The following is a 288,358-nucleotide window of genomic DNA, read 5'->3' on the forward strand; positions in this document are numbered from 1 at the left end:
ACTAAAGGCAACTGAGCAGTTGATGATCAGAGCCATGATGAGGAAGGTAGGGAAACTAGGCAGTCCTTTCTGCCCTGGCTGTCTGTAAAGAACATATCTAAGTGTAAGACCTGAGTCTGCAAACAAAATTCCCTATTCAACAACAATCCCAAATCTCACCACAAGACAACAATATAAAGTCCCACAAAATAAACATTTCAAACTAAATATAGAAATTAAATCATACCATCCTGCATATAAATATAAACCAATCACCCTGTGCTTTACCTTAATACCTGTTTTCTTTGTTCCTCTGCCAATCGAAGGATCCAAGGTGATGGTGCTCCAGTGGCTGCAACATGGATAATGAAACATGGCTTTTGCCAAGAAAAGGCTAGCCTGCAGGATGACCTCAAGCAGCTGTGGTCCTCGAAGGCCCAGTGTGCACTGCATCATCACAGCATAAGCAGCAATTGTCTGAGAAACATGGACCATGCAGAAGTGATGGGTGTGGGAGGACAAATGCTGTCTTCTGAAGAGACGACAACTGATTCTCCCTCAATTTGACCTTTCCACTCTCCTAGGGTATATTTTCAGCATTCCTTTGTTTTATTAATTCATTTGTGGAATGTGGTCATTGCTGGCTGGCCAGCATTTGTTGCCCTTCCCTAATTGCCCTTGAGAAGGTGTTGGTGAGCTGCCATCTTGAACTGCTGCAGTCCACATGCTGTGGGTCGACCCACAATGCCATTAGGGAGGGGATTCCAGGATTTTGACCCAGTGACAGTGAAGGAATGGCAATATATTTCCAAGTCAGGATGGCTTGGATGGGAACTTGAAAGTGGTGGTGCTCCCATTTATCTACTGCCTTAGACTTTCTGGGTGCAAGTGGTTGTGGGTTTGGAAGGTGCTATCTGAGGATCTTTGGTGAATTTCTGCAGAACATCTTGTAGATAATACACACTGCTGCTGGGTGTTGGTGGTGGATAGAGTGGATGCTTGTAAAAGGAAGTAAAATACTAGTAAAAGGAAAAGCAACTGGACAGTCTCCAAACCACTTCATACAGTGAAATCCACACACATGATGACAGCTGCCTGAGCTTTCACTGGAACATCCAGATGTTTTACAGCCTGTGCATTTGTTTCAGTGAAAACTGAGACATAAGTTATTTGACACTGCATTATGGCTGGGCTCACAACTGTGAGTGGAATTGGTCATCATTTCCACACTAGAAGGGATAGGCTCCAAGTCTATGAAGAGCCTTGTGCCAAATTGTTACCGGACTTCTCAAAGCTCCGGACAGTTGCCGGTCCAACCAATAGCCTTTAAGTTATCTGAGCAATTGGCTGTAAGTGTAAAATCAGTGCTTTTTATCATTATAGTTTTCTTGCTGTTCCTCTGTTGCCTGGCTAAGTTTTATTTCCTAGATATCTGAAAAAAGAAAGAGTAAGACAAAGACATCAGGAGGGAAGACAATGCGAAGGTAAAACATGCAATCCTACAACTTCAGGCTTGTAAATCTTGAAGGTGTCATATGAGGAACAAGATTCATTATAAGAATATTGTTACCTTTGGTGATTTCAGCCCATGAGCCATGGGCTCAGCAGAAGATATCCCAATAATGGTCTGCATTATCGCTTCCTATATGGGGTCAGGACATGCAAGGATGTCAGTCACTTTCTGGATAGTTCCTCCAGTCTTTAAATATATGTTAATCTGTCCTGCAAGACAGGGAATTGTGTCAAGTGATGTGTAAATTATTTGATTGATATGCCTGTCATTGTGAAAAAACTGAAAAAAATGGAGGAGCCACCATTAATAATACTACTAATGTTAGCACACTCTTTGTTCTTTTGCTCTGGGGTGTATTTTTCATCTGTTCCACATAGACCTCTTCCCCCTTATTGTATAACATAAAACCCGTCACTTCATATTGGCCATGAAACATCAACTTGATTTTTCTGTCCACAGATGCAATCAGATCTGGTGAGTTTCTCCAGCATTTTCTCTGTTAATTTCAAATCTTTCTCAGCCACAGTACTTTGCTTAAACTGGGCTTTCATAACCATTTATAAATTTTTAATGTCATTAATGATTACTTTGAACCATTGGTTTGGAATCAGCAGTAAATGAGCCATGTGCTGGAAGTGGTATCTGTGTAGATTTGGCATAGTCTGGTGGTACACACTCAATGGACCGAAGGGCCTCTTCTGCCCGATATAATTCTTTGACTGAGTGTTCAATGTCAATAATTTGTTCCAATTAATTCTCTTATATTTTCTTCAGTAAAGTGCAAAATTTCAGCTAATGAAATACCATTTGAGGTCTCCAAAACAATAACGTAATGTGTTTAAGATTACTCCAGATTAAGAAATACAAAAACCATAAAATTGCAATTTTAAAAGAACAATATTTTAGAACATTAGAAGCAGTATATGTCTTGTAGACATTAGTTCACTTTAGCTGGGTTTCAATGTCTCCTCTATCATGACAGACATGCAGCACACTGAATTCACAAATTCTATCCTCAAGTACTTCTCATTTAAGAAAATCTGAAAAAAAATATAAAAGATAAGTTACTTGCTGTAAGGTGCAGAAGGTATAGCAATAAGATAAAGCCATCTAGAAAAAAATGGATGACTCATTAATTTGCTAGGTAAAAACATTAACTGCAGATGCTGGAAACCAAATACTGGATTAGTGGTGCTGGAAGAGAACAGCGGTTCAGGCAGCATCCAACGAGCAGCGAAATCGACGTTTCGGGCAAAAGCCCTTCATTGGGCTTTTGCCCGAAACGTCGATTTCGCTGCTCGTTGGATGCTGCCTGAACTGCTGTGCTCTTCCAGCACCACTAATCCAGTCATTAATTTGTTACTGACTCACAGTTTAAAATTATAATTTCACTTTCAAATTGTCAGATTTATTACAATTTTTTCAATGTGGTAACTCAGATCTTCAAAATTAAACACAATCATCTTACATCACTTTCACTTCAATCACTCACTCTCACATATGCCTTGCTCACACTGAGGTATAGTATGCCACCTAGTGGAATTACTGAGAATCAAAATACCACATGACAAGGTGGACTTCCAACTTCCACCGGAAATCATTCTGAAACTACAGACTGGCAACAGATTCTGTTATGCTCAAGTATACATTGGTATTGTTAGTAACTAGACCAATACCTATTCTATCCTCTCCAAAGCACATCAATAGCATCAGAATTAATGAAGCAATTCTTCTGGTTGACGTAAAGTCACCATAGGTAAAAACAATGACTGCAGATGCTGAAAATCAAATACTGGATTAGTGGTGCTGGAAGAGCACAGCAGTTCAGGCAGCATCCAACGAGCAGCGAAATCAACGTTTCGGGCAAAAGCCCTTCATCAGGACCTGCCACACCATAGAACTATCCTCTCATTAAAGATAGATGACTGGTGGTAGTTTAATTTGAGGATCACCATGCCTCAGGTGGGAGGACAGGTCGAGAAGGAGGGCCCTTCATGGTAACTTCAGCCGATGCAGGAATTAAACCCACAGTTTTGTTATTAGTCTGTATTACACCAGCTATTCAGCCAACTGACCCAGGTGATAGCAAGACTGGAAACATTCAGACTTGGGCTGATAGCTGCCAGATAATAGTCATTCCACAAAAGTAATCACGTTCAACAAGAGAGTACATCTTAATCTCTTGACATTTAATGGCATTTATCATCACTGATACCCCTCTCATCAACAACATCCTGGGGTTACCATTGATGAACCACATTAAAAAGACAGCTGGGAAGTGCAAGTTGGATGCCAAGAATTCTGTGGGGAGTACCACCTCTTGACGCACTTATGCTTACCAACTTTTCTCTGGAAACTCAGCCTTCAGGAAAGCTCTTCTTCCTGACTACAGGATTTTGAAGTCCTCAGATAAAATGAAGCAATTTGGAGGCCTTATCCAAGTCCCTGACTGATCACTCATTATCCAAGGAATTTCCAGATTTCTCACAAATACCAACCAATGAATCATAGCCCCAATCATTTGCAGCGAGTTCTTCCATGCAAGGACAGTTATTAATTTTCAACTTCCTTGAACTGCCAGGACTTTTGAAACATCTCATCTATTACTGTGTGATTTCTCTCAAGTCTTCCATTACTTTCTGGAGGTAACAGGAACTGATAAGAGGCTTAACTAAGCGCTGCTATGTGAATGGAATTACGCTGAATCAGTCAGATCTGCTAAGAGTTAAAACTGCAGGGAACTACTGGCTCTATCAGATAAGGTATACATTTGGACAAAATATTTGGGCTTGCTCACATGCACAAAGGCATACATTTGGACAAAATGTTCAGGATTGGTCATGCACACTCATAATTCCAAATAAGGCACGTACTTGGCACAGAGACTTGTATATAAAAAGCCTTAAGAAATCCCTTTGTTCAACAACACTTCAAAGACTAACATTGTAAGAAGGTAGCCTGCATCAGGAGATGTCAAGCAGTTTCAGCCTGGCCAGCTGCAAACTCTCCTGGTTAATAATGATTGGGTTTAGTTACATAAAGCAGGGTAATGAAAGAGTGGTTGAGACATCTCTAGCATTTAAAAGTGTGTATTATTAACTACTTAATAAATGAATTGTGGTTTTATAGAGCTCCAAGTATATCCAATGTATCTTCATATATGTATTAAGTGCTGTCTCTCAGAAACAGGCAACACTGGGTCCATGTTCATTGCTCATATTTTCACATACATCCCTAAATTCATCTCTGGCAGTTCCCACTCATTGCCAGTTAGGAATTTAGCTAGTACCCTCAGTCTTGTCCCTAATAATTTCTCTAGTACATTGTCCACTTTTCTTTCTCTTTACTTTGTTTTATTGTGAACTAATTAAATCTAGTTACCATGTCTGGGGACTGACATATGATTTTTTTTTCCCAGTCCCATATCTTTCAATCCATTGTTACTACTTTGTTGAGGTATCTTGCTAATTAATGGTTGACTCACTATGGGTGCAATGGTGCTATTCTCTTATGTGTAAGAGCAAGAGTATTTCACATGAAACTTTATCTATGTTGATAAAGTGGTTTACCCCAGTAACCACAGTTCATTCTGGTATATTTCAATATGTCATCAACAAAACTGAAGCAGGGAGACCTTTCAAATTCTTTAACCTTACTTATTATTAAGAATCTAGCTAACATTTTAACCAATCCACTCTTCTCGCTGTGGATGTGGACCCACTATTTCACACAGTGCAATTGAATGAATCATAACTAAAATATTCATTACTGGTCCAAAGCTTCTTGTGACAAGTATAATTCCCTCTGGTTGATCAACATCGTTTTCTTGCAAACCTTACAAGTCATGCATGATCTCAAAAACTTTGTTATTAGGACAATTCATTGTATAATGGCATTTCATGTCACACCAGAACACCTGTTAATCATACTCCGAGAATTCCTGGGGTTCATTCTTCTGTTATAGTTCCCCAATTCCTGTCATCCATTATAATGGCCAATTACCTCTTTTCTTACTCTAATACTTCTCCTTTTCTACTGATGCTTATGGCCTTGCATCAACACTACCATTGAATCCGTTATTCTTTGTGCAAGGCAGTTGGAAATGAATGTTTTCTCAGGACGTCTAAGCTTTCCAACCGAAATTAGAAGTGCTTTTTTTTCCTGAAAATCTAACTCCAATTAATACTAGGAATCTATCTATATTCAACAACTTTGAATGGCCCACCATTTTAAGGGCACATGCTGAATTGGAATCTCCCAAGTAGGATTATTACAAACCTGTATATAGTCTGTTAAACCCCACAACATGTACTTTGAAATATCCATCCTGTTTTCTAAATTTATCAAAGTTTTACCATGCATGCAATAGGATATCTTTCTTAAAATGTTTAGCCCGTAAATATTAGCAGTTTCTAAACCTTTCCCAGTTTTCAATTGTTGAGCCTCTACCTCAGAGAACACTTCACACTTAATCTTATTTCTTAGTCATAGAGTCATAAAGCACGGAAACAGAAACTTTCGTCCAACCAGTGCATGCCGAACATAATCCCAAACTAATCTAGTCCCACCTGCCTCTTCCTGGCATATAACCCTGCAAACATTTCCCATTCATATCTCCAAATGTCTTCTAAACTTTAATTGTACCCACATCCACCACTTCCTCAGGAAGTTCATTCCACATGTAAACCACCCTTGGTGTAAAAAAAAATGCCCCTTTTGTCTATTTAAAATCTCTCTCCTCTCAACTTAAAAATGTGCCCCCGACTCAATATTTCCCATCCTAGAGAAAAGACAACTACCATTAACTCTATCTATATCTCTCATTATTTTGTAAACTTCTGTAAGCTCACCTTTCAACCTCCTACTCTCTGGTGAAAAGAAGTTCCAGCCTTTCCTTATAACTCAAACCTTCCATACCCGGCAACATCCTGCTAAATCTTTCTAAACCCTCTCCAGTTTAATAATATCCTTCCTATCACTGGGCAACCAGAACTGGACACAGTATTCATGAAGAGACTTCACCAACACCCTGTACAACCTCAACGTGAATTCCCAACTCCTATACTCAAAGGACTGAGCAACAAAGGTAAGTGTGCCAAATGCCTTTTTAACCACCCTATCTATGTGTGATGCAAATGTCAAAGAATTATGTACCTGCATCCCCATGTCCCTCTGTTCTACAACACTACCCAAGGCCCTACCATTAATTGTATAAGCCCTATCCTTGTTTGCTGTACTAAAATGCAATAACTTGCATTTATCCAGATTGAACTCCATCTGCCATTCTTCAGCCTACTGACCCATTTGATCAAGATCCCTTTGTAATCTTAGAAAACCTTCTTCACTCTCTACTATGCCTCCAATTTTGTTGTCATCTGCAAATTTACTAACCATGCCTTCTACATTCTCATCCAAATCATTTATATAAATGACAAATAAAAGAGGTCCCAGAACCAATCCCTGTGGAACATCACTGGTGATAGGCCTCCAGTCTGAAAATCAACCCTCCACCACCACTCTGTCTCCTGCCATTAAGCCAATTGGCAAGCTCACCCTGAATCCTATGTGACCTAACTTTACTAATTAGTCTACCATGCAGAACCTTGTTGAAGACTTTACTAAAATTCCAGTAAACAACATCTACTTCTCTGCCCTCATCAAACTTTTTGATAATTTCCTCAAAAAGCTTAAGATTGCAAGACAGGATTTTCCTTGCACAAAACCATGCTGACTTTCCCTAATCAACATTTGGCTCTAAATGTCCATAAATCGTAACTTTTATAATCAATTCCAACAACTTACCCTCAATCAAAGTCGGGCTCACAGGGCTATAATTCCCCAATTTCTCCTTACAACTTTTCTTAAAAAAAGGTACAACATGAGCTACATTCTCGTCATCAGGAATCTCACCTGTAGTTATAGATGATGAAAATATTTCTGCAACGGGTCTCACAATTTCCTCCCTTACTTCCCACTACGTTTTGGGATAGATCATGTCCCAGAGATTTATCTACCTTTGCATTCTCTAAGACCTCCTGAACTTCCTCTTCTGTACAGTTTTTAAAACATCAAAATTTGCTTCTCTGCATTCTCTCGACTCCATTTCTTTCTCCACAGTAAAAACTGATGCAAAATTATTCATTTACTAACTCTCCCATCTCCTGGGGTTCAACACAAAGATGACTTCCTTCTCTCTAGTTACCCTCTTACTCTTAAAGGTATTTGTAGAATCTCTTTGGAATTTCATTAATCTTATTTGCCAATGCTATCTCATACCCCGTCTTTGCCTTCCTGATTTCTTTCTTAAGAATGTCCCACACTCTTTATATTGATTAAGAGTTTCAATTGAATCATGTTGTCTCTATATAAAATAAAATTCTCTTTTATTCTTGACTAGATCCTCAAAATCTTTATCCATCCATTGTTCCTTAATCTTACCAGCCTTACCCTTCACTCTAACAGGAACACAATGCCTCTGAACTCTCGTCATCACACTCTTGAAAGCTTCCCACTTGTCAGATGTCCTTTTACCCATGAGCAGTCTATTTCAAACAACTTTTGAAAGTTCTTGCCTTATACTATTAAAATTTGCCTTAATCCAATTAAAACTTAAACTTTTATGGAAGGCTTACCCTTTTCCATAATCATTTTGAAACTAATAGAATTATGATTGCTAGACCCAAAGTGTTCCCCCACTTTTACTTCAGCCACCTGCCCTGCTTATTACCCAAAAAATGGTCTAGGTTTGCTCCTTCTCTATTAGGAGCATCCACATATTGATAAAGGAAATGTTATTGAACACATTTGGTAAATTCTTCACCATCCAAATCTTTAACACTATGGTAGCCCCAGTCAATGTTTGGAAATTTAAAATCCACCAATATGTCAACATTATTATGCTTACATATATCTGAGATCTCCCTGCATATTTGTTTCTCAATTTCTCTCTTAATACTGTAGTACAATCCCATTAATGTGATATTTCCTTTCTTCACTGGACTTTTTTTTTAGAAATATCTTCTCTAGTTTCAGCAGTAATGTTTTCCTTAATCAAAAACTCCCCCTTCATTCTTGCCTCCCTATCATTCCTATAGTATCTAAAACCTGGAATATTGAGCTGCCAGTCTTATCCATCTCTCAGCCAAGTTTTTGAATTTGCTATGACTCCCAATGCCATGTTCTTAAACCTGCCCTGAGTTGATCAGTCTTACCTGTAAGAGTCTTTGCAATGAAGTAAATGCAATTTAGTTCTTCAGAGTTACTACATACTCTGACTTGCTCTTGTCTTTCTTTTCTAATTGATGTGCACAACTCATATTCAGAATCTTCCCCAATCTTTGTATTCATACTGCTACTTTGAATTCCTCCATTTCCCCCTCTCTAACAGTATAAACTCTCCCTTAATTGAATAAAAAAATCTCCCTCCTAAGATATTGGTCTGTTTCCAGTTTAGGTAAGACCCATCCTTTTTGAATAGGTCTTTTCTAACCTAGAGGACGTTCCAACTATCTAAAAACCCGAATACCTGAACAATACACCAGCTCTTTTCAGCCATTGATTTATCTCCTTTATCCTTTCGTTCCTTCCCTCATTTGACTTTGGCATTGGGAGTAAACCAGAGATTACTACTTTTAAGGTTTTTTTAAATCTTCCATTAATCTCTTAAATTCACTCCAGACTACTTTAATCTTTTCCCTAAAAATGTCACTCTTACCAATGTATGCAATAATTTCCAGCTTCTCAATCTCACGTTCAACAATATGCTTGAAATGTTTAGCAACATCATTAATACTATCGCCAGGAAAGCAACAAACCATCCTAAGTTTATGCCCACTGCCTCAGAATCTCCTATCCCCCTGACAGGAGAGACCCCTATAGAAATAATTATATTAAATTTTGTCAAATACTGCCTAAGAATCATTTGCAAGTGTCCAATAACTGATTGTCCCTTCCATTTTCCTCAGAGAGACAATACCGTTCAACAGTTCCAAAAACGGAATATCTATTTGATAGAAGAATAGCCACTGGAGACTTTTGAACTATCTTCTTACCTTTCCCAACAGTCTCCTTCCTATCTAATTGATCCTGCTGTGTAATAACTTTTCTAAGTCTACTAGCCATCTCATTCTGTTCCAAATATACGCCTTTAATAAAATTAAGCCTAAAAAAAGGACCTTTCAATAACACCTATATATAAAATAAACTATAATTATCTACAGAAAATAATGTTTAAATGATAACATATAAATCTTAAATAGAATCAACGACTTAGCTGAATAAAAATCAACTGAATAAAAAAAGACTCCTCTTCAATAAATTCCTTTAAGGAAAAACATCTTCTCCAGAGCTGACCACGTGTAGGACTCCCTGAAACAAAAACACAACTTCTTATTTTAAAACCAACTGATCAGCTTCTCAAAAAAATAAACTTCTGCAATGTGAAAAGAATCCCTTAAAAAACACAATTTTAAAAAAAATTAGCCATTCGCTGAAGGCCTCTGAAAGGCTCTTGTTAAAAACAAAGTCATTTTCAAAAACATTGAAAAAAATTACAATCAACTCCTACAATGTGAAAAAAATCCCCTTAATGTGTATAGTTTTTTCTAAGCTTCTAAATTTAGAATTCTAAAAACTTCAGCCATTCGCTACAGACTCTGAAAACCCCATTTTAAAAAAAAAGTCTGTTTGATAAAAACAATTTTTTGAAGGGGGGGGGGGTTGTATGCAAATTAAACATGAATAAAAATCTTATATTAGTTAAATATAACTGTAATAAAATTACAATGAATTTTTAACTAAGCTTGCAATGCCAAGAGCCAACAGCAAGATCCATGCTACTCAGACATACTTATTAAATCAACAGTGCTAGGGACATGCTTTTTTTCTTGATAAAGACATAACCTCCATCCATGTATCCTCTTTAATTTGTCATTCATTGTAGGTTCAGCTTCACAAAACACACATGAATCCATGTCCCAATACTTTGCTTTTGGTCTCAGCCATTCTTTTCATGTACTCCAGTAACTCAAACACAATCTTCTGTCTGAAAAAAACATTTTAACATGCAATCTTCACCTTTATGAGACCATCCTCCTCTACCAATATCAACCTGGGTTCAAGCCAGTCAGCAAGACAGAAACCAAGATGCCTCTGGTTGTGGAAAGAGTTTATTAACGACTCAGTCTTAAAGCTCCTCCTCCAGTTGTCCCCAGCAACACAAATACCAGTCTTCAGCCAATTTGATTCACTTCACATGATATCAAGAAACAGTTGGAGGAACTAAATACTGCAACATTCCAGCAATTGTACTGAAGACTTGTGCTCCAGAAATTGCCACTCCCCTCACCAACCTTTTCCAGTACATTTACAACATGGGCATTGACTCGACAATGCGGAAGATTGCCCAGATATGTCCTGTACATAAAAAGTAAGAGAAATCTAACTCAGCCAATTAACACTCCATCGGTCTACTCTCGATCGTCAGTAAAGTGATGGACAATGTCATCAGCAGTGCTATCAAGCAGCACCTGGTCAGCAATAACCTACTCGGTGACGCTCACTTTGGGTTCCCTCCAGATGCAAGTCCCATCTGCTCCTCCCCTTTGGTGGAGAGACGAGAGGAAAATTACTACAATTAACTGTCCCTAAGGTACTCAGAGACCATCTGCATCATTCCCTACGTCAATTCAGGATTTGATTTCCTTAAGGTTGGCAGCTTTCGTGGTCACATCAACCTGTGCCAACCACATTAAAATCAGCTAATAGCTGGGTTAGGGAACAGGATTTGACATTTTTATGACACGGGTGAGTTTCAGAGCCACAGAAAGCTTTAGGAATAGTGGAATTTACCTAAATTGTACCAGGACCAATGGCCCTGCCAGTAATGTGAGTAGAACTATGGCAGAACATTTATAATAATAGCAGAAGGAAGGCAAAAAAATCTTGCAGCATTTGGAATGAGCTAAGAATAAAAGCAAGCTAAGTGGGGAAAAAGAGCTAAGGAGAACCATACCATTGCAACGATAGGAGGATAAGCAAAATAAATAGAGAAAGGGTACTGATATGAGATTAGAGTGGTGCTGGAAAAGCACAGCAGGTCAGGCAGCATCCGAGGAGCAGGAAAATCGATGTTTTGAGGAAAAAGCCCTTTATCAAGTGTCTGATGAAGGGCTTTTGCCCGAAACATCGATTTTCCTGCTCCTCGGATGCTGCCTGACCTGCTGTGCTTTTCCAGCACCACTCTGATCTTGACTATAATCTCCAGTATCCACCTCCACCTGATGTGTCATTCATCATTAATGGCGGTCCCTCACAGACAAGGACGACTCTCATCCACTTTCAAGGTGAGTCTATGTGTGGCTGTACAGATCAATGCAAATACCACAGGCTCTGTTACACTTGGGGCAGAAGGTGGTCGCAGGAAGGGGTAGGTTGGGCATTGGTGTAGCAGCACACTCCTTTCATTATTTGCACCTGGCTTCTGCTTTTTTCCACCAGCAAGACTCGAGATGCTCGATGTCATCCCATATATTGCTCTTCTACTGTGGACGGTCTTGGGGTAGTGATTCCCAGGTGTCTGTGGGAATGCTGCATTTCACCAGTGAGCGCTTCCACTTGGTGCTCACATCCTGTTTTGAAACTGAGAGTAGAGCACCTGCTTGGGGACTCTCATGTTGATCATGCAGACAACATAGCCAGCTCATCGTAGCCAATCAAGGGTGCTTAGTGACTCCATGCTAGCAAGTTGGCCTGATCGAAGACATACGAACACCAGTGTCCTTCTCCCAACAGATTTGCAGGATCTTGCACAGGCAGCGTTGATAGTACCGCTCCAGCACCTTGAGCCATATAGGGGGGTGGGAATCACCACAGCTCTGTGAACCATGATTTTGGTGTTGAATCTGATATTATCGACATCGAACACCCTTTTCCTCAGGCGGCTGAAGGCTGTGTTAGCACAATGGAGGCAATGGTGGATCTGTTCATCAATAGCTCCTTTGGGATACAGGACACTCCCCGGGTCCTGGAAGTGGTTAACGCTCTCCAAGGCCTCCTCGTGGTCCTTGATGATCGTGGATTCGCTCCCCTACAATGCTGGGCCAGTTTGGTGGAGGACCTGCCTCTTGCAGATGTTCATGGCGAGATCCATGTTCTCATATGCTTCTGTAAAGATCTGGAATACATCCGCTGAGATTGCATAAGTGGTTTGGGACTGCAATGATTACAAGTCAGACAACTAATTAGATTAGGGAGGTACGATACTATAAGCATGCCAAAAAATTGGCTTCAGCCAGGGATCAAGCCATTATCAATCATAATATCTTAGGAGACATGGAATATGACCAAAACAAAGACTTTCTAACAAGGCAATTTCAACCATGACAAAGGAAGTTGAAATGTGGTGATACAGAAGCAAAGCTACTTTGGATGTAATTTTAAAATGCGAGAATGGATTGCCATACTTGAGTATACTGCCAGCATTCACCATCCGAGACAAAAATGAAGAATGGTCACTTGAGTAAGAAATCAGAGAATGTTTTACATGAAACTATATTCTAGTATGACTTAGCAACATCAGAAAAGCGAAGAAGATTACCTCAGAGTATGACAGGATCTTGATGGGCTAGTGGGCTGAGAAGTGGCAGATGGAGTTTAATTTAGATAAGCGTGAGGTGCTGCATTTAAAGGCAAATCAGACCAGGACTTATATACTTAACAATAAGGTCATGGGGAGTGTTACTGAACAAAGAGATCTTGGCATACAGGTTCACAGCTCCTTGATAGTAGAGTCACAGGTAGATAGGATAGTGATGAAGGCGTTTGGTATGCTTTTCTTAATGGAATGAGCATCGAGGAGAGGAGTTGGGAGGTCATGTTGCAGCTATCAGGGACATTGGTTAGGCCACTTTTGGAATATTGTGTGCAATTTTGGTCTCCCTCCTATCAAAAGGATGTTGTGAAACTTGAAAGGTTTCAGAAAAGATTTACAAGAATCTTGTCAGGGTTGGAGGATTTGAGCTACAGGGCGAGGCTGAATAGGCTGAGGCTGTTTTCCCTGAAGCATTGGAGGCTGAGGGGTGACCTTATAAGGTTTAAAAGATTATGAGGAGCATGGATAGGGTAAATAGACAAGGTTTTTTCCCCTGGTTTGGGGGAGCCCATAACTAGAGGACAAAGGTTTAGGGCAAGAGGGGAAAGATATAAAAGAGACCTAAGGGGCAACTTTTTCATGCAGAGGGTGGTGCATGCAGCTGCCAGAGGAAGTGCTGGAGGTTGGTACAATTACAACATTTAAAAGGCATCTTGATGGGTGTATGAATAGGAAGGGTTTAGAGGGATATGGACCAAGTACTGGCAAATGGGACTATATTAGGTTAGGATATCTGGTCGGCATGGATGAGTTGGACCAAAGAGTCTGTTTCCATGCTGTACATCTCTATGACTCTACGACTTCAAAAAAAAGGCACTAAAATGCTGCTGTGATCCACATGGTGCAGAGATAACTTCAAAATTTTCCAAAGGTTTAAGTGAAAGATATAAATATAATACACAAGACAAACTGATTTTCCCATCTTGTGCATGTGATTTATTTGAAGAAAGCACGATAACAATCTAAACCTTAAGACCTTTCAAACATTGAATAAATGTAACATCAAAAAGATATACATGAATAATGTTAAAGGAACATAATAATGAAAAACAAAGTACATAGTTTCAATTACAAGCTCTTCAATTGTTCTTCGATTGGGAAACATGGAGTTATGAAACTTGTACCATTTCCTCTTGTTACAAAGTTATGGAATTATTTACAATTCCACTGAACCACAACTTTTATTTGAACCAGAAAGGTCTGACCTGCAAACCACAATTTAAGGATGTAATTGAACACAGTACAATATGAGTTAATAATCAAAGTCATAAAACATTCTAATTTGTGTGCATAACAGATTAACAGGGCATGATTTGGATTACAAAACAAGATTCATTTGGTAAAAAAAAATTCTACTCAACTCGCATCAGCAAGTATAAACTTTGTCATGCACAAAATGTAAAATTTATTTTCTAGGCAATATGAAGGCATCAATTGAACATACTGTATTGTGAAAGGACCGTACAGCTAAATCAAGTCAAAAATCAGTAACATTCAGGAGCTTCATCCCATATAGAACATAGCTCAATGAGCAAGAGTCGAGCATCTTTCATTTTACGATAGCAGTGGTTTAGATTTTTGCCTGTTCAATCCACTTTTTAAAGTATTTAACTTCCAGAGCTCGTGCTTTCTGAACAGACACAGGGTCCTCTTTGTTGCTAGAGCGCAGATCTAAATGATGAGCTCCCTCAGGAATAAGTATGGCAATCAACGTATCAGAGATAGATTTAGTCACACCTCCACTTGCCCAGGGATCCAAACCACCATTGCTGTGAGAAGCAAATAAAACTTATAGTTAATATAAAGTTCAAATATGATTTTACAGAATAAGTTCAGAAAACTCTTGTTTAAAGGCCTTTCAAATAGCATGTTTTAATTTCAGTGTGATTGCAGGTTTAGGAACATTCAGCAGTAGCACTGATTTCAGATTTGTTTTAGCAAGGTTACCAAGTGTTTTCTGAAAAGTAAACAGCTGCTTTCTGCCTCTCTTCACAACTTTCCCAACTTGCTGCCTCTCTCACTCTAATGACCCTCCTATTCACTGCCTCCTTCCCAGGCCTCAGCTTATCACCATGTTTTCTGCTCTGTTAACCATCCCAGTTCATGGCATCGCTCATTCACAACCTTCTGATACATGACAAAAATGTTAATTCTCTTTGTCTCCACATGTATTTATGAATTATTCAACATGTCCACATCTCCATTTTCTTTAAATTAAACTTTAATTTAAATCTCACTATTTGTTTCATCACGTTTTGATATTCTTTGTGTCTGGATTGAACCTGTGCTAGTTTTTGTACTTTGCCTTCTTTATCTTTTAGTTTTATGCTGTATCTTCTCACTTTATTTGTCCAAGGCTGTTCTTTGTCAGGTAAAGCCCATCTGTATTAGGGTATAAGCTTATACTATTTTACATTCAATTCATTTTTGAATACCACCTCAGGAGGCAGGGATAAAAATCCCAATAGCTTCATAGTTTCATAAAAAACAAGCTGTCTACAAGAAAACTAATCTCCAAGATAATCAAATCCACAAACTGGGATTCCATATTTGGAAATCAATTGTTCATTTATAGTTGCCTAACACTGGAACAGTGACAAGAAAGATATGCGTTCTTACAGTTTCCAACACGAATACCACCTAATAACTTGCTTGGCTGGACATCTGCTTTTTATTTCAGTTGTGACTATGACATTAAAAGGATCTAAATGATCACAACATACTGCTGATTGGTAATAGGAAAAAAAACAGACTTATGTATAAAGATTTTTACATTCCCTATTCATTCAACTTTTCTAGTACCTATTTGAATAGGTTATTGCCACAAATCTCCAACATAACCATTGAACATTTCTTTTTACACCAGAAGTTGCCTTCATACATCAGCACCATCACAGCTGTAATAAGATTTCTTTCTTCTAAAATAGCCATTTTATTTTTATATCCAAAATAAACTTTGGTTTTCAAATGATGCTTGAATATTTTGCTAGTTTTAAAAACGCACCTGAAGACAATATTGCTGTGTGAGCTGATATTTTTCCCACCATAGACTGTAGTTATCCATTGAGGTCTAGGACGTAATCCCCAGTCTTTCTTGCAGTTATCAGAGAATGATTGGAGGTCCCACGGCATTGGTTCAAACATGTCATTGATGCCATCTGAACACGAAGGCATCACCATTTCTGTACAAGTCTAATAGCAAAAAAAGGCAAAAATATAAATCAGTAAACATTTTTTTAAAAGATATCTTTGTTTAAATTGCACATTAGAAACTGAGACAAAGATGTTCAAGTTATGTGTACTGTAAAATTGTATAGATCATTCATGGGACACTATTTAAGAAATGTTTAAACAACCACTCACTCAACACGAACCAACACCAGAAAAGCTGGCTGACTTTACCTTTCCCTCACTTATAAAACTAAAACCAATTGTAGCTCTTTAATAAACAATGGCTATTATGAGATAGATAGGAATTTGAATATGGCCCATCCTGACCTGAATGGCTTAGACCCAGAATAAGAAAAATTAGTTGCATATTTAAGTTTAATTCTAAGCATGGACTAATGGAAAAAAAGGGAAAAAGCACAACACCATGTTTAAAGCGGAAATAAATGGAACAGGGATAAATTCCCAAATTGCCACCTAATAACCTCATGCTACTAAGACAAGTAGCATGAAACATTCAGAGGTGATTTGGATGGAGTCGGGTTACAGCAGGTATAGCAAGCAGTCAGGAAAGTAAATGTCATGTTGGTCTTTATTGCAATAGTTAGAGTAGCTGAATAAAGAAATCTTACTCCAAATGTATGTGGTTTTAGTGAGACCACACCTGAAATACTGTGATCAATTTTGATCTCCATACTTGAAGAAGTATATACATCCAATACAGCAGCATACCAAAGGTACACTACATTGATTCTTGGAAGAATTAGGTATATAGTCTTTGGAGGTTAGAAGAATGAAAGGTGATCTCACAGTATTCCAGCTGTGCCTAACTAATGTTTTATATGCTCTATCAGAGCCTCGTTGGTCTTGTATTCAATGTTTTGACTAATAAAGCAAAATATCCCATTTGCCCACCTTATCTATCTCTCATGATGCCTAGCATGATCTATGAATCTGTTCACCAAGGTCTCTCTGATGCTCTGTACTTCATATAGCCCTACCATTCATGAATTCCCTCACCTTGTTAATGCATCACCTCACTCTTCAGGACTAAATTCCATTTGCCACTGTTCAGCTCAACTGACTAGCCCATCTCTATCTTCCTCAATTTTTCGCACACCACTAATTTTTGTATAATCTGTGACCCTACTGATCATACTTCCTACATGAATGTCTAGATCTCAAACAAACAACAAACAGCAAGGGACCCTGACTGAATCATGCAGTACATCAGGGGACAGGAGGCTTTGGTCAAAACTTAATAGTCAGCAGAAGGGTCAGGTCACTGCAAAGATGCACCAAAATAAATATTACATGAAATACCTTACGTTATATGCTCTCATTGCAAACAAAATGTCCTCTATTAGAATGCACTTGGCATGCTCATGCAACACCACCGTCACACATGCTCGATATGTAAGGATAGTCACCTGGTAATCCCAGCCTTGATCATCAAGACTGGAAGTTGCAGTCTGTGATATATTCAGGCATGCTACATTGCCAGTGTAGTTATAATATATATTCACAGCCTTAAAGATGTTTTGCAGCAGGGATTCTGCTGGTAGTGAGGGGTTCTGAAGAAAGGTACAAATAACCTGCAAAGAATTAATTTTTTAAAAACAGATTAACATGACTTGAAGAAAGCTTCGCCAGATTCAACATATACACAATTCATGAAATACTGGCACATGCTCAGATAACTTTTAAAATATACGTCTGTTTTACCCCTGGGCATATCCCTGCTGAAGTGCAAGATGGTATATTATTTTAGTTCTCCAATACATAAAATCTTATGTAGTGCTCTGCAGTTTGCTATTGAAGCTTTAAAAGATGTTCATAAGTAACAGAAACTCCAGCTCATATGACTTCTTGCATTATTTGGGATCACAACAGAGGTCCTTCTTTTAATGAATACATATATAAAATACACCTTTTATTCACTGCTCGTCTATATGTGTATGTACAATTTTAGGCTGATAATAAAAGGTCAATTTTCATATATTTTTTATGCACTAAACCAAACATATTAATTTTTAAATCTGACAATAAATGCAAAATTATCAAATGCACTCCACTGTCTCTACTATTGTTATACAAATGATTAATGTAAAAAACTGATTTGCAGCACATCCTCAACAAGTGCAACTTTAATCTTCAAGATGATATGATATTTTGTAAGTTTATATAAACTCAAAGTCAAAAACATAGAATATTAAGTCAGTTCCTTAAAAATATTAAATAGAGTCATAGAGTCATAGAAATGTACATCACAGAAACAGACTTCTCTGCCCAACCCGTCCATGCCGACCAGATATCCCAACCCAATCTAGTCCCACCTGCCAGCACCTGCCCCATATCCCTCCAAACCCTTCCTATTCTCATACCCATCCAGATGCCTTTTAAATGTTGCAATTGTACTTGCCTCCACCACTTCCACTGGTAACTCATTCCATACAAGTACCACCCTCTGAGTGAAAATGTTGCCCCGTAGGTCTCTTTTATATCTTTCCCCTCTCTTTTATATCTTTCTCTCAAGTTCTGGACTCCCTGACCCCAGGGAAAAGACTTTGTCTATTTATCCTATCCATGCCTCTCATGATTTTATAAACCTCAGTCTCCGATGCTCCTGGGAAAACAGCCCTAGACTATTCAACCTTTCCCTATAGCTCAAATCCTCCAACCCTGGCAACATCCTCATAAATCTTTTCTGAATCCTTTCAAGTTTCACAACATCTTTCCGATAGGAAGGAGACCAGAATTGCACACAACATTCCAAAAGTGGCCTAACCAATGTCCTGTACAGCCGCAACACGACCTCCCAACTCCTGCACTCAATATTCTGACCAAGAAAGGAAAACATACCAAATGCCTTCTTCACTATCCTATCAACCTGTGACTCCACTTTCAAGGAGCTATGAACCTGCACTCCAAGGTCTCTTTGTTCAGCAACACTGCCTTCGACCTTACCATTAAGTGTATAAGTCCTGCTAAGATTTGCTTTCCCAAAATGCAGCAACTCACATTTATCTAGATTAAACTCCATCTGCCTCTTCTCAGTCCATTGGCCCATCTGATCAAGATCCAGTTGTAATCTAAGGTGACCTTCTTCACTGTCCACTACACCTCCAATTTTGGTGTCATCAGCAAACTTACCAACTATACCTCTTATGCTCATATCCAAATCATTTATATAAAAGTAGTGGACCCACCGCCAATCCTTGTGGCACTCCACTGGTCACAGGCCTCCAGTCTGAAAAACAACCCTCCAACCACCACCCTCTGTCTTCTACTTTCAAGCGAGTTCTCCCTGTATTCCGTGAGATCTAACCTTGCTAACCAGTCTCTCATGGGGAACCTTGTCGAACTCCTTACTGAAGTCCAGAGAGATCACATCTACCACTCCGCCCTCGTCAATCTCCTTTGTTACTTCTTCAAAAACCTCAATCAAGTTTGTGAGACATGATTTCCCACGCACAAAGCCATTTTGACTATCCCTAATCAGTCCTTGCCTTTCCAAATACATGTACATCCTGTCCCTCAGGATTCCCTCCAACAACTTGCTCACCACCGATGTCAGGCTCACCGGTCTATAGTTCCCTGGCTTGTCCTTACCACCCTTCTTAAACAGTGGCACCACATTAACCAACCTTCAGTCTTCCAGAACCTCACCTGTGACTATCGATGATACAATTATCTCAGTAAGAGGTCCAGCAATCACTTCCCTAGCTTCCCACAGAGTTCTAGGGTACACCTGATCAGGTCCTGGAGATTTATCCATTTTTATGCGTTTCAAGACATCCAGCACTTCCTCCTCTATAATCTGGACATTTTTAAAATGTCACCATCTACTTCCGTACATTCTACATCTTCCATGTCCTTTTCTCATGCAAAACACTCATTTAGTATCTGCCCCATCTCCTGCGGCTCCACAAAGGTTGCCTCGCTGATCTTTGAGGGGCCCTATTCTCTCACTAGTTACCCTTTTGTCCTTAATGTATTTGTAAAATCACTATGGATTCTCCTTAACTCTATTTGCCAAAACTATCTCATGTCCCCTTTTTGCCCTCCTGATTTCTCTCTTAAGTATACTCCTACTGTCTTTATACTCTTCTAAGGATTCACTCGATCTATGCTAACATAAATCTAACATATGCTTCCTTCTTTTTCTTAACCAAACCCTCAACCAAACCAAACTAATTTCTTTAGTCATCCATCATTCCCTATACCTCCCAGCCTTTCCTTTCACCCTAACAGGAATATACTTTCTCTGGACTCTCGTTATCTCATTTCTGAAGGCTTCCCATTTTCCAGCCATCCCTTTACCTGTGAACATCTGCGCCCAATCAGCTTTTGAAAGTTCTTGCCTAATACCATCAAACTTGGCCTTCCTCCAATTTAGAACTTCTACTTTTAGATCTGGTCTATCCTTTTCCATCACTATTTAAAAACTCAATTAGATTAGATTAGATTACTTACAGTGTGGAAACAGGCCCTTCGGCCCAACAAGTCCACACCGACCTGCCGAAGTGTAACCCACCCAGACCCATTCTCCTACATTTACCCCTTCACCTAACACTACAGGCAATTTAGCATGGTCAATTCACCTAACCTGCACATTTTTGGATTGTGGGAGGAAACCCACACAGACACGGGGAGAATGTGCAAACTCCACACAGAGAGTCACCTGAGGCGGGAATTGAACCCGGGTCTCTGGCACTGTGAGGCAGCAGTGCTAACCACTGTGCCACCGTGCCGCCCACTAAACTAACAGAATTACTGTCGCTGGCCCCAAAGTGCTCCCCAACTGACACCTTAATCACCTGTCCTGCCTTATTTCCCAAAAGTAGGTCAGGTTTTGCACCTTCTCTAATAGGTATATCCACATACTGAATCAGAAAATTGTCTTGTACACACTTAACAAATTCCTCTCCATTTAAACCCTTAACACTATGGCAGTCCCAGTCAACGTTTGCAAAGTTAAAAGCCCTTACCATAACCACCCTATTATTCTTACAGATAGCTGAGATCTCCTTACAAGTTTGTTTCTCAATTTCCCTCTGACTATTAGGGGGTCTGTAATACAATCCTAATTAGGTGATCATCCCTTTCTTATTTCTCAGTTCCACCCAAATAACTTCCCTGGATGTATTTCCGGGAATATCCTCCCTCAGCACAGCTGTAATGCTGTCCCTTATCAAAAACACCATTCCCCCTCCTCTCTTGCCTCTCTTTCTATGCTTCCTGGAGCATTTGTATCCTGGAACATTAAGCTGTCAGTCCTGTCCATCCCTGAGCCATGTTTCTGTAATTGTTATGATATCCAGTCCCATGTTCCTAACCATGCCCTGAGTTCATCTGCCTTCCCTGTTAGGCCTCTTGCACTGAATAAATGCAGTTTAATTTATCAGTCCTACCTTGTTCTCTGCTTTGTCCCTGCCTGCTCTGACTATTTGACTCACCTTAATCTCAACTGTACCAGTCTCAGACTGAAATGTTTCCTCACTATCTCCCTGGGTCACCCCCACACCTTACAAGTTTAAATCCTCCCAAGCAGCTCTAGCAAATAAATTTCAGCTCAGAATATGACCATTGAGTTCACTGCACCATAAATTTGATTTATTGCTAATTCCATTTCTCTGCTCCTTACCAACCCTCTTAACATTTTCCTTCACTATTAAATTCTTGTCAATTCTTTCTCAATGTTTTGATTGTCTCTCTATTTTAATAGCTACTTGTCAAAAATACCCATCATATTTTAATAACTCCTGCATGTAATTTTATGTCTGATACCTAGTATTATTGCAATTAATTTTAATAAAATATAAAGAACAGCATCGCTTGTTAGTTGTGAATAAAATTAATGTGAAAATTAAAGTGCATAAAATTGATTTGCTCCACTCTTTAATGCAATACATGTTAAAGTGCAATACATATTCAAACAACCTTTTATGCAAAATAAATTCCAAAACACACACAGTTACTTTTCATGGTAAATATTATAGAAATTATCCCAGATAGCTAGAGTAGAACACCTTGATAGTTGTAATCTTATCTGTCCTCAGATGGGCATATATTAATGAAATCATTTTGGTCAAAACACTGTGATAGAACTTTACCAGAGCAGAACACAAGTAGAAAGCTTGGATTTCAGAGTTTAAACTTTCTTTCCATGAATAATCTTTCTCCCTTTTCCAATCCCCCTTTCGTATTCATTGACAAATTACACATTAATTACCTTAATAGGCCAAGCAGGAAGAGGCTGTAAAAAATTGGCCTCGTATGGGTAGTCCACCATAGCCAGATTAACCCAAGTATTGCTGAGCCATGATTTGAAGAATGTCACATCCGTAGCTTGTAATGGTGAACAGAGATGGAAGGTGTGGGAAAGAAAATTTAAACCTTCCGCTAAAAATGGAAAACAATAAAAAAAGTCAAAAAATGTTGTGTTAATGCAGGGATATCAATAGCTACAGCTTAGAAATTATAAACTAACCTAAACAGACAAGTTTAAAGCCAACTGGATAAAAGTTTAGTATTTCATGCAATAAGTGAAAGTGGGCAACTGCAGAGCAAGTTTTAACTGGAGTAAAAGCTCAACAATCAGGTAATTATAGAGGAATGAATATTGCAGCACAGAAAGAAACCCTTTCTCCAATTGCAACCACGTTAGTCATCAAGTATCTACCTACCCAAACCTATTGGTCCATTGTCTTGTTTGCTATGGTGTTTCAAGTTTTCATCTAAATTCTTGTTAAATGTTATACTAGTTCTCACCTCTACCATTTACTTTTGTTTCCTTAGGTGTTACAGATAAAGCCAACTTTTGATACAACACAAGTTTCCAAATCAAATAACTGTCCAGCAAATGTACAACTTCATTCAACCATGTCATTTGCCTGTAACAGTTCCTTCACATTTGTATGGAACCTGTACCAGGATGAAGTTAATAGTTAAAAAGGGCCACAGCCAGAGCATGAGACTAATAAAATATGCTGAATACCTTACCTGAAATGTAGGTTACACAATTCATCCACATTTATGAGGGAAGGGAAAATTAATTTTGATGTTTGGGAAAATTAAAAACAAGTGCTAACAATAGTCAGTTAATAGTATTTCAGGAAGTGTGGCCTGAACTATTGTACCTGAGTTATGTCCGGTTCTGAGCCCTAGACATCTGATCTAAGAAACACAGAGACCTCCATTCTTACAGACAACTGTTAAAACTGTGGTATCAAATTCAGTGAGTTTGCAAGTTAGCTTTAAATGGACACACTTATGTGCTTTCAATTATATTTATTACATTTTCAGTCTGTCACTTAACTGGGCAAGTAATGTGCTCAAATGTGCTACCATGATGCCTAGGCCCCTTGCCATCATAGTAGCCCACAAACCTACCACTACACTGAAACATGAATGAATTTAAAAGGGCCTCGTACCAACAGCCAGCAGAACGAGCATCATGTACAAAATACTCTACAAGTACTGCCACAAGCATTACATTGGACTGATGGGCAGAAAACTAGCCACCAAAAGTCATGACTCGTATCCATACACACAGACAAAGAGGGGCACCAGTTCAATTGGGACAATACATCCATCCTGGGACTGGCTAACCAAAGACAAACACAGGAATTCCTAGATGCCTGGCATTCAAACCGGAAATCCATTAACAAACATATCAATTTGGATCCCATTTACCAACCTCTCAGAAACAGAACTGGAAGTGATATCACCCACCACAACAGATGAAGATATATAAATAGCAAGCGGGGCAGAACACCAGAGCTTCACCGGAGGCTAACTGATGATGTTATCTAGCATGGTAACAAAATGTCTGAGAACAAATCTACCAGTTCAGCGAGCAAATTTACAACCTGATCCATAACCTGAGCTACAAATCTTCTCCAAAATCGTGCTGAAAGGTGTTCTGTGACTTACGTGGTTCCTATTGTAATTTTGTTCTTTTTTGGATATGGCACATTACCTATGGGACCTCAGAGGTCAAAATGAAAAGCATTTGGACACATCTGATTGAAGGAATCCTGAAATTACAGCCGCATATAGGGCTAGAAATTGGTCCTTAAGTAATTTCTTTAGTCATCGTGCTCACACTGTCATATCAATGCTGCGAGGTAGGTAGGCATGCAAATTTGGTTTCCACATTCTTATTTACTAGATCTTTTTACTTAAATAGTTAGCAACTAATCGAGCAGTGTGTACTGACAGCATGTGGTGCAGTTAGCCTGATTTTCTTAAAGCTGTATTTCCTTCTTAAAGAGAAGTTGCACTGAACCAGAAACTGCTGTTGAAGTCTATGGCTACAACGCTAAAGAGGGAAATTGGAACATCAAGGTATACCGAGCATCCCCAGGTTCATAGATGGGGCTTGTTGCAGTTCCAGAATTGTAAAAAGGGCCCACCTGAGTCATCCCAGCACCAATTCATCATGTGTGTACAATCCCAGACAGGCATGCAGCAAGCACATTTATTTAAAGGGCTTGAACAGCTTGGCTCCACTGATGCTGAAGCTGATGAGTATTGGTTCCATTGATGAGTACATAATCCTTGGCAGGAAGGCAAGGATATCACCTGCAGCTTTGAGGTGAGGGGTCACTGCAGTATCCCACACTGCCAAATGATGGTAGAGAAGCTGATGCCCTGGTTGGGTCCTCAGACTTGGTGCACGTCTGTAAAAGTGTCCACCCTGACTCCAGCATTCCCTAATCTGAGATTTCAAGGATAAGACTCCAGAATCAACTGTTTTTACATTTCTCGGATATATATATCCTATATTCTAGTTGCCCCATTGTAGCTGATGCCATGGCTGAGCTGGATTGTACTCTAACCACCAATCTATTGTGCTGGAGTACAACCAATTCTGGGACTTGTTCCATTAATTATGAGTCAATTGAAGAAAAGAGCATAATGTTTCCTCTCCTGGAGGCCACTGTGGGATGTTAGCAAGGCTCAGAATACATAAAGTGGTCAAGCAGTTAAAATACGAGGTGCTCAACCTGGAGTCCCCATCTTGGTGGTGAGGAGGCCTGGTCAGCAAACTGGCAAGAGATAGAAACTAAAGTCAAGGGATTTTGACTGCTGGTTTTAAATTGCTGTAGTGGCCACTATGTCATAGTGCCAATTATTTTAACTACGTTTGATTCTTCCTCCTGAACTTGTCACCAAAATACCACTGAAATCTGTTGACTTCTTCTGGGACAGAAGAATACAGTGTGTCCCTATGGTGGTGCAAGGTGATCCCCTTTGGGAGGGTGGTCTTGTAGGTGTACCTTTTCACTCAGCTATATTTCAAAATGTCCTTCTAGATGGTATGCTCTGCCAACTCATTTTTTCCAATAGCTATATGGCGTCCATTATGACATGCAGCTCCTGCTTATAAAAAAATGTTTTATTCTTTCATCAGATGTGACTGTCACTGGCAAGGCTAATTGCTCTGATGAGGTGATGGTGAGTTGTTTCCCTGAACTGTTACAGTCCATCTGTAGGTTTCTCTGCCTCACTGCTGTATCTTTTACCAAGAACCAACTAAGCTCTGTCCTCCAGCAGTAGCACTCTCCAGCCAAGAATGGCAGCTTAACTCTAGACACCACCACTCAGATATTTAGTGTAGGTTCAAGTGGCTGCTCGAGGAGAAGCCAGTCACTGTGGAGGTGCCCAAAGTCAGGGATATACTGGACGGTGGTGGAGCAAGCTGATTGTCACTGGATAAGCTGTCATGACATACCTATTTTGGGTGGCATCCAGCTCATGGCTGGCGTCATTAAGAATCTGACTACAGCCCTCAATGTAAAGTACAAACTTCTCCTGCCTAATCTGCCAATGACTCGAATGGAATTTCTCAACGGTGCCAGATCCCAAAACCTCTTTCAGTAGCCTGAACCCCATAACTTGAAAGTCTCTTAGAAATTCCATCTGTCATTCCACACTGTGTGAAAAGCTTTCCTGCTCTTGCATACCAGCCACTTGTGTTGGCTACCCTTAAAGACCATGGTGATCCATCCTGCCATCAAAGGAGACAGGAGACTCCAGTGGAAAAGGTTTTAACTTGGGAGTGCTATTTATCTATCAGGAACTTGCCGTGAAGAGTGTTAGATGAGGAAGTCCTGTGCAACAAATTAAATAGATTCAAAGTCTGTTCTGCGATTTCTGTGTGCAAAAGAAGTAGAAACCAGAGTGATCATTTGGTACCATAGCCTGTTCCACAACACAGCAGGATTGTGATGGTTTAAGACTGTGGCCTTAACTCTACTTTTCTGTTTACCCCATAATCCTTGACTCCCTTGTCAATCAAATCTATCTAACTGACCCTTGACTATATTTAATAACCAGCCTCTACTGTTCTCTGGGGAAATGAACTCCAAAAGTCCTTTGAGAGAAGGAATTCCTTCTCATCTCCATACAAATACAATACTCCTTCTTTCGAATCTGACCTCTAAATGTGGGTCTCTCCATGAGGGGAAATATCTACCCCATTGAGCCCCTCAGAATCTTATATATTTTAATATGAACATCTCACAATCTTCTAAACACTAATATGTGTTTAGCGCCCAAGCTGCTCAGCTTTCATGTAAAACAAATCTTTTATCCCAGCAATCAGCAGCTGAACTTTATCCAAATTCTTTTCAATACAGTAATTCCTTGTTTAAAGTTGCCTCATTAAACATGGTTTTGTCATTATTTTTAACTGTTCTGGTTAAAGTTCTGTTCCAAGTTTTAACATTCGGTTTAATCTTTCACTACCTGATTACACACAATGAAAGTTATCGCACACAACAGTAATATCAGGCAGGCCTCATGACTGCATTGGCAATACCAAACATCATGATTGATTTGGTGCCAATGTCTCTGCATCCTGTAGTCAAAGAATTTACATTTTCAAACAGGTCTTTGCTATATGTAGAGGTACTGAACTAAACCTTGTGTATTTTTGTAATTGTTTTCTTCTATATTTACAGTTATAGTTCAGGAAAGAAATTCTTGGCTGTATCTACAGTTGAGGAACTATTTTAATTTTTTATCTTTTTTTAAAGAAAAGAGGAGTTTTTGGTCAGCAGCAGAAGAACCAGAATTATGTTTTTAAAAGAGTTTGTTATTGCACCTGCACAGTACCCTAAATTTTGCTTTTTTTAAAAAAATAGCATCCTCTGAAACAAGAAGTGTGATCCTTGTCTCATCTTTCATCAGTGAAGCAGATTTTGATTATGAGCTGTTTCTTCTAAAATATTGCTTTGCTTGTCTCACTGCTGGTTTGAGAGAAAAATACTGTACTGCACAGCATTGTACCTGTCTGCAGATGAGGCACAAACGTCTTCTTAAAGCTATTAAAACTGGCAAGGCAAAAAAGCCATTATAAGGTCAATGAGAAAGCAAGGTAGAGGAATCATTTTATAAGTCCCTTTCTCCAAAATTGTGCTATAATCCCTTTTGAAAATTAGCAAATGCCCAGCAGAGGCAGAAGTGAGCCTGCTTTAGCAAAGAGACCAAGGGAGTGAACTTGGATATTTGAAAACATTTAAAATCAATATTGCTGGAGAAATACTCTACAACAGTGAAAAAAATTTGTTGTATTTGCTGACAAAGTTCATACAAAGTGTGCAAAGCACTGTAACTTAAGTGCTGACAAGGCAAATTGGGCCTGCAGAAGCAGAGAATATGGAACAACATATTGCTTTTTGCTTGATGATCAAAGTCAGTGCAGTTGCCTCTTAAAATTTGATAGCCATCCAAGACAAAGCCAAAAGGCTTTGGAGTCCTTACGTAATGTGCAGGGTGAATTTAGAAAACCTCAATGCTAATTACGGAGAGTTTAACCATTTCAAGAAGTGTGCCTATCTGCACAAGACTAGAATATTTAGTGAGGCAGTTCATGCTGAAACAGAAGTGGCTGATGAATTCAATGTCTATTTGGTTACTTAGCAAAACAGGTTTCAACAGTGATGAAACGGAGCTTTTTGGAAGAAAATATACCCTTGTGAACTTACATTTTGCACAAGAAGGTCACGCTAGAATATAAAGCTGCCAAAGGTCACCTGACTGCTTTGACGGTGCAATAACAGCAGGAGATTTTAAATTTAAGGTCTTAGTGCTGTAGCAGTCTGAGACAACACATATTTGAATTCAACTACGGCAGAATAGATTAGTTACAGTGTGGAAACAGGCCCTTCGGCCCAACAAGTCCACACCGACCCTCCGAAGAGCAACCCACCCAGACCAATTCCCCTAACACTATGGGCAATTTAGCATGGCCAATTCACCTAACCTGCACATTTTTGGACTGTGGGAGGAAACTGGAGCACTTGGAGGAAACCCACGCAGACACGGGGAGAATGTGCAAACTCCACACAGACAGTTGCCTGAGACGGGAATTGAACCCGGGTCTCTGGCGCTGTGAGGCAGCAGTGCTAACCCCTGTGCCACCGTGATGCCCAGATGGTGAAATTTGAATTCAATTAAAGAAAATCTGGAATTTAAAGTCTCACACTGACTATGAATCCATTATTGATTGTTTGACAATCCCATCTGTTTCACTAATGTCCTTTAGAGAAGGAAACTGCAATTGTTACCTGGTCTGGACTACACATGACTCCAGACCCACAGCAATGTAGTTGACTCTTAACTGCCCCCTATAGATGGACAATAAACGCTGACCTAGCCAGTATTGCCCTCATCACCTTAATGAAGAAAAAAAAGGAATACATAAGCATGAAGGTTATGCTTCAATTATAAAGTGCACTTGTTTAAGGAAATAAATAAATATATTGAAAGCAGTACAGCCATTGGTCAGTAATTAGACTGATCCAGATCCTTTGAAAAAACTCAACAAGGTACTAAAATGCCAATGAATAATGCTTTCACATTAAATTTACAACTGTTAATAGAGTATTTTTGCAGGGTAAGCACATGAACAGAAGAGTTTTCTCTAATACCAATGGCATGCATTGTGCAGCACAGGGAATTCTTCTGTCGCACAGTATTTTATAATGTGTGTCATATGGATATGTAGTGACGTTGCGAAGGCCAATGTAATGCAAAAATTATTATGCTCCTCTTTCTTAGAACTAGAAAAAAGAATGTTCAAAATGAAGAAGAACTATTTAAGATTTTAACCAGATGGGAAATCTCTCAACAAACAATGAAAACTACAATAATAATCAAAACCCAGACAGGGCTTTATTACCTGTGGACGACAGTTTATTAATTGCATCCCAAGAATTCTTGATGCTTTCAGAGCAGCCTTTTCCACTCTTCAAGAAGTCATTGGTCACAATATTATAAAAGCCTTCACATGGTGACAAATTCTCAAACAGCCATATTGGAGCAGAAGCAGCAAGAGCTCTACAACACAAATTGAAATGGCTTAGAATTCTGTTCTGTATTTATTTATGGATCATAATACTCAATACGATTAAGGTGCGTATTGCCAACTTGTTTAACAAAAATAGTCAGCTGTCTATTTAATATTGGCATTAAAACGATAGGAAATAAATTCCAAGTGATCATGTTTATTAATAGAGAGAAAAGTTCATACAACAAAATCTTAAGGATAAACTAGTAACACAAATAATCAATTGTTCCTTCCTAGATTTCACAGCAAAAATATTAAACAGAATTACAATACATGTCCTTACACTGCATATGCACCAATACTTAAAATATGATGGAAAACATCCAGAAAGATTAGATTTCAATAGTACTGATAAGATTTCATATTTTTAATTCGGATTACATATGCAAGTACCCAGGTGGATACAACATCACACTTTTACTGTAATTTGGGTTTGATTATTTACATAAGTATTGTGCAGTGTTTAATCATTCTGATACAAAGTTGTATTTATACAAGTAACCAAAAGAAATTATGAACAGACATAAGTTAATTACAATATTTAAAACAAACTAAAGAAATATTTGAAAAAGAAGAGTTTATTTTTAAAAGGAAGATTATGATAAAAGGAAGTGGAACTGCTGTAGGAGCAGAAATAGACCATTCGGCCAATCAAGTCTGCTCCAGCATTCAATGACATCATGGTTGATCTGATAATCCTCAATTCCACTCTTCCTGTTTTTTCCCCACAAGTCTAGTGAACCTTCGCTGGAATGCCTCCAATGTTGGTGTACCTTTACTTAGATAAGGATCCCAAAACTGTTCCAGCTGTGGTCTATCTAGTGCCTTGTATCATTTTAACAAAACCTCTCAACTTTTATACTCCATTCCTTTTGAATTAAAGGCCATCATTCTATTTGCCTTCCCTAATACCCACTGAACTTGGATACAAGCTTTTTGTGATTTGTGGACAGGGACTCACAAATCCCTCTGGTCCATAACATTCTGCTGTCTTTCTTCCTTTGAATAATATTTAGCTCCTCCATTTTCTAGCCATAGTGCATAACCTCACACTTTCCTGCATTATATTCCATTTGCCAATTTTTTGTCCATTCACTTAACTTGCCTATATCGCTCTACAGTCTCTGTATCATCCTCACCACTTGCCTTCCGAACTGTCCTAATATATCTAAACTGCCTCAGAACTCAAAATTAATGTTTTTACCACTTACTCTTATATGATATTATTGTAAATCTCTTCCTGTAAATTTTTTGTTAACTTCTATCACTTTTATTTTGGTCCAGATGGGAGCATTCAGGCAATATTAATTAGAATCTAAACGCAAATTTTATTTAAGTAAATGCTTTTATTTTGACAGAGCTGAGATACTCGTGTCTATATATAGACAATTTATAATATTTTAACTTCTATTATCTGCCATTGAATCATACTATATTACATAGATTCATTACTTCAAAAACAAAACTTCTAAACAATAGAAAACTTAAAGATCAAACTGAATGCAAACTAGAAGTCATGTGTTTTTCTTCAAATATTGCACATTCAAAAACAGTTCAAATTTCTGTGGTATATTAAATTAAACAAAGACAGATTTGCTTCCTGCAGATATTTTCCCTTACCCTCCCAAATTATTACTCACCCAACAACAATATTTGGATACTTCATCCTAAACCAGGCTGCTAACATTCCTCCATAGGAGCCACCTATAGCAATAACAGGACTAGACTGAGCTCCAGGGATGGTCTGTTTCAGATTCCGAATGAGAACTGCAAAATCGGCTAAAGCTTGTTCAGAAGTGAAATAATTCAAGTTCTTGAGATTCTAGAAGAGAAGCATTCATAAAATGTAATTCCAAATAACAACTGAAAAGGAACATGGCAGTTTAGTTCCAAAGAAGAGTCATCGGACTAGAAATGTTAATTCTGTTTTTCTCTCAACACATGATGCCAGACCTGCTGAGTATCACCAGTCCTTTCTGTTTTGAAGACATTGAACAAAGAACAAAGAAAATTTACAGCCAAAAAACAGGCCCTTCGGCCCACCAAGCCTGAGCCGATCCAAATCCACTATCTAAACCTGTCGCCCAATCCCTAAGCATCTGTATCCCTGTGCTCCCCACCGACTCATGCATCTGTCCAGACGCACCTGAAATGAATCTACCGTGCCTGCCTCTACCACTTCTGCTGGTAACGCGTTCCAGGCACCTACTACCCTCTGTGTAAAGTACTTGCCTGCATGTATCCCCCTTAAACTTTTCACCTTTCACCTTGAAAGCGTGACCTCTTGTTATTGAATCCTTCACTCTGGGAAAAAGCTTATCTCTATCTACCCTGTCTATACCCTTCATGATTTTGTAGACCTCAATTAGGTCCCCCTCAATCTCCTTTTTTCTAATGAAAACAATCTTAACCTACTCAACTTCTCTTCATAGCTAGCACCTTCCATACCAGGCAACATCCTCGTAAACCTTCTCTGCACCCTCTCCAAAGCGTCCACATCATTTTGGTAATGTGGCGACCAGAACTGTACACGGTATTCTAAATGCGGCCGCACCAACGCATGTACAATTTTAATATGACCTGCCAGCTCTTATACTCAACAACTGTCCGAAGCAGGCAAGCATACCATATGCTTTCTTGACCACTCTATCCACCTGTGCAGCAACCTTCAGGGTACAATGGATCTGAACCCCCAGATCTCTCTGCTCATCAACTTTTCCCAAGACTCTTTACATATAATTCGCTCTAGAATTAGACTTTGAAAAATACATCACCTCACATTTGCCTGGAATGAAATCCATCTGCCACTACTCCACCCAACTCTCCAGTCTATCTATATTCTCCTGTATTCTTTGACAGTCCCCTATGCTTTCTGCTGCTCCACCAATCTTCGTGTCATCTGCAAACATGCTGATTATATCACCAGTGCCCTTTTCCAGATCATTTATGTATATCACAAACAACAGTGGCCCCAGCATTGATCCCTACACATTCCCTCATAACTTCTAAATATTTCAAAATACACCTACATATAAAGTTAGTTTTTAAATAGTTAAACAGTATGAAGTAAACAATCAGTGAATTAACATAAAATTAGCTCACAATTATGCTTTGACATATGTATTACATAAAACATCAGATATTTTGGGAATAAAGCTCAAATTCAGCATAAAGAGTTCAGTGCCATTTATTGCAAGTGATTTGAAATTCACGGTGACTTTTGTCTTCTTTATGACATACCAATGGCATTGGTCTCAGGGCTACAATAGTACATGCACCACTAGCCAAGATAGAGCATAACAATAATGCATGAATATTATAAACAGTACAGGATAACTGTGTTATGCATAGCTATTTCACAATATAGCTACTAAATACTCAAGAATTGACACAAAAATGCTTTCTCCTTCCAAACTATTTTGCCAAGTTGTGATTTAGGAATTCACTTTACTAGCTGTATACGTCACTCATCTGAGGACGAAGAGCTCCAACCCAAATTAGTATTTACTGCCTATTGTTTCAAACATTGTCCCATTCACACTCCAAAATAAGTTTAAAAAGTACAAGGAATACTCATGGCTCCCCATATCCAGTATTTTCTTGCATAGTGTTCTTCTCTCATTTTGTCTACATTTCCAATCAATATGAAGTTTCAAAATCAAAAAGATCAAATATTTGTTCAATTGCATGCCTGCATAGATTCCCTTTTCCCATACAAACCTACTCTCTTTCACATTCCCTCCCAATTAATTCACTTCTGTGGTATTTAAAATTTATTGCCTTGAGGGTAGAAGTAGAAATCAGAAAATCTTTTTAAGGCTGTGGGAATTTGGCAGTGAAACCTGCTTTGCTCTACATCCCACCTCTGGCGGTTTTACCAAATCAATCCAAACATCATCAATTCAGGTTTATAGCAGTCGTACGAAATGTAGTTTCTGTACATTCAACTCCCATTTGTCACCATAAACAGGCCATTACCCACCATAGAAATGCCTTCTTTGTTCCTTTTCATCCACCTAAATTGGCTTTCAATTATTCCTGACAAACTATTTTGGAATTGCTGCATCCTTCCTTTCAGCACACAAAGACTGATTACAGAGCCAGGTGCAAGAGGCACAGATCATAGCTAAATTTTACAGTGTATTCACATTTAGAAACTGAATAAGCATTTTTCTAACTTCCACATACCTTTTCATTTTAAATGGCCAGGCATCAATTCTAATTACTCAACCATTCCCTGCCTAATTGTAAATATCTTCTTATTCTCTAGTTCATCCATTTTGTTAATTTGAAAAAAAAACAAAAACACAGATGCTGATGTAAGAAGTAACTTGGACTTTATGTACCCTGTAAAGAGCCAACTGAATTATAAATACACAATTATGTCATTAAAATCTAATTTCATGGTTTGTATAGGAGGAGAAAGTGAGGGCTGCAGATGCTAGAGATCAGAGCTGAAAATGTGTTGCTGGAAAAGCGCAGCAGGTCAGGCAGCATCCAAGGAACAGGAGAATCGACGTTTCGGGCATTATCCCTTCTTCAGGAATGAGGAAAGTGTGTCCAGCAAGCTAAGATAAAAGGTAGGGAGGAGGGACTTGGGGGAGGGGCGTTGGAAATGTGATAGGTGGAGGGAGGTCAAGGTGAGGGTGATAGGCCGGAGTGGGGTGGGGGCGGAGAGGTCAGGAAGAAGATTGCAGGTTAGGAAGGCGGTGCTGAGTTCGAGGGATTTGACTGAGACAAGGTGGGGGGAGGGGAAATGAGGCAACTGGAGAAATCTGAGCTCATCCCTTGTGATTGGAGGGTTCCCAGGCGGAAGATGAGGCGCTCTTCCTCCAACCGTCGTGTTGCCATGGTCTGGTGATGGAGGAGTCCAAGGACCTGCATGTCCTTGGTGGAGTGGGAGAGGGAGTTGAAGTTTTGGGCTATGGGTTGGTTGGTCCGAGTGTCCCAGAGGTGTTCTCTGAAACGTTCCGCAAGTAGGCGGCCTGTCTCCCCAATATAGAGGAGGCCACATCGGGTGCAGCGGATGCAATAGATGTGTGTGGAGGTGCAGGTGAATTTGTGGCGGATATGGAAGGATCCCTTGGGGCCTTGGAGGGAAGTAAGGGGGGAGGTGTGGGCGCAGGTTTTGCATTTCTTGCGGTTGCAGGGGAAGGTGCCGGGAGTGGAGGTTGGGTTGGTGGGGGGTGTGGACCTGACGAGGGAGTCATGGAGGGAGTGGTCTTTTCGGAACGCTGATAGTGGAAGGGAGGGAAATATATCCCTGGTGGTGGGGTCCGTTTGGAGGTGACGGAAATGGCGGCGGATAATACGCTGGACATGGAGGTTGGTGGGGTGGTAGGTGAGGACCAGTGGGGTTCTGTCCTGGTGGCAGTTGGAGGGGCGGGGCTCAAGGGCGGAGGAGCGGGAAGTGGAAGAGATGCGGTGGAGGGCATCGTCGACTCCGTCTGGGGGGAAATTGCACATATAAACTATATATCCACATGTTGGATTTAAAAGATTTGGTTTTGGAGTGAAGGGTTAATTACTGCAAACTTCTGATTGGAATATCCCAGGTATGCAACATTTTCAGGTAGCTTTATTGCATGGAACTGCTCTTTGCTGTAGGTTTATTTGTGTTTTGTTCACAGACACAAGCAGTTCATCTTGGAGAAGCCAAAAGACTTTGGACTTGGATCTGAAAGCAACCATGTTTGTGTGTTAGCCCAGAGTTCAAAAGGCAGAGGAAAATTATTTACTAAGAACTGTGAACAGTAGAAGAGTTAAACCAGGATATTTCTAGATTTCTGTTAAAATCACCAAGCAGAAATTGAGAATGAAGTTCAGACTTCAAAGCTGAAAAATCCTGGACTCTTCAAGGGAGCAGAGGTAAAAAAAAACTGGAGTTAGTCTGAAGAAAGTGGATAGCTTTAATGAACATGATAAAAAGCTAAAGACTTTCTGGGGGATGTCACAAGAAAAATGGAAATTTCTGTTGAGAGTTTTAATCTGAAGCATACATGATCATGTTTATTTATGTTTTTTGATGTAAATTGTAAACAGTTACCTTCGAATTTTGCTTGATTAAAATTCATTTCTTTAAACAATAAAACCTTGTGACATCAGTCTAATAAATAACTGGGATTTCAAATTTATCTTTAGATGATAACAGTCTCTTTGTGGATTGCAACAATTGTGATTGCAGACTTCAGAAGCCAGGTCCTTAGAAATGGTCTTCAGAATTTCAATGTCCATAAAGATTTACCATCATTCATTTAATTGCAGAAGAAACTGAAGACAATGATAACACAGTAATACAGACCAAAACATTTTCCTCTGAAATAAATCTGATAAAATGTTAAGTTTGTAATATATATTTTTCCAAACTTACGCTGAACGATTTGTTCCCAAAAGGCAAAGACTCTCCATAATACCGATGTTCGGCAAACACCAACATGGCTTCCAGTTCCTTTGAAACTTCCCACATAAAACCCTAGAAAAAATGCACAAAAGCTATGATTTCAACATTGATTATAAACAAATAAAGCAAAATGTACAAAGGTTGAAACCAAGCCTGATAAAGCTAAGAAGGATAACTTGAAGGAAAAACATCAAATTTAACCATCTACCTTAATAATGGCCCTCAGTATTTCAATTTACATATAGGATTGAGATTTACCATCATTCACTTACTTTTGGGTAAATTTTGAGAGGAGAAGAACATAAATGTCACCATCCAAAACCCTGATGCTTTGAAGAATGCTATGTGCTTGAACCAGAACTTGCCCAGGTAATGTCCTTTTTCTTGGTGAAAACTTTAGCCATGGCGAGCAGCAAAGATAGAACAAACACACTTAACTAACAAGCCAGAAGAACAGAGAAAGAAATTGATGCCAGCACTAAGAAAATGCATTAAAACAAAAGACAGAAGGCAGGAGTGAACAAAAGAAGAAAAAGAAATAAAGAGAAAAGAATAAAAATAAAACATGAACAAAAAAGGGAGTGAAGGAAAGAAAGTTTCCTTAAGCGCTTCAAATACAAATTAAGCTTGAAAACATATCATTGTTTGAAATAGGTAAATGCAGAAATTAATTTACCAAAGCAAGATTCTCCAACGGCAAGGTGATCAATGATTAATTAACCTGTTTGTGATTTGTTTTGTAAACATATTTATTAGCAATTTTTTTTAACTTTACAAACATATAACATTATTGAAAATACAATCAATAACAAATATCAGTATAATAAAAAGAAAAAAAACACAAATTACAATATGATTACTGTCTACTAACTACTAAACTACCCTACAATACAAAACAAACCCTAATACTGTGCAAAGCAACACCAAAAAAAGAAAGAAAAGCAAAAAAAAAGAAAAAACACAAAATACAAAACAGCTATGCTCGGTGTAAAGTTCCCAAACAAAGGAACGGGAGCATTGTATTAACTCAGGAGACCCCCTCCAGGGCCCAGGACTTAACAAATCTAACCATCCTGGTTAAACAAACGCCCTAGTTAAGATAACTGACAAATCTATATCCAAATAACTCAAGTAGGGCTGCCACGTCTTATAAAAATTGTCTGTTCTGTGGTGCACCATGTTTGTAAAAACGTCCAAGGGAATGTGCTCCATAATTAATTTCTGCCATCCCAGCAAGCCCGGTGGGTTCTCAGACACCCAATTCATCAGAATATTCTTCCGTGCACAGTGTGCAAGAATATTAAATAGTTTCTTCCCATGCCCGGCTAAAGATGGTAAATTTGGTAGACCTAAGAGGAGAGATATCGGGTCTACTTTGACTTCAGTCCTCAATACCCTCCCTATCTCTCCCGCCACTGCGCTCCAATAAACACTGAGCCTGTAGCATGTCCAGAAGCAATGGGCAAGAGTACCTTCACTTATTTTACATTTGGGGCACAGTGAAGATGCCCCTTTTTTAAACTTCGCCAGACGGTCTGGTGCCAGATGAGCCCTGTGCAGAACATTTAACAGTGTAGCGCATATCCTATTACAGATTGAGATCTTTCAAGTATTCTCCCATATGTTCTCCCATGTTTCAGAAGCGATCTCCACTCTCAGCTCTCCTAGCTCTACTCCTTGCTCCCAGAGCTCACATACCCGGTTAATATCCTGCCAGGCCCTGCCACCCAGCAGGCGATAGAGGGCACTAACCAAAAGGGTCTTTGTGAAACATAGCAACAACCTCTCTGTATCAGACTTATAGGGCTTAGTGAGAAATGTAGTCTTCTTCTGGATGAAATCCCTAACCTGAAAAAAAAGGGAAAAGGTCTCTGCTGCGTAACCCATATTTGCAGCTCAGTTGCTCAAAAGACATCACACCCTCCCCCTCAAACAAATCTCCCAAACTCCTCTCGCTGCCCATAGTTTGAACCCCGAGTCCATCATGCCTGGTTGGAACCCTGGCATGCCAACTATAGGTGTAAGTGCCGAAGTCTTGGATAAGCAACCCTCACTCTGACGCATCGCTCTCCATGCTTTGACTGTACTAATGACAATGAGGTTCTGGCAATGGTCCATAACTGTCCTCATCTTATCCATGAACGACAGATTAATAAGAGGGCACTTTGCCTGGGAGGCCTCAATATCCAGCTATATTGAATTTGGATCGTTACCTACCCAATCGCAGACAAAGGACAGCAGGGTACTCAATTGATATTTCCTCATGTCTGGGAAATCAACTCCTCCCCCTCCTTGAGGCAACTGTAATTTACTAAGTTTGATGAGAAGCTGCCCACAATGCCAGACGAACCAAAGCATTGACCTGGGAAACATTATAGGGAGCATACGCATGGGGTAAAGCAAGTGAGGAAGAACTTTCAACTTATGAGAGATATTCGGCCCAGTCATGAAATTGGAAGAGCCTCTGGAGATCTCACCTAATATTGTCGAGCAAGTGAGCAAAGTTAGTTCGAAATAACAGATCAAACTTGGGGGTAATAAAAATGCCTAGGTACCGGAACCCTGCCCGTGACCACTTAAAAGGGAACTTAGAGCCACCTTCTACTTCTGGCACATCCTTAAGGTTCCCCAAAGACATAGCCTCCAATTTTGCAAAGTTAATTTTATATCCTGAAATTGCCCTAAATGAATTGATACATTGTATCAAATGGGGTACAGAGGTCATCGGGTTCGATAAAAACAGAAGGACATCATCCACATACAGTGTAATCTTGTGTACCCTCGATCCCACTTCCACAGCGATTATGTGGACGTTCTGACGAATGGCCTCTGCCAGCGGCTCTATCACCAACATAAACAACAACGGTGAGAGGGGGCAGCCTTGCCGACTACCCCTACCAATCCTAAAATTCCCAGACTCACCCCATTGGTGATGACCGCAGTCAGAGGGTGGCGATATAAAACCTCCACCCACCTAGCAAAGACTACACCCAACCCAAACTGTTCTCACACATAAAAAAGATACAGCCATTCCACCCAGTCAAATGCTTTCTCTGCATCTAAGGAAATCACCAACCCCTGAATCGATCGGTGCTGACAAACTTGGAACATATTCAGCAACCTTCTAATATTATTAGAGGACTTACGACCCCTTATAAAGCCTGTCTGGTCCTCTTTAATAAAATGGGGCAATACCCTTTCCAATCTCAGCGCCAGGATCTTGGACAGAATCTTGAAATCTGAATTTAATAAAGAGATGGGCCTGTATGAGGCACTTTCCCCCTCTTAAGAATTAAGGAAATATTAGCTTCTCTCAAACACGGTGATAGGCATTCATGCTTATAGGAGTGATTGTACATCTCCAACATCGGCCCTGACAGAATCCCAATAAACTCCTTATAAAACTCACCCAGGAGACCATCAGGGCCAGGCACTTTACCACAATGAAGTTGCCTAGCTGCCTCCCTGTATTTCCTGAACTGTCAAGAGGGCATTAAGGAGAGAGGCCTGTTCCAAGTTTACCCCTGGGAGATCCAGGTTCTTTAAAAAGGTCTCCATTTTAGCTCTCCTGTCCTCGCAACCTTCAGACCGATACAAATCAGAGTAAAAGCTCCGAAAAGCCTCATTAATCTTTTTAGCATCGGATATAAGGACCCCGGCGCTGTCTCTGATTGCAGTAATGGATTGGGGAGCATGTTATTTCCTAGTCAGGTACGCTAAATACTTCCCTGGCCTACCCCCTATTCGAACAGCCTTTGTCTAGCAAAAACAAGTTCTTTCTTTGCATTTTGTGTCAGTATTGAATTCAAGGCAGCCCTGAGGGCCGTGATCTGCTGCAGCTTAGTCACCAAAGGCCGCTCAAAATGTGCCACCTCAGTGGCTTTCAACCGTGTCTCAAGTAGACACTGCTGTTCCTCCTTCTGTCATTTCAGGCTAGCCAAATAGGAAATAGCTAATCCCCTAGCAAAGGCCTTAGCAGCTTCCCATAGCATAGACGGACTACTAGCCATGTCTGAGTTGATAGTCAAGAATTCCTGAAACTCTCTCAAAAAGTATTCCACAAATTTGGAATCCTTAAAGAGAAAAGGGTCCAAACGCCAGTGTCACAAACCTAGCCCTTCACTCTTGGCCTTAGCCTCCAAATATACTGCCGGGTGATCAGAGATAGATATATTCCCAATTTTACCACCCATAATCAAATCCAGAAGGGCCGAGGGAACCAGAAAGAGGTCAAACCTCGTGTGACATTTATGTGGGTTTGAAAAAAAAGGTGAAGTCACTGCCGGTAGGGTGAAGACATCTCCAAATATCCACCAGCCCCAATTCCTCGCATAAGTCAATCATCTGCTTGGCCTGCAAAGAAATAGTTGGGGGCCCACAAGGCATCCTGTCCACTGTCAGATCCAAAAGACAATTAAAATCCCCCCTATAATAATATGCCGTGTTCCAAAAGCACTCAACTTAGACAAAGCACTAATCAAAAGTTTGAGGGGATGCACCGGAGGACAGTAGACGTTTAAAATGCCATATTCCTCCCCATGTATCAGGGCTTTAAGTGTCACAAACCGTCCCTGCTCATCTTTCACCTGCTTTAATAATGTGAACGGAAGATTTTTCTGGATATGTACCGCCACTCCCCTACTTTTAGTAGTAAAGAATGAAAAGAATACCCGGTCATAACACCCCTGTTGTAATTTCAGGTGTTCCCCATCATCAAGATGGTTTTCCTGCAACAAAGTGATATCAAACCTTTCCCTCTTAAGGCCAGAAAACACTTTTTTTCCTTTAAACAGGCGAATGACTTCCCTTAATGTTCCAGGTGCACCATTTAATAAGACAATTAGCCATATCCCCTTTCAGAGACCTTTGAACCCCTCAGAGGGAGAACCCTGCTTCCAAAGCACCGAGCTTAAGTAAATAAAGACTCATAGAGTCAAAAAGCTATATATACAAAATCTACTCTATCATAACTATAAACAACTATTACTACCAAAAAAACTACAAAGAAAACCAACTTTAAAACCTTGAACAGAAGACTCTTCCCCCTGCCCATAAGGGGCACTCACCCTACCCATCCCTTCCTTCACAGTTCCTTCAAACCCGACTGTGCCCCAGCCTTAGGCCAGAAAAAAAACAAGATGATCCTTAAATCAACAGAAAAAAGACAAAGTCAGGATGAGCACTCCACCCATCCCTGGCTTCATGTCACCCCTACTTGTGACTAAAAGAGAAACAGAACAAAAAAAAGGGGAAGACACAACAAAGAACATCCACAAAATTTCCCATCAGAAAATCCAGTTATTAAAAGAAATAGGAACAACTTATTCCAAGGTAATTTCCCCCCTTTCCAAAAAAGAAATTACTAGGGAGAAAGAAAGGAATAAAAAAAAAGGAAGGGAAAACATGGGTAAAGATAGGAAAGAGAACAAACATTAACCATATTCTTCAGGCCATTCCGTCTATTTTAAAGTGTCCACAAAGTTTTTAGTTTTATCTGCTGAGTCAAATGTATAAACTGAGTCCTCATGGCTGAAACGAAGCACTGCAGGGTATCTCGTGCAGTACTGAATGCCCAGGTTCCTCAGCCCCTTTTTAACTTAATCGAAGGACTTCCTCTTTCGAATTACAGCTGCAGAGAAATCCTGGAAAAACTTGATTTTTGACCCCTTGTACAGCAGTGCCTGCGGATCTTTTCGCAGGGATCTGGAAGCTTCTATGATGTTTTGCTTGTCCTTATATGAGTGGAAGTGCACTCGGACTGAGCTGGGGGGGGGGGGGGGGGGGGCTGCACCAGCCCTGACATGTGCACTGTAACCCGATGCGCCCTTTCAATCTGAAGCCTGCTGGACTCGATGTAAAGGCCTAAAAACTTCGGCAGCCAGCTGTCAAGGAAGCTGACTGGCTGCTCACCTTCCTCACCTTCAGGGAGCCCGACAATTCGGAGATTTATCCTCCAACCTCGATTTTCGGGGTCTTCGACTTGGTCTCGCAAGGCCCGCACCTGGATCCGACTGGATGAGGATTCCATCACAGCTTCCGAGGCCTTAGTTTGACCCTCCACCTCCTCCAGCCCCTCCCCGAGGCCCGGGCTATCCTGTTCATGCTTCTGCAGCATGGGTACGATAGGTTGGACCTGGGCACGAATCTCCCCACAGATTTCCTCAATCGCAGCCCCAACTTTCAAGGTAAGTCTCTCCATCGCTGCAGCCAATTCCTGTGAGTCTGTCAAGTCCCTGGGGGGTTCATGAGAGGCTGCTCCTGCTGCTGCTGCAGTCTCTGGTGTGGTAGGTGCTGTAGGGGAGTGTCCTCCCTGCTGCTGTTTGCTTGCTCCTTTTCCCTTTGACATCCTTCCCACTCTAAAATATTAACAAATATGTATTCTGTAAGGTTTTAAACTAATAATTCCACCACATAAGTTGGCCAGCGATGGCAAAAAATACCAGTATGCTTGGCTGTTAGGCAGAGCTGTCCACAGAAATCTACAGAATCGCCGCCATCTTGCCCAGTCCCTTTTGTGATCCTTTTAAGCATTCCAACATACTTTTGACTCCTTAATACTCATTACCTTAATAGTCTTGGTCTTACCAAATGTTTACATCACTCAATAGCTTTATATTAAATGATTAGCAATCAACCCATGTCAGTTGTTAGTTGTTTCTACTCCTTTCTTTCTTCCCCCCTTTTGGTTTTAATCTTACTAATTATAACAAATATTTTCTGTTCAGTTCTGATACAGGGCTTTATCTCAAAACATTTAACTTTAGTTACTTATTCTTTACAGAGGCTGCATATTTTCAGTATTATGCATCCTTATTTCTATTTTTGTTGATATTCCCACTCATGAGAAGGAAAACATAAAGCAACACGTTCTAGTAACCAATTTCCATGACGTCTACATGGTGATGGGCTTGCCAAGACCTTGTTCCCATAGCTGTCTGATTTGATGAATACCATTAGCTCCGTACAAATAGGATAAAGCTCCAACACATGTACAAAGTGATACTCCATTTAATGGAAGAACAACAAGCATTATAAAGGACGGTTAACACAGAAAAATATCCCACAGCAGTTCACCGAGGTGTAAGGAAAGCAGACATCAGCCAAAGCTGAGGAGGTTAGCCAAATAATGGAGGAGATTTTAAGTAACAGAAAACTGAATGCATGGAAAAGAACTCCAGAGTCAAGGTGAATGAAAGTGGCATCAAAGTGACTGAAAATATAACTATCAATTAGTGGGATGTGGTAATGGGTCGAATGCGTGGAAATGCACAATGCTTGAGCCAGAGAAATGGAGAAATTGATGCAAGGGAATGAGAGTGTGCGGGTTTATTATGGGGCTGAATAAAGCAAGAAAGAGGGACAATGCTATGGGGGGATGGAAACACAAGATAATGGTAACCTTCCCCTGCTACCTCCACACCACTAAAAACATTTGAATGGGTTAATACTGAAAACTGAGAAAAATGCTTATAATTCATAAATGTAACTTTTGAAATCAATCTACCTAGTTACCACATACAACTTTCAAAACAAACATTTTTATATGGTTACTAAGAAATCCATCTTTTAAAACAGCAAGTTTCAACTTAGCAATTAGTAGATTACTGAACCCATGATAGAAGTGTCAGTTATTTCTCTTCCCTCTTGCCACCCTTAGTTTCAATAGTAAGTACAACATACACACTTAAAAAAAAAGTTACTGATCCCGATTAAGATAGTAACAACCTCAACAGTACATGAAGGTTGAATTAATTGAGGCAGATATCAGACTGATAACTCTCAATAGTGAGGTGGGAAAGAAGTACACAGAGTGGTCAGCTAAAGTAAATTAAGAACAGTAAAGATTACATAAGTTTGACTGAACCTCTTATATGAGTGCAAGGAGTAAAATGAGTGAATTAGAAGTGCTGAAAAGTCAGTTGAAAATACGCTTCATAAAAAGTAACCAGCAAATTGGCTAATGAAGTATGAGAATTGGAGAACAAACCTATGAAGCTTGTTTGTGCTTTGTGGAGGAGAAGGAGAAAGGAAGATAATACTTGTCAGGAAGATGTTGCATGTAACTAAAAATTGAATGCTGAAAATTTTACTGAGTCTGAGATTACTGAGAAGTAGCCAACAGAAAAGTGAAATGAACATGATATGATACAAACAGTAAAAGATGACAGCTGTAAGATTGCTTTGGAAATCCAAGAGATCAACAGTGTGTCGTCAATTGTGATCATGAGGAATTCAATTCGTCTAGTATTCATCTGATTCATAGTGAGGATGGCAGTGGTTTTGTCACAGGGTGCTGCTATGCATCATGATCAATTGCTGTGAGCTAGCTTACTGTAAAAAGAGAACCAAGTTTCTCCTGCTAGCACAATGCTGCAGCATCACCAATATCCGTGAATTGCCAGCTCACAGACAGATAGCAACTAGGAATCTAATAGCCCTGGGTTAAACTGCAGGGGAATCTCAGCCCCCAAACACATACCATAGAAAGCCACTGGCACCTGGACATATCCTGGTTCCATCAGTCAGGTCCAAGCTATGGGTAAAATGACTTAGAAAAGTCAAAGCTATTGGATTGGAGTCCAATAGGTAGCTGGTGATCTGTTTAAGCAAGCATCTTTTCAGTAAATGCTGCAACTCTGGATTTTGCACACAGGCACTTCTGTTGTTCCTGTGAATTCAGTTTATATGGTCAAGAGGGAGATGCAGATGCTGAACAAGACTGTGTCTCCAAGTCCTGATCACAGTGTGCAAACAGAAAACATTCAACTCTCTGCATGTACAGCAAAGACAGAAAATCAAGAAAGCTTAAAAGAATGCATGCAATAAAATACTTAAGTCCACCTGATCAAACAAAGAATGACCATCACCCTGCAAGCAACAGTGTATCTTCACTGGGAAAAAATAATTGGGATTGCGAGAAATAACATTCCAATGTGATCTGGACATTCTTTCTCCACCCATAGTATATGTATTAAAATATTTGTCTTTTATTCATCTTAAGTCTGATTGAGTAAATGCATATTTTCAGGTTTTATATTTTCAGTTGCGTAATAGAAGATTAGAAATCCTTTCTTTTCACTGCTCTTGTTAAAATTGGGTTTACAATAAATAATTAATTTTTTGCTACCTAGAGTGAAATGCTTTCAGCAGTCAGTTAAGCAAAGGGCAGTCATATTGGAATTTTATACATTTTATTATAGCTTAAAGGACAGTGGTGTATGATTACCGTGCATTCTTCCGATTAAGTCATGATACCTGTTGAAACAAATGTAATTATTTCCACGACTGGATATCTGCTGCAATCATCAGTAACAACTCACAATTTTTCACTAGTGGTCAAGTCTGCAAAATCAACACTAATATAATCCATTTTCATGTCCATGTGGATTGAGAAGATTTGGCATTGTGGTTGCTTCTTGCCATGGTAAGCACAGACTGATTTTGTATTCAAATATGTAGTCAATTCCTGAGAACCATATCTTTCCTCCAAGTCGTTTAATATTCACAAATTCCTGATCAATAACATATTCCCTAATGACTGTGGAATGACAATGCTATTGACACAGAACGCAAGATCATGGGTTATAATGGTGAGCTCATTCCAACATTGTGGAATTTTGTTTGTAAGTACTCTTCTGACCACAACATTCCACTTTCATGATTCCATAGGTATCACTCCCAATGTTTCATCTTATTTTGTTGCTGGTTTGATGTCAGCTAGTTTGAGCAGCTTTGTCACCACATTTAGATCTAAGTTGTTAAGTTGTCATTTGCCAACATTTTCCTCACAAATAGTATGACTGTTGGCAATGGACTGTTGTGAGAGATAGCATACTGGTTGAGCTTGCTTGGCTGGTACTCAACAAGCACCTTGGACTTTGGTAACTTCAGTATCCCAATGCTGTACTCAAGTGTGCTTTGTGGATTGCTGAACAAACTTACTAGTGGTCTATGATTGGACATCACTTCAAACTCAGCTCTGCACAAATAGAAATGAAAATGAAAGACATCCCATTCAAGACAGCACATCTTTTGCAAATAACATTGCTCCACAGATATTTTTAAAATGGCTTACCATTGCAACAATTGATGGGTTCCCTACTTTGTAATTTTGCTGGAAAACTGTATTTAGCCAAAAGACTTGCATTGAAGACACGGTGGGTAGTTTTCTCAGTCAATTTAGGTATTTGTACAACTTGATGACAACTGCTGTTTGATCTGGTATACAGCCTGTTTGGATGATATAGTCCACTTCCACTTGGTGGTCTCATTTGTTACATTGCATAGTGAGGCCAGGACTGATGGCTCCTAGAAAACTCCAAACTTCCAGGAATATTGTTGTGGCTACACCACTTGCAATGGCTTGAGCTTTCCATAGATCAAATAATGCCCATCATTGCTGAACACATCGCTGAAGAATTTGATTCTAATCTCATTGAACAAATACTTGTCTTTACTCAAGGTGAAAGCACGTTAGAACACAGAAGTATACAGCACAGTATAGGCCCTTCAGACCTCGATGTTGTGCCAACCTTTTATCCTACTCTAAAATTAGATTATCCTACATACCCTTCATTGTGCTAACTTCCACATGCCTAACCAAGAGGTGCTTAAGTGTCCCTAATATATCTGACTCTACGACCACTGCTGGCAGTGCATTCCACGCACCCACCACTCTCTGGGTAAAGAACCTACCTCTGACATCACCCCTAAACCTTCCTCCAATTACCTTAAAATTATGCCTCGTCATGATAGACATTTCCACCATGAGAGAAGGTCTCTGGCTATCCACTCTACCTAGGCCTCTCAACATCTTGTATATCTCTGTCAAGTCACCTCTCATCCTCCTTCGCTCAAGTGAGAAAAGCTCTAGCTCCCTCAACCTTTCTTCTTAAGACATGCCCTCCAGCCCAGGCAGCATACTGGTAAATCTCCTCTGCACCCTCTCTAAAGCTTCCACATCTTTCCTATAATGAAGTAATCAGAACCCAACACAATATTCCAAGTGTGGGCTAAACAGGACTCTATTGAGCTGCAGCATAACCTAATGGCTCTTAAATGCAAACCCCATTAATGAAAGCGAACACACCTTCTGAACAAACCTATCAACCTGGGTGGCAACTTTGAGGGATCTATGGACATGAACCCCAAGACCCTCTGTCCGTCCATACTGCCAAGAGTCCTGCCTTTAACCCTATATTCTGCATTTAAATTTGATCTTCCAAAGTGAATCACTTCACCTTTTCCAGGTTAAACTCCATCTGCCATTTACCAGCCCAGTTCTGCATCCTGTCAATATCTCGTTGCAATGTACAACAGCCCTCCACACTATCCATAACTCCACCACCTTTGTGTCACCCTTCCACTTCCTCAGCCAATATAAAAATCACAAAAGGGTCACAGAACCGATCCCTGCGGAACACCACTGGTCACCGAGCTTCAGGCTGAATACTTTGCATCTACCTCTGCTTTCTATGGGCCAGCCAATTCTGTATACAGACAGCCAGATTTCCCTGTATCCCATGCCTTCCTACTTTCTGAATGAGCCTACCATGGGAACATTATCAAACGCCTTGCAAAAATCCATGTACACCATATTCACTGCTCTACCTTCATCAATGTGTTTTGTCACATCCTCAAACAATTCAATAAGGTTTGTGAGGCATGACCTGCCCCTCACAAAGCCATGTTGACTATCTCTAATCAAACTATGGTTTTCCAAGTAATCATAAGTCCTGTTTCTCAGAATCCTCTCCAATACTTTGCCCATCACTGACATAAGACTGACTGGTCTGTAGTTCCCAGGATTATCCCTATTCACCTTCTTGAACAAGGAAATAATATTTGCCACCCTCCAATCATCTAATACTACTCCAGTGGACAGTGAGGATGCAAAGATCATCACCAAAGGCGCAGAAATCTCTTCCCTTACTTCCTGTAGTAACCTAATGTATATTCCCTCTGGCTAAGGGGATTTATCTATTCTTCTGTTTTTCAAAATTTTCAGCACATCCTCCTTCCTAACATCAACCTGTTGTAGCATATCTGTCTGTTTCACGCTGTCCTCAGAAAGGTCAAGATCCCTCTCAGTAGTGAATACTGAAGCAAAGTATTGATTAAGAACTTCCCCTACTTCCTCTGACTCCAGGCGCAAGTTCCCTTCACTATCCCTGATCAGTCTTACTCTCACACTGGCTATCCTCTTGTTCCTCATATAAGTGTAGAACGTCTTAGGGTTTTCCTTAATCCTAAAGCTTCATCATACCCCCTTCTAGCTCTCCTAAGTCCATTCTTTAGTTCCTTCCTGGCTACCTTGTAACCCTTTGAGCCCGGGCTGATCCATGCCATCTCAGCCTTAAATAAACTTCCTTCTTCCTCTTGACTAGATGTTCCACATCACTTGTCACCCAAAGTTCTTTCAACCTCAGTGGGACAAACCTGTCAAGCATTATCAGCAGGTGCTTCCTAAATAACCTCCACAATTCTATTGTGCATTTCCTTGAGAACTAGATTAGAGCAGTGCTGGAAAAGCACAGCAGGTCAGGCAGCATCCAAGGAGTAGGAAAATCGTTCCTGATGAAGGGCTTTTGCCCGAAACGTCGATTTTTTTTCCTGCTCCTCGGATGCTGCCTGACCTGCTGTGCCTTTCCAGCACCACTCTAATATAGACTCTGGTTTCCAGAGTCCTCACTTTTGCCTATTTCCCTGAGAGCATCTGTTCCCAATTTAAATGCCCCAGTTCCTGCCTAATAGCATTGTAATTGTGCCTCCCCAATTAAATACTTTCCCATACTGTCTGTTCCCATCCTTCTCCATGAGTACAGTAAAGGTCATGGAGTTGTAATCACCATCACTGAAATGCTCGCCCATTGTGAGATCTGGCACCTGGCACGGTTCACTGCAAAGTACCAAATCCAATGTGGCCTCCCCTCTAGTCGTCCTATCTACATATTGCATCAGGAACCCTTCCTGGACACACCTGACAAAAACTGTTCCATCCAAACTATTTGAACTAAGTAGGTTCCAATCAATATTAGGAAGTTAAAGTCACCAATGACAACAACCCCGTTACTTCTGCACCTTTCCAAAATCTGCTCCCCAATCTGGTCCGCCATGTCTCTGTTGCTACTGAGGGGCCTGTGGAAAAATCCCAATGAAGGGACTGCTCCTTCCCTGTTTCTGACTTACACCCATACTGACTCTAAGACAACCCTCCTGGACAATCTGCCTTTCTGCAGTTGCAATAATATCCTTGATTAGCAATGCCACTCTTCCACTTCTTTTACCTCCCACTCTATTCCTTTTGAATCTATTCCTGCCCCTGTGATATTCACGTCTCCGTAATGGCCACAACATCATAGTTCCAAGTACTGATTCATGCTCTCAGTCATCACCCTTATTTCTGATACTTCTTGCATTAAAAATTTCAACCCATCGCACTGACTGCATCTTTGCCCTATCCCTCCTTACAGAGTCTCTGTATCTGGTTGTTCATTACCTACTCTATCATCTGATCTGTAGCCTCAGGTTCCCACACCTTTGCCAATCTGATTTAAACCTTCCTGAAGAGCATTAGCAAACCTCCCACCCACAATATTGGTGCCCCACCAGTTCAGGTGCAACCTGTCCTTCTTGTGTAGGTCTCACCTTCCCCAGAAGGTATCCCAATGATCCACATATCTGAAGCCCTCCCTCCTACACCACCCTACAGCCAGGTGTTCATCTGCACTCACTCTCTATTCCTAGCCTCAATGGCATGTGGCACCAGTAGCAATCCTGAGATTATTACTCTGCTTATCCTGCCTTCTAGCTTCCAACCTGACTCACAATATTCTTTTTTCAGGTCCTCCTCCTTTTCCCTACCTATGTCATTGGTACCGATATGCACCATGACTTCTGGCTACTCTCCCTCCCTCGTAAGAATCCTGTAGGCCCGATCTGAGATATCACTGACCCTGGCACCCGGCAGGCACACACCATCCGAGAGTCTCACTTGCAACCACAGAATCTCCTATCACTATTGTTCTCCTACTCTCCCCCCTTATCTTCTGAGCCACAGAGCCAGGCTCAGTGCCAAACACCTGGCCACTGTAGCTTTCGCCTGGTAGGTCCTCCCCCCCAGTAGTATCCAAAACATTACAACTAACCAAGTTGGCTGTGAGTCACTGAGACTGGCAGAGCCTTCAGGGCTTGCTTGACAGGCCACCCCTCTTGGTACCTCCAGGAAGCAATATGATTGGGTGAGACATGGTGGCGTCCCTGAGTTCAGCATGAAACTCCAATCTTTTTAACTCCTTTAATTTCAAGATGTTGTAAGCAAGCATTTAGGCATGGATTAAATTCCCTTTCTGGGTAACTACTGATGAGAATGTCACAACTGATGTTCAGTCTGCATTCAAGTTGTCCAAGTGCAGGCTGAATCATGTGCTGAAATATCTCCACTGTGCAATGTTAAGTTTCTTGTATTGTAAGCCTTCAACATGGGTACAAAATATTGGGAGATACCTCAATGCTTCTGCAAGTCTGATTTGATGGCATCGTGAATTGAGGTTAAGTTTAGCAAAGTGTTTAACATCAAGTACACTCTCTATACCATCAATTGTCAGTGACAAACGCCATTCTCAATGCATGCGGAGTTTGTTGACCACATATCAATGCAGATTCTGACTCTTGCTCGAGTTTCTTATTGACTTCAATCATATGCAAATCTGTAAATCTGTTGCCAAATGAAAACTAATACACGTGTCACATTCTTCAAGTGTTGAACTTGAGGTGTGGTAGTTTTCTTTGGCAGCTTCAAGTTCAGCAGCTCTATCCTCTGAAAATAATAGTGATCTTGCTACTCAGTAGCTCTGACAGCAGTCTTTTTTTCCACAAGTGCCATTTGGTGTACTCGGCTAGAGTAACAATTTTGAATTATTTATACTTGGTTCCTTATGACATGGTCAATTTCACTAGAGTCACACATGGTTGCTAGGTGCCTCAAGCAATACACAAAATACTAGTTATTGGGTTTATATTTTATTTTGTAGGTCTAAAGATAATTGTTTCACATATTATGCTTCTCTTGCACATAAACTAAGTGTCTGTGCCTTTGTTGTTGAATTGTGGTGATTTTGATAAGGTGTAAAAGGTTTTAAAAATTCTTCTAATTCTTTGCTGCCAAAGTGGAGAAGCATTTTTTTCAATTCACTCCTGGGGCATGGGCATCATTGGCTGGTCAGCATGTATTGCTTGCCACTGTTGCCTTTAAGAAGGTAATGGTGAACTACCTTCTTGAACTGCTGTCATCCATGTGCTGTAGGTAGGCCCACAATGCTGTTAGGGAGGGAATTTCAGAATTTTGACTCAGCAACAGTGTAGGAATAGCAGCAGATGGAACTTGAAACCTGGCTTCCTGGTTCAGTGGTAGGGATATTATCCACAAGCATTCAATCCCCTCCAGCAGTGATGCTCAGTCGCAACAGCATGTACGATCTACAAGATGCACTTCAGAAATTCACCAAAGATCATTACACAGTATCTTCCAAAGCTGCAATCACTTCCATCTAGAAATACAAGGGCAGCAAATATATGAGAACACCACCATCTTCAATATTCCCTCCAAGCCACTCAACATCCTGACTTGAAAATATTTCAGCATTCAATACCTTTTTCCCTTCATCATCTGTGATGGCAAAATCTACCATGGCCCCTTCAAAACTCCACAACAACTTTTGCCAATATGGAATCACAGGTGACAGTTCCACATTGCCTGAAAAAGGGGCAAGGACTGTACTATTTTCATCAGCAATAATGAATAAGATTGCTTGTAAAACTTTCCTGCTTACATGATCCAAGTCTGTGACCTTTTGAAACAGGCTGATTGTTTCTTAAAATCTACAACTTAAAATGCTGTCTTTTCTGCAGAGAGTAAGCAAAAGCATCAAAAAGATTCATACCATCTTATTTTGCATATCTTTATTATTGGTACACAGTTCTTGGGACTACAATCAACCAGATTTAAAAGCCTATGGGTAAAATGGCTTCTTCAGGCTCTGTTTCTGCTGGCTGACATCTTCTGTTGATAAAGCTATGGTATAGAATTGTGAGTAAAGGTGAAAAAACTAAACTTTGCAATTTTTAATGACAGTATACATTAGAGTGCAATATTATGTTCAGTTTCTGATAAAGGAGCTGATGAGCCAAGTAGTAGGAAAAGTGTGGTATCTGTTGACTATATTATTATTTCTGTGATGTAGAAAAACATGAAAGGAGACAAAAATGGGAGAAAACAGGAAATAAGACAGTGGAAGGAAATTGGAAACACTTTAAAGAGTTATTTTTAAACTGCTAAAGCAATTCAGGAATTAATGAAATAAAAATTCAAGCGTAATACCAACAAGAATAACCAAGTAAGTTATGGAATGCACCGAGAATGGCAAATACATATAAAATATGAAAAAAAATTAAAGCTAGGATGTCTATAAAGACAAACTGAGAAATCACAAGAAAGGAAGGAAGAACATAAGCAAACTATAACAGTTGAATGGTGAAGCAGTTTTCAAATATGGCAGACATGAGCAAACTGTGGAGAAACCTTGGATTATTAGAAAAAAAGTGGGATGTGCTGTTTTAGTACAACGATGTTTTTAAAAATTAAACTACTGCTTTCAACAATATTCTCAAATGAAACAGGAGAAACATAGTCAAAATAAGAAAACAGCTTGAGGGCAGGTTTTCACTAGAAATCTTTAAATTTGTAAGGGACAAAATGCTGGAGAGGTTGCAAGCAGATAAAATCCAGGGTTTGATAAATTCATCCCCAGGGTTCTAACAGATTTAAGACTGGACATTTTAATTCTCTCAGCGATATTTTTCAGATCTCTCTGAACACAAGGATATAGGGCTTAGGAGCAGGAGTAGGCTGTTTGGCCCTTCAACCTGAGGTCAGGGCACAATCGAGGTAATCACCTCTTTTTAAATATAGGCTAAAAACAAGCAATAAGCTACAAATCTATAACCTTTACTTTGTGGGAAAATTGTTCAAAAACCATAATGCGAACAAGTACAAGCAATCACTTTGAGTTACTGGAGTGAACGATAGGCTTTTGGAATGATAGATCTTTCTTAATTTATTAGATTTATTTGATGTAATGGACCTTTATAGTAGTAATGAAATAGTGAATATAGCTTTACAGGATTCTAGAAAACTATTTGACACTATTCTACATAACAGACTACTGTATTGTTCTGATTCCTGTACTAGAACACAATATACAGTATTAAATCTAGAACTGGTGGCTTTGTAGAAACTTCCTTCATTGTAATGACATCACCATTACTTTCCAAATCAAATTATTTTTACAGATTAATAATTGGAGGAGAGCCATTTTAGAATCATGAATACAATTGGCCAAACAAGCCATAATTCAGAAGACTAAAATTACAGTATGAAATTAAATAAGAAACAAAACAGCTTAACGATCACACAAGTAATTACAGGTATCTGCGTATTGTGAGAACTTACTCTAACATGGTTCAAATTTGGTAATTAGAATTCTGAAAAAGAAATTAGCACTACATGATCATGCAGAGTTTAAGGCACTTTAAGAAGGAAATTATTAAAACATCTGTATCAAGATTTATGGCTTAATTTGGAAACACTATAATTGGATTAAATTATTGATATCCTGTGGAAGGATGTGTGACAATAATCAGACATTTACCTTATCAGATGATAAAGACATGAAGACAATTTACATTCCAGCCAGAATGAAAACCAGTGGAAACTGCAAATTTGGGACACCGAATAACTTCTTTACTTGCAAGAGTTTTTATTTCTAAATTGTCGTTGAAAACCAGATAAGCCAAATAGCCTAGAAGTTAATGTATTTCTTACAGTATTTCCTCCATTTTCCTCTCACCTGACATTGTGTCTGAATCAAGAGTTGAACCAGTAAGATATGATTTTTGTGTCATCAGGTTTCTTGTTCATTGCCAAACCAGGGTTCTTTTCAATTGAGGAAAATACATTCTCATACTGTGTTCTACCACATTGGCAACCTACCCAGGAGACATGGCTGCTGTATGGCAAGGATACAAGGTTAGAGGGGTTAAAATCCTGCAGACCTCGCCCAAGATCCCCATGTGCTGCATTGTTAATGATTGAAACGTTGGGGTGGCAAAGAAAGCCAATAGCCACTCATCAATACTAGTTATAGGGTAGCAGATGAAGTTCCATGCAGAGAAATATGAAGTAATGCATTTTGGAAGAAAGAATATGGACAGACAATTTAAAAGAAAGGGTATGATTCTAAAAGGAGTGTAGGAGACGCCTCGTGTCTAAATGGATTGCTCATGGAAGGTGAATGAATAGGTGGAGAGAGCAGCAAATACAGCATATAATGGTCTGGGCTTTATCAATAGGAACATAGAATACAAGGGTAAGGAGAGGATGCTGAAATTATACAAGATACTTGTTAAACCTCAGCTGGAGGATCCAGTACAGTTCTGGGTGCCATAGTTTCAGAAGAATGTGAATGCATTAGGCACAGTACAGAAGAAATTTTTCGAAAATGGTTCCAGGGATGAGAAACTTCAATTATGAAGATAGAGTGAAAAGGATGCGATTGTTCTCTTCAGAGAGAAGAAAGCTAACAGGAAATTTAATATAAGTTTTGAAATCATGGAAGTTTGCATAGAGTAGCTGGGAGAAGCTGTTCCAGCTCATAAAAGAAAAAGAGGGTACAGATTTTAAGTGATTTGCAAATGTAGCAAATATTATGTGCAATACAATTTTTTCACACAACAAGTTAAGGACTGGATTGCACTGCCTGAACTGTGGCAGAGGCAGGTTCAATTCAGGTATTCAGGAGGACATTAGGTTGTTTCTATTCAAGACATTACGTGCAAGGTACGGAGAAAAGCACTTTGTCGTAATATGCATTAATAAAGCCAATGCAGGTTTGACAGGCTGAATGGCCTCCTTTAGTCCTGTAACACTTCTGTGAATCTCTGGTCGGTGACATACCTAAAGGTTCAATCTCTTGCAATTCTGATCACATTTGACAATATAATATTTGTCACATGGTAAGAGATCACACGTCGACAAATTAACTACATTTATTTTATACTTTTCACAAGTCAATTCTCCGTTATTTGAGAATCTTTATTTGTGGTTTTGTGGTGTTTTGGAACTATTGTGTGAAAAGTTCCAAAAACCAGGCAGTCACCCATGAGCAGTGAAGAGCAATAACCATTCTGTCCACCTAACCCACCCATACAATTCTCATGCCCTGGCTTTCAACCCCTACCAGTCAGCCCATTCACAATCTTTCTCCCCTCCAAATCTTGAAGCCCCATGATTTCAGAAGAGTTCTGATAAAAATCAGGTGGGGAGATTAAATAGATGACTCCACTTATACTTCAATATTATTATATATTACTTCTATATTACTTTGTTAATAAATAAAACAACATTATCTTCACTGTTAAAGGCTTTGATTTAAGCTGAAATAGTTCAGATCTTTTTTTGTTAAAATTTTGTTGCAGCAATTCAGTTCATACTTCCACCATTTAAATTTCTGAGTTTTCTAGGTAATCTTGAACAAATGCAATTTAGAAATTTTACGCAGAATGTTGCTGCTGTTGCTGGAATAGTTTGACTACAGGGACGAGGGGAAGTATTTGTAGCTTTAGAGAGAAACTTAATCTTTTTTCTGCTCAGTCTTAACGGTGCACAGTCTTCCATGCATACCATTATGTAGTTGCAAACTTTCTGATCACTGAAAAATTAGCAAGAAAAATAAAAACTAACAAAACAGAAGAAAAGCAACAATGAAAGTACAAAGCAGATTAATCATAAAACCAGATGACTAACATGGTAAGAAAGATCATAATCCAGATGAGGACACAGAAGAGAACAATCGCAGGAAACTTATAAAAAACACAAAGCATGAAAAGAGAAATCACAACACGAGTCATATGGGGAGGCAGGACAGAAGAAGGCCAACTCATCCATGCTGACCAGGTTTCCTAAACTGAACTAGTCCCACTTGCCTGCGTTTGGCCTCTAAACTTTTCCTATCCATGTGCCTGTCCAAATGTGCTTTAAATGTTGTCATTGTAGCTGTCGCTACTACTTCCTCTGATAGTTCATTCCACATACACACTTTCCTCTGTGTGATAAAGTGGTCCCTCAGGTCCCTTTTAAATCTTTCCCCTCTTATCTTAAACTTATGTTTTTGATTCCCCTACCCTAAGGAAAAGACCTTGGCTATTCAGCTTATCTATGCCCCTCATGATTTTACTCTGTAAAGGTCACCTTCCATCTCCTATGCTCCAGGGAAAATAGTCCCAGTTTATCCAGTGTAGCTCAAATTTTCCAGTCTCGGTGATATTCTTGTGAATCTTTTATGCATCCTTTCCAGTTTCCTGCAGCAGGACGACCATTAAGCTGAGGGCCCTTTCAGCTGGCCGGTTAGTAACACATTGGGTAGGTTAGCTGGACGGCTGGTTTGCGATGCAAAGTAATGCCTATGGTGCAGGTCCAACTCCTGCACCGGCTGAGGTTACTGTGAAGTTCTTAACCTCTCCCTTTGCCTGAGGCTCGGTGACCCTCAGGTTAAGCTCACTATAAGTCACCCTTCTCTAATGAGAAAGCACCAGCTATAAGCCTAACAATTTAAACCAAATACCCATCCCACATATTAATGAATATGCCTTTAAACGTTACTAAATTGTCAGATGATTTCTCACAGCAGATTTAGTAGTTACTGCATAAACTTGTTCCACACAGTTTCACCTTATTAAGAGAAGAGTTTGGCAGGGTTTGATAGCAAATCACTCACTATAAAGTAAAGATCTTAACATATCTTAAAAGTTGCAGAAAATACTTTGTTACATTCAGATTATTAACATTGCACAACCTGTTTTCTTTTAAGCCGAGTTATAAAATGGTAAAAATAATTTACGGTATTGTCATTCAGATCAGAAAATATTTCTAGGAGTGGCTGTCCTGGGTCTGGATTCCCTAAGCTCAATGAATGAGAAAGCTGGTACACATCTTTCAAAGAACCCATACAATTTTTCAATTTTTACTACATCCATGCAATTAGTACAAATTGGCTAACGAAAGGTTGCATAAGATTGTGCACTGTAAATGCTGAAAAAGTTAAATTATAACTCTAACACTTCCCACACACAATGCGTTACCACTTTAGTAGTTCCAATTTTATAACATAGTATAAGATATAATGAATATTAGGTATATTTTTGAATAACAAATAAAATCTTCTGGGCAGTATGCATGTGAATTTCAGGAAAGAACAAAAGTATACGACCCCCTCCATCCCAACCTCCAAGGTAACACTTACAAAACTCACAAATGAAGAATGGCCATATGGGAAAGAGAAATGATATTGGGAAAAACATTTGTAATTCTGGAACGGAAGTCAATTTTTTCAGGAGAGGAACAATAAAATATAAGAAAATTTACAAAATAAATTATTCTTACCGTATTGTTACAGAACCATGTGATGTCTCCCTCATTTCCTGTGTAGAAAAGAATGGGACCACCATTGTGATTCCAATATTTGTATGCTATCAAGTATCTTTGGTTGAATGTAGCATTGTCAGCAAATCCAAAGTGATCAATCTGTGAAAAACATAATTTTCATATTTAATGGGAATGAATTCGTTTGTCTGACTCTAATCCAGTATACAAACAGCATCAAACATTTGTTCGCACATTTCCCCATCGTTTTCAAAACTTAGAGTGCAGTTTCTTTGATTTGGTTCCTTTGATTTCTTTGAGGCCTAAATGCAACAGTAATTGACATATAATTGCAAACAGCAAATTTACTAAAGAAATCTCATATGGCTGTCATAAAATTATAAAAACCATATATTACATATGACTCTACATGAGCACAATGAAAACTATAACAAAAAACATAAGATTGTCACAAGAACGAAGGAAAGTCACAGATCATAAGTTATAATGCTGCATATTATAAATTTTCATTACATTCTCACCAAACTACAATTCCCATATTGCATTTTCCCTCTCTCTTAAGTATAACTTTAACTTAATCATCCATTTAATCATTACCATGAGGATAGAGTGACAGTGCTTGATATCAAGACCCCATTTGATCAAGTGTGGCATCAAGGAGTCCTAGCAAAATTGGAAACAGTGGGATTTAGGGTACAAATTCTCTGTTGGTTGGAGGGAGTCAAACCTGACACAAAGGAAGATGGCTGTGGTTGTTCGAGTTTGGTCATTTTAGCTCCAGGATATCTCTGCAGGGGTTCCTCAGGGTAGGCCCAATCATCTTCAGCTGCTTCATCGACAACCTTCCCACCAACATAAGGACAGAATTGGGGATGTTCGCCAATGATTGCACAATATTGAGCACCATTTGTAATCCTCACATTTTAAAGTAATATCTAGACTGGGGCTGAAAAGTGGCAAGCAACATTTGCACCACACAAACATCAGGCAATGACCAACTCCAACATTAGACAATCTAATCTTGAAGTTCAATTGCATTACCATCACTGAATCCTACACTAACATCCTGGAAATTGCCATTGACCAGAAACTGAACTGAATTCACTATACAAATACAGTGTGTGCAAAATCAGTTTAGAAACTAGGAAATTTGCAGCAAGTAACTCATCTCTTGACCCACTTCCGCTCCACTATCTACAAAGCAGAAGTCAGGAGTATGATCGAATACTCCCCAATTGCCTGGATAAGTGCGGTTCCAATAACACTCCAAAGGTTTGAAACCATCCAGGACAAAATATCCTGATTGATTGGCACCATATCCACAAACATCTACTCACTTCATCAATGGTGCTCAGTAGCAGAAGAAGTGTGTACGAACTGCAAAATGCAAGGCAAAAATTCACCAAACCTCATTATATTATAGCACCTTCCAGTCCCACACCCACATCCATCTCAAAAGACAAGGGCAGGCAACATCACCTACAACCTACCCTCCAAACCATTCACCATTCTGACTCAGAAAAATATTGTCATTCCTTCAATGTAGTTGGGTCAAAGAACTGGAATTCCCTCTTTAATGATATTATGGGTCTACCTACAGCATATAGACTGCCATCTTCTCAAGGGCAAACAGGGACAAGCAAGAAATGCTGCTCTAGCCAGTGATGCATATATTCCATGAGTGAATTTTTTAAAGTTTAAATTTCACACCAACTTGACTACCATCATACACCTCACTCAATTCCATTACTTTAAAATCAGGTTACTGATAACAGTCACCCAACATCAAAATTACCGCAATTCTTCCTCTCTCACACCCACCCACATACACATACTCGGTGAACAGAGTGAAATTCCTGGATTAAATTGCAAATAAAGCTTAGGCCTCAGACAGAAACTAGCCCTTGTTGGCAAAAGGTCCTGCAAACACTCCAACTATTTTACAGTGATACAGTATTAAAAGTTTTGCTTTCACAATTGTATAATCTGTTTGTCTTTTATGCCATAAATGCTACTTCCAGCTGAGTATATCACAACCACTGTGAGGGAAAATGTGTACAAAATGAGAAAGTTATCTTACTAATTTGATTGATAGGTTGATGTTGTAGGACTGCCGATTTATGACAAGCAGTTTGGAAAAGGATTAGAGGTAATTTCTTGGAGGTATTCCTTCTTTTTAATTTAGTAATTTGTGAAATCCATCCTTCAGATTTGTTTTGCTAATTAACAATATCTAACTTAGATTGATAGTAAATAAAACTTTCCCTAGTTTTGTTTTTATAATGCTTACACAAGTATATTCCCAACTCTGCTTGCAATACTAATGCCCTGGTTTGAGGTGGTTGAGAGGTGATATAGTGAGATGCTCTGCCTGATCTTCTTGACCCTAAATGGTAAAAGAAAACTCAGCATAAATTCAAGCATCATGCAGCTTGATAAAAGATAACATTATGATAACATTCCAGAAACCTAATTAGAGGTCAGAGAAAACAACAATGCCTTGAATCCTAGATAAGATAGCTGGATATTAAAGCCATTGCTTTTTTGCTTTGGGTAGGCAGTAGCACTGAAACATCAATGACTTTGAGAAATCATGAGACTCTGGCCTGCAAAGCCATGACATCACCTACAACTGGGCAGCTGACTTTATAAAAATTGTGCAAAATTGCTCTGAAAAAGCATTGTTCTGTAGAAAGCACATAAAAACCCTACCCTGAAGACAAATTGTAGATATATTGGACCAGAGGTTTGGTACCATCCCACAGACAAAACCTTCAGGATGGTTAGAAGTCTTAATAAGACTGTCCTTGCATCGTCTAATTTTATAGCTTTCAACTTTAAGTAAATAATCCTTTTAAAAAACTACAAGCTAAAGCCAGATCTTCTGACCCACTTAAGTTAAATCTTTTGTTTCATGTCGATATGTCATGTTGTTTGCGTCAACTCAAAAGCAAAACTTATGCCAAAACTTGTCAGAGTCAACTCTTTGATTGTATTGTGATATATATGCCAGTTGTTCTAGATTTATCACAAGTTATTGTGATCAAACTCTTGACAGTTTTCATTACTTATCCATGTTCATTGAGTAATGTATGAAACGTTTGTGGCAGTCATTATCCTTCAAGATATATAATTTAGACTGAGGCGACAACTAATAAGGTGACAAGGAACACTAATTAACAAGATCATCAACAGATTTAGATTCTTCAATTCACACCTATATCAAATTTGTCAAATTTCAGGTTTTTTTTCAGGAGGCATAATTTTAATTAAGCCCAAAAAAGGATCTCATAAGAGGGAAATAGTAAGCAAGTTTTGAGAAGACTGGTAGCTTAGGTTGATGTCCTGGATGTAGGTTTGCTCGCTGAGCTGGAAGGTTCATTTTCAGAGTTTTCGTTTCCATACTAGGTAACATCAGTGAGCCTCCAGATGAAACACTGGTGGTATAGCCCACTTTTTTATTTATGTGTTTAGGTTTCCTTGGTTGGTGATATAACTTCCTGTTCTTTTTCTCAGGGGTTGGTAAATGGGATCCAAGTCAATGCGTTTGTTGATAGCTTTCTAGTTGGAATGCCATGCTTCTAGGAATGCTCGCACGTGTCTCTGTTTGGCTTGTCCTTGGATGGATATGTTGTCCCAGTCAAAGTGGTGTGTTTTCTCATCTGTATGTAAAGATACCAGTGAGAGTAGATCATGTCTTTTGTGGCTAGTTGATGTTCATGTATCCTGGTGGCTAGTTTTCTGCCTGTTTGTCTAATGTAGTGTTTGTTACAGTTCTTACAAAGTATTTTGTAAATAACATTAATTTTGTTTATTGGCTGCATAGAGTCTTTCAAGTTCATTAGCTGCTGTTTTAGTGTGTTGGTGGGTTTGTCAGCTACCATGATGCCAAGGGGTCTGAGTAGTCTGGCAGTCATTTCCGAGATGTCTTTGATGTAGGGAAAAGAGGCTAGGGTTTCTGGACATGTTTTTTTTCTGCTTGCTTGGGTGATTTGGGTGCACGGTGGCTCAGTGGTTAGCACTGATGCCTCACAGTGCCAGGGACCTGGGTTCAATTCCTGCCTCGGGTGACTGTCTATGTGGAGTTTGTACATTCTCCCTGTGTCTGCGTGGGTTTCCTCCCACAATCCAAAGATGTGCAGGTCAGGTGAATTGGCCATGATAAATTGCCCAGAGTGTTAGGTGCATCAGTCAGGGGTAAGTAGGGGAATGGGTCTGGGTGGGTTACTCTTCAGAGGGTTGGTGTGGACTTGTTGGGCCGAAGGTAATCAAATCTAAAAAAATGGGTTCATTGGGTACCCATTTTTTTTAACACACTGTATAGGTGATTTTCCTCTGCTCTTTGTAGTTCCTCTGTGCTGCAGTGTGTGGTAGCTCATTGAAATAATGTTCATTTGTGAATGTCAGGATGATTGCTTCTGTAGTTCAGTATTTGGTCCGTATGTGTTGTTTTCCTGTAGATGCTGTTTTGACGTTTCCCATTGGCTGTTTGCTCTCCTGCGACATCTAGGAACGGCAGTTTATTGTTGTTTTCCACCTCTTTAGAGAATTTTATGCCAGTAACAGTATTATTGATGGTCTTGAAGGTTTCCTCTAATTTGTTTTGTGTAGTGATGACAAAGGTGTCATCCACATAGCAGACCCAAAGTTTGGGTGGGATGGCTGGCAGAGCTGTTTGTTTGTATCTCTGCATTACTGCCTCAGCTAAGAACTCTGATATCGGAGATCCCATGGGTGTTCCGATGGTTTGTCTGTAGGTTTTGTTGTTGAAGGTGAAGTGCGTGGTAAGGCATAGGTCCACGGGCTTTTGCTACAGCTCTGCAATGGGAAATACAGGGTTACAGAGAAAGTGCAGGGGGATGGGTCTGGTGGGCTGATCTTTGGAGTGTCAGTAGTGCCATGTTGGGCCAAATGGCCTGTTTCCACACTGTAGGGATTCTATTTTATTCTAGAAGTTGGTTGAAGATAGGAGATGGAGGGTTGCTTTTAAGACTGGAGGCTTGTGACCAGCAGTGTGCCACAAGGATTGGTGCTGGGTCCACTGCTTTTCATCATTTATATAAAGGACTTGGATGTGAACATAGGAGGTATGGTTAGTAAGTTTCAAATGACACCAAAATTGGAGGTGTAGTGGACTGCAAAGAAGATTACCTCAGAGTACAAAGGGATCTTCAGATGGGCTGAAGATTAGCAGATGGAGTTAGATAAATGTCAGGTGCTGCATTTTGGAAATGCAAATCAGGGCAGGACTTAAATACTTACTGGTTAGATCATGGGGAGTGTTGCTGAACAAAGAGACCTTGGAATGCAGGTTCATAGTTCATTGAAAATGAAGTTGCCTGTAGACACGATAGTGAAGAAGGTGTTCTGCATGCTTCCCTTTATTAGTCAGAGCATTGAGTATAGGAGTTGGGAGATCATGTTACAGCTGTACAGAACATTGGTTAGGCCACTTTTGGAATTCAGTTCTGGTCTCCCTGCTATAGGAAGTATGTTGTGAGACTTGAAAAGGTTCAGAAAAAATTTACAAGCACGTTGCCAGGATTGGAGAGTTTGTGCTGGGGCTAGGTTTGAGCTGGGACACATTCCTGGAGTGTCGGATGACCTTATAGAGGTTTATAAAATAATGAATGGCATGGGTAGGGTGAATAGCAAAACTCTTTTCCCTGGGGTGGGTAAGTCCAGAGGTAGAGGGCACAGGTTTAAGGTGAGAGGGGAAAGACTTAAAAGGGACTTAAGGAGCAACTTTTTACATAAACAGTTGTCATTTATGAAATGGTGGTGAAGTCTGGTACAATTACAAAATTTAAAAGGCATCTGGTTGTGTATATGAATAGGAAAGGTTTAGAGGGATATGGGCCAAGTGCTGGCAAATGGAACTAGATCAATTTAGAATTTCTGGTTGGCATGGGCGAGTTGGACTGAGAGGTCTGTTTCCATGCTGTACAGCTGCATGATTCTATATGAAATTAAAGCGCATGTGATTGGAGTCAGTGTATTGAGATGGATAGAAAATTGGTTAGTAGACAGAAAACAGAGTCGGAATAATAGGGTCTTCTTCTGAATGGCAAGCAACAGCTTAAGGGGTACCGCAGGGATTGATACTAGGACCCCAACTGTTCATAATATGAGGGATGTGGGAACTAAATATAATATTGCAAAATTTGCCGATGACACTAAGATGGGTAGAAGGACAAGCCATGAGGAGAATGAGATGTTGCAGTGTGAATTGGACAGGCAGTACTGGGCAAATGCATGGTAGATGCAGTATTTTGTGGATAAATGTGATGTTATCCACTTTGATAGCAAAAATAGAAAGGCAAATTATAGTCGCTGGAGTTTAGAAGAATGGGAAGGGATCTCATAGAAATCCATAAAATTGTACATTGGCAAAGACAGGTTAGACGTAGGAAGGATGTTCCTAGTGGTGAGGTAGCCCAGAAGGAGGGATCATAGTTTAAGTCAACCGTTCGGACTGATGTGAGGAGGAATTTCTCCACCCACAGAATGGTAAGTCTGTGGAACTCACTAACACTAGAAAGGCCAAATCATTATGTATTTTCAAGGAGAACTACAGTATATAACTCTTTGTGAAAAAAAGGGATCAAGGGATTTTGGCAAGGAGGGGAGGGAAATTATGGTATTGAGCTCAGTGATCAGCCATGAAATGGCAGAGCTGACTCAAGGAGTTAAGGCCTACTCCTGTTCTATCTTTTATGCCTCTGCATGTTTTTGTGAGAAAATGCTGCAGTGGCATGATTTTTTTAAAAAAATCTAAACCACAAATTGAAAACTGAAGTCACAACCTAGGAATACATCTTAAATCTGGAAGTTATTAGACGGAGAATTTACAGGATGAAACCACATCATGCTATTTGCAATGACTCTCAAAATCTAATGTGGTGTTGAAACTCTATGTTCATTAATAAACTTAATTTACAACGTGCTACACATCTTGGCACAGGTCATAAAAAACCAGGTTTGATCTCTCTCGAAGTCGCAAATCTAAGATTGGCTATTATAAGGAGGAAGGAAGAAGCAAAAACCCTCTTCGGAGACAAGAGGAAGAAGCAATCATCAATCTCGTGTTCTGTTTCCTTATGATTACAACTTTCACACCCTTTTACGTCCCTTTTGTTTTAGTTCAGTTTTCATAAAGACTGGAAGTTATGATAAATTATAATTTGACTACTGCATGCAGCCTTTACAAACAGCTTGTATGAAACTTTTTTGAACAATGCTCATTTGCAGATTAAATATAAACTGGAGGGAGGATACCATCGAAACACAAAGAAGCAGACTCTGTCACTGACTATTAATCTGAAAGGACATAGCGGATTGCACTAGTTTCTGTGGTAATAGTCAGATATGCAACTTATCTTGTGAAACTAGGGAGTGAGGAATGAAGAAGTTCAAGGTCCACTTGTTACCCGACACCAGCTCAGTACCGGGATTGCTGGTTCATCTCAGGTCGGGGGCTGCTGCACACCCACTTTCTCAGTCTCAGCATGTTGGGGACATTTGGGTTAAATCCGCACTCACCTTCTGCCGGAAATACCGAGTCTCATAATCAAATTGCTCCAGAGGCCCAGAGTCCGACGGCACGGCCAGAGCTGCCGGCTGAGGGCTGGACACCAAGGCTGCAGTCGCTATGGTGACCACAGTAAATGACAACTTCAGATCCACCGCCATCTGCACCGAGTTATCGAGGTAAATGAGACAGATCGGAGTGGGGGGGAGGGGCATGAGGGTGAGAGGCGGGGCCTGAGAGTGGGCGGGACCGAACGGAGTGAGGGGGAGGGGCATGACACCGAGAGGCGGGGCCTGAGAGTGGGCGGGACAGAACGGAGTGAGGGGGTGGAGATGAGGGTGAGGGGCCGGGCCTGAAAGGGGAGGGGCCTGAGAGTGGTCGGGACAGAACGGAATAAGGGGGAGGGGCATGAGGGTGAGAGGCGGGGCCTGAGAGTGGGCGGGACAGAACGGAGTGAGGGGGAGGGGCATGAGGGGGAGGGGCCGGGCCTGGAAGGGGAGGGGCCTGAGAGTGGGCGGGACAGAACGGAATAAGGGGGGGGCATGAGGGTGAGAGGCGGGGCCTGAGTGGGCGGGACAGAACGGAATAAGGGGGAGGGGCATGAGGGTGAGAGGCGGGGCCTGAGTGTGGGCGGGACAGAACGGAATAAGGGGGAGGGGCATGAGGGTGAGAGGCGGGGCCTGAGAGTGGGCGGGACAGAACGGAGTGAGGGGGAGGGGCATGAGGGGGAGGGGCCGGGCCTGGAAGGGGAGGGGCCTGAGAGTGGGCGGGACAGAACGGAATAAGGGGGGGGCATGAGGGTGAGAGGCGGGGCCTGAGTGGGCGGGACAGAACGGAATAAGGGGGAGGGGCATGAGGGTGAGAGGCGGGGCCTGAGTGTGGGCGGGACAGAACGGAATAAGGGGGAGGGGCATGAGGGTGAGAGGCAGAGCCTGAAAGGGGTGGGGCCCAAATGTGGGCTGGGGGCTCTGTGTGGGGTCTAACAGTGTAGTGCTGGCAAAGCACAGCTGGTCAGGCAGCATCAGGAGAGTGCACTTATCAGCATATGAATGGGAAGGGTTCGGAGGGATATGGGCCGGGTGCTGGCAGGTAGGACTAGATTGGGTTGGGATATCTGGTCGGCATGGACGGGTTGGACCGAGGGGTCAGTTTCCATGCTGTATGATTCTCTATGATTCTATGACTCTATGAGCTGATGAAGAGCTCATGCTCAAGACGTTGACTCTCCTGCTCCTCTGATGCTGTCTGACCTGCTGTGCTTTTCCAGTGCCACACTTTTCGACTCTGACTCTCCAGCATCTACAGTGCTCAGTTTCTCCTCGGTACTGGGTTGGGGCCTGAGTTGGGAAGAGTCATCAGACTGGCCTTAAACTAAGACAATGTTTGGCAGAGCATCTCAGCCAGGCCCGCAGGGGCCAATCTGACCTACCAGTCACCACCCATTTTAATTCCCCTCCCCACTCCCTTTCTGACATGACTATCCACGGCCTCCTCCATTGCCACAGCGAATCAAACCACAAATTGGAGGAAGAAAATGTCTTCCAGCTGCGCAGCCGACAGACCTAAGGACTCAACGTTGAGTTCTCCAATTTCAAATAACCTCCCTTCCCATCACCAGACTCCCTACCCAGTTCGTCCCTTTCATTCCTCTCATCGACCCTTCCAGCAACCAATGGAATTTATCCCTCCCATCAACCAACCAAATCATACCATTTACTGGTGTTCACCTATCCCCACCTCACCACCCTGCCTTCCTATTCCCTTTATCTACAGCTCCCCTTACACCCACCCCCAGTCCTGAAGAAGGGTGACAACCGAAACATTGACTTCTCTACCTCCAGATACTGCCAGGCTTGCTGTGTTCTTCCAGCCTCCTGCTTGTCTGCCTTGGATTCCAGCATCTGCAGGGTTTTTTGTCTGTAACCCTATAGGGTCGTTTCAGCAGTTGGGGTATGGAGTGGAGTGAAGTGGCCTTTGATAGGTTGGGACCTGAGGGATGGAGCCAGTACGATAGGAGTGGCCTGTGTGAGGGGAAGGACCTTGACCTGGGGAAGAGACTTAGAAGGGGGGAGTGTTCTGAGAGAGTTGGTGTGACCTGAGAGAGTGGCAGGGCTGTACGAGTCTGGGTGAGGAGGTGATGAAGGAAGGAATAGGACCATGAGGTAATCGAGCCTCGGGTTGGGGTGCAGTCTTGGTATGGGTAAAGGGAGGGGAGGAGTCTGAATCATTGAGTTGGTTGGGCCTGCTGTCACAGTGGGGATCTAAGAATGAGAGGGTGAGGGAATGGTCTGGGCTTGAGAAAATCTGAGGGAGGAGGAGCAGTCTGCGAGATAGGGAGGGTTCTGATTGAGGGGCAGGACCGATCTGGGAGGAGTAGTCGAAAAGGGGAAGAGGCTGATGCAGGGGGCTGGAGCACAGGAAGCAGGACATGAGAAAAGTTGTGTGGCCTGAGACATGGTACAAAAGTTAGGGGTGGGAGCACAGGGAAATAGCCAGAGAGATGGGATGGGGGGAAAAGAGGAGGACCCCAACAGTTGAAAGGGAGAAAGAAGTCACACAGGCGACTGACTGTGTGGAGTTTGCACTTTCTCCCCGTGTCTGCGTTGGTTTCCTCCGGGTGCTCCGGTTTCCTCCCACAGTCCAAAGATGTACAGGTCAGGTGAATTGGCCATGCTAAATTGCCCGTAGTGTTTCGGTGAAGGGGTAAATGTAGGGGTATGGGTGGGTTTCACTTCAGCAGGTCGGTGTGGACTTGTTGGGCCGAAGGGCCTGTTTCCTCACTGTAAGTAATCTAATCTAATCTTAAAAAGTCTGAGATGGAATGGTGGCTCAGTGGTTAGCACTGCTGCCTCACTACCCCAGAGACCTGGGTTCAATTCCACCCTTGGGTGACTGTGTGGAGTTTGTGCATTCTGTCTGTGTCTGTGTGGATTTCCTCTGGGTGCTCTGTTTTTCTCTCACACTCTAAAGATGTGCAGATTAAGTGGATTCACCATGGAGAATGCAGGGTTACAGGGATGGCGTGAAATGCTCGTTGGAGGGTCTTGATGGGCCAAATGGCTTACTTCCACACTGTAGGCATTTCATGAAGATGGAGGGGTAGGAAAGGAATCTGACAGGTGGGGAGAGAAATACTGAATGGTATTAGCAGAAGACATGGCAAGCAGGTAGAAAAGCCTAACAAACAAATGGGAAGGACGGGGTGTGAGGGGCAGAGCCTGAAGAACAGAATAGGAGCCTGAACGGGTATGGAGTCAAGCTGAGGAAGTATTCAACTGGTGACTGATGACGCAAACGTAATTACTTGAAATGTAATTTTCAGATGGAGGTAGAGTGTAAGTGACAGAAAATGGATTTGCAGTCAAAGAAGATAAAAATGTCTTGTTAATATCCAGTTCTGAAGAAGGATCACTGGTTCAAAAATGATAATTCTGCTTTCTCTATACAGATGCTGCCCGAAACTGCTGAATTTTTCCAGCAATTTCTATTTTTGTTTATATTAATATTAGGGACTTTCAACTGATAAATATCAAAAAACGTGATTGGCATGAGAAAAAGTGTACAATTGACACAGGAATAAAATTACAATTTAGTGGAGGTAAGGGAGAAGGATGATAACTGAGAGGTGGAATTAAGTTAACAAAATAAATTGGTTTTGGTTGTTTATTATCAGCAGGAAAACAAATGCAATAGGAAGGAGGTCGACCAGAATGGGGATTATAATTATTTTTTAAAGTCATAACTAATTTGTGCAGGGGGAGGCAATGGCAAAGTAGTAATATCACTCAAATTAATATTTTAAGAACATGGGTTTGAATCTTAGTAGATGGTGAAATTGTACTCAAATGAAATTTAAAAAGCTAGTTTAGTGGTGACCATTGTCATAAATTCCCAGTCAGCTCACCAATGCTCTTCTGGAAAAGAAATCTGTTGTCCTTACCTGCAGCAATTCTAGAACTATTGCAGTGTGGTTGACTCTTAAGGGCCCTCTAAAATGGTCTAACAAGCCACTCAGTTCAAGGGCAATGAATGCTAGCTCAACCCACTACAGTCACGTCCCATGAACAAATAAAGGACATAGAAGAGCTATTTGAAAAAGAGCTGTATTCTGGATATCCTGGCCAGCATTATCCCTCAACCAATATAATGTAATGAGAAACAGGATATCTGGTCATATACCTGTCTGTGGTTATCTGTTGTGCATACATTTTTGCTGCGTTTATGAACATCACAGCACTGACTACAATTAAGAATTATTTTACTCACGAGAAAGTGCTTTGGGATATCTGAAGTTATGAAAAGTGTGATGTAAATACAAGTACTTCCTTTATGCATTTATCAGATTTTTTATTTCATCACTACCAGGGAATCATATATTTGAGATGTTGACTGGGGCAATCAGAGAAGTCTATGTATTGAGATAGAGTCATAGAGACGTACAGCACAGAAACAGACCATTCGGATCAACTCGTCCATGCTGACCAGTTATCCTAACCTAATCTAGTCCCATTTGACAGCACTTGGCCCATATCCCTTTAAACCCTTCCTATTCACGTGCTCATCCAGATGCCTATTAAATGTTGTAATTGTATCAGCCTCCATGACCTCCTCTGGCAGCTCATTCCAGGCACACACCAACCTCTGCGTGAAAAAGATGTCCCTTTGGTCCCTTTTAAATCTTACCCCTCTCGCCCTAAACCTATGCCCTCTGGTTCTGGACTCCCCAACCCAGGGAAAAGACCTTGTCTATTTACCCTATCCATGCCCTTCATGATTTTATAAACCTCTACAAGGTCACCTCTCAACCTCCAGCACTCCAGGGAAAACAGCCCCAGTATCTTCAGCTTCTCCCTATAGCTCAAACCCTCTAACCTTGGCAAGATTCTTGTAATTCTTTTCTGAACCTTTTCAAGTTTCACACATACTTCTTTTAGGAGGAAGACCAGAATTGCACACAATATTCCAAAAGATACGTGAAGAAACTGTACAAATTCACCTAAACAGTCAATTCCTTCCATTAGTTTTTCTATCTTCAAAATATACCTCAAAGTCATCTCTGTTCGCTGTTTTCTTTCAATGCAAAAATTAAATAAATAAACCAGAGGAATCGGGAATGAGTGTTTTATTTTAAAATGTTTGTTCATGGGAAGTGGGAATCACTGGCCAGGCAAGTATTAATTGGCCATCCTTAACAGTCATTGAGAAAAGGTGATGAGTCACTTCCTGAACCACTGCTCTTTTGGTTTCTTTTGCAAGGGGTGATTCGGTACGCCCACAGCACTGTTAGGAAGAGATTCCAGGATTTTGACTCAAAGAACAGAGATTTAGTTCCATGTCTGAATGTGACTTGGTACAGAACTTACAAAGATTGTGTTCTCTCCAATTCCACTAACTTCAGTTTTGATAGGACTCAACCAGAAATCAATCAAAAACTGTCTTGGGTAGTTATTGCCACTTCACCTCTGAAGTTCAGCTCATTAATCCATATTTGGACCAAGGCTGGAATGAGCTCACAAGCGATATCTATTTTGAAGTATCGATCATCTAAAACAAAATTGAAGAATAAGTAACTATACATTTACATGAAGTGCCATGTTATAAATTTGTATCAGATGCAAGTATCTTCTAGGTTCAAATATTGGTCAGTACCAATTGAGGAAAACTCTAGAATCTCAAATTATTGCATTGTTTCCAGCAAATTGATTTTCAGATGCCACAACCGAAAACTATTATTGATATTTTTATACACTATCATATGCATTTAAAATCTGGTTTTGCATTGCTATTATTAACAGAGGTTACACCAAGGTTTATTCTTCCATTTCAGACAGTGCCTCAAGATTCAGGATGTTTTCACTTGTTTTCACTCAACTTTGATGGTTCCTGAGATAGCTGATAACTTCATAGTGTGGAGACTCAGCTATACCAAGTAGGTGGAACTCAAATGGTCAGATTTATGAGTTGTTTGGAAATTGTTTCTCTTGAAGGTCTCTCAGTTTCATCTCTCCATGATCCCAAGGAAGTTTCTCAATCTGTAAGCGGCCTTCAAAATAAACCTTCTCCATTTGGTCAGTTAGAAGTAAAGGCTTCCCATCAGTTAGCAGTAAGTACGTTTTGGTTTAGTAAATTTGCAGATGACATTAAGGTCGGTGAAGTTGTGGATGGTGCTGTTGCAAGTTACAGAGGGACATAGATAAGCTACGAAGCTGGGCTGAGAGATGGCAAATGGAGTTTAATGCAGAAAAATGTGAGGTGATTCACCTTGGAAGGTGCAACAGGAATAAAGAATACTGGGCTAATGGTAAGATTCTTGGTAGTGTAGATGAGAAGAAAAATCTCAGTGTCTATGTACGTAGATCCCTGAAAGTTGCCACCCACGTTGATCGGGTTGTTAAGAAGTCATACGTTGTGTTAGCTTTTATTGGTAGAGGGACTGAGTCTTGGAGCTACGAGGTCATACTGCAGCTGTACAAAACTCTGGTATGGCTGCACTTGGAGTATTGCATCTAGTTCTGGTCACCATATTATAGAAAGGATTTGGAAGCTTTGGAGAGGCTTCAGAGGAGGTTTACTAGGATGTTGCCTGGTATGGAGGGAAGGGTTTATGAGGAAAGGCTGAGAGACTTGAGGCTGTTGCTGTTAGAGAGAACAACAGTTGAGAGGTGACTTGAGACATACAAGGTAATCAGAGAGTTAAATAGGGTGGACAGTGACAGCCTTTTTCCTTGAATGGTGATAGCTAGCACAAGAGGATATAGTTTTAAATTGAAGGGTAATAGATGTAGGACAGATGTCAGAGGTAGTTTCCTTACTCAGAGAGTAGTAGGGGTGTGGAACTCACTGCCTGCAACAGTGGTAGACTCGCAAACTTTAAGGTATTTAAATGGTCATAGGATAGACATATGGATGAAAATGGAATAGTGTAAGATAGATAGGCTTCAGATTGGTTCCACAGATCAGCACAACATCGAGAGCCGAAGGGCTTGTACTGTGCTGTAATGTTCTATGTTCCATGTAATGTTTACCATCTTCAAGCACGTTTTAAGAACATGCTTAAAGCATTTCACTATCCTGGGAGTCTCCTGCTGTGTGCAAGTTCACAGTGGAGCAGTTGCTTTGACAATTTGTTTTCTGGCATACAAACAACATGCCCAGCAAAGATGGTTTTGAGCAATTAGTCAACACTGGACGTGAAAGGTTGGGAGGGAACACTGTTGTTGTATCACCTTTCTTGGCACTGTTTTGAGGTAAATACTATAGGTTGTTCAAGTCTCCAAAACATGTAGGAGCAGGGGAATCTCAACTGTCTGGTACACCATGACCTTAATTTTGAGTTTAGGATCCTGGTCCCCGAATACTCTTTTCCTGAGTCTGGCACACTGAAGGAGATGGTGAATTTTATAATTTATGTCTACTTATACTTATCAGAATTTGTCAACAAACTCGTGGGAATGATCAAAATGAGTAACTAGTATGACAGTAGGGTGGCCACCAGTTAGTTCATGCCCAACACTTCACTCAGAGCAGGCTGTTCAATGTCTTCGGTAAGTGCTAATCTTGGTTCTGATGGCCAAGACTCCTTGACAGGGATAAGATAGGCTTCAGGACTGCAAAACTTTTCACTTAGCCAATCTTGGCAAGCAACACTTTGAAATAGACCTGCTGACATTCACACATTCCTTGTTTGTCTATGGGACATATGTTTATAATAGCATGTCATTGCCGAAAGCTGAAAGGTTACCTTCTATGGCTGACTCACACAGAGTCCTGTCAACCTCTTCCACAGGAGGTACAAAAATGGCTTCATGCAGATGGCTTACAAGTAGAAGACACAGGACAACCTGTTGCACTTAGCTTGCAAAATGAAGGAACATTCATTTGTCTTAAGGGGACACTGCATGGTGGCATACAAAAGTAAGATTTGAGTACTGAAACGTGCCCAAAACTCAATCAATTACACTGATCAGAGTGGATTGTTCCAAGATGAACAGAAATAGTCCTGGCAAAGGTCTTGTACCCGATGCTGAGGATGAAGACCAAGTATCAATCATTAAGCAGGTGAATACTGAAACTCTTGGGAAGTATGGCAGTGATAGCCCTGTCACAGCCCAGGTCTATGTCTCCGACTGCCAGACACTCCCTCAGCACCCATGCAAACTGCAGAAGCCTATTTGAAATTCAGTGGCCAGTTCATCCAGCGCTGGGCAGTTGCCCTTGAGATTGAGGGCACTTGTGAGCCCTGCCAGATCTCCCAAAACCCTGTCCAGTATCACTGCAGAAGAATAGAGCATCATTTTAGGCTTGCATCTGGGGGTACTGATTCCATCCACATCTGAGGTCAGGGATCCATCATAAGCCAGCAGACTCAACAACTGCTTACAGACCCTTTATTTCTCAGTGAATAGAAGGGGGAGTTATCATCCACATGCTGAAAAATCAGATCTGCTACCACAAACAGATTACGAGACCACCAACTTGCAAGTTCATAAATGCACCCTTCTTTGTATGTCCTACACACAGCCGGGTGTCCAGTTGCCTGACCACAAGGGACCTTCAAGTTAAGATGAGTACCTCCTGCTTGACTGTGGCATTGTACCCCTTTTTGATCCCTTCACATACCTCGGCAGAGATGTAGACATAATCTTTGCCCAAATCACACCATAGCTTTAAGGAGGGGAAGCCTCCCTCCCATCTCCAGGTGGCCCAGAAACAATAGAATAAGTTCCTCCAGCAAGAGGTGTTTAAAATTCTGGTAGGTACAATTAAGAACAGTTAAAAGTGGACCATATTGTTGGAGTCACATGTAGGCCAGACCAGGTAAGGACAGCAGATTTCTTTCCCTGAAGGGTATGAGTCAACTACAGTCAACGACAATGGATACATGATCACTATAAGATTATCTTTTTATTCAATTTTTAATATTGCATTTACATTTCACCATCTTTCAATGTGGGAACTGAATGCACGTTCTCAGAAAATTAGGTGGAGGATTTAGATTACTGGTCTAGTGATATTTTCAGTATCCAACCATCTTCCCTGTGGCCCATGAAGTGCTAAAGAGGGATTGACATAAGCTGCTTTACCTCTTCTTCAGATGGAGTGATGAATATCTTGTTGGCCCCACATTTTAAGCTGAAGATCTTGGTTATTGATGAGGCTGTGCTAGGCTGCTTCATCTCCATCCAGTAGAATGATGTGGTGCTTCACCCAGTGAACATTTCTCTCCAAAACTAGCAGGCCAAAAGCACATTTGTTTGAAGTAATCTACTCACCTTAACTATCTATTGATGCTCACAAGTAGATCATACTCTTGGATTGGTATAGTGTGCAGGTGAGTGATTTCAACTGTATCCTCAAGCTGAAGGACCACTCTGGTACCCTGCATTGCAATAGTGGAGTCGATCCTGTTTAGATACTGATGTATGTCTGGGTGAATCTTCAACCTATCTGGAACACTTTCACTATTGAGAGATCAGAGCAAGAGAAACTAGAATCAATTGCCTTAGATCTTCAGTGTTCTGTCAGCTTCAGATACCTAGTAATAAGCTTGGATGGCAGCTTGAGGTGGAGCTGGGTTCATACAGGGTCACGAGGTCTCCAACATCGCAGGTGTCAGCTCAATTAATTTGATTAACTCAATTTTATATTAAGAAACTGCTGAAGGCACTGGGTACTGCAAAAACTAGGGTGTGGACAACATTCTGGTACTTGAGCTCCAGAACCAGCCAAGCTAGTTCGACACAGTTATAACTCTGGAATCTACCTGACAAAGTGGAAAATTGCCCAATTATATCCTCACCACAAAAAGAAAAAAAAAATCCAACTCTGTAAATGAACACTCCTTCAAAATATTTTAGGCTATCAGCAAGGTGATTGAAGGAATGGTTAACAACATTATCAAGTAACACTTGTCAAGGAAAAACCTGCTCATTGATGATTGGTCCTGGCAGAACCGAAACTATTTAGCTGATCTCATTATAACTTGGATCCAAACATAGAAAAATAAAAGCTGAATTCCAGAGCAGCATTTGACTGGGTTTGGCATTAAGGAGCACCAGCCTAGATTAGAGTGGTGCTGGAAAAGCACAACAGGTCAGGCAGCATCCAAAGAGCAGGAAAATTGACGTTTCGGGCAAAAGCCCTTCCTCAAGGAGCACTAACGATGTTGAAGTCAATGAGAATCAGAAGAAAATTCTCAGCTGGTTGTAGTCATACCTAGCAGAAAGAAAAAATGGATTTGGTTGTTGAAATTCAATCATATTATTCCAAGGACATCACTGAAACTCCCAATATGACCATTCTGAGATCACCGTTGGCTAGAAACTGAATTGGACAAGCTCTATAAGTACTGTGACTACAAAAACAGGTCAGAGGCTAGGAATTCTGCAGCAAATAACTCATATCCTGCCTCCTCAAAGTCAGCAATTAGGAGTCCTCACCACTTTGCCTGGATGGATGCTGCTCCAACAACACTCAAGCTTGATACTCCAAGAAAAAGCATCTTGCTTGATTTGCACCTCATTGAACACCCTCACCATTTATTCCCTCCACCACCAAGTAGTGGCAGCTATGTGTATCATCCACTAGATGCACTGCAACAGCTCTCCAAAGCTCTTTGGAGGCCCCTTCTAATCCCACAATCTCTATCACTGATTAAGGCAACAGCATCAGCTGCATGGGAATACCATCAGAACTTTCATTGTCACTGGATCAAAATACAAAACTCCCTTTCTAAAGGACACTGGATAGGTACACAATTGTGAGCTGTAGTGGTTCAAGAAGGGTAATTATGGATAGGCGATGAATTTTAGTGAAGCCCACATCTCAAAAATGAATTTTAAAAAGGATACAACTAAAGCCAATCTTTACACTCTTTTTCATGCACATTTATACACTAGAAGCAAGCAGTTCCAAATCCTAAAAACACATTTTCTGCCATTGTCTATTTGAAGGCAACATGTGAATTTTCAACAGATAAACATGACCTGTTACAATTAAAAGATATAATTTCCAATTACTACCTAAATGGAGTAGGTAGCTGCATCATCATTGAAATTCCTTCCATGATATGGTGAGATTGAATAAGCTGTAAAACAAAAACAAAAGAACAGTGGATGTTGGAAATTTGAAATAACAACAGAAATTGCTGGAAAATCTCAATAGCAGCATCTTGGAGCGAGAACAGAGTTAGTGTTTCAGGTCCAGTGACCTTTAGAACAGTTCTTCTTTAGAAGAGTCATTAGACTTGAAATGTTAACTGAGTTCTCTCCAAGATGCGACCAGACTTGCTGAGATTTTCCAGTAATTTATATTATCTGAGCCATATTTGTACTCTAGCAGGAGGCTGAAATTTCTTCCAGCAGGAGGTTCTTCCAGCCTCCTACTTGTCTACCTTCAAGCATCTGCAGTTTTTTTGTCTCTATATTCATACTCTTACAGCTTAATAGGCAATTATTGAGGAGAACTAAAGAGTGAAATAGATAAACAGCAGATGATGTAAGTAGGAAAATATAAAATGTGAGAGAAACTCAGTATGCCTGGTGTGAGAAACAAAACTCACATATTAATAAATTTCAGTCTGAGTCAAATTCTGAAGCAGCGAATTTTATTGATCAATACTTGCAAGAACGGGTGCCTAACGAGTAAGCACCCCGATCTGAGGGTTACATTCTGATTTATGCTGTTCAGCTGCATCTCTCGGTCCTCCCCTTTCACCCCATCGGTTACTTTTGCTGTAGCGCATAGCCTATCACAAGCTCTAGCTTCTCTCCGCTACTGTTTACTTCTCCCATTACTCTAAGCCTGTCGCCTCTTGCTCTTATTAATGTCATTCCTTATATGTGACTATCCTGGCATAGTTTGCTGTCTTCCTGCGATCATCCTGCCAAACTAAATTCCATCCGTTGGCCACATCCCTCCTGCGACTGGCACACTATTCTCCTGTTACTGGTACATCCTGCTACACGGTTGCTCTGACCTATTAGTCATAGATAATTCTACCTGTTTTCACTTCTCACTGTTTAGTATTGGCAGGCGCAGCCTAATTTCATAATGTAAGCTTTTGCAGAAGCAACACCTGTTCCCTTATTCTGCACAATTTTAACCCTATACCTGGTAGCATTTGATATGGTTCTTAAGTATTACTGGACTCAAAACACTAATTCTGAGTTTATCCGACATTAACTGTGTTTGTTTTAAATTTCCAGCATCCGCAGTTCTTTGTTTTATTTTATCATCATTATGGTACCAACCCATGTCTGATTCACACTGACCCACCAGTTGCCATAAATATTTCTTCATGACTCAGGTTGTGACTCCGATTCGGAACCCCTGACAATTCAAAGACCGAGACCCGGAACGGAATCTGTCCGGACCGACGGCGCCGGAGCAGAGCCACCCGGAACCTGAAAGGTGACGGACAGAAGAAAATCTCATTGGTTGGATACTTCCGGCGGGAATTTCAGAGAGAGAAAAAAATCTAAAACCCAGTGATGTTTAAGAGTCAGCTACCGAGAGTGCCAGTCGGTATTGATATACACAAACTCTTTATGTTGGACGTACAACCATACCCGACAAAGTAATATGTATCTTAAACCAGGTAATTCCACAGGAATCGTTGAGCGTCCGTTAATCTGTCGTTGTGTTCTTAAATGTTCCATCATGGTCTGTTTTGGGTGAATGCCATCGCACAATGGAGAGTTTTTAGTTCTACAGTTCTAGTTGATCCTTTCATTCTCTAAATTATCTAATTACTTATTTGACATTGCATACGGGATGAGCAGAAATCCTCCAAATAAATCCCGGAAAGACGAAAGACATTTTCTTTTGGCTTTGCTGCTAACTCCGTTCCTTTCTTTGGAAACTGGAGTCAAACCAGACTATTAACAGTCGTGGTATTACATTTCACCCCAAATGAGCTTAAGTTTTCGTCTCCTCATTTAAGGAATAAATTAAGTACATTGGAGCTGACTTAGTCATAGGCGTATACAGCACGGAGACAAACCCTTCAGTTCAACTCATCCATACCAACCAGATATCCTAAATTAATCTAGTCCCATTTGCCAGCACTTGACCAATATCCCTCTAAACTCTTCCAATTGATATATCCAACCAGATGCCTTTTAAATGTTGTAATTGTTTCAGCCTCCCACTTCCTCTGGCAGCTCATTCCATACATGCTCCACCCTTTGCATGAAAAAGTTGCCACTTAGGGCCCTTTTAAATCTTTGTCCTCTTACCCTAAACCTATGCCCTCTAATCTGGACTCCATCTCCCCCCCCCCCCACCCAGGAAAAGGCCTTGTCTATATACCCTATTCATGCCCCTCATGATTTTATAAACCTCAATAAGGTCACCTTCAGCCTCTGACACTCCAGGGAAAATAGCCCCAGTCTATTCAGCCTCTCCCTATGGCTCAAACCCTCCAATCCTGGTAATATCCTTGTAAAACGTTTCTGAACCCATTCAAGTTTCACAACAAACTTCCTATAGGAGGGATACCAGAACTGCGCACAATATTCCAAAAATGGCCTAACCAATATCCTCTACAGCTGCAACATGATCTCCCAACTCCTATACTGAATGCTCAGGCCATAAAGGAAAGCATACTAAGCGCCTTTGTCACTATTCTATCTTCCTGAGACTCCACTTTCAAGTAACAATGAATCTGGACTCCAAGATCTCTTTGTTCAGCAACACTCCCCAGGACCTTACCATTAAGTGTATAAGTCATGCCCTGATTTGCGTTTCCAAATGCAGCACCTCACATTGAGCTAAATTAAACTGCATCTGCCAGTCGGCCCATTGACCATCTTTTCAAGATCCCGCTGTACACTGAGGTAACCTTCCTTGCTGTTCTCTCTCTGTCTCTAACTGTCTGTCTATCTCTGTTTCTATCTCTCTCTCTAACTCTCTCTCAAAAACACATTTCCCAGATGGTATCAGTTCTGAAGAAGGGTCACTAGACTCAAAATATTAACTCTTTTCTTTCCACGATGGTGCCAGAACTGCATGGTTCCTCCAGCAATTTTTAGTTTTATTTCAGATTTCCAGAATCTGGATTTCTTTGTTTTATTTACATGGTTAATATCTGAAATAAGTGAGTTCATTTACAGGGATAAGTTTGACATGCTGGACTTGTTTGCAGAGTTTAGAAGAGTGCAGGATGACTTGATTAAGATTCTAAGTTGCCTTAACAAGGTGAATGTGGAAAGGATGCTTCCTTTACTGCATGAGCCCAGAACTAGTAGAGGCATTTTTAAAAGTCAAAATCGGTCATGATCTTGTTGATTATTGTTACAGGATTAAGGGGCTGAATGGCCTACTATTGCTCCTATTTTGTGTGTTGTCTGCTATATATTTGTGCCATCTCCATTAACCTGTGACATGTTGTTCAAGTTCACCTTTGCCTCAGCATATATGCTACTGAAGCACTCAGATTAATACCAGACATTAAACTTTGTGCTATATTATTATTGAAAGATTGTTCTTTACATGTACTTCCCACAAGCTCTCTCTCACACATCCTAACTAACTCTATCTACATTGTGCTCATGACACCCCCAGTGTGGAGTAGCTCTGTGACATTACAAGGTTCCTCAAGGATCCTAAAGGCCTTCCACAATATGTCGTCAATTTCATGATTAAATTAGGCTTACTGAGCAATACCCACTCAACTATGTTTCATTTATGCCTTTCCAGTTCAAAACTGCAATATTTCACTGATCGTGTGTACTTAGAAATAGCCCTCAAATCATTGAATCAGGAGTAGCCATTCAGCCAATCGAGCCTGCTCCACCATTTAATACAATCATGAATGATTGAATACTTCAATACCTTTTAGCCACACTATCCCCATAACCCTTTACCTCTTTGATAATTGGAAAGCTGTCAATTTCTACCTTATACACACTCAAAGATTGAGCTTCCACAGCCCTCTGGGGTAGAGAATTCCAAAGGTTCACAACTCTGAGTAAATAAATTTTCATCTTAGTCCTAAGTGACAGTTCTTTATTTGAAATTGTGTCCCCAAGTTCTAGACTCCCCAACCAGGGGAAACAACTTACCTGCACCTACCATGTCTATCCCTTTTAAGTATGTTGTAGGTTTCAATGAGATTGCCTTTTATCCTTTAAAGTTCCAGGAAATACAGGCCTAGTTCGCCTAAAGCCCCTATTGTAAGATGCTCCCTTCAACCTGTAAACTCATCTGGTGAGCCTTGCATATATTCCCTCTAAGGTAATAATATTCTTCCTAAACTAAAAAGAACAAAATTGCAAACACTACTCCAGGCACCGTTAAACCAAGCTTCCATACAATTGAAGCAAATTGCACTTGAATCCTCTTGCAATAAAGGCTAACATTCAATTACTGTTCCTAATAGCTTGTTGCATGTTTACGTCAGTGACTTATTGATGAGGACACCTAGATCCCTTTTTGCATCTGCACTTGCAACCTCTCACCATGTAAGGAATACTCCATATCTGTTCCTCCTACCAAACTGGATAACCTCACATTTTTCACATTATATTCCATCTACCATTATTTTGCCCACATACTTTTCCTGTCCAAATCTTCTTGAAGCTGCTTTACATCTTCCTCACAATGTATGTTCCTACTTTTCTTTGTGTCATCTACAAATTTGTAGATATTACATTTGGTCACCACCTTCAAATTATTGATATATATTGTGAACAGCTGGACCTCTAATACAGCAGGGTTGTAAGAGTAGAGGATTTTGATTTTCCGAGCATTAGTGGCCCCATCATAATGTTAAAGCTTTGGATGGTGAAGGATTTGTTAAATGTATTCAAGAAAATTTTCTTTATCAGTGTATATATGTTCCAACTAGAGAAGGAGCAAAACTTGACCACCTCGTTTTGGGAAATAAGACAGATCAAGTGACTGACGTGTTAGTAGGGGACAAATGATCCTAATTCTATTAGTTTTAAAATAATTATGAAAAAGAATAAGCCTTCCTTAAAAGTTAAAGTTCTTAATTATAGTAAGGCAAGTTTTAATAGTATGAGTCAAGAGCTTTCAAAAAATTGATTGGAGTAGACCTTTTGCAAGTAAAAGGATGGCTGACAAGTAAGAGGCTTTCAAAAGTGTGATGATGAGATTTTAGAAGCATTATATTCCTGTTAGAGTAAAAGGTAAGGCTAATAAGATTAAGGAATGATGGATGAATATAGATATTGAGGTTGCAGTCAAGAATAAAAAATAATCATGTATGAGAAAGAGACAATTGGGATCAAATGAATCTTTTCAACAGTAGGGGCATTTGTAAGAGGGAAATTAAGAAGGGAAAAAGGAGATAACCTTGGCAGATAAGGTAAAGGATAATCCAAAGAGATTGTACAAGTACATGAAGTGCAAAAGAGCAACTAGAGATGGAGTAGGGCCCGTTAAAGATCAACAAAGTTGGCTTTGTGTTGAACAACAGAAACTGAGAGAGATATTAAATGAATATTTTCATCCCAGTTTTTACTGTGGAGAAAGAAATAGATGTTGGTTAAGACGGAGAAATAAATATATATATTTTGAAAACAGTTCACATTACAGAAGTGGAAGTGTTGGAGGACTTCGAAAATGCAAAGGTGGATAAATCTCCAGGATCTGATCAAGTGGGAAATTAGGGAAGAAATTACAGGTTTCAAGCAAAACTATTTGTATCTATAACCACAGGTGAGGTGCCAGAGGACTGGAGGGTGGCTAATGTTGTGCCTTTAATTTAGAAAGAAGCCTGGGAACTGTAGACGTGAGAGTCTGACATCGGTTATAGATTAGCTGTTGGAAGTGACTCTGGAAGATAGGATTTGCATTCATATGGAGGGGGAAGGAATGGTTTGAGATAGCATGGTTTTGTGCAAGGGAAATTGTATTTTTTGATAAAGTAACCAAACAGATTGATGAAGGCAGAGCAGTAGATGTTGTTTACCTGGACTTTAATAAAGCCTTTGATAAGGTTCTACATGGTATACTGATGCGTAATATTAATCACATGGGATTCAGGGTGAACTTGCCAATTGGATACAGAATTGGCTTTACAGTAGAAGATGGATTGTTTTTGGACTGGAGGCCGATAAGCAACGATATTCCGCAAAGATCAGTACTAGGCCCAATTTTGTTTGTAGTTTATATCAATGATTTGAATAAGAATATAGGAGGTATAATTAAGAAGTTTGCAATTGACACCAAAATTGGGGATACAGTGAAGAGGGTTTTCTAAGATTACAAAGCGATCTTGATTATATTGGATCAATGGCTGAAGAGTGGCAGGTGGAGTTTAATTTGAATAAATGTGAGGTATTGTATTTTGGTAAAAACAGAAGGGTAAAACTTAAATAATTAGTGGTAGGGTCCTAGGTAGTGTTGTAGAGCAGAGACCTAAGGGATTAGGTACATAATTCTTTGAAATTTGTGTCATAGGTAGACAAGGTGGTTAAGAAGGCATTTAGCATGCTTGCCTTCATTGCTCAGACCTTGGAGTGTAAGAGTTGGGACCAAAATTTGAGGTTGGACAGGATACTGGTGAGGTCTCTTCTGGAGTATTGTGTGCAGTTCTGGTTGCCCATTTTAGGAAGGAAATTATTGAACTGTAGAGGGTTCAGAAAAGATTTACCAGAATGTTGCTGGGATTGGAGCATGAGAGTTCTAAAAATAGGCTGGAACTTCTTTCATTGGACCATGGGAGGTTGATGGGTTGTAATAAAGTCACGAGGGCCATAGATAAGGTGAATAGCAAAGGTCTTTTCCCTAAAGTGGGAGAGTTCAAAACTAGGAGGCATATTTTTAAGGTCAGAGGAGAAAGATTTAAGAATGGCACTTTTTACACAGAGAGTGCTTCGTGTGCAGAATGGACTGCTGGACGAAGTGGTGGATGCAGCTACATTTACAATGTTTAAAAGACATTTGGATAGTACATGAATAGGAAAGGTTTGGAGTAATATGGGCCAAACACAGGCTGGTGGGACTAGTTTAATTTGGGGACTTGGTTGCCATGGACTATTCGAACAGAAGGGAGTTTCCATGCTGTATGACTCTGATGGGTGGAGAGAGCAGTTAATAATGCAACAATGTTTATTAATAGGGCATAGAATAACAAGAGCAAGGACGTGATATTGAGCTTACATAGGACACTTATTAGACCTCAGCTGGAGTATTTTGTAACGGTTTTGCACCACATTATAGGAAATATGAATGCATTAGTGGGCAGAAATGGTTTACAAGAAGGGCTCCATGAAATAGAAACTTCAATTATGAGGTAAATTGAGAAAGTTGGAACTGTTCTCCTTGGCAAGAAGAAGGCTGAGAGAAGATTTAATAGAGGTTTTCAAAATCATGAGCGGGCTGCATGGAGTAGGGGGGAACTGTTCCCAATTATAAAAATACAAGAACAAGAGAGCATAAATTTAAATTTAACGTGCAAAAGAAGCAAGGGTAGTGTGGGATGCATGCCCGGAAATGTAACGGAAGCAGGTTTAGTTGAGACACTCAGGAGAACTTCGGATGATTTTGTTTTGGTTAGAAATAACATGTAAGGGTGTGGGGCAAAAAGCAGGAGATTGGTATTAGATAATGATGCTCATATGCTCGTTTGAAGAGTTGATGTGGGCACAAAGGCGTGAATGGCTTCCTTCTGTGCTATAACAATTCTATGACACGGAATGAGAACTGGAAGAGTCTAGCACCAGAAGGCACCATCTGAGAATAAGAGATTTAAAACCGAAATGGAGAAGAATTTGTTCTGTCAAAAGACAGTGAATTAATGGAATTGTTTATTGCCAAGGTTGTTGTGACTGGGTCATTAGCTATATTTAAGGCTGAGATTTAAGGCTAATAAGTAAGGGAATCAAGGGTTATTGGGAAAAGACACGAAATTGGAATTGAGGATTACCAGATCAGCTGAATTTTCTCCTGCCTGGAAAGAAAGAAACTAATTAGATGGGTTGCTCCTGGTGAAATACTCAAACCCTCCTTGCCACCTCACCAACCTCCTTGATTAGAAAGTCCTTCTCAACCAGCCAATAACTAAATTTATTAATAGCCCCTTAAAGCTCTCAACTTGCCACCTGTCCAATTACCTGTCTTTCTAACAGTTGAGAAAGGTGTCTGGTTTCTCAGTTAGGAAACCAAGGTGACCTTCCTGCTGGATTTGATAGGGTCTCCAGTTGCCCCAATCATGAGATAATCAGAAGCGTAGATGGAGGTCAGGAGGGTGGCCACTGAAAGCCATTTCCCTTGCCCCACTAAAAGGATTATTGCTGTATCATGAAGGAGTAGGTCTAAACTGGCTGCCTTTTGGATCCAGAAGCTGCCAGCCTCAAATTAGCCAGGTGACCCAGAAAGCCATTGTCAAGGTCTATAGGTAAAGAAATTGTCATCTCTTAAACTGATTAATGGATAATTGGGTGAATTACCTTGGTGGTGGATGTTGCAAGGTAGTCACCATCTAACACCTATTGTGTCAGATAACCAAAGGTAGTCAATGAAAGAACTTTTAAGGAATGTATGAAGGAGGTAAGCAATTAAGGGGCGGCACGGTGGCACAGTGGTTAGCACTGCTGCCTCACAGCGCCAGAGACCTGGGTTCAATTCCCGACTCAGGCGACTGTCTGTGTGGAGTTTGCACATTCTCCCCATGTCTGCGTGGGTTTCCTCCGGGTACTCCGGTTTCCTCCCACAATCCAAAGATGTGCAGGTCAGGTGAATTGGTCATGCTAAAATTGCCCGTAGTGTTAGGTAAAGGAGTAAATGTAGGGGAATGGGTGGGTTGCGCTTCGGCGGGTCGGTGTGGACTTGTTGGGCCGAAGGGCCTGTTTCCACACTGTAATGTAATCTAATCTAATCTAATCAAGTTAGAGAGGCATAGACGTCTCAATTGTGGGTCTGGAGTAGACTACAAGATTCAGGGAGGGATGAGGCCATATGAGGATTTGAAATCTTGAATGAGACTTTTAAAGTCAGGATATTATTTGACTGGAAGCCAATGTTAGTCAGGGAGTACAGGAGTGAGGGAGGAATGGGACTTGCTGCAAGTTAAGACACCAGCATCAGATTTGGATGACCTTACTTTTACAGAATGCAGATTGTGAGACACCATTCAGAAGTACATTTCTCTTGTCAATATGGATAGATGATGATTTCCACACCAGGCAACCCACGTTTGGCAAAGTCAGATGACATTAGAGGTAGGGATAGGCAGTCTGAGTGCTGGCACAAATGAGGTTGGAAGTTCAACTTGAAAATAAACATTACATCAAGGTTGTGAACAATCTTACACTCACTGTTCTCAGGGTAAGAGGAGAAGTCAGTCACTAGGGAACAGAGTATGGTGCAGAGACCAAAAACAATGGCTTTTGTAAAATGAATTAGTCCTTACAGTCAGTGATTTATAATTAATGTTTGGGAGAATTAATTAATTGCAGCTTGGAGAACTTCAGCCAAAAGCAGCCCATGGAGAAGTGCAGAATCAACGATCGCAACTTCTGAGTTTCCAGTTCTGTCTGTGTACGTGTGCGCGCGTAGACAATAGGTGCAGGACTAGGCCATTCTGCCCTTTGAGCCAGCACCACCATTCATTATGATCATGGTTGATCATCCTCAATCAGTATCCTGTTCCTGCCTTATCCCCATGACCCTTGATTCCACTATCCTTAAGAGCTCTATCCAACTCTTTCTTGAAAGTATCCAGAGACTTGGCCTTCACTGCCTTCTGGGGCAGAGCATTCCATACACCCACCACTCTCTGGGTGAAGAAGTTTCTCCTCAACTCTGTTGTAAGTGGCCTACTCCTTATTTTTAAACTGTGTCCTCTGGTTCGGGACTCACCCATCAGCGGAAACATGCTTCCTGCCTCCAGAGTGTCCAATCCTTTAATAATCTTATACATCTCAATCAGATCCCCTCTCAGCCTTCTAAACTCAAGCATATATAAGCCCAGTTGCTCCAATCTTTCAGCGTTAAGATAGTCCCGCCATTCCGGGAATTGACCTCATGAACCTACGCTGCACTCCCTCAATAGCCAAAATATCTTTCCTCAAATTTGGAGACCAAAACTGTCACAATATTCCAGATGCGGTCTCACCAGGGCCCTGTACAGCTGCAGAAGGACCTCTTTGCTTCTATACTCAATTCCTCTTGTTATGAAGGCCAGAATGCTATTAGCTTTCTTCACTGCCTGCTTTACCTGCATACGTGCTTTCATTGACTAACGTGCAAGAACACCTAGGTCTCATTGTACTGCCCGCTTACCTAACTTGACTCCATTTAGGTAGTAATCTGCCTTCTTGTTCTTGTCACCAAAGTGGATAACCACACATTTATCCACATTGAACTGCATCTGCCATGCATCGCCCACTCACCTAGCCTGTCCAGGTCACATTGTATTCTCCTAACATCCTCCTCACATTTTACTCTGCCACCCAGCTTTGTGTCATCAGCAAACTTGCTAATATTACATTTAATACCTTCATCTATATCATTAATGTACATTGTATAAAACAGCGGTCCCAGCACTGATCCCTGTGGCACACCACTGGTCACCGCCTGCCATTCCAAAAGGGAGCCGTTTATCACTACTCTTTGTTTCCTGTCAGCCAACCACTTTTCAATCCAAGTCAGTATTTTGCCCCTAATACCATGTGCCCTAATTTTTCTCACTAACCTCCTATGTGGGACTTTATCAAAGGCTTTCTGAAAGTCCAGGTATACTACATCCACTGGATCTCCCTTGTCCATCTTCAGAGTTACATCCTCAAAAAATTCCAGAAGATTAGTCAATTGAGACCTGATTCTGACCTATCCTGTTACTGCTATCCAGATGTGTTGTAATTTCGTCCTTTATAATTGACTCCAGCATTTTTCCCACCACTGAGGTCAGACTAACTGGTCTATAATTCTCTGTTTTCTCTCTCCCTCTTTTCTTAAAAAGTGGGACAACATTAGCCACCCTCCAATCTGCAGGAACTGATCCTGAATCTATAGAACATTGGAAAATGATCACCAATACATCCATGATTTCTAGAATCACCTCCTTCAGTACCCTGGGACGTAGACTGGGGACTATGGGGTCCCGGGTACTTATCAGCCTTCAGACCTAACAGTCTCTCCAACACCAATTCCTGCCTAATATAAATGCCCTTCAGTTCAGGTCCTTCAGCCACTATTGCATCTGGGAGATTGCTCGTGTCTTCCCCAGTGATCTAAAGTACCAATTCAAGTTTTCTGCCATTTCTTTGTTCCCTGTAATAAATTCACCCGTTTCTGTCTTCAAGGGCCCAATTTTAGTCTTAACCATTTTTTTTTCTTTTCACATACCTAAAAAAGCCTTTACTATCCTCCTTTTATATTTTTGGCCAGTTTGCCTTCGTACCTTATTTTTTCTTTGTGTATTTCCTTTTTAGTAATCCTCTGTTGTTCTTTAAAAGCTTCCCAGTCCTCCAATTTCCCACTCATCTTTGCTATGTTATACTTTTTCTCTTTTGTCTTTTATATGTGCTTAACTTCCCTCGTCATCCACGGCCACCCCTGCCTCCCCTTAGGATCTTTCTTCCTTTTTGGAATGAACTGATCCTGCATCTTCTGCATTATACCCAGAAATACCTGCCATTGTTGTTCCACTGCCATCCCTGCTAGGGTATTGCACCATTGAACTTTGGCCAGCTCCTCCATCATAGCTCCATAGTTCCCCTTATTCAACTGAAATATTGTCACTTCCGATTGTACCCTCTCCCTTTCAAACTGCAGATTAAAGCTTATTGTATTGTGGTCACTACTTCCTAATGGCTCCTTTACTTCGAGGTCCCTGATCAAATCCAGTTCGTTGCATAACACCAGATCCAGAATTGCTTTCTACCTGGTAGGCCCCAGCACAAGCTGTTCTAAGAGCCCATCTCTGAGGCACTTCACAAACTCCCTTTCTTGGGGTCTAGTACAATCCTGATTCTCCCAGTCTACCTGCATGTTGAAATCCCCCATAACAACTGTAGTAATATCTTTGCGACAGGCCAGTTTCAGCTCCTTATTCAACTTACACACTGCATCCAGGCTACTGTTTGGGGGGCCTGTAGATAACTCCCATTAGGGTCTTTCTACTCTTAGAATTTCTCAGCTCTATCCATACTGACTCTACATCCCCTGATTCTAGGACCCCCTGTGCAAGGGACTGAATATCATTCCTTACCAACAAAACCACCCCACTCCCTCTGCCAGTCAGTCTGTCCTTACGATAGCACATATAGCCTTGAATATTCATTTCCCAGGCCCTGTCCACTTGAAGCCACCTCTCAGTTATTCCCACAACATTGTAACTGCCAATTTCCAAATGAGCCTCAAGCTCATCCACCTTCTTTCTAATGCTTCGTGCATTCGTATATAATATTTTTAATTTGTTACTCCCCTCACCCTTCCTATCAATCCCTACAGTCAGTGATTTATAATTAATGTTTGGGAGAATTAATTAATTGCAGCTTGGAGAACTTCAGCCAAAAGCAGCCCATGGAGAAGTGCAGAATCAACGATCGCAACTTCTGAGTTTCCAGTTCTGTCTGTGTACGTGTGCGCGCGTAGACAATAGGTTGACCTTACCGGCATGATCCTTTTTTGAATTTTCTGCTCCATTGATTCCGTTGTCTTTCTTGACTTCTCTTGTTCTAACTTTCTCTTTAACTTCCTTCTTAAACTGCCAGTTTGTCCCCTCCCCCCACTATTTAGTTTAAAAACAGTTGTGTTGCAGTGGCAAACCTACCTGCTAGAATGCTGGTTCCCTCACCTATTAAGGTACAACCCGTCCTTGTATAATTTATCCTTACCGCTAAACATACCCCAGTGATCCAATAATTTAAATCCTCGCTTCCTACACCAGTTCCCCAGCCACACATTCAAGTCCATTATCTCCCTGTTCCTGTCCTCTCCGAGGAACTGGAAGCAAACCGGAGATAACCACCCTGGATGTCCTGCTTTTCAGCCTTCTTCCGAGTTCTCCGAAGTCCTGCTGCAGAATGCCCCTCCTTTTCTTCCCAACGTCACTTGTGCCGGCATGCACTACCATGTCTGGCTCTTCACCTTCGCCCTTGAGGATTTCCTGCACTCTGTCTGCGATGTCCTTAATCCTGGCACCAGAAAACACACCATCCTCAAATCCCGCTTGTTGCAGAAATCCCTTTCAGTTCCTCTCACTATGGAGTTCCCTATTACCACGGCTCTGTGTGATGTCTGACTCCTTGGCTCTGCCTCCATTCTAATTTCTGATTTGCAGACCTGACTGCCTCTCGGACTGGCAGTGACGTCTGTCTCTACGGTTTCCAAGAGATTCAACCTGTTCCTGACAGGTACTTCCCTTAGGGTCTCTTGCACTTCCGCCAGTTCCTGCTGCTTTCTGCTGCAAAAAGGTCCCAGAAGATGCTGTCAGCAACTGAGTTGAATGTTAATTAATTCATTTATTTCATTACTGTTTGTGAGACTTTGTAGATTGAAAATTGGCAACAATATTTGCTTATAAGACAGTGTGACTGCACTTCTGAAATACGTAGAGTCATAGAGATGTACAGAAACAGACTCTTTGGTCCAAGTCATACATACCGACCAGATATCCCAACCCAATCTAGTCCTACCTGCCAGCACCCAGCCCATATCCCTCCAAACTCTTCCTATTCATATACCCATCCAGATGCCTTTTTAAATGTTGCAATTGTACCAGCCTCCTCCACTTCCTCTGGCAGCTCATTCCATACACGTACCACCCTCTGCGTGAAAAAGTTGCCTCTTAGTTCTGTTTTATATCTTTCCCCTCTCACCCTAAACCTATGCCCTTTAGTTCTGGACTTCCACACCCCAGGGAAAAGACTTTGTCTATTTATCCTATCCATGCCCTTCATGATATTATAAATCTTGATAAGGTCACCCCTCAGCCTCCGATGCTCCAGGGAAAACAGCCCTAGCGATTCAACCTTTCCCTATAGCTTAAATCCTCCAACCCTGGCAACCTCCTTGTAAATCTTTTCTGAGCCTTTTCAAGTTTCACAACATCCTTCCGATAGGAAGGAGACTAGAATTGCATGCAATATTCCAAAAGTGGCCTAACCAATGTCCTGTACTCAATACTCTGACCAATAAAGGAAAACATACCAAACGTCGTCTTCACTATCCTATCTACCTGCAACTCCACTTTCGAAGAGCTGTGAACCTGCATTCCGTGGGCTCTTTGTTCAGCAACACTCCCTCAGACCTTTACCATTAAATGTATGAGTCCTGCTAAGGTTTGCTTTCCCAAAATGCAGCACTTCACATTTATCTAAATTAAACTCCATCTGCCACTTCTCAGCCGATTGGCCCATCTGATCTGAGGTAACCTCCTTCACTATCCAATTTTGGTGTCATCTGCAAGCTTACGAACTGTACCTCTTATGCTCACATCCAAATCATTTATACAAATGACGAAAAGTAGTGGACCCAGCACCGATCCTTGTGGCACTCCACTGGTCACAGGCCTCCAGTCTGAAAAACAACCCTCCACCACCACCCTCTGTCTTCTACCTTTGAGTCAGCTCTGTATCCAAATGGCTGGTTCTCCCTGTATCGGTGGCACAGTGGTTAGCACTGCTGCCTCACAGCGCCAGAGACCCGGGTTCAATTCCCGCCTCAGGCGACTCTCTGTGTGGAGTTTGCACATTCTCCCCGTGTCTGCGTGGGTTTCCTCCGGGTGCTCCGGTTTCCTCCCACACTCCAAAGATGTGCAGGTCAGGTGAATTGGCCATGCTAAATTGCCCGTAGTGTTAGGTAAGGGGTAGATGTAGGGGTATGGGTGGGTTGCGCTTCGGCAGGGCGGTGTGGACTTGTTGGGCCGAAGGGCCTGTTTCCACACTGTAAGTAATCTAATCTAATCTAATCTAATCCATGAGATCTAACCTTGCTAACCAGGGGTCTCCCATGGAGAACCTTGTTGAACGCCTTTTCTTAAGTCGATATAGATCATGTCTACCGCTCTGCCCTCATCAATCCTCTTTGTTATTTCTTCAAAAAACTCAATCAAGTTTGTGAGACATGATTTCCCACTCACAAAGCCATGTTGACTATCCCTAATCAGTACTTGTCTTTCCAAATGCATGTACATCCTGTCCCTCAGGATTCCCTCCGACGTGCCCACCACCAACATCAGGCTCATTGATCTCTAATTCCCTGGCTTGTCCTTACCACCTTTCCTAAACAGTGGCACCACACTAGCCAACCTCCAGTCTTCCAGCAGCTCACCTGTGACTATTGATTCTTTGCAAATTGTGAAATGCTTTGTAGACAATAGGTGCAGGAGTAGGCCATTCTGCCCTTCAAGCCTGCACCACCATTTGATATGATCATGGCTGATCATCCTTAATCAGTATCCTGTTCCTGCCTTATCTCCATAACCCTTGATTCCACTATCTTTGAGAGCTCTATCCAACTCTTTCTTAAATGAATCCAGAGACTGGGCCTCCACTGCCCTCTGGGGAAGAGCATTCCACACAGCCACCACTCTCTGGGTGAAGAAGTTTCTCCTCATCTCTGTCCTAAATGGTCTACCCCGTATTTTTAAGCTGTATCCTCTGGTTTGGCACTCGCCCATCAGCGGAAACATGTTTCCTGCTGCCAGAGTGTCCAATCCTTTAATAATCTTATGTCTCAATCAGATCTCCTCTCAGTCCCCTATACTCAAGGGTATACAAGCCCAGTCGCTCCAGTCTTTCAGTGTAAGTTAGTCCCGCCATTCCAGGAATTGACCTCATGAACCTACGCTGCACTCCCTCAATAGCCAGAATGTCTTTCCTCAAATTTGGAGACCAGAACTGCACACAATACTCCAGGTGTGGTCTCACCAGGGCCCTGTACAGCTGCAGAAGAACCTCTTTGCTTTTGAGACATTACTTATAATTGAACTGCAGTTTTACTTGTACTTTGTTCCATTATGTCATAAATGCATTTCATAGGACTTATTTACAAAATTCATCGTTTAGGGAAAAAGGTTTAGTTTCAAATGGACTGCACGTCCAATGGTCTTTCTGTAGTTCATTCTGCAGCTTACATTCAATTTTACAGGAAAACAACATTGGCCTTTTGAGGTTTGTAATTGTGAAATCCATGACCAAGGCTTTGCAGCCTGAACAGTTTTGTTCTGAAGTCAAATCCAAATCAATATCAGTCTATCATCATTTGACCATGACAAACATTGTTATTGTTCCCTAGTGGAACATTTTAACTGAAGAATTTCAAAATATTAACTTAATAAAAAAGAAAGATTAACTATGTTTTTTGTGTTGTATGCTTTTTCATAGGGAACCACATGAATATGAAGAGATCATTCATTGTTGCTTCAATATTATGTCTTCGTGATACTTGTTTTCTGTATCCAGCTTGTTATGAATGTGGATCCCGGCTGCTTTTAAATCTTGGGAGGTATGAAGTTGAGATGACAGTATATATTCAGATCAGAGTAAATACTTGTCTATTCTTCTACGTATACCTCTGTTTAAAATAAATTATCTTTTCACTCTATAGATTTTATTGAAGCCTCGTAGCATTTAGAGGTTATGAGGATGTATTATGATCTGGTTAATTTGACTTGAAAACATTGACAGGATAACTGTGAGGATGTTTTTTCCTGTAAGAAATTTGTGATCTTGGTAATCAAATTGAGTTTGAGCAATTCCTATATGAGGCAGTCCTAGGATTAAACCCATGTTTATCAGTTATGAAAAAAGCAAGTTGACAATCAACTCATTGCATAATTATTCCTTTGTATACAGTATTGTGTGGTATCATGGCGAATCCATAATGACTTGCAAATTTATCTTCTGCCTCAAAAGCTGTCCCAAAAAGTCACTAGAATCAATGTAGAAAGTTAATCATATTGTATGAGTTCAAACCAACATCAATAACCAGCACACGCTATAGGTTGTCATATTGTGTTACTGATCAAATGCTATTTATCTTCCAGTTGAGACGTTATGCCAGTATAAATGCTGCAAATATCCAAAAGCATTATTCCAAAAAAGAACTAGTGTCAGAACCATCTATTCTGAAACAACGCCATTTAAAAACAATAACTTAATATAGTTAGATTAAACTTTATGGAAAGGAATAAATATAGAGCAGGAGTAAGTTCTAAATTGGGATAAAGCAAACTTTATAAAATTGAGAGAAGATCTGGCTCAAGTGGACTGTTACAGCAACTTGAAAGATAGTGGTAAATCAGTGGGAAACATTCAAAAGTATAAGATCCTACAGATAAAATGTTGACATGTCCCCTCAAATAAACCACGTGGTATACCAAATCTGGAGTCCCCTAACTAACCAGAAGCGTACCATGTAAGATAAAGGGAAAAAAAACTTCAAACAATCAAAACTCAGGAACTTATGGAAATATAGAAAATCCAGGGGTGAAGTGAAAAGGGAAATTAGGTAAGCACATGGAGGATATGAAAAAACATTAGTAAATTTCAGGAAAATCAAAGGATCTTTTGTCAGTATATTAAGCGTAAGAAGATGACCAAGCAAAGAGGTAAACTTTTTGGAGATATACATGGTGACTTATAGGCGGATGTGCAAAATGTAAATTGGATTCAAAATGAGTACTTTTTTCTCAGTCTTGACAAAGTACCAGGATGATGCAGACATTCCCAGTAAAGATGAGTGCAAAATATCAGATAAAATAAGCACAATTCGACAGGAAGTACTAGAAGGACTGACTTCCTTGAAAGTGGATACATCACAAGAGCAAGATGAAACATATCTTAGCCTGTTAAAGGAAGCCAAGGATGCTGTAAGAATTGACTGTTCAGATATTCTGCAGTTGGAAAGTGCTTTCCAATAGTGTTTCGCTGGAGTTTGCTTTTCTGTCCCTTTTAAGTCTTAAGTGGGTGTGGGGAAGGGGTATGATTGAAAAATATGCAGATTAGCCAGTTGTTCATAGTACAGTTAGATTGTTAATGACAGGATGATACCTTTTTAGTTTGGTTGAGTAGTTGGAAAAGAGACTAATGGAACACAATCTGGAGAAGTGTAACTTTATGCATTTGGGGTGAACAAGCAAAGAAAAGGAGTAAACAATAAATGGGGAGGGTACTGAGAAGGGAAAGAAATCACATCTTGCAGTGCATGTTCACAGGGTCCCTGAAGTTGGCAGGATAGATAATAGGCATGTAAGTTACTTTTCTTCATTGGATGAGATACTGAATATAAGAGCAAGCAACACTGGAACAATAAAGGACATCAGTTAGGCCACAGCTGGCATTTTATGTCAGCACATTGCAAGAAGGATATAATTGCCTCCAGAGATAGTCCAGAGGAGATTTACAAGAATGTTCCAAGACCTGGAAATTTATAATATACGTAAAGATTGGATAGTTCTTAGAACAGTGGAATCTAAGAGGTGACGTAAGAGAGATGTACAGAAGAATGAAGTGCTTGGATAGTGGACAAGGGCAACAGATACATAGGAACATCATCACTGCAAGTTTCACTCCAATCCAGTCACCATCTGACTTTGAAATAACAGTGTTGCCTGGCCAAAATCCTGGTATACCCTGCCTGACGGCACTATACAGCATGTGGACTGCAGCAGGTCAAGAAGGAAGCTCACCACTATCTTCTCAAGAGAAACTAGAAATGGTCAATAAATGCTGGCCCTGTCAGTGACACTCATCCTGTGAATGAATTGAAAGAAACCGGTTTCCCCTAGCACAAAGCTTAATTAGCAGGCTGTAACTTTTAATGCGATTAGTAGAAGAGCTAGTAGGGGTTTGAAGAAAAGGGAGCGGTTGTAATTTACTGTACAGTTTGTGGTCGACGCAGAGATCCTCAACTCATTTGAAAAGAATCTGGGTCTCCCCTGAAGCCCTGTAACTTGCAAGGCTACATATGTGCTGGTAAGTATTGGTAATGTGTTGCCATGGTCTTACCAGACCAGAGGGCTGCTCTCTCATTAGAGAGAAACGACTGGCGGTTATTTAACCTGAGGGCCACCATACCTCAAGTGAGGGAAGAGTTTAAGGAGGAGACCCCTTTGTAGTAACCTTGAGCAGTGTGGGAATTGAATCCATGCTTTGCAAACCACCTATCCTGTCAACTGAGCTAAACAGACCCATGTGCTGGTAATTGTGATTAGAATGGTGGCTAGTTTGTTCAGCTGGCACAGATATGTTGGTCTAAATATCCCCTTTCTATACTGTGATTTTTTTTCTATATATTTCTGCGTTCCAAAAGGCTACAATTGGAAGAAGACAAAATTTGCAGAGAGCTGAAGGAGGTTCCAAGATATGGAAGACCAAGGAAGGATTTGAACAAAGTTTCAAATGAGGTTCAGTTTAGAGTGTGAGGGAAAACATCTGACTGAGACCATTGGAATAGTTGAATTTGAAATCAGAAAAGGCATGGATAGATATTGCAGCTGCAGATGGTTTGAGGCTGGCACAAAGACAGGCAATACTATGGAAGTGATGGAGAAGATATAATGTTGAATGTCCAACTCAGGATAAGATAGCAGATTAACAAACTACCTACACGGTTTAGCTTTCAGTTAAATCTGACTTGCTTTTTGGGAGATCTTTTTGTGTTTATCCACATGGTTAGATGAGATACAGAAAATGGTTAGCACAATGGGATATCCAATGGATGTGATAAAGTGAAGTATTCACATGTTGTATCCTGTCAGTCTTTAACATTTTGCCTTGCATTATGTGGTTACAGTTAATTATATTTGTGCTTCCTTAATAAGTAATTAAGTTACTTTTCACAGACCTGTTTTCAATGTGCACATTTACTACAATATTGTTAATTGTCATAATGCCTCATCAACACCAAGTTCATCAATGTTTCACCTCTTTGATTCACTTGCTTAGCAAAATAGAGGTTTGTATATGACCACGATCTTTAATCAAACATAATGTGCACCTCCAAGATGTAAAACTTGTCAGAACTTAGCAAAATTGCTAAATCAAACATTGTATCCATAGGCTTCTCAACTACATCTCACTTAATAACATGACAAAATTGTAAATGAACAACAAGAGAATTATATCTGAATTAAGTACTCCGCCAGACATCTGTTTGAATTAATTGTTGCATCCGAGAAGCAGGAAAACCAACGGTTTGAGCATTTTATAAGGGCTCATTCCTGATGAAGGGCTTTTGCCTGAAATCTTGGTTTTCCTGCTCCTCGGAGGCTGCCTGACCTGCTGTGCTTTTCCAGCACCACTCTAATCTTGACTGATCTCCAGCATCTACAGTACCCACTTTTGCTGTTGAAGTAATTATTTTTCTACAATATTTCTAATCTATGGGTCTCAACCAATGGAGAGTACTTTTCTTTATTCAACCATTCCATATCCACCTCCATACTAGGCCACAGTACTGGCATCCAGTGAAGTCAATGGAGCTGTTCTAAAGAATGAGTATACCAAAAGCTTTAAATAAAATATAGGATGACTCATTAATGATAGCAGAGACATGACTGCTGCAAGTTATTTGATTAGATGTAGAATACCATATATAATAAGTATTCTCCAAGTATGGTTTTATATTCTCCTGTGCTTCCGCTGATTCATCTTTTGCTGTGTGTAGGACCTTGGAATTTCTGCAGTTTGAGCATTTTATCAAAAACAAACTTTTAGAGAAAATATTACTAGTAATTAGAATATGTTGCAGTGTATTTCAAATATTAACATAGTTTTGGATTGCTAAAAAGCTGAACAATTACTGTACGCACCATTATTCTACTCAGTCAACCATCAGGGAAGCGTGATTGGTAGTGCTGTGCATTAATTTGGCAACAGCCTGCTCATTGACACTTAGTTTGGGTTCCCCAAAGGGCTCGATTAGAGTGGTGCTAGAAAAGTACAGCAGGTCAGGCAGTATCCAAGGAGCAGAAAAATCGATGTTTCGGGCAAAAGCCCTTCAACAGAAATAGAGGCAGGGTGCCTGCAGGGTTTTTCCTCAAAGGTCTCTCAGCTCCTGACCTCCTTATTTGTTCCAAATCTGAACAAAAGAGCTGAACTGCAATGGTGAGGTGAGAGAGATTGCTGTTTCAATAAAGCTGCATTTGACCAAGTCTGGCATCAATGACCAGAGCAAACTAGAAAGCAATTTGATTCGAGGAGAGGGTATCCAATGGTGGAGTCATACATCAGAGAAGGGAAGGTCATTTTGGTTGTTAAAAGCCAGCTTGAGGACTTCATTGCAGAAGTTCCTCAGGGTAATGCCCTAAATCCAAAAAAGTCTTCAGCTGCTTCATTAGTAACCTTCCTCTTACATATGATCAAAACTGTTGTGTTCACTAACTATTAATCTTCAGTTCCATTCGCAACCCTTGAGATACTGAAACAGTTCATACCTGTATAGAACAAGACTTGAACATTCAACATGATCAGTAGCAAGTAACATTCATAGGAACAAAGGGAGGGAGACAAATCGGGAAGCTACAAGCAGTTAGAATATAAGAACATAGGAGTAGGAGAACACCATCTGGCCCTTCAATCCTACTGTGCCATTCAGTAAAATCATGGCTGATCTTTATCATGGCCTCAGCTCCACTTATCCATCCTCTCAGCATAACCTTTAATTCCTTTACTGTTCAAAAAGTTAGATTTAAAAACATTCAATGAGGAAGCCTCAACTACCTCGCTGGGCATGGAATTCCACAGGTTCATAACCCTCTTGGTGAAGAAGTTCTTTCTCCATTTGGTCCTAAATCTGCTCCCCCTAATTTTGGGACTATGCCATCTTGTCCTAGTTTTACCTACCAGAGGAAACATCCTCTCTACTTCTATCTTATCTATTCCCTTCATAATTTTATATGTTTCTATAAGATTCCCCCCTCATTCTTCTAAATTTCAATGAATGTAATCCCAGTCTATTCAGTCTCTCCTCATAAGCCCACCCCCTCAACTCCGGAATCAACTTAATGAATCTTTTTCTGCACCCCCTTTAGTGCCAATTTCCTTTCTCAAATAAGGGGACCAAAACTCTATGCAGTACTCAAGGTGTGGCCTCACCAGCACCCTATACAACTGCAACATAACCTCCCTGCTTTTAAATTCAATCCCTTTAGCAATGAAGGACAAAATTCCATTTACCTTTTTAATTACCTGTTGCACCTACAGTCCAACCTTCTGTGAAGAATACACAGGTCCCTCTGCACAGCAGCATGCTGCAATGTTTTACCATTTGAATAATAGTCCTTTTTATTGGTATTCCTACCAAAATGGATGATTTTACATTTGTTAGCATTGTGCTCCATCTGCCAGACCTTTGCCCACTCACTTAAATGTCCTTCTGCAAAGTTTCACAGTCCTCTGCATACTTTGCTCTACCACTCATTTTAGTGTCAGCTGCAAACTTTGACACACTACATGTGGTCCCCAACTTCAAATCATCAATGTAAGTTGTGAATAATTGCAATCCTAACATTGATCCCTGAGGCACATCACTAATCACTGATCGACAACCAGAAAAGCACTCATTGCTTCCTATTAGTTAACCAATCCTCTATCCATGCTAATACATTACCTGTAATGCCATGCATCTTCATCTTATGCAGCAGCCTTTTGTGCGGTACCTTGTTGAATACCTTTTAGAAATCTAGATACACCACATCTACTGGATCCCTGTTGTCTACCGTGTTCATAATGTCTTCATAGAATTGCAAAAGATTAGTTAAGCATGACCTGCCTTTCAAGAAGCCATGCTGCATGTGCCCAACAGGACAATTTCTATCTAGATGTGTTGCTATTTCTTCAAGCATTTTCCCCACTACAGAGGTTGAGCTAACTGGTCTATAATCCTCATCTTCTGTTTACCTCATTTTTTTTAAACAGTGGTGTCATTTGCTGTTTTCCAATCTGCTGGAGTCCAGTGAATTTTGGAAAATTACCACAAGTGCATTAGCTATTTCTATTACTATCTCTGGAATGCATTTCATCAGAGCCAGAAGACTTGTCTACCTTTTATCTCTATTAGTTACATCTTCAGGAAATGAGGCGTTGTGAATGGTGCTGTTCATTGTGTAATCATCAGTGAACATCCCCACTTCTAACTTTATGATGGAGTGTAATCAATGTTGAAATAGCTGAAAAGAATCATAGAATCCCAACAGAGTGGAAGCAGGCCATCTGCCCATCAAATCCACACTAACCCACCATCCTACCCAGACCCAGGCCCAGCCCCTGTGTGCCATCCCTGTAACCATGTCTAATCCACCTAACCAGCTCATCTCTGGACACTATAGGCAATTTAGCATGGCCAATCCACCTAACCTGCACATCTTTGGATTGAGAGAGGAAACTGGAGCACCCAGAGGAAACCCAAGCAGACATGGGGAGAATGGCTGTATGGTGTTTGCACAATTGCTCAAGGTGGAATCAAACCCAGGTCCCCTGGTACTATAAGGCAGCAGTGCTAACCAGTGAACCACCATGCCACCAGAAGGAGTCTCCCCCACTGCACACCTCCCCACCCCTGATTCTCATTGATTCCAGTTTTGGTAGGGCTCCTAATTCCACACTCAATCCAATGCGGCTTTGTTGTCACTCATCCACATTATACTCTATTGGCCATGCTCTTGCCCACTCATATTCAGCCTCAATATCCTGAAGCTGCTTTGTATCCAGAAGGAGGACACAGAAGGTGGTTTGGAACACCACCACCTCCAAGTTCCCCTCCTAGGTATGTACTATTCCTCCTCTGTCACCAGGACAAAATCCTGGAGCTCACTTCCTAGCAGCACTGTGTATGTAGCTACACTTCTTTGACTACAGCAGTTCAAGAAAATGGTTCACCACTTTCTTTGAAGACCAATAAATTGCAATATATATATTCCAAGAACAACTTTTTAAAAAAGAATATTTCAGTGTAACTTTCTGTAAAGTTCTCAGTTTGAATTTATATTTCCCATATCAAAGATGGGCTGAATTGTTTTCATTTTAATTCTTTGCCGAAGAAACTTCCAAGTGAATTGTCAACAAGCACTTTGACAATAGCTTGCTTTTGTTAATTTGTATTGTTAGCGCGGATGAAATGATCTCAGTCCGAGCCCAGAGTGCAGTTCGACAATCGGTAATTTTATTAAAGTCTTTAACGCCGGGGGAGACCAACCGAGGTCCGAATCTCGATCGCTCTAACGTTTCCCGCACGATGTTACAAGTTATATACTTCATGAGTCAGGATGTAGGAGATTGGGTATGAATGAGTGTGAATGGTGGTAATCATGGCTGGAGTATGTGTGAATGTCAAGCTTCCTGCCATCCTCAGAGAGTCAGCAGCATACACAAAAGGTGTGCTGTTTATCTTTACGTAAATGGGTCCGGGTGCTATCTGCTTGTCTCTCCGTGAGGGCTGGAGGCTAGCACCCCCCTTTGTTACTTCCAAAGTGTCTGTTAGGTTCATCCTGTTCGTTTGGTGTTTGCCTTTTGTGTAGGACTGTTTTGCATGATCAGGTTATGGGTGTGTGTCAGTTGGAACCTTGAAGAGATTATAAGGTGGGTTTCGATCTGTGAGTCATGACCATTGTCTGGAGTCATGACTAGTGTCTGGTCTGGTGTGTATTCGGACCTGTCTTTGGGCCCCCTTCTCCCGATCACGTGGTCGGCCTGGCAGCTGCTGTCTTAAAATGAATACTGTTTGCTTTAAAATGGATACTGCTGGTTTTCCCGATGTGGGCCTTGCTCCATGGTAAACACGGGGCGGTTTATACCCGCCTTCAGTCCCCCCTTTCGGCAAGGGGTTGGCTACGTCCACACCCCCGAAGCCGGCATCTTAAAAGCTGCTACCCCGCCCGGTACGTTCCGCCGGCCGTCATGCTGCAGTCATGGGGCCTCTGGATAGTCCCGGGAGATGGTTACATTAGTTCGAGCCCTGTGAGCTCGTGGTGTCTGATTACTCGCCAGGAGTCCATGGCGTGGAGCATGGCCTTTCTGGCCTTTCGTTTCTTATGTTGGCGGCATGAGTGACATGCCACCTGGAGCCAGGCCAGAGCTAGCAGTAACTGTACCCCCACGATGGCATGGGAGATGATTCTGACCCAGGGGTGTATGTTGACATTTAGGCCCTAGTTCCAAACCCTCTGGGCCCAGCCCTGGGTCTGCAGAGCTGTCTCTGCATCCCCCTCTCTAGGTCTTTGATATGGGCTTGTAATTGATGGTATAGTTTTACTGAGTGTCCCACCCGGGTCCTAAGTTCCCGCAAGACCTCGGCCAAATGTGTGATGGGGGCTTGTCCGGGCTCCTGGTACTCCCTAAGGGTGTTTCTGAATTTGTCGGCGGCCTGTATAGACTCGGGGTCCCGACGTCGGACCTCCAAGATATGGGCTTGTCCAATCGTCACTGGGCACCCAGGGGTGAAGCAGAACCCGTGCTGGGGAATCAGGCATTGCAGTCCGTTGAACCAGAAAGACGTTTCAAGGGTAGAGACACAATATTGTCCCCTGCCACCATACCCTGCCCTAGTGAAGTGGGGGCCCGTGGGTTCGATCTCAAGGGTGCAACCCTGTGTATGGTTGAACCCGCATTCCGCTGTTTCACTCTGCCGTAAGGGGTGGGGGCAGATTGTGATTGCCCCTCGCTGTTTGCAGCCTGCAAGCGGCACCCCGTACACAGCGCTGTCTCGGGAGATGGCTGTGTCGTGTGCCAAAATATATTTGAGGGAGGCGTTTTCCCGTATTACTCCAATGTTTTCGATGTGGAACAGGGGAAATGGCCCAGACCCTGGGGTGACCACTGGGATCAGGAGGACCATCCCGACTCCCGTTGCCTCACGACCACACAGTCAGGAATCACCGGGTACACCCGGGTCATTCCCTTCAGGGTCCGGCTATCAAGCGGCCCGGAGCGTCCTGCGACTGAGGCCAGTTTGGTGCTATCGATCCAGTCGGGCACCTCCCTCCTTTGTATCTGATCCAGATTGTGTCGGATCTGGGCTACCATCCACAGGCCATACGCATGGCACAGCTACCCCTCCTGAATGTGAGCCGTGTTCTCCCTTTCCCGATCAATAAGGTGGTTGATGGTGTGGGCATGTGTCTCCAGGACTGCAATGCCGTCGAGCTGAATGTGTGCTCCCTCTTCCCCCAGAAATGCCTGTTCTGCCTGGTGTGTGAGGGATCTCGCTAACACGTCTCTCATCACCCCTTTTTAGCTGTTTGACTTTCTCGTTAAGTTATCTAGGGAGTTTACCACAGATGTTCCTGTGTTGAGTCCTGTGAGGGCGTCACTGTGTCGTTGTGTGTTGTGTATGTCGGTTCGATAGTGGGTTGCCCCCATGGCATCTATAGCCCTCTCTATCACCTCTGTTCCCATCATGGTGTATAGGCTGCGTACCTGTGCTGTGCAATATTCCGGTACCCGGATGCCCGATATATTGACCAGCATGGGCACGACCTCGTGTCGGACGTTATCATAAAGGACTTCCCCCTCCTCACATAATACCAGTCCCCCCACGGGCCCCAGCCTCATAGAGGGGCACGGTAGTATCTCGGGAGTCATGGTTGTTGGTGGTGTGGTTGGGGGGGGGGGCGAGAAACACAAATATAGAGAAATCACAGCGGCATTGGTCGGTTCATAGTAACTGCAAACGGGCAGGTCCCATATTGCGAACACGTCGAAGGCCGAGGCGAGGTCGTCTGGCATAATGCACATCGTTCCGAACATGCACCCCCCCAGGTCCATAGCCTATGCACGTCGTAGGCAGGTTGGTCGTGGGTCACACTCCGACGTGCAGAGTAGGCAGATTGTCTGTATGTCCGGGAGGACATCCAGCCAGGCGTTGAAAAATGTTTGGACCTCATCAGGCTTATCCCTCGCAGGGATGCAGATGGCACTGGATGAGTTGAAGGCAACGCCGTGGCGGTAGAAGTTGTCTGGAGCTCCGGAGGAAGAGGGTATAAGTCCTATGGCGAAGAGGAGGATGTGGAGGACGGTGCACCGGTGGGACATGATCTGTGAAAGAAAAGAGAAAGGGAGAGAGAGAGAGAGACACCCTCGTCAGGGTGTATGATTAGTAAACTTACATGTGTTCTGGCCCCCCCCCCCCCCCCCCCCCACTCCTGGACCGGTCCACCACTGTTGCTGTAAGGGGAGAGAGTGTTAAAATCCCGTCGGGCATGTCGGGGGAGTGCGGGTGAGCAGGGGAATAAGTCGGTGGTGGCTGCCAGTCAGGTGGCTGGGCCGATGTTCCGGCCACTCCACACATTGGCCCCGTGTGGTTAGGGACGGGGACCACAGACTAAGTCTTTGTTGTCCGTCCAGTCGGGCCCTGGGGGAAAGGTTTAAGTTGGGACCAATGTTTCCACCTGCCCTTCCCCTTCATATCGATGCAGGCGCAGGTGTCGCTGGTGAGGATGATCTCGTGCGGCCCCAGCCACCGAGGGGCGAAGCCGGGCCAGTCAGGGGCGGCCCGGACCAGGACTTTGTCCCCAACACCCGGAAGGGGTTGGGGAGGCAGTTGTTGTTGCTGTTTTGTTTGGTCCCTGATGTCCTGTTGGTCGCGGGCAGTCTGTCTGAGGGCCCGCAACTGCGTGTCTAGCTGTCTGATGTAATGGGCCATCCTATCCCTAAGTGGGGCCATGTCCTCACCCCCTTCGATGACGGTCTCGGGTAGTCGCATGGCCCTGTCCGTCATGCGTTCGAAGGGAGTGAGGCCAGTGGAATGGCCCGGGGTGGCTCTGAGGCGCATCAGAATGCAGGGTAGGACATCCACCCAGCCCTGACCGGTCTCGGCGATCGCCACTTTGAGGGTCCGGTTCATGCGTTCGACCATGCCCGAACTCTGGGGGTGGAAGGGGACATGGAAGCGCTGCCTGATACCCAGGAGGCGGCAGGCCAGTTTCATCGCGCGTCCCGTGAAATGTCTTCCCTGGTCTCAGCCAATCTGGAGGGGGACCCCCCATCGCGGAAAGATGTCGAATGCCAGGATTCTGGCCACAGTGGCTGATGTGCAGTCCCGTGTCGGGAAAGCCTCTACCCAGCGCGTGAAGTGGTCGACTATGACCAGGCATGCCGCGGCTGGCGGGCAAGGGTCCTGTGAAGTCGACCTGGAGGTTCTCCCAGGGCCCCTTGGGCCGTGGTTGGTGGGCCATAAGAATGCGCAAGGGCCTCCCTGGGTTATGTTGGGCGCAGACAATGCACCGGCGGCAGTGCTTGGCCATGTCGCGGCCAAGTCCAGGCCACCACCAGTCGGTCTGCAGCCTCGCGAGGGTCCCCTCCCAGCCTGCGTGGTCAGGCTCGTGATGTAGTTGTATCAGGGTTGTTCTGATGGCTGCGGGGACCACTACCTTGCTGTCGCGGCGCCATACCCCTTCGGGGTTGGGGATCGCGCCCCTTGCCCTCCAGTCCTCCCTTTCCTCGGGCTGAGCGCCATTCTGGACGTCCAGGACGTTAACGTCTCGGACTTCATTCACAGGCGCAGCGCGTATGGGGTGTAGAGGGGCACCTGCGGCGGCTTTGGCGGCCTGGTCGGCCCAATGGTTCCCTAACTGTTTGGCGGTGGTGGCCCGCTGGTGCGCCTTGATTTTTACAACGGCCGCGAGCAGGGGAAGGCGCGCTGCTGCCACTAAGTCACGGACTGTGTTCTTGTGTTTTATCTGGCCGCCGCCGGCCGTGACAAAACCCCGGTGTCTCCAAGCTGTCATGTAATCATGGACCACCCCAAAAGCGTACTGGCTGTCGGTGAAAATATTCACCTGCTTGCCCGCCCCCATGTGGAGCGCTGACATGAGGGCGACCAGCTCCATGACTTGGGCTGAGGTATCGCCGTCTAATGTCCCCTGATCTCGGGTGGCCCCGGTGTCGTCGACCACTGCCCAACCCGTCCGGTAGGACCCCTCAACCAACCGGCGTGAGCCATCAATGTATAGGACCAGGTCGGGGTCTGAGATAGGACTATTGGCAATGTAGTCCTCCTCAGTTAAAATCCCGTCCGCGGGGTTCGTTCCTGTGTCCCTAACTATTCTAATGGACTGGTCCCGGGGGAGGAGGACTGCCTCCCAGGTTGCCCTACGGGCGTCAGAGACGGTTCGGAGGCGTCCTGTATTCAGGAGCTCCACTATAGTATGTCCGGTGTGCAGGATGATCTGACCGAACATGGTGACCGGCTCGCACACACAGACCGCCCACGCAGCGCAGTCAAGTGCGGTCACGCAGTGGTGCATCCCCTCACGACCGGGGACTCCTTAGTAGAGTAGTACCCTACGGGCTTCATGCGGTCCCCGGAGAGTTGGGTGACCACGGCGCTATAGAACCCCCCTTCCAGGCTATAGAAGACGTGAAAGGGCTTAGAGAGGTCGGGAAGGCGCAGGGCCGGGGCACTGAGGAGGTGGGTTTTTAGCTTGGAGTAGGCATCGTCTTGCTCGGGGCCCCACTCCACCCTCTCTGTCCCGGGCCTACCCCCCTTTACCAGGCGCTGGATGGGCTCAGCGATGGTGGCGAAATGCGCTATGAAGGCGCGGTAGTATTTGAAAAGGCCCATAACGCGGCGGATTCCCCTGAGCGTGTCCGGCCGTGGCATGTTGGCGATGGCCGAGTTACGATCGGGAGGCAGGGTTTTGCTGCCCTGGCTAATGTCGTGGCCCTGGTATCGGACTGTGGCCAGGCTGATCTGGGCCTTTGTGGGGCTGATTTTAAAACCTGCCCTGGCGAGGGTGTGCAAGACGGTGGTCTGGGCTCCCAGGTGGGAGCAAGTGTCCGTGGACGCGATCAGGAGATCGTCCACGTACTGTAAGAGGGTGCTAGAGAAAGGGGATAGGTCGCATTCCTCGAGGGTCCGACTCATGACCCTGTGGAAAATGTTGGGGCTGTTGTGAAAGCCTTGTGGCAGCCGGCTCCATGTGTATTGCCAGTCTCGCAGCGTGAAGGCAAACTTGTCCTGAGAGTCACGGTGCAGCGGGATGGACCAGAAGCCGTTTGCCACGTCCAGGACCATAAAGATCTGGTGGGAAGGCTCTAGGCCGTTAAAGATGGTGGACGGGCTGGCAACAATGGGGTGCTTTTTAGGTGTGACCCAGTTGAGTGCCATATAATCGATGGTAAGCCGATAGCTCCCATCCGGCTTACGGAGTGGCCATATGGGGGAATTGGTGGTGGACACCGTGGGTCACAAGACACCGTGGCTGGTGAGTTCGGCCACAATGGTCTCCGTGGCGCGCAGCGCCTCTGGTTGGATCGGGTACTGTCGGTGCGGGGGGTGTACAGGGCCAAGTATCCGCTCGGGAGGGGAACGGACAAGGCTGCAGTCCTGCTTGCTCGTGGCCCAGACCTCCGGGACCAACTGGCAGACTGTTCCGGTCCAGTCCCGGGTGATAGGGACGCAGGGCGCGAGTGCAGCGACCGATCTAGTGGGGACCCATCTACCCTCAAGGGCGCTCTTATGGGATTTGTGGGACATCCATAGGAGGCGCCGGTAGAATGCGTCCACCACCGCTCCCAGTTCGCCCAGCAGGTCAATGCCCAGGATCGTCCCTTCCGGGTTCGGGCAAACCCAGAACTGGACGGGGAGTAGAATGTCATCGATCTCCAGGAGGGTGGCCTCGCTACAGCGGGCCACAACTGAGCTTCCCCCCGCCCCCGTGATGGAAATGGAGTGATGGGTGGAGGGGAGGTCGAGGTCGGTGAGGGAGACTGACGCCCCCATATCTATCAAAATGTTGCATCGGCAGCCCCCAAGCGATGCGGAAACCCAGATACGGGGGTCGGCTCCCTCGGCGGGGGCTGACGCTACTCAGTCCTTACGCCGGGCAAGTAGCTGTAAGAGCTCGAGCAGCTGACCGCGACTGAGCTGATCCCAGTCGGGGGGGGGGATGGCTTCAGGCTAGGGCTGCGGGGTTTGTGGGGTTTTTGCGGCTGTGGGTCGCCTTTGGTTCCCTGTTCGCGGGTTCCCTGTTCGCTGGGGCGCGAGGCGCACCGACGGTGGGCATGCCACGGTGGGGAACAGCCCCGGTGCTGACCCGGGTTGTCCCTGCACTGGCCGGGGCTGCCCCCTCCCAAGTCGGGGTCTCCGGGACGTCTGAAGGAGAGCGGGCATTTAAACCTGTGGTGACCCGTCTGTCTGCAGCGGTAGCAAACGAGCGGCTCGGGTGTCGAAAATGCCGCAACGGTGGCCGGGGCTTGGTTATCAAGGGACGTGGCCCAATTCTCGAGCTCCGTGAAAGAGATGGGTACCAGGCCTGTCCGGAGGACAGCCTGGTGTGTGGGGCCTAACCCGTCCTTATATAGCTGGATAAATGCGGGGTTCTGCCTGTCGGGATCCCCGATGCTGCTATGCGCCTGGAAGGCCTCGAACTTACGGACCCTATATTCCTGAGCACCCTCGCCGGGTTTCTGGGTGACGCCACAATGGCGTTCCAGTCGACCGGCGTGTGGCCGAGAGCCTCGCTGACATCGGCCTTAAAGTCCGCAAGGGCGGCCTCCTGCTCGCGACGGCTGTCGCTGAGGTCGGCGCACCAGGACCCATTCTGGTGCGCGGGTTGGAGCCTGGACCACAGGTGTATTGTTGTGGCGGGGCTTAAGGGTGGGGAGCCTGTCCGGGAGTTTCATGGTATCACCCGGGGTTAAGGAGACGTATGTCATTTTAAGGCGGGGGTTGTGGGTTTGGGACGCTGGTCTCCCCCTCTCCCCACCCCGGAGGTATATTCAACTTTAACCGGGGTGGCACGAGCTAGGCTCGTGTGTGATTCCCGGGGACCTGTGTTGTCCACGAGCCCCTCCCAGTCCCAGGTGGGGGACGGCGGGGCGCTTGGAGGCTCAGATAATGTCGGTAGGATCGTACGGTTGGTAAGTGCCTGGGCTTCAATGTGTTCTGAGGCCTGTTTCTGCTTATCTTGCACGTATAGTTGGACCTTGCTAGCGAGCCGAACATGTGCCTGAAGCACAAGGATGCAGGCTTTCTCGTATCTATCCCTTTTCTGGCGGGCCCACCACCCCCGCTGGGCATCCAGAGAATCGGTGGGCCGCCAGTCCGATCGGAGCATAGCCTTGATGACCTTTTTATTCTCGTCGGCTATGAAACGAGTAAGGGAGCCTTCTGGCCCCCATTCTAAATTGCCGGCCGCGCAGCCAGCCATGGTGGGGGGGGTGGGCGCAGCGAGCATAATGGAAAGAGGACTTGAAAATAACAAAACTACCAGCGTAGGAGCGCAAGAGATGTAACTGGCGCTAACTTATTCACCTCCCAGTAGGGGAGCCTACTCCCTGAAATCAGACCCTAGTCCCCCGGGTCGATGAAGGCAGGTGTGGGTTAGGTACAAAAGGGGCGCGTGTGTATACCCGATCGCGCGATCCCGGGTTACTGTGCGTCTCACTCTCACTGCCTAATGCCCAACGACCGTGCGTGCCCCGCGAACACCGGGTGTGAACCAGGGGCCCGTGTGCAAGGTGGGGGAACGGCGTGAGCGCAGACCACTAAAAAACAAAAATGAAATAAAAAGGGCGCGGCGCGGGCCTGTACCAGGGCGCACAACCTAAAAGAAAACCCGTGAGTCTTTCTCTCTCCGTCTGAAGTTCAGCGGCCGTGTGCCTGCCAGCACCAGGTGTGAACCAGGGGCCCGTGTGTGGGGGGGGGGGGGGGGTGCGTGAACTCAGACCTCTCCGCGCTAATCCCACAGAGGCCACCACCCGGGACTGCGGAGGCAATGGATGAAAGCTTGGCCCAGAGGCTCCCCTCGTCAGGCTGGTTTGGAGGACTTCCCATCTTGTCGCGCGCGTAGGCCTTCCAGACCTACCGCGGACTCGAGGAATGGCGCCAAAATAAAAAAACGGGCTCAACGTACAATGGGATCCCCTAAACTCCCACCGCAGAGGTTATCCAGGCTTTATTTGTCGGTTTTTTACACAGGGGGTCAATCTGTCGGGGTCTCGTACCTAAAGTTGTCAGTCCAGGAAAATTCAGTCCATCAGTCATTTGAACACGTCAACAATAAATGACAGTAAACGAAAATCAAAACAGTTTCATGCACACCTTTTACCAGTGCTTCACGACCCCAATCACCCACCCGTGAAGGATCACTCACACAGACACACACACACACTTTTAAAGAGTACTCTATCGTTACCTGACTGCCGGACCCACTCTGTTCACAGGTTCAGATAACGGCCGGCAGCGGAGTCCCTTGCGGGGCTCTGGGAAACTTTTACAGGAGAGGTAAAAGAGTAAAGATACTCACCCAGAGCCTTCGCAGAGATCCAGCAGCCGTTGTTATCCCGGACGAGCCCCCAATTGTTAGCACGGATGAAATGATCTCAGTCCGAGCCCAGAGTGCGGTTCGACAAACGGTAACTTTATTGAAGTATTTAACGCCGGCGGAGACCAACCGAGGTCCGAATCTCGATCGCTCTAACGTTTCCCGCACGATGTTACAAGTTATATACTTCATGTGTCAGGATGTAGGAGATTGGGTATGAATGAGTGTGAATGGTGGCAATCATGGCTGGAGTATGTGTGAATGTCAAGCTTCCTGCCATCCTCAGAGAGTCAGCAGCATACACAAAAGGTGTGCTGTTTATCTTTATGTAAATGGGTCTGGGTGCTATCTGCTTGTCTCTCCGTGAGGGCTGGAGGCTAGCACCCCCCTTTGTTACTTCCAAAGTGTCTGTTAGGTTCATCCTGTTCGTTTGGTGTTTGCCTTTTGTGTAGGACTGTTTTGCATGATCAGGTTATGGGTGTGTGTCAGTTGGAACCTTGAAGAGATTATAAGGTGGGTTTCGATCTGTGAGTCATGACCATTGTCTGGAGTCATGACTAGTGTCTGGTCTGGTGTGTATTCGGACCTGTCTTTGGGCCCCCTTCTCCCGATCACGTGGTCGGCCTGGCAGCTGCTGTCTTAAAATGAATACTGTTTGCTTTAAAATGGATACTGCTGGTTTTCCCGATGTGGGCCTTGCTCCATGGTAAACACGGGGCGGTTTATACCCGCCGTCAGTAAGATAGCAGATTTACTCACTGATTTAGGTGTTCTTTTATGGTCTTAATCATAGGTGAATGTGTACACATGTATTCAGTTCTTTCAGTCTAATGTATTTTTCAATTTGCTGCTTGAGGCACAAAAAGGTGTCTCTTTTGGAATCTGAGTTATACCTGTCATGATCGTCTCTCAACAATTTTCTTTCTCTAGGTACCATTGCCTAAAACATGGTTACGTGTCCACAGCACAGGATATGCATTACAGATACAGGCTTTCTGTCAAAGTTGCCAGAAAAAATGACATATTTAATATTACTGTCTTTGGGAGCTGCCTTGAACCCTATTTTGGAGAAACAGCAGGATGCCTACAGAGGTAAAAATTTGTAAAGTTTTAGATGGCTTGGTAACCCCATCAGCCCAGCTAATAAGGTTTAACAATTCATTAAAGAATACACTACTATTGAAGTATAGTGATGATATTCTGCAGTTTTTTTCTTTAAATAAAACACAGCCTAAAGTACGTGATGCCACTGTTTAAGAAAGGTGGTAAGGACAAGCCAGGGAACTATAGACCAGTGAGCCTTACGTTGGTAGTGGCCAAATTGGTGGGAATCCCGAGGGACAAGATGTACATCTATTTAGAAAGGTAAGGACTGATTAGGGATAGTCAACATGGCTTTGTGCGTGGGAAATCATGTCTCACAAACTTGACTGAGTTTTTTGAAGAAATAACAAAGAGATTTGATGAGGGCAGAGCGGTGGATGTGATCTATATGGACTTAAGAAAGGCATTCAACAAGGTTCCCCATGGGAGATTGGTTAGCAAGGTTAGATCTCATGGAATACAGAGAGAACTAGCCATTTGGATACAGAACTGTCTCAAAGGTAGAAGACAGAGGATGGTGGTGGAGGGCTGTTTTCAGACTGGAGGCCTGTGACTAGTGGAGTACCACAAGGATCAGTGCTAGGTCCACTACTTTTCATTATTTATATAAATGATTTGGTTTTGAGCATAAGTTAATAAGTTTACAGATGACATCAAAATTGGAGGTATAGTGGACAGCGAAGAGGGGTACCTCAGATTATAACAGGATCTGGACCAGATGGGCCAATTGGCTGAGAAGTGGCAGATGGAGTTTAATTCAGATAAATGTGAGGTGCTGCATTTTGGAAAAGCAAATCTTAGCAGGACTTATACACTTAATGGTAAGGTCCTAGGGAGTGTTGCTGAACAAAGTGACCTTGGAGTGCAGGTTCATAGCTCTTTTGAAAGTGAAGTCGCAGGTAGATAGGATAGTGAAGAAGGCGTTTGGTATGCTTTCCTTTATTGGTCCGAGTATTGAGTATAGGAGTTGGGAGGTCATGTTGCAGCTGTACAGGACATTGGTTAGGCCACTGTTGGAATATTGCATGCAATCCCGATCTTCCTATTGGGAAGATGTTGTGAAATTTGAAAGGGTTCAGAAAAGATTTACAAGGATGTTGCCAGGGTTGGAGGATTTGAGCTGTAGGGAGACATTGAATAGGCTAGGGCTGTTTTTCCTGGTGCGTCGGCAGCTGAGGGGTGACCTTATAGAGGTTTACAAAATCATGAGGGATAAATAGACAAAGTCTTTTCCCTGGGGTGGGGAGTCCAGAACTAGAGGGTGTAGGTTTAGGGTGAGAGGGGAAAGATATAAAAGAGACCTAAAGGCAACTATTTCATGCAGAGAGTGACACGTATATGGAATGAGCTGCCAGAGGATGTGGTGGAGGCTGGTACAATTGCAACATTTAAAAGGCATTTGGATGTGTGTATGAATAGGAAGGGTTTGGAGGGATATGGTCCAGGTGCTGGCATGTGGGACTAGATTGGGTTGGGATATCTGGTCAGCATGGACGAGTTGAACCGAAGGGTCTGCTTCCATGCTGTACATTTCTATGACTCTATTATGAATGCTGAAATCTAAAATATAACCTGTATCTTCTACCCCTTCCCTGGGACCTGGTAGAAGGGAAATTACAACAACATTTTTTGAAATATGTGTTAGATTCATAACCAAGAAACTAGATGAATCCTGATACACGGAATAATTAGTGGGTATCTTTCTATTCCATCTACAGAAACAGGAAGCTTATGTGGGAGTAGATGAATAAGCTCATTGAACCTGCTGAGCTATTAAGTTTGATCTTAGTTAGTCATCTCCTTCAATGCCTCTTTCCTGTGCTATCTACATATCCCTTAATGCCAGCAATGTCCATAAATGTCGTCATTTCTGTCTGGAGCATCCTCAATGATTGAGCTTCCACAGCCCTATGTAGTAGAGATTTCCAATGATTCACCACCCTCTGAAGAAATTCCTCCTCATCTCATCCTTAAATGCCCTGTCACTTTTCCTGAGGGTATATCTTCTGATTCCAGAATCTTTAACCAGGGGAACTATCCAAACTACTTTCACTCTGTCACTCTCTGTACAAACTTAATAAGTTTCAGTTTAATCACTCTTCATTCTTTATAACTCTAGGGAATACAGGCCAAGTCTCCTCATTTAGACCATCCCACCACCCCGGGGATTAATCTGGTGAATCTTTTGTCAGTCTCGTTCAATGGCAATCTATTCCTCTTTAGACAACTGGTCCAAAATTGTTCTCAGTACTCCAGTTGAAATCTCACCAGGCTTTATACAGCTAGAGCATGACCTCATTAATATTAAGCAGAAACCCCCTTGCAATGAAGTTAAACACACCATTTGTCTTCCTAAATAACAATACAAATGCCTTAATATTATCCATAGTTGAAGCTGGAGTCATAAAGATTAAGTTTCAGCTTTCATATTGAAAACTATGAAGTTAGTCATTTAAACCTCCTTGATCAGGAACATTTTAAAATAGTATTTCTTTCATATTGTACTTAGCCAGATTAATCAAGTGAAAATTTATTTAAACATGTGAAGGCAACACAATAATATTTGGCAAGTAAACTGTGGAATTTCAGCACATTGTAAAATAGAAAAAAATCCTTTGAAAATGATTGATTCTGGCTCCCCATGATGTGTTTTTTTTCCTGATATGTTGCCTTTATCAATCTGCAATTATTTTAGATTGCCAACACTTTAGATTTAACTTGTAACTTATATTTGGAATAAGTAGCAATTAATTGCTGCTATACTGACCACTGACGATGTCAACACATGGTCCAGTGAAAACGTTTGTGCATTGGTCATTTGATGCTGTGGTTTCAAAATGCTAATATGCTCACTTTACCAGGTTACTGCCCTTAAATGTATCAAGGAGTTTTGTTTAAGTAGCTTTTAAAAATTGTGGTTCATGCCAAATTTTGCATTTACAATTGTGAATGAGTTTGAGCAGTGACCTATGATGAAAAAAAAAACTTTCAAAAGAAGCACAATTTCCAACTATTTCACCCAAAGTGAAACTGTATTCCTTGTATTCAAAAACAACAATGGCCTTGATCGTTCAGAATTTCTTTGAGTACCCATGTAGTACCCATCTGATGCAGGTTTAAATAATACTTAATGCTCTGAACCATCTTTATTAGTTTTGCACAAAGTCAATGATTATGTGTATACAAGTTCAATGGAATTAATATGTAAAACCTCAGTAATCCAAATGGCAACTCCAAAATGTAATGACTAACAAAGTCCCTTGCTATCATCAAGATATCAAAACTAGTGTATTATCATTAACTCTTCATACCTGCAGTATAATACATCAATGTCAGTGAATAGTTCTTCGGCAACAGAACTTCATATCGTTTTTGCACACGTGAACTGTACATATCGATGTACTTTAATTCAGTATACATTATCATGTGTAGACATTGCAAGAGCTTCCACATGTGCAGTGATAACACTCAATTTTATTCAGCTTTCCTTTTCCTCATTTTTGGCCCATGAAGTGGTGTAATCATGTTTTGATGTTTGTAATCAACCATCCATGAAAGATAGTAATGTTTCAACCTGTCCAGTTGGGAAAAAGTTGAATGAAATGCAGAAGGCTAATTAACCTAACATCTGTAACTGGGGAAGTGTTAGAAGCTATTATTAAAGGTATTATAGCAGGACACAAAGATAAGTTAAAGGTAATCAGGCAGTCAACATGGTTTTATGAAAGGGAAATTATTTATCCGATTTATTGGGATGCTTTGAGGTGTAACGTGTGGTGGATGCATCATACTCCATTTCTGTGAGACATTTGATTAGATATTAGCTGGCTAGTAGGAAACAGAATAGCTATAAATGTATACTTTTACGGTTGGCATAATGTAATGAGTGAAATGCCACAGGAATCATTGCTGGGGTCGTGAATTCTTGTAAATTATATAAATAACTCTTCTGAGGGATGGAAACTTGCATATGCCTTAACTCAGGTAAATTGACTCACTGCATAAGCAAAGGTGTGGCAAATAGAGTACATTGTGGATCAGTGTCCCATTGTCCATTTTGCCAGAAGGAATAATTGTTTTAGAATTTAAATACTGAGTGATAGCAAAGCTGTGACATGCAGATACTGCCCTAGTGCATGAATTGTGGGGACAGGAAGTAATTAGGAAATTTAATACACTGAATGTTATCATTTATTGCAAGGGGAATTGAATGCACAGGTGGTGGAGGTGGGTTGGGGGTGGGGGGCGGTTGGTTGTTGTGATTTAGTTATGCAGGGTGCTCATAAAATTACATGTAGAATACTGTGTACAGTTTTGTTCTCCTTATTTAAGGAAGGATGTATATGCACTGGATACCGTTCAGAGAATATTTACTAAACTAATCCCTGGAATGGCTGGGTTGTCTCCTGAGAAAAGTTTGGACAATAGGCTTATATCTTTTGGAATTTAAAGTAAGAGGTGATTTAACTGAAAGGTATCTGATTCTGAGGGATTTTGAAAGGATATATCAAGAAAAGGGTTGTTCCTCTTGTGGAGCCTCTCAAATTAGTGGTAACTATTTCAAAGTCAGCCATTGCCTATTTAAAATGGATGAGTTTTTTTTCGACACCAGGCTCATGATTCTTTGGAACTCTCTTTCTCAAAAGGTGGTTGAAGCAGAGTCTTTGAATGTTTTTAAGGCAAAGGTGGATAAACTACAGATGAGCAAGGGTGTGAAAACTTCCTGGAGTAGGCAGAAAAGTAATCAGATCAGCCATGCTCTTAATAAATGACAGAGCAGGCTCAAGGGGCTGAGTGACTTACTCCTGCTCTTAATTTGTATATTCTTGTAACATGAATCATGAGTTTGAAGAGGTCCATGACTTCATGTTACTTCATGCCTCTATGCCTAGAGCCTGATGGTACACTCCTCAAGGCCTATTCACCTGCTTCTTTCTTTGATCTGTAGCCCTGTTCTGTGAGGAACTAGAAGAGGAATGCGGGTCAGGAAAAGGAGTTTGAGAGATGACTGCTCAAATACAACCAAAGAACTTAAGTGAATGTGTGAACATGTAGCATTAAGGATCTTTTTGCTGGCATAGTAGTTAGTGCTTGCCACTTGGTACAATCAATGGATGGCATGGTCAGCACAACAGTATGTAAAGCAATGTTGAAATTGTTACTCTTGCAATTTGATGCATCTCCCTAAGTGACACAATCTTTTTCTCTAGGATTTCTCCCTGCATTACTTTAATGACTGTTGAATTTAGCTATCTCCTTTAGTTAATATTTCTTCTCTATGAGGAACCATAAATTTAGGTGACCAAAATCCCTTTAAATAATGTTCCTTTCCGGTTGGAAATTCATATTAAATACAGGAATTAGGTGATTCAATAATTGAGATCAGCTTGGGGCTCTATTCATGCAGTCAGTACACATTGCACAGCGGCCCTTTTTTTTTGTTGTTCATTCACCAAATGCAGATATCCCTAGCAGGAGTTGCTTATATTGTCCATTCCTTATTGCCCTTCAGCAGGTGAATGTGACCAGCTGTCAAACACTGTTGCAGTTATGTGGTAAAGGCACTCACTTACAATTGTTTAGGAGTTCCAGGATTTTGACTGCAGCAAAAATGAATGAATGGTGATTATTTCTAAGTTAGGATTGTCTGTAAATTGAAGATGAATGTGCAGATGATTATATTTACCTGCACTTCCTGCCCTTGTCCCTTTTTTAACTTAGCTTTTTATTAAAATATTTTCTAAAACTTGAGAGCCACGCGATAAAGCAAGATTGTAGAATGAGTCAAGGCATGAGTAAGAGGGAAAACATTGTTTATCGAGAATCTAAGGAACATTATGCACTAATCATATAAACCTGATTATTTTTTAAATTTAACATAGTCAAATAATAGTGCAGGTAAACGCACTGCAGTGTTAATGAAGTTCTAGACTTCAGACAAAAAATATCCACCTAGAAGTCACAGATATCATGAGGTTTTAATTCTACAGAAATAAAGACAAAAACAAACTTAAGGCACATTATGCACTTAAGTTTGTTTTTGTCTTTATTTCTGTAGAATTAAAACCTCATGATATCTGTCACTTCTAGGTGGATATTTTTTGTCTGAAGTCTAGAACTTCATTAACACTGCAGTGCGTTTATCTGCACTATTATTTGAATATGTTAAATTTTAAAAATAATCATCAGGTTTATATGATTAGAGGAAAATGTGCTAAATGTCTAGATTTCAATTCACCCAGATCTTGGAATAATTAGTACATTGATGATGTATGCCATTCGAAAGTATTCCTTTAGCTGTTGGGGTCAATTTGAATTCCATCCCACTTATGAAAATCAGTCCTACAAAATACTGCTCACTTTTTCCATATTAAAGTGCAATTGCAGAATATAACCATTCAATAACCAATCAGAGCAGAAACCTGGATCATTAAATATTATTGCGCAATTATGAATTGGTGAAATGAATACCGTTAAGTGGGAGCTGCAAATGAAATGTTAAAGAGCGGCATTCTGGTCTGGAACCATAGATTGTTGGCCCCATCCTAGGTTGTAGAGGTCATGGGTTTCAAAGGTGATGTCTGAGAAGCCTTGGTGAGTTGCTTCACCATTTGGATGGTACATACTGGTGTATTGATATTGGAGGGAATGAATGATGAATTGGGTGCAAGTCAAGTGGGTGCTTTGAATGGTGTCAAGCTTAATGTGAAACTGTGCTGTTTCAGGCAGGTGGGAACTGTTCCATCACACTCCTGACCTGTACCTTGTGAGTGGTAGAGAAGCTTTGAGCAGTTAGGAAGTAAATTGAACATTGTAGCCACAATGATTATGTAGCTGGTACAGTTCAGTTTCTGATCAATGGTGACCTTCAGGTTCTAATGTTAGCAGTAGATTTAGCAGTTAGTGATTATGAAGGGTTGATGGTTAGATTCTCCCTTTTTTGGAGATTATTGATGCAACTGTTCCTATTGGTAAATGCTAAGATTCAGTAGTCAATCAAGGGAAAGTATTTCGATTTTATTTTGTTGGAAATGGTCATTGCCCACTATGTGTGATGCAAATGTCAGTTGTCCTGAACAGTGTCCATATGTTGCTATAAGTTTATCCTGAATCAGCTGATGATAACTGAGCTGAGGAAACAACTGAGAATTCCTGCAGTGATATCTTGGAGCTAGGATGAATGACCTCCAACAGCCAGCTACCACTTTGTTGTGCTAGGTAGAACTCCATCTCGTGTTGTTTTCACCAGTTTGCATTGACTTCAGTTTTGCCAGGCCTCCTTGATTCCACACTTGCTCAGATGCTACCTTGCTGTTAATGTTTGGATTAAGGAGTGATAGTTTCTGAAGCCTGGACCAACTGGCTCTAGCTGAATTCAAACTTTGCCTTTGTGGGTTGTTGGTAATTACCACTTGGAGAGTGTCATAGGCAATGCTATCAATACTTTTCTGATGATTGAGGGTAGATGAAAGGGCAATAGTTGGTAGCTTTGGTTTGTCCTGTTTTTGTGGACATGGCACACTTGAGCAATTTCCCAATTTGTGTGAATGGTGTGTTGTTGTTACATTAGAATAGCTTAGCTAGTCTCACAGGTGGTTCTGAAGCAGACATTTTCAGGACTAGAGCCAAGATGTTGTCAGGGCTGTTGTACTGGACATGTCAATCAGCCATATGTTGAGAATTAAACTGGTTAGTTAAATTAATTCTGTGATGGGAATCTTGGAAAGACGTTGATACAATACTTGAGTGGAGATGGATGCAAATGCTTCAGATGTGTTTTGCATTTGTGCTGGACTTCCCAAACTTAAAGATAACTGGTTGTGAGGGGACCACAAAACTTTGATTGGATCCATTTGTTGAGAGTTCTATAGCAAGCTGCTTTTACAATTGAGCATGCCTATACCCCTGTGTTAAATTATGGTCCCTGTTCCAGCTGTCACTTATCTTGACTTCGCCATTAGTTCTTCAAATCTGCATAGCTTTCCTTTTTTTAAGATTAATTTTTATTTAATATGTTTTCACCACTATTCATTGTGTCCTTCTGTCGAGTGGCCATTTGGGCCTGGTTCTGTAGATCTCACTATTTTCACCAGATGACCACTTACTTTATGTAATTTCTGTATAAATGATATGTTTTATGACAATCACAATGGTTTCATGATTTTTTTAATATAAATCTTTTAATTCCAGTTTTTAAAAATATTCGGAATCCACATCTGCCATAGTGAGATTCGAACCCATGTTGCCAGAGCATTACCTGGTTCTACCAGTCCAGCAATAATACCACTTTAACTCCCCGTGTTATTGTTTATTGTGAGAGGAATAGAATGCAAAAGTATGCTTCACTTATGCAAACATTGATGGAATCTCAACTGAATTACCTTATTTAATGAAAGATATAAATACAATGAAGCAGTGCAGGGAAGGTTGTCTAATGTGGAGGCTGGTACAATTGCAAGATTTAAGAGGCATTTGGATGGGTATATGAATAGCAAGGGTTTGGAGGGATATGGGCTGGGTGTTGGCAGGTGGGACTAGATTGGGTTGGGATATCTGGTCGGCATGGACGGGTTGGACTGAAGGGTCTGTTTCCATACTGTACATCTCTGTGACTCTATGACTCTATAATGTAGAAAGGTTAGACAGACTAGACTTGTCTCCAGTGGATTTCAGATAAGTAAGAGGTGACTTAATTGAAAGGTATAAAATCCTGAGGGGTATTGACCGATGTTAGATATGGAGTACATGTTTCCTCTTATGGAAGAATCTAGAACTAGAGGTCATTGTTTCTGAGTCAGGGTGAGTTGTTTGATTTGAAGAAGAACTTGCAGTTTCCTATGGTCACATGTATTTGCTATCCTGTCCTTTTAACTGGTAGAGACCTTGGGATGGAAAGTGCTGTCCAAGCTGCAGAGTTGCTGCAATACATCTTGTACATGTTTCACACTGCTTTTTTGCAGGGAATAAATGTTGTTGGTATTCAATGGGATTCCAAACCAGCAGGCTGCCTTGTCATGGATGGTGTCGAGCTGCTTGAGTGTTGTTGGAGCTGGACTGATCCAGGCAGTTGAAGAGTATACCATCACACTCCTGCCTTGCACTTTGTTGTTGGTGCACAGGCTTTGAATTACTCTCTGAAAAATTCCCAGCCTTGACCTGCTCTTGTAAACACAATATTTACATAGAGTCATATAGCATGGAAACAGACCTTTCAATCCAAATAGTCTATGCCAACCATGTTCCCACACCAACCTTATACCACTTGTCTACATTAGGCCCATATCCCTCCAAACCTTTCCTGTGCATATACTTATCCCAAGTGTCTTTTTAAATGTCGTGGCTGTACTTGTATTCCTCACTTCCTCTGGCAGTTCATTTCATGCATGAACCACTCTGTTCAAAAAAAATTTCCCTTTAGTCCTTTTTAAAACTTTTTCTCTCACCTTAAAAATATGCCCCCTACTCTTGAAAATCCCCAGCCTACGAAAAGAAACTTGCCATTCACCTTATCTATAGTCCTCATGATTTTATAAAACGGTCCATAACGTCACCCTCCACCTCCTATGCTCCAGCGTAAAAGGTCCCAGCCTTTCCAGCTGACTTCTACAACTTAAACTGTCCATTCCCAGCAACATCCTGGTAAATCTTTTCTGAACACTCTTCACTTTAATAGTATCCTTAGAAGGGCAACCAGAACTACACATAGTACTCCAGAAGAGGTCTTACTAATGTCCTATACACCCCAACATGACATTTTAATTCCTATGCTCAAAGTTCTGAGCAATAAAGGCAAGCATGCTAAACGCCACCTTAACCATTCTGACTACCTGTGATGCAAACTTCAAAGAATTAATCACTTGAACCCCTAGGTCTTCCTGTTCTATAACGCTACCTAGGGCTCTACCATTAATTGTATAAGTCATGCCCTTGTTTGTTTTACTAACATTCAATACCTTGCATTTTTCCAAATTAAACTCCATCTGCCATTCCTCAGCCCATTGACTCAATTGATCAAGATCTCTTTGTAATCTTTAGATAACCTTCTTTAGTGACAATTATTCCACCAATTTTGGTGTCATCTGTAAACTTACTAACCATGCCTCCTATATTCTCATCCAAATCGTTTCTATAAATGACAAACAAAAGTGGACCTAGTAGCAATCCCTGTGGAACACCACCTATCACAGGTTTCCAGTCCAAAAAACCAACACCCCACCATCACCCTTTGTCTCCAATTATCAAGCCAATTTTGTACTCAATTGACAAGTTCACCCCGAAACCCATGTGATTTAACTTTATTAATCGGCCGACCATGCAGAACCTTGTCAAACGCTTTACTGAAGTCCATGTAAACAATGTCTACCACACTGCTCTCATCAATCTTTTTGGTTACTTCCTAAAAAACTCAATCAAGTTTGAGAGACATCATTTCCTCACGCAAAACCATACTGACTATCCCTAATCAGTCCTTGCCACTCAAATTTATGGGAATCCTATCTTTCAGAGTAATTTCCAACAATATACCACCACTGATGTCAGGCTTTCAGATCTATAGTTCCCGGTCTTCTCTTAGAACCTTTCTTATCTAAAGGCGCAACATTGGCCATCCTCTGGGACCTCACCTGTGGTTAATCGATGATACACACATTTCTGCTGGGGCCCCACAATTTCTTCCCTAACCTTATCCTGTTCAGTTTCTGGATAATGGTAACCCCCAGGATATTGATGATGGAAATATTCAGCCATAAAAATGGCTCTGAATGTCAGGGAGCAATGATTTAAATTTTCTCGTGTTGAGGATTGCCTGGCAGTTGAGTGACTCACATGTTACTTGCTTCTTGTCAGCTCAAGCCTGAATGTTGTTGTGCTCCATATGGACATAGACTGCTTCCATATCTGAGGAGTAACAAGTAGTGGTAAACTTTGTGTGATTATCAGTAAACATCCTTTCTAACCGATTTGGTTTTATCTTAGTAATTGTGACCCTCATCCTTACAGATTACAGTGTCCTCTGAAGTTTGTGATTTGTAATCTCACTGATTGTATGTAGTGTGTCCTGGGAAACATCTAACTTCAAGTTAGGTAGATATGAATATGTGGCTTTGATAGTAGTGACACTCTAGTAAAAGGCCTAATTCCTCCAACATGTCTTTCCACACATAGATCAAATGCCAGTAGTCAGGTTATACTCATCACCTACTCTCCATCCACCTAATCAAGTAGCATATTTCATTCCAAATAGATACTGTGAAGGTTTGAAGAAGAAATTACAAGAGCAGAAAGAAAAAAAAAATCAGGATTTGCTTGTCCAAGCTGTGAAATACTGTTTTATTGGAAGGAGCTTTATCTTTGGAGTGAAGGTATTTTATGCTTCTTTCTACTGAAATGAAAAATGAAAAGTTTAAAAATCTTTCCTACATCATGTTACAAACTAATTCTTTCCATCAAATAACTAGATGGTGATTAATAGTTGTGATTAAGCCAATGTCGGTTTCAACGTAGATCAATTGTTACAGCTTAAATGAGCATTCATTCTTAAAATCTGTTCATCTGTTTTACACTTATGATGAGTGTCATTATTTTTGTAAGTAAATGTTAGTCATTCAAGTGTCACAAAATGGTAAAAAAAAACTCCCATTGAACTAAACTGTCCATAGAATAATATGAAATACAATTTTTAGGAAACTCTTTGAATGAAGACCAAAGTTGCATGTTCTCCTGCATTTAACTTTGAAAGAAAAGGCTTTTATAATATTGAGCAGCAGCTTTTATATTAACATTGTGTTGACTTGCCATTCATTATTTTATAATTTACTGCCTTTACTTAGCTATTGGTGAAAATTCCCAACTAATTAAAATGTTAAAACTTATTTTGGAAGGAGGTTCCTAATTCAATTATTTTGCCTGCCTTCAGTCATTATCGGTCCCATGGAGCTCTACACAGTTTGCCTATGTTCCAAAGACATCAATGAGCTTCTCTGATCGTGGGGCTTCAGATCAGCATTTTCCCAGTTGTATATAATAATGATACTAAAGTGTCAAAATAAGTTATAAATTTAGCATCAACCAGTATTTGAAAGTGTCAACTACACTCTATTTTTTGTTATGATCATCAAGAGTATGATGCATGCTTCGTATAAAATGAATCCATCTGAGGCTACATAAATGCCCATGCATACGTACAAAGGACATCGGATAGGAAAAGTCTTGATTCTTCTTCTAATCTATAGCAGCAATGTTTTATGCATTACATCAACTCCGTAGATATCATGTAGTCTACTCAGGGAGACCAAAAGAACAATCAAAAACCCAGATATTTTTCCCCCGTTATTTAGCTTTGGAAAATTCCTCTCCACTCCCTCCAGGTGATTGAAACCAGTCCAGGAGACCACTGACAATGACTTGATGAGCTAAATTAGCTATACCATAGGTGAAATTTACAGAAAATAACAAATACTGGACATCACAGTGCCATTTGACAGCATCCATGCTGGACAGCATCCATGGAGAGAGCGCAAGCTAACGTTTTGAGATGCTCTCTCTCAATGGGTGCAGTCAGACCTACTGTGATCTCCAGCATTTATTGTTTTCCGTACAGATTCCAGCATCTGCAGTAGTTTGTTCCTACATGAAATTTACAGATGCAGTTTTTCTTTGTAGGCTAGTTAGTTTTACAGCGAGGATTTTGACAGGAATTTGAATACGAGAAGTGACTGCCCTAAAATAATTTTTGAGCTGGAATATAATTTTATAGTCACAAATAATATTTGAATTCCATCAAATTTAAGAAAAAACTTGGTAAATATAAATTTAAATTTTAGAATAGTCATTAAACTTCATGTGTAATCTAATATTACATTTAATAGTATAATTGCAATATTTATTTAATCAGATTTTAACATTGTAATCCCATTTTCTGGCGCCATTTGATTTTTTTTTGTTTTATTCACAGGCATCTGAATTTCTGCCGAGCACGTGGTCACCATCTTTGAGTCCCTTACAAGCTCCTATCAGCATGAAAAGATATGAAACACACCTTGTAGCCTGCCAGATTGCAGTGCCAAACACTGCAATCTATGGATGTACTGTTATCAATTATTATAAGAAGCTCTTAGATTTAGACAATCTCCAAGATTGTTCTTCCAGTTCAATGCTATCTGATAGTCCTTTCAATAGTGTTGATCAATCTAGTGCCATGATCAAGAGCTCCACAAGCTTGTTGTCAGGTAACACTCAGTCCTTCACCGGGTTAAATGATGCTAACCGATTATCGAATTATTGGCAACAGGATTTTCCCCTTGTTTTATCCTCTGGTGACTGTGTTGCAGTTGAAGATCTTTCAACAGCAGACACTAGAAGGGTTCTTTCAAAGTACAGCCCCTCCTACCATGCAGCAGAAAAATACCAGAATAGAAAATGTAATACAAGTACCTTGTTGCATTTTCCTACTTCAGATTTTCAAAGTAGTAGTGATATCAATCAATATAGCCCACCTGCAATGGTGAGTCTCCCATTGCCTAATGATGATTGTATGCATCAATATTGTCATACAATCTTTGAGTTACAGAAAGACTGTGTCAACTCGAGCTTTAATAAGCAAAGGTATTGTCTGCAAAACTCTGGAGACTCTTTGTCAAATGGCAAAGATTGTGATGAGAACCAGTCTATCGATAAATCTTATAATTTATCAGAGGACAGCATGGATCACATTGATCCCACGTTGTGGGATGACTTGCTGTTTTCTGAAAGTCTCGATGAATTTATAGCAAAGGTAGAAGCTAATCAGCAGAGATGCGATGAAGAAGATGCTGTTGATGGTTCCATACATTCCTGCAGTTTGAAAAAATTGAAAACTGATATCCTTCTGAATAGAACTCGAGGGCAAAGTCCAAGATGCAAGGAAGTGTGTACAAATTCTACTAACTGTAATTTAAAAAGACCTAGGGAATTTGGAACCAAAGAAAGCCCTTGTGTTTACTCAAAGAATCCAAAGGGTCTTCTAAATAGGGTTGTAGATGTCTTCAAAAGTGATATCACACGCAAGGAGAACTCTCTAGCAACTGCACCACCAGTGCTGCCAGTTGATGGCTCTATTCCCAATGATACGTACCCTCCCACTCAGGACGCAGTTCTGCAGATTTACAGTACATTTGTGAACCCAGTAAACGTAGGTAATTGTAGCACCAAATGTGTTCGAACATGTGAACCAAAGCTGCACAACCTTGAGGAGGAGCCACTGGACGAATACTCAAAGTTTCTGTCTGAGCATAAAGCTACTGAAGTTAACAAGCTGGCAGATCCCTTTTACATTGCAAATGAATCTGATTTACTGAATAATATTGGTTTTCAAACTCGTTTGCCTTCTGGAAAACAAATACTAAAAATGAAGAAAAGTATTGACCATGAGTTTCAAGATTCAATGCGCATTAAAGGACACGACATCGGTAAATGTGATATTAAACCTGTAAGCATATCTCAACTGTCATCTGGTTCTACCTTCTATAAAAACACCTCCTTCCAGGATATGTCAACTCTCTGTACTGAGCAAGAATACAATGTTTCTGGTGATCTCTTCAATGATACAGAAAGCGATAAAGATGAACCATCAACTTGTCTCAGAACAAACCTATCCATTTTATCGAAATCAATCTATAAGATTAATGATAAGCTCAATGAGCAGCAGTGTAGTATTTTGCTGTGTAGTTCAGATGCAGCTGTGAAAATCCAAAATAATAATGATCCTCCAGAGAGTGATGCACCAAACGTGTCTGAACATGACTTTTCAGATTCACAGGACTTTGTTCCATTTTCTCAGTCTACACCAGTTTCAAGATTGCGAAGTTTAAAATCCTTCAGAGGGAGAGAAACTATACCTCTCAAAATGTCACCCTGTGTTGGGCCAAGTCCAAAGTCAACTGGTTTCAGACAAAGGCAAAATGGTCAACTTAAACAGCAATTGTCTCAAATGCAAAAAGTGTCTCAGTGGCAATTTGGAAGCAATCCTGCCTCGGTTTCATTAAATTCCTCTTTGTTAAGCAACAGCCCAATTAGCACGTCTTATGACAGTGACTCTGATGAATGGATTCCACCTTCAACAGCTAAAACTCGAGTATTGACGTCTCATTTATCCTGTGTTTCTAAAATAAACAAATCACAAGGTGTTAAACTATTTCGACACATGTCATATGCCAATGCTGCTATAGAAACTGCTGATTTGAAAGCTGCAATAATGGACAACAAAGAGAATGAAAGTGACAACCACTGCAGGGGCAACCTATACATGAAAAGGCCACCTGCTGGAAAGCATACCGCACCATCGTTACAGAATAAAGTATTCAACTCAACAAAGGTTCTTCCAAACAAAGCAGAAATGTTTGGGCCACTTATTTCTAGTGAACCTCAGATTCATAAAGGTTTAAAAGTGAATGACTGCTCCCCAGCTGCTTTTCTTTCATTTTATATGAAGAGTGAGGCACCAAGTTGTTGTTCACCAGAACTATTTTAAACAAATACAGATATTTTTGAAGATAGGCAAGTCGCTTGACAAAAATTTCTTGTTGGGGTAAAACAAAGAACTACAATGTTTTTCTTTTAGTAAGGGGCAATGAATTATTTTGTACCTTTTGTAATACAAATGTAGGATGTGAATTTCTCTATGTTCTTCGATCATCCCCACCCCCCACATAACTGTGGCAGAAGAGTAGTAAAGTGCCTGATAACCAACCAAGCAGGGCTGTGATTTCAGATCAGTCTGTGAATTCTTTATATTAAAAGTGAATACTTGTAAAGGAATTTTTCACAAGCTTTTTTAAAAAAAAGCTGTCTGTCTCTTTTAGTCGTGTTTCTTGATTCCCTTCCAAATTGTTTGGAATTCATTGGTTTGAAATGGGGTGATTTTTTTGTCAGATCTTGATATCTGAGGCTTGGAACTGTGAATGATAACTTGCATTTATATTGTGCCTTTATTGTTTCAATATTCCCAAAGAGCATTGTTAAACTCAGTTTGACCTGAGCCACATAACAAGATGTTAGGGCAAATGCACAAATGCTTTGTCAAAGTTAATTTTAAGATGGACTTGTAAAGGAAGAGAGGGGAATGAAAGCCAGAGCTCAGACACATGGTATCTGTAGGTGTGATCGTTAATAGTGACAAATTTAAAAGGCTAATACACAAGGTCCTTTTTGGAAAGAGCATTTGCTGAGGAGACTACAGGAGAGGGAAGGATGAGACCATGAAGGGATTTATAAACAGGGATGAGAATTTTATCAAAGCATTAAAACTTAATCTGGAAGAGTGCAGTAGTATGCATGTGGGCTCATTTAACAAAAAAAATGCAAGCAAAAGACAGAGCATGACATTTTTGTGCAGCAATCTATTAACACCACTGCGATGGAATTCTGTACATATGGTTTAGCTAATGGGTGTTGGGTTTCTTTTAGGCAGACTGTCCTCTAGAACATCCAACTACCAAGGTGAAATTCAAATGGTACATAAGAGCTTCATAAATTAATTTCCAACTTAGAACATCCTAGTCAGCTAGATAGATACAGAATGGAGTCTTTTGAGAGCTGTTAAGTGAACAGTAATATTTACGGATGCAAGTTTGCTCGCTGAGCTGGAAGATTCATTTTCAGACAATTCATCACCATACTAGGCAACTTCATCAGTGAGCCTCCAGTGAAGCACTGGTGGTCTGGCCCACTTTTTGTTTGTGTTTAGGTTTCCTTGGATTGGTGATGCCAATTCCTATTCTTTTTCTCAAGGAGTGGTAAATGAGATCCTGGTAAATGAGATCCAAGTCAATGTGTTTGTTGATAGAGTTCCAGTTGGAATGCCATGCTTCTCTGAATTCTTGCACATGTCTCTGTTTGGTTTGTCCTAGGATGGATGTGTTGTCCCAGTTGAAGTGATGTCCTTCCTCAACTATATCTAAAGATACTAGTGAGAGTGGGTCATGTCTTTCTGTGGCTAGTTGATGTTCATGTATCCTGGTAGTTCGTTTTCTGCCTGTTTGTCCAATGTAGTCTTTGTTACAGTTCTTGCAATGATCCACTCTCACTAGTATCTTTACATACAGATGAGGAAAGACACCACTTTGACTGGGACAACACATCCATCCTAGGACAAGCCAAACAGAGAAACATGCAAGAATTCCTCGAAGCATGGCATTCCAACCAGAACTCTATCAACAAACACATTGACTTGGATCCCATTTACCACCCTCTGAGAAAAAGAACAGGAAATGACTGCACTGCAGGAAATGACATTACCAACCCAAGAAAACCTAAACACATAAATAAAAAGTGGGCCGTACCACCAGTGCTTCATCCAGAGGCTCATTGATGATGATGTTAACCTAGAATGGTGACGAAATGTCTGAAAACAAACCTTCCAGCTCAGCTAGCAGACTTTTATATCCAGAACCTCAACCCAAACTACCAATCGTCTTGAAACTCACCATGTAATATTTGCATCCGGCAGTGGACCAAGTGATTCTAATTAATTCCTGGCCTCTTTAGTTTGTTCCAACACCGTAGCCTCCACCATTTAGAAGGACAAGAGCAGTGAATGCTTAGAAAATCAACACTTGCAAATCATCCACCAGTATGACTTTGATGCATGTTATTGGTTCTTCATGATCACTACATCAAAATCCTGAAAACCCTGCCTAACTGACAGAACTATGGGACTACAGAGGTGCAGTAAATGGCCTTAGCTTCTCAGGGCAAAATAAGTGGTAATAAATACCAGTCTTAGCCAATTATTCCAATGTTATAATTTTTTTTCCACTTGTAAGCTAGGATGATGACATGATCTCTGGGGTTGCACGGTGGCTCCGCAGTTAGCCAGGGACTTGAGTTCGATTCTGGCCCTGGGTCTGTGTGGAGTTTGCGCATTCTCCCAGTGTCTGCATAGGTTTCTTCCGGGTGCTCCGGTTTCTAGGGCGGCACAACGACTCAGTGGTTTGCACTGCTGCTCCACAGCAGCAGGGGCCTGGGTTCGATTCCTGCCTGTCTCTGTGGAGTTTGCACATTCTCCATGTCTGTGTGGGGTTTCCTCCAGGTGCTCTGATTTCCTCCCACAATCCAAAGATGTGCAGGTCAGGTGCATTGGCCATGTTAAATTGCCCAGAGTGTTAGTCAGGAGTAAATATAGGGTAGGGGAATGGGATTTAGTGGGTATCTCTTCGGAGGGGCGGTGTGGACTTGTTGGGCTGAAGGACCTGTTTCCACACTAGAGAATCTAATCTAATCTAATCAAAAAAACTCAAAGTTCTATCAGTAATACTAAAAATAACTTGAGTTTGAGTGTAATTTATTGTTGTCAGATGTATCATGGTACACAGTGTTGTAGAATTAGTTGTTCTTCAAATTATGTTTAACTATTTCCAATAAGGTAATAGCAGAAACCTATCATTCAGTTTAAAGAATACAAAGATATGAGAACTGGTATGAGTGTCACATAATTGCCACTTAATTGGTAGTTTTATATCACAAAAAAGGAATTAAAGGTAGAACAATCTGGTATCAACTTTACAACACTTGAGGCTTAATAGTCAAGTACCTACCTTGCAAAGATGATCTTCAGTTCAAATTATAGCTCTTGCAGCTAATACACATCTTCATATTTTGGATAGAACAGGAAAAGAATTGTAGGACTGCAAGGAATGGATTACTTTTACAGAACTCCAACATGGATCTTTAAAATACAGTTGGTTTTACTGAAACACATCTTTCTTCAACACAAATTGGCTTTAGTGTGATTGAAGAATTTAGACCATTAGCTGTAGAATATGAACTTTCCTTCCTGGTATTGGTTGTAACGTGATTCCAGCTCCATTTGGTGAAATGGTGTGGCTGTTGCACAATTTTCTTATAATGCAAGATCACACAAGAACAGAACTATCGTGTTCTAATGAAGGGAAAATATGAGAGACCACCCGGGACCTCCTGCTTCCAAGACAGGTGCCTTAACCAACTAAGCCACCGTGCTGCCAAACTCCTGTATGGACAATACAGGCTCAATGGCCATCACCAATGTTGTAATCTTAGACCATAAAACAAAGGATCAGAAGCAGGCCATTCAACCTATCAAGTTTGCTCTGCAATTCAGTGAGATCATGATTAACCTGATAACCCTCAACTTCACTCTTCTGATAACCTTTACCTAATAACCCTTGATTCTTATACTGATTAAAAACTTGGCTGTTTCAACCTTGAGTATATTTAATGACCCAGCCTTAGCAGCCCTCTACAGAATTTCACAAATTCACTATCTTCAGGAATAAGTTCCTCCTCACTACTGTCTTACGTGTCACTACTAATTTTGAAATCATGCTCTCTTGTCCTAGGTATTGCCACTAGGAGAAACAATCTCGGCTTCTAGCCTGTCAATCCCTTCAGAATCTGGTGCGTGTCAACAAGGTTGTCTGCCACTTTTGTAAATTCCAGTAAGTACTGGCCCAACTTACTTAACCTCTCCTCATAAAGTGTTCTGTCCATACTTCGTATCAGCCTTGAGAATCTTCCTTGGAAAATTCTATTCTTTGATATGGTTCGCGATATTCCATCTGTAGTCTGACGCGTACCTTGTATGACATTCCATTTACCTTTCCTATTACCTGCTGAATTTAGATGCTAACCTTTTGTGATTTCATGCACAAATCTCTGTGCTGTAGCTTTTTGCAGTCTTTCTCTATTTAAATAATATTCAATCCCTCTTCTTCCTGAAACGTTATTGCATATTATATTCCATGTACCAAGTTTTTGCCCACACACTTAACCTACAGATACTTCATGTCAGCCTCACCAATTTCCTTTCCACTTGTTTTCATGACATCTGCAAACTTAATTATAGTACTTTCAATTTCCTCAAGTCACGATTTATTGTAAATAATTGTGACCCTGCCTTGATCCCCATAACATTCAACAAGTTACAGGTTGCCATCCTGAAAATGCCCCATTTATCCCTTATTTACAGGCAGCACAGTGGCTCTGTGGTTAGCACTGATGCCTCACAGTGCCAGAGACTCAGACTTGATTCTAACCTCAGGCGACCATCTGTGTGGAGTCTACACATTCTCCCTACGTCTGCATGGCTTTCCTCTGGGTGCTTCATTTTTCTCCCACAGTCCAAACGTACATTCCGACAAAGAGCTTATGCTCAAAATGTCGATTCACCTGCTCCTTGGATGCGACAATCTTGTGCTTTTCCAGTACCACACGTTTTGACTCTGATCTCCAGCATCTGCAATCGTCACTTTCTCCCAGTCCAAAGATACACAGGTTGGGTGGATTCGCTATGCTAAATTGCCCATAGTGTCCAGACATATGTAGGTTTGGCAGAATACCTATGTGAAATGTAGGGTGACAGGCATAGGATTGGGTGGGTGGATGGATCTGAATGGGTCACCCTTCAGAGGAGTGGAAGGGACTTGATGAGCCGAATGACTAGTTCCACAATGTAGGGATTCTGTGATTCTATCCCAACTGTTTTCCATAAATTAGACAATCCTCTATTCATGCTAATAGAGAGACATAGAGATATACAGCATGGAAACAGACCTTTCGGTCCAACCCATCCATGCCAACCAGATATCCCAACCCACTCTAGACCCACCTGCCAGCACCCGGCCCATATCCCTCCAAACCTTTCCTATTCATATACCCACCCAAATGCCTCTTAAATGTTGCAATTGTACCAGCCTCCATCACATCATCTGGCAGCTCATTCCATACACGTACCACCCTCTGTGTGAAAAGGTTGCCCCTTAGGTCTCTTTTATATCTTTCCCCTCTCACCCTAAACCTATGCCCTCTAGTTCTGACTCCCCAAACCAAGGGAAAAGACTTTGTCTATTTATCCTATCCATGCCCCTCATAATTTGTAAACCTCTATCAGGTCACCCCTCAACCTCTGACGCTCCAGGGAAAACAGCCCCAGCCTGTTCAGCCTCTCCCTGTAGCTCAGATCCTCCAACCCTGGCAACATCCTTGTAAATCTTTTCTGAACCCCTTCAAGTTTCACAACATCTTTCTGATAGGAAGGAGACCAGAATTGCACGCAATATTCCAACAGTGGCCTAACCAATAACTTGTACAGCCGCAACATGACCTCCCAACTCCTGTACTCAATACTCTGACCAATAAAGGAAAGCATACCAAACTCCTCCTTCACTATCTTATCTACCTGCGACTCCACTTTCAAGGAGATATGAACCTGCACTCCAAGGTCTCTTTGTTCAGCAACACTCCCTAGGACCTTACCATTAAGTGTATAAGTCCTGCTACGGTTTGCTTTCCCAAAATGCAGCACCTCGCATTTATCTGAATTAAACTCCATCTGCCAATTCTCAGCCTATTGGCCCATCTGGTCAAGATCCTGTTGTAATCGGAGGTAACCCTCTTCACTGTCCACTACACCTCCAATTTTGGTATCATCTGCAAACTTACTAACTGTACCTCTTATGCTTGCATCCAAATCATTTACATAAATGACAAAATGTAAAGGGCCCAGCACTGATCCTTGTGGCACTCCAGTGGTCACAGGCCTCCAGTCTGAAAAACAACCCTCCACCACCACCACCCTCTGTCTTCTACCTTTGAGCCAGTTCTGTATCCAAATGGCTAGTTCTCCCTGTATTCCATGAGATCAAACCTTGCTAATCAGTCTCCCATGGGGAACCTTGGCAGAGCAGTAGATGTGATCTATATGGACTTCAGTAAGGCGTTCGACCTCATCAATCTTTGTTACTTCAAAAAACTCAATCAAGTTTGTGAGACATGATTTCCCACACACAAAGCCATGTTGACTATCCCAAATCAGTCCTTGTCTTTCCAAATACATGGACATCCTGTCTCTCAGGATTCCCTCCAAGAACATGCCCACCACCAATGTCAGGCTCACTGGTCTATAGCTCCCTGGCTTGTCTTTACCACCTTTCTTAAGTAGTGGCACCATGTTTCCCAACCTCCAGTCTTCCAGCATCTCACCTGCGACTATCGATGAACAAATATCTCAGCAAGAGGCCCAGCAATCACTTCTCTAGCTTCCCACAGAGTTCTCAGGTACACCTGATCAGGTCGTGGGGATTTATTCACCTTTAACCGTTTCAAGACATCCAGCAATTCCTCCTCTGTAATTTGGACATTTTGCAAGATGTCACTATCTATTTCCCTACAGTCTATATCTTCCATATCCTTTTCCACAGTAAATACTGATGGAAAATATTCATTTAGTATCTCCCCCATTTTCTGCAGCTCCACACAAAGGCCGCCTTGCTGATCTTTGAGGGGCCCTATTCTCTCCCTAGTTACCTTTTTGTCCTTAATGTATTTGTAAAACCCCTTTGGATTCTCCTTAATTCTATTTGCCAAAGCTATCTCATGTCCCCGTTTTGCCCTCCTGATTTCCCTCTTTAGTATACTCCTACTTTCTTTATACTCTAAGGATTCACTCGATCTATCCTGTCTGTACCTGACATATGCTTCCTTCGTTTTCTTAACCAAACCCTCAATTTCTTTAGTCATCCAGCATTCCCTATACCTACCAGCCTTCCCTTTCACCCTGACAGGAATATACTTTCCCTGGATTCTTGTTATCTCATTTCTGAAGGCATCCCATTTTTCAGCTGTCTCTTTACCTGCGAACATCTGTCTCCAATCAGCTTTTGAAAGTCCTTGCCTAAAACCGTCAAAATTGGCCTTTCTCCAATTTAGACTCCAATTTAGAACTTCAACGTTTAGATCTGGTCTATCCTTTTACATCACTATTTTAAAACGAATAGAATTATGGTCACACGCCCTAAAGTGCTGCCCCACTGACACCTCAGTCACCTGCCCTGCCTTATTTCCCAAAAGTAGGTCAGGGTTTGTATCTTCTTTAGTAGGTACATCTATATACTGAATCAGAAAATTGTCTTGTACGCAGTTAAGAAATTCCTCTCCTTCTAAACCTTTAACACTATATGGCAGTCCCAGTCGATGTTTGGAAAGTTAAAATCCCCTACCATAACTACTCTATTATTCTTAGAGATAGCTGAGATCTCCTTACAAGTTTGTTTCTCAATTTCCCTCTGACTATTGGGGGGTCTATAATACAATCCCAATAAGGTGATCATCCCTTTCTATTTCTCAGTTCCCCACCAAAATAACTTCCCTGGATGTATTTCCAGGCATATCCTCCCTTAGCATAGCTGTAATGCTATCCCTGATCAAAAATGCCACTCCCCCTCCTCTTTTGACTCCCTTTCTATCCTTCCTGTAGCATTTGTATCCTGAAACATTCAGCTGCCAATCCTGCCCATTCCTGAGCCATGTTTCTGTAATTGCTATGATATCCCTGTCCCATGTTCCTAACCATGCCCTGAGTTCATCTGCCTTCCCTGTTAGGCCCCTTGCATTGAAATAAATGCAGTTTAATTTATTAGTCCTACCTTGTCCCTGCCTGCCCTGACTGTTTGACTCAGGTCTGTTCTCAGCTGTACCCCTCTCAGATCGATCTCTTTCCTCACTATCTCCCTGGGTCCCACCCCCCAAACTTACTAGTTTAAATTCTCCCAAGCAGTTCTAGCAAATTTCCCTGCCAGTATATTAGTCCCCTTCCAATTTAAGTGCAATCTGTCCTTCTTGTACAGGTCACTTCTACCCCAAAAGAGATTCCAATGATCCAAAAATGTGAATCCTTCTCCCATACACCAGCTCCTCAGCCATGCATTCATCTGCTCTATCCTCCTATTCCTGCCCTCACTAGCTCGTAGCACTGGAAGTAATCCAGATATTGCTACCCTTGAGGACCTCTTTTTTAAAATTCTACCTAACTCTCTGTAATCTCCCTTCAGAGTCTCAACCTTTTCCCTTCCACTGTCGTTGGTTCCAATGTGGAACATGACCTCCTGCTGGCCCCTGTCCCCCGTGAGAACATTCTGCACTCTCTGAGACATCCTTGATCTTGGCAACAGGGAAACAACACACCATTCTGCTTTTTCTCTGCTGGTCTGTCTGTACCTCTGACTACAGAATCCCCTAACACAATTGTTCTCTTGGAAACTGACTTACCCCTCGTTGCATTAGAGCCAGTCTCAATACCAGAAACTTGGCTGTTCGTGCTATGTTCCCCTGAGAATCCATCACTCCCTACATTTTCCAAAACAGCATAACTGTTTGAAATGGGTATATCCACAAAAGACTCCTGCTCTAGCTGCCTACCTCTTACCCTTCCTGGAGTTAACCCATCTCTGTGACTCTGACTTTCTCCCCTTTCTATAACTACCATCCATCACATACTGTTGCTGTTGCAAATTCCTCATCGCTTCTATTTGTCTCTCCAACAGATCCACTCGATCTGATAAGATTCGCATCCAACAGCATTTATGGCAGATATAATCCACAGTAACCCTTAAACTCTCTTTAAACTCCCATATCTGACAAGAAGTACATATCACTGCAAAGCCATTTTTGCTCCTTCACAATCTACAGACCCAGAAAATAACACCGTCTTATTCCTCTACAAACACTGCCCCAGGTTAAATTAATAGCTATGGCTTATATTTTAAGTTTAATCAAGAGACTTCTCTCCAAAAACATTATAATCGAGAAAGAATCCACTGTACCCACTACTGCAGCCTTTCTATTGGACAGACTTGTTCTAAATATATTAAATCCACTGCTTCCCCTTTATCTCTCCTGCTTGTTACCACCTTAAAGAATCCCAATAAATTTGTCATACATGATTTCCCCCTCATTCAGCCATATCGACTCTGCTATTACATCCTTTTTAAACAGACTGGATCATTTAATTTCCCAATAAAAGACATGAAGTTCCCCTCGCTACCTGTTTTATGACTCCATTTTCAAAATAAACATGTTACTTTGGCAGTTTTTCAATCGGATTCCTGGAAGATTACTATCAGTGCAACAACTATCGCTGCAGCTACTTCCTTCAATAACCTAGGATGCATCCCATTATAGAGTTATAGAGATGTACAGCATGGAAACAGATCTTTTCGTCCAACTCATCTATGCTAACCTAATCTAGTCCCATTTGCCAGCACTTAGCCCACATCCCTGTAAGTCTTTCCTATTCGTATACCCATCTAGATGCCTTAAATATCATAATTGTGCCAGCCTCCACCACTTATTCTGGCAATTCACTCCTTACACACCACCCTCTGCATGAAAAAAAGAGGTTGTCCGCTAGGTCCCTTTTATTTTATTTTCTCTTCTCACCCTAAATCTATGCCTTCTAGTTCTGGGCTCCCCCATCCCAGGTAAAATACCTGGTCTATTTACCCTATCCATGCCCCTCAAGGTCCAGGGACCCAATTTTCAGTTTTATTGGTCTCTTTAGAACTTTTCCTCTATTGATAATTGTTAGATTTATTTATTACATCTCTTCTTTTTGCCCCTTAATTATTTAGTAATTTCCTTGGAAGATTTGGTTTTACTCTATAATCACTTATTAAAACCTCCTTTTTACACATTTCCAGAGCTAACTAGCCTGATCCCTGTTTGGATGTAGAACATTACTCTGTGCTTGCTGATAAATTGGCTCCAGGTCTGAAAATCTCTCAGTTCAATAGAACTTATTCTTGTTTCAAAATCCCTTTCACATCCACTATGTCTGTAACCTTCTATGATCCTCCACGACTTTGGCATTCCTACAGTTCTAGCTTCTTGCACCTGCCCCATGTTCATTGCCCCATTACTGGTAGCCAATACTCCACTTGCCAAGGCTGTAAGGTTTGAAATTCCTATCTTTTGTGTTTACTGCTCTCTTCCTTCAAGACATTCCCTTAAACTTTATTTTTTGACCATATAAACTGCCTTGTATCACCTTTTGCAGATTGGTGTCACATTTTGTCTAATTATTTCCTATCATAATAAGCACTTCAAACCTTTATGCTTTAGGAGCTATACAAATGAAAATTGGCTGCGTCGTGTACTTAGTCCAAAAACTGAAAGAAAGGGATTCCTAATTAAACATGAGGAGCACAGTGTACTTGGGATGGACATGAAATTTATAAAACAAGTTGTGTGTCTGAATTTCTGAGCTTTCTAATTGCATCTGTATGTAATCATAGAGTTTTATTTTTAAAAACATGGGGGAAGCAAGGATTTTCAATCAATGTGATTTTTTTTTGCCAGCATAAACTGGACACGAGTGTATCAAGTTGTGGCTTCTATTCAGCCGTTTAATCTGGTCTCTATTTGGAATATGAGAATCTCCAACTGGCCTTTAATGCTTGTACAAATTATTAGAGGAAATTTCTGTTCTGATTTTCTACTGTCATAGGAACAACGATCTGTATTTGGAATACTATTTTCTAATAACCCTCTGGTTCTTCTCCAAGAATCCAGTGATTATCAACAGGCTATTTATCAGAACCACCAGCCACAACTATTTTTTTTTTCTTTCCTCCATGCCATAATACACCAACTCCATATCGAAAGTCTATCAATTAACTCACTATTGGCCAATTATCAAATAAAGAAAGCGTAAATCCCATAACAGACAAACAGTGTTATTTGAAATTTGATAAGTCACTAGGATTGGATGATATGTACTTATGCAGGGAGGAAATGGAGGATTCTCTTATCATCTCTCAAATCCTCACCTGAATGTAGGGATAGCATCAGAGGACTAAATAATTTCTAAAGCTTTTGTTTAAAAATGGAGCAACCAATTTATTCTAGGTCATTATTGGAATCAATGCAGAGAGACAAGATGATCAGTCACTAGAAAGGCATGGATTATCCAAGTACAGTTAGCATACAGAGTTTTTAAAGTGAAGATGGTGTCTAACCTGATTGAATCTTTGAGAATGTAGCCAGAAGGATTCATGTGGGTTGTGCAGTTAATGTAATCCAATGGATTTTGACAAGGTCCCACATGACAGATGATCTTAAAATCCAGGGGAATAAAGCAAGCTGGATATAGAATTGGCTTAAGTGTCAGAGAACAAAGGGCAATGGTTCACAGAATTGTTATGGTGCAGAAGGCTTAAGAATTAGTGCCATTCTACCATCATCCCACTCTTTTCACATAACAATCATCCAACACCCTCGAACCAATTGTTCTTGCCTCTTTCACACTTCCAGGCAGTGTAAAAACACTTTCTCCTAATAATGCATTTACTTTTGCAAATCAGTTTAAATCCAAGCCCTCTTAACCTTTTTGTTTTTTTAAGGAGCATGAACTGTTTCTTCTGGTCTACTATATTCAGCCCACTCATAATTTTTAAAATTTTAAATCAAGTGTCCTTTTGCCCTTCTCTCCAAGAAAAGCAGTTTCTTCTACTCCAATCTATCTTTATTTACTCAGATTTCTCACCCCGGAATCAATCTCAGCAGCCTCTTCTGCACTCTCTCCAACATGTTCACATTTTTCCTAAACGTGTCACCCAGATCGGACCATTATACTCGAGCTGAAGTTTTAAGTATCTTAGAGGTTCAAATAACCTCCTACTAATATTACTCTCTGCTAATATTAGCAAAGCCTGGGATACTGTATCCTAATTAGCTATGCTGTCCATCTGTCCTGTTATCTTTAAAAACTTATACACTGATGCACTCATGTATCCCTCCTCCTTCAAAAGTACTACACTTTATACACTTAAACAATGATTCTTATACCAAGGCATCACATCACACTCCTCCATATTGAACTTCCTCTGTCACCTTTTCATCTCATTCTACTAACTTGGCGGGTTAGTTCTTTCAATTAAAAGAAGGTTAGTGAGGGAAATGTCATTGGTGGGAGTAAACTTTGGCCCCTAAAAAGCTGCCTCACTTTGACAATTCAGGACAATAAGGAAGTAATGGAGGCATGTATGTCAGACACTACAACTGTCATTGAATCACACAGCACAGAAACAGATCTTTTGGTCCAACTAGTCCATACCGAACATAATCCCAAACCAAACTAGTCCCACCTGCCTGCTCATGGCCCACATCCCTCCAAGTGTTTCCTATTCATGTATCCATCCAAATGCCTTTTAAATGTTGTAATTGTACCCACATGCAGCACTGCCTCAAGAAATTAATTCCACATGCGAACCACCCTCTGTACAAAAAAATTGCCTCATGTCTTCTTTAAATCTCTCTCCTCTCACCTTAAAAATGCATCCCCTAATCTCGACATTCCCCATCTTAGGGAAATGACATCAACCATCAATATTCTCTATTATTTTATAAACTTCCATCATGGGTGATTTTAATCTACATATTGACTGGAAAAGTCAGATGGGTGAGGATAACATAGAAGACAAACTGTTGCTTGGAGCAGTGCATTGCAGAGACAAACCAGGAACTCACTATTTTACATCAAGTAATATGGAATAATACAGGATTACTAAGAGATCTCTTAAGTGAGGATCCTCTGGGCATAGCAGTCCCAACATGGTAGAACTTAAAACACAGTTGAGGGCAAGCAATTTGTGTATCAAACAAGTATCCTCAACTTAAGGGGAATTATAGAGGTACGAAAAAAGTTGTTTAAAACCAGCTGGAAAAATACAAGGGGATTATCGGTACATGAGCAGTGGCAGATGTTTGAGCATATATTTCAAAACACTCAGATAAAATTTATTTTGAACTAAAAGGGCTCCATGAGAAGAATGAGCCACCCAGGGTAAACGAAGCGGAATAAAAATAGCTGTTTAATCAAAAATGAAGGTACACAAAACAGCAACAACTCGTGGTAGGCTAGAGGATTGGGATTTGTTTTAAAACTAGCAGTGGATGACTCAAAACCTAAAAAGGGAGACAATTGATTATATAAGTAAATTAAAATGTAAAACTAACACTAAGGCTATATAGAAAGTAGCTTCAGTGTGAGAATTTTGGAGGATGCAACAGGGGAAATAATAATGGGGAACAGAGAAATGGCAGATTATTTAAACCTTTGCATCAATCTTCATATTAAACATTCCAAAGATAATACAGAACCAAGGTGCTAATTGGAGGGAAGATCTTGTAACAATCTCTGTTGAGAAACCAAGTATTTGACAACGAATGGGACTAAAAACAGATAAGTCACAGGGTCTATATCCAAGGATTTTAAAGGAAGTGTTTGTAGAGATAGTCAAGTCATGAGTGAAATATTCCAGAAATCACTGGATTCAGAGAGAGTTCCATCAGACTGAAAACATCTCTAATGTGTTGTATCGGATTATGAAAGCAGACAGAAAGCTAGAAACTAGAGGCCAGTTAGATGAAACATTGTCTTGGGAAAATGCTATAGTGTTAAAAATAACTATCATTTAAGAGAGTGGAAAATTGGTTCTTGAGTTTTTGTCCAGAGTTGCTGAAGTATTGATACTATGGAGTTGGACTGGATTTTCCTAGTGATTGATGGCTCACTACGGTCTAGTTTTGCAAATAGAAATAAATGCCAAAGGATGACCAGTAACTATATAAACACAACTTAATATTATTATTTAGCACTTTTCACATAATGAAACATCCCAAGGAGTTTCACAGAAGCATTAGAAAATAAAGTATAACACCAAGCCACACAAAAACAAAATTGGATCAGGTGACCAAATTCTTAGTTCTGACAAAAGTCACTGAACTCGGAATGTTAATCATTTTCTCTCTGCTGATACTGCCAAATCTACTGAGTTTCTCCAGCACACGTTTTGTTCTTGGTTAAACAGTAAGATTTTAAGGAATGTCTTTACAAAAAGGAAGAAGTGACAGACGTAGGGCAGAGAATGTTAGATCGTAGGGTGGACAACTGAAAAGAACAGCCACCATTGATGAAGCAATATTGATGAAGCAGCTAGAATTGAAACAACACCTTGCAAGTTTGAATCTTGTGGAGTTTTAAGTAAAATAAAGGAGCAAAGGTGTTGGAGGAGTTTGAAACAAGAAATGATAACTTTTAAATTAAAGGTATTGCTTGACCTAGAACCAATGTATGTAAGTGAGCGTGGCATGATAGGGGCAAGAGGGCTTGCTGAGAGTTAGGACACAGATTTTAGAATGATCTCAAATAATGGAGGGTTGAATTTTAAAAAACAACTAGGGGGCACATGAGAGTAATTAAATAGCAGCAACAATTGCATGAAAGAAAGTAAGTATCAGCAGCTAATAAGCAGAGACTGGAGCAAATTCAGACAATGTAGAAGAGGAGGCAGTAGGCTGGTTTAGTGATGAGAAGGGGATAATGCTTTTAAAAGGGAGGAAAAAGATGGAAGAGTCATAGTAATTTTGGTATTAGTTTTTAAATTTAAAAAGGAATCATACTCTTAGCTATTTTTGTGTAATTTTCCCTGGCACTCTGCTTAAAGAAAATCACCAATCATACCACTGGTAGAGTAACATCATTGAACAACAAAGATAAAGGAGGTTTAATCAAACATTTGTCAATATGATCAGCAACTCACTGTGGAACATTTACTTTCCAAGTGTACAGCCAGACCCAATAATTATCCGAAATAAAAAAACCGAAAGAACTGCAGATGCCATAAAATCAGAAACAAAAGCAGAAATTGCTGGAAAATGCTCAGCAAGTCTGGCAGCATCTATGAAGAGAAATCAGGGTTAACGTTTCAGGTCCAGATTCTGAGAAAGGGTCACTGGACCTGAAACGTTAACCCTGATTTCTCTCCACAGATGCTGCCAGACTTGCTGATCTTTTCCAGCAATTTGTTTTTAATGACTAATTATCTTAGTGAGCCATGAAGAGCTTTAAACCGTTCTCCATCAAAAGACAAATCTTCCATGTGTATTTTTTCTTAAGTACTTAAATTATGCCTAAACTCATAATGCCTAAAATGCAAAGTTTTGATGCTTGTATATTGTAAATAGGTCTTCAATTTCAATAGACGCAATTAAAACTTGTGAAAAAAAAGACAACACCAAGTGTGGCAAAAACATTCATTTGTTCAGTTTTGTTTAACAAAGTAAACATTGTTCAAATTAATTATTACAAACTATTACTACGAACATACTGGCAGTTCTTTTATTCCAAATAACAGCACCAATAAGTACACAAGTGAAAGACATTTATGTATTTCTTAGATTACATCTATTTACTGTCTGGAATTATTACAATACAATAATGTATAGTGATCATTGTACTGATCTACAAGTCTGTGCATACACCACTCTCAGCACTGCATTTAAAGTTTTGTTGTTGTTTCTGCACTCTTACCTTCAGTGCCATATCAAGAACATTGTTGTGTCAGTGCCAAAAGTAGAAACCAGAAAGTGTCATATAACTCGGCTGAAAAATTGTTCCTTCTATTAAAAAAGCAGGAGACCAACATTTTTGGAATGCCCCATGAGTTTTTAAGTCTTGGTGGGAAATTCATCAGCAATACATCTCACTAGAAAAATTACAGCCTTTTATGTATTTGACCACATATGTTTGGAGCTTTGCCATCTCTTCACAAGTAAACAATGTGACTGGATGCACCCAATTTGCTCTGCACATTAACAGCATTGACTGATATACAAATTTGTACTGTTGATGTTGTGTGAAAGATCTTGTTGCATGATAATATTGCTGCATGCAGGCAGCATCATAAAATATTATGCATCCTACCTTCCAGTTAAAAAATCAGCAGCGACACCTTCATTCACAGTTGTTTGTGAGATATCAAAAGTTATGTTTTTTTTTAAATTCCATCTTTTCCTGGAAGCTGAACAAGATAATTAGAGTTTGAACAGCTTGATACTGGTTTTTAAGATAATCTGACAAAAAGGAATGCAACCCTAAGTTATAGTGGACAGCAGCATTTCAATATTAGGCTCAGCATTTCTCATATTTAGCTGGTAGGGGGCAGTGGACAGTAATGAGAAGGAAACCAAGTGTCTGATAATTAACTGATTATTTTTTTTGAATCAATATAAAAGCATTTTTTTTAAATGGATAAGTTATTTAACATGTTTATATATTCTTTTAAAATTTAAGCGCCATTGAAAAAAACAATGAGTTCTAATACAAAATAATTTCACCAGAATATTAGCACAACATTCAGATACAGTTGTCAGGTATAGTCTAGCTAACTCAGTTTTTCATTTGTCCAGTAAAGAACTAGTTTAAGTTATATACAACTTTGCCCTATATAATTAACATGATATCTAAAACAAATAATGACATGGCTATATTTTTCTATGGACAAAACACCTTGTGCAGTTTTTTGCTGGTGAGCAAAACAAAAAAAAGTTAGATAATACCAAATAAATAGTCAACAATGAAATGGTTCAAGAAAAAGAAAAGACTAAATTTTCCCCACTTTAGGGGTAGATAACAAATTTGACATCCTATTTTGTGATACTTATAAGCGTAAACATATGAAATCAGAAGAGATTCAGGGAAAAAGGAAAACAAACAAGAACACTATGCATTTTTTTAAAAAAATGTCCCATCTGGCAGCCTGACAGGAAATGGAGGTAGAACGGAAAAAGGTTAGGACTTGATTGGGGAAGGTGAAAGTAAAGAAATTCCAGAAAATTAGTCTTTAAATTCTCTTCTGACCTCAAAATATTGTCTACAGAATAAAATTGACAAAAAAACTTTTAAAATTGCAAACTATTTAATTGAAATCACTAATGATAAATACAGAATTCATTCCTCACTAATGTTATATTAGTTTGCAATTGCTGGACAAAAGTAAAAACTATTAGAACAGAAGCGATTTCTACATTCCAACATGCAAACTACCCCAATTTAATATTGAAAAGCAATGTTACTTGTAATTCAGTAATACTGTATGCAAACTATACCAGAGTATGACAGAGAAAAATCATTTAGGAAATTAAACTTTAATTAATGGCAATGATTTAAAAAGATCAATATCATTGGGAAAGTTGTGTGTCAAACTGTTTGTTACAGATATTAGAAAGAGTTCTACCATTACATTGTTAAAATATAATCTACCAACGCTCACATTTGTCTGAAAATGTTCAGCCACACCTCACAGGGGTTTGACAGTATATGAAGAAACAAGCACAGCATTTGCATGTTTATACAAAAATATTTGTTTTTCCCTACAATAACCATGGGCATACTCATCCAAAACACATTTTTGGATGACTAAAATCATCTTGAATCAATGGCAAGCTCTCTCAAGCTATGTAAGATTTCACGTCAATCATTTGGTGTTGAAAAGAAAATCACAATATGACTAAGAATTTTAGAGCTCATCATACATAAATATTATTTTGAGGATAACAGGATTAACTAATTCACTGTGCTCTCCATTGTGTTTAGTCCTCAGGGGATTGGGGGAGATTTCCTATGAGGAACAATATTGTTAACCTAATAATAAAAAAAATTCTTTACACATTGCATACAAATGAAATTTTATTCCATGCTCTATGACACAATGAGATCCACATCTCAGCTGCATATTGAGGTGGTAGAATGCAAAATTCCAGCATCATGAGCAATTTGGAGCAAGTCAATCCTGGAACATTCTCACATAACCTTCATGACCTGTTATCTATTAGCACTGGGAAATTTCCCTCAAAACAATTATTTTCTTTTGAGCAAAATTAGTGCCAGTGAAAAACTAAACTAAGGGAGGAAAGAAATGCAGTGCTGAAGCTCAGGACTTTTTCTTTTAGTTAAAATATTAGACTTAATAGTCAAAAGTACAGACATTTAGTAATCTGTCTGTTCTACCAGCCAGAACACTTTTTTTCATTGTATAAAAGGATCAAAATTCAATTCATTTGCAACTCTCAATTCATTATAATGAGAATCTGAGAATCAAAACTACCTTCAAGTCTTGAATGATAAGTACATTTTAAAAGTACATTTTAAGAACAATACTCCTTTTGAAGGAAAAAAAATTTCTGAATAGAGTCATTTATTCCCAAACAAATCAGTATCTAGAAACACATAGTAAATATAACACAAGACAGGGCAATCAGCACAACCAGTTTGTCACTATTTTTTCCTTAACTGGCAAATAGTTCAAATCCCATTTACCATTCTGTTTTCAAGTTCCTTGGACACCTTTATCAAATGCTCATCTCCCTTTCTAACAGTTTCTGCCTCTAATCCTCAAAGAGTCTCTCAACTCTTCACATGAAGTAGTTTCTTTTGTCTTCAATCACTTGTATTTAATCTTATATTTATGGCCCCTGTACTATATTGAGTTACTAAAGAGACTTTTTATCTAACCTACCCCATCTTGCATAAATTAGAATATCTCAAACATGGAACTATTACAACAGGCAACATTTGCTCTTTGAGAACAATAATATCAACTCTACATCACCAATAGTACTAAATGCAATGATTAAAAAATACATTTAAAAAATACCAAAAGTTACATTGGAAATTGACATTCAGGCTGTTATTTACAGAAAACCATTAAGGATGGTTCTTAATGAGAAAATTGAAAAGGGATCATTTTACTCTTTAATAGACAAATATCTTTTATATGAAAATGGATTTAAGCTGTGTTCCAAAAAGAAACTTATTCATAGAATACATATTTGCAGTTTTAAAATATATACACACACACACTTATAGTAGAATGATGGTATTCACTTCAACTAATTTCAGCTCAGAAAAGCAAATCAATTGCAATCAGAAATCTGTAATGAGTTCAAGTACTTGGCCTGCACATTGCTCAAATATCACAACAGTGACAGTCTAAAAATAAAGCACTATTTTCAACACCAATATTAATACAGGTAAAAACTGCAGTTCATTTCAAAGTACAATTTCAGAAAATTACCACAGCAATCACTTCAGAGGAAGAAATAAAATGAACACTGCTGGAAAAGCTCAGTTGAATCCAGTATAACTCTTCCAGTTCTGAAGACGTCATATTGCACTTGAAATGTTAGCTGTTTCCCTCTCCACAGATGCTGCCAGACCTGCTGAGTTTCTTCAGCATTTGGTGTTGATTTCAGATGTCCAGCACCTCCAGCATTTTGCTTTTATCAGATAAACAGATGTTAGTTTAAATAATACTTTGGTAAAGCAACACAAGGTGGCAAATGGCTTAATCTTGCTATTAGGTCCCATATTCTGTGTTCTGGCTGCTAATATTTTTGCAAGGAATCAAAGTAGGTCTGGATTCATTAGTTTCCTCATTACTGTCTTCTGCCAAGCTACCACTGCAGCTGTGTTACACACATTGCAAAAGTGCTGTTTACTTTTTTAAAAAAAATCCCTTCATCATATATTACAGATGTCAAATATAATAAAACATTTTAACTTTGAATGGTATTTTGTGATGGTTTATCACCTAGTTAATTAGTTTATTTTTACATTTAAAAGCCCAAAAAGGTTCTGTGGAAAGTCCTGAATGACAGTATCCTATTCAACTTGCAGTGTAGAAGACAGAATGTAAAAAGGAATATAGCTTCTGCCATCAGCACAACTGAGAATACTTCATAATTGTCTACACCACAGCAAGTAAAAAAGATCAGTGTTTGTGAGTAAACTGCTAACATATTAACAACCACATGAGGCTGTTATGCCTCAATGTAAAGTGCAATGATATCAAAACAAGTGTTGAGGGACAAATGTCACTGCTGCTGTTATAACATTGGCAGAAATTGGTGCACAGTGATTACAAAAGTTGTGCTTTGTTTTGTAATGGTCTCCTAATTTCAAATGTATTATATTAAATAAAAACTTTTTTAAAAAATCAAATGCCTACCATGATATGGGAAAGTAGTTTCATTAGAAGAGCAAAGAGAGATTGGTACAAATCATGTTACAGGCTTGTAGAATAGATTGCAAACAGTTTTGTAATTAATAACCATATACTTGAACCACTATAATTAGTATATGATTTTCCATAACTGTCTTGGTATTACAATTCTGAGTTTACTAAAAATACACATTTTACTGAAGCTTTACATGTTGCATTAATCAGGACAATTTGCAAGCAACTCCAATGTAAAGGGATGATTTGGGGATGTTAGTGTTGGACTGGGGTGGATAAAGTTAGAAATCACAACATCAGGTTATAGTCCAACAGGTTTATTTGGAAGCACTGGCATTTGGAGCATTGGTTACCTGATGAAGGAGCAGTGCTCTGAAAGCTAGTGCTTCCAAATAAACTTGTTGAACTATAACCTGGTGTTGTGTGATTTTTAACAATGTAGAGGGAAAACATTTTTATAGCTTGCATACGAAAGATGACTTTCCATTTACATTGGCATATTTTCCAAATTGTTCTAATGAGTGCAACACAAAAGCATCAGCAATACATGTCTTTTTTCAGTATTCCACCTGATGGAGAGATGTAAATATATTAAAATAAGCAAAACATGTGAATTTACCAACATGACCAACCAATTATGGGTACAAAAAAAGCAATTGCACTACTCAAGTTGGTCCATTCTCTTTACTAAATGGGTAACTTGCTAACATGATAAAATGTAATAGAAATGCCTCAAATAGTTCAATCATTTAGAATCCTACTTTGACTAGGATATAAAAAGCCAAGCATAACAGATGAGTTTCCATGGTAACATTTTAAACAATGGTTCAGCATGTCAGTAATGTTAGTGTAATTCATAAATCCATTAGGACTTTTGGTTGAACTGGTGTCAGTAATTCAGTGGTGTAATTCATTTCTGGTGCTTTTCCTGTATTTTCAATGTTTGACAGTTAATACATTTAAAAATGTTTGAGGTAATTAACATTACAAAATAATTTCCACTCAGGAAAAAATATGGTGGTCCAGTGCTTTCCTCTAACCAAATTCCCACAAAACATTACATTCCATACATTACAAGTGTGTTAATATTCACATTTAGACCCATGACCAGTACGTAAATGCTGTTACGATGGCTTATCCAATTTATACAAACAAGGAAAAGTACAGATTTAATGCTTAGTCTGTACTGAGTTAGTCAGCCTCAAGAAGGTGACCCCCAACATTGGGTAAGACATAAACTATTTGTTCCTTCTCTTAGTCACTCTCTAGGATTGCTTCTGACAATCTTTGTGGATATATGAATGTCAGAGAAATAAGGGTGTCATCACACTTTAAACCACAAATCCTGAAAAAAAATAAGATATTGATAGTTCATAATCCCCTTTGGGCAAGAGAACATTTCTTTTGAGAGAATGTTCCATCAGTGAGAATGTTTCTCAGGATAAATCACTACTTATAGAAAAGATGTGGAACAGTTCAGAAAGAATAACCAAATATAGGGAAGATTTCTATGTATAAAAAAGTCAAAATAATTCATTAAATAAAATGCTTTTTATCAAGTTAGGATTCTGCTTCATAACACAGACTACATCTTCCCTGATGTCTTGAAGCAAAGGTTTACAGAAGCAGGCCTAAAGCTTAAGCTGAAATCAGAACTAAATGGTCACTGTACCATAAAATGAACCATGCAGTTCAATCAATAACTGATGTAAAATGAGGGAAAAACAAAGTGTGAGCCATTTGCATAAATTCTACACAATTCATGAAATGCATTGTGTGGGGCCTTTTAAAAGGGCTTAGGTGATCACATGCAGTGCTTATAAGAAAATGCACAAATTTCATAAATTCCAGTCACCTCTATTCTCAAATGTCAATTAAAAACTCATCTAGCACCAATATATTATCTGAAGCATGGGATCATCAAGACCAAATAGTTAAAACAAATCAAATACAGAATCTACATTTTGTTAACTTTTTTAGTAAACTATTAATACTACCTTCATCAATAAGCAGCAGCAAAATGACTAATTCCGTACATCAAATAAGCATTTGGCAAAGCTACCTCAAAACACAGCAAAGTTGGTGATGATAAATGTTTTCAATATTCTAGATATTGTAGTGTTACTTTTACTTAGATACTCTGGAGCATAAAAGCTTTCTACATTTGTATGTTTTATTTTAAATATCAACCTGCCATGCTGAAGCCCAGGAACCACCTTAACCTTTGGTCAATAAGGTAAGAATTGCAGGAATCTTCTTCTCCATCAGATTAGCTCTGCAAACCATCAGCTCTAGTTCATGGCTAATGTTCACATCAAATTAATTAAAATTGCAACAGTTCAAGTAGCTGATGCTTCTGCCTTCACCAGGCAAAGGAGATGCTACATTATTGACCAGCGTGTGCTGCTTTGCCTCTCCTATCAACTGACATGCAAGGTCAAGGAATAGTTTTTCAACATTGTCCGATTCTTTCGCTGATGTTTCCAAGTAATGCATATTCTGAGATTCTGAAAATTCTTCAGCCCTTTCTCTGGATACTTCTCGTTTCTCTGCTAAGTCAATCTTGTTGCCTGTGAAACAGGAAAGGGGTAGCGTTAGAACATAATGGCAAACATTTGTATCAGGACAAAGTCATAACATTTAGTTGAGGTCTTCTGATTTAGTCAATGGTCAGGTCCAAGGGGGTGCAAACTGAGTTAAGCTGGTAAGGAGACCAAAAGGGGAGGAGCACAGGACTGAGCCTCTGCAATTGTCCAATAGTTCTAAAGGTTCTTTCCGAGTTGTTCAGATGACAGTGCGATGTTAGGGTGGATGAGCAAACTGCCTATGGCACTGTGATACAGGAAATCATTCAAGAGAGGGAGCAGTTAGCAGTGGTGGGAGCTACTATAGTGATGCAGATTAACACTGTTCTCTGCAAAGAACAATACATATACTTGCAATACCTACCCTGTCTCAGTGGAGGATCTAATTGTCATGGTCCGTATAGGTACCAATGACATAGGTAGAACTGGCAGAGAGATTCTGCAGATAGGGAATGAGGAAGTAGGCACTGAACTAAAAAGCAAGATCTCAAAAGATAATAGTTCAGACATTACCTAAACCCTGTGCAAATTGGCATAGGATAAACAAATTTGGAGAGATGAATACATTGCTCAAAGACTGGTGGGGGGGTTGGGATTAGGTTCAGACATAAAAGTAGACAATTGATAGCACACATTAGGTGCATTAGTCAGGTGTAAACGTAGGGTAAAGGAATGGGTCTGGGTGAGTTACTCTTCAGAGGTTGGTGTGGACTTGTTGGGCTGAAGGGTCTGATTCAATACTGTAGGGAATCTAATCTGAGAACTAGTACAGTGATGTGGCTGCAGAGCGAAAAGGATTGTAAGGGTATTCGATGTTCAAGAGGAATAGGTAAAGATGGAAGGTTAATATTGTTAATCAATGGAGTAGTTAAAAATGAACTTGTTTCAAGAGACCAGATGTAGAATTAGTTTTGGTGGAGACTATGAATAATAGGAAAAAGCAAATCACTAGTTCGAATAGTCAACAAATCCCCTAACAGTAACCACCAATTTTATACACAAAGAAATAAGGTGGGCTTGTGATAAAAAGATGGAAATAGATCATGGATGATTTTAATCTACACATAAATGGAGGGAAAAAAGAAAATCAGACTGGAAATAGTAACCTGAAAGAGGAGTTCGTAGAATGCTTGTAAGATGGTTTCTTAGAGTAGCATGTTAATATAACCTGGTCTCTCGTCAATTTATGTGTGATGTAAAAAGACAGGATTAACTAATGACCTAGAGTAAAGACCACCCTAAATCACAACCACAATATGATTGAATGTTACAACGGGTTGAAAGGGAGAAGATTAGGTCCAAAACGAGCCTTTTAAACCTATGGGCACTAATGTCAGTATGAAAGCTGAGCAAGCTGAAGTGAACTGTCATACTAGAATAGGAGATAGATGAATACAGATGCAGTGGCAGACATTTCAGCAGTTTTTCACAACACTAAGACTAAGTGTATTCTTTCTATGAAGGAAAATGGTTAAAAAAGGACCCATAAGCAAAAGGGTTTAGGGAAAGTGTCAAACTTAAGGAAAGCAGCATAACTGCACAAAGATTAGTAGCAGGTCAAATGATTGATCAGAATGCGAAGAACAGCAAGAAGTGACTAAACAGCTAATCAGGAAAAAGAAATATAAAAAAGTGAATAGCAAGATTTTCTACAGTTACTTAAAAAGCAGCCACCTGGAGAGTTACAACAGAATCAATAATAGGATCAAAGTGAGGAAGTCAACAGAGTTGTTCAATATCTTGTAAAACATGTTTTTGGATATAAAGGCAATATTAAACATTTTAAGTAGAAATGTTAGACAAACCAGCTTTAAATCTTTGAATCTGAAGCAAATATTTAATCTAAAAACTGCTATGTTCTGAAGGGTAAACATTACAAACATTCCACAAGTAGAAATTCCCATTGCCTTTGAGTCTTTCCCTTTATATTTCAATAAACGTGTCTATTTTGCATAGAGCTGATAACATAACATGATATGTTAAGGTGATCTTGCTAACAGTACGGGCTACATGTAAACAACATTGGACAAATGTTTCCTGTGGTGCTTCCAGCCGATACATCAATAAGCAAGTTTGGAACTACTGATGCAGTAGGTTCAATACAATTGGGTCAACTTTAACAAGAAGGATTTATCACAAAATCTTACAAAAACACCATTATTATAGAAGTATATTCCTCTTTTAGAAGGACAACAGAATCTCAAGCAAGAATCAACTGATTCATTCCACACCTTCACCTTCCACCCACCATCTCACCTCACCCACCCCACCCCAGAACTGCATGAGGCAAAAAAGGTAAGAAAAATGTAAATGTAGGACACACAAGTTAGCTGGTTTCCTCTCAGTCACAAATTAAATTTTTTGTCACAACAGGAAAGTACAAATTCCTCGAGAACAAGAGGTAAAGAGAACACAAAGTTTGGGGGATCAATGTTGCATCACAGTGCCAAGGACCCAGGTTCAATTCCAACCTTGGTGATTGTGTGTGGAGCTTGTATGTTCTACACATTTTTGTGTGGGTTTCCGCCAAGTTCTCCAGTTTCCTCCCACGATCCAAAGATGTGCTTAGTCACATTAAATGCAGGGTTACAGGGATAGGGGAGGTGCAGATGTGGGTTGGATGCCCTTTGAAGGGTCCATGCAGACTCAATGGTCTAAATGGTCTCTGTTACACTGTAGGAATTCTATGATAAAAAACTCAAAAGGAATCATCAACTGGAGTAGGAGTCAACTGTAATCCATTCAGAATTTTTGAAGACCATATGAAAGAGGAGGAGTAGGCCATTCAGCCTATCAAGTCTGCTTCACTCTTCAATAAGATCATGACTGAGCTGACTGTCACCTGAAGGTAAAAACAATGACTGCAGATGCTGGAAACCAGATTCTGGATTAGTGGTGCTGGAAGAGTACAGCAGTTCAGGCAGCATCCAAGGTGCTTCAAAATCGACGTTTCGGGCAAAAGCCCTTCATCAGGAATAAAACCCTTTATTCCCGATGAAGGGCTTTTGCCCGAAACGTCGATTTCAAAGCTCCTTGGATGCTGCCTGTACTACTGTGCTCTTCCAGCACCACTAATCCATGACTGTCACCTGAAGCCCACCTTCCTGCCTGCCTTCTATGACCATCAGTTCCCCCATAGATCAATAAGTTAATCATGGGTATATTCAATGATACAATGTCTTCAATATTCAAATCATATGGTTGGAATGTCGAGTTGAAGCCAGAACCAGATCAGCAGCAACCTTACTGAATTGAAGAAAAAACCTCTGCTCTGAAATTTATCTGCCCCAACCTCCACTGCCATGAATTCCAAAGACTAAGGATTCTCAGTATAAATTCCTCCTAATATCAACCTTGAACTAGAAACATATTTTTAAATTATGCCTGATAACATTATATCTCCACGTCATCTATTCAACCTTAGCAAGAAATAAAGAACAAACGATGCTTTAAACTCCTTAGAAATATCTCAAAAATATTAGATTTAATCAGACCTCAAACAAGTAGAATTCCTAACCTTCCTGGAAAGGTCAGGAAATATTGCATACTTTACTATTAGTCACATGTATTGTTGGTTATGACAAAAATCTACACTTTGATCAGTGATGTGTTTTCAATGAAACAACATTTGTTACTGGTGCAATCAAACCTCTTCCTATGTCTGGTTTTCTTTCTAATGAATTTTTCCCCTAACTTTTAAATTCCCACCCCTGTACCCCATGCTCTAATTTCCTACACTATTTTCACAAGCATGGCCCTGTTTTTGAAATTTGGCATGCAACAGACATTGGTGCAAAATCGACCATTACAAGTAAATGCAATAACGTGTAGAATTTGAGAGATAGCACATGGCCTTTAATAGAACCAACTAATTCTAGGCATCACCATTGACTAGAAGCTGACCTGACTCAAAACAGCATTTTGACACACAAGCAGGACAGAGACTCAATAGTCTGATGAGGGTCATTTCCTGATCTCTTCAGAGCCTTTCCACCATCAACATGGCTCAAATCAGGAATGTGATCATATATTTAAATTTTATTCTTGCACCTTTATTAATATTCATTCTCAACAGCACTGGCATATATTACTGTAGAATATGCAAAACTAAAATTCACTGTAGCAATGTAATAATTTCAACATTAACTCCCTCCCAGTGATCTCAGCAACATAAGCAGTACTGATACGGGAATCCAACTACCTCCTAGAGACATACCATTTGGTTTTAGACATGTATCGCTGAGGTGTTACTGGGGTGGAATCATAAATTCTCTAACATTGAAAGAATACCATCAAAAGGACTGTGGTTATTCAAAGAAAACATGTTCCTTTTCAAGGTAGCAAGATGTACTTTGTTCATATCAAAAAGAGTAAATTAGCAAACAAACCAAGGCTCTCAGATTTGCCTTATCAAAAGGGTGATAAATTCCAACATAGCTCTTCCTACTTACCAACTAAAACAGTGGTTACTTTATTGCTAGCATACTGTTCAATCTCCCTTAGCCATTCAGGAAGACAGCGAAAAGATTCTTCACAAGTGATATCATAGGTCAATATTAAAGCATTTGCACTGCGGTAATAGCTCTGTGTGATGGATCGAAACCGTTCTTGTCCAGCAGTATCCCAGATCTGGAGCTATGGGAAAAAAAGAAAATAGGAAAAAAAAATGATTCTCTGGAAAACGACAACTTTGGACCTCATTTTCACCTAACCTGTCTAGAATGAAGATGATGAGATTGGGTTGACTAGTTGTTACATTTCCCATTAGATTTGCTATGGGAGTAACTTGATTCAGTTTCTTCCAGAATGTGAAAGGCTAAAAGGTTACCCCCATTGTTCTTCCATTTTCTTTTGTAGGGATTCACATTAAAATGAATTTTCTTTACATGAACTCTTATTCCACTCCCCATTTCCCCAGAAGTGCTATGCCTTCCCAGTGTTGACTAGTGAAGTCTCCTTACTTTTCTCTACCACTGGGTGTTATCACCACCACCCACACTATACATCTTATCTTACAATGTAACATTTTGTGAGGTACCTCGTCAAATGTCTTCTCAACGTCCAGATACCACACATGTTAACCTATATCCCAGAGGAGAAACAGATATTGGAAGAAGACTACGTTGACGCATGGAATATAAACACCCACAAGCAACTGGAACTATTGAAAGGTAAAGCACAATAATAACAACAACAACAACAACATGGACTGCGGAAAAGGTTGAAAGTAAATAAAACACCCTGTACCTGCCATCCATGGCAGCTGATGATTTTCCAAACTAACGTGGATCGTCCAACTCATTAGGGTCGTGTAAGGGCATCTACGAGAATGGGGACTGCAGCACACAACCTTCCTCCACTATAACCAAATTCTTCAGCATAGATTCATTTGTAAAATGTGAATGCCCATGCTAATCCTGCAAACTCTTCAGTCATGGGAGAGCCCACAGAAAATAATAAATTCATTTATAGCTCGGATATACTTGAACAAGATGGAGTCAACAATGCCCAAAAATTTATGCAGCACATGGCTGAACAGTGTAATTTCAAAGTATCCGTCAGTTGGACAAACTTACAAAACTGACTAAATTGTAGTAAAAGGCATGCTGGTTGGTTTCATTTTGTTTTTGCAAACAAAAGGTGAATGCATAATGCTTGTGGTAAGTACTAGGTTCCACAATCAAGATATCAAATTTTCTTCGCACAATTGCATAATACCGTGAAGGCTGCACTTGCTTTATTTTCTTGGGGTTGTCCGTTACTATCGAAATTGGTTCTAACCAACAAGAATGCCAGATAATTGGCCCTTTGTAACAGAATGCACTGTTAATTCAAAGTAGAATAAATGAATAACAAATTTAATCGTTCTTGTGGCAATCTGTTAGTTTAAATTCCCAGCACATACGGCCTGCAGTTTGAGTTAGTGTTCTTGTGCAATTTTGCAGAAGCCAAATGGCCTCCTTCTGTGTTATATCCATTCCCTAATTCAGTTTTATTTAATTCTACTACCCTTACAGTTTGAAAAAGTTTTTGTGGGAGGCACAGAGAGACAACAGAGAAGGAAAGAAAGTGCAAAGGAGTTAAAACAAAAACACTGCTATACGCAAACAAATATGAAACGCTGCAGCAAAATACTTGAACCCCTAACATGGCCCCATGCTCATTATGTATATGCAAAAACTTGGACTGGAGGGAAAAATATTGGGCAATAAGCTATTTCTGAAGATCCAAAGTCAATATGTAGTAAAACAAAATTCATTGGGCTGCTCAGCTTGTCAGTGACACATTTCACTTTTACGGAATCAAACTTTTCAAGCACTATCACTAAACAGGATGTCCTCACTTGAAGTCAGGGCTACATTCTTGAAATTCAGGGACTTCAAATGAAATATGTCTTCCCATTGGAATCATTGTTGAAGCCAGAATAAGGTTCCAGAAGACAATTTTAGCCTGGACAAAAATAATGTAAACAGTAGATTTTATACAGCATTGCTAGCTGAAATAACCTGCAAAACAACACAAAATTACTGAATATAACAGGAATACTGCACAAGTTAGAATTAGGCAACACTTAAAAAGTGACTGCAGTGTCTCAGAATACAAATGCACATGAACGTCTGTGCTTATGCAAAGTTGTAACTTGTAAAGTTGGTGTCAGTAAGCTCTAGCTACATTTTAAATTAGGTCTACACAACTTACATACTTTGAATTCAGAAGTTTCAGAAATTTACATTTATAGCCAGTTTTCAACATCTGTGCCTAAAACCTGACTTTTGAGGAGAACAGCTACATCATGAATTACCACAGCGAGTCAATCTAATTGCTAAGTCGGTGAGGGATTTCACCTCAGACCAGAAGCTTGCACATTCCAGTCTTTGAGGCGCACTCATTCTAAATTCACTTGAGAGTTGGATTACCTCATTTTTATCATCAACCTCCCCTTTTCTCTCCAAAGCCCTTGGGACCTTCCCACCATTCATGGAGCTCCATGTTTGGATCACCCTAATCAAGCTTGCACACCTGGCACAGTGCTGAAACAGTTCTTAGCAAAGATACAAATGATCTCTACATGACTGTGACACGATAAGTAATCTCTCCCCATCCTATCCAACCTATTGACATCTTTGACAAGTTCATGCACACCATCGCTCTCCAATGTCTCTCCACAAACCTCCAGCTTGTAGGGAGGGCCTGCTTATACCTGCTTCAATTCTTAGCAATCCAATCTATCTACAAAAAGACTTAATGGTTTCTTTTTCTACTCTTGTGCCATGATGTTGTGTCCCACAAGGATCTATCATTGCCCCCTTCCTATTCCTTAGCTACATACTTTCTCACACATCATCCAAAAGATGGGGGTTAATTTGCACACAAACATGAAGCTCTCTGTCACCAATATCATTTAACTCCTTGACCATCTCTAAATTATCAGACTGCGTGTCTGACTTCCAATACTAAAGGAAAAGAAATTCACCCAATTAAATATTAAAGACCAAAATCATTGACTTCAGTTCCCATTACAGCTTAATGCCCTTCCTGGGAGCTCTGACAACAAACCAGAGTGTCTGACCTTCATGAACTTCTGATCACATGTATACTATCAACAAGGTCGCCTACATTGAACTCTATTACATCATCTGTCTACATGCCTACCTCAGCTCAACTGTTCCTGAAACTCTCATCCATGTCTTTGTTATTCCAATGAACTAATAGCCAATCTACTACATTCAATACCTCAAAAAGTTATCAAAAATGTTGCTACCCATTGATGATAGTAAAATGTAGGGTACGTAGGTTAGTTTGATCTTAGTGCCGATCTTTTATCCTACTCTATGTTGAGGGCCAAAGGGCCTATGCTGTTCTATGTCCGAGATTACACTGTCACATTCACAGCGTGCTTGCTGGCCTACACTGGCTGCTAGTCATACAGCACAGAAACAGAACCTTCAATCCAACCAGTCCATGCTGAACAAAATCCCAAACTAAACTGGTTCAACCAGCCTGCTCCTAGCCCATATCTTTCCAAACCTTTCCGATTCATGTACTTATCCAAATCTCTTATAAGCGTTGTAACTGTACCCACATCCACCACATCCTCAAGATGTTCATTCCACACGTGAACCACCCTCTATGGAAAAACACTATCTTCATGTCTTTTTCAAACCTCTCTCCCCTCATCTTAAAAATTTGCCCCCTGGTCTCGAAATCCCCCATCCTGGGAAAAAGGCAACAACTAGTAACTATCTATACCCCTCATTATTTTATAAACTTGATAAGGTCACCTCTCAACGTCCTACAGTCCATGAAAAACGCCCCAGCCTTGCTTTATAATTCAAGTCTTTCATTCCCAGCAACATCCTGGCAAATCTCTTCTGAACCCTATCCAGCTTACTAATGTCCTTCCTATAACTGGGCAACCAGAACTGGACACAGTACTCCAGAAGAGGCCTCACCTATGTCCTGTACAACCTTAACATGATGGCCCAACACCTCTCCTCAAAAGGTCGGAGCAATGAAGGAAAGGACGCCAAATGCCTTTTTAGCCACCCTGCCTATATGAGATGCAAACTTCAAAGAATTATGTACCTGCACCCCCAGGTCCCTCTATTCTACATCACTACCTATCATAAATTGTATAAGCCCAACCTTTGTTTGTTGTACTAAAATGCAATACCTTGCTTAAACCCGATTGAACTCCATCTGCCATTTTGTAGCCCACTGATCCATTTGATCAAGATCCCTTTGTAATCTTAGAAAACCTTCTTCACTGTCTACTCTGCCACCAATTTTGATGTTGTCCATAAACTTACTAACCGTGCCTTCTATATTGTCATACAAATCATTTATATAAATGACAAACAAAGCAGGATCCAGAACCGATCCCTGTGAAACACCGCTGATGATAGGCCTCCAGCCCAAAAAGCAACCCTCCACCCTGTCTCCAGCCATTAAGTCAATTACATATCCAATTGGCAAGCACAGTACGAATCCCAAGTGACCTAACTTTACTAAATAATTTACCATGCAGAACCTTGTCAAAGGCTTTACTAAAGTCCAAGTAAACAATGTCTACTACTCTGTCCTCAATCTTCTTGAACACTTCCTCAAAAAACTCAATCACATTTGACAGACACTATTTTCCTAATCAAATGCTTGCCTCTCTAAATGTCCTACCTTTCATAAATCACCTCCAACAAGTTACCCACAACCAAAGTCGAACTCACAGGTCTATAGTTCCCCAATTTCTCCTCACAACCTTTCTTTACAAAGATCCAACATTAATCACCACCAGTCATCAGGCACCTCATACATAGTTATAGATGATGCAAGTATTTCTGCAAGGGGTCTCGCAATTTCCTCTCTTACGTCCAATGTTCTAGGATACATTAGAACAGATCCCGGAGATTTATCTACCTTTATATTCTCCAAGAGCTCCTGAGCTTCCTCTTCTGTAATGTGAATTGTTTTTAAAACATCAACATTTGTGTTTGCTGCATTCTCTAGACACCATTTCTTTGTCCACAGTAAAAACTAATGAAAAATGTTCATTTCATATTTCTCCCATCTCCTGGGTTCAAGGAAGACCTTCTTGATCTTTGAAGGGCCCTACCCCCTCTCTAGTTACCTTCTTGCTCTTAATGTATTTGTAGAATTGCATCGGATTATCCTTAACCTTATCTGACAATGCTATCTCATATCCCCTCTTTGCTTTCCTGATTTCTTTCTTAAGAACATCCCTACACTCTTTATATTGATTAAGAGACTCAATTGAACCAAGTTGTCTCTATCTAAAATAGAATTCTCTTTTAATCTTGACTAGAACCTCAATATCTTTATTTAACCATTGTTCTTTAATCTTACCAGCCTTACCCTTCACTCTAACAAGAGCATCAATGCCTCTGAACTCTCATCACCTCGCTCTTGAAAGCTTCCCACTTATCAGATATCCTTTTACCTGCTAACAGTCTGTTCCAATCAACTTTTGAAAGTTCTTGCCTTATACCATTAAGATTTGCCTTACTCCAATTAAAAACTTTGACTTCTACGGAAGGCTTATCCTTTTCCACAACCATTTAAAAGCTAATAGAATTATGGTCCTCTCCAATTCTAAAATATGTCTCCAGATGCTTCTGAACTGCAAATTACCTCTCTTGGGAAAACAAACTGATCAGTCAAATGGAGACAACCTTTGAAATTTGGTTCAGATGCTTAAAAAGACAATCTAATTCCAAACCTGGCAAATCTGACATATTCAGAGGTGGCATAGTTGAAGCCATCAACAATGACATTAATTGCCAATTAATTGCCAATTCTGGAAATCCATGCCAAACCTGTTTTGGATCCTTCAGCTGAGAGAGAATCCAGAGAAGACTATGAAATACATACAACCACATCACCCTCAAATCATAAAAGGAATCCACTGTGAAAAAATGCCTCAGTCACAAGATCAAACAAAAAATCCATTTCACTAATAAGACTATTTTATTTCCTCTCAAACATCCTGGAGTTTCCTTGATCAGGATTAATTGAAGGCTTAATTATTGATTAAGAGACTCAGAATAATTGTGCTGCAGATGCATGTACATTAGGAACAGGTTATGGTTGCACAAACTTTTCACCTAATATTTTGATATCCACTCAGATATTCAGGAATGATGTTTTGCTGCACCAACTACAGCACTTGTATGGTCAGTGGTTACTCACTGTCAGATGGGAAATAAATGATCTTTTCTCTCTCTGCTTTAAATTAAATTTGAACAGACATCCCTGTTAACAAAAATAAACAAAACTAAGTGACATGAACTTTTTGGCTCAGTTTATTGGGTTCAGCTTTCAAATTGCAAAGGAATGCGATTTGTGAAACAGAGCATTCTGTTCTCTAAGAAGATTGTAAAACTGTCTAATGTTCAGCATGTGGCATTACATGACCAGGCACAAGCACAAGTTTCCAAAAACACTCCTATTTTCAGATACTGCCTCAATTTCACTATACTCTGTGATAGTTAAATAATATCCCACCAAAATTCTGCAGGTTTTAATACAGCTGACCATGACAACTTTTGCTATTGACAAAACATGGAGCAGATTTTCATAGTCCAGGAAGCTATCCACACCTTTAAAACATAGCAGTATTTAGAGGTTAAAGTTCTGTCCCCATTTTGAACAGATCAACATTTGGCACAAAGGTGGATAGCATAATATGAATTACAAAGGGAGCAAACCCAAAATGAGCAGACTATTTGAATTTAACGCCAACCTTATAAACATCTCATTATAGCTGTTGCAAGGGCCTAATGAAGTGAGGGAATCACACATTGATGGAGGAGATTTAAATTTTCCTTATGGGGTAGATGAGATCTATATATCATGATCAGAAAGAAAATAGGCCGAAGTGGTCAGAGAGGCTCTATATCTCTGAACAGAGTTCTAAAGTATAGATTAAAAATAAAACATTACTGTCAAGGCATGCAGTTTTAATAGAGTTCTTTATTGACACTTCCTCAAGGGATAGTATGTCATTATCAATGCTTGTCTGGGTTTCAAAAGCTGTGTTTACATCAGCAGGATTTCAGAGTTCATTGTTTGTGTGACAGTTTAAGAAGAGGTTGCCAAATGATTTGTTGTGTTTTGTATAGGATGAGAATAGAAATCGGTTTTAGAAAAGACAAACCACTTAATATGTAAAAGCTTTAAATGGCTTTCTAGAAATGGGAGCCTTTTTGCACCATGATCAGGTGTGTAAAATCTTGAGCTGCATTAGATAAGTTCACATTTTGTTTGTAGGAGTCTGGAGATCCAGCCATAGAGATCATTGGTTAGTGGTTTTGGAGTTTGCATGGAGGTGACATGAATGTGCTGGGCATGGGAATAATGGAGGTAAGGACACAACAGTTAACTGGGCAAACAATTTCCAAAACCACCGGGACAAGAAGTCCTGCAGAAACTAGCCAAGCCTTCACATCAACCAACCTTGGCACTTGACTATCCCATTGCTAATGAACATCTGTTTCCATGATCAGTGGACCCAACACAATCTCCCTCTACCTCACCTGAGAAAAAAAGGATTTAATGGAACCCTTTAAATAGAAGACTGCTGAGCCAGGAATTTACACAATTTCAAGGTTTCCACTTGACAGAAGTGCAAACTGTATGGAATTGCTGTTTAAAAAAAAAGTCCATTTATGAAACATTCCAAGCAGTATATGCAAGACTTTTACAAAAGACATCACAAATCAGACAGTTGTTCCTGAAGTCTGGGAAGATGAAGGAATGGAGTGGAACAGAATCACTCAAATACACATGCGACTCAAAGTATTTCTTTAGTTTTGCTGACATTGAGCTGAAGGAACTTTTGACTCTGGAACTTTGTCAGACAAACAGAGATTGAAATGTAATAGCTTTGGAGACAGAAATACAGGCAAATAAACATACTTTGGTGTTATTAGATGTTGTGACATGTAGACAATAAATGAGAGGACCAGCAGCAAAGTTCTAGAGAATAGGACAGGATCCATTCAAGAGGGCCCTGAAGGTACTTGGGCTCATGTTGCGTTTCATTGGGACACAAAGAAGCTGATGAAAGAGACACTAGTGAGGGAACAAGATGAAAATTTGAAATGAGACAGCAGCTGACTGAAGAGAGACGTTCTTCAGGACAGTCACATAGTCTTCATTTGGTCTACCCAGTGAAAAGCAAACCAAAACGTGAGTAACAAATTTAGTAGAACACAAGTTTCCATTGCACCTGTAAAAGAGCTTTTTAGGCCTCAAGTAGTGAGGAGAGAAGAGAATGGATAAGTGCATTGTCACAGCGCCACATTCAAAAACAAAGAGGCTAATCCTTCAACAAATCCTAGTCTCATCCTGCAACTCTCCATAAGTGATGGGACTGCAGCCATTTCACATTTAGCTCATCTCTCCTCACTGTTCATGCTCAAACACTTCCTTGGTAAAGTAGTGACTTACTTGTCCTTTCAAACGAGTATACTGGCATTTGTTCACAATACACACTCCTCGATACTGGAGAGAACTCTCCGCCCTCTGTCACTTTGAGTTCCCAATAAAACTTACAATAAAGCTCGAAGAACAGCATGACATCTTTAATGAGGCACTTCTCAGCCTTTCAGCCTCAATACAGAGTGCAACAATTTCAGATTTTACCTTCCAATCAACTTTAAGTGTATTCTTATTTTCACATTTGAATGGCATCAACTTATCCTACTGTCATTTATATTGGCTTGAGATACAACCTTTGTTTCATTACCAATCCTATAGGCCTTGCACCATAAAACTGGGACATTTAATCTCTTTATTCTACCCTATCACAGACATTTTCTTTTCTCCCCAACCCCCCCCACTTCTCCCAGACTAAATTGACTTACAACGTACCACTTCTAATCCTTCCCAGTTCTGATGAATAGTTATCCACTAGAAATATGAATACTGTTAATTCTCAAAAGATGCTTTCTTGTCTATTTCCAACATCGTCTGTTACTTCCAAACCTTTCACCTATTCAAAATCTGAACTCTACAGCTTCACAAAGCAAGCAATTCTAAGAATACAGTTCAGAATTTCACAAAATCTCTATTTGAATTAACAGATAATAAAATCAAGAATATTTAATTAGAAGCACAGTAATAGGTTGTGCGTGCCAAAGGGTTGATTTAGAAACATGTTTAAAAAGCTGCATTTTCCCGAATCAATTATTCAAACTTTTTTTTAAAAAAAAGACATGCACAACGTAATCCTTTCAATTTAATCAGATACTTGACAGAAGGAACCATGAAGGCAAAAATAGCTGAAGCAAATACTTGTGTGTACATGGCTTGGTCAGCAGGTTATTGTCTAAAGATACCATACAACAATTGCAACACCACTCATAGCACCACCGTTAACTGTGGAAAACAGGCAGCTGCACTTGCATTGTGCAGCACATTTTTTTTTATAGCAGTTTGAAGTGGGAGAAAATATTATCCACTTCTTTGTGCAGACTAAACAACAGAGTTTGGGTGGCAAAAATAATCCAAGTTTCTACACTTTCTCCTTATAACCACAGCTCACAATTGATCCTGTATATTTATATCATCCGAACATATTACCTTTATGTTCTACTTCATCTCATTGCCATGCTTTTGTCACAAAATGAGGCACTCCCTTGACACCCATTATAATTTCCTCGGTCTATAACTTGAATGACAATATGCAGTTCGTCCACCATGTACATTTAAACTACTAAACTGTTTCTCATAGCTTAAAATGTCACCGCTTTTTGGATTGTGTAGTGCTGACATGAAGGTAGGCAGTAAAGGCAGCAGATGATGCTGATGTCAGCAAAAAAAATGCCCTCTTCAGAAGTGCTTTGAGAAATCTACAAGCAGCAATTTTGCTCATTTTCTTTACAGCACTTGATTAACATTGCTTCATACTGCTGCCAAAAACAAAACAGTAATGGATCTTAAGGGATTGGACCCATTTGAACCAATTCCTTTCATATACTTCAGATACTTCTCTCACTGAAGATAGATTTTATCATTATGCAAAATGATAAAAGTCAGATTTCACACCATAAAATCTTTTCAGCCTTATGATGTTAAAGATTTTATGGCATTATTCCAAGTACAACTTCTTGAAGCACTGCAAATAATCTGATATCTGCTGTCACATTGGAATGTTTTAATGATCATTGCAGCACGAGTGAAATGTCTGTGAATTTTAGTGAAACAATGCTGAAGGGCTCAACTCAGCACTGTAGGGAGATTATATGAGCAGAACAAATTTTTATTCCAAGCAGCTGCTCTTCCATTACACCAAAGCTTCTGTATGTTTGTGCAACTGCTGCACCCCTAAACAGGGTGTTGACACTAATGCAGCCTTAAAATCTAATATTTTCTACTTTTAAAAATTGATCGACTCACTTCTTCCAGAATCCAGTTGTCAGAAACCCAGATATACCCTGAAAGATGTGGTCCAGGACCTCTCAGAAGCCCTGATGCACTGACTATGCAGTCATTGCCCATGAAGTTGAAATTTCAAAGTTACCCAGTGTGCAAATTCCTACAAGACAAGTCTTCAACTCTAAGTTAGAATTGGAGCCTTTGCAGGGTCAGAACTCTCCAATTACACTGACTCCCTCATACCACAGATACTGGATCTCCAGGACACCTGATCCTTCCTACACACTTTATCCAAACTCCTTGCACCCGATCACAGCCACCCACCTGCCACTTGCACACCTTCAGCCTCAACCTGCACAACTCATCACTGCCTCTCACCAGCTTGTCTGCACCTCACTTACTAGTCTAGCCACTCACCTGCCTGCACCTAACTTCGCACCCACATACCTTTATTCAGTAACTGTCAAAAAGTGCTTTGAAACAGTTAAAACATTTTATTTACTTGAATACAACTGCTATTGGCCTGTTTCTACAAATGGTTCATGCTAACGTTACCTGCATGTTTGCTGGATCACATCTGTTGTGATGGATCACACATTGAAGGTCTGGCCAAACAGGCACGGGCACACGTGGGCACAGGTGTACATGTAGGCAACTGCTCACCTAATTGCCCCTTAGTTAACATTTCCTGTTCCCTAGTTCCATTTATTCCTGGGCATCTCTCCCAGATCATTGTAGATGATGGAAGATTCCTCTTTCATCTTTTCACAAATTAACATACACAAACAATTGTGAAAAACAGACAAAAGAAGCATGTGACAACATTATGTTTCTGCCTTTTATCTGAATACGCATGAAAGTTCCAAATGTCCTTTTTGCCAGTATTTAAGTGTTTATAAAGAAAGCTTCTTAGAACTTGATTTTATCAGATAGCCGACTGCTAGTATTCACTAAATTCAATCCTAAAATTCTCCACTTCAGCACCTAATTTAAAACTCCAACATTCATACCCACTCTCACAATGCATCCATCTTAGTGCATCTATATTATCCAAAAGTGAATTATTGTTGATGTAATACTCAATAGGCATTTCTGACTCATTCTTTTTTGCATTTAATTTAGTACTTTTGCTGAGAATAGCTGATCTTTTCAGCATTCCATGCTAAAGTGCAACATATACCACTCTTGGCCAGAACAATTTTAAACCCTCCCACAGTTAACAATATATCACAGGATTTACATAAGAAGCATCACTAAAAACAAGTTTCAAGTTTCTGATACATTCCATTATAGAAATTTCAAAACAGCTTCAAATACTTGATATTTTCCAGTTTTTGTCCATCTGAATAATATCTTCCACCTTGGGATTTCTCATAAATGTACTCAACTCTGGGATTCAAACTGATGTCTGGCCTCATTTGGGTACTCAATCAATTCAGCTGTCCAACTAAACATTGCAATTCCTCCATTTCATTTATTATCCACAAATCTGAAACATCCACATCATGCAGCATTATGTTTTGTGCTTATGTTTATTACAACCTTGTGAATCATATGGATGTGGATATTTAGTTATACAGTACCTTCACTTTTTCTCCATTTATATCAATAGTTTTAATCATGAAGTCAACTCCAATAGTGGCTCCTTGACCCGGTGGAAATAAACCCTGCAACAGTAGAAGAACACCTTCAATTATTTGAATTGATTCATTCCAAATACACCTTGATAAGTGCAATACTAGAACAAACACTAATTAATAGAGACGTTGTGATCCTATATCCAGATACTTATTTCACATCCTAAATCAAGTTGCGTTACTAATAAAAAGAGGTTAAAAAATTGAAATCAGAATGGAAATCAGATAGAATCTCTAGAGTGGTGAAAGAGATATTCGGCCCACTGAGTCCGCACCAACCCTCCAAACTGCATCCCACCTAGGCCCAACCATCACCCTATGCGCGCAACCCCACATTTAGCCTGGCTAATCCACCTAGTCCATACATCTCTGGACACTATGGGAATTCAGCATGGCCAATCCACCTGACCTGCACATCTTTGGTGACTGTGGGAGGATACCAGTGCACCAGGAAGAAACCCACAGAGACATGGAAAGAATGTCTGTATGAAGTATGCAGTCACCCGAGGCTAGACCACTGAGCCGTGTTGGCCTATCATTAGAAAAACTGAAACTGGGAGCCAAGCTATTGCAAATTTAGAGCTATAAATATTTATTAACTAAAATAACTGAACTGAAAATATAAAAATGTACATTTAAGAACATACAAGATATATTTTTCTTGGTGTTGCAATGCTAAAAATGTCCAATACATTTATACTAAATTTATCCATGCTGCCTTACTAAAGATCTTGACCTTTTTATTTAAACTAGCTTACCAACAGAATTAAAAGTGGTAATCTCTATTCTAATGGAGTCACTTACACGTGATGAAGATTATAAAGCTAATTAGCATTTTCTTTTGACAGACAGCATGCTAGAACTGGATTAGTGGTGCTGGAAGAGCACAGCAGTTCAGGCAGCATCCAACGAGCAGCGAAATCAACGTTTCGGGCAAAAGCCCTTCATCAGGAAAAAGCAGCATGCTAGAACAGTAGAGGTTTCCCAAATGGTCAAATGAGCAAACACAAAACAGCATAGAGTTCAGTCTGAGAACCAGCTAGTCTAAATGTTGAGCTATCATCTGAAGGATCACATCTGGTCTGAGTTCCCTTAGCATTAATGATATCCTTAATGTTAAAAAGTCAGAGGAAAGAAAGAAAACAAATATAGGAGATAAATAATATCTAGTGTGTATGTAGGCAGTCCAAATATATTGGAAACAATAATAAGTAGATACATTGCAAAGTCAACCCAAAAAATAAATTGTATCAGATTTTGTGAAAAAATGGTTGCACACGAGTATTGAGTACAGGAGTTGGGAGGTCACGTTGCGGCTGTACAGGACATTAGTTAGGCCACTGTTGGAATATTGCGTGCAATTCTGGTCTCCTTTCTATCAGAAAAATGTTGTGAAACTTGAAGGGGTTCAGAAAAGATTTACAAGGATGTTGCTAGGGTTGGAGGATTTGAGCTATAGGGAGAGGCTGAACAGGCTGGGGCTATTTTCCCTGGAGCGTCAGAAGTTGAGGGGTGACCTTATAAGAGGTTTATAAAGTTATGAGAGGCATGGATAGGATAAATAGACAAAGTCTTTTCCTGGGGGAAAAAAAAAAAGAGTCCAGAAGAGGGTGGTGCAGAGGTTCACACTGCTGCCTCACAGCACCAGGGTCCCAGGTTCAATTCCAGCCTCGGGCAACTGTCTGTGTGGAGTTTGCACATTCTCCCTGTGTCTACGTGGGTTACCTCTGGGTTAAGGTGAGAGAGGAAAGATAGAAGAGAGACCTAATGGGCAACTTTTTCATGCAGAGGGTGGTATGTGTATGGAATGAGTAAGTGGTGCAGGCTAGTACAATTGCAACATTTAAAAGGTATCTGGATACCTTCCTATGAATATCTGGTCAGCATGGACCAGTTTTCTGTACCATATATGACATTGAGTTCTTGGGAAAACTGAAGACGAGCATGACTTAGCTTGTGGCAGTGGCAAGAAAACATGGTCTTGACCCCAGGGTATTAAAGGGTGACTCTAAAATTACTGGATGCATTTATGGTCATCTTCAAGATTCTATTAGATTTTGGAACAATTTCTATAGATTGGAAGGTTACTAATGTAACTACATTATTTAAAAAAGGGAGGTAATGAGAAAATTAAGATATAGACCAGTTAATCTGACATTGGTCATGGAGAAAATGCTGGAGTCCTTTGTAAAAAATTTTAATAGCAGACCACTTCAGACAGAGTCAACATGCATTTACAAAAGAGAAAACAAACTTTAAAAATCTGAGTTACATCCTCAAATAATTCCAGTAGAGTTGATAAGGGGGAGTTAGTGGATGTGGTTTGCTTGGACAAGTAGATACTGATCTAGATAGACAACTGATTGGCAGCCTGGAAACAAAATGTAGGAATAAACAGGGTCTTTTTCCCAAGTGGCAGGCAGTTACTAGAAGTACCATAATGATTATATAAGAACTAAGTTTATAGACCACACAAAGCTAAGAGAAAAGGTGAGCTGTGAGGAGGATGCAGAGGACCTCCAGTGCAATTTGGACAAGTTGAGTGAATCAACAGTTAAATGGTTGATGCAGTATAATGTGGATAAATGATATTATTTGCTTAGAATCAGATGTACAGCACACAAACAGACCCTTTGGTCCAACTTGTCCATGACAACCAGATATCCTAAATTAATCTAGTCCCATTTGCCAGCACTTGGCCCATATCCCTCAACTCTTCCTATTCATATACCTATCCAGATGCCTTTCAAAATGTTGTAATTGTACCTACCTCCACCACTTCCTCTGGCAGCTCAGGCACCATCCTTTGCGTGGAAAAGTTGCCCCTTCGCTCCCTTTTAAATCTTTCCTGTCTCGCCCTAAACTTATACCCTCTAGTTCTAGACTGCCCCAACACAGGGAAAAGACCTTGTCTATCTAGCCTATCCCTGCCCCTTCATGATTTACCCCTCAGCCTCCGATGGTCTAGGAAAACAGCTTCAGCTTATTGTTGATAAAAGCAGAAGGAAAAATTTTTTTTTAAAATGTCTCACAACTTCATTCGAATAGTCTAGTTATTTATACAAGTTTAAAATGCTGTTTTCAAAGGTACATTACAACTGTGTAGACCAAGGTAAAGCTGAAGTGCTGGACAGTGTTGTTTACTGGACACTCAACTAATAAAAAAAGTTAAAAGATTTTATTTCCACTGGGAAACTGGCAATGATTCTCAATATCTTAATGTGCATCTTTTCTGGAAATGAAATGGATGCAACTGAAACTAATTTGCTCAAGTTATAGTTCTTTTGTCCCACCAACGTGCTGGTCGGTAAATTGTGTGTAATATGGTAAATAAGTTTGTGGCTGCAATATTTCAGAGTATCCTCTCAGTACATTTACCTCAATAGCAACAGGGGATAAAGGCAGCAAATGGTATGTTGGCCTTCATAGCAACAGGATTCAAGTACAGGAGCAAGGCTGCTTCTGGCAAAGGACCTTGGTGAGACCACACCTGGATTAGTGTGTGTAGTTTTGGTCTCCTTACCTCAGGTAGAATGTTCTGGCTATGGAAAGAGTGCAACAAAGGTTTGTCCAACTGATTACTATGATAGCAGGACTGACTTATGAAGAGAGATTGGACTATATTCAATCAAGTTTGGAAGAATTGTGATGCATGGAGAGGGGTGGGGGACAGCAGGTAGAGGGGCCTTATAGCAATATACAAAACTCTAACAGGACTAGACAGGGTAAATGCATGAAGAATGATGGGGTCCAGATCGAAGGGCTTACAATTTAAAGATATAGAAAAGGTCATTTAAGACTGAGATGAGGAGGAATGCCTCATCCACAGAGGTGAGCCTATGGAAGTTTCTGCTACTGAATGCGGTTGAGACCAAAACATTGATGGGTTTGAAGAAGGAATTAAGATTCTCAGGGCTAAAGGAATGAATGTATGTGGGTTAAAAACTGGAACAAGATGCTGAGTTAAATGATCAGCCATAATTATACTTAATTTTAGACTAAATATAAGCTCGAAAGGCCAAATGGCCTACTCCTTTATGTTTCAATAAATGTCAAATCAGCAAGTCATATGAATGCCTTATACGTTTCAAATGGCATTAGACATGATTCTACCAAAATCAAAGACATATCAAATATGCTTATGCCACAAAACAAAGGTGACTCCATTTTTTTCAACTTTTTAAATCCAATATTATTTTGATTGTAATTTTTGCAAACAAAACTCAGTCTCCTCTGAGATTTGTTGTGTAAAATGGCACCTTACATGTGCCAGGAATATCAACATATCGAAATCTCTCAAAAACACAATTATTTTAGCAAACGTCCTCTTCAATGTTATAACCTTACCATGTTAGAAGTAGATGCATCCCAGAAAGGCTTGATATCATGACTTTGGAACCAAAGACAAAAAGCTTGGTAAAATCCCGACGACAACTCAGTGAACTATTCAGCCATAAAAAGGGAAACTCTTGCTCTAGTTTTTTTTTGGAATATGAAAAGGATCTATTCATACCTATTTAGCAAACATTTCATAGTTCATACTGACCATAAACAATTGGAGATGATCTGTTGAAAATCCCTGTCAAATGTACCTTGACAACTATGTACATCAGACATATCCTTGGATCTTTGCTAAAGTACAATACAAACCAGGCTTACAAAAATACTTTTAAAGAAAATACTGCAGAGGGTGAATTTGAAGTAAGAAGTTTGTTTTTTTAAATTTGCTGAGTTTGAGAGTGTCACTGGCTGGGCCAGTAATTATTGCTCATCTCTAATTGCCCTTCAGATCATGGGGGTGACCTGCCTTCTTGAAATGCTGCAGTCAATTTGCTGTAGGAAGGCACACAAGGCCATTTGGAAGAAGTTCCAGGATTTTGACCCTGGAAAAACTCAGCAGGTCTGGCAATATCTATTGAGACAGATACAGAATCAACATTTCAAGTCCAATCCGAGTCTTCATACAGGACTCAGCAGAACAGAACAGAACACAAGATGGAAACAGAAAGGAAAATTAAGGACTCTGGCAAAAGGAAGAACAGGTAGCTGACCCAAGGACAATCTACTAAAACCTACTGGAAATACACCTTGGGATAGGACGTCCTGGGATTGTGATTTGCCTACAATTGGTAAGCATATAGTGGTGATGGAATGGCATGGGATTAAAACATAGCAAAATGTTGTAAAATTATGCTTACCATTTGGGAAACTTAACTTGGGATAGTAGGGAAGGTTAAGATGGGGAACCAGATGTGCCCTAAGGTGCCATGTAAAAATCTACAGATGTATTTGACCAGACCTCTGCCAGGAGGTCAAAGGAACACCTATTGCTTGATAGTCATCAAGTGGAGTAGGGACATTTGCAGTTGGGAACTGCACAGCCAAAACTACACCTACGTTATCTGCCAAAGAAATAATCCCCCAAGGGGAAGTACACTAGAAATAGAATGGGATCAGTATAGCTTGCTGTTTGATCAGCATAGACATGGTGGGTCAAAGGACTGTTTGTATGCTGTATGACTGACTCAGACTAGGGAATTCATTTCACTGGGAAAGTAAAGAAGTTGTAAGCTCACTCCAGCATACTACTACTTTTCTAGGGTGCCCTGCTTTAGAAGGGATTGCAGGAGAGCTATCATTTCTGTGTTGCCTTCAACAAAGTTCCTACAGTAGTTAAATATCTCCAATTCCTGCTGTTCCACCCTGACATTTGGGAAGTACTTCACACCAATGACCCATTGTTTGGGATTAAACTAGTTTGGCAGATGAGTGCGATACAGAAAGGAGATGCAATAGTAGATGATGCACAGACAAATGTCGAAGAAAAGCCAAGTCATTCAGGCAGGTAGTTTGCATACACTCAGGCAAGTCAGGGAGGGATAGAAGAGAGGAGCTGGTATCACAACATTAATCAAGGAGTCAATCACTACAAGAAGGAGGTATGATATCTTTAAAGGCTTCTCAATTGAAGCCTTATGGGTAGAACTTTAAAACAAAAAACGGTGCAGTGATACATTTTTGGGACTGTACTATAGACCTCTTAATGGGATGGTAGGGCAGAAATTTAATAACTTAAATTTCACAGAAGTGTAAAAATAATAGGTTAATAATGATAGAGGATTTCAAATTCCCCAATATTAACCAAGATGGGCAAAATGTGAAAGACAGAGAGAATTCTTTAAAAATGTATCCAGGAGAACTTTTTAAGCAAGCCTATACTAATTTCTAAAGAGAGGGGGCAGCTCAGGACCTAATTTTAGAAAACAAACCTGACGAATTGGCAAAAGTGTCAATGAAAGCATTTCAGTGATAGTGATCATTATTCAGTAAGAATGAAGGCAATCATGGAAATGAACAAAGACTGATCAGGAAGACAGAATCTGGCTAAAATGGACTGAGCAGCTACTTGTAAGAAAATCTATTTTACACAAAAGAGCATATTAGAAAGGAGAGAGAAAGTACAGGACATATTTCTGTAAAAGATGAAGAATGAAATCAAAAATTTCAGAGGATTCTGGATATTGAAGGTGATGCAGTATTGTAACACAGCAAGAAGTGCAGGGTAGTCTCTGAGGACTCAGAAGATTAGGCTTACAGAAAGTGCAGAGAAAAATAAATTAGGAAAACATAAAGCAAGCACGATAAAACAGTGGCAGGTAAATGAAGAAAAAAACCCAGTGATTCAGAAGTACATGAGGAGCAAGATAACCAGGGAGAGTGTGAAATCAATTAGGGACCCAAGTTTCTAATTATGGGTGGAGCGAGAAGACATGACTAAGGTTTAAAATGAATACTTTACATCTGTATTCGAAACAGAGAAGACATCGGTATGGAAATCAAGGAAGAGGATGTTGTATACTTGAATAAATTATAATTGAGAGGATGGTGGCATAAATGGTTTGAGCAGGCTTAAATTCCATAAAACGCCAGGCCCAGATGAGATGTGCTATGGAGTTGCAAGAGCCCTGACATTTCACTTTCAAATCCTCACGTAGCACAAAAGAGGTCTGGGAAGGTCAGCTAATGCAGTGCCATTATTCAAGAAGGATGGTAATGGTAAACCAGGAAACTACAGACCAGTAAGTCAGTGGTAAGGAAACTACTGGAAAACTTTGAGAGATCAAATTAATCTCCACTTGGAGAAGCAAGAATTAATCAAGGACCATCAGCACGACTGTGTCAGGAGGCGATCGGGTCGGACAGGCTTAACTGGGTTTTCTATGAAAGCAACTAGATGTGCAAATGAGCTTAATGCAGTGGATATAAATAAGGCATTTGACAAAGTCTTGCAAAGGAGACTGGTCAAGAAAGAGCTCAATGGATCCAGGGCAATTTGGCAAATTGGATTCAAAACTAATTTAGGGGCAGGAAGCAAAGGATATGGTCAAAGGGTATTTTTATGACTGGAAGCCCTGTGTGCAGTGAAATACCATGGAGCTTGATGCTTGGTCCCTTGCTGTTTGTTGAATATATTACTGATCTAGAATGAATATAGGAGATTTCATCACTAAGTTTGCAGTTGGGAGAATGGGTTTAGGAAACTTATCAGCCATGATCGAACGAATGGCAGAGCAGGCTCGATGGGCTGAATAGCCTAATTTCTGCTCCAATGTATTATGGTCTTGATACAAAAATTGATGCTGTGATAAATAATTAGAAAAGCCATAAACTACAGAGCAATATAGTCAGGCTGGATAGTTGGGCATGGTGTGGTAATGGAATTTAAACTTGAAAAAGTGTGAGGTGATTCGTTTGGGAGGACTAATAAGGTAAAGGAATACCTTCCGAATAGAAGAACTCCAGGGTCAGAGGGACCTAACGAGAGAAGGGACGTAATAGTGGAGCTATATGAAATATCTTGAAACAGTTTGGCCACAGCTGAAGTGCTGCCTGCTGTTCAGGTCACTACATTGCAGTAAGGATGTGATTGCAGGGGGCAGAGGAGATTCACCAGGATGTTACCTGGGCTAGAGTGTTTCAGCTATGAAGAGAGACAAGATAGGCTAAGGGATTTTCCTTACAGCAGAGAAGGCTAAGGGGACCTGATTGAAGTGTACAAAATTATCAAGGGCATAGATAGGAAGAAACTTTGCTACCAGGTTAATGATCCCTCCATGAAGGTAAGGAGCAGGAGGGTTAGATAGGATTTAAAGGAAGAACTTTTTCATCTGGAGATTGGTGGGCATCTGGAACCCGCTTGAAAAAGTGTCTTAACGGTTTGATTTGATTTGATTTATTTATTGTTGTAGCGGAAGGAACAGACAAGCCCCAGGCTCAGAAGGCCTAATTATTGTCATTTTATCAGAATGAAGGGAATCATCACAACATTTTATTAATATTTAGGTGATTACTGAAAGCATCATAGCATGCAAGGCTACTGGCCAAGTGGTAGAAAGCAGGACTAGAAAAGATAGATGCTGGATGACCAGCATAGACACGATAGGCTGAAGGGTTGTAAAACTCTATGACTTTAGTGACTCCACATGCCCTGCCATCTTCAATTGTCAGGAAAGTTAAGGAATGAATCAGACCTTGAAAGCAGCTTCAGCAAAGGCCATAAGAGATCAAGGGACTATGTTGGCAGATGCACTCCTGAGAGTTCCTGCAGAGCTAAGAGCATAAAACAACCAAACACATTTATGTTAATAACAAGGATAGCCATACGGTTGCCACCAGATTTGACTGTTGGGGGCAGATGTAGATCCCACCTGTGGGAGTGGCACTGTGGCTCAGTCGTTAGCACTGCTGCCTCACAGCGCCAGAGACCAGGTTCAATTCCAACCTCGAGCGACTGCATGTGGAGTTTGCACATTCTCCACGTGTTCTGCATGGGTTTCCTCCCACAATCCAAAGATGTACAGGTTCGGTGAATTGGCCATGCTAAATTGCCCACAATGTTAAGGGATGTGTAGGTTAGACGCATTAGTCAGGGGTAAATATAGGATAATAGGGTAAGGGAATGGGGCTGGGTGGGTTACTCTGCAGAGGATCAGTGTGGACTTGTTGGGCTGAAGGGTTTGTTTCCACACTGTAGGGATTCTATACACAAAAAAAAAGTACAGCAGGCACTACATGCAGGAGATGTATATTCATCTCCGTGATCTATGTATAACTGATATACCTGGGATCAAAAACTGATCAGGATCTGGAAATAGCCATGGCATCTTTAGAGGGATATGAAATGGTAATAGAAGATCTGATTATGAAGGCAAGTAGGGATAATGCTGAACCGTGAGGCCACACACTGGAGTATAATTTGGCTCTTCATTGATGGTCAGTGATGCCCAGTTCGGAGCTACTAGATTGGATTTGAAATGCTACACTACACACAGGAATGTGTTTTCATTGTGAAGAGTGGACTTTGTCTCCGCAAGGATTGCACAGTGATCGATTCTATCAATACAGTCATGGACTGGTGCATCTGTGACAGATGCATCTGTGACAGGTGACAACAAGACCTTCCACTCATCTTCCTCACCAACTGCGACAAGTACATTCTGGTTGGTAAGACATCCAAGACTGGGACAGATCTGTCTTCAGCAGTGTTACCAAGTCACTCTTAAAGATGGATTTTTCAAATTCTCCAAATCTAAAGCCTAAATTGCACCTGAATCAGTACTGATTCATCAAAGAGATTTCTGCGTTTATGTCGACTGGATCTCTTGAGACATCCCAGAGGCTGGAGTTAATATTAAATACTCCCAGGGTCACTGTCTCCTGACCAGATACCACAATGCTGCCACCTCTAGCAGGTCTGTACTGCCAGTGGAATAGGACAAAGGATGGTGATGGGGTAATTTAGAACATTATATGGATGGTATGTTTGACAGAATGTGGCAACTTCATGTTGTTATTTGATTGTTCTGTTGGACAAATAGACAATAGGTGCAGGAGTAGGCCATTTGGCCCTTTGAGCCAGCACCACAATTCATTATGATCATGGTTGATCATCCACAATCAGTATCCTGTTTCTGCTTTATCACCATAATCCTTGATTCCACTACCTTTAAGAGCTCTATCCATCTCTTTCTTCAGGAGAAGTCCTCATTAATCATCCACAAGGGCAGCATTGCTGCCACACAGCACCAAGAAACCAGGTTCGATTCCACCCCTGGGTGGCTGTCCGTGTGGAGCTTGTACATTCTCCCTATGCCTAAGTGGGTTTCCACCGTGTGCTCCAGTTTCAAATTTGAAATAAAGCTCCTCCACTTGTCATGGTGATTTGAACTGGTGTTTTTGAACCATTATTCTAGTAATATTACCATTATGATGCCTTTGTCACTCATTCAGTAGTACAACAATAAGATATATGAAATGGAAGCCAAGAGGGAAAAAGACAGCAGTTGAAAACAAAACTAAATGTCAGCTCTGCGGGAGTTCTCAGATGCACTGGGGGATAGGTTCGCCTTTTCCAATTCCCTTCAGAATACATTTCCAAACTTCATGCCATTGATATTGGGTGAATGACAAAGGCTGAAACTTACCTGGGGAAAGGAAAAAATGCAAAACAAAAGATCTCAAAAGACAAATTACTCCACAACCTAACTTGCAAACACTTCAAAAGATATTTAGGGAGGCTTTGGAGCAGATTACCTCCTCAACAGAGTTTGAGGATGTTCTTGATCTGAGACATAAAAACTAAACTACTTTGAAAGCTGCACTTAAGTGTTGCACCAAAATATTAACAGAAGGATAATCACAGCAGTTGGTACACTAAAATATCTTAAAATTGTATAGAAGCACAGGTTTACCCAGGAGGAATAGAATGCTCTCCTGACAGCAAATGCAGAATGACTCACGTGATGCATGATTGTCTCATGTTACAGAGGATCTCAGTAAACCAAGAGAACAACGAAATGAGAGAAAAAGAAATAGTTACAAAGCTAACCAGCATGTAGATAGACTACCGCAACATAAGTTATCAAACCAATTTCAATTAAGAGAAAGTGAGCACTGCAGATGCTGGAGATCAGAGTTGAGAGCGTGGTGCTGGAAAAGCACAGCCGGTCAGGCAGCATCCGAGCAGCAGGAGAATCAACATTTCGGGCATAAGCCCTTCATCAGCAGTGAGGCTGGTGAGCTGGGGTGGGTGGGTGGGGGTGGGGGGTGTGCTGAAAGATAAACGGGAGCAGGGTGGAGTTCAGGTTGGGGGGGGGGCGGGTGGAGGCAGCTGAGAGTACAATAGTTACTGGTGGAGAGTACAAATACACTGGTGGAGGTACAGATAAATTTCTGTCGTATGTGGAAGAATCCTTTGGGGCCTTGGATTGAGGTGAGGGCAGGGTGGGGGGGTGGGGGGAGACGTGGGCGCAGGTTTTGCGCATCCTGCGGTGGAAGGAAAATGTGCTGGGTGTTGGCTGGTTTGGGGGGAGGGGGTGGTGGATCTTACAAGAGTCGCAGAGGGAATAGTCTCTTCAGAATGCTGATGGGGTGGGGAGGTCAATGTATCTCTGGTGGTGGGGTCCATTTGTAGGTGGCGGAAGTTGATGGGATGTATCCAGAGGTTGGTAGGGTGGAAGATGAGAACTGGGGGGGGGGGGGGGTGGGGGGGCGGGGCGTTCTGTCCTTATTGAACTGGGAGGGGAGAGGTTCAAGGGAGGTGGTGCAGTAAGTGATGAGATGCGCTGGAGGGCATCGTTGACCACATGGGAAAGGAAATTGCCATCTTGGAAGGAGCTGAAAATGTGTTTCTGGAAAAGCGCAACAGGTCAGGCAGCATCCAAGGAACAGGAGAATCGACATTTCGGGCATGAGCCCTTCTTCAGGAATGAGGAGAGTGTGCCAAGCAGGCTAAGATAAAAAGGTAGGGAGGAGCATTGGGAATGCAATAGGTGGAAGGAGGTTAAGGTGAGGGTGATAGGCCGGAGAGGGGGTGGGGGCGGAGAGGTCAGGAAGAAGATTGCAGGTTAGGAAGGTGGTGCTGAGTTCGAGGGATTTGACTGAGACAAGGTGGGGGGAGGGGAAATGAGGAAACTGGAGAAATCTGAGTTCATCCCATGTGGTTGGAGGGTTCCTAGGCAGAAGATGAGGCGCTCTTCCTCCAGCCATCGTGTTGCTAAGGTCTGGCGATGGAGGAGTCCAAGGACCTGCATGTCCTTGGTGGAGTGGGAGTGGGAGTTGAAGTGTTGAGCCACGGGGTGGTTGGGTTGGTTGGTCTGGGTGTCCCAGAGGTGTTCTCTGAAACATTCTGCAAGTAGGCGGCCTGTCTCCCCAATATAGAGGAGGCCACATCGGGTGCAGCGGATGCAATAAATGATGTGTGGAGGTGCAGGTGAATTTGTGGCAGATATGGAAGGATCCCTTGGGGCCTTGGAGGGAAGAAGGGAGGGGGGGGGGAGGTGTGGGCACAAGTTTTGCATTTCTTGCGGTTGCAGGGGAAGGTGCCGGGAGTGGAGGTTGGGTTGGTGGGGGGTGTGGACCTGACGAGGGGGTCACAGAGGGAGTAGTATTTTCGGAACACTGATAGGGGAGGGAAATATATCCCTGGTGGTGGGGTCTGTTTGGAGGTGGCAGAAATGACGACGGATGATACGATGTATATGGAGGTTGGTGGGGTGGTAGGTGAGGACTAGTGGGGTTCAGTCCTGGTGGCGATTGGAGGGGCGGGGCTCCAAGGTGGAGGAGCGGGAAGTGGAGGACATGCAGTGGAGAGCATCGTCGATCACATCTGGGAGGAAATTGCGGTCTTTGAAGAAGGCCATCTGGGTTGTACGGTATTGGAACTGGTCGTCCTGGGAGCAGATGCGGCGGAGACAAAGGAATTGGGAATATGGGATGGCGTTTTTACAGGGGGCAGGGTGGGGAGAAGGTGTAGTCTAGGTAGCTGTGGGAGTCGGTCAGTTTATAGTAAATGTCCATGTTGATTTGGTCGCCCGAGATAGAAATGGAGTGGTCTAGGAAGGGGAGGGAGGAGTCTGAGACGGTCCAGGTGGAAGGTGTTGGTAAAGTGGATGAATTGTTCAACCTCCTTGTGGGAGCATGAGGCAGTGCCGATACAATCATCGATGTAGCCAAGGAAAAGGTGGGGGTTGGTGCCAGTGTAGCTGCGGAAGATAGACTGTTCCACATATCCTTTGAAGAGGCAGGCATAGCTGGGGCCCATGCGGGTGCCCATGGCTACTCCTGTGGTTTGGAGAAAGTGGGAGGATTGGAAAGAGAAGTTGTTCAGAGTGAGGACCAGTTCAGTCAGTCGAAGGGTACTGGTTGGTACGGTGGGAAAGGAAGAAGCAGAGGGCTTTGAGTCCTTCGTGATAGGGGATGGAGGTGTACAGGGACTGGATGTCCATGGTGAAGATGAAGTGTTGGAGGCCAGGGAAATGAAAGTCTTGGAGGAGGTGACAGGCAGAGGTGGTGTCCCGAATGTAAGTAGGGAGTTCTTGGACTAAGGGGGACAGGACAGTGTCAAGATATGCAGAGATGAGTTCAGTGGGACAGGAATAGGCTGAGACAATGGATCGACTGGGCAAGCCAGGTTTGTGAATTTTCAGTAGGAGATAGAATCAGGTGGTGCAGGGTTCATGGACGATGAGTTTGGTGGCTGTGGATAGAATACCCCCAGAGGTGACAAGGTTGTGGATGGTCTGGGAGATAATGGTTTGGTGATGGGAGGGGAGGTCATGGTCGAGGGGGCAGTAGGAGGAGGTGTCTGCGAGTTGGCACCTGGCTTCAGCAGTGTAGAGGTCGTTGCGCCAAACTACCACTGCGTCCCACCCTCGTCTGCAGGTTTGATGGCGATGTTAGGGTTGGAGTGTAGGCAGTGGAGGGGCAGGAAGTTGGAGCGAGTTCAACTAAGTCTATTTTCTCTCTCCTGCAAGCACACAATTCACCATTAAAACCCTAACTGGTATGGCTTCCTTATATTTAAATACCACTTCATATAGTTCTGGTTATCACATCTAAGAAAATAATGCTACCACACTTTGCAGCTCCATTCGTTTTTACATACTTCATAATAACTTTAACTATGATGAAATAACCAATAAGTAATAGATCAGGTATGACACTTGCTAAGGATGGTCTACATCTGAACCAGACCGGAACCAATGGCCTTGGGGGAGTTTTTGCTGTTACTGTTGGGGAGGCTTTAAACTAATGTGGCAAGGTGCAAGGAACCAGAAGAGAAAACAATTAGGCAGAAAGGTGGAGACTGGAGACGGTAAGAATCATGAAGATAGCATAAATAAAGGGAAGAGTAGGCAGAGAGCAGATGAATGCAAAAGAACTGATGGCCTGAAATGCATCTACTATAATGCAAAGAGTATAGTGTGCAAGGCAGATGAACTTAGGACTGGTGTCTGAGAGTATGACTTTATTGCAATCACAGAGACTTGGTTGAAGGAAGGGCATGATTGGCAACTAAATGTTCCAGGATATAGATGCTTCAGACAGGACAGGGAGGGAAGAGAGTGGAGTTGCATTGCTAGTCAGGGATGATATCACAGCTGTGTTAAAAGGAGGACACTATGGAGGTCTTTGGTAGTGAGGCATTATGGATGGAGCTGAGAAATAAGAAGGGTGCAGTTACATTGTTGGGGCTGTATAAACAGGCCTCCCAACAGTGAGCGCCAGGTAGAAGAACAAATAGGTAAACAGACTATGGAATGATGTAGAGGCAATAGGGTAGTGGTGACAGGAGATTTTAATTTTCCCAACATTGACTGGGATACACTTAGTTTTAGAGGTCTGGATGGGGTAGAATTTGTAAGAAGAAGTGTCCAGGAAAGTTTTCTCGAGTAATATGTCAATAGTCCGACAAGGGAAAGAGGCCATATTGGACCTGGTACTGGGGAACGAGCCAGGACAGGTGGTAGAAATTGTGGTGAGGGATTTGTTTGGGAACAGTGACCACAATTCTGTAAGTTTTAGAATATTCATAGATAAAGAAGAGAATGGTCCAAAGGGAAGAGTACTAAACTGGACCAAGGTCAATTAAATCAAAATTAGGCAGAGGCTCGGAAATGTGGATTGGACACAGCCGTTTGAAGGGAAGTCCACATTTGAGATGTGGGAGGCTTTGAAAGATAGGTTAAAGATAGTGCAGGATAGGCATGTCCCTTTGAAAACAAGGGATAGGAAAGGCAAGATTCATGAACCATGGATGACAGGACAAATTGTACGACTAGCCAAGAGGAAAAGGGAAGCATACATAAGGTCTAGGCAGCTAAGAACAGAACCGTTCCTCGAGGAATATTGGAAGAGTAGGACAAGTCTTAAATGAGGAATCAAACAGGCTAAAAGGGGTCATGAAATAGCTTTAGCAAGCAGAATTAAGGAGTATCCCAAAGTATTTTATTCTTATATAAGAAGCAAGCAGGTAACTAGAGAAAGGATTAGTCAACTAAAGGATAATGAAGGAAGGCTGTGTGTTGAACCTGAGAGAATGGATGAGATCCTGAATGATTACTTTGCATCAGTGTTCACTGAGAGGAACATGATGAATGTTGAGATTAGAGATAGATGTTTGATTAGTCTGGATCATGTTGACATAAGTAGGGAAGATGTGTTGGGTTGGCTAGAGGTTATTACGATGGACAAATCCCCAGGATCAGATGGGATCTATCCCAGGTTGCTGAGGGAGGAAAGAGAAAAAATAGCTGGGCCCCCGACAGATATCTTCGTGACATCCTTAAATACAGGTGAGGTGCCAGAGGACTGGAAGGTTGCTCATGTTGTTCCCCTGCATAAGAAGGGTAGTGAGGATATTCCGGGTAACTACAGATCAGTGAGCCTGACATGGATAGTGGAAAAGTTGCTGGAGAGGGTACGGAGTGATAGGATCTATTTATATTTAGAAAAGAATGGGATTAATCAGTGATAGGCGACATGGTTTTGTTCAGGGGAGATCATGCCTTACCAACTTAATAGAGTTCTTTGAGGAAGTGACCAAGTTGATAGATAAAGGAAGGGCTGTTGATATCATATACATGGACTTCAGTCAGGCGTTTGATAAGATTCCCCATGGTAGACTAATGGAGTAAGGTGAAATCACATGGTGTGTAGCATGTTCTAGCTAGTTGGATAAAGAACTGGTTGAGCAACAGGAGACAGAGAGTAGTAGTTGAAGGGAGTTTCTCAAAATGGAGAAAGGTGACCAGTGGTGTTCTACCGGGGTCAGTGTTTGGACCACTGTTGTTCGTAGTATACATAAATGATCTGGAAGAGGGCACTGTTGGTATGATCAACATGTTTGCAGATGACACAAAAGATTGGTGGAGTAGATTGGGGACTGTCAAAGAGTACAGGAGGATAGAGATAGACTGGAGAGTTGGGCAGAGAAGTGGCAGATGGTTTTCAATCCAGACAAATGTGAGGTGATGCATTTAGGCAAGACTAATTCTAGAGCGAATTATACAATGAATGGAAAAGCCTTGGGAAAAGTTGATGGGCAGAGAGATCTGGGAGTGCAGGTCTATTTTACCATGAAGGTTGCTGCACAGGTGGATAGAATGGTCAAGAAGGCATATAGTATGCTTGCCTTCATTGGACTGGATATTGAGTATAAGAGCTGGCAAGTCATGTTAACATTGTACAAGACTTTGGTTTGGCCGCATTTAGAATACTGTATACAGTTCTGGGCGCCACATTACTAAAAGGATGTGGACGCTTCAGAGACGGTGCAGAAGGTTTACAAGGATGTTGCCTGGTATGGAAGGTGCTAGCTAAGAAGAGAGATTGAGTAGGTTAGGTTGGTTTTCATTAGAAAAATAAGGAGATTGAGGAGGACCTGACTGAGGTTTACAAAATCATGAAGAGTATAGACAAGGTAGATAGAGTCAAGCTTTTTCCCAGGGCGAAGGATTCAATAACGAGAGGTCACACTTTCAAGGTGAGAGGTGGAAAGTTTAAGGAGGATACATGTAACAAGTACGTCACATGGAGGGTGGTGAGCCTCTGGAACGCTTTGCCAGAGGAAGTGGTTGAGGCAGGCACAGTAGATTCATTTAAGATGCATCTGGACAGATGCATGAGTAGGTAGGGAGCAGAGGGATACAGATGCTTAGGAATTGGGTGACAGGTTTAGACAGTAGATTTGGATTGGCTCAGGCTTGGAGGGCCGAAGGGCCTGTTCACAGACTGTAAATTTTCTTTGTTCTTTTTTTGAGTAAAATGTGAAAAAAAAAGTTACATCTGCATCATATACCCAATAAAAGGTATGAGAAAGACAGGTAGTTTTACTTTTAAAGTAAAATACATACAGTTTACCCAAAAAAAATGGACTCAGGGTTGTACATAGGAGCAGTTGTGGCCCTTTGTTATGGTTTCAAACAGGCCTGACTCTCAGTTGGGCACATCTCTGGATAGCCATTAAGATGCAAACAGCTTTAGCCAGGTCCTGATGATGGTCCCTTTTCATTCTCAATTACAGTGGCTCAGTAACAATATCTGATAGAATTGGCAGCCTCAGAAATGGAAATACAAATAAAAGACTTCATCCCACATTGTACGGACAACAGAAACAGCATTGCCTTGGTCACATAACAGAAACTGGTTGATGACAAGAAGTACTTTATTAATTCACAAGGACAACCCACAGGAATTCATCTCATGGAATACAGGAAGAACTAGCCATTTGGATACAGAACTGGCTCAAAGGTAGAAGTCAGAGGGTGGTGGTGGAGGGTTGTTTTTCAGACTGGAGGCCTGTGACCACTGGAGTCCCACAAGGATTGGTGCTGGGTCCTCTACTTTTTGTCATTTTCATGAATGGTTTGGATGCGAGCATTAGAGGTACAGTTAGTAAGTTTGCAGATGACACCAAAATTGGAGATGTAGTGGACAGCAAAGAAACTCATTGACCAGATAGGCCAATGGGCTAAGAGGCAGATGGAGTTTAATTCAGATAAATGCGAGATGCTGCATTTTGGGAAAGCAAATCTTAGCAGGACTTATACACTTCATGGTAAGGTCTTAGGGAGTGTTGCTGAACAAAGAGACCTTGGGTGCAGGTTCACAGCTCCTTGAAAGTGGAGTCGCAGGTAGATAGGATAGTGAAGAAGGCGTTTGGTATGCTTTCCTTTATTGGTCACAGTATTGAGTACAGGAGTTGGGAGGTCATGTTGTGGCTGTACAGGTCATTGGTTAGGCCACTGTTGGAATATTGCATGCAATTCTGGTCTCCTTCCTATCAGAAATATGTTGTGAAACTTGAATGGGTTCAGAAAAGATTTACAAGGATGTTGCCAGGGTTAGAGGATTTGAGGTATAGGGAGAGGTTGAACAGGCTGGGGCTGTTTTCCCTGGAGCATCGGAGGTTGAGGGGTGACCTTATAGGAGGTTTATAAAACCATGAGGGGCATGGATAGGATAAATGGATGGATAAAGCCTTTTCCCTGGGGTTGGGGAGTCCAGAATTAGAGGGCATAGGTTAAGGGTGAGAGGGGAAAGATATAAAAGAGACATACCGGACAACATTTTCACAAAGGGTGGTAGGTGTATAGAATGAGCTGCCAGAGGAAGTGGTGGAGGCTGGTACAATTGCAACGTTTAAAAAGGCATTTAGATGGGTATATGAATAGAATCATAGAGTCATAGAGATACACAGCATGGAAACAGACCCTTCGGTCCAACCCATCCCAATCTAGTCCCACCTGCCAGCACCCAGCCCATATCCCTCCAAGCCCTTCCCATTCATATACCCACCCAAATGCCTTTTAAATGTTGCAATTGTACCAGCCTCCCACCCGCTGCGTGAAAAAAAAATACTGGCTAATGATAACTCCCAGTAAGTGAAATGAACAAGCCAAATAAATATCATGGCTACAAGAACAGGTCAGAGGCTAGGAATCCTGTGATGAGTAACTCACACCTCAAAGTCTATCCACGATCTACAAAGCACAATTCAAGAATGTGGCAGAATACTTACCACTTTCCTGGATGAAATCAACTGCAATAAACACACAGGAAGATCGATACCATCCAGGACCAAGCAGCTCGCTTGATTTGCATCACACCCACAAATATTCACATCCCCCACCACAGAGAAGCAAAGTGTATTATCTACAAGTTGCACTGCAGAAAATTCCTAAGGCTCCTTAGACAGCATTTTCCATATCATAACTAATACCATCTAGAAGAACATGGGAGCAGATAGCTGGGAATACCATAACCTGCAAGTTCCCCTCAGGTCCTGACTTTAAAATGTCACTTTTCTTTTGGTGTTGCTCAGTCAAAATTCTGGAATTTCCTCCCCAACAGCTGCACCTACACCAAATAGACTGTAGAAGTTCAAGGCAGTAGCTCATAGAGACCTTGTCTAGGGCAACTAGGATAGGCCATTAATTCTGACCCAGCCAGTGAACAAATGAGGAAAATAGTATAGAGGTAGCCTTACACATGTTTATAAGATATGATTCACTGAGTATAACTATGTTAGGCTGTTATTTGTCTAGTCCATGGAATAGCTTTCTCAAATTTGTCGTAAGTCCCCAAATGTTGGCAAGAAGGACTTTGCAGAGTCAAGAGATCATAGTTTGCCATTTTCATTTTATCATTGCAGCAGGAAAGTTTCATTCCTTTATGATTTTTCTGTTTGGTACAATTGAGTATTTTACTGGGCCATTGCAGAGGGCATGTAAGAGCCAACCATATTTTGTGGGTCTGGAGTCATGTGTAACACAGACAAAAGGTAAAGAAACAGGTTTCCTTCCCTCAAAGGCATTAGTGAACCAGATGGTCACCATTATGGGGTCTTTTTGATCCCAGATTTCTTAACTAATTTAAATTTCAGCAGCAGGTGAAATTTCTGTTCACAGACCATAAACCTAAGTACCAGTCAAGCAACACTACCACCTCATGTCAAAATCCCACAAGCTTTTCCACTTCTGGGAAAATCTAAAACTAAGGGCTTTAAGTAGTAGATGGTCCCCAACAATGAAATATTCAGGACAATAATTTTAGCTAGAGTATGGTTACAAATACCACATGGAGTATTTGAGGCAATATAGCATAGACCCTGTAAAGGGAAGATAGAGAAGGACATGAAAGATTAAGGAATAGGACAAAATGCAGATAGGATTTGATAAAGAAGCATGTGTGGACTCAAACTAGTTGAGTTGAATGGCATAAAATTTGCAGTTAATGTAATAAGAACAGCACTGAACAATTACACTCTAGGAATCAACAATCCAACACGTGTGGCACTGTGTGAATTATATACAAACAGGTATAAAAATCAATATTGATAAACACAGCAAAAAAGAAGAATATTCTTATGTACAGCTCCAATTTGTTTGATGACACTTTCGATATTTTACATTTACAAGCAAACCACTTTGCAAGAAAATTAATTCCTGGAATCTTAAGATTATGCCCTAGAATTAGATTGTTTTTCCACCATCTTGCTGAAATCAGGCAAAGGAGAAATAGCAGCTGAGAGAAAATCTGGTGCAGAGGTCAACCAAACCATCCTCCCTTGACCTATACTTTAGTCCCCTGGTCTCCAACATCTTACTACACAAATGATAGCAGAAAAACAAATTACTAAATACTAAACTAATTTGCCTACTTTCTTGTACTGATCTCAACCCATAAAAGACTAAAAAGACAGACAGATGGTTGTCCTTTGAATGACTATGATAGCCTGCTGGACCCCTTTAAAAAAAGGAGGGGGAAAAGGTGTCAAGCCAACATCCATCTTCTTCAGTCCCAAATACACAGTCTGATCCAAAACCAAAATGAAAATACTGAACACAGATTCGAAGTTATTATGGGTTCAAATTGTGCTCTTTTCAAGTGCTGAAGAGGCATTTCTACATATTCAGGTTTGCATCAGAAGTCCAAAATACATTTTCAGGCAAGCTAGATCAATGTTATATTTTAGAGCTTTTCCAATCATGATTACAAAATTACAGTCATTAAATATTCAGTATCCGTACTCTTATGTGAAGTTAACCCCAAATTGACCTTTAAAAATACAGCACACTCCCAACTTTCTTACCTGAGTAAATCTTCTTACTAAGCAAGTCTTTCCTACGCCAGCATTTCCAATCAAGACAATTTTAAATAGGTAGTCATAATCTTCCATACTCATTTACACACCTAGAGGAGGACAAGAAACTTTGGTTACATCTGAAGCAAAGTCTAAAGTGTTCTTCAGCTATCTGACATGAATAAGTAAAATGATAGTAGTTATTGCATAAACAAATTCTCTCAAGTTAGCAGCTATTGTCAGCCATATTGCTGGGAAATGAATTGCCAGTAATGGGAATTGTACTGAAATTATATTGGCTCAAATCTTCCAAATCAAAGCCAGAACCTCATTGAAGACAAAATGTTGCTACTTCGCTCAGAGAACTTCTCCAGCTGAACTTCGAAGGCATAAGCCTACCCAGACAAAACCCTGTCTTTTACAACAGCATGATTAAAAGATCTAAAAGTCATTGTGAAAGCACTTGACAAAAAGGGTAAGTAAATGGTAGAATTTTTTTGCAAGGGTAGGGTTGTAGTGGTGTTGGTGGGGGCCAAAAGAGTCAAACCAGATGGGTTCAGCAAAGTGGTGAATTTGGCAGAGATGGGGTTGGCCAGTTTTATAGTTGTTTGGGAGTTACAGCCAGTATTGGTTTTAATCCCTCTAATATTTCCTAGGATTCTGTCAAGGTAATAAGGTACAATACTATAGATGCTGGAAATCTGAAAAAAAAGAATGCTCTGGTTTTCCTCTCTACACATGCTTCTACACCAGGTTAGCTTCTCCAGCTTTCCAAAAGGTATTTAAGTTGGAATCATCAACAGTAATAACTCGAACTCAGAATGGGGATTTGGGAGGATTCCAAACAATTGCCCGTTGGAAGCTTCAATTTCCAGGGCAATTCCTGTAGTGTCAGATACATCAGGATCTCTATTATTCTGACACTGACTCTCTAATCTATGCTTCAGCAATGACCATATTGGACGACCTGGGCCATTAGAATGCTTTTTACTGATTTATAGTTTATAGTTTTATAATGCCAAATCTCAGAAAAAATTCTGAAGGGGTCAGATTAAAATGTTTTATTTATTCATTAGTTATTTCTAATCTTGGTCAGAGTTTTATTTTTTTTTAATTAGAGAGAGTAAATATTTCAATACAACTGGTTTGTCATGATGCAGATTTTAAAAAAAATGTCCAGGCAAATGTGAACTTTGGGTTTTACTCAAGTTAAAAAGAAGCACAGTTCACCTAGGTTAACTTTTAAATTTCAGAGTCTCAAAGTAAACAAAGGAAACACAACAGAAACACAAAGTCAATGCAACAGCATTTGTGGACAGAGAACTCTGAAGAGTCAGATTGAACTCAAAGAGAAACTCTGTTTCCACAGATACTACCAGACCTGCTGAGTTATTCCAGCTCTGCTTTGTTTCCGAAATCCTGGATGCTGGGTTAGGATCTGCCCGTTGTAATTGTGTATCAAATATTTTACATAAATAATTTTATCCATCACTTCAACAGTACACAGAAATCTGCATTGATATATTTGACTATTTCCAAAGCGTTTTTGCTTCGCCTCGTGTTCCTATGTAATGCTAATCCAGTGACTGTAGCATGGACAGACAGCTGTAGGTCTGAGGGCCTACTTTCAGACATCTGAAAGACAGATGGTGTAGACATCTGTAATATGGGCTAGCTTGCAAAAAGGCAACCACAGGGGTGCTGGTTGGAGGATGAATGCGGTCCCCCACGAGAAAACTGTAGGATTGAACATAGGAGTTACTGTCACTCCTCCAGGGTGTGGGATCCACTATCGCAATGGCCTGCTGGATCAGGCTGTAATGCTGCTAAGAAAGTGTGAAAGACTCTAAGCACTAAAATCTACAGGAATGATGGCAGCAGTCAAACTTGCAGAGCAACCAAACACAAATTTCAATTATCTCAGTCTGAGTTTCCACCACAGTACTCAGAAAGGCAAGCTTCTACCTGTGCTGCAAGGGAAGCAGAGTTATCCTGTTTCAAATGTTGCGACAAATCTGGACCTCAAAAGGAAACAGGTCAAGATTTGGTTGTGAGCTAAATTTGAAGTTAGGCTCAATAAATAAACAATGTATTTTAAAAATGATCACAAAGTACTGAAATTGTCAAATCATGCTGACAGAAATATTTATACAAAATTGCCAGATACCCAAAAATTTATATCTGAAGAATTAATAGTGAAAAGCAATTTTGTGATTGGTCTTTTCAAGCAAAAAGCAATTTTTTTGCTTAAATTTTTTAAATGATTTAAGATAACAGCATGTAAATAAGCTGGCAAAATAGAAAAACTGCTTCCTTGCACCTAGTTTTTTTCTTACAAAAGGCTTACATTTGGTACACATTCTCTCAAACCAAAGTTTTGAATGAGTGAGCCTATCACTATATGCAGCTTGGGGTCAGTCAGCAAATAGTGCTAACCTGTCAGTAGGGGCTCTTCTGTATCCAATCACTTCATTTGCTTACGCTAAACAGGTAACAGTTGTGTTGTGAACAAGACAGTCAAGCTATTTGTTTCTAAATAGAATGATCTATTCATCATAAGATTGTATGGCACAAATTAGAACTATAAATTTATTTGATCTTGGTTTTCTTTTTCCTCTTCCCCAGTTAATGCCCAAATTTCCATTCTTTCCAGGTCAATGTGCCTTTCTGCAACCAATTACCATTCCTTTCCAAAATTTGTACATCTTCAAATGCTTCAACAGTGACCTTTCTGCTCTTTTGTATATGCAGGTTCCTTCAATTCTCAATACCGTTATTTCAATTTTCTTGTATCATTATTACACACAAGCAGCTCAGGTTATTCACATAAACCTGAAGATTGCACTTTTCATTAGTAATCTGGGTCAAGATGGGGGATATTAGAATATATCAGAGCCCCATTGTGTTAGAAAAATGCAGTAAATCCTACATTTAAAAAGAAATTATCAATCCTGTCTCAAATTAACAATGCTGTATTTCTGCATTATGTTAAAGTGTGTATCAAAAAGATCAGCTCCTTCAACAAAATAGTTCACTATGTCTAACATGGAGACAGACCAACAGTTTTCAAGAAAACTGATCAACAGTCTGGTAAGAAATCTGATTTCTGTAATCATCTCAACCAAACCCCAAACTGACCCTTTTCAAAGTCCACTTATATGCATGTTTAGCAGAGATCGCCCAGCAATTTGTGGAATGTGATCCCCAGTTTGTTCTGTCCCTCGTAATCTGGGCCACACAACCAACTTTTAGCACCCCAAACAAGATGAGTAAAGTCACAGTAAAGCAAGTATGGAACCAGAGGTCTTAGTGATCATATAAATCAGCCACCAGATAAACTGCAGATCTACAGGAGCTCCACGTTATCTTGCACTCAGAAACACGCACACTAAAATATACAGTTTATTTCATCCAAAACAACTACATTATGGTCCATATAAAGAACATGTCTGTGAAATAAACTATTGTTACAAACTATATTTTAGAAACACAAGCAATTTAGACTAGTCACCAGACTATGCTTGGTCCACAAAGCACAAAATGTTGTTGCTGGGCAACAGGCATTTATCTGGAGATTTAGCTCTATAATTCTCACTAAAATCGAGGCAAATGGTCCAAACTGAATGTTGTACTTCTCCTCAGGTTCAATGTCAAATGTACACTGTAGTTTCTTAAAATTGTTCAAATTACTGTTTTGAATCAGTTACATACCCATTTTTTAGCCTGAATGATATTTTCTGATGCAGAAAACTTCTGTTGAGAAGAAACCTTCATTTATAAAATGCAAAATATACTACTCGTTTGACACAGCAACACTTCACTGTTGTAGTTCAATAAATCAGTTTCATTTGTGGTTAGATCACACTTTAAACGTGAAGAGAAGCTGAGAGGGTTAGAAATAAATACGAGGTACAAACAAATACAGTATCAAAATGCATTACCAGCTTCAAATCCTTCCTCAATTTCACTGGTCAGAGACATTTAGATGTGAAGAAAGCAGCAGCTGGTCTTTAGTGACAGATGAAATGCAACAAAGTCATTTTTGTGTCTCAAATGGTCTTATTTAACAGTGCTATTTAAAACATGAAAATTGTGTCCCAAGAGAAATTGTGTTGCCTTTAATACATCATTGGTGTGGCTGGAAAAAAATGGAAAATTTGGCTCATGCCATTGAACTTACTTTACTTGTTTATTCTGCTCTCTCGATCCTTTTCAAGAGTGTCAGCAACAGCTCGTGAAAGCAGAAATTGCTAGCAACTCTGAAAAAGTCTCCATCTTAATTGTCACTTCAAATAATAAAGTAATGGATGGTTATGATGATATTACAGCTACAGAGACACACTTCCTACACTCGCAGGGGTGGTGCCTGTGAAGCCATTACCAACAACAATCCCAGGCAGGCACCTGAAAAGGTCACAGACCATAATTAATTAGAAAAGCAAATACCATGCATTGAAAACTGCAACTATGCTTCTAAGAAGTAAACAAAAAAAAAGGTTCCAATTAAAAAGGTTGGGTCCAACAATTATTGCAGGAATCATGACAATTCCGGAGAGAACCATTTCAAGATGGAAAGCTGCACTTTTCTTACTTCTTAGAGGATTTGTAGACACTTTGACAATTTTAATGAGCAGAATCCTGCTTTAATCTGTTTCTAATCCAGTATCATTCCTGGGTGCAATAAGACACCTGCTGCTCTAACTGGAACTGGAGAAGGTGAGCAGGCAAGGGCTCAAGCAAGAACCAACACCAACTCAGGAAAAGGATGACAAGAAGCAGCCATCATGTGAAGTGACAAAGGCTTTGGCTGGCAACAGAGAGGACAGTACAGATATCAGCTGGCTGGTGCACACAGTGACAAGAGTAGCAAGAGAACAAGCTGCACTTGTGCTAGCACTAGGTGAAAAAGTGCAACTATTCCTATTACAGGTGTTAAATAACTACAGCATGGACTACTTTGTGTAAAATATTCTAAGTATTTGGGAGTTAAGAATTTTACATTTAAGTATGTAAAGCCCATCACTTTCCCAATCTTGATTATGAATTCCAAATTAGAGTATTTATTAAATTTTGCAGCCTCAAATTTCTTCTACAGTATAGCATGGGACAGAATCATCCCAGACTCTGAACAGTGTGGTCATTGATGAGAAAGTTGGGAGAATCACGCAAAATTGGCAATGAGGAGCTTTCTGGGTTTCTGACTAAAAGTACCATTTTCTAATCAAGTGTTGAACAGTAAGTGGCGATTCTCGCTAGCGAGCAACAAGAGGTTTATTAGCTGGTGTTAACAACCTAACTATTATGTCATCTCACTTAATTGATATGCAGGTTCCCATTCTCCCACTCACCACAGAAACTAACTGACAAAAATTGATGACATGAAAGTCACAGCATTAACCTGGTGACCCCAGATCATTACTTTTTCCATCACAATCAGATTATCATTCACCAGCATCTCAGGGTGTGCTCCATCTGCATCTGTGCAGCAGGGCCTCCAGGGTCCCAATGGCAAAGTAAAATGGCAGTTACCATCGGTCTGACATTTGCAGGGCAGCTGGGGATTGCCAACCAGTGCATGGCTGGTCTTTAAAAATGGCACCAGTCCAGGAATCTTGGGAGGCCCTGGAACTGGGGAGCAAAGCCTGTAGCCAGTGAGAAAATACAATGAAGCACCAAGAGGGCATGGTGCATAGGACACAAGGAGGGTTTGGGAAGACAGTGCAAAATAAAACTTGGGCTGGCCCATGGGAGAAGCCTTCCATAAAACTCAGAGATAACATTATTTTTGGGAAGATTCAGTTCATGGAAATTGATATATTTAAAATGTCATATTGGATTGCAAATGCACTGAACAATTGAGTTTTTGACATGGACCACACAACACAAAAGTAAAAGATCATCTCGTTAGGAACCCTAACATTCTTTTTAAAGAAAACTGAACGTCTCACTTCAACGAATGAAACTGTGCCGCAAGATTTCACTTGTTTTTAACAAAACATTAAGAACATAATTTATTTGATTAATTTGTTCTCCACGTTATGATTAGAAGTTAACACTATAGCCCATACCCACATATGTTTTATGCTCCCAAAAGTATTCGCTAATTTTACAACGTATTAAAATTATTCCCTGCAGAAGTAAATAATCATACTTGTGTCACAGTATTTTGGATACATTTTGTTTCAAATCCTCAATTCCATTTATTATCAAAGGTAAAAACTTTCATTTACCGTCCCTTGGCAGATCTCTTTTGTTCTGATTGCTTTTCAATACTTCTAGACTAATCTGTTTCTTTTTATCTCTCTACAATCAGTATAAATCATTTTTTAATTTTAAACTAGTGGAAGAAACACAATCTTCCAGCAGTGTTCAAACTGAAATAAACCCTCAAATCAAATTCAACATGGTAAATGAAGTTAGCATTTAGCTCTACCTTCAGAGGAAGTCTATCTAATCATCAAGAACCAGACTCTATAAAAAATCTTAAAGTAAGGGAACACTTAGGAAGCAGCGATTATAATATGGTAGAGTTCAGTCTGCAGTTTGAAAGAGAGAAGGCAAAATTGGATGTAATGGTGTTACAGTTAAATAAAAGGTCATTATGAGGGCATGAGAGAGGAACTGACGAAAATAGACTGGAAGCAGAGCCTAGCGGGGAAGACAGTAGAGCAAAAATGGCAGGAGTTTGTGGGTATAGTTGAGGTCACTGTACAGAGGTTCATCCCCAAAAAAAGAAAGATTATCCAGGGAGGGATTAGACAGCCATGACTGACAAAGGAAGTCAGGAAATGTATTAAAGAAAAAGAGAGATCCTATAAAGTGGCCAAGAGCACTGGGAAATCAGAAGATTGGGAAGGCTACAAAAACAAACAGAGGATAACAAAGAGAGAAATAAGGAAGGAGAGGATCAAATATGAAGGTAGGCTAGCCAGTAATATTAGAAATGATAGTAAAAGTTTCTTTCAATACATAAGAAACAAACGACAGGCTAAAGTAGGCATTGGGCCACTTCAAACTGATGCTGGAAGCCTAGTGATGGGAGATAAGGAAATAGCTGGAGAACTTAATAAGTACTTTGCGTCAGTCTTCACAGTGGAAGACAGGAGTAATATCCCAACAATTAAAGGGAGTCGGGGGCTGAGTCGAGTATGGTTGCCATTACAAAAGAGATAGTGCTAGAAAAGCTAAAAAGGTCTTAAAATTGATAAATCTCCTGGCCCCGATGGGCTACATCCTAGAGTTCTGAGGGAGGTGGCTGAGGAAATAGCGGAGGCGTTGGTTGAGATCTTTCAAAAGTCACTGGAGTCAGGGAAAGTCCCGGATGATTGGAAGATCGCTGTTGTAACCCCCTTGTTCAAGAAAGGATCAAGACAAAAGATGGAAAATTATAGGCCAATTAGCCTAACCTCAGTTGTTGGTAAAATCCTAGAATCCATCATTAAGGATGAGGTTTCTAAATTCTTGGAAGAGCAGGGTCAGATTAGAACAAGTCAACATGGATTTAGTAAGAGGAGGTCATGCCTGATAAACCTGTTGGAATTCTTCAAAGAGGTGACAAGTAGGTTAGACCAGGGAAACCCAGTGGATGTGGTCTATCTAGACCTTCCAAAAGGCCTTTGATAAGGTTCCACACGGGAGGCTGCTGAGCAAGGGGAGGGCCCATGGTGTTCGAAGTGAGCTACTGGTATGTATTGGCTGTCTGACAGAAGGCAGAGTGTCTTGGGATAAAGGTTCTTTTTCAGAATGGCAGCCGGTAACAAGCGGTGTCCCGCAGGGTTCAGTGTTGGGGCCGCAGCTGTTCACATTATATATTAAATTATCTGGATGAAGGGACTGGGGGCATTCTAGAGAAATTTGCCGATGATATGAAGTTAGGTGGACAGGCAGGTAGTACGGAGGAAGTGGGGAGGCTGCAGAAGGATCGAGACAGTTTGGGAGAGTGGTCCAGGAAATGGCTGATGGAATTCAGTGTGAGCAAATGCGAGGTCTTGCACTGTGGAAAAAAGAATACAAGCTTGGACTATTTTCTAAACAGTGAGAAAATTCATAAAGCCAAAAGTACAAAGGGATCTGGGAGTGCTAGTCGAGGATTCTCTAAAGTTAAACATGCAGGTTGAGTCCATGATTAAGAAAGCGAATGCAATGTTGTCATTTATCTCAAGAGGGTTGGAACATAAAAGCACTGTTGTGCTACTGAGACTCTATAAAGCTCTTGTTAGGCCCCATTTGGAGTACTGTGTCCAGTTTTGGTCCCCACACCTCAGGAAGGACATACTGGCACTGGAGCGTGTCCAGCAGAGATTCACACGGATGATCCCTGGAATGGTAGGTCTAACATACGAGGAACGGCTGAGGATCCTGGGATTGTATTCATTGGAGTTTAGAAGATTAAGGGGAGATCTAATAGAAACTTACAAGATAATACATGGCTTGGAAAGGGTGGATGCTAGGAAATTGTTTCAGTTAGGCGAGGAGACTAGGACCCGTGGACACAGCCTTAGAATTAGAGGGGGTAAATTCAGAACAGAAATGCGGAGACATTTCTTCAGCCAGAGAGTGGTGGGCCTGTGGAATTCATTGCCGCAGAGTGCAGTGGAGGCCGGGACGCTAAATGTCTTCAAGGCAGAGATTGATAGATTCTTGATGTTACAAGGAATGAAGGGTACGGGGAGAATGCGGGTAAGTGGAGTTGAAGTGCCCATCAGCCATGATTGAATGGCAGAGTGGACTCGATGGGCTGAATGGCCTTACTTCCGCTCCTATGTCTTATGGTCTTATATTATAAAGTAGCTAAAGTAAATCATGATTAGATAGACTTCCTCTGTAGGCAGAGCAAAATGCTAACTCTTCATTTGCCAAATTACTTTGATGGTTCTGCCTCACTTTTTATAGTCTCAACCAGATTCATTCTAATTTTCCAATCCTCCAGGACAGATTTTTGTTTTCCCAGGGAAACTCAGAGGGTCAGTTTCTATTCTATGTTTCCATTTTCTACTTTTAGTTAGATCACGCATTGAAGTTTCTCCTTCCTTTTGTTTTATATTTTTCTCTCTTCTGATCTACTAAGCAGAATAGTCTTGCAACTTGTTTCTGTTCGAATACCTGATTTTCTCCAGTTAAAAATGTAAATTATACATTATATTCTACAACGAAAGAAAGATTTATTCTAAAACATGAACAACGAATGAGAGGTCAGCAATGTTAGCCTCTTTAGACCTTTCTAAAATGTTGAAAGGTCTAGAAACATCAACAGTCCTAGAAGATTTAGATCATTACATACAAAGATTACATACAAAGCATATACAAAGACCATTAAATGTTATAAACAAAGATAAGGAACAATCAGAAGGAAGTTGGCCATTATATCTACAAAACTAGATGACAACAAGTAGCAATCATGCTATCCTGTTGTCATGGTCACAAATACGAAAAGTACAGTATTTTAAATTGTTAAAAAAGATACTTTCATTTACAAAAAAAACTTTGCTGGTCATTTAAAATGGCAGCCACAGATTACATGACTTACATGATAGGTCAAAGCTTCTGGAAATGTCTAACAGTGAATTGCAGAGAAACGTGGCTACAAAATTTGTTCTTCTGGAGATTTCTAACTTCTTACTATATGGACATGCTGTAAAACAAAGAGCTCAGACTCCTAGTAAAAGCAAAATACTGTAGATCCTGGCCCAGGGAAAATTAACAGCACCTCAGAATTAATTGTGCTTTTAGCAATGCCAAATGCAATTATTCATTTCCTCAGATGTGCCCCTTAGGCCTGATTGTTGGATTAGAACATGAATAATGCATCTGAGTTATAGAGTTGCACAGCATGGAAACAGACCCTTTGGTCCAACTCATCCATTCCAACCAGGTAGCCTTAATTAATCCAGTCCCATTTGCCAGAATTTGGTCCGTAACCCTCTAAACCCTTCCTATCCATATAACTATCAAGATGCCTTTTAAAATGTTGATATTGCACCAGTCTCCACCACTTCCTCGGTCAGTTCATTCCATACACACCACAACCTCCAAGTGAAAAATTGCCCCTTAGGTCCCTTTTAAATCTTTCCTCTCTCATCCTAAATCTTGGTCTCGAGCTTTGGACTCCTCCACCCTGGTTATTTACCCTATCCATGCCCCCTCATGAGGTTATAAACTTCTAGAAAGGTCAACCCTCAGCCTCCGAAGCTCCAGGGAGGACAGCCCCAGCCTATCCAGCCTCTTCCTATAGCTCATCTGCAAACTTACTAACCATACCTACCATGTTTACATCCAAATCATTTATGCAAATGATGAAAAACAGTTTTTCCAGCACTGATCCTGGTAGCACACTGCTAGTCAAGGCCTCCAGTCTGAAAAGCAACCCTCCACCACCACACTCAGTCTCCCACCTTCAAGCAAATTCTATATCCAAATAGCTAATTCTCCCTATATTCTAGGTGTCTAATTTTGCTAACCAGTCTATCATGAGGAACCTTGCCATATGCCTTACTGAAATCCATATAGATCACGTCTACTGCTCTGCCCTCATCAATCTGTTACTTCTTCAAATAAAAAACTCAAATTAGTGAGTCACGATTCCACATGCACACAACCATCCCTAAATCAATCCTTGCCTTTCCAAATACATGTAGATCTTGTCCCTCAGGATTCTCTCCAACAATATGTCTACCAATGATATCAGGCTCAACGGTCTATAGTTTCCTGGCTTTTCCTTACTACTTTTGTTAAATAGTGGCACCACATTAGTCAACCTTCAGTCTACTGGCATCTCATCTGTGTTTATCAATGATACTGTTGATGGCCAGCATCACATGGCTAAAACTCCAATAATTTAATAAGTTCCATCAGATATCCAGAACCTTTTCTGCTTTCTTGACTGGTCTCAAACAGATTCAGGCTCCTAAGCCTGCCCCTAGAACTAGAGCCTCAAATGTTTTGGAACTATCTCAAATTCGAGAAAACAGAAGTGACTCTTTTTCTACGAACAGTACCAGGAAGGGAGATAGAATAGCAAGATGAGATGGCAAAGTTTGAAGGAATTTTTCAATCTGTATTTTTCTTGTTTGTATGTGAAGTCATGCAAGACCACTCTGATTGAAGTGAAAATAAATAACACTACTGGTTTAAATCTATGACAGCTGACTGCACATCACATTTAAAGCGGACTTCATACAACTTGGGATTTGAGAAACACCTCAGTATATTCAAAGTTAAAATGAACGTTAGACACAAATGCAAAGAGAAGGGGGTTCAGTTTGCCTCGGTTCTTGTCCATAACATTATACAAGGTTCCAGTGAAACTACATCGGAAATATTTCTGTAGTTCTTTGCACCAGACCCTGGGAAGTTTACTGACCTTGGGGGGAAATACAAGTTCGAGAGTTTACAAAATGATAGCTTCCCTCCACAGTCAAGCTATGTGGAGAAATTAAATAAAACAGGACCGTATTTCTTGGAGTTTAAAAGTTTTAACTAGCAATTTGATGGAGGCTTGCATTATATTAATGGAAAGAGCATAATTTTATTTCTGGCAGCTGAGGAGTTTAGGACTAGGTGGCATGGCTAAAAACTATAATCAAACCTCTTGAGTATTAGGAAAAACATTCACACACAACAATACTAAAAGTCTAGAATCATCTTGTATCAATTATTAATTAGAAGTTCAAGATTCAAAAGGTTTTTGTTGATGGTCAAAGGCCTATATGTGGACTGAGATCATAGTCAGGTATGATCTCATTGTATGACAGACAGAGTTTAGGAATTAAATGGCCCACTCCAGTTCCAGTAGGTTTGCAGTAATTTAAAAGATTACAAAAAGCAATTAAGATTCAAATGAAAAATATTTAAGGGGTATCAACACAAACAGAAACTATTAACTTTCCTTTCTCAAAATATAAAAAGGTCAATGAAAGATCACGAAAGAGGAAGCATAATGAGATGCTATGCTCCCAATTCCTCCACCTCTGCCACATCTGCTCACAGGAGGATTAATTCCACTTCAGAACACCCCAGTTGGTCTCCTACTTCAAGGACCACATTTTCCCCTCCCACGTGGTCAACAAGGCCCTTCAGCGCATCTCCTCCACTCCCCGCACCTCCGCCCTTGAATCCCACCCCTCCAACTACAACAACGATAGAACCGCCCTGGTCCTCACTTTCCACCCCAACAATATCCAGATACAATGCATCATCCTCCACCATTTCCACCACCTACAGTCAGACCCCACCACCAGAGATACATTTCCCTCCCCATCCCTATCAGCTTTCCACAGAGATCATTCCCTCCGCCACTCCCTCGTTAGGTCCACGCCACCCATCAACCCACCCTCCACTTCCGGCACCTTCCTTTGCTGCCACAAGAGGTGTAAAACCAGCACCCACACCTCACCTCCATCCAAGACCCTAAAAGGATCTTTCCACATCCAGCAGAGATTTTCTTGAACCTCTGAACACCTCATCTACTGTATCTTGTCTTGATGTGGTCTCCTCTACACTGGGGAGATAGGATGCCAACTTGTGGAACATTTTAGAGAACATCTCTGGGACACACGCACTAAAACAACCCCACTGCCCTGTGGCCGACCATTTCAACTCCCTCTCCCGCTCCACCATGGACATGCAAGTCCTGGGCCGCTTCCACCATCAAATCCTAGCCATCTGACAACTGGAGGAAGAACACCTCATCTTCCACTATGGGACCTTCCAGCCACATGGAATCAATGTCGATTTCACCAGTTTCCTCATCTCCCCTCCCCCCACCTTATCAGAGATCCAACCCTCCAACTTGGCACTGGCCTCCTACCTGTCCACCTTCCTTCCCACCTATCTGCTCCACCCTATCACCATCACCATCAACACCCCACCCCACCCCTCCACCCCTCATCTACCTATCGCCTTCCTGGCTACCTTCCCCCAGTCCTACCCTCCCCCATTTATCTCTCAGACCCCTTGGGCACCCCTCGCCCATTCCTGATGAAGAGTTTATGCTCAAGACATCAACTCTCCTGCTCCTCAGATGCTACCTGAACTGCTGTGCTTTTCCAGCGCCACTTTTTGATACCAAGATGAACTTTGGTGGTGATGGTGAAACTGCTTGAAATATTTGAAATATAGAAATTATTTCGGATAGAATTAACAATCACATGGACTAATGTGCGTTACATCAGAAAAGCCATCATGGATTTGTTAAAGTTAATCAGACATGACATTCACTTATGTCTTTTTGAAGATACAACAGAGAGGGTTGATGAAAATATAGTTGTTGATGTGGTGTACTCAAGAGATAACAGCATTGTGAAACAGGTTATAGTTCATGGAATGAAAGCATCAAAAAGGGTAGTACAGACAACCCTGGTAACTACAGACCAGTGAGTCACTTCAGTGGTTGGTAAAGTGTTAGAAAAGGTTATAAGAGATAGGATTTAGAACCTCTAGAAAAGAATAATCTGATCATGGACAGTCAGCACGGTTTTGTGAAGGGTAGGTCGTGCCTAACGAATCTTATTGAGTTTTTTGACAAAGTGACCAAACAGGTAGATGAGAGTAAACTAGTTGATGTGGTGTATAATGAATTTCAGCAAGGTTCCCCACAGTAGTCTATTATACGAAATGCAGAGGAATGGGATTATGGGAGACATAGCAGTTTGGATCAGTAATTGCCTTGCTGAAAGAAAACAGAGGGCTGTAGTTGATGGAATATGTTCTTCTTGGTGTCCAGTTACAAGCAGCGTACCGCAAGGGTCTGTGTTGGGTCCACTGCCGTTCAACATTTTTATAAATGACCTGGATGAGGGCTTAGAAAGGTGGGTTAGTAAATTTGCGGATGACAAAGGTCGGTGGAGTTGTGGATAGTGACGAAGGATGTAGTAGGTTGCAGAGAGACATAGATAGGATGCAGAGTTGGGCTGAGAGGTGGCAAATGGAGTTTAAATGTGTACAAGTGTGAGGTGATACACTTTGGACGGAGTAATCGGAATGCAATAATGGGCTAATGGTAAGATTCTTGGGAGTGCAGATGAGCAGAGAGATCTGTGTCCATGTACACAGATCCCTGAAAGTTGCCACCCAGATTGACAGGGTTGTTAAGAAGGCATACAGTGTTTTGGCCTTTATTAATATAGGGATTGAGTTCCAGACCAGGAGGTTATGCTGCAGCTGTACAAAGCTCTGGTACGGCCACACTTGGAGTATTGTGTACAGTTCTGGTCACTGCATTATAAGGAGGATGTGGAAGCTTTGGAAAGGGTGCAGAGGAGATTTACTAGGATGTTGCCTGGAATGGAAGGAATGTCTTACGAGGAAAGGCTGAGGGCCTTGAGGCTGTTCTCATTATAGAGAAGAAGGTTGAGGGGTGACTTAATAGAGACATACAAGATAATCTAGAGGGTTAGATAGGGTGGACAGGGAGAACCTTTTTCCAAGTATGGGAACAGCAAACATGAGGGGACACAACTTTAAAGTGAGGGGAGATAGATATAAAACAGATGGCAGAGGTAGTTTCTTTACTCAGAGTAGTAAGGACATGGAATGCTTTGCCTGCAACGGTGTAGATTCGCCAAGTTTAAGTGCATTTAAGTAGTCATTGGACAGGCATATGAACATACATGGAATAGTGTAGGTGGGATGGGCTTCAGATTAGTACGACAGGGCGGCGCAACATCGAGGGCCGATGGGCCTGTACTGCGCTGTAATGTTCTATGTTCTATTAAAAGAGCAAGAGAGTGCGAGCCCATGTACAAAAGAGCGTCATTTACAAATAAAAGGGACAAATTTATCCTCTCAGTTAGTGCTGAGCAGAAACAATAAAAATCAATAAGTTTTCATGTCCAGACACTCCAAATACTTTACAGTCAATGAAGTACCTTTGAAATGCAATCACTGTTTTAAGGTGAGAAACTGCCATCTAGTCTCACATAGCAAACCCACACAACAGCAATACTATAATGACCAAACAGTGTTTTTTATGATTTAATTAAAGAATAAATCATAATTCCTCTCCTTTTCAAAAGAATATCATAGGATTTTTTTCTAAATTGAGAAAACATCCACTTGATAGGACCTCCAAACATATGTAGATGTTCTTACAATTGCTTCTTCCCATACCATTATCTTTGGAATCCTTCACTAATCTACCTGTGTCCCTTTTTATTTCTCAGCTATAGACTGCTCCTTGGCAAAGTTCTCCCAAGGCAGGTCACTTGGAAGGATGGGAAGACCACTTGCATTTGTGAAGTGGTTTTGCATTATCTCATGATATTGCAAAGCACTTTACTATATGTTTAGTGCATTTTTAAGAGACAGAAGCAAACCAGTGAATTATAGACCAGAAAGTTGAACAACTGTTTCAGCAGATCGCCAGAGTCCATAATTCATCATTGTGTGACTGAACACCTTGAAGCTGACAGAGAGCCATAATGCCTTTATAATGCTTGACGGAGCTAATCAAATGTTTTGAAGGAGGCTGAAGTAAAAGTCAGAAGAATGTCTATGGAAGTTATTTACTTCATCTTCCAGAAGACAAAATATTTTGATTAGATTAGATTAGATTCTCTACAGTGTTTGATTCCTCAGAAATTCCTTAGAAGAGCTTAAGATGAAACTCCTGGATTTGAAGGCAAATTCTTCTTCTCATCATGAAATTAGCTAAGAAGGGGTTAGAGAGCAGGGATAATGGTCAATTGATTTGACTTGACAGGGTGGATGACTGGAATCCTTCAAGGATCCATAGTAGGGCTTCAACCCTGGGGAGGTAGATGCATGGTGACATTGTGACTGAACTAATATGGACACATTGAAGTTGTGCTCTCGGAACATGGGTATGAACTCCATAATGGGAGATGGTAAAATATGAATTCAATTATTAAAACCTGTAATTAAGAAAAGCTAGTTTAATGGTGACCATGAAATCACTGGTGAACGAGATGAGTTTTTGACTTCAGGCAAGGAAAATCTGCCATCTTTACCTAGTTTGAAAAGATCCACAGCGACCCAATAGACTTCTAAATGCCCTCTGAACTTGCTGACCAGTTACTCTGTTGTATCTAAATGTAAACTGAGGAAGTATGTGTCGAACGTAAAAAAAATTGACAGTTTGATGGCGTGAGGGATATGTTCCACATGAAATTCAGTGCAGAGAAGAAACAACATAAAATAAAAGGGTATAATTTTAAAGGAAGTGCAGGAGCAAAGTGGATGTACTCACAATTAAGCCAAAACAGACAACTACCTGTTGGTAAAGAGCTGTAATAAAACATCCTGTATATTAAGCTTTATTAATAGGATATACAGTAAGAGAGAAAGGAGACAAAAAAGGTGCAGGAGAAACTCTGGCAGCTTCTGTGGAGAGAGAATCTGAGTTAATATTTCAAGTCCATTATAATTTATCTTTTCTGATTCGAAACGTTAACAGTTTCTCTCCCCACATGCTGCCAGACCTGCTGCGTTTCTCCAGCATTTTATGTTTGTTTCAGATTTCCAGTATCCTCAGTATTTTGCTTTTACAAAAAAAGGAGGTTATGCTGAACCTATAAGATATTAGTTTGTATTCTAGCTAGAATACAGAGTACAGTTGTAGGTATCACACAATGCAGGAGGATTTGATTGCATTAGAGTGTGTGCAGATGAGGTTTATGGGAATGGTTCCAAGCATGAGACACTTCAGTTAGGAGGAAAGATTTGGGAATTTATTACTGTTTTTCTTGGAGAGGAGCAAGCTAAGAAGAGATCTGATATCAGTGTTCAAAATCATAAAATGTCTGTACAGAGTAAATAGGGAAAATCTGTTCCCACTCAAATTTGAGAACCAGATAACACAAATTTAAAGTACTTTTTTCTAAAAGAAAAGCAAATGAGAGGTGATTAAAGAAGCTTTTTCACGTGGTTAGGGTCTTGAATGCAATACCTCAATGTAGCAGGGGCAGGTTCAACTGATGTGGAGGTGTCAGGCAATGGCTAGGTCTTTGAAACCCATTGTACAGGATACCCCCAGCTTCTGTCACTACATGACAGATTTCTTACAGGAACTCAGCACCCACTGACTAGGCAAACCAGATAAAAACAAATGACTGCAGATGCTGGAAACCAGATTCTGGATTAGAGTGGTGCTGGAAAAGCACAGCAGTTCAGGCAGCATCCGAGGAGCAGGAAAATTGACGTTTTGGGCAAAAGCCCTTCATCAGGAATACAGGAGTGCCTGAAGGGTGGAGAGATAAATGGGAGGAGGGTGGGGGTGGGGAGAAAGTAGCATAGAGTATAACAGGTGAATGGGGGTGGGGATGAAGGTGATAGGTCAGAGGAGGGTGGAGTGGATAAGTGGAAAGGAAGATAGGCAGGTTGGACAAGTCATGGGGACAGTGCTGAGCTGGAAGGTTGGAACTGGAGTGAGGTGGGGGAAAGGGGAAAATGAGGAAACTGGTGAAGTCCACATTGATGCCCTGGGTTTGAAAGTGTTCTGAGACGGAAGATGAGGTGTTCCTCCTCCAGGCGTCGGTTGGTGAGGGAGCGGCAGCGGAGGTGGTCCAGGACCTCCATGCCCTTGGCTGAGGGGGGGGGGGGGGGTGGAGTTGAAATGTTGGGCCACAGGGCAATGTCATTGATTGATGAGAGGGGTCCAGGAACATTCCTCATCACAATGGACGTTTCAGCACTCTACACCAGCATCCCCCAGGATGATGGCATTGCCCAATTACTCAACATAACAATTGCCAATCTCGGAGCACCATCCTACAACTCATCTGCTTCATCCTCGACAACAACGTGTTTACCTTTGACAACCAGTTCTTCATGCAGACACATCGAACAGCCATGGGGACCAAATTTGCACCTCAATGTGCCAACATTTTCATGCACCGGTTCAAACAAGACCTCTTTGCTGCACAGGACCTCCAACCAGTACTATATATCAGGTATATTAAATGACACTTTCTTCCTCTGGACCCATGGTGAGGAGTCACTAAAACAACTACAGTGATATCAACAAGTTTCATCCCACCATCAGACTTAGCAAGGACTACTCTTTAGAACCTGTCTCATTCTTGGGCACACACATCTCCATCAAGGACAGGCACCTCAATGCCTCACTCTACCGCAAACCCACGGAGAACCTCATGATGCTACACTTCTCTAGCTTCCACTCTAAACATATTAAAACAGCCATCCCCTATGGACAAGCCCTATGCACACAGAGGATATGTTCAGATAAGGAACACGACGGACACCGAAAGGTGCTGAAGGACACCTCATAAGAACAGGCTACGATGCCCAACTCATCGAGAAACCATAACGACCTCCTCAGGAAACAGACACGGGATGCAACTGATAAAAGGTACCCTTCATTGTCCAGTTCATCCAGGGAGCGGAGAAACTATGTCAGGTTCTTCGCAGCCTGCAACACATTATCAATGCGGATGAGCACATCAAGGTCTTCCCTACGCCTCCAACCATTTTTAAACAACCACCAAACCTTAAACAGACCATTGTTCATAACAAACTGCCCAGCCTTCTGGACAACATCAACCACAACACCATAGAACCCTGTCAAGGTGACCGCTGCAAGACTTGTCAGTGTCAACATGGATACCGTCATTCCATGTGGAGACACCACCCATCATGTACACAGTAGATACTCATGTGAAGTTGTCTCTCTCATACGCTGCAGGCAAGGAGGCCCTGAGGCATGGTACTTTGGCAAGACCTAGCAGACGCTACAACGACGGATGACTGGACACTGCACAACAAATTGCCAGAGGGGGATGAGCCCTCCCAGTCAGGGACCATTTCAGCAGGGACATTTGGCCTCTGATGTTCATGTGACTATCCTCCAAGGCAGACTTTGGGATAAGCAACAACACAGAGTGGCCTAGCAGAGGCTGATAGCTAAGTTCGGTACACAAGGATGACCTCGGGTTCATGCCACACTATAGGAGATCCCACTGCACTACACACACACACCCTCAGACACACCCCACACTCAATCACACTTATGCACACATGTAAACACACTCTTCTCTCTCTCTCTCTCATGCGTGTAAGTCTGTGGGGTGAATTCGCATTTGCAGAATTGTATTTGCAGACACATTCTATTCTTGTTCAAAAAGCACACAATCTGCAGGCAGTCAATCCATGTAACATTTTCTAAATTCCTACTTTGGAAATAGAACCAAATCTGTCTCAAGATTGGGATAGAGACAGACTCTAAGCTCACACTTTTAATGCATTGTCTGAGCTGAGATATCACCTTTTTTTTTAAAATAAAACCTCAAGTTATCTCAAGAATGTGACTTAAAGAAGTTCTGGAATTTACATATTAATGAACCAAAACCTACAACCAATTCTAAAAGATGAAAGATTTAACAGCAAGCTAGGTTTGTTCAATATATCATTTCAGTTGCATGACACTAATCTTTTGCTATAAATTCTGTGTCTTATGATCCTGCTCCACAGCTACCTGATAAATGAGCAGCAGTCCAAAAGCTACTACCAAATAAAACTGTTGGACTATAACCTGGTGGCGTGGGATTTTTAACTAGGTTCAACTGAGGCATTCAAGAGGGAATTAGCTGATTACTTAAAAATGTACATGCTTTTGTGCAAAGGTAGGACATTGAGTATTATGTCTACAATGGCTCTCTGGCACCAAGTCAAAATGGATCAAATGACTTTCTGAAAAAAGGAATGAAACCAGAGTGACCAAGTAGTGATTCAGGCACTGGAAACCATCGCCCCCATCCCTCCACCACTCTCGGCCCTGTCAATCTTACAGACATCTTGTGCCAAAATGAGGGCAGCTGTCCAACATCCTCTCTGATTACTTCAGGTATTTTTCATAAAGAATGATTCCATGCAAATGACTATGTACCGGACACCACCACCACCCAAGCACATCCTGTCCCACTAACAGTGGCATACTGCTGGGAACAAGCTGCTGAGTGTGTCCTTAACATTGATTCTTAATCATGTCCTGATACCATGGGGCTTCAGGATCATGTAACTGGGCATGCAACAGGTCATAAGGAAACCAAAAGAGGGTGAAACCAACCATCCCAACCAACCTATCGATGTGCAGCTGACAGCTCTGTCCATGACATCATCAGTAGGAAAGACTACTGTGCAGTCCTTGTGGAGATGAAGTTCCACCTTCATAAGACGTCACCATGATGTTGTGATGTATCGCCATACGACTGAATGGAATAAATTTTAAAGTAACCTAGCAGCTCAAAATTGGATATCAATGAGATGCTGTGAGCCATCAGCAACAGCAGAATAGCATTCAACTGCAATCTGTAACTTTAAAACCCCACATAAATCCTGCTCTCCAAGTACTACCAAACTAAGAATCATGCCTAGTTCAATGTAAAATGCAAGTACATATGCTAAGCACACCTAAAAACAAGGGGTCAATTTGGTGAAGCTGCAATGCAGGATTACTTGCATGCCAAACAGCATAGAACCAGATAGTGCTGCAGGGGTTCTTAAACCCGGCTGCCAAAAACATGCCGCTTCCCATATTAGTCCCACTTTCTTACACTAGGCTCAAACTTGAATGTTATGGCATTTCAAATGCTTATCTAAGTACTCTTTCAATGGTTGAGAGGTTTCCCAATTCAACTACCCTCCCAGACCTCTCTCATCTTCCTGGAGGAGATGGTTTTTCCTCAAATCACCTCTGAACATCCTGCCTTTCACTTTAAAATTATGCTCCCTTGTCATTGACTCTTCAACTAAGGGGAACAGCTGCTTTCTATTCACCCTGTCCAGATGCCTCATAAATAGAGACATAGAGATGTACAGAATGGAAACAGACCCTTCGGTCCAACCCATCCATGCCAACCAGATATCTCAACACAAATCTCGTCCCAGCTGCCAGCACCCAGCCTATATCCCTCCAAATCCCTACTATTCATATACCCATCCAAATGCCTTTTAAATGTTGCAATTGTACAAGCCTCCATCACATCATCTGGCAGCTCATTCCATACACATACCACCCTCTGCGTGAAAACGTTGCCCCTGAGGTCTCTTTTATATCTTTCCCTTCTCACCCTAAACCTATGCTCTCTAGTTCTGGATGTCTCCACTGCAGGAAAAAGACTTTGTCTATTTATGCTTTCCATGCCACTCATGCTTTTATAAACCAGAGCCTCTGGCGCGACAGGAAATGCAGCCCTAGCCGATTCAACCTCTCCTTATAGTTCAAATCCTCCAACCCTGGCAACGTCCTTGTAAATCTTTTCTGAATTCTTTCAAGTTTCACAACATCCTTCCAAGAGGAAGGAGAACAGAACTGCACACAATATTCCAACAGTGGCCTGACCAATGTCCTGTACAGCCGCAACATGACCTCCCAACTCCTGTACTCAATACTCTGACCAATAAAAAAAAACATACCAAATGCCTTCTTCACTAACCTATCTACCTACGGCTCCACTTGCAAGGAACTGTGATCTTGCATTCCAAGGTCTCTTTGTTCAGCAACACTCCCTAGGACCTTACCGTTAAGTATACAAGTCCAGCTAATATTTTCTTTCCCAAAATACAGCACCTTGCATTTATCTAAATTAAACACCATCTGCCACTTCTCAGCTCATTGGTCCGTCTGATCAGGACCCCATTATAATTTGAGGTAATCATGTTCGCTGTCCAACTTTGGTGTCATCTGCAAACTTACTAACTGTACCTCTTATGCTCTCATCCAAAATCATGTATATAAATGACGAAGTGTTATGGACTTAGCACCAATTCTTGTGGTACTCCACTGGTCACAGGCCTCCAATCTGAAAAGCAACCCTCCACCACCACCCTCTGTCTTCTACCTTTGAGCCAGTTTGGTGTCCAAATGGTTAGTTCTCCCCGTATTCTGAGAGATCTAACCTGGCTAACCAGTCTCCCATGGGGAACCTTGTCAAACGCATTACTGAAGTCCATATAGATCACGGCCACCACTCTGCCCTCATGAATCCTCTTTTTTACTTCTTCTAAAAGCTCAAGTTTGAGAGACAATTTCCCATGCACAATGCCATGTTGACTATCGCTGATCAGTCCTTGCCTTTCCAAATACATGCACATCCTGTCCTCAGGATTCTCTCCAACAAATTGCCCACCACTGATATCAGGCTCACTGGTCTATAGTTCCCTGGCTCATCTTTACCACCTTTCTTAAAGTAGTGGCACCATGTTAGCCAACCTCCAGTCTTCCAGCACCTCACCTGTGACTATCAATGATACAAATATCTCAGTAAGAGGCCCAGCAATCACTTCTCTAGCTCCCCACAGTGTTCTAGGGTACACCTGATCAGGTCCTGGGGATTTGTCCACTTATGTGTTTGAAGACATCCAACACTTCCTCCTCTGTAATATGGACATTTTTCAAGGTGTCACTATCTATTTCCCCAGGTTATATTTCTTCCATGTCCTTTTCCACAGTAAACACTGAAGCAAAATACTCATTTAGTATCTTCCCCCATCTCCTGCAGCTCCACACAAAAGCCGCCTTGTTGATCTTTGAGGGGCCCTATTCTCTCCCTAGTTACTCTTTTGTCCATAATGTAATTGTAAAAACCCTTTGGATTCTCCTTAATTCTATTTGCCAAAGCTATCTCATGTCCCCTATTTGCCCTCCTGATTTTCCTCTTAAGTATACTCTTACTGCCTTTATACTCTAAAGGAATCACTTGATCTATCCTGTCTGTACCTGACATACGCTTCCTTCTTTTTCTTAACCAAACCCTCAATTTCTTTAGTCATCCAGCATTCCCTATAACTACCAGCCTTTCCATTCACCCTAACAAGAATATACTGTCTCTGGACTCTCATCTCATTTCTGAAGGCTTCCCATTTTCCAGCCATCCCTTTACTTGCAAATATCTGCACCCAGTCAGCTTTTCAAAGCTCTTGCCTAAAACCATCAAAATTAGCCTTCCTCCAATTTAGAACTTCAACCTTTAGATCTGGTCTATCCTTCTCCATCACTATTTTAAGACTAACAGAATTATGCTCACTGACCCCAAAGTGCTCCCCCACTGACACCTCAGTCACCTGCCCTGCCTTATTTCCCAAACGTAGATCAGGTTTTGCACCTTCTCTAGTGTGTACATCCACATACTGAATCAGAAAATTTTCTTGTACACACTTCACAAATTCCTCTCCATCTAAACCCTTAATAACTATGGCAGTCCCAGTCTATGTCTGGAAAGATAAAATCCCCGACCATAACCACCCTATTATTCTTAGAGGTAACTGAAATCTCCTTACAAATCTGTTCCTCAATTTCCTTCTGACTGAGAGGGTCTAATAATACAATCCCAATAAGGTGACCATTCCTTATTTCTCAGTTCCACCCAAATAACTTCCCTGGATGTATTTCCAGGAATATCCTCCCTCAGTACAGCTGTAATGCTATCCCTGATCAAAAAGGCCACTCCCCCTCAACACTTGTCATCCTATCTGTAGCTTTTATATCCGGAAACATTAAGCTGACAGTCCTGTCCATCCCTGAGCCACGTTTCCGTAATTGCTATGATATCCCAGTCCCATGTTCCTGAGTTCATCTGCTTTCCCTGTTAGGCCTCTTGCATTGAAATAAACTAAACTGCATTTATCAGCCCTATCTTGTTCTCTGCTTTGTTCCTGCCTGCCCTGACTGTTTGACTCGCTTCTTTTCTCAACTGTACCAGTCTCCAATCTTGTACGCAATCAGGCTTCCCCCTCAACCTTCTCAGCTCTGAAGAAAACAATCCCAGCCTATCCAGCTTCTCACGTTCCATCCCAAGCAACATCTTGGTGAATGTCCTTTCCATTCCCTCCAGTGCAATCACATTCTTCCTATAATGTGACAACCAGACCTGTACACAGCACTCCAGTTGTGGCTGAAAAGTTTGTACTGCTACATCAAGACTACCCTGTTCTTACCTATTTTCTAATCAACCTGCTCAGATTCCACTGCACTACAAGAGCCCCTCACTACACTTAAAATCCATGCCACAATTGGTGAAGGTAACGTGGGTCCCCATATGCCTCAACTAGGCAATTAAACTGTCCTAACACATTCAGAGTTCTATAAATAAGCAATCCCACAATTTCATAGGTCAGATCCAAGCTCTACAGTCTTACCACACCCAGCTCAGACACGTCTCACATATGCCTCCTGTCCACAAAAGCAGGAGAAATCCAAACCGGCCAATGACCATTCCAACAGTCTGCTCTCAAATCATCAGCAAAGTAATGTAGGATGTCATCAACAGTGCTATCAAGCAGCATTTATTCAACAATACTCAGTTTGAATCCACTCGGCTCAGCTAGCTTCTGGTTTTCTTACTGCCTTAGTCCAAACTTAGACAAAAGAGCAAAACTCAAGAGGGAAAGGAGTGTAACTGCCACTGACATCGAAGCAGCATTTAACTGTATCAAGGAGCCCAAAAACTGGTTAAATGGGAATCAGGAAGAACTTTACACTGGTTTAGGTGTACTTAGCACAAAAGCAAAATCGAGGTGGGATGTGGGGAGGAGAGTAATCTCAGCCAAAATACAATCACCATTGGAGTTTTTAAGCCATATCCTCTGCAGGACCATCTTCAGCTGCTGCAATAACCTTCCCTCTACCATAAAATGAAAAGCAGAGATGACCATTAATGGATTGCACAATATTCTGCACTAGATGTGAATTCTCAGACAGTGAAACAGTCCATGTTCAAATACAGAAAAACCTGTCTTACGCTGACAATTAACATTTGCATCACAAAATGCCAGGCAATGACCACCATCAATAAAAGCAAATCTAAATCACCTCCACTTGATTTTCAATGGCAATAGCATCTCTGAATCCCAAATGAACTTCCTATGGGTTGTCATTTCAAACGAGACCAGACGATAAATATTTTTATAGCAAGTGCGGGTTAGCAGTTCCGAATTCTGCAGCACACAATTCACCTCCTGCCTCTCCAATGCATGGCACAAGTCAGGCATGTGATGGAATACTGTATTCTCCAATTACTTGAATAGATTCAGCTCCAGCAAAGTTCAAGAAGCTCTAAACACTTGACTGGCACCTAATCTAACACCTTCAACATTCAGTCCCTTCACCATTAATATACATTGGCACCAATATACACCAATTATAAAGATGCACATCAGTATTTCACCAAGTAGGAGTAAATTACTGCAGATGCTGGAATTTGTACTGAAAACAAAAAAAAACACTGAAAAATCACAGGGGTCAGGCAGCATCAGTGGCATCATCTTCAGACCAGGCACTTTCCAACTTTCTGGACTTAATGTGGAGTTCAACACCTTCAGACTGAACGCACTCCCACCTCTTCCCTTTCTTTTAGCTTTACTTGTTGAATCCTTTGTCACCATATCCTCTCTCCCCTCCCCCAACTCCAGTGGGACCATCTGTTCTTTCCAGTCTGGCAGTTGAATACACCATTGTTCTGCCATTCTCACGTTCCGATCACTTAATCTACACGATCAGCACCCTTTCTTCCCCAGAACTCCACCCCAAAACTATAGCATAAATGCTGCCCCCTTCACACTTCATGTCAGTTTTGAAGAAGAGTAACTTAGACTTGAAACACTTGCTTACTCTCACTCTACGGATGCTGCCTTACTCATTATGATTTTAAGCATTTTTACTTTGTGTTTCACCAAGGCCCCTCTGTAACAGGACCTTCCAAACTCCTAACCTCGACCATCTAGAAGGAGAAATACATGGGAGCACCACTACTTATAAATTTCCCTAAGTCATATACCATCCTGACTTGGAACTATAAATCACCATTCCTTCACTGTCATTGGGTCCAAAATCGTGGAACTCCATTCCCTAACAGTACTGCACTACACCCACAAGTGACTCACTACCACCTTCTCAAGGACAATGAGGGGCAGGCAATAAGGTTCACCTCATAAATGATGTTCCTATTTCATGAATGAATTAAAAAAAATACATTTATTCACAATTAAGTGCAAATCCAAATATACTTATGATCCAGCATTATAATCAGTGAAATCAGAAATGAAACAAAATGGCTTTCAGTGTATATAAATGGGAGTAATATATGTTAGACTTAAATGGAATTGGATATAATGTTTCAAAGAGAATATCTCCAGCAATTTAAAATAAGGTTTAAGACAACTTTGTTTTTTTCTGCTAAGATTGATTTGTCAAGAAATAATGCTGCAGGTATTTTTAAACAGCTTTCTCAACTTCAAAGCCTTGTGTATGCACATGCATGGTGTCTGCAAATACACCCCTTAAATATGGTATCATCTATTTGATATTGCTTTGCCACTTTCTACCTGCCTAATGCATCACTTGACACAGCTAAATTAAACTGCATCTGCCATATTTCTGTCCATTTCAGCAGTTAATCTATATGTCCAGACATTTGGTATTGATTTTTAAACTCAATTTTTTTTGTGTCATAAGCAACTTTTAAATTTTACCCTGCATACCAAAAGTTTGGTTACGAATACATAATAAAAGTGACCCCAAAATGGACTCCTGGTGGATACCACATATACTTGCTTCAAGTCTTGAAAACAACCCTTCACCTCTACTACCCCTTCACCTATATTCAATGCATGCAGCCACAGCATCTTTAAGTCCAGGGCTTTCAACTTAAGTCTATTGTTTGGAAGTTCAGTAATTACTAACTGTGCTACCTTTAAAGCCCTTTGAATTAATAAGATTTCAAAATTTGCTCACTAGCTTTTCTTGAGAAACAACTTTGAAAAACTGGAAAATAAAAATCTGATGTTTAAAAAAAAATTCGCTTGACTGAACAATACTGGGCATCTTGGAGGAGAAAGTGAGGACTGCAGATGCTGGAGATCAGAGCTGAAAATGTGTTGCTGGAAAAGCACAGCAGGTCAGGCAGCATCAAAGGAACAGGAGAATCAACGTTTCGTGCATAAGCCCTTCTTCAGGCTTATGCCCGAAACGTCGATTCTCTTGTTCCTTTGATGCGCCCAGACCTGCTGCGCTTTTCAAGCAACACATTTTTAAGCTCCAAATACTGGGCATCTTGGCAATTTAATACACTTGTTCATACTCTCACTATTAGAATCCAAACTCATCTCTCACTACCATAACTCAAAAATATCAAGCCACACCATGGTCATTTGGGACAGACTATGGCCTTCAAGTTTTTTTTTAAAAAACTCATCGGAAATAATTTTCTAGTTTTTTAAAAATTTTAGGCACAGTAATGCCAAGTTACTTAGAAAATCTAGTGTTTGAAAAAAGAAATCAGAATATGTTAAAAACAAAATGCTAATTAGATTACACCCAGAGAACTGACGTTTTGAAGGGAGCATCATATTGTTTTACTAGAATAATAGCTGGACAAGAGTAGTTAAACTACTTCATGAAACTTAAAGAAACTAAAACAGTGTTGCCTGGATTTTAAAAGGTGGTGATTTGGTCGGATCGGTTTCTCCCAAATTTACCTATTTCCATTAGCTGAACAGCCTACATTTTGGGAGGCATAACTAAAACATTGCCAAATCTTCCACAAATAAAATTAGGGAAAGTTTCTACAACACTGTAGAGTATATAGAAGATTTGAAATTCCTTTACATATGCCTATTGATGCTAGACCAATCGTCAATTTTAAAAAGGAAGCTTGATGGATTTGTGTAAATTGAGGAATATGGGAAAAATACATGTTTGTGGAATTAAGTTGCTATCTCCCCCACAGATTCAAGAAACTGAATGGTTTATTTCTGTTTTTCCATTCTTATAAATGCTGTGGCCAAAAGTCAATATCTCTAATGGAATAAAGGGGGTTCTCAATTCATGTTCAAATCTCTGGAGGTAGGCTTCAATCCATGACCTTTTAGCTTCTGGTAAGGGTGTTCCTTGTTAGCAGACACCTGAAGAAAATATATGCTGACAACATTCAGTTCCACTGCCCCTATCGAAAATGACTTCTCCAATATCAAATCCGACATGAACCAAAATTTCCTTTAAGTAAATATCAAGATTGAAACCATTGTTTTCTGTCTTTGCCACAATTCCCATCTGTAGCCCGCTCAGATCATGGTTATAGCTGAACCCTACAGTTCATATTTGGAATTCTATTTATCTTAACTCAAGTATTCAATCCCATATTGTCAAAAACAAAAAATGCAGATTTCCACTTATGGAATATCACTGCTTCTACCTGTTTATTGCTGGAATAATGATAAATGTTTTTATTACCTCGAGACTCAACATTTCCAGTGCCTTCCCAGTTTGCCTTCGATCTTCCACCCTCCAGAAACTGTAGCTCAAAAGCTTGGCAAGCCATCTGCTAATCCAATTAAGATCACCTGGCCAATTAATCCTGTGCTCGTTAATTTACACAGACATCCAGTCCACCAGTGCTTCAAATATAAAATACTTTTCCTCCCTAAACTTCATAACTTTGCCATTTCCCCTGTCTCTAACCATCTCCAACCAATCACCTTCCAAAACAAATAGAAGTTCAATTTAAATTAGTATCATGTATGATTACAAATTCCAATTTTAAATCCACTTCACAACTTGGACTGATCTCAGAGAATCTAGTCCATAGTTCAACACCTTAGACTACTACCAACAGAACTGCTAACTTCACTGCTATCTTAAGAAACTGCCAAACCAAAGTCCACTTTCATAAACGATTAGCACAATAATACTTTCAAATTACAGCTATCAAATTCCACATGATAAAACCACCAAGAATACATAAACAGCAAGATTATATCCATCCAGTGAAAAATTCACAGTTTCAAAGAGAAATCCCATATATGTAAATCATGGTTCCACTAGAAAGGAGCATTTGAAGTCTTGAAAAGTGATAAGGGAAGAGGTAATAGAGCAGCTGTTACACTAACAGTACATAGAAAAGTAGCTTAAGAAAGTGAGGTGGTGTTGGGAGCAACTGTGGATTCGACCAGACTATCAATGGAGGGGTCAATCTCTGGATCAAAAGGGCACCTTAATAATGGACTCACTGCAGTGCCAAAAGTGACAGGGAAGAACCCATTGAACATGGAGGCTGGTAGAGTTCAAGGTAAGAGAAAGGAGGAAACATTTTATGGTTCTGGGAATGAACAAAATTATTAGAAAAAAGTATGGAAGGTTGAGAAAAGGACAGAAGATCTGTCAACTTAGTTGGAGGAGAGAAATCTTTCTTCCCAACCCTGAACTCACCTACTAGGGAAAATATCCTTTTCATGTCCACTTTGATAAGGCTGTTCAGGACCGGATATACTTCAATCAAGCGCCTTCTCACTCTAAACTCCAGTGAAAACAAATTCTCTTTTTCCAACCTTTCTGAGAAGATGACTTCCTTTGAGCTGCCTCCAATGCATATGCATTCTTAAAATAAGAAGGCCAAAACAGCATGCAGTATTAGAGTTGTAGTCTCACCAGTGCCTTGCAGAAATTGGAGGAGAACATCCTAACTTTTATATTCAATTCCTCTCATAATAAAAGGATAACATTCGATCAGCTTCCTTAATTACTTGCTGTACTCACAGATTAATTGTTTCTTACTCACAAACTAGAACATATAGATCCCGCTGCACCTTGGAATTCTACAGCCTCTATTTAAATAACATACTGCTTTGTTATTCTTCCTGCCAAAGTAAACAATTTCACATTATACTCCATTTTTCCAATTACTGCCTACGCCTACCTGTTTCTGTCTGGAACTTTGTCATACCCTGTTCACAAAATATTTCCCCCCCTTATCTTTGTCACCTGCAAATTTGGCGACCATGCTTTGTTCACCTCCTCTAAGTCACAGAGATACTGTAGAGTCCCACCTATCACATCCTGCCAATCAGAAAAAGACCCATTTTTCCAAACTCTTCTATGAAAGTATGAACAAGGAACACTACTAAGCCACTCGGCCCTTTGAGCCTGCTCCAACATTCAAAGGTATCATGATTAATCTGATTTTAACCTTAACTGTACACTCCTGCATGCCCATGATAATCTTTCAACCCCTTGGTAATCAACGATCTACCTATCTCTGCCTTAAAAATATTTAAAGATACTGCATCTACATTTGAGTCCAAAGACTCAACTCAGAAAAAAATGTTTCCTCATCTCAGTTTAAAAAAAAATCAATGGGCAACATTTAAGACTATCATTCCAAGTTATGGATGCTCCCACAAGAGGAAGCATGCTTTCAACATCCACCTGACCAAGTTCCTCAGGAGCTTATTTTCTGCCGACCAATCTTCTATGCAGTGTTACCGCCCTACTTTTGGTATTTCAGTATTGGTTGACAAGTTTCATCTTCATTAGCCTAAAAAATATAACACTCTTTATATACTTGATGGTAAGGTCCTTGGAAGGGTTGCTGAACAAAGATCTTGGAGTGCAAGTCCATAGCACCTTGAAAGTCGAGTTGAAGGTAGATAGGATAGTGAAGGCAGCATTTGGTATGCTTTCCTTTATTTGGTCAGAGTATGGAGTACAGGAGTTGGAAGGTCATGTTACAATGTACATGACATTGGTTAGGCCATTTTTGGAATATTGCGTGCAATTCTGGTCTCCTTTCTATCGGAAGGATGTTGTGAAACTTGAAAGGGTTCAGAAAAGATTTACAAGGATGTTGCCAGGGTTGGAGGATTTGAGCTATGGGGGACATTCATTAGGCTGGGGCTGTTTTCCCTGGAGCGTTGAAGGCTGAGGGGTGACCTTAGAGATTTATAAAATCATAAGGGACATGGATAGGATAAATAGACAAGGTCTGTTCCCTGGGGTGGGGGAAGTCCAAAACGAGAGGGCATAGGTTTGGGCTGAGAGGGGAAAGATATAAAAGGAGACCCTGGGGCAACTTTTTCATGCAGAGGGTGTTTTGTGTGTGGAATAGGCTGCCAGACGAAGTGGTGGAGGCTGATACAAGTGCAACATTTAAAAAGGCATCTGAATGGGTATACAAATTGGAAGGGTTGGGAGGGATATGGACCGGGGCTGGCAGGTGGGACGAGATTGGGTTGGGATATCTGGTCGGCATGGTTGAGTTGCACCAAAGAGTCTGTTTCCGTGCTGTACATCTCTATGACTATGACATCAGAAGCTCCTATTTTGAGCAATACACTGAAAATGAATTATGAAAATTAAGTACAGTACATCAATGGGCTCCCTATTATCCATTACGGTTGTTACATTTTCAAAGTCGCCCTATAAGCTTGTTAAACGTTATTTCCCTGTCACAAAATCATGTTGACTATTCTCCTCACAGAGTTCCTCTTTTCCTTCCACTACCTGATTTACAGTTATGACTGGCATTTTTTTTTGTATCTTTTATGAAGAGAGAATCAAAATTTGTTCATTCTTTCATCCAACATTTCCTTGTTATCGACTACTAATTCTCCCCTGTAACTCTTTAGGAGGACTAAAACACACTTTACCAGTTGTTTTCCTTTTTAAATATCTATCTGGAGAAACGTGCAATTTTTACATTTCTAGCAAGCTTCTTCTCATACTCTAATTTCATTTTTTTTTATTAACCTTTGTAATTGTCCAGTTGTTTATATTCTGAACAAAATCATCATTCTTGCCAGTTAATTTGCACATTTATATGTACTTTCATTAAGCATCCTGCTCTCCTTAGCTTTTTAGTTACCCATAGATGGTGAGTCAGAAGATTCAGAAAATCCCTACAGTGTGGAAACAGGCCCAACAAGCCCACACCAACCCTCTCATGAGTAATCCACCCAGACCCATTCCCCCACCCAATACTTACCAGTGACTAATACGCCTAACCTACACATCCCTGAACACTATGGGCAACTTAGCACAGCCAATTCACCTAACCTGCACATCTTTGGAAGGAAACCGGAGCACCCAGAGGAAGCCCACGCATACACGGAGAGAATGTGCAAACTCTACACAGGCAGACAATCACCCAAGGCTGGAATCAAACCCGGGTCCCTCGCGCTGTGTGGTATCAGTGATAACCACCAAGCCACTGTGCCGGCTGCTGGTGCTGGAGCCGACCAGGGAGAAGGCAATTCTGGATCTGGTATTGTGCAATGAACCAGAATTGGTCAGGGACCTCGAAGTGAAGGAGCCATTGGGAAATAGTGACCATAACACAATAAGCTTCAATCTGCAATTTGAGAGGGAGAGGGTACAATCGGAAGTGACAATATTTCTGTTGAATAAAGGGAACTATGGAGCTATGAGGGAGGAGCTGGCCAAAGTTCAATGGTGCAATACCTTAGCAGGGATGACAGTGGAGGAACAATGGCGGATATTTCTGAGTATAATGCAGAAGTTGCAGGATCAGTTCATTCCAAAAAAGATCGATCCTAGGAGGCGGCATGGGTGGCCATGGCTGACGAGGGAAGTTAGGAAACATATAAAGTTAAAAGAGAAAAAGTAGAACATAGCAAAGATAAGTGGGAAAATGGATGACTGGGAAGCTTTTAAAGAACAGAGGATTACTAAGAAAGACATACGCAGAGAAAAAATGAGGTACGAAGATAAACTGGCCAATAATAAAAGAGGATAGGAAAAGCTTTTTTTAGTGATGTACAAGGCAAAAAAATGGTTAAGACTAAAATTGGGCCCTTGAAGACAGGGGAATATATTACAGGGAACAAAAGAAATGGCAGAAGAATTGAATTGGTACTTCAGATCTGTGTTCATTGGGGAAGACACAAGTAATCTCCCTGAGGTAACAGTGGCTGAAGGACTTGAACTGAAGGGAATTTATATTTGCCAGGAATTGGTGTTGGAGAGACGGTTAGGTCTGAAGGTTGATAAGTCCCCGGGGCCTGATGGTCTACATCCTAGGGTACTGAAGGAGGTGGCTCAAGAAATCATGGATGCGTTGTGATTATTTTCCAGAGTTCGACAGACTCGGGATCAGTTCCTAAGAATTGGAGGGTGGCTAATGTTATACCACTTTTTAAAGAAAGGTGGGAGAGAGAAAGCAGGAAATTATAGACGAGTTAGTCTGACCTCAGTGGTGGGAAAGATGCTGGAGTCTATTATAAAGGATTAAATTATGGCACATCTGGATGGTAGTAACAGGATAGGTCAGAGTCAGCATGGATTTATGAAGGGGAAATCACGCTTGACTAATCTTCTGGAATTTTGAGGATGTAACTCTGAAGATGGACGAGGGAGATCCAGTAGATGTGGTGTACCTGGACTTTTAGAAAGCTTTTGATAAAGTCCCACATAGGAGGTTAGTGAGCAAAATTAGGGTGCATGGTATTGGGAGCAAAGTACTGACTTGGATTGAAGATTAGTCGGCTGATAGGAAACAAAAAAGGGTCGTGATAAATGGCTCCATTTTGGAATGGCAGGCAGTTACCAGTGGGGTACCGCAGCTTTTTACAATATATATGTTAATGATATAGAAGATGGTATTAGCAATAACATTAGCAAATTTGCTGATGATACTAAGCTGGATGGCAGGGTGAAATGTGATGAGGATGTTAGGAGATTACACGGTGACCTGGACAAGTTAGGCGAGTGGACAGATGCATGGCAGATGCAGTTTAATGTGGATAAATGTATGGTTATCCACTTTGGTGGCAAGAACAAGAAGGTAATTACTACCTAAATGGAATCAATTTAGGTAAAGGGGTAGTACAAAGAGATCTGGGTGTTCTTGTACACCAGTCAATGAAGGTAAGCATGCAGGTACAGCAAGTAGTGAAGAAGGCTAATAGCATGCTGGCCTTCATAGCAAGAGGAATTGAGTATAGAAGCAAAGAGATTCTTCTGCAGCTGTACAGGACCCTGGTGAGACCACACCTGGGAGTATTGTGTGCAGTTCTGGTCTCCAGATTTGAGGAAAGACATTCTGGCTATTGAGGGAATGCAGCGTAGGTTCACAAGGTCAATTCCTGGAATGGCGGGATTACCTTACACTGAAAGACTGGGGCGACTGGGCTTGTATACCCTTGAGTTTAGAAGACTGAGAGGGGATCTGATTGAAATGTATAAGATTATTAAAAGGATTGGACACTCTGGAGGCAGGAAACATATTTCCGCTGATGGGTGAGTGCCGAACCAGAGGACAGAGCTTAAAAATACGGGGTAGACCATTTAGGACAGAGATGAGGAGAAACTTCTTCACCCAGAGTGTGGTGGATGTGTGGAATGCTCTGCCCCAGAGGGCAGTGGAAGCCCAGTCTCTGGATTCATTTAAGAAAGAGTTGGATAGAGCTCTCAAGGATAGTGGAATCAAGGGTTATGGAGATAAGCAGGAACAGGATACTGATTAAGGATGATCAGCCATGATCATATTGAATGGTGGTGCAGGCTCGAAGGGCAGAATGGCGTATTCCTGCACTTATTTTCTATTGTCTCTCGCCCCCACCCCCCACTCCCATGCGGGTCCTCCCACATGATGCTCCCATGTGATTCATTCTTTAGAGTAGGAATGTATTTTTTCCCAAAATATTCTCTTAACTGTCTGCCATTGTTTCTCCAAATATCTTAACTCACTTCAGCTATCTCAGGTTTGATGCCCAGATTGGTGCACTTAAGGTTAAAATACTAATCTCAGACCCACTGTTCTCCCTTTGAAGCTGTAAAATTCAACTACTGTATGTTGCTGCTCTCTCAAGATACCATACTCTGGGGTCATCTATATACCCTGTCTTATTACTCAACTACAAAGTTTCATGTAGCCTGCTCTCTGGTTAGTTCCAATACTATGCTCAACCCCTTTCCAAGTGAGAAGCAACCCTAATTAGTATGAAAAAAAAACTTTGTTTGTATAGCACTACACAGAAGGAGCTGAATAAATAAATGCAATACTAATTGCTATATCTCATTTTTTATAATGCTTATTTGAGTCGGGATGGTGGTGCAACTAATGAATGAAGTGCAACCAAATTTGAATTGCATAAAAATAAGCATTTATGTAAGAAAGGAGTTTTTAGACATTTGGTTATCATATACCATGCCTCAGTGATTCAAATTGAATTAACATTGATGTAGTCTGATAAAATCTATTACTGCTTCATTAGTATTACAATGCATTGGCTGCACTCAAAAACAGCATAAAGAATGCAACTCAAATTTGAAAAACAAAAGGTATTGTATCAGAAAAAAAAACTCAAACTACTGAAAGAAAATTTATGAAAGTAAATCGACTTTGGGTGCTTCCTTGCTTTTTGGGAGCAATTATAAATCACTCAATTGCATTGTAATGAGTTGGCAGTCATTACGCTGACATACACCCATTCTTTGAAGAAGATGAATAACATGAACAAAGCACCTCAAAAAGACAATCCATTTATCAATATACTATGACACATACATGATTGATAGTGCAGTGAATGTGATAATTGCAATAACACCATCGTGTTGTTGGACAGTTTTATCTTTTATTCATTCACAGGATGTGGGCATTGCAAGGCCAGAATTTATTATCCATCCCTAAATGCCTTTCAGGCTGTGGTAGTGAACTGCTTCTTGAACCACTGCAGTCCGTAGGATACAGATGCACATGTTGTGCTGTTAGGTAAAGTGGGTCAGCAAATTCACCCAGCAACAACGAAGGAATATCAATATAACCTCAAGTCCAAATGCTGCATGAATTGCAATTAGTACTGTCCTCTTGTGTCTATGCCCCTTGTCTTTCAAGGTTGTGGAGATCATAGGTTTTGAAAAGCACTGTTGAGGAGGTCTGGACAAGTTACTGCAGTGTATCTTTGAGATGGCACACATAAAAAACACAGTACACTGATATTGCAGACATGGAATGTTTAAGGTGGTAGATGGGACGCCAGTAAAGTAGGTTAAATTGATGATATTGAGTGTCTAGTGTTATTTGAGCTGTACTCATTTCAGAAAGCAACATTATTTAATCATATTTGTATTATATCATGGAGACGGTAGACAGCTTTCAGGTGTGAGAAGATAAGCTACTCACCACAGAATTCCAAATCCCTGACCCACACAGAGTCAAGTTTTATGTAATAATAAGCCCAAGAACGTTGATAGTTATGGTAATGCTGTTGAATTTCAAGTGGAAATGATTAGATTATTTCCTGTTAGAGTTTGTCATTGAATGAGTGCTATTTCCTGTAAAAGCGTCGGGCAGACAGCCGGGTCATACATGCTAAGTTGGCCGGCATCCTCTGCACTATAATAATTCTGTGGCTGTCTTACCACTTGGTGCAGTCCAGTCTGGCAGCCAAGTCATTCAGAACTCAGTTTAGTCAGTGGTGCTACTGGGTGATTGTTCACCATGGACATTATGGTTCCCCAGCCAAATACATTTTGTTTCCAAGCTAACCTAGTGCTTTCTTCAATTGAAATTCAACATAGAGAAGTAATGATTTATCTACTGAACTAGTGTATTAAGTGTAATCAAGAAAAGGTTTCCTTGCCATATTTGACTGGACACCATGAGACTTCATGGGGTCTGGAGTCAAAGTTGAGAACTTCCAGCATCACACTGTTGCTGCAACATCTGGCAAGACTGAATAGCAGTGCGATAGCACATAGACCAGAACAGAAATAAAAGAGGATAAATTTTGCTTCGAAAAGTAGGACATGTCAAGACAACCATCAAACTGTTGCTCGACAAATCTACGGAACAACTCTCCTAACACTGGTACAAGTCTCCAGTGTCAACAAAGAGAAGAGAACTTTGCAGGGTCAGCTAGACAGGCTGTTGTAGGTCGTGGAAAGAGCCTTGTAAATAAAATAATAGCTCTTTTGGGGACACTGAAACCAACATTGTGCCATTCAATTAGTCAATCAACTAGGAGAAAGTGAAGACTGCAGATGCTGGAGATCAGATTCAAGTAATGTGGTGCCAGGAGAGCACAGCTAGTTAGGCAGCATCTGAGGAGCAGGAGAGTCCTGCTCCCTGGATGCTGCCTGACTGGCTATACTTTTCCAGCACCACACGTTTTGACAACTGAATGGCATGCAGAGTATTGGATCATGCCAGCCAAGTACACAAACTGGTTACCATGATTGATCATATCACACAGGGGGTTAATGAGACAGTGGAACTGAGATTTAAGCCAGGAAGCTTGCTGCGTTCATTGTCAAATTTGATCAAGCGAGACAGATACCCACCTTGATTGACTATTAGGCAGAGGGGGTGGGGTGGGGAGGAGGAGGGTATATATAAAATAGTCTTCTGTTTCAAAAATAACGAGCCCAGTCTCATGATAAACCAAATCTCATTATCAGTGTAAAACGAGTCCCACGTAAGCAAGCAGATGAGACCATACAAAATGAAGCTTACAATGTGTATTTATATCTAATGCCTAGGATTAAAGGCAGGTGATCTGTCAGGTTTTTAGGGCATGGCCACCAAGTTTTGGATGACTTTACATTTATGGAGGGTGGAATATAGGAGTTAGGCCAGAAGTGTTTTGAAATAATCAAGTCGAGGACATAAAAAGGAATAATGAGGACATCAGCAGCAACAAACCACATTTGCCAGGGGATTGGGCAATATTGTGGAAGTGAAATTAGGCAATGTTAAATAATGGCACAATTGTATGGTCAGAAGCTGATTTCAGAGTCAAATATGACACTAAGGTTCTAAACAGGCTGGTTCTGCCTCAGTGAGAGACACAGTTGGTCGCCAGGGAATGCAGGTCATGCCAGGACCAGTGACAATTGTTTCAAGCATACGAATACTGAAGTGAAGGAAATTCTGTTCATCCAGTACTCGAAGTCAAACAAGTAGTCTAAGCAACCTGTAGATAGAATCACAGGATCCCTACCTCATGGAAAGAAGTCATTTAACCCATCATTGACCAGTCAAGAGCATCCCACCCAGACACAACCCCCACCCTATCCCTATAACCCTGCATTTACAGTGGCTAATCCACCTAGCCTACACATCCTTGGACACAACAGGCAAATTAGTATAAACCATAAGTTGCCTGGAGCACTGTTTTTTTTACAGCTAAAAGACAGTGCTATTTTCTGGGTCTGTAGATTGTGAAGGAGCAAACATGGACTTTAGTAGAGTGACGTGCTCTTCCTGTTGGATGAGAGAGTTTAGGGATAGTTTCCATGTTTACTGATATTATGTCTGCTGGAAGTGTCTTTAGTTGTAAATCCTCAAATCACATGGATCAGTTGGAGCGGTAATTAGAGGCAATAAGGAGTTTACAAGAGCTTGGGGTGTGATGGATGGCAGTTATAGGAAGGGAAAAAAGCTGCAGATACAGTCAGGTAGATGGGTTAATTCCAGGAAAGGTAAGAGGTGTAGGTAGTTAATGCAGGAGTTTTCTGTGGCTATCCCATTTCAAGTATGCTGTTTTGGAAAATGTAGGGGATGATGGACTCTCAGGGGAATGTAGCACCAACAGTCACGTTTCTGGCATCAAGACTGGCTCTAATGAAAAGAGGGGTACGTTGAGTTCCAAGCAATTGATTGTGATAAGGCACTCTCGAGTTAGAGGTACAGAAGATGTTTCTGCGGCTAGCAGCGATAAATCAGAATGGTGTGTTGCCTCCCTGGTATCAGGATCAAGGATCTCTCAGAATGTTCTCAAAAGGGGCCAAGGACCAGCAGGAGGTCATAGTCCCAATGTGTATAATGACAAAGGAAGGAAAAAGGATGAGATTCTGAAGGGAAAATATATAGAGTTCAGCAGGAATTTAAAAAGAAGGCCCTTGAGAGTAGTAATATCTGGATTACTCCTAATGCTATGAGCAACTGACAGTAGGAATAGGAGGATAGAGCAGATGAATGAGTGGCTGAGCAACTGGTACAGGGGAAAAGGGTTCACATTTTTTGATCATTGGAATTTCTTCTGGGGTAGATGTGACCTGTACATGAATTGGAAGGGGACGAATATACTGGCTAGGAGATTTGCTAGGGCTGCTCGGGATTTGAATGAGTAAGATTGGTTGGTGCGACCCATGAAAATAATGAGGAAAGAAATCAATCTGAGACTGGTACAGTTGGGAAAAGGAGAGAGTGAAAACAGTCAGGGCAGGCAGGAACAAAGCAGAGTATGAGGTAAGACTGATAAAGTAAACTGCATTTATTTCAATGCAAGGGGCCTCACAGGGAAGGCAGGTGAACTCAGGGCATGGCTAGGAACATGGGACAGGGATATCACAGCAATTACAGAAACATGGCTCAGGGACAGACGGGACTGGCAGCTTAATGTTCCAGGATTCAAATGCTACTGGAAGGATAGGGGGATGGGGGGCAGGAGAGGAAAAGTGGTGTTTTTGACAAGGGATAGCATTACAGCTGTGCTTCGGGAGGATATTCCTGGGAATACATCCAGGGAAGTTATTTGGGTTATGGTAGGGGATTTTAACTTTCCAAAACAAAACTAGGACAGTCATAGTGTTAAAGGTGTAAATGGTAAAGAACTTGTTAAGCAGTTGTCAGGAAAGCTGGATGACGAGAGAAATTGAAGTTTTGGCTAAGAAAAAGAAGGAAGCATATGTCTGATATAGACAGGCGAGATCGAAAGAATCCTTAGAAGAGTATAAAGGCAGGATGAGTATAATTAAGGGGACAATCAAGGAGGGCAAAAAGGGGATATGAGATAGCTTTGGGTTAAGATAAATAGGGTAAGGAGAATCCAAAGGGATTTTATAAATATACATGTATTAAGGACAAAAGGGTAACTAGGGAGAGAATAGGGCTAGTAAAATGGCTCAGGACTGTGTACCAGAGAATAGGTGGCCTTTGTGTGGAGCCGCAGGAGGTGGCAGAAGATACTAAACGAGTATTTTGCATCAGTGTTTACTGTAGAAAATGAAATGGAAAATGTAGAATGTAGGGAAATAGATGGTGACAGTGTGGAAATTCTCCATTTACAGACGATGTGGTGCTGGGTGTCTTGAAATGCATAAAAGTGGATAAATTCCCTGAACCTGATCAGGTGTATCCTAGAACTCTGTAGGAAGCTAGGGAAGTGATTGCTCAGCCCCACGCTGAGATATTTGTATCATTGATAGTCACAGGTGAGGTGCCGGAAGACTGGCAGTTGGCTAACGCAGTGCCACTATTTAAGAAAGGTGGTAAGGAGAACTCAGGGAACTATAGACCAGTGTGCCTGACATCAGTAGTGGGCATGTTGTTGGAGGGAATCCTGAGGGACAGGATTTACTTGTATTTGGAAAGACAAGAATAGTCAGCATGGCTTTGTGGGAAATCATATCTCACGAGCTTGATTGAGTTTTTTGAAGAAGTAACAAAGAGGTTTGATGAGAGCAGAGTAGTAGACATGACCTACACGGACTTCAGTAAGGCATTCGACAAGGTTCGTCACGGGAGACTGGTTAGCAAGGTTGGATCTCATGGAGTACAGGGATAACTAGCCATTTGGATACAGAACTGACTCAAAAGGTAGAAGACAGAGGGTGGTGATGGAGGATTGATTTTCTGACTGGAGGCCTGTGACCAGTAGTATGGCACAAGGATCAGTGCTGGTCCACTGCTTTTCATAGTCATTTATATAAATGATTTGGATGGAATCATAGAAGGTATAGTTAGTAAGTTTGCAGATGCAGTAGACAGCGAAGAAGATTACCTCAGATGACAACAGGACCTTGATCAGTTGGAACAATGGGCTGGAGGAGTGGCTGATGGAGTTTAATTTAGATAAATGTGAGGTGCTGCATTTTGCAAAAACAAATCAGAGCAAGACTTGTACACTTAATAGTAAGGTCCTTGGGAATGTTGCTGAACAAAGAGACCTTGGAGTGCAGGATCATACTTCTGTGAAAGTAGAGTCACAGGGAGATAGGATAGTGAAATGAAGCATTTGGTATGTTTTCCTTTATAGGTCAGAGCATTGAGTATAGGAGTTGGTAGGTCGTGTTGCGGCTGTACAGGACATTGATTAGGCCACTTTTGGAATATCGCGTGCAATTTTGCGACTCTATGAAGTCTCTACCATCACTATCCATATTTCCAGGCTACAAATTGTACGTTTAAAGAAAAAAAGTGTATACTGCCAAGCAGCTGAAACTCGCTGTCTGAATCATAACACATGAGTACCACATGTTGGGTTGTAGGAGGGTTTTCCTGACATGTAGGAACAATGCAACAGGGATAATTGGTACACAGTCCTTGTGAGCCATTTTTACTAGCTGATATACTGGAAGTAAAGTTTAATGTATAGAAGCAGTAAAGGAGACTGAGATGCATCAGGATGTGTGGGTTTTAGAGAGAAGAAAAAGAAAAAGAAAAAGAGATTTATTAACAATTAAGCTTTTCCATTGTATCCATAGCAATATCCTTAATTGGCCATTAGAAGGTCTTGATATATTTCATTTAGGAAATGACCCAATACATCAAACACATTTTGTAACATATGAAGATACCAGGACTCTATTATCTAACTATTTGCTTTCTCCAAGCTGTAACTGATCCCAAAAAAATTAAATGTCTCAATTATATATAGAGTCATAGAGTTGTACAGCATGGAAACAGACCCTTCGGCCCAACCCGTCCATGCTGACCAGATATCCCAACCCAATCTAGTCCCACCTGCCAGCACCCAGCCAATATCCCTCCAAACTCTTCCTATTCATATACCCATCCAAATGCCTCTTAAATGTTGCAATTATACCAGCCTCCACCACTTCCTCTGGCAGCTCATTCCATACCCTCTGCGTGCAAACGTTGCCCCTTAGGTCTCTTTTATATCTTTCCCCTCTCCCCTCTCACCCTAAACCTATGCCCTCTAATTTAGGACTCCCCGACTCCAGGGAAAAGACTTTGCTTATTTACCCTATCCATGCCTCTCAATTTTGTAAACCTCTAAGGTCACCCTTCAGCCTCTGACGCTCCAGGGAAAACAGCCCCAGCCTGTTCAACCTCTCCCTTTACCTCAAATCCTCCAACCCTGGCAACATTCTTGTAAATCTTTTCTGAACCCTTTCAAGTTTCACAACATCTTTCCGATAGGAAGGAGACCAGAATTGCATGCAATATTCCAAAAGTGGCCAAACAATGTCCTGTCTCACAAACTTGATTGAGTTTGCAACATGACCTCCCAACTCCTGTACTCAATACTCTGACCAATAAAAGGAAAGCATACCAAACGCCTTCTTCACTATCCTATCTACCTGCGATTCCACTTTCAAGGAGCTATGAACCTGCATTCCAAGGTCTCTTTGTTCAGCAACACTCCCTAGGACCTTACCATTACGTGTATAAGTCCTGCTAAGATTTGCTTTCCCAAAAAGCAGCACCTCGCATTTATCTGAATTAAATTCCATCTGCCACTTCTCAGCCCATTGGCCCATCTGGTCAAGATCCTGTTGTAATCTGAGGTAACCCTCTTCGCTGTCCACTACACCTCCAATTTTGGTGTCATCTGCAAACTTACTAACTGTACTTCTTATGCTCGCATCCAAATCACTTATGTAAATGACAAAAAGTAGAGGACCCACCACCAATCCTTGTGGCACTCCACTGGTCATAAACCTCCAGTCTGAAAAACAACCCTCCACCACCACCCTCTGTCTTCTACCTTTGAGCCAGTTCTGTATCCAAATGGCGAGTTCTCCCTGTATTCCAGGAGATCTAACCTTGCTAATCAGTCTCCCACAGGTAACCTTGTCGAACACCTTAAAGTCCATATAGATCACATCTATTGCTCTGCCCTCATCAATCCTCTTTGTTACTTCTTCAAAAAACTCAATCAAGTTTGTGAGACACGATTTCCCACAAACAAAGCCATGTTGACTATCCCTAATCAGTCCTTGCTTTTCCAAATACATGTACATCCTGTCCCTCAGAATTCCCTCCAACAACTTGCCCACCACCGAAGTCAGGCTCACCGGTCTATCGTTCCCTGACTTGCCCTTACCACTCTTCTTAAAAACAGTAGCACTACGTTTGCCAACCTCCAGTCTTCCGACACCTCACCTGTGACTATCAATGATGCAAATATCTCAGCAAGAGGCCCAGCAATCACTTCTCTAGCTTCCCACAGAGTTCTAGGGTGCATCTGATCAGGTCCTGGGGATCTATCCACCTTTACCCATTTCAAGAAATCCAGCACTTCCTCCTCTGCAATCTGGACATTTTGCAAGATGTCACCATCTATTTCCCTACAGTCGAGATCTTCCATATCCTTTACCACAGTAAATACTGATACAAAATACTCATTTAGTATCTCCCCCACTTTCTACGGCTCCACACAAAGGCCACCTTGCTGATCTTTGAGGGGCCCTCTTCTCTCCCTAGTTACCCTTTTGTCCTTAATGTATTCATAAGAACCTTTCGGATTCTCCTTACTTCTATTTGCCAAAGCTCTCATGTCCCCTTTTTGCCCTCCTGATTTCCCTCTCAAACGTACTCCTACTTCCTTTATGCTCGTCTCAGGATTCACTCAAATCAATCTTGTCTATACCTTACATATGTTTCCTTCGTGTTCTTAACCAAACCCTCAATTTCTTTAGTCATCCAGCATTCTCTATACCGACCAGCATTCCCTTTCACCCTGACAGAAATATACTTTCTCTGGATTCTTGTTATCTCATTTCTGAATGCTTCCCATTTTCCAGCCGTCCCTTTACCAGCGAACATCTGCCTCCAATCAGCTTTCTAAAGTTCTTGCCTAATACCAAAATTGGCCTTTCTCCAATTTCAAACTTCAACTTTTAGATCTGGTCTATCCTTTTCTATCACTATTTTGACACTAATAGAATTATAGTTGCTGGCCCCAAAGTGCTCCCCCACTGACACCTCAGTCTCCTGCCCTGCCTTATTTTCCATGAGTAGGCCAAGTTTTGCAACTTCTCTAGTAGGTACATCCACATATTGAATCAGAAAATTGTCTTGTAGGCACTTAAATTCCTCTCCATCTAAACCTTTAACACTATGGCAGTCCTAGTCTATGTTTGGAAAGTTAAAATCCCCTACCATAACCACCCTATTATTCTTACAGATAGCTGAGATCTCCTTACAAGTTTGTTTCTCAATTTCCCTCATACTATTAGGGGGTCTATAATACAATCCTAATTAGGTGATCATTCTTTTCTTATTTCTCAGTTCCACCCAAATAACTTCCCTGGATGTATTTCCGGGAATACCCTCCCTCAGCACAGCTGTAATGCTATCTCTTATCAAAAATGCCACTCCCTCTCCTTTCTTGCCTCCCTTTCTATTCTTCCTGGAGCATTTGTATCCTGGAACATTAAGCTGCTATCCCTGAGTCATGTTTCTGTAATTGCTATGATATCCCAGTCCCATGTTCCTAACCTTGCCCTGAGTTCAGCTGCCTTCCCTGTTGGGCCCCTTGCATTGAAATAAATGCAGTTTAAGTTATTAGTTCTACCTTGTCCCTGACTGTTTGACTCGCTTCTGTTCTCAGCTGTACCAGTTTCAGATTGATCTCTTTCCTCACTGTCTCCCTGAGACACCCCCCCCCCCCCACCTTACTAGTTTAAATCCTCCCGAGCAGTTCTAGCAAATGTCCGTGCCAGTATATTGGTTGGTGAGCTATATTCAACTGAAGCATTAGAAGTGTGCAACATTACTGTTGTAGTCTCATTCTAATATGGAAATATTTGCCTCATTTCTAGACCCCAAGATAGATAATAACATATCTACCAACCATACTGAAGGCAAGCTAACAACCAAATCGTTACAATTCACAATGGAATAGATTTGCAGTTCCTAGGAGGAGTCAAAATTCAATTTTTAACAAAGAAAATGCCAAAGATACAACTGTTCATCTAGTATGCGAGTTTGTTTTGATAGATTAAAATACTGTATCTCAAAATGGATAGCACATATCCTTTACCTTTCCATATGTAACTCCACCAGCTGAATTTTCCTCCTCATTTTCATAAACCTTGACATCTTTAGGTAGACACTGATTTGTAGATATTAGCTTTGACTTTGATCCCATTTTTATTTAAACTAAGAAACCTAAGTAAAGGATCAACATGCACTTTTATAAATGCCACGCTATTTGCTTGTGCCCTGTTAGTTGACCAGTTCACAGGTATTAACAGTCTGGAAAGAGTGGAACCAAAACAAGCCGATTCCACTTAAAAACCCAAGCATCTACATTCAATAAATCAGAAGCACAGATCTTATTATATCAAGTTTCACAATACAATGTGCATTAGTGGCTGTTAGAACGCGACTGACAGTCAGAGCACTGAGCAGCAAAATAGTAATGAATAGAAAACAAGTGGTTAAAATGGACTGAATTCAGTCATAGGAGACCCATACTGCTAAAGGTATAATATGCCACTAATCCCACATTGTACAATGTCACAGTCAAACAGGCAAAGAGTTCACGCTGGCACTACCTCTAACATAAACATACCTTGAACAGAAGGCATAGAGCAAAACTACTCCTTTGACAATAACAGATAAGGGAGGTTAAAAAAAGCTGAGCTATTGTTTTAGTTTTGCAATACATATGGCAGAATAACATTAGCAATGGACCAGAATAAAAGCTGTCAGCCTAGAGCTGTTCTGCCACTTTATATCATCTAAACACTTGATAAAATAAGAAAAATGTTCATTCTCTCATCATTTTACTTTTGATTACTTGCACCTTTTGTCAGAGATTCATTAACCAGTGTCCTCCTGGACAAAATCATTTACTATTTAAATGTATACAAACAACATTTTTGAATGAGGTTACAGTGCTCAAAATTTCTTCTAATCTCAGGATGCAGACAACTCCAAAAAGTTAATTATTACACAAAAAGAACAGCTCCTTCAAGACTCAGCTAGTTTCCAAATCAGTAGCTCAGCTGCACAGATCAGAAAGGTCACAAGCTCAATCATTAACAAATTTGCTAATATAGCAGGTAATAAAAAAAAGATAAATCACAACCTCCTAAAAGTTGAAGAAGGAACTAAAAATTCAAGGTTTACATTTGATTGCCAACCAGCATGAACAGGTTTGCTGTACAAGTGGAGGCCAGTTGGTCTTTTGCATCCATTTTGGTTCTTTAACGACTAAAAACAAATCCTAAGGCTACACATTCTTCAAACAAAAAGAAATGACACTATATTTTACTCAATTGGTAGATTTACCCACTTTTCCTCCAAAGGATGCAATATCCACTGCTTCAACCACTGCCTGACAACTCTTGCTGAAAGTACCTGTGGATAACAAGAAAGGAGAAAAAAAAGTATGATTTTACCCAACAAGACATTTTCGTGAAGTATGTATGCACATTAACAATGATATTTGTTTCACTGTTTCAGCCAATACAGGGTTTACACCACTCCAAGACTGTAATATAACAAAGCTAAGAGAATACAATATAAGCCATTTAAATAGTTCCATGACATTCCAACAGGGTTTGAAGGTATATTGTTTGCAATTCTGGTCTCCTTCCTATCGGAAAGATGTTGTGAAACTTGTAAGGGTTCAGAAAAGATTTACAAGGATGGTGCCAGGGTTGAAGGATTTGAGCTACAGGGAGAGGCTGAACAGGCTGGGGCTGTTTTCCCTGGAGCAGAGGCTGAGAGGTGATCTTCTAGTGGTTTACAAAATTATGAGGGGCATGGATAGGATAAATAGATAAAGTATTTTCCCTGGGGTCAGGGAGTCCAGAACTAGAGGGCATAGGTTTAGGGTGGGGGAGGGTGGGGAAGATATAAAATGGACCTAAGGGCAACTTTTTCACACAGAGGGTGGTATGTGTATGGAATGAGCTGCCAAAGGAAGTGGTGGAGGCTTGTTCAATTGCAACATTTAAAAGGCATTTGGAATGGTATATCAAAAGGGTCTGTTTCCATGCTGTACATCTCTATGACTCTAAAGACCTTTGGAACAGATTACAGCCTTGCAATTCAGAGTATATGTTTGTACCTGTACTAAATCAGCTGGCCTTTTTCTAAAGATAACATATAATAAAATTAACTCAATTGCTGGTAATGTTAAGTGATGTATTTATTTATCTTCTGAAAATCATGATAAAGAAATTATTTGGAGTGTGAACTTGTTAATTTTTCCACCCACTTAGAAATTTGAAAAGTCTGTCATTTATGATTTGAAATATTTGTATGCACTTCAGTCAGTGGCTTTTGGTCAAACAAGATACACACACAGTTGCAAAACAAACAAACAAACATTGTACTTTGTCCTTGATTCCAATACAACTTCTACACCTCCACTGACTATAACCACGTCATCTGAGTGAAGGTGGAAGTTTTTACACCTCAACAAGATGCATGCTCAATAAAATTAGTTTATTCAGCATTAAATAAAGTATATAATTGGCAGTAATGATCAACTCGTCCCTAGACTAAATTTCACTTAAAAGTATATTGTCACCTAAGTTAGCATTACTCTGGGATTTGTCAAAACATTTCAGGCCAAAAAATATTTTATGAATTCTACATCAACCAAAGTCACAGTACAGGGTGAATCCAAGATGATACCATAGTACCCAACAGTATAACACTGCAGCACATTTAAAAGAGGATGGAGGTTAGCAGTACTGCAAGTTAAAGAGGTAACTTTCAAGAAGCTTTGAAGAGGAGAAATAATAAGATAATTATTTCAATACTAGAATTTAAGGGTGGTGTAGCTCTGTGTAAGTGTATAGCTAGCAGTAGCTTGATACTGAAGAGAACAATATTTGGGTAAATACACATTTCAATACTTGGCAAAATAGTGACCCAATTGTGTAAAGATTGGTAGCTCGAGTGCCGGTTGTTGTGGGTATGCTCATTGAGCTGAGAAGTTGGTTTGCAGACATTTCATCCCCTTTCTAGGTGACATCCTCAGTGTTGTGGAGCCTCCTGTGAAGTGCTGTTGTATTGTGTCGGTTGGAATTTACGGGTTTCATTCCCATTGCTTCCGGTTGCTCGTTGCAGTGGTCAGTATATTGGGTCTAGGTCAATATGTTTTTTGATGGAGTCTGGGGAGGAGTGCCATGCTTCTAGGAATTCTCTGGTTGTCCTGTGTTTGGCCTATCCTATTATTGTTGTTTCATCACAGTCAATTTTGTGGTCCTTGTCAGCTGTGTGTATAGACACTAGAGATATCTGATTGTGGCATTTAGTGACTAACTGATGTTCATGAATGTGGATCACTAGTTGTCTGCCTGTTTGTCTATAGTGTTCCTTGCAGTCTCTGCATGGAATTGTGTACACCATGTATGTCCTGTACATGATGGGTATCGGGTCTTTTGTTCTGGTGAATTGTTGTCTGAGCGTGGCTGTCGATTTATGTGCTGTCATAAACCCAAATGGTTGGAGGAGTCTGGCTGTCAGTTCTGAAATGCTTTTTACATAAATGTAGTGTGGCAAGTGTGTTGGGTTGTGACAAGTCCTCATGACGCTGTTTGTATGCCAGGCATCTGTGGATGAAGTTGCAGGGATGATCCGTTCTTGGCAAGGACTTTGGAGAGGTATTCTTCTCTTCGCAGGTTGGGAATGCTGCAGTGTGTTGTCATCCTTTTGAACAAGGTCCTAATGCAGCTTCTCTGGTGTTTAGGTGGTTGCTGTTATAATTCAGGATCTAGTCAGTGCAGTGATTTTTCTGTACACTTTTGTTGTGCATTCTCTTTTCTGCTCTTACATCATATCAGGAATGGGAATTGCTCATTAATTTCTTGTTCGCTCAACTTTGAACTCAGTCTATGGAGTTGACAATCTGGTGTGTGCTCTTGATCACTGTTCTTTTAGTTATTACAAAAGTGTCGTCCATGTATCTGATCCAAAGTTTGGATTGGGGTTTGTGAGAGGGCTATTTGTTCCAGTGACCCAATTACTTAGAAAATTATTAGGACTATATTAAGATACTACTAAATAGGGTACTCTACAAGCTATGAATATAACATCTCAATGCAATCACCGTAGAATTGAACTCTCAATCACAGCATGTATAAACTAAACCATACGGATTTCATTTCAAACTCAGTCTCTGTACTGATCACAATGTAAGATTACATGCTACAATAAAAAGACCTCCAAGACAATTTGCAAATGCACAAATAGGTTATTTTGTGTACAATTAAATTTGACACTAGATTAGGCTGCTTCAAATCAGGAATGTGTACTAGCTTCATGTACACCATAACAAATTCTGCAAGATATTTTCTAATCAGACTGTTCAGAGATATTGTTACACATTTCTGTAGCAAGTGGAATTGTACCCAGGACTCCTGGCTCAGAGGCAAGGACACTAGCACCACACAATAAGATGTCTTCAAGGACATATCTATCCTACTTTGAACCAATATATGTACTAATGGTTGAATTGTAACTATGTAGATACTCCCTAACTAATCTGTTTAGAGATGTGGCGACACACCTCTGGAGCAGATGCCTCCTGGTTCAGAGGTATGGGTATTATCAATGTGCCACAAGAGGTCTAGGGATGCATCTAGATGTCAGATTCAAAAATTAGCAACGGTTGTTAAATAGACCCGAACTCTACTTCAGAGTCAAGTTGATAAAAACAATTAGAGTGAATGGAGTATCTTAGAACCTGAACTACTGAAAATAAAGCTCTTACTTTCCAAGTGGAAGGTATTTCAAGGTTCTGGATGTAAGTTTGCTCGCTGAGCGGGAAGGTTCATTTCCAGAAGTTTAGTCACCCTACTAGTTAACATCTTCAGTGGGCCTCTAGGTGAAGCACTGCTGATGATTCCTGCTTTTTAATGTTTGGGTTGGTGATGCCATTTCCTGTGGTGATGTCATTTCTTATTCTTCTTCTTCTTAGGGGGGTTAACTCAATGCGTTTGTTGATAGCGTTCTGGTTGGAAAGCCATGCTTCGAGGGATTCTCATGCATGTCTCTGTTTGGCTTGTCCTAGGGTGGATGTGTTGGCCCAGTCAAAGTGGTGTCCTTCCTTATCTGTATGCAAGGATACTAGTGAGAGAGAGTCATGTCGTTTTGTGGCTAGTTGATGTTCATGTATCCTGGTGGCTAGTTTTCTGCCTGTTTGTCCAATGTAGTGTTTGTTACAGTTCTTGCACGGTATTTTATAAATGAATTAGTTTTGCTAGTTGTCTGTATAGGGTCTTTCAAGTTCATTAGCTGCTGTTTTACTGTGTTGGTGGGTTTGTGGGCTACCATGATGCCAAGGAATCAGAGTGGTCTGGCAGGCATTTCCAAGATGTCTTTGATGTAGGGGAGTGTGGCTAGGGTTTCTGGACGTGTTTTGTCTGCTTGTTTGGGTTGGTCGCTGAGAAATCAGCAGACTGTGTTCATTGGATACCCGTTCTTTTTGAATACACAGTATAGGTGATTTTCCTCTCCTCCGTGTAGTTCCTCAGTGCTGCAGTGTGTTGCTCGTTGAAATAAATGTTCTGATGCAGCTTAGTTGTAGATGTTGAAATGATTGCTTCTGTAGTTCAATATTTGGTCTGAATGTGTTGTTTGCCTGTAGATGTTGGTTTGAAGTTCCCCATTGGCTGTTCGCTCTACTGTGACATCTCGGAATGGCATTTTGCTGTTGTTTTCCTCTTCTTTAAATGAATTGTATGCCAGTAAGGGTATTATTGATGGTCTTTAAGACAATCCCTAGATGTCACAGTAGAAATTCCAAGATTTCTAACAGGTTTGCCAGGCATGACTCCCCTTTGAACAAGCCATGCTGACTCAGCCTTATTTTACCACGTTCTTCCAAGTCCTCTGCTGTCTCACCCTTAATAAATGGAGTCTAAAATCTTACCAACAACCGAGGTCAGGCTAACTGACCTATAATTTCTTGCCTTCTGTTAGTGCTGAGCAGGGAAGTTATTTTAACCCATTTTCCGGTCCTCCGGGACCCTCACCGACTTGTGATTCTTGAAAGATCAGCACCAATGCCTCCAGAAATCTCATCGATCACGTTCAAAACCCTGGAGTGTAGTCCAACTTCTTTATTTCTCTTCATAACTTTCAGCTTTCACAGCACTTTATCCTTAGTGATTGCTACTACACTCATCTCTGCTCCCAACTCTCAAAGCTCTAGTATGCTACTGGTGCCTTGCAGTTTTACATTGTGTGCATTTGAGTCAAAGGAAAAAGGCTAAAGCAGAATGGGAAACTCAGGCAAGGTAAACAATCATGAAAAGTTGACACACTTTTGAAACTTCTTTAACTTAATGACATCAAAAAAAAACCAAAGATCCACAAGAAAAGAGGAGCTGTCCATTCAGACTTCAAGCTGCTCTGCGAATTCATACGAACACAGCTAATCATCTAACTTTGGGTACTATACCCTATAATCCCTTTGACCACAAGATCTATACGTAATTCCTTCTTGAAAATATTCAATCTTTTGGCCTCAACCACTTTTTGCAGCAAAGAAAAGAGACCATTTTGCTTGCCCAAATGGGGACCATCATGCAAATGTTAGTGTATCCTTAAAACTGTAAAATTTATCAGTCAAAATTATTCTTGTCATCTAAAAACACACCACTTCAAGTTTGGCAATATATTATGCAGTGTTTAAATAGGTCAACAGAAGTATTTTTGTTTAGTGCAAGGTAATCAGCATTTAAGGAGAAACCACCTCAAGTTGTACAGAAGCATTAGTGAGTTTTGAGAAGAGGCAATTTGAAGTCTTGTGGAATAATTGTACAAGACACACAGTACTGAAAGGCATTTTTCATTTTATCCACTGGAGCTACACTAGTTTAGTTTGTTTACATTACCTATGACAAAGAAGTTGCCTGTTTCTTGTATGGTCAAGATAAATTTGGACAAAATGCAGTTACCTTTTCCAACAAAGAAACAAAATGAAACTCAAGTTGTCTTCTATTGACTTTCCCCAGTACCACCAGCCCCCACCAACCAACCACAAATTGAACATAAGACTTAATTTAGAAAAAGTTGAAATCTTAAAAGGAATTTTATAAATAAACTATTTTTGTGAGATTTGATTCAGGATAAATCACAACTTTATGAAATGAAACTTCAACATTAAAATTTTAAAATATTGAACATTTAATAATCAATCACATCTTCTCACTTTAGGAAACTAAAAATAGCTGTTAGCGTCTGCAAACAATAAGCTGCAATGCTGTAACAACTTAGAAATCATGCAAAACAACAGCAAATATGTCAATATCAAATCAGCGAATGACCAATCAGTCCGGAAACCAGGACCACTTCTGTCTGACTTCCATGAATTGTGCTGGAAGTGGAAGAAAACACAAGCACAGGAACGATGGAAATAAGGAGAAGTCATTCACAACACAAAAACCACCTCGAAATAAAAACTTACTTGTGTCGGTTTTTCCCCTCCCCTGTCGTTGTTATTGAGAAATGTTGAGTTACAGCGTATCTCAGAGTGCAGCAGTCATACCCTGCTTGTGACTGTGTCCAGCGCTGCACCACAGGCACTACATTGCACAATGCACCCACTTTCTGGGAGCTTTAACAATGACGTAATTTCTTTTGGAGCGGAAACGAGTCCTGGAATTAAGGCGCGATGCTAGCCGGGAATTGTAGTCCTGATCTCGTTCGCGCAAGCGTACCAGCGTGACCCCACAGGGTTTTTGTCTTCGAGGAGTTCTGCGGGCAGTGGAATTTTGAGACATTACTGTCAATTTTGTTGTGTGTTTTTTCTCCCTTGTGTTCTTCAACTCTCATGCTTCTTTGTCACTCTACCAATGATATTGAATTTTGTTAGGGTGCAAATCTCTCGTCACAGGATATCTTTCAAGAGCATCTTAAAATTCGAGGCTTTGGTGAATGAAGTTTTGGTATGATTCGGAGATGCCGGTGTTGGACTGGGGTGTAGAAAGTTAAAAATCACACAATACCAGGTTATAGTCCAACAGGTTTAATTGGAAGCACACTAGCTTTCGGAGCGACGCTCCTTCACCTGATGGCGTCGCTCCGAAAGCTACTGTTCTTCCAATTAAACCTGTTGGACTATAACCTGGTGTGTGATTTTTAACTAAGTTTTGGTGGATATCAAACTCTAGCGGATTTCAAAGCCCGCAAAATCTGGTCCCCATTCAGTATCCATCATCTGAGGTCTGTAGTTTGCTTCCAGTTATGTGACTACTATTCAAGATTAGAACAACTATTCAAATTTGTAATTGGTGATTGAACTTTAGCTCTATTGACATAATTAATTCAACTACACAGATTTTTAACCAGCTGCACTCATTACCTTTTATACCTGTTGGAAATAATAGTTTTAAAAACGTAAATGTTCCAGACTCATTCATGCAAAAATCTGATTAACTATATTGAAGATAAATTAGCAAATTCTAGAAATCTAAAACAAAACTGAAATGTTGGAAACACAACAGATCAAATCAACAAATCTGAAGGGAGAACATTTTGTGCATCACAACTGGAAATTACAGTATTATTTGCATTACATCAAGTTAAGACAAGCCCTTCATATAAGCATAAGTAAGAAAGATGTCAAGAGGAATGGCTGAATGTTTGATCAAAGGTTTGACTTTTCAGAAGCATTTTAAAGAAAAAATCAGAATGGTTTAAGAAAGGGGGGTAAATGCAATGCAATCAATGATTTAATCATTAAACCCATGTAGCTGCTCTTAATATCAACAAGATATCCTGAAGAAGGGTTAAACCCGAAACGTCAACTTCTACAAAACCTCCTGATACTGCCTGGCTTGCTGTGTTCTTCCAGCCTCCTGACTGTCTACTTTGGATTCCAGCATCTGCAGTTTTCTTTGGCTCTATTGTAATATATACACAGCATTCAACTGAGTAAGGTACCAAAAAGCACCAAAAGATGAATGGGAGTTGAAGAAAAACAGTCCAGCAGGTGCAGGAATGCATGGCACAAAGAAAGGTCATTGTCACATAGTCAAGAGGCCAACATCTAAATCAAACCGTAACACTCACATTAACTCAAGTCAGTTTTGGTTCTTTCTGCAGCTGAAATAGACCATTCATAATCTTATAATCCTTGACCATGGGATGAGTATTTGGTCATATCTTTCCATCACCATAGCTGCTGATTGTCATAAAATTTGTCCTCTATAATTCTTCCCCAGTTCGGCTTCTGTTGAAACTCTCATTAAGGTCATTTTTACATCTGTTTTGACAACTTCAATGCTCTCTGCTTCTCACCCTACCACAGCCTTTAACTTTGAAAACTCTGATCCTAATCTCTACTCACCCTCTTCACCAACTACTGTTCTGCTCACTGACAGTGAGACTAAGTTCAGTTTGGCATTGCATCGATTTTAAAATTCTGACTCTTGTTTTTAAATCCTTTCATAGCTAACTCTTTCCTATCTCTATAACCATCTTCAGCTGAAGATCACCTGAGATCTACGCGTTCCTCCAATTCTGGCCTCTCTCGTAACGCTGATTTTAATTACCCTAGCCTGCTTATGCTGTTTCGGCACTAACTCTAGATTTCCTTTCTCAAGTTAGCTCCAATTTTAAGATGCTCTTTAAGATGTATCTCATTGAACCAAGCTTTTGATCACCTTCATATGTGACTTGCTGTCAAATTTAATGAGAAAACCTGCATAACAGAGACTCACATTTTCATTCATTAACAAAGTGTACAGCTAACACACTTCTGGGGTACGTTTTAGAAGTAGGTTAACTTAGAAAGAATTATATGATTCTGGGACATCTTTGATTTAGATTTCAAGTATTCAGTTTTTCTTTTTATCCCCAAATAAATTATTTTTGGAAACTCCCTCAAAATCTCTTTAAAATGGCAATGTTGTCAATATATCTCTTACATGCCTATCTAAAGAAATATTGGAACATTGCTCTTTAAATTTTCCAATCATATTAATGTACAATTTTAAAAATTCTGCTTATTTGGCTCTTTAAAGAATGCTGCAAAAACATTTTAATTTACATTTTTAAATTAATTTGTCTGATGTGGGCATTGGCTGGCCAGCATTAGTGCTCGTCCCTACTTGCCCTTCAGAAAGTGGTGGTGAGCTGCCTTCTTGAACCATTGTAGTCCACTTGCTGAAGGCTAATCCACATTGCCATTAGGGTGGGAATTCCAGGAGTTTGATCCAGCAGCAGTGAAGAAACAGCAATACATTTCCAAGTCAGGATGGTGAGTGGCTTGGAGAGGAACTTGAAGGTGGTGGTATTCCCATGTGTCAGATGTCCTTGTCCTTCTAGCTGGAAGTGGTCATGATTTTGGAAGGTGCAGTCTAAGGATAGTGGGTGAAATTCTGCAGTGCATCTTGTAGATAGTACCCACTGCAGTTATTGAGCCTCAGTGGTGGAAGGAGTGAATGCTTGTGGATATAGTGCCAATCAAGCAGTCTGCTTTGTCCTGGATGATGGTGAGTTCTTGAATGTTGTTGGAGTTACACCTATCCAGGCAAGTGGGGGCATATTCCATCACACTCCTGACTTACTTGTACCTTGTAGATGGTGAACAGACTTTCGGGAGTCAGGAGGTAGTTACATGCCACATTATTCCTAACTTCTGACCTGCTCTTGTAGTCCCTGTGTTTGTGTGGCAAGTCCAGTTGAGTTTCTGGTCAATGATAACCCCCAGGATGTAGATAGTGGGCTTTTCAGTGATTGTAACACTATTGAATGACAAGGGTGATGGTAAATTATCTCTTATCAGCAATGGTCATAGCTTAGCATTTGTGTGGCAAGAATGTTGCCACTTGTCAGCCCAAGCCTGGATACTGTACAGATATTGTTGCCTTTGAACATGGACTGCTTCAGTATCTGAGAAATGTGGTGCTGGAAAAGCACAGTCGGTCAGGCAGCATCCGAGGAGCAGGAGAGTCAGCATTTTGAGCATAAGCCCTTCATCAAGAATGGGGCAGGGTGGCACAAGGGCTGAGAGATTATTGGGAAGGGGGTATGGCTAGGGGAAAAGTAGCTGGGAATGCAATAGGTAGATGAGGATGGGGGTGAAGGTGATAGGTAGGAGAAGAAAGTGGAGTGGATATGTGGGAAGGAAGATGGACAGGTAGTTCAGTTCAAGAGGGTGATGCCAAGTTGGAAGGTTGAATCTGGGATAAGGTGGGGGTACAGGAAATGGGTAAACTGGTGAAACCCACATTGAATCCGTGTGGTTAAAGGGTCCCAAGGTGGAAAATGAGGAGTTCTTCTGCAGTTCTCACTTTCTCCTGCTTCAGTATCTGAGGAGTTCAAATGGTGCCAAACTTGTGCAATCATTGGTGAACATCTCCACTTCTGACCTTGTAATGGAGGTAAAGTAATTGATGAAGCAGCTGAAGATGGTTGTGCCAAGGACACTACCCTGAGGGATTCCTGCCGAGATGTCCTGGAGCTAGAAATGACTGCAAAACCACAACCATCTTTCTATGTGTCAGGTATGACTCCAAGCACTGGAGAGTTTGCCCACGATACCTACTAATTCCAGTTTTACTAGGGCTCCTTAATACCATACTCAATCGAATGAAGCCTTGACCTCAAAGGCTGTCACTCTCACTTCATCTCTGGAGTTCAGCTCTTTTGTCCATGTTTGAACCAACATTATAATGAGGTCAGGAGCTGAGCAGCCCTGGCAGTATCCAAACAGGGCATCACTCTTGCAGGGCAGGTGCTGTTTGATTGTACTATTAACAATACCTTTCATTCTTTACATATTATTAAGAATAGACTGACGTGACAGTAATTAGCTGGATTGGATTTGTCCTGCTTTTTGTATACAGGGCATACCTGGACAATTTTCCATGTTGTTGGGTAGATGCCAGTGTTGTAACTGTACTGGAAGAGCTTGGCAAAGAAAGTGGCAGGTTCTGGAGCACTAGTTTTCAGTACTATTGTCGGAGTGTTGTCAGGGCCTGTAGCCTTTGCAGTACCCAGAGTTTCCAACAATTTCTTTATATCACTTGGAGTGAATCAAATTGGCTGTGGACTGGTATCTATAACGCTAGGGATCACTGTAAGAGAACAAGGTGAATCATCTATTCGGCACTTATGGCTGGAGATTGTTGTGAATACTTCAGCCTTATCTTTTGCACTGATTTGCTGGATTCTTCCATCGTTGAGGATAGGGATATTTGTGGAGCTTCCTCCTTCAGTGAGTTATTTAATTGTCCACTACCATTCATGGTTAGATGCAGCAGGACTGCAGAGCTTAGATCTGATCTGTTGGTTGTGGGATCACTTAATTCTAACTATCACTTGTCGTTTATGCTGTTTGGGATGCAAGTTATTCTGTTTGGTGGCTTCACCAGGTTTTTTTTTGTAAATATATTTATTAGCAAATTTTTTTAACTTTACAAACATAAAATTATTGTAAAAAACAATCAATAACAAATATCAGTATAATAAAAAGAAAAAAAACACAAATTACAATACAACTACTATCTACTAACTACTAACCTACTCTATAATACAAAGCAAACCCTAACACTGTGCAAAGCAACACCAAAAAAAGAAAGAAAACCAAAAAAACCAAAAAAAACACAAAATACAGAACAGCTATGCTCAGCACAAAGTTCACAAACAAAGGAACAGGAGCATTGTATATATACCCGTATTAACTCGGGAGATCCCCTTCAGGGTCCAAGGCTTGACAAATCTAACCATCCTGGTTAAACAAATGCTCTAGTTAAGATAACTGACAAATCTATATCCAAATAACTCAAGTAGGGCTGCCATATCTTATAAAAATTGACTGTTGTGTAGTGCACCATGTTTGTAAAAAAGTCCAAAGGAATGTGCTCCATAAGTAATTTCTGCCATCCCAGCAAGCCCGGCGGGTTCTCAGACACCCAATTCATCAGAATATTCTTCCGTGCACAGTATGCAAGAATATTAAATAGTTTCTTCCCATGTCTGTCTAAAGATGGTAAATTCGGTAGACCTAAAAGGAGAGATATTGGGTCTACTTTGACTTCAGTCCTCAATACCCTCCCTATCTCTCCCGCCACAGCGCTCCAATAAACACAGAGCCTGTGGCATGTCCAGAAGCAATGGGTAAGAGTACCTACACTTATTTTACATTTGGGGCACACTGAAGATGCCCCTTTTTTAAACTTCACCAGACGGCCCTATGCGGAACTTTTATCTGCGTAGTGCATGTCCTATTAGCTTTACCAGGTTAACATCTCATCTTCAGCTGTGCCCGGTGCTATTCCTGGCATGCCCTCCTGCACTGTCTACTGAACTAGGGTTGATACCCTAGCTTGATGGTAATGGTTAAATGGAGTATATGCCAGGCTATGAGGTGGCAAGAGGACAATTCTGCTGCCCACAGGATCTATGAATGTCCAGACTTGAGTTCCTAGATTTATTTGAAGCCTGTACCATTTAGCATGATGATGATGATGCCGTACAACACGATGTGGGTTATTCTCAGTGTGAAGGCAGGACTTCACCTCCACAAGGATTGTGTGGTGATCGCTCTTACAGATGCTTCTGTAGCTGGAACATTGGCAAGGATGAGACCAAGTATGTTTTTTCCTCTTGTTGGTCACCACCTGCTGTAGACCCAGTCAGACTATTTACTGAGTGTGAAAATATTGCCCATTGTGCACTTAAATAGATAGTTGATAGATTTCTCTTTTTTTCAATTGTTTCAAACCACTGCAAAAGTAGAAATGATGCAGTGGGCAAAATATTGAAACAGTACTTTATATCAGAGATTGTAACCATGCACTGCTATACTCAGAAAGGCAAATATGTTAATAGATAAACTGAAATTAACAAAAGCTGGAAACTTGAAACACAAACAGCAAATATTGTAAACACATCGATCAGCATTTGTGGATGGAATGATTGAATAACACTTTGGACAATATACTTTTTTAGAACTGCCGAAACATAATGAGGGTTTTGTAATTTTATTGAAGGTATTTTGTTACAGTCACCAGGGAAGGTTGATGCTTTTGAATATGTTGAGCAATTCTTTATAAACTGTTACAGTGACAATTTTATTTTTATACATGAACAAAGAAATGTGCTTCTTTTACTTAAATAACTCATTTCATTTTCAAACAAAACATCCAGAAAATTAATTTCAAAATTATTTTTGGTAAGTATGTCAGTATCCACCCCAAAATACTGCAACATCACTGAGTTTCTCTGTGCATAATTCTGCTTAGATTGTAAGTATAGTTCACTGAGTAACTTCTGCATCCTATTTGTTTTTTAAAAAAGCAGACATCTTTATAATCAATGTGACATTCAGCCACATCTTTCTTATTTTCTACCATAAAATTGCAGATCAGAGACAGTTTTTGAGATAGTAAGTAGCTTAAAGATACCCCATGCAACATTACAAATGAGAAGCATTTCCCATGATTAACGGTACCAATCATAGCCATTATGAAAGCATAACTTTGCAATATAATTTGCATCACTATACCAGCTACGAACATCATAAGAATTCCCAATGCACGCACAATACAGACTGAAGAGGAATACAACATATCTCAGTCTTGGAGCTTTCAAGACTGATATTTGTATTTGTTAGACAATGTTATCAAGAGATATGGAATAAAGACAGTTAAACAGAGTTTATCTAATGCAATGGCAGCTTAACTGATGAGAGACAAAATGACCAACTCCTGATCTAATATTTCTAAACTCTTAATATCTGTGAACTGAAGATATAGAAGTTAAGAAGTTAATAAAAACAATTGTAATCTTTGCATTGAAGTAGACAGTGAAATACATTAGGTACATTACATTCCAAAGCCAATTTATCCTTGGAGATGGCCTCAATGTATGACAGCATGTAATTCTTTAACCTTTAACCTAAATACCAATTACTCTAAGTTTCTTCATAATGTTCTTCAAATGCTAAAACATCTTACTTACTAAGTCTAGCTGGAATGAATTATACTATCAGATTTGATTTCCTTCAGCAATGTGAACCCATCAATTAAAAGTATCATCTCAACTTGATAATATTTTTTGTCTTTCATAACAAGTCCACACTGCAAGTAATCTAATCTAATCTAATCGAGATGATTCCAGTACAAGGGCAGGAATGTCTTGCTGCAATTATGCAGGTCCTTGATTAGATCACACCTGGAATCATTTGTACAATTTTGGTCTCCTTATCTGAGAAAGGACATTCTTGCTTGGTGTGGAAGCTCAGGGACGTGGCTGACATCCCTGACTCTTACATTTGCAAGAAGTGTTTCCTTGACCACATGACGGCTCTGGAGCTGGGGATGGACTCACTGTGGAGCATCCGCGATGCTGAAGAGGTCGTGTATAGCATGTTTAGTGAATTGGTCACACCGCAGATTAGATTTGCTGAGGGAGACAGTGAATGGGTGACCAAAAGGCAGAGAAAGAACAAGAAGACAGTGCAGTTGTCCCCTGTGGTCATCTTCCTCCAAAACAGGCATACCGTTTTGGATACTGTTGGGAGAGATGGCTCATGAGGGGAGGGCAGCAATTGCCAGGATCATGACACCGTGGCAGGCACTGCTGTTCAGAAGGGAGGGAAAAAGACTTGTAGGGCCATAGTCATTGGGGATTCTGTTGTAAGGGGAGTAGATAGGTGGTTCTGTGGCTGAGAACAAGACTCCTGGATGGTATGTTGCCTCCCAGATGCTCGCGTCAGGAATGTCACCGATTGGCTGCAGAGCATTTTGAAAGGAAAGGGTGAACAGCCAGATGGTTGTGGTGCATATAGGCACCAATGATATAAGTAAAAAGCAAGATGAGGTCCTGAAAGCAGAACAGGGAGATAAGAGAGAAGCTAAAATGGTGGACCTCAAAGGATTGATCTCAGGACTGCTATCAGTGGCATGTGCTAGCCAGGGTAGAAATTAAAGAATAGGCAGGATGAATGGCTTGAGGGATGGTGTAGGAGGGAGGGGTTCAAAGTTGTGGGAAATTGGGACCGGTTCTGAGGAAGGTGGGACTATTACAAATTGGATGGTCTACATCTGAACCAGACTGGAACTAATGTCCTTGGGTGAGTTTTTGCTACTACTGTTGGGGAGGTTTTAAACTACTGTGACAGGGGGCTGGGAATCAGAGGAGAAGACCACTAGACAGTGAGGTGGAAACTAGAGACTGTAAGGATCATGAAGTTAGCATTAGCAAGGGGAAGAGTAGGCAGAGAACAGATGAAAACAAAAGAACTGGCGGCCTGAAGTACATATACTTTTACACAAGGAGTATAGTGAGTAAGGTAGATGAACTTAGGGCTTGGATTAGTGCCTGGGAGTGTGACATTATTGCGATCACAGAGACTTGGTTGAAAGAAGAGCATGATTGCCAACTAAATGTTCCAGGATATAGATGCTTCAGACAGGACAGGGAGGAAAGTAAAAGGTGGGGGAGGAGTTGCATTGCTGGTCAGGGTTGATATCACAGCTTTGCTAAAGGAGGACACTATGGAAGACATGAGGCATTATGGGTAGAGCTGAGAAATAGGAAGGGTTCAGTTACATTGTTAGGGCTGTATTTCAGACCTCCCAACGGTGAGCGTGAGGATGAAGAACAAATAGGTAAATGGATTATGGAAAGATGTAGAGGCAACAGGGTGGTGGTGATGGGAGATTTTAATTTTCCCAACATTGACTGGGATACACTTAGTGTCAGAGGTCTGGATGGGGCAGAATTTGTAAGGAGCATCCAGGAAAGTTTTCTAAAGCAGTGTGTCAATAGTCCGATGAGTGAAGGAGCCATATTGGACCTGGTGTTGGGGAATGAGACAGGCCAGGTGATAGACATTGCAATGGGGGATTACTTTGGGAATAGTGACCTCAATTCTGTAAGTTTTAGAACACTCGTTTACAAAGATGAGAGTGGTCCGAAGGGAAGAGTACTAAACTGGGCCAAGGCCAATTATATATAAATTCGGCAGGGACTGTGAAATGTGGGTTAGGAGCAACTATTTGAAGGGAAGTCCACATTTGATATTTAGGAGGCTTTCAAAGATAGGTTGAAGATAGTGCAGGACCGGCATGTCCGTTTGAAAACAAGGGATAGGAATGGCAAGGTTCTTGAACCACGGATGACAGGAGAAATCATGCGACTAGCCAAGAGGGAAAGGGAAGCATACATAAGGTCCAGGCAGGTAAAAACAGAATATCGGAGGAATATCGGTAGAGTAGAATCAATCTTAAGCGAAGAATCAAACGGGATAAAAGGGGTCATGAAATAACTTTAGCGAGCAGAATTAAGGAGAACCCTTTTATTCATATGTAAGGAGCAAGAGGGTAACTAGAGAAAATGTTGGTCCACGAAAGGATAAGGAAGGAAGGCTGTGTGTCGAACCTGAGAAAATGGGTGAGATTCTCAATGATTATTTTGCATTAGTTTTCACTGAGGAGAGGGACATGACGAATGTTGAGATTAGAGATAGAAGTTTGTTTACTCTGGATCACGTTGACATAAGGAGGGAAGATGTGTTGGGTAGGCTAAAAGGACATTAAGGTGGACAAATCCCCAGGACTTGATGGGATCTATCCCAGGTTGCTGAGGGAGGCAAGAGAGGAAATAGCTGGGACCCTGACAGATATCTTTGTAGCATCCTTAAACACAGGTGAGGTGCCAGAAGACTGGAGGGTTGATAATATTCTCCCCTGTACAAGAAGGGCAGTAGGGATATTCCAGGTAATTACAAACTAGTGAACCTGACATCAGTGGTGGAAAAGTTGCTGGAGAAGATACTGATGGATAAAATCTATTTAGATTTGGAAAAGAATGGGCTTATCAGTGATAGGCAACATGGATTTGTGCAGGGGAGATCCTGCCTTACCAACTTAATAGAGTTCTTTGAGGAAGTGACCAAGTTGATAAATGAAGGAAGGGCTGTAGATGTCAAATACATGGCCTTTAGTAAGGCATTTGATAAGGTTTCTCAAGGTAAACTAATGTAGAAAGCGAAATCACATGGTGTGCAGGTTGTTCTAGCTAGGTGGATAAAGAACTGGTTGAGCAACAGGATACAAGGAGTAGTAGTTGAAGGGAGTTTCTCAAAGTGGAGAAAGGTGACCAGTGGTGTTCCACAGGGATCAGTGCTGGGGCCACTATTGTTAGAATTATACATACATGATCTGGAAGAGGGCATTGTTGGTATGATTAGTAAGTTTGCAGATGACACGAAGATTGGTGGAGTAGTAGAAAGCACAGGGGACTGTCAAAGAATACAGGAGAATATAAATAGACTAGAGAGTTGGGTGGAGAAGTGGCAAATGGAGTTCAATCCAGACAAATGTGAGGTGATGCATTTTGCGAAGTCTAATTCTGGAGCCAACTATACAGTAAGCGGAAAAGCCTTGGGAAAAGTTGATGAGCAGAGAGATCTGGGAGTTCAAGTCCATTGTACCCTGAAGGTGGCTGCACAAGTGGATGGAGTAGTCAAGAAAGCATATGGTATGCTTGCCTTCATTGGACTAGGTATTGCGTATAAGAGCTGGCATGTCATGTTAAAATTGTACAAGACTTTGGTTCGGCCACACTTAGAATACTCTGTACAGTTCTGGTCGCCACATTACCAAATGATTGTGCATACTTTGGAGAGGGTGCAGAAAAGGTTTACAAGGATGTTGCCTGGTATGGAAGGTGCTAGCTATGAAGAGAGTTAGGTGAGGATTGTTTTCATTAGAAAAAAAAAGATTGAAGTCTACAAAATCGTGAAGGGTATAGAAAGGGTGGAAGAGATAAGCTTTTTCCCAGGGTGAGGGATTCAATAACGAGAGGTGGTGTGCTCAAGGTGAGAGGTGAAAGGGGGATACACATGGAAAGTACTTTACACAGAGGGTGGTAGATGCCTGGAATATGTTGCCAGCAGAGGTGGTCGAGGCGGGCACGGTAGATTCATTTAAGATGCGTCACGACAGATACATGAGTAGGTGGGGAGCAGAGGGATACAGATGCTTAGGTATTGGGCGACAAGTTTAGACAATAGATTTGGATTGGCTCAGGCTTGGAGGGCCGAAAGGGATGTTCCTGGGCCGTTAGTTTTCTTTGTTCTACTTTGTTCTTTGCTATATATAGAGCAAGTGCAGTGGAGGTTTACTGATTCCCGGATTGGCTGGACTGATATATGAAGAGAGGTTGAATTGGTGACAATTTTATTCACTAGAGTTCAAAATGATGAAGAGGGATCTCACAGAAACCTACAAAATCTTAACAAAACTAGACAGGGTAGATGCAGGGAGCATGTTCCCAATGGCAGGGAAGACCAGAAATCACAGTCGAAAGATATGGTAAACCATTTAGGACTGAGATGAGGAAAAATGTCTTCACCCAGATGGTGGTGAGCCTGTAGAATTTGTTCCCACAGAAAGCACTTGAATCCAAAACAATGTCTGATTTCAAGAGGGAGTTGGATATCGCACTTAGAGCTAAAGGCGGGAAAGGATATGCGTGAAAACCAGGAACAGGCTATTAAGTTCAATGATCCGCCATGATCATAATGAAGGGCGGAGCAGGCTCAGAGGGGGCAAGTGGCCTTCATTTGCTCCCATTTTCTATGCTTCTATGTTTTCAATGCTTTGATAAAACATCTGAACTTGTATGTAACTTATTTTTCTTTAACTGAGGTCAGAAATTATGCAGCAAAAAGTTCATGCTTTATTTCGTACTTTAGGCATTACTGCTTCCTGCAATAGAATGTAGTAACTTGGGCTGTGGATATCTACATATACACTGTTTCTGAGGCTGCTTGGTCTTTATCTCTACATAATGCTCTTCAACTCTTTATGTCCTGCAGCACTCATAATTACATCCATACGTAGGAGCTTATTAAATTCAACTTTTCAGTTTATTGTTTAAGACCTCTCTGTTCACACGCTTCCTCTAGATTGCTGGCTCCTCTTTTACTGATGTCAGAGTTGTTTGATCAATTACATCAATGTGGTTTCTATGAATCTCACGGTGGCACAGTGGTTAGCACTGCTGCCTCACAGTGCCAGAGACCCGGGTTCAATTCCCGCCTCAGGCGACTTTCTGTGTGGGAGTTTGCACATTCTCCCAGTGTCTGCGTGGGTTTCCTCCGGGTGCTCTGGTTTCCTCCCACACTCCAAAGATGTGCAGGTCAGGTGAATTGGCCATGCTAAATTGCCCGTAGTGTTAGGTTAGGGGTATGGGTGGGTTGTGCTTCGGCGGGGCAGTGTGGACTTGTTGGGCTGAAGGGCCTGTTTCCACACTGTAAGTAATCTAATATTATCTCTCCTCATGTTTCATTCAATTATTCTACATCATACACATAAAAGTAGTTTACCTGCACTAATTTATATAGGGTGAATCTAACACTTTTTCAGCTAAGTGCCAGTTGCATTAGGTTTGTGAAGAGATTCTTACCATGAGGCCTAGCAGGTTTACCTATCTACTCTGCCACTATGGTGCCCTCTGTCCAAATTTAGCCCCACCTAACCATATGTCATTCCTGGAGGTCATGCTGGGCAGGGTGCTGCATAGGTGGGATAAGCCTTTTCCCCCAGGATGAGCAGAGGAGTCTATCATACCAGACCACAATTTGGAGGTGCCAGTGTTGGACTGGGATGAACAAAGTTAAAAATCACACAACACCAGTTTATAGTCCAACTGGTTTATTTGGAAGCACTAGCTTTCAGAGGACTTCGCCTTCAGGTGGTTGTGGAATATACACCACAAACAGACCAGCCCAACATATGCTGAGATTTCCACTCAGCTCAGTGCACTCTCAGCCTTTTGGAGGAAAGTTGGTCAATAACCTTCTCCATTCCACCAGCATAAGTATTACCGTCTTACCTCATACTTGGTGTATCTCTGCTACTATCCGCCTTCCACTAAGGCTCATGTTCCACCACTCTCACTACTGCACACACTCACTGTCACTCACCCTTCAACCTCTGACACCAGAAAAACTACATGCCCTCTGTGCTGTCTGCACATTTGCTCAGGACACATCTGTACCTGCACCAGAAGTAACAGCTGTACCACCCACATTCATCTCCCACCTGCATCTCTCCCAGTCCAGGAGGTAAACAGTCCAAATTGGCGCGAAAAAGTCACGTTGGGTGGGAGACTGCATGACATTCAGCTCCTTACCCCTTATGTGGAGAGCATCCTTACTAAGTGACTGACTGACCACAACCAAGCCCTGGGCTGGTATTAGAGGCTGCTCTTGACTTACTGTGTCAGGGCTCCCTGACAGAAGACTTACCTTCCTTGTCTTGACTGAGACCTGCTGACAACCATGACAAGGTTCCTGACCTTCTGTGTGTGCTAAGTGGTGTCACAATATAGCAGCCTGTGAGCCTGCTTTCTCTGGTGAAGGGCAAAATGTAAAAAAATCAAGGAAAGGCAAGTTAGGGATGCTGTGAGCATCTGGGTAGGCTCAGATTGAGTGAGCATTACGGCAGCATGTGAACAAGCTAGGCATGAAGCCTAGGCCAGTCCACAAGTTGGATATGTGTTCCTGACTACGCAACGTTCTTGCAACAGAATTACAATGATAGTTGCTGGTGCAGGCCAAATTGCAGCTTTGAAATGCAGAAGCATACTTTAAGTGGATCAGAGCTGTGCTCTGAGGTTCTTGGAGGCTGGCGCATAGTGGATGTCAATGTCTGTGGACATGGGTTACAGGTGGCTGCTGGCTATGAAACGTGCCCTGCGACGTTGGTGCCCAGTATACCACATGAGGTCCTTTGGAACAAGCAGTGAGCTGAAGTTGCCAGGTACCATTCTGATTCTCTGAATGTCCTTTTGGCATTCTAACAAGTTCTTGGTTCATCTGTTTATGGTTGATGACTATGATTTCTGACCTCTTGCTCCTTAACGAGGCTTCTTGCCCTAACTTTAAGGTTGAATTAATTTTTGCTCTCTGGGGTTGTATTTGAATCTGCTGCCATTTGCTGTGGCATTTCTGTAGTTATTTTACTTGTTCATATTCTTGAGAGGTTATGTTCTAAAAGTTTTTAATCCCCTCTCCAACACAATTCTGCAAGTGAGTACCTATTATTCAATGGTGCTGCTCTATACTGAGCACTGCTATTTCCCAGTCTTTGGATTACTGTGCACACTGACTTTGCGGTTTTGGAAGCTCTTTCTGTCTCTCCATTTGACTGAGGATGGAGTGAAGAACTTGTCAACTGGTTGATACTTGCCGCCTCCAAAATGGACTACATCTTCATGAGTTGAGATCCATTGCCCAATATTAATTCTTCCAGGAAACTGTATCACAAAGTTCCTTTTCAGTGATTCCTTCACTAAGTGATTGATTAAAGTCTTGGCAATTTGATCCACCTTGAATAAAAGTCATCTACGATTAAATACTTTATCACTTTGAAATCAAAGAAAGGTGGCCTTTCCAGAAATCATAGAATCCTTACAGTGTTGAAGGAGCCATTCGGCCCATCAAGTCCACAGCAACCCTCTGAAGTGCATCCCCCTACTCTATCCCTGTAACCTTGCACTTCCCGTGGCCAATCCACCTAACCTGCACATTTTTGGACTATGTGAGGAAACTGTAATACCCAGTGGAAACCCACGCAGACATGGGGAGAATGTGCAAACTTCACACAAACAGTCACCTGAAGGTGGAATCAAACGCAGGCCCCTGGTACTCTGAGGCAGCAGTACTAATCACTGAGCCACCATGTCACTCCATTTTATTTCTTGATGAAATATTTGGCTCCGCAAACATTTGACACACATTTGGCATGGCAAAATATAATCTTATATATCTTTTGAAATGCTTAGTCATCATCTAATTGTTGTGCTTTTGTTCTGCACTTTCTGATATTTGAATGATTCCCATGGAGTTTCTGCAGGATTTATTTTTACATCAACTTTGAAATAAATATTCTAGAGCCTTAAACCAATAAATCTTCCATTATTGTCAAGTGTTATTTCTGTTCAGGGTTCCCTTTCAGCACTTCATCTACTGGACTATATTTCAACTGCACAGAGTTGTCTGACCTTCGTATAATCTTTGTCAGGTTTTTGAGTTGTACAAATTTCTGAGTTTTCCCTTGGCTGCTAGTAAAGTGTTGGTTATAGCTGTTGAATAAGATTCTAATTCCTGTACAAGACTAGGATCTCCTTTACTTGCTTAATCCACTACTGCTCTTGAGAGTGCATCTGTCATTACTTGCACCTTGTCTGGAATACAGACCAAGTCACATCTCATCAGACTGGGCCTGAATCTTTGAATGGGTAGAGGCATCTTTGAATTGTTTCAGTCTCAACAATGATACTAAAGTCTTGTGGACCTTCTCAACCTAGAATTTACATCCCATGAGGTAGTCTGCAAACCTTTCACTCCTCTATGTAACTGCTAATGTTTTCTTCTCTATGGTTGTGTACCTTCGTTTAAATGTCTGTCAAATCTGTCAGTGTAAAATAGACCAATTTTCATATTCTATCAGTTTATACTTGAATAAGGACATCTCCTAGTCCTGTGGATGCTACATCTGTGTCTCCTGTATAAATTAACCTTGATTGTTGCGTACTAAAGCACCAATAGAAATTAATTGCTCTTGAATCATGACGAAACTGTAATCTGTTCCTGACACTGATACCATTGCTGGCCTTTTCTCAAACAATAGCTTAAGGATTAGGTAAAACTGACTGAGTTTGGAATAAACTTTTCCATTTCATTTATCATGAACAAGAAGCACAATATTTCTGCACTTCAGCGTCAAAAGTTCAATGAAAGTACTCGTTTTCCTTAGTTCCTTTATGGTGCCTCATTCTTGTCAATTTGTCTTAGAAAGGTCATTGTCATTCTTAAGAATTGGCATTTAGTGCAAGATCTACATTGTGTTGTATCTTTAACATGTCACCTGGTCATGTTCCTTCATCATTTTCCCATGCACTAAGGTGTCATCCATACAGTAACTAGTTCCCTGTTTTCCTTCAAGGAATCTAGACTTTGTCCTTTAGAAAATGCCTGGTAGGAGATACAAGATGGCAGCTATCTAGGAGGATTGTTTTGCTGGGCTTCACACTATAACATTGGCAGGACAGGGCTAGAACCCATCCCATTCAACTCACTGTGAACAACAAAATGGTAGAAGAGCTACAGTATTTGAAAATTTCACTTACCTTTGTTCTTGTTGTGGGAGAGTGCCAAAGAAAAGAGGGAATTCACCAGGGGCTGGGGCCATGGCTCAATCCACCGGAGTGGCAGGCTTACTTACACACTAGGTCTTGGTTGAAGAGCTCACCAAATCTCGCGAGTTCCTGGGAAAGCAGATTGAAGAAAAAAAATCAAGAAAAAGCTGGCCCTGGCCTCTGCTATGCCCCAAAAGCATGAACAGCAGCTGGAAGACCTGGGGAAAGGGACTGATGAGCTTGAACGCTGAGTCACAGGGTTGGAAGCTGAGACTGATTCATCCAAGAGTCGGATTGAAGCCCTTGAAACACAGGTCCGTGCTTTGATAGATCTGGTGGATGATCTTGAGAATGGGGCAGAAGAAAGAATCTTTGGGTTGTTAGTCTGCCGGAGGGGACAGAGGGGAGTGGTCAGTGGAATTCTTTGAGAAGTGGTTGCTGGAATTCCTTAGCTTGACAGCTGAAATGGGAAGGATAAAGATTAAGAGAACCCACCAGGTCATGGCATGGAGACCATGTATGAACCAGTGTCCTCGCCCTGGCCTGGTAAGGTTCCATCATAATAAAGACAAACAAAGAGTCATGGAAGCTTCCAGAGCCCAAGGGAAGGATCAGAGGGCATTGGTGTGCAAGGGTTCCAGGGTCATGTTTTTCCAAGACTTTTCAGTGGTGGTGATCGGCAAAGGAAATCCTACAATAGCATCAAGAAGAGATTGAGAGATCTTGTAATCTACTACTCTCTAAGATATCCAGCGGTGCTTCAGATTAACTATAATGGATCTGTACATTTATTTGACTCGCCAGAGAAAGCGAGGAAATTTATGGACATGCTAACTTAAGCCAGATGATTGAATAGTACAGATAACAAAGTTGCTTGGATTTGTCCTTCATTGGGGAGGATTTAGTGGAGTCTCCTTTTGGTAATAAGTTGCGTTCTAAGTTATGTTATACCAGGGTACGGGTGATGTAGTTATTTTAACTTACTGGTGTATATTACTAATCTTGCCTTTTCCTTTCTTCTTTTGCGACTTTACCCTGGGTTGCATGTTTTATGGCGCGACCCTAGCTAGGAAGAGTTAAGAGGATGGTTGGGATGGTTAGTAAGATTTTGGGATGTGGAGGTGCCCCGTTTGAATAGGAGGTAAATTCCTCTAATCAGTGTCTTTGGCGCTTGTTTGCTTTTCCATTTTTGATGTTCATAGTTTTGCAAATTTTATAGGTTTGTTGGTTGTAGCTGCTTTAATTTATGTAGTTTTTGTGTTTTGTAGATTTCTTTGTACTGAAGCTTAGTGATTCATAATTCTAGTTCTTCTTTTCTAGAGGCTAAATGGTGCTATAAAATGTTATGGCTAAGGATGTGTACAAGTGATGTGCCTGGAACATTAAGGGGAGTCACTCGCTGGTCAAGAGGAAGAAGGTCCTCTCCAATCTTAAAAGGGAGAGGGCTTAGATGTTGCCTTATTGCAAGACACACACCTAGATGATGCAGAACATTCGAAACTGCAACAGAATGGGTATGACTGGGTTTATTTCTCATCTTTCAATACTAGGAATAGGGGACTGGCCACATTGTTAGGAAGAATCTCCCATTTAAGTTGTTAATGTGTACTTGTAATCCTTAAACCTTTGATAAATGGGGCAGAATATGGGATCTTAAATGTTTACTGCTCCCGGCCCACCCACTCAAATTCCTCATAGACACACTTTCTAAAGTGGTTAGCCTTGCATCTCAGCATATTATCAGTGGGGGGGGGGGGGGAATTTAATTGTCTATTAGATCCTGCAGTAGACAGATTGCCCAAAGGACCCTCGATATCTGCTTTATGATCTAAGCAATTAAGAGATTCGTGTAGAGGTGCCTTCACTGTACTGGCAGGGATTTTAAGTTTTTCTCCAATCCATACCAGGATTGATCTCTTTTTGACTCCTGCAGCACATTTGGGCTCAGTGGTGTCATGTACAATTGGCAATATCACTACTTCTGACCACGCTCCAGTGTATCTAATGGTCAAGGGTCAGGATACTATGGTAGATTCGAGGCACTGATGACTGGCTCCCTTCATCCTTGAGGATAGCAAGTTTACTGAATTCTTTTCTACTGAATTCAGGGCTTTTTTAGACATTAATTCAGGCTTGGCCAGTAATCTATTCATTCTCTGGGAAACTGATAAAGCCTATGCTAGGGGTTAGTTATTTCTTATTCTGCCAGTAAGAAATGGCAGAGGAGAGAGCAGCAACGCTTGCTCAAAACATGGCTGAAGGCAGCTGAAAAGGCATACTTTGATTGGCCCTCACTTGCTAAATTATAGAGGATCAGATTATAGAGGATTTTGTGAAATCTCCCGAAAATGACTGGTCCTGAGGGCGTATCTCGATTTCCCTTTAAATGGTCATAGGAGGGTTTTCTCGACTTAGATATATTCATTATTCTCGTCTTCGATCGGCTATTTAAAACCAATTTTGCCCATTTATTCGACAGAATCAAACAAGTCCTTCAAAGATGGGAGGCACTTCCAATCTCTTGGTTAGGTCAGATAGCCTTCATGAAAATGAACATTCTCCCCCGCCTGCTGAACCCGATGTGAATGCTTCCTTTGATCTTTACTAAGCTAATATTTAGGAGACTGAACGGCTGGTCCAGTTCTTCCATCCGGCATCACAAGTGACCCCTAATTTAACTAATTAAATTACAGTTACCCCAAAGACTGGGAGGAGTGGATCTCCCATATATTAAAAACTATAAATTAAGCTTGTTGCTATCTTACGTGAACAACTGGGCCTGGGGTTGGGAGGGGCAGGGGGCCTCACTCATTAGGGGTGAGGGATACCCCCGTCACATCGAAACTTCTCAAGCAAGGTGCCCCCTTACTAGCTTACTGTTCCTGAACAAAATGAAGACAGATAAGGAATACTGCCATAGCCCAGTAGTTATTAATACTGTTAAAGCATGAAGGGCAATGCATCAGAGTGAGGCAATATTGCCAAAACTTCATTTTTTACACCCATAGTTGTTATGCCAGGTTTTCAGCTGGAGGTGATGGACTTGGGGTTTAAACTGTGAGTAGCTAAGGGCATGGCTTCCCTGGGTGGTTTATTCAAGTCGGAATTACTGATGTCTTTTGAACAGTTGGCTCAGAAATACAAAAACAAACCACACTTCTAAGTGACTCATCTAGGTCTGGCACGGAGAAGAGGGTACTGAATGCTGAGAATTCGCTTTCTGTCAGCAATGTCTATCATGTATTGGGAGAGGGCCTCTTGGATGAGTCTGAGTGGCTCTGTAAGGTATGGGAGAGAGAACTGGACGTTGAGATCTCTTCTGAAGTATGGGATGATATCTGGGATAATGCAAGAAGAATCTCGATTTGCAATAGGACTCACGCCTTGCAATTGGAGAATCTTCATTTGATCCACTTTGCTCCAGACTGTCTCTCAAAATTTAAAGTGGGAGTATCTCCAATGTGTCCTAAATGTAAAATGAGTATGGGAACACTCACTCATTGTCTATGGTCCTGCCACAGGCTACAGGCATACAGAGTGCTGTGGTAGGCAACATAGAGAGCGTCTTGGGGACAGAGGTGGAGATGGATCTGATATGTTCTCTTCTTGGCCAAATTAATCTACTTTCATTAGACACGCACAAAAGAAAGCTTTTCAGTATCCTCACTTTTTGTGCGAGAAAGAACATTCTGTTAGGGTGGGTGTCTGAAAAACCCCGGGATTGTCAGGCTGGCGTAAGCTAGTCATGGAACACATCGCTTTGGACTTTCTTGCAAGTATGTTGCACCATAAAACTGAGAATTTCTATAAGACATGGCTGCCATTTTTGGACTACTTGGGTACAGATTTGTCTGCCATACCAGTAAGGGCCTTTTTATAGCCGTGATAATTCTGTTTAATGAATCTGACATCCATATAGGAAGAATTACAAACGCATGAATATGGATAAATTTATGCTTTCGTTGAGCTGTATTATTATTATTACTGACATGATTTATTAGTTAGTTGTTAGTTATTAGTTTTCATTTATTTATTTATGTAATTAGTGGGTTTCTTTGTATTATTTGAGTTGTTTTGTCACAATACTCAAAAAAAATTGCCTTTTTGTTCAATAAAAATATATATAGAAAAGAAAATGCCAGGTGCAGAGGTGATCGAAAATGGCAGATATTTTAAGAAATAATACTTGAATAGTATAATAAATATAATCAATAATTTTAACTGTTGGTCTAAGGGTATCTGGCAAAATTCAACATTGCCAATTTGGCCAAAAATATTGTAAAGACATGAATTGGAATGGATTTCTCTCCGAATTGTTTTGTTTAGCTGAGTGAAGTCCATACAAAATCTTAATTCTCCATTTGTCTTGGGAACTCATACAAGCCTTAAGCACCATTTTGGAGGTTCTGCTTCTGATAATATGGCCCGACTTTCAATTATGCTGTCCAAGTAATTATACTGTTCCCATCAAAGCATGCAGAATTTTCCTGGCAGTGTACAGGCTGATAGGTGTAGCATCTTCTTAAAATAATTTGATATTTCTTCTTTCAACTTGTCTAAATCTTTGAATAACGTTTGGAAATCATTCCAAAATTCCCTCCTGTCTTAATTCTGAAGTATTGCATTCACTCCCTGTAAGAGACCTAGATAAATATATTGCTGGTCAACAGTGAAGTATTCTGATTCCTCAGTATCTATGATGTTTCTGTGACATTTTGTCCTCTACAACTAATGTTATGATCTCAGCTGACGCTCATACTGGACAGGTGTGATCTCAGACAGAAACTTGGCTTTGCAGATCATAAATTTCAGTTTTATAGTTTGGCCACCTTGTCGGGTCCATCTCTGAACATGATTCATATAATGTAAGATCTTAACATAGATAACAACAAAGTTCAACACTTTTTCCAGTAATGTGTTTGACAGTCACTCAATCCCAGTGAAGAATCACTTCTATCTTAATATTTTAATTTCCTACTGAACTAATGATGATGATGATACAGGCATTTCCTTTTGACTTTTCTATACATTCATCGGATGTCATTCTCTCTATTATTGTCTTTCCCCAACATACATGGAGGTCAGTGTTGAGTGAGGTCCTGTAGGGCTCTGTTCTTGGGCCTCTGCTCTTTGAAGTTTTTATAAATAACTTGGATGAGGAGGTTGAGGGGTGGATTAGTAAATTTGCAGATGACACAAAGGTTGGAGGTGCCGTTGAAAGTATCAAGAGCTATTGCAGGCTGCAGCATGACATAGACAGGATGCAGAGCTGGGCTGAGAAATGGCATTTGGAGTTCAACCTGGATAAACGTGAAGTGATGCATTTTAGAAGGTCGAACTCGAATGCTGAATATAGGATTAAAGACAGGATTCTTGGCAGTGTGGAGGAACAGAGTAATCTTGATGTTCAAGTACATAGATCCCTCAAAGTTGCCACACAAGTGGATATGGTTGTTAAGAAAGCATATGGTGTTTTGGCTTTTATTAACAGAGGGATTGAGTTTAAGAGCCGTGAGATTTTGCTACAGCTCTACAAGTCCCTGGTGAGACCAGACTTGGAATATTGTGTCCAGTTCTGGTCGCCTGACTATAGGAAAGATAGAGAGGCTTTGGAGAGGGTGCAAAGAAGGTTTATGAGGATGCTGCCTGGACTGGAGGGCTTGCCTTATGAAGAGAGGTTGACTAAGCCCGAACTTTTCTCTCTGGAGAGTAGGAGGAAGAGAGGTGACCTGATCAAGATGTACAAGATAATAAAAGGAATGGATAGAGTCAATAGCCAGAGACCTTTCCCCAGGGCAGGATTGACTGGCACGAGGGGTCAGAGTTTTAAGATATTAGGAGAAAGGTATAGAGGGGACATCAGAGGAAGGTTCTTTATGGAGAGCGTTGTGAATGCATGGAATGCGTTGCCAGCAGTGGTGGTGGAAGCAGAGGCATGAGGGACATTTAAGCGACTGCTGGACATGCACATGGATAGCAGTGAATTGAGGGGTGGCGTAGGTTAAGTTATTTTATTTTACATTAGAATTAATGCTCAGCACAACATCTTGGACCAAAGGGCCTGTTCTGTGCTGTACCTTTCTATGTTCTATTTTCTATACACAGACATCAGCTATTTCACTGGCTAAATACTTCTAAGACTTCTTTCTAATTCTGAAATCCTGGACTGTTAGAAACTAAACTGTTCTTTTGCAAACATGAAACTATATTTTGCAACATAAAACTGTTTTTGACTCCAGTCTATCTTCCTGTATGTCATGAAACTTCAAACATTTCCTGGGATAATTCCTTGTTATTTAACTTAGGTCATGTGCTTTATTAGAAATAATATTTGAATTCAATGTTCAAGTTAACTTTCTGATCACTTAAAAAGAGGTCTCCTTAACAGAACACAAAACAAAGAAACATTTATCTCTACTTTAAAATCCAATTTGTCAAATGATTATAATATCAACCTAAATTGCAGTAAATTTCATTGTGATTTTCCATGGACCTAAATCTGTACCTCCTGGATATTTATGGTATCTGATCTGACCCTCACAGACTTCAACCATGGTATGCGGTCTGGCAGTATTGAAACAGATGCTGCTGTGCCTTTACTTTCTGTTTCAAACACTTATGTCTTCAATCTGATGGTGCAGAGTCAATCTTGACTGGATTTGATGTTCCTCAGAAATGTTGCGTTTCTCTTCTGCTCTGTATAGAGTCACAGAGTCATAAAGATGTACAGCACTGAAACAGACCCTTTGCTCCAACTCATCCATGCCAACCAGATATCCCAACACAATCTAGTCCCACCTGCCAGCACCTGGCCGATATCACTCCAAACCCTTCCTATTCATGTACCAGATGCCTTTAAATGTTGCAATCATACTAGCCTCCACCACTTCCTCTGGCAGCTCATTCCACACAAGCACCACTTTCTGTATGAAAAAGTTGCCCCTTCGGTCTCTTTCCCCTCTTACCCTAAACCTATGCCTTCTAGATCTGGACTCCCCCACCCCAGGGAAAAGACTTTGTCTATTTATCTATCTATGACCCTCATGATTTTATAAACCTCTATAAGGTCACCCCTCAGCCTCCGACACTCCAGGGAAAACAGCCCCAGCCTATTCAGCCTCTCCCCATACTTCAAATCCTCTAACCTTGGCAACATCCTTGTAAGTCTTTTCAGAACACTTGCAAGTGTCACAACATCCTTCCAGTAGGAAGGAGACCAGAATTGCACACAATATTCCAGAAGTGCCCGAACCAATGTCCTGTACAGCCGCAACATGACCCCCCAACTCCTTTACTCAATACTCTGACCAATAAAGGAAAGCATACCAAACACTTTCTTCACTATCCTATCTACCTGTGACTCAACTTTCAAGGAGCTATGAACCTGCACTCCAAGGTCTTTTTGTTCAGCAACACTCCCTAGGACCTGACCATTAAGCGTATAAGTCCTGCTAAGATTGGCTTTCCCAAAATGCAGTACCTAGCACTTATCTAAAATAAACTCCATCTGCCACTCTTCAGCCCATTGGCCCATCTGATCAAAATTCCATTGTAATCTGAAGTAACCTTCTTCACTGTCCACTACACCTCCAATTTTAGTGTCAACCCCAAATTTACTAACTATACGTCTTATGCTCGCATCCAAATCATTTATATAAATGACGAAAAGTAGTGGACCCAGCACCGATTCTTGTGGCACTCCACTGGTCACAGGCCTCCAGTCTGAAAAACAACCCTCCACCACCACCCTCTGTCTTCCATCTTTGAGCCAATTCTGCATCCAAATGGCTAGTTCTCCCTGTATTCCATGAGATCTAACCTGGCTTACCAGTCTCCCATGGGGAATCTTTTCAAACATCTTACTGAAGTCCATGTAGGTCACATCCACCACTCTGCCCTCATCAATCCTCTTTGTTACTTCTTCAAAAAAACTCAATCTATTTCATAGGACATGATTTCCCATGCACAAAGCCATGTTGACTAACCCTAATCAGTCTTTGCCTTTCCAAATACATGTACATCCTGTCCCTCGGGATTCCTTCCAACAATTTCCCCACCACTGACATCAGGCTCACTGGTCTATAGCTCCCTGGCTTGTCCTTACTCCCTTCTTAAACAGTGGCACCACATTAGCCAACCTCCAGTCTTCCGGCACCTCACCTGTGACTATCGACTATCGATGATACATATATCTCAGTAAGAGACCCAGCAATCATGACCCGAGCTTCCCATAGAGTTCTAGGGTACACCTGATCAGGTCCTCGGGATTTATCCACCTTTATGCATTTCAAGACATCCAGCACTTCCTCCTCTGTAATATGGACATTTTTCAAGATGTCACCAGCTATTTCCCTACATTCTACATCTTCCATGTCCTTCTCCCCAGTAAATACTGATGCAAAGTACTCGTTTAGCATCTCCCTTATCTCCTTTGGCTCCACACAAAAGCCACCTTGCTGATCTTTGAGGGGCCCTATTCTCTCCCTAGTTACCCTTTTGCTCTTAATGTATTTGTAAAAACCCTTTGTAGTCTCCTTCATCCTATGTGCCAAAGCTATCTCATTTCCCCTTTTTGCCCTCCTGACTTCCCTCTTAAATATACTCCTACTGCCTTTATGCTCTTCTAAGGATTCATTTGATCTATCCTATCTATACCTGACATATGTTTCTTTCTTTTTCTTAACCATACCCTCAATTTCTTTAGTCGCCCAGCATTCCCTACAACTACCAGCCTTTCCTTTTACCAAACAGGAATATACTTTCTCTGGACTCTTGTTATCTCATTTCTCAAGGCTTCCCATTTTCCAGCCATCCCTTTACCTGTGAACATCTGGCCCCCGCAATCAGCTTTTGAAAGTTCTTGCCTAATACTGTCACAATTAGCCTTCCTCCAATTTAGAACTTCAACTGTTAGGTCTGGTCTATCCCTTTCCATCACTATTTTCAAACTAATAGAATTATGGTCACTGGCCCCAAAATGCTCCCCCATTGACACCTCAGTCACCTGCCCTGCCTTATTTCCCAAGAGTAGGTCAAGTTTTGTACCTTCTCTGGTAGGTACATCCACATACTGAATCAGAAAGTTTTTTTGTACACACTTAACAAATTCCTCTCCATTTAAACCTTTATCACTATGATTTGGAGATGCTGGTGTTGGACTGGGGTGTACAAAGTTAAAAATCACACAACACCAGGTTATAGTCCAACAGGTTTAATTGGAAGCACACTAGCTTCCGGAGCGACCCTCCTTGACTATCACCTGATGAAGGAGCATCGCTCCAAAAGCTAGTGTGCTTCCAATTAAACCTGTTGGACTATAACTTGGTGTTGTGTGATTTTTAACCTTATGACTATGGCAGTCTATGTTTGGAAAGTTAAAATCCCCTACCATAACCACCCTGTTATTCTTATCGATATCTTTAAAATCTTGAATTGTTTCCTTTTGCATGATTTCCATTTCACTCGAAATTTTCCGGCTGCGGGGCCTTTTCTTCATTTTTCAGGTGTTGGAGGTTCTGTTAACTGAGAATATCTTTTAAAGTATACCAGGTGACCACACTAATAGCACTCCGCTCATTCTGCTGGATATTCATTGTGTTGTGATTCTGTTTGAATCATCATCCTGCAAACCTGATATGGTCAATGATGTTGATTCTCCTATGGTGTTCTGGCAGGCTTTTGGGAGGATGACATACCACCTTTGGGCCAAAGTATCCAGTCGTATCAGAAGAAACTCTGTTATTTCCTCATAGAACTGACTGATTTGGTTCATGATTTCTATCAGCAGAATGAATTGGATTGCCTGAATAAATGTCAGATCTTCCTTGATTTGAAGAAATTCTGATGTTTTCTCATCCCTCACACTGACTACTACATAATTTCTAATTAACTTATCTTTCAAAGCTCTCTACCTGCAACTTCCTACTAGATGACATAAATCTGCTTCTTTTGATTCTTCCAAATGCTCACTGATTGATCCCCCTCATTCTGTCATTAAATTGATTTTACAACTACAGTACACAATGCTTTAATCAATGCATCATAATCCATAGTATTTTCTTTTATCCTTTACCTTCCTAGGATATTGTTAGCTATTTGACATTCAGCATATGAAAATATTTTGCCTTGCATGGCACTGCTTCTTCACATGTAAGTCTGAAGTCATTCTATAACATTGAATCTACTGCTGGCAAAGTTTCTGACCTCATTGCAATCTCAAATCCTTGAGATAACGGCTCGATCTCTATCACAACTGCCATCTCTAATGACTACTTTGCTTGACTGACATGGATAGATACTTGGTTTTTCCTATTTTACTGCCAAATTGTTCTAATCCTGTATTTTAGTCTCCAGAGTTATGCTGGTTCATGCTTTGAAGTCTTCTAGGGTATGCTTTCTCTTGTGCTTTAGAATCTTCCTTTTCTGTAACATTGTAATTGAAGTCTTGGCCTGCTCCTGAAACCCTCCTGCACTATCAAAGTTTCCCAGCTCCTACTCTGACTTAAGAGTCTTCCCATTTCAGCTGTGTCCTTCAGTCTGTTAGCTTAAGGTTGTGGCTCAAGAGTGTTTTCCCTCTAGCTGCCACCAGACTTTATCTTGGGCTTTAAACCAATATTTCTACTTGCACATTGGGCTACAAATCTGGGGTATTTGAGGCTGTGGTGATTGTACATATATTGTCACTGAGGTTGCTGGCTCCTTTCACCCTTTATGAACCTTAACACCTATGTCATCTGCACATAGTAGGTTCTCAAATACAGCTCTTGTGTCTTCTCTGCCACTGCTGTCAGAGTAATGTGATCAGTTATATCATCATGATTTAAATGTGTCTCATCGTACCACAGTTCAACTTTGCATTTGCATTCATGATAGTATGGTGGTGGCAGGTACAAGTAGGGCTTTCAAAAAGGGACAGAGAGGGAATGCGTTACTCTCACCTAGAGCTGGATGTACAGAATAGGCCTGAAGCTCTTCTACTGCAGTGCAACCATTGTATGTTTCTTAGAAATTCTACTATATGTAGTGTTTGGACCTTTCCAGCTTTAACCACAGACTTTCATTTCAGGTTAAAAACTTGAGTAATTCATGGCAAAATCTGGAAATGGATAAGAAATCTGATTGAAAGATAAGAAACAATGGAACCTTGTTAGCTGATGTTGGAATGTAAGGAGGGAATGCTCGGTGCATTGCTTCTGTACTATTTCGGATTTAATTTACATTGTTCAGAAGGTCAGTGCATACAGAAAATGCAAAACAGGGGAATGCATCATTGAAACTAAGGATGCAGCCAATGCCAAAATTTAGATCAAATATATTGGCAAAACAGTGACAGAAACAGTGATGTGCTGGGGTCAGAAGTGCCATCTTTTTAATGAGGTACCAAACTGAGGCTGTTCTGGATAAATCCCCAGGACCTGATCAGGTGTACCCTAGAACTCTGTGGGAAGCTAAGGAAGTGATTGCTGGGCCCCTTGCTGAGATATTTGTATCATCGATGGCCACAGGTGAGGTGCCAGAAAATTGGAGGTTGGCTAACATGGTGCCACTATTTAAGAAGGGTGGTAAGGAAAAGCCAGAGAACAGTAAACCGGTGAACCCAACATCAGTGGTGGGCATCTTGTTGGAGGGAATCCTGAGGGACAGGCTTTATATATATTTGGAAAGGCAAGGACTGGTCAGGGATAGTCAGCATGGCTTTGTGCCTGGGAAATCATGTCTCACAAACTTGATTGAGTTTTTTAAAGAAGTAAAAAAGGATTGATGAGGGCAGAGTGGTGGGTGTGATCTATCTGAACTTCAGTAAGGCGGTCGACAAGGTTCCTAATGGTAGACTGGTTAGCAAGGTTAGATCACATGAAATACTTGGATACAGAACTGGCTCAAAAGTAGACAACACAGGCTGATGATGGAGGGTTGCTTTTCAGATTGGAGGCCTGTGACCAATGATGTGCCACAAGGATAGATGCTAGATCCACTGCTTTTTGTCATTTCTATAATTGATTTGGTACGGTTAGTAAGTTTACAGTTGAAACCAAAATTTCAGCAATATGGACAACAAAGAAGGTTACCTCAGAGTACAATGGGAATTTGATCAGATGGACCAATGGCCAAGGAGAAGCAGATGGAGTTTAATTTAGATAAATGTGAGGCAAATTAGTACAGAACTTATATATTTAATGAGGAGTGTTGCTGAACAAAGAGACCATGGAGTGCAGGTTATTAGTTCCTTAAAAGTGGAGTCACGGGTAGATAGGATAGTGAAGGCGGCATTGGGTATGCTTTCCTTTATTAGTCAGTGCACGGAGTATAGGTGTTGGGTAGTCATGTTGCGACTGTGCAGGTTAGGCCACTATTGGAATAATACATGTAGTTCTCGTCTCCCTACCATTGGAAGAATGTTGTGAAACTTGAAAGGGTTCAGAAACGATTTACAAGGATGTTGCCAGGGTTTGAGAGTTTGACCAATAAGGAGAGGCTGAATTGATTAGGGCTATTTCCCTGGCGCATCAGAGGCTGAGGGGTGACCTTATAGAGGTTTATAAGATCATGAAGGGCATGAATAGGGTAAATAGACAAGGTCTTTTCCCCAGAGTGGAGCAGTCCAAACCTAGAGGGCATGGGTTTAAGGTGAGAGGGGAAAGATTTAAAAGGGACATAAGGGGGGCATCTTTTTCATGCAGAGGATGGTGTGTGTCTGGAATGAGCTGCCAGAAGAAGTGGTGGAGGCAACTGGATGGATATATGAATAGGAAAGGTTCAGAGGCAAGTGGACCAAATGCTGGAAAATGGGTTTAGATTTACTTAGTCAAAAATCACATGACACCGGGTTATAGTCCAACAGGTTTATTTGAAAAAGCATGCTTTTGGAGCCCCCTCTCCTTCCTCAGGCAACTAGTGAGACAGAAAACATCAGACACAGGATTCATAAGTAAAAGATCAAAGGATCATATAACGTTTGCAAATGTGTTGAACAAACATAGATGGCTATTACTTTTTTAATCAATTAGAATGGAAGTGCAGGTTTCAAATGAATAATTCAGCCCCCAATCTTTGTGTAAACATCCTTCAAGGCGCATTTCGGGACACGCAGCAATGCAGAGTTGTTATCAGAGGCTGATAACCATGTTCAATATCATGAGGATGGCCTCAACCGGGATCTTGGGTTCATGTCACACTACAGGTGTGCATCAAGGCCTCATCTTCTGCCTTGGGATCCTCCAACCACATGGCATCAATGCGGATTTCACCAGTTTCCTCATTTCCCCTCCCCTACCTTACCCCAGTTCCAGCCTTCCAGCTTAGCACAATCCTCATGACCCATCCCACCTGTCCATCTTCCTTCCCACCTATCCGCTCCATCCACCCTTCTGACCTATCACCTTTACACCCATCTCCATCCACCTATTGCACACTCAGCTACTTCCCCAAAGCCCCACACCCCTCCCATTTATCTCTATCCCTGAGTCTCCCAGCTTCATTCATGATGAAGGGCTTTTGCCCGAAACATTGATTTTCCTGCTCCTCTGATGTTGCCTGACTTGCTGTGCTTTTCCAGCACCACACTCTTGACATATACACACACACTCTCACACAAATACATACACACAGACCCTCTCTCATACACACACATTCGCACTGAACACTCTCTCATGGGCATATTCTCCCTCACAACTGTGCACACTCCCTCTCAAGCACACACACTCTTACACACATTCATACACACATTCTCACATGCATATACTCCCTCACACCCACTCCCTCTCAAGCACACACACACACACACACACTCAAGAGTGCACACGTACCCACACCCACATACTCTCCCTCTCTCTCACACACTCACACACTCACACACACACTATCTCCCTCATACGTACACGGGCTCACACCCATATAAACCTATGGAGTGAATTTGCATTTGCAGATAGATTTTATTTTATTCAAAAAGCACATGATCTGTGGACAGTCAGTCAATGTGGCACTTCAGAAGTTCTTACTTTGGAAATAAAACCTGTCTGGCTCCAAGTTGAGATACAAACAGACTTGAAACATGGCCTCACACCTAAAATGCAATGCAGGATCAAAGACCCTGTGATCTTTTACTTATAAATTCTATGTCCGATATAGTCTCTCACACTAGCTGCCTGAGGAAGAGTCAGGGAGCTCGGAAAGCTTGTGGTTTCAAATAACCCGGTGTTATTTGATTTTTGACTTTGGCCACCCCAGTCCAACACCGGCACCTTCACATCACAGATTAATTTAGGACATCTGGTCAGCATGGACGAGTTGGATCGAAGGGTCTGCTTTCGTGCTGTATATCTCTGTGACTATATGATTCCAAGTAGATATGAAATACTTCACAGCAGAACAAAAACAGCATGTTCTCCTAATATCCAAGCCAACATTACTCCTTTGACCAATATTGCCAAGAGCTGATCAATAATTTAATTTTCTGCAATAGTGATTACACTTAACAGCTGTTAATTTTACGTAACAAATTCTTGGGCATCTCAAGATCATGAAAGGCACTATACAAATGGAATTCTTTGTTTATTTTTATTTTTGAGGCGTTGCTATTTGTAAAGTAATATTTTGTGGTTCTTCATTACAATTGCTGCATCTCAAAAGAAATTCATTAAGTTGTGAACAGATGTTGAATATCCTTGGGACACATTAAGTTTATATACAAGTGCTATGCAAATACTTCCTTATTAGTTTTTCTCCTATTTCAATTGAAGTAAGACAATTTAAATTCATATTTGCTTAAAATGTTTTGTTGAATTGCTGAAGTCTGATACGTAACTAGAACATCTATGTGTCTGAAGCTCGAACAAGAGCAAATATTTACATCACCCTGATTATAAAATCAGAAATATAAATAATTAAACAATTAATTTTAGGTTTTCAACATTCAAAAACTGGAAATAACATGTTTAAGTACATGTATAGATAAATGATAAAAGAAAGTGCAAGGCATTTTGACATGGCCTAAATGTTAGAAACCTAAGAATAACTATAACTGAAAAAATTTTGTCTCAGTAACAAAAGCAAATGTTTGTACCTGTACATGTGATGGAAGCAAAGACAAGCTCTTGACGAAGATATTTCAAAGTAACTACTCCAGAAGCACATTGTTAAATTTTATGCTTCTGATGAATATCATACAATAGAGTCATAGTCCATAGTGGGTGGCAGGGTGGCACAGGGGTTAGCACTGCTGCCTCACAGCGCCAGAGACCCGAGTTCAATTCCCGCCTCAGGCAACTGTTTGTGTGGCGTTTGCACATTCTCCCCGTGTTCCTCCGGGTGTTCCAGTTTCCTCCCACAGTCCAAAAATGTACTGGTTAGGTGAATTGGCCATGCTAAATTGCCCCTAGTGTTAGGTGAAGGGGTAAATGTAGAGAAATGGGTCTGGGTGGGTTGCTCCTCGGAGGATCAGTGTGGACTCCTTGTGCCGAAGGACCTGTTTCCATACTGTAAGTAATCTAATCTAATCATACAGTAGAGTCATACAGACATACAGTAAGTCATGCCAACCAGATATCCTAATCTCATTTGTCAACACTTGTCCCATATCCCTCCAAACCCTTCCTATTCATATACCCATCCAAATGCCTTTTAAATGTTGCAATTGTACCGGCCTCCACCACTTCCTCTGGCAGCTCATTCCATACACGTACCACCCTCTGTGTGAAAAAAGTTGCCCATTAGCTCCCTTTTAAATTTTTCCCCTCTCACCTTAAACCTAAGTCCTCTAGTTCTGGACACCCCCACCCCAGGGAAAATACTTTGTCTATTTACCCCATCCATGCCCCTCATAATTTTATAACCTCTATAAGGTCACCCCTCAGCCTTCGATGCTCCAGGGAAACAGCCCCAGACTATTCAGCTTCTCCCGATAGCTCAAACCCTCCAAACCTGGCAACATCCTTGTAAATCTTTTCTGAACCCTTTCAAATTTCACAACATCCTTCCTATGGCAGGAAGACCACAATTGCACACAATATTCCAAAATGGCCTAACCAATGTCCTGTACAGCCTCAACATGAATCTCCCAGCTCCTATGCTCTGACCAATAAAGGAAAGCATTCCAAATGTCTTCTTCATTGTCCTACCTACCTGCGATTCCACTTTCAAGGAACTACTAACATTAACTCCAAAGTCTGTTTGTTCAGCAACCCTCCCCAGGATCTTTCCATTAAGTATATAAGTCCTGCCCTGATTTGCCTTTCCAAAATGCAGCACCTCACATTTAACTAAATTAAACTCCATCTGCCACTCCTTGGCCCATTGGCCTATCTGATCAAGATCTTGTTGTACTCTAGGGTAACCTTCTTCACTATCCACTACACCTCCAATTTTGGTGTCATCTGCAAGCCTACTAAGTGTACCTTCTATGTTCACATCCAAATCAATTATATAAATGATGAAAAGCAAAGAGTATTAGGATGTAAGTAATCAACTGTGATAAAAGAATCTCTGTTTCCATTTCTTTCTATTGGTTTCCATGACTTTCAGAGGAATATCCAGATCAATCTCTCCTTAATGGTGAATGTAATGCAATATGGAAAGCAAACCTTGTATCCAAATAGCGTCCCAAGAGTCTTTAAAAGTACATATATTTTACAAAATCAAAACATGGAGACTGAACCAAAGAAATAATTTGGAGATGCTGATTTTAGACTGGGGTGTACAAAGTTTAAAATCATATAACACCAGGTTATAGTCCAACTAGCTTTCGGAGTGCTACTCCTTCATCAGGTGGTTGTGCACAAAAATAGGTTTCAAGGACAACCTTAGATGAGGAAAAGAGATGCTGAATTCTTGCATAAAGACATTAATTCAGTAGTATATAAATGTTGATCCACTGATGTAATTTAGAAAACCATACATATGCAAACATGATTAACCCATCATTTAATGAAATTGGATTAAAATTTAAGTTTCATCTCTTCGCCTGGTGAACTGCTTGAAGACTTAACTGAGTCAAAAATGTCAATTCCTGCATCAAAAGGAAGACAGTTCTTTCAATAATAATTCATCCAGCAAAACAAAGATGAAAATTATCGCATGGTTCTTTATCACCATGCTCAACAGAATAACCCACCAAGAAATTCCTCTACAAAATTAATGATCAAAGCCCAGACTACAACCTCCCATTCTGTCCAAATATTGGCCAAAATATACCAAATCAGGAACTGCTAGAAAAACTCAATAAGCCTGGCAACATCTGGGGAGAGAAATCAATTAATGTTTCAGGTCCAGTGACCCTTCTTCAGAACTGATTCTAGGAAAAGGTAGTTGGGAAAAGGTTGGTATATATGCTAGATGAAGGTGTAGGGGAGGGGAAGGAATAAACAATAGGTGGAGCTGGAGCCAAAGAGAGAGAGAAAAACAGTTGGGCAAACAAAGGAATAGTAACGATGAGCCTGGGAGAATGAAAAGCTGCTAATGGAACTGTTAGAGGCTGACAATGGGCTGTTTGTGGTAGCAGCCACATGATGACAAGGCCTAGTGTATGGGAGTTAGGTGAAGGACATGGGAGAAAGTGCTCAAACCTTAAAATTATTGAACTGGGTATTGAGTACAGAAGCTTTCAGAGTTTCCAAGTGAAAAATGAAGTGTTGTTCTTCCAGTTTGTTCCGAGTTTCACTGGAACTCTGTAGCAAGTCTGAGATAGAATATCCTTTATTGTCACGTGCATTCAAAATAAAATACACTGAAAAGTGTATACCGCTGCTCATATGTATAGGTGCCATTCACAAAATATAATAAAAAAGATAACTTAAAGAGAGTCCAACTTATCCTTTTCTGCTGCCACAGTCCTGCCCCATGCTTCCCAGCCCTTGCTGTACCATATAAAGATTCCCACTCCAGGTTTTTCATCCCATGCCATGCTGCAGAAAGTATCTGGCTCTGGGCTACACCAGCCCATACCATTATGGTGAGAGAGTATCCTGCTCCAGGCTACACCAGCCCAAGCCACACTGCCGAGAGAGTGTCCCACTCTGGGCTACATCAGCCAAGCCATGCCATCAAAAGAATGACCCACTCCAGGCTACACCAGCCCATGCCATGCCACCATCAAGGGCCTACTCCATGTAGAAGCAAGAGTCCTGCTCCAGGCTTCACAGGCTGACCAAATGTCTCTGTCGCCACCGCTGCCTCTGAAAACGCCACCACTCCTCCAGAACTCATTGAAGTCGCCTCCTGACAAAGAGCTTTCTTTATCAGGTAAGTTTGAGGAAACAAAAAAGGTAGAAGGAAAAAGAGAAAAAGAAAAATGCAGACAAGGAGAACAAGCCCGGGCACAGGAGCCCAAATGCTGCCTACTCTGCCATCTTGAGATAAAGATTATGGCCAGGGAACATGGTGGTGTGTTGAAATGGCAGGCAACAGAAAGCTCAGGGTCATTTACGTGGACAGAATGTAGGTGTTCTGCAAAGGGGTTGCCCAGTCTGCACCTCGTGTCCCCAGTGTAGAGACCACACTATGAGCAGTGAATGTAGTACTTCATTCAATCTAGTCAATTGCAATCTGCTGTACCAGTCTTTTCAGCCTGAGGTTCACAGCTCCATACATACCAACTGCTCAATGTAAGCTTTTTCCTGCTCTGAAGACTCTAGTCTTTCCCCATGGTCTGGATATTGTGATCCCTCTCATTCAAAGAAAGGCAATTATGGTTTGTCACTATTAACCCTCCTCACATTCATGTTCCTATCCATTAGCTTTGTCAGGTTACTGCCATGCTCAAAAACCCTCATCAATACCCCAATGATCTATTGCACACATCTTTGAAAAAGTCTGTACCTCTTCCCAGTACTTCCCAATGGATTTTCTGCACAAATCCCATTCCATCATAAAACACTGCCAACTCACTTGTGTAGAGGCCCCTGAATGCCAAGACCAGCTGTATGTATGCCCTCAATTCAGCCTTTTATCACTGGAGTATAAGGTGTTCCAGCTCTTCCTTCAAATCTGTCATTTCCTACTCATCAGCGAGTAGAATATCCAACCAGGAGTATTGCATTCTTCCTCCATAGCATCAAGGAAATGCATAAAGGGAACCTTTGCCTGGCCTTGGTCCCACGATCTGATCTCCTTCGCCATGCCTGAGCCTTCAGTGATCTCAAAATAGCTTCAGCCTCCGTTGTGGAATTTGTCAGTTTCAATTCCTCACCCATCTGCCACATCTCAGAGACCAAGATCTTGGCTTCCCCCTCTGTAACTGGATACTTAAAAGCCCTTCATCAAGAATGAAGTTATGTCTGAAACATTGATTCTCCTGCTCCTCGATGCTGCCTGACTTGCTGTGCTTTTCCAGCGCCACGCTCTCGGCTCTGATCTTCTGTATCTACAGTTCTCATTTCTCCTTCGTGGCCCATAGATTACAGTCAGTAAGAATAGGAGACAACACCTCTTCCACATAATCTTCAACACTAATGCCCCACAAGGCCATGTACTCAGCCCCCTGCTATATTCCTTATGCACTCATGACTGTATGGCCAAATACTGCCCTAACCCAATTCACAAGTTTGCTGATGTCGCCGCCATTGTAGGTCAGATCTCAAATAACAAAACAGAATACAGGAATGAGATTGAGTGCTTCATGAAATGGTGTAAAGACTACAATCTTCCCATCAATGTCAGCAAAACGAAGGAGCTTGTCATTGACTTCAGGAAGTGGCATAGAGGCAACACCCCTGTCTGTATCATTGGTGATGAGGTGGAGATGGTTAAGAGCATCAAATTCCTGAGAGTGATGATCACCAACAATTTGTCCTAGTCCACCCACATAGACATGACAGTCAAGAAATCACAGCAAAGCCTCTACTTCCTCAGGAGGCTAAGGAAATTTGGCATGCCCACAAAGACTCTCACCAATTTTTATAGATGCACCATAGAAACCATCCTATCTGGATGCATCACAGTGGTATAGCAACTGCTCTTTCCCAAGACTACAGAAGGTTACAGAGAGTTGTGAGCAGAGCCCAGTCCATCACGCAAACCAGCCGTCCATCCATTGACTTTATCATACTTCCTGCTGCCCTGAAAAAGCAACCAACATATTCAAAGACCCCTCCCACTCTGGTTATACTCTCTTCCACCCTCTTCTGTTGGGTTGAAAATGCAAAAGTTTGAAAACACATATGAACAGTTTCAAGAACAGCTTTGCCCCCATTGTTATCAGACCTTTGAATGGACTTCTCAAATGTTAATGTTGGTCTCTCTCTTTCTGCAGGCCTCCTCTGCAGTCGTAACTCTGTATTCTGCTCACAGTTCTGCTACCCTGATGCACTGTGTATGGTACGATCTGCCTTTTTGGCACACAAAACACTTTTCACTGTATGCTGGTACATGTGACAATGACAAATCAAACTCAAACTCAAACCGTATTTTCCATGGCTTGATATCTGTGCTGTTTAATCCTGCCAATTATTCCAGAAATGTAACATGTGATTTGAACACAGAGATGCCCCAAATATCATAAAGCTAGGATTCTTTATTACACAGACATCAAGTATTACAAACATGTAAGGAAGTTAAAGTTAAATAAGGAAGCTTTTATGGTACATATACGGAATGAAGTCTGTGGGTTATATTAGGCTGAGGAATCCTTTGTCAGGCTCCTCTTCCCAACAGCTAATCCTTCCACCAAGTACACCCTTAATTCCAGTGAGAGTCCACTTGTCTGCTATAGCTGCCCTCCCTCACCATTACCACATACTGATGGAGGTCCTTTTACCCTAAGACTGAAAATGAATTAAACAGGATTTTTGGGTTGCCTTGCCCTCATTCAATAAGCATCAGGAGAAAAAGAAACAAAAAAAAATTACATCAAACAATATATCAAAGTCTCGGTTTAAAGGGAAAAGAACATATAATTCAAATTTACCCATTCTTCCTTTGACTGTGACTATTCCAATTCTCTTTTAAATGCCTTGATTGAAGCTGCTTTCACCACATCCTTAGCTACACCATTTCGTACTTTAATCATTTAATGAACACATAAATTGAATCAGAAGTAGGCCCACTCAGCCCGATGAACCTTCTCTATCATTTAGTATTATTATGGCTGCTCTGATTAGTCAACATTCCCACCTAACTTCAATAATCTTGCAACCTTTATCGATTACTGACGTACCTCTGCCTTAAAAAGATTCAAAGATCTGCTTCCACACCTTTTGAGGAGGAGCATTCCAAAAACCTTTTATGAGACAAACAGAGCAACATTGAAACAGAAATAGGTCATTCAGCCCCTCAAGCTGGTTCTGCCTATCATTGAGATCATGGCTGATCTGTGGCCTAATTCTAAATACTTGCCTTTGGCCCATAATCCCTTAATATCTTCACATAACAAAAATTTACCTATCTCAGATTTAAAATTAACAACTTATCTAGCATCCACTCATTTTTATTGAAGGAAGTTCAAAACATCTACCACCCTTTGTTGTCGAAGTACTTCGTAACATCTCTCCTGAATAATCTGGCCCTAATTTCTAGAATATGCCTCCAGTTCTAGAATCCAATGGAAACAGTTTAGCTTTATCTACCTTTTTTTCCCCTGTTAATACCTTGAAAACTTTGATCAGATCACCCCTTAACGTTATAGATTCTAGTTACCCCAGAAGTCCAAGTATCATTTTTTGTAAATCTATGTTGTACTTCCTCCAAGGCCAATACATCCTGCGTAAGGTGTGGTGCCCACATCTACTCACTGTCCTCTAAGTGAGGTCTAACCAAGGTTTGGTATACCTGCAGCTTAACTTCTGCATCCTTGTAGTCCGGTCCTCTAGACATAAAGGCCAGCATTACATTAGCTTTCTCGATTATTTCCTGTACCTGTTATTGGCATTTTAAAGATCTATGCACCTGAACCCACAAATCTCTTTGGACATCCACTATACTTAACTTCATACTTTCTAGAAGGTATCTTACTCTATTCTTTCTTTGATCCAGAATGGATAACATCACACTTGCTCGCATTGGACTTCATCTGTCACAGTTTTGCCCATTCACCTAGTCTATTGCTATCCCTTTGTAATTTTATACTAATTACATGCCAGCATCCAACATATTTTCTTCATCTTTGTCTTACATGGGTGACCCCTTATTTTTAAGGCTGTATTTATTCTCAACACCATTTTTGGGTGTCAAAATTAATACATGTGAGCAGAACCAAAGTATTACTGGTCGAAGCCACTACCAAACAACAGAATGGCTGCTGCCCATCACAAAGATAGCACTGCTGATATACTCATGAGGTCTGGATCTTTTAAGTGTGGTCCCATCACAATAAAGTGTTCAGTAATATTTCAAACTACACATAGAGCAGTCTATACCAAGTAACATCCCAAGTAAAGTTATCAAGTTGTATATATGGTTTCAGCAGTGTCTAATCTCCTGTGTTCAGATTGAAGTTGTAAAGGGACTTTACCCACCAGTATTATCATTTCACACTGAATGCACCAGGAGAGAAAGTGGGGATTTAATTAATGTTAATGGCCGCTGAACAGACATCATTTTATTGCAATTTAAGTTCTGTTCAGAGAGATCTGGTTCCTCTCAGAAGAGCCTTGTGTTCAGATTTTTATCTGTTGCACTCTTTGTATTTCTTTCAAGTTGGTCTTGTTCAAATGTTTTCCTACCTGTGCAGGTCTTGGATTTGGGAACTCACCTCATATTTTTTGAACAGTTACTCATGGCTCCTGATTCTCCTAAAAGAAGGAGCATCCTTTCCACATCCACACTGTCAAGATTCCTCAGGACCTTAAATGTTTCAATAACGTTGCCTCATATTCTTTAAACTCCAAACAATACAAGCTTAGCCTGTCCAGTACTTCCCTATAAAACAACTATTCATTCCACATTGTAGTGACTTTAAGAATAGCTTATAATATCTTTCCTATGACAGGTGTTCACGTAACTGGCCTTTAGTTTTCTGCTTTGTGCCTTCATCCCTTTTTGAATAAAGGAATTACATTCACCATTTTCCAATGTAATGGAACTTTTCCCAAACTATGGAATGTTGAAACATTAAAACCTGTACATCAACCATCTCAGTAGTTGCTTTTTTAAAGACCTGAGGGTAAAGTCCAGCAGGATCCAAAGATTAATCAACCTGCAGCTCCAATAACTTGCTCAGCACCACTTTCACAAAATTATAATTTTCTTGAGTTTCTTCCTTCAAGCCTTCCATTTTCTTAGTTATGTTCAAACGTTCCCGATAACAATGGAAACCAGAACCAATGATCACAGTTTGAGGATACAGGGTAGGCCATTTAGGACTGTGATCAAAGGAAATATCCTCATCTAGAAAGCAGTTGGTACAAAAATAAAAGAATGTTTTCAAGAAAGAGATAAATATAGTACTTCGGGCTAAAGGGATTAAATGTGAAAAACAGGGTAGTGAGTTTGATGGCACAGAAGTGATGTGATCAAGGCCACCTGCTCACCAGCACCATCACTGTATAAGCAACCGTGCTTTTAAAGATAGAATTATTGTGCTTGGATCTGTCTGATAGCATCCTGTAATACACTGTTGCAAAGTCTCAATCATTGAGGTGGACAGCTGCATTCTGCATAACATGGATCCTCGAGGGAGGATGTAGAAGTGGAGGTAGAAGAGAAGTTGGAAGTGGGGGTCGTGGTGGTGGTGGTGTGGGTGGATGCAGAACACAGTGATGTTCCAGCTGCGCAGAAAGGTGACAGGGTGCAGCATGAAACATGAAGATCTGGTCATATGCCATGACGAATCATATGATGCAGGAACATATGAACTGAGCCCTTCTGAACGACGATGAGCAGTATGAAATGTAACTCACACTAAGATACCTGTGCTAAAGCTTATATTGAACATGCAGCAGCCAATGTCTTCAACTATCCCTCCATTCAGGTGAACTTCAAAGTCTAACCCAAGCTACATGTGCAACATGCATCCTGTATACATCTGTATGTGGTTTCTACATGGATTTAGAATGCTGCTGGACACGGTTTTCCATGAGATTGGATAGTCTCCCTGTGAAGGAACTCATACACTCAACATCCTGAACTTTAAGAGCAGCAAGCTCAGGCATGATCCCCTCCGCTCCTTCAACCCTCATAACAAATGCCTCAGAGAACTCTAACATGCAAGAGCACTTCTGCTTTTGCTGATCTAGGCAAAGTCTTCTTTACCATGACTCACGAAACCCTGCATCTGTGTCTAGCTGAGCAGGGCAATGTCTGTCCTCCTTCCTCTGAGGGGAACTGCTCACAGCTGCCATTGCCTTTGGCACATTCTGGTGCATACTCATGCCAGGTTCCTGACCAAGTGATGGTTCACTAAACTGGTTGGAGGCACAAGACCTTTCAATTAGGAGTTCCTCAACTGAGAGGACTTCCAGAAAACAGCAGAAAGCTAATTAATGATCAGATTTGTTGTGCTCTCCTTGTGCTTTTAGCCTACAGGACATGAAACTGTTGTTTCTGGATGCCAGCCAGAAGGCCTTGAGGCTGGAAGCTGTTCATGCCATAGCAGACCTCTTACAGTATGACTATTTGACCTACTGCAGGTTTTAATTGCCATTTTCCATGGTCCACTAGATTTACTCTGAATATCAATAAACTAAGGCAGTTCTAACAACAGGATATACCCAATGTTCTTCATTAGCACAAAGTACAAAAAAATTATTGCAAAAAGACTTTACCCATTCAGTACTTACAATCACAAGTGTACCAGCTTATGTGAACTTGTTCATGGATCAGACCAGAATAGATAATCAGCCTGCTCCAACCCAATCTCCAGCTGTTTATCAGACAACCTTCTGAATTAGCTAACCATGCACTGAGGCAAGCTTTAGAGTCAGAGAGTCAAAGAGATGTACAGCACAGAAACAGACCCTTTGGTCCAACCCGTCCATGCTGACCAGATATCCCAACCCAATCTATTCCCAACTACCAGCACCTGGCCCATATCCCTCGAAACCCTTCCTATTCATATACCCATCCAGATGCCTTTTAAATGTTGCGATTGTGCTAGCCTCCATCACTTCCTCTGGTAGCTCACCCTCTGCGTGAAAACATTGCCCCTTAGGTCTCTTTTATATCTTTCCCCTCTCAACCTAAACCTATGGCCTCTAGTTCTGAACTTCCCCACCCCAGGAAAAGACCTTGTCTATTTATTCTATCCATGCCCCTCATGATTTTATAAACCTCTATAAGGTCACCACTTAGCCTCCAACACTCCAGGGAAAACAGCCCTTGCCGATTCAACCTTGCCCTATAGCCTAAATCCTCCATCCCTGGCAATATCCTTGTAAATCTTTTCTGAACCCTTTCAAGTTTCACAACATCCTTCTGTTAGGAAGGAAACCAGAATTGCATGCAATATTCCAAAAGTGGCCTAACCAATGTTGCAACATGACCTCCCAACTCCTGTACTGAATACTCTGACCAATAAAGGAAAGCATACCAAATGTCATTTTCACTAATCCTACCTATCTGCAACTCTACTTTCAAGGAGCTATGAACCCCTGCACAACAAGGTCCCTTTTCTCAGCAACACTCCCGAGGACATTACCATTCAGTGTATAAGTCCTGCTAAGATTTGGTTTCCCAACTTGCAGCACCTCGCATTTATCTAAATTAAACTCCACCTGCCACACCTCAGCCCATTGGCCCATCTGATCAAGATACCGCTGTAATCTGAGGTAACCTTCTTCGTTGTCCATAACACCTCCAATTTTGGGGTCATTTGCAAACTTACTAACTATACCTCTTATGCTCACATCCAAATCATTTTTTACAAATGACAAAAAGTAGAGGACCTAGCACCAATTCTTGTGGTACTCCACTGGTCACAGGCCTCCAATCTGAAAAACAACACTCCACCACCACCCTGTGTCTTCTACCTTTGAGCCAGTTCTGTATCCAAATGGCTAGTTCTACCTGTATTCTATGAAATCTAACATTGCGAACCAGTCTCCCATGGGGAACCTTGTCAAGTGCCTTACTGAAGTCCATGTAGATCATGTCTACCACTCTGCCCTCATCAATCCTCTTTGTTGCTTCTTCAAAAAACTCAGTCAAGTTTGTGAGACATGATTTCCCACGCACAAAGTCAAGTTGACTATCCCTAATCAATCCTTGCCTTTCCAAATACATGTATATCTTGTCCCTCAGGATTCCCTCCAACAACTTGTCCATCACCGATGTTAGGCTCACTGGTATATAGTTCCCTGGCTTGTCCTTACCATCTTTCTTAAATAGTGGCACCATGTTAGCCAACTTCCAGTCTGCTGGCACCTCACCTGTGACTATCGATGATACAAATATATCAGCAAGAGGCCCAACAATCACTTCCCTAGCTTCCCACAGAGTTCTAGGGTACACCTGATCAGATGCTGGGGATTTATGCGCTTTTATGCGTTTCAAGACATCCAGCACTTCCTCCTCTGTAATATGGACATTTTTCAAGATGTCACCATCTTTTTCCCGACATTCTATATCTACCCTGTCCTTTTCCACAGTAAATACTGAGCCTCCCTCCTTTGGTTCCACACAAGGGCCTCCTTGCTGATCTTTAAGGGGCCTTATTCTCTCCCTAGTTACCCTTCTGTCCTTAATGATTTGTAAAAACCCTTTGGATTCTCCTTAACTCTATTTGCCAAAGCTATCTCATGTCCTCCTGATTTCCCTCTTAAGTGTACTCCTACTGCCTTTATACTCTTCTAAGGATTCATTCGATCTATCCTGTCTATACCTGACATATGCTTCCTTCTTTTTCTTAACCAAACCCTCAGTTTCTTTAGTCATCTAGCATTCCCTACATCTCCCAGCCTTTCCTTTCACCCTAACAGGAATATACTTTCTCTGGACTCTTGTTACCTCATTTCTGAACATTTTCCAGCCATTCCTTTACCTGCAAACATCTGGCCCCCAATCAGCTTTTGAAAGTTCTTGCCTAATACCGTCAAAATTGGCCTTCTTCCAATTTAGAACTTTGACTTTTAGATCTGGTCTATCCTTTTCCATCACTATTTTAAACTAATTGAATTATGGTTGCTGGCCACAAATTTCTCTCCCACTGACACCTCAGTCACCTGCCCTGCCTTATTTCCCATGAGTAGGTCAAGTTTTGCACCTTCTCTGGTAGGTACATCCACATACTTAATCAGAAAATTGTCTTGTACACACTTAACAAGTTCCTCTCCATCTAAACCCTTAACACTATGGCAGTCCCAGTCTATGTTTGGAAAGTTAAAATGCCCTACCATAACCACCCTATTATTCTTATAGATAAATGAGATCTCCTTACAAATTTGTTTCTCAATTTCCCTCTTACTATTAGGGGGTCTATAATACAATCCCAATAAGGTGATCATCCCTTTCTTGTTTCTCAGTTTCACCCAAATAACTTCCCTTGATATATTTCCAGGTATATCCTCCCCCAATTTCAGCTGTAATACTAACCCTTATCAAAAATTCCACTCCCCCCTCCTCCCTTGCCCCCCATAATCCTTCATATAGCATTTGTATCCTGGAACATTAACCTGTCAGTCCTCTCCGTCCCTTACCCACGTCTATGTAATTGCTATGATATCCCAGTCTCATGTTCCTAACCATGCCCTGAGTTCATCTGCCTTCCCTGTTCGGCCCCTTGCGTTGAAAGAAATGCAATTTAATTTATCAGTCCTACCTTGTCCACTGTGTTGTCCCTGCCTGCCCTGACTGTTTGACTCATCTTATATTATTTTTCCATACAGACACTCTGTAGGTTCAATCTGACACTACCCAGTCTCCAACAAATGATCAGTTTGATCGATCCAGCAAACATCAAAATGTGTCTTGCTTTCCCTGGCTAGTTTAACTTATTAACATTTGCTGATTTTCTCTGGAAAATAGTTCACCTCTTAGTCTTACTAAACTTTGACCTCAAGCTCAGCTTGTTCATGCTGTTACCACGTTTATGTCACCTAATCAATTGTATGATATTTACCCAGCACATTTCTGATAAATGGACCATATTTTCACATCTGATTCACTGTATCTGTTTTCAATCATGATTTCAGTCTTTCAAGTTTACTATGACTGTTCTGTTGGCTACTGCTGAGTTACAACACTTAATCTAAACATACACGTTCCTTCAGCAAAACACAAACAAATTAAAACCAGTGACCTTTCTAGTCATTAAGTCATCACCAGATTCATATCCTTTTTCTTCTCATTTTGTTTCATTTCATTTTGGTTAACCCATCAAACTTGAGGTTAATGTCTACATTAAACTGGAGACTCTGGAGGTTGGATATCAACTTTGACACAGAAATATAGGTGAAATTTACACACTGAAAGCTCAAGTGCCTTTCAAAATATTGCTACTATTTCTGCAAGCACTCATAATAAAAGCGTTTGATGTAAATCCTTTCTGGGATTGTAAATTCATAACTGGGCTGATATAGAACAAAGAAGTGTAAGGTAAAGGATTGCATCCTAACATCTTAGGTATACAGTACATTGCAGATGATTAAAATTTATTATTATTTTAATAATGAATAATTCCCAATTGTGAAACCCAAAATTGAAAAATCAGACTTTAGAGTTAACATTTATTTTTGGGAGCTGATTTTCTGACCTCATGCTTTCAGCCATATACATCAGAAGTAGGCACTGTTTGAGTAAAAACCAAAAGAAATGTGGATGCTGTAAATCAGAAACCAAAATAGAAATTGCTGGAAAAACTCAGCAGGTCTGATAGCATCTGTGAAAAGAAATCAGAGTAAATGTTTTGGGTCCAGTGACCCTTCCTCAGAACTTGCTTGAGTGTCTATTCTTATACATTCTCTCCAAGCTCTCCTTATTGGGAATGTGATTAATATCAGGTATCCAATTTGTGTTTTAGAAATTTACAGACAGGTATTCAAAAATGAAACTGTTTGTTTAAAAAGAAATAGAGATAACATCCCTATTCTTTTCCTTTGGGACGCTATCATTTGGTGTGTTGTCTCTGTATCAAAGGCTAACCTAAGAATATACACGTCAAGGTTTAAAGTCTGCTGGGTATAAATGATGCAACCTTTAGATATTATAATCAGTAGTCTGTGGTCAGGATTACTCTTGTTAGAAATATATGACAGTTTATTGACAATTTAAATACTTTTAGATGCACAGGATGATGTCATTGTATGATTAATTGAAGTTGACAAATTAAGCAAACCATTTATTTTTCCTTGCAATCTAAACATGTTTCATCTCAGGTCATCTTCTTAAGTAATTGTACTTAAGATTGCTTAAGTAATTGTACATTTCACCAAAAAAATGTAATCAGTTAGCATATAACAACTGCAGAAAGATAGTATAGAAATTCTCACCACTACCTACACAATAGTATCTACAGCTGAACAATAAATGACACAACCGCCTGATGAAGGAGCAGTGCACCAAAAGCTAGTGCTCCCAAATAAACCTGTTGGACTATAACCTGGTGTTGTGTGATATTTAACTTCGTATACCCCAGTCCAATACCGGCAACTCCAAATCACAATAAATGCAGCATCCCTATCAGGTTTGCATTTTTTTTAAACAACACTGATTTTAAACTATTATCAGAAGAATTAGTAAGACAAAAACATAGATTATATAAAACATTGAGCAATAAGTATCAGGTATTAAATTACCAGATTGTTAGTCCCACTGTTGTCCCACCAGAAAAAAAAGCTTTTATTTAAAAAAAAGCAGAAAAACTGTGGTTTAATTTTCTTCAAGACATTCGTGTACATTAAAAGAGAGTTCATTCTTTGAGCAGTCTTTTTCATATAATTTCTTGGTGTCCAGATGTCAGTCAATTAAAATACACCTACAATAATGCTATTGAGTCATTTACAATCCTTCATAATTACCAAAGAATAATAATGAAAGATTTATCCAGTTATAGAATTCCTACAGTGTGGAAACAGATGATTTGGCCCAATAAGGTCACACTGACACTCCAAAGAGTAATCCACCAACACATTTCCCCTGCCCTATTACTCTACATTTACCCCTGACTATTTCACCTAGTCTACACATCCCTGAACACTATGGGCAATTCACCATGACCATTTTTGGATTGTGGGAGGAAACCGGCACACCTAGAGGAAACCCATGCAGATGTGGAGAGAATGTACACAGACAGTTACCTGAGACAGGAATCGAACTGGGTCCCTGGCGCTGTGAGGCAGCAATGCTAACTACTGAGCCACCGTGCCACCCATAAATAGACATGACACCAACCATTCGAGAATTTTCCCCAGAATCCCAGTGACTCCAGTTTTGTTAGTGCTCCTTGATGTCACATTTATGCAAATGCAATATTGATGTCAAAGGCGATCACTCTTACCTCACCTCTGGAGTACAGCTCCTGTATCCATGCTTGAATCAAGGCTTAATGAGGTCAGGAGCTGAATAGCCCTGGCAGAACCTAAACTGCGCACAACTGAGCAGGTTATTGCTGAGCAGGTGCTGCTTGATAACACTGTTGATGACACCTTCTATCACTTTATTGATGATTGAAAGTAGACTGATGGGGTACTAATTGGCAGTGTTGGATTTGACCTGCTTTGTGTGTATAGGACATACCTATGCAATTTTCAACATTGTTGAATAGATGCCAGTGTTGCAACTGTACTGGAAGAGCTTAGCTAGGGAGTGGCAAATTCTGGAGCACAAGTATTCAGTACTATTGCAGAATGTTGTCAGGACCCATAGGCTTTGCAGTATCCAGTGCCTCCAATTGTTTCTTGATATCCCGTGGAGTGAACTGCATTGGCTGAAGACTGGTATTTGTAAAGCTGAGGATTTTTGAAGGAGGCTGAGACGTATCATCCATTTTGCATTTCTGGCTGAAGATTGTTGTGAATATGGGAAGCTAGGGAAGTGATTGCTCGGCCCCTTGCTGAGATATTTGTATTATTGGTAGTCACAGGTGAGATGCCGGAAGACTGGAGGTTGGTTAAGAGGTACCACTGTTTAAGAAGGGTGGTAAGGACAAGCCAGGGAACTTATAGACCAGTGAGCCTAACATTGGTGGTGGGCAAGTTGTTGGAGGGAATCCTGCTGGGCAGGATGTACATGTATTTGGAAAGGCAAGGACTGATTAGGGATAGTTAACATGGCTTTGTGCGTGGGAAATCATGTCTCACAAACTTGATTGAGTTTTTTAAGGAAGTAACAAAGAAGATTGATGAGGATCTGATCTGTATGGACTTCAGAAAGGCATTCGACAAGGTTTGCCATGGGAGTTAGATCTCATAGAATACAGGGAATTTGGATACAGAACTGGCTGAAAAGTAGAAGGCAGAGGGTGGTGGTGGAGGGTTGTTTTTCAGACTGGAGACCTGTGACCAGAGGAGTGCTAAAAGGATCAATGCTGGGTCCACTACTTTTCATCATTTATATAAATGATTTGGATGTGAGCATAAGAGGTACAGTTAGTAAGTTTGCAGATGACACCAAAATTGGAGGTGTATTGGACAGCGAAGAAGGTTACCTCAGCTTACAAAGGAATCTTGATCAGATGGACCAATGTTGAGATGTGGCAGATGGAGTCTAATTTATGTAAATGCGAGGTGCTGCATTTTGGAAAAGCAAATCTTAGCAGGCCTTATACACTTAATGATAAGGTCCTAGGGAGTATTGCTGAACAAAGAGACCTTGGAGTGCAGGTTCATAGCTCCTTGAAAGTGGTGTTGCAGGTAGATAGAATAATGAAGAAGGCATTTGCTATGCTTTCCTTTATTGTTCAGAGTATTGAGTACAGAAGTTGGAAGGTCGTGTTGCAGCTGTACAGAACATTGGTTAGGCCACTTTTGGAATATTGCATACAATTCTGATCTTCCTATTAGAAGGGTGTTGTGAAACTTGAAAGGGTTCAGAAAAGATTTACAAGGGTGCTGCCAGAGTTGGAGGATTTGAGCTATAGGGAGAGATTGAATAGGCTGGGACTGTTTCCCTGGAGCATCGGAGGCTGAGGGATGACCTTATAGAGGTTTATAAAATCATGAGGAGCATGGATAGGATAAATAGACAAAGTCTCTTCCCTGGGGTGGGGGACTCCAGAACTAGAGGGCATAGGTTTAGGGTGAGAGGGGAAAGATATAAAAGGGACCTAAGGGGCAACTTTTTCATGCAGAGAATGGTACATGTATGGAATGAGCTGCCAGAGGACGTGGTGGAGGCTGGTACAAATGCAACATTTAAAAGGGCATCTGGATGTGTCTATGAATAGGGAGGATTTGGAGGGATATGGGCCGGGTGCTGGCAGGTGAGACTAGGTTGGGTTGGGATATCTGGTCAGCATGGATGAGTTGGACCGATGGGTCTGTTTCTGTGCTGTACATCTCTATGACTCTTTGATTTATCCTCATTTTTTCCATTGATATGCTGCAATCTCTCATCTTTGGGATGGGGATATTTGTGGAGTCTCCTCCTTCAATGAGTTGTTTTGTTGTCCACAACTGGGCATTCAACTGAACTGGATCTGGCAGGACTGTCGGCTTAAATCTGATCCATTGGTTGTGAAATTGCTTATCTCTGTCTATCATTTGCTGCTAATGTGTGTTGGCATGCAAGTGTTTGGATATTTTGCATGTTGCCGACTCACCAAGCTGAGAGCTCATTTTTAGATATGCCTGGTGCTACTCCTGACATGCCCTCCTGCACTCTTCAATGAACCAGGGTTGATCCCCTGTTTTGAAGGTAAAGGTTGAGTGGAGGATATGCCAGGCCATGAGGTTGCAGATTGTGCTGGAGTACAATTCTGATGTTGTTGATGGTCGACAGTGCCTCATTGGTGCCCAGTCTTGAGTTGCTAGATCTGTTTGAAAACTATCCCATAAAGTATGGTGATAGAGCCACACAGCACAGTGCAGGATATTCTCAGTATAAAGGCAGGAATTTGTCTCCACAAAGACTGTGAAGTGATTGCTCACAGACAGATACATTGGCAGCAGGCAGATTGGTGAGGATGAGATCGAGTACACTTTTTCCTTTATCCCATCCCCATTCTGAAGAAGGGTTACTAGACTCGTAATGTTAACTCAGCTTTGTCCCGACAGATGTTGCCAGATCTGCTGGGTTTTGCGAGGATTTTCTGTTTTTGTTTCAAATCTCCAGCTTCCACAGTTCTTTGCTTTATTTTTACTTTTCCCTCTTGTTGGTTTTTTTAACCACAAGCTGCGGATCCAACCTCGCAGCAATGTCCTTTGGACTTGATCAGCTCAGTCAGTTGTGGTGCTGCCGAACCACCTTTAGTGACTTGACATGAAGTCCACAACCAAGAGTTTTCGTGTGCCCTTGTCACTCTTGATATTTCCATGAAATGGTGTTCAATGTTCCAATGGGACAGGACATACCCAGAGATTGTGATGGTGTGGTCTGGGACTCCTTAAGCAGGACAATGTCAGGCTATTGCTTGGGTAATCTGAGACCACTCTCTCAGCTTTGGGACTAGCC

The 288,358-nt window shown here is 41.0% G+C and overlaps 3 protein-coding genes and 1 long non-coding RNA gene across 8 annotated transcripts; 1 reads left to right on the forward strand and 3 right to left on the reverse strand.

Annotated features, from left to right (window-relative positions):
- Positions 1–14,052: 14,052 nt before the first annotated feature.
- On the reverse strand, positions 14,053–65,302 carry prcp (prolylcarboxypeptidase (angiotensinase C)). Its single transcript, XM_072577683.1, has 9 exons — positions 65,112–65,302; positions 57,570–57,710; positions 36,044–36,145; positions 31,314–31,495; positions 29,506–29,663; positions 22,546–22,715; positions 17,741–17,905; positions 16,147–16,334; positions 14,053–14,911 (listed from the first exon to the last, which is right to left on the reverse strand). Exons 1-9 carry the CDS (start codon positions 65,259–65,261, stop codon positions 14,713–14,715), a joined length of 1,455 nt encoding a protein of 484 aa, XP_072433784.1. The 5' UTR covers positions 65,262–65,302; the 3' UTR covers positions 14,053–14,712.
- An 8,739-nt stretch (positions 65,303–74,041) lies between these two features.
- On the reverse strand, positions 74,042–77,447 carry LOC140481467 (uncharacterized). Of its 2 annotated transcripts, none has more exons than XR_011961531.1 (3): positions 77,377–77,447; positions 76,122–76,186; positions 74,042–75,315 (listed from the first exon to the last, which is right to left on the reverse strand). It is a non-coding gene; the product is annotated as an uncharacterized lncRNA (long non-coding RNA). The 2 variants fall into 2 exon arrangements; XR_011961532.1 differs by having other exon boundaries at positions 77,352–77,419.
- Positions 77,443–126,184, forward strand: ddias (DNA damage-induced apoptosis suppressor). Of its 4 annotated transcripts, XM_072577685.1 has the most exons (5): positions 77,445–77,698; positions 92,406–92,526; positions 110,219–110,380; positions 121,635–121,752; positions 123,345–126,184. In XM_072577685.1, the coding sequence occupies exons 1-5, from the start codon at positions 77,683–77,685 to the stop codon at positions 125,895–125,897; spliced, it is 2,970 nt and encodes a 989-aa protein (XP_072433786.1). In that variant the 5' UTR covers positions 77,445–77,682; the 3' UTR covers positions 125,898–126,184. The 4 variants fall into 4 exon arrangements, with proteins under 4 accessions (XP_072433788.1, XP_072433787.1, XP_072433786.1 ...); XM_072577686.1 differs by lacking the exon at positions 110,219–110,380 and having other exon boundaries at positions 77,444–77,698; XM_072577687.1 differs by lacking the exons at positions 110,219–110,380; positions 121,635–121,752 and having other exon boundaries at positions 77,443–77,698.
- Positions 126,185–141,260: 15,076 nt separating this feature from the next.
- rab30 (RAB30, member RAS oncogene family) lies at positions 141,261–238,332 on the reverse strand. Its single transcript, XM_072577689.1, has 6 exons — positions 238,191–238,332; positions 232,056–232,120; positions 186,090–186,190; positions 165,101–165,184; positions 153,074–153,257; positions 141,261–148,607 (listed from the first exon to the last, which is right to left on the reverse strand). The coding sequence occupies exons 3-6, from the start codon at positions 186,180–186,182 to the stop codon at positions 148,357–148,359; spliced, it is 612 nt and encodes a 203-aa protein (XP_072433790.1). The 5' UTR covers positions 186,183–186,190; positions 232,056–232,120; positions 238,191–238,332; the 3' UTR covers positions 141,261–148,356.
- Positions 238,333–288,358: the final 50,026 nt, after the last annotated feature.

Source organism: Chiloscyllium punctatum, chromosome 9, assembly GCF_047496795.1.
Source record: "Chiloscyllium punctatum isolate Juve2018m chromosome 9, sChiPun1.3, whole genome shotgun sequence".
Lineage (NCBI taxonomy): Eukaryota > Metazoa > Chordata > Chondrichthyes > Orectolobiformes > Hemiscylliidae > Chiloscyllium > Chiloscyllium punctatum.

Bases quoted from the DNA above. Each gene is read 5' to 3' on its own strand.
- prcp (XM_072577683.1), bottom strand. From the start codon at position 65,261: ATGGCGGTGGATCTGAAGTTGTCATTTACTGTGGTCACCATAGCGACT. The intron at 29,664-31,313 runs GTGAGTAATAAT...TTTGTGTTGTAG, and splicing joins TATCCAAATATTGTTGTTGG to AGCTCTTGCTGCTTCTGCTC. The intron at 17,906-22,545 runs GTAATTAATGTG...AATTCTTTGCAG, and splicing joins TTCCTGCTTGGCCTATTAAG to GTTATTTGTACCTTTCTTCA.
- ddias (XM_072577685.1), top strand. The intron at 92,527-110,218 runs GTATGAAGTTGA...TTCTTTCTCTAG, and splicing joins CTGCTTTTAAATCTTGGGAG to GTACCATTGCCTAAAACATG. The intron at 110,381-121,634 runs GTAAAAATTTGT...CATTCCAAATAG, and splicing joins ACAGCAGGATGCCTACAGAG to ATACTGTGAAGGTTTGAAGA.
- rab30 (XM_072577689.1), bottom strand. From the start codon at position 186,182: ATGAGTATGGAAGATTATGACTACCTATTTAAAATTGTCTTGATTGGA. The intron at 153,258-165,100 runs GTACTGTATAAC...TTTTTCCCATAG, and splicing joins TAAATGGAGAAAAAGTGAAG to CTCCAGATCTGGGATACTGC. The intron at 148,608-153,073 runs GTAAGTAGGAAG...CCTGTTTCACAG, and splicing joins AGTAACCACTGTTTTAGTTG to GCAACAAGATTGACTTAGCA.